The 231,936-nt window shown below is 40.9% G+C and overlaps 6 protein-coding genes across 12 annotated transcripts; 3 read left to right on the top strand and 3 right to left on the bottom strand.

The window, feature by feature from the left end:
* Window positions 1-2,090: 2,090 nt before the first annotated feature.
* sik2b (salt-inducible kinase 2b) lies at window positions 2,091-53,603 on the top strand. Of its 3 annotated transcripts, none has more exons than XM_040009129.1 (15): window positions 2,091-2,639; window positions 6,174-6,290; window positions 11,939-12,002; window positions 27,454-27,615; window positions 33,720-33,844; window positions 34,326-34,449; window positions 37,022-37,248; window positions 39,168-39,320; window positions 39,776-39,934; window positions 42,074-42,305; window positions 42,401-42,694; window positions 45,169-45,326; window positions 46,006-46,119; window positions 46,298-46,389; window positions 48,116-53,603. In XM_040009129.1, exons 1-15 carry the CDS (start codon window positions 2,502-2,504, stop codon window positions 48,759-48,761), a joined length of 2,805 nt encoding a protein of 934 aa, XP_039865063.1. In that variant the 5' UTR covers window positions 2,091-2,501; the 3' UTR covers window positions 48,762-53,603. The 3 variants fall into 3 exon arrangements, with proteins under 3 accessions (XP_039865063.1, XP_039865064.1, XP_039865065.1); XM_040009130.1 differs by having other exon boundaries at window positions 2,502-2,639; window positions 46,301-46,389; XM_040009131.1 differs by lacking the exons at window positions 2,091-2,639; window positions 11,939-12,002 and having other exon boundaries at window positions 6,181-6,290.
* Window positions 53,604-64,494: 10,891 nt separating this feature from the next.
* On the bottom strand, window positions 64,495-78,816 carry ppp2r1bb (protein phosphatase 2, regulatory subunit A, beta b). The gene is made up of 15 exons (XM_040009492.1): window positions 78,684-78,816; window positions 77,988-78,078; window positions 77,769-77,869; window positions 76,781-77,013; window positions 76,492-76,639; window positions 76,208-76,363; window positions 74,785-74,899; window positions 74,615-74,685; window positions 72,946-73,080; window positions 71,430-71,603; window positions 71,195-71,255; window positions 67,173-67,327; window positions 66,430-66,572; window positions 66,211-66,302; window positions 64,495-66,090 (listed from the first exon to the last, which is right to left on the bottom strand). The coding sequence occupies exons 1-15, from the start codon at window positions 78,759-78,761 to the stop codon at window positions 66,074-66,076; spliced, it is 1,770 nt and encodes a 589-aa protein (XP_039865426.1). The 5' UTR covers window positions 78,762-78,816; the 3' UTR covers window positions 64,495-66,073.
* Window positions 78,817-79,724: 908 nt separating this feature from the next.
* Window positions 79,725-81,855, top strand: med29 (mediator complex subunit 29). Its single transcript, XM_040009499.1, has 4 exons — window positions 79,725-79,970; window positions 80,688-80,746; window positions 80,846-80,936; window positions 81,340-81,855. Exons 1-4 carry the CDS (start codon window positions 79,755-79,757, stop codon window positions 81,565-81,567), a joined length of 594 nt encoding a protein of 197 aa, XP_039865433.1. The 5' UTR covers window positions 79,725-79,754; the 3' UTR covers window positions 81,568-81,855.
* Window positions 81,856-82,780: 925 nt separating this feature from the next.
* Window positions 82,781-94,074, bottom strand: mlf1 (myeloid leukemia factor 1). Of its 2 annotated transcripts, XM_040009496.1 has the most exons (8): window positions 92,447-94,074; window positions 91,510-91,672; window positions 87,728-87,772; window positions 86,471-86,554; window positions 86,091-86,213; window positions 85,716-85,875; window positions 83,804-83,942; window positions 82,781-83,678 (listed from the first exon to the last, which is right to left on the bottom strand). In XM_040009496.1, exons 1-8 carry the CDS (start codon window positions 92,491-92,493, stop codon window positions 83,636-83,638), a joined length of 804 nt encoding a protein of 267 aa, XP_039865430.1. In that variant the 5' UTR covers window positions 92,494-94,074; the 3' UTR covers window positions 82,781-83,635. The 2 variants fall into 2 exon arrangements, with proteins under 2 accessions (XP_039865430.1, XP_039865431.1); XM_040009497.1 differs by lacking the exon at window positions 87,728-87,772.
* Window positions 94,075-94,169: 95 nt separating this feature from the next.
* rsrc1 (arginine/serine-rich coiled-coil 1) lies at window positions 94,170-216,050 on the bottom strand. 3 transcript variants are annotated; one of them, XM_040009495.1, is made up of 10 exons: window positions 215,948-216,050; window positions 213,587-213,781; window positions 209,433-209,555; window positions 192,785-193,000; window positions 170,872-170,908; window positions 157,411-157,462; window positions 118,774-118,845; window positions 99,782-99,888; window positions 97,562-97,669; window positions 94,170-94,487 (listed from the first exon to the last, which is right to left on the bottom strand). In XM_040009495.1, the coding sequence occupies exons 2-10, from the start codon at window positions 213,763-213,765 to the stop codon at window positions 94,395-94,397; spliced, it is 987 nt and encodes a 328-aa protein (XP_039865429.1). In that variant the 5' UTR covers window positions 213,766-213,781; window positions 215,948-216,050; the 3' UTR covers window positions 94,170-94,394. The 3 variants fall into 3 exon arrangements, with proteins under 3 accessions (XP_039865429.1, XP_039865427.1, XP_039865428.1); XM_040009493.1 differs by lacking the exon at window positions 215,948-216,050 and adding an exon at window positions 214,240-214,349; XM_040009494.1 differs by lacking the exon at window positions 215,948-216,050 and adding an exon at window positions 213,875-214,178.
* A 412-nt stretch (window positions 216,051-216,462) lies between these two features.
* shox2 (short stature homeobox 2) lies at window positions 216,463-223,270 on the top strand. Of its 2 annotated transcripts, none has more exons than XM_040009528.1 (5): window positions 216,463-216,978; window positions 218,687-218,895; window positions 221,335-221,392; window positions 221,727-221,815; window positions 222,654-223,270. In XM_040009528.1, exons 1-5 carry the CDS (start codon window positions 216,723-216,725, stop codon window positions 222,945-222,947), a joined length of 906 nt encoding a protein of 301 aa, XP_039865462.1. In that variant the 5' UTR covers window positions 216,463-216,722; the 3' UTR covers window positions 222,948-223,270. The 2 variants fall into 2 exon arrangements, with proteins under 2 accessions (XP_039865462.1, XP_039865463.1); XM_040009529.1 differs by having other exon boundaries at window positions 216,464-216,978; window positions 222,690-223,270.
* The last annotated feature ends 8,666 nt before the right edge of the window (window positions 223,271-231,936 follow it).

Here is a 231,936-nt window from a genome sequence, read left to right as displayed (position 1 = left end):
AAATCATGCCATAAAGGTTCTAATATTTCATAAGGTTAATGAAAAGTGGGTGAAGATATTACAGAAAAGTTAAAGTGGAATATCAAAAGCATTAGTCTATTTATCGCCTGGGGAGAATGCACAAATTTCCAAGGCAAATTTTGATCCTGTATTAAAGTAATTTAGGCTAAAGGGGCAGGCCATCTGATAGACTGCTGATAATGCTGTCCTTAAAAATTGTGTTATATTTTAAGTTAACTGAATAAATGGTAAGACCAATTCTTCAACCAGCTAAAGATGCAGGTCATGTGTGCACAGGTCTCTAAGATAAGCTAACAGAATGGGCTTTGAGGTTTTTTTTTTTTTTCAACTCAAAGAAAAACACATTTTTGTGCCCACTTATTTCCTTTGTTCAGTTTAAACCTTCGGCTCTAATAAATTATGCAACATTACAGCAGCACTAAAGTTTTTAGAAGTTTTAGGAGGCATTAATGAAACCAAAGAAGCATTAATAGTTCAGGTCATCTTGGTGGTGCAGCAGCACTGCTGAATCTGACATAACAGATTATGCAATTAGCCTAATCCTGCAATATTGCACCCCCACAGAGTTACTCATTTTGTAAACAATCACACATTAAACTATTCAGCTTCTCTTTTTACAATAATGTCAAAGGATATGATGAGTCAGAAGACAGAGACGGTTTGCTTGTTGGCTTGCTGCTGTGATGGAGACTCCAACCCAGGGACTTTTTTGACCTTTTCTCTAAACTTGAACTTTGGTGTCATCCCTGTGTAAGGCTTCCTGTTTGGTCTCTGATGTCAGAGCCCAGCAGAGAACATGAGGAAACACCGATGGCTGAACTGCTGTGGCCAAAATAAACCTCAAAGTTGTGCGGTTTCCTGACTCCACCTGATTGTGCACGGGGTTCAACTTTCCCACTGATCTGACAGAAACTTGAGGCCAGTTTAAAATATATCACACCGTTAATCAGTGCATGTGCATTTCCATGTTCATTTTTAAAGATCACTTTTTATGTTACATATACAAATGTCTGTGTTTTTTTCTAAATGTGCACTGAGTGGGTGTTGGATCGGTGTCTTGGAAAGATGTAGCAAGCCCAGTAAGGAGAGGCTGAGTGTGTTCTTGGAGAATGTTAGACAGGAAATGCCAAAAGCACATCTGGAACTCTTACATTCAGGAAGTCAATGCGTGACAGCGGAGGCCTTCGGAGCGCTGCTCTGCCTGCCTGCTTAGCAATCCACTGTTCTCCGTTTGACTGTCACTACACAACATGAAGAAAAGCAGTGCCAGTTGCAGAGCTGTGCTGCAATTCCGACATGAAGATTGCTTCTTTTTCTGATGTGTAGTTAAGATATTTTGGCTGCATTCTTTGTTTAATAATAATATAGATATACTAGTGGGATCTGCTTGAAAGCTGCTTGAAAGCATGGAGCGTAATCAGTCAAGCACTGAGGAAAAGGAAAATATGGAGCCTCGCTTCAGTTTTCTACTTTTGCCAACAGATGGTGCTGTCATGTAGCTGACAAAAGTTTCTTTGTGGCTGATAAAATGTCTGATTTTATATGGAGCTCTGCATATTCCATTATGTAATGTTATAGATTAGAAATGCACGTTGCATAGCTGGATTAATCAGCTATATATATATATATATATATATATATATATATATATATATATATATATAGATAGATAGATAGATAGATAGATAGATAGATAGATAGATAGATAGATAGAAGCACAACTAGCTGTTTGTTTGTTTTTTTTGCTTCTTAAATTTTTTTTTTTTTTTTACTTTTTTTTTGCAGACCCCACTCTGGAGGCTTTCAGGCCGGTTCAGACCGCTTTTAGCCCCTGTCTCCCTCTGCATTTTTCACTCGCAGCCGACAAAAGCTTATTAAACACCTGCAGGGCAAAAACTTCAAAGTTACCTATGCGTGCAATCAAGAAGGGCAGGCGAGCAAACAGATTTCAGAATAGCAATTTTACCGGTTGACGTAAGAGGTGGGTCTGGTTGTCCTGGCAACCAATTGGCACTGAAGTGTGGAGCGGCTCGGTGGCCCCGCCCCCTGTACAAATACCCCTATGGCTTTGACGTCAATACACGTCAACCGGAGAACATGATGCCTCTTTGCAAGTCAACTCGTGTGCTCTGTCGCTGATAGAGGCGCCTCAAGCTGAAATATTATAGCTCTATTGTACTGAAGAACGTGGTGTGACAGCCCGCGGGCTCAGCAAATGGCCAGCTTCGTATCGCCACACTAGCGGACAGGGTCGCCACAGTGGCGTTCAGGCGGCCGAGGGCGACACAGAAATCAACTTTGTGTATTTTAATGGACACGCTTCGAGCGGCGGCGGCGGCAGCAGCGGCGGTGGCGGGCGGTTTGTTTTCCTTTCGTCTTTATCTCGAGCTGCTCAAGTAAGCCCCAGTCTGCCCCTCGTGTGTCCCTGCACGTCTGGCTGCCTCCTACTCTTCCACTCAACAGTCCCGTTTTAGAACAGCATGGTCATGGCTGACAGTGTCCAAAAACCGCTGATCCGGGGTCCGGTCCGAGTGGGCTTCTACGACATCGAGCGCACTTTAGGAAAGGGCAATTTCGCTGTGGTGAAGTTGGCCCGACACCGCATAACCAAGACGGAGGTGAGTGTGTGAGCAAACTAGTTAGCCCGAAAGCTAACTTATGCTACTGTTTTAGCGGAGTTATATAACTTTTATGCACAAGTTGACACCCCTAGATAGCGAAATGCTCTCCAGCACCGTGCACTAAATAGCATCTTTGGATCACATAACTACCGGCCACTTGGACTGCTCCGGTTCGAGCAACAGCTGGTGTGCCTGAAAGCTTGCAGGTACAGGAGCAGTGAATGACTGCACGTTCACCCCTCTCAGCTGACATCACTGCCAGTAAAAAATAAAAAATAAAAAAAGGTCTGACCACTAGCGCTGCTGGGAAACACAAACTGCAAACATGCACGCTTGATTATTATTTTTATTTATTTGTTTTTCTGCACATGCATCCGTTGGGTTAATGACCCAGACGGTAGCCACAGTACCTACTCAAGAGTGGTTGGTTCCGTATCTGGGGCATGCAGCATGGGTCGGTGGTCCCCTTATGTAATTCAAGTAATGATGTGATTTTTTTTTTTTTAGTTGTTTCTTATCCCAGCACTGCTCAGAGCTTTGTGATGAGCAGGGTATGTCATGTCAGATATGCTGTAATTGGAAAGCAAAGTATTTTGCATGCAGACACTGCTTTTTAGGGGGGTGGGGGGTCGAGGGTCTTAACTAAGCTTGGAGTGATATTACAAACATTGCACACTCTTAGGTAATGCAGCATGAGAGCAGAGGGAACAGGGCTCGGGGTTTGTGTGAGTGTACTTCTGGTTTTATGTCAGCTTTGTGCAGAAGGGCCCTTTCTCAACCAGTACCACGGAGTGCCACGACTTTCTGCTGTAATGACAGAGACACAAGGAATTTGCTGTAAAGAGTGTTCAGTGAGAAAAAGATAAGGGGCAAAGAAAAAAATAAATAAATAAAAGCTGTATTGTGTAAGACAGTGATAAGACTGGAGAGTTGCTGCACACTTTGATCTCTGGAGCCTCCAACTGATTACACCATACAGAGAAAAAAAAACAGATTTACATCATCCAGGCGAGACCCTTGGTAGGTTTAATGAATAACAAGGCAACAAAATGGCTCTGTAGACTCTTATCTTGTTACTCTGGTTATTAAAGCACGCAAAGTGGCACAGCATTAGTCTAGCCAGGTAATCTGCACCGTGTAACATTAACAGCTCTGTGAATGCAGGTTTTAATTTCAGGCAAACGTTACACCAGGTGATTTCAGTAAGCGACTACACCTCTCCCTGAGCTGGAGTGGTATTAAAGATGAATGAAAACATGGGTTGTTTTTTAGGCTGGGTTTGGTAGAGGTCACTCAGTGATGGTCAGTATGGAGAACAAATGCAGCTGCCTAGCTCTGGCAGTGGGCCTGGCACTGTTGGTTTTTTAATTTTTTTTTTATTTTACAGCAGCCAAGGTCGGCTGGAGTGGCAGGCTATTAACTTATGTGATGCCATCTGCCTTGAGAATTTGCCCGGGCACAAGTGATATTAACATAGTGTAAAGAAAACCAGTGTACTGACACATGAAACAGCAGATGTTGTGTTACGATGTGAATGTGTGGGCATATTCCCGGACAGGTTTATCTCTGTGTAAATAACCTACTCTTTCTGTGCGTGGCCCCTGCATGTGATACTGACCCATTCATCCCAGTAAGTACATATTGCAGCTTGTGGCTTTACATACTGTTGAGCCATTCCCTTCTGGTCTTGTGTGTCAGCTCAGCAAGTTGTACATCTATCCATATCTGATTATAGCGTCATCATGTCTTTCTGCTTTCATTGTATGAGCTAAATTCACCTCTAACTCATTGTCCTCCAGTGACCTTGTGCCAGCACAGTTCACGAGAAGTCTTGTGTGCTGTGTGTGGGTTTAGTTTTGTTGACAATGTAATCAGGTAGCACAGATCTTTTCATGTTAGGTGCTCTGTTGTCCCTCTGTAGCAGAACAAAGATTTTGAATCTCATGCCCGAAGGGTCTGCACAGGTAGCTGGAGTGCCATTAAAAGATTTCGATTTAATCCTGAATTGAACGCCTGCCTGTATGTAGCTAGGGAGATGATAATGGAAAGTGTTAAACCTATCAAAATACCCATTGCTGCTCATCTGTAAGTCCAAACTGTTAATATGTTAAAGGCAGGTCAATAAGTTACAGATCTGTCGTTAAAATTAAAAGCAAGGATGCATTACATTTCCTTGACTTACTTGAATAATACCACTTCACTGACACAGTGGGCTTGAACCCAAAAACAAAATATGCAGTGCGCCGTGATAGTCGATCACTGCAACTTTCCTGATGAAAAATTTAGTAATGTGAAAAGAATCTGCTGTTTATATGATCGTCACGCTGCAGACAAAATGCCTGTGATAAGTGCCCGGATGAAAATCCAGTGTCAGACAGTATTATTTTGGAATCAGATAAATCCTCAAACCACATGGCTCTGTAACCCAACTTGCCTTTCTAAGATAGTACCCTATAGTCTGTGCTGCCACATTCTTGTTTTGTCTAAGCAGCTCCAGAAGTCAAATTTATTCAGTTTTATATCATGGAAGAAAAGGAAAAATGTTAAATATTCACGTTTCTGAAGCAGTAACTAGATGCTTTTTAGAGATAATTGCTTAAAAGGAACTTGAATAAATAGCCACTATTTTGGTAGCTGATTAGGGCTACTAAAAATCTTAAAAAAAAATTAAAAAAAAATTAAAAAGCAAAAGTTATATTCCTGTATTTCTTGTTTTGATTTTTATTTGAATTTCCCAGAAAGTCAAAATTCAGACTTTTTCCCCCACTCAGAATTAAGAATTTCTTTTTTGCCCTCATAATTCTGTGTGTGGGTGGGTAAATTTAAAAAAAAAAAAAAAAATCAAAGTCTAATAAATTCTTTGAAAATCTAAATTCTGACTCAGAATTCTAAATAAAACATTTAAATCTAAAAACTTGATGTTTCAGCTCAGTGCTTTAAAATCCTGCCCTCAGGTGAGTTTTCTAGCTCAGTCTAACGGTGGTGTGATTGCCGGGGTCCCCTGTTGTTTACTCGTTCAGCTTCGCTCACAGATGCTTGGAGCACTTCTGATGAAATGCTGTTTATGAGACAATCTAAAGATGAGATGTTAATGTTGCTCTGCTACTTCCCGGCCAATGTTAATCAAAGCCAAGCGTGTTGGAAGTTTTGCGTGTGTGATTTACACTTGTTCGTGTCATTGTGGCCGTGTGTATATCCAGTAAAGCAGGTGGTTGCATCAGTGGGATCTCAGATGTAATATTTCATTATTTGAAGGCTGTTTGCGGAGGTTTCGGTACAAGCCGTATTTATCTCACGAACAGTTTTCTTATTTCCACAAAAAAAAAGCACAAAGAAACCCCGAAGAGGAGCAGACTGTCCGCCTTTGTTGCTTAGAGAACATTAAATTCCTGTCTGCACTAGTGTTTGCGTAAATCTGGGGAGCTCCTTGTCATTGTCCATCAAACTCTGATGAGCTTTAACAATGTCTCCGTTGTGTGTTATTAAGAAACTGATTGTTTACAGTTGTGTTGTTGATGCTTGATTCTGCAGGTGGCCATTAAGATCATCGACAAGACCCAGCTGGATGCCGTCAACCTGGAGAAGATCTACAGAGAAGTGCAGATCATGAAAATGCTGGACCACCCCCACATTATTAAGCTCTACCAGGTGAGTCTCTGGCTTCATTGTGTGCAGTGCAGCATCTTTTGAGTGCCAGATGGGGACTAAACGATTAATCTTTTTCGATGTGCTGATTTCATCTTTCTACTTTGATTTGGACTACAGCATGGCATGATTTTTTTTTTCTAGTCTCTGGTGCATTTTATGTCTCTCCCAAAAGGAAATATTTGTTAATTGTTATTCCCCTGTGTTGCAATGCTGTGAAGATAAGTAGTCTAGTGTCATTTTTTTTTTTTTTTTTTTAAACTTAGCGTTTGTCTCCCACTTGACAAGCCTTGATCAAGAGTTTTTCCAGAGATTTATTTCTGTCTTGAGTGCTTAGATCTGACTTTTTCTTTAACCCATCCAATCCCAATCTCTTGCGATTTGTCACAGACACTGTAGAGGTGATGTTGGAAGAATGCCCAGAGTACTGCATATATTTAAACAGGAATTTAACAATTTACGAAAAGTTTGTCGGAACTTATTAAAAGCGTCATCACACAGGCCCAAATTAACACATGCTGCTAGAGTGTTTTCTAATGTAAACTGCTGTAATGGGTGCTCTGGCTTAGTCTTTATCATCAATCAGCCCTAACTGTGCAAACAGTCTCACAAAAAAGACAGAAAAAGAACATCATGGGTCAATATTTGTGGTTGGGAAACAATGTTTTCGGGTGAGTAAGGATAACATGCTTCAGAGTGTGGAGTAATTTGTTGAAAATGTACATTGATGAGGACATTATGAGTCATTTTTCTTTCACCCAGAAAAGTTTTCCGGAGCCTGTTGATATTACTTTCGTCTTTTGAATGAATACGTGCACTTTTCCACGTCTCCAGTCAAAGTTTATCTTTGTGAAGGCAGGGGCGAGATTGTAATGTGTAACATGCAGTGACTGTGTGGACCCAAAGTAACAGCTGTTGAAGGGCCCAAGAATTTGCAAGGAGACATTTATGTGGAGGAGAACTTGCTGTTGTAGTAGCAGCAGCAGTAGTAATAGTAGTGTGAAAACGCAGGAGCAGTCCAGGTCATTTTCTAATGCATAAGCACACAACTGTGGCCTAGCAGAACCTGCCATTGCAGTTAAAGATATGAGTGCATAGTTAATGACTGACTGGCTCTCTGCACTTATTTCATCTCTGTATGTGTTGCACACTGTATGAAGATACCAGCGGTAGAAATTTAACAAATTATTTTTGGATTCATCATATGTGACGTGTGTTTTTAAAATGAGTTGTAACTGACTGCTCAACTCCAGCACGAGTCACCGTGTCAGTTTGTATTTGCTAAAACAAACTGAAACCACAAATGTTGTCAGACCTTGATTCACCATCTGGCAACAGCTTTATTTTTCAGCATGCACTGCCAGTGCAGTAAAAGCATACCTGGATTTAAAAAACACAAAACACACACACACTTTGTAGTGCTATCATTCATAGATTGACCTCCCCATAGAATTGTGCGGCACATGAATGTCCTTCAAGAAGCCTGGAGAACTATTCCCAAAGACTACTTAAAGAAATTACAAGAAGGTTTGCCTAAGAGTTCAGGCTGTGTTGAAGAATAAAAAGGATTTTACTTCCAGCTTCAAGCTTGCCTTGTGTACTGTTTTTATTTACGTTTGCACATATTCTTAAATTTTGTGCGCACCATCAGCAAACAATGCCAGTTTGGTGTTTTCTTTTGTTTTTTAATTTGCAGTAAAATGTCTCTTTGCCTTGAGCTGAGATTGTTTTCAGATGAAGTACGTTTCAGTGGTTTCTTCACCAAGTTGATTTTTGGATGTTATCATGAGCACAAACCATTAAATAGACAAGAATGCTGAAGAACATGAACTTTTTTTCTTCCCCTTCTGCAGACAGAGGAGCCAGTATGTTATACTTCAGTGTTATACTGGTTTACATCTGAATGCACGAGACACAGTCCAGAGTTTGGTAATTGGACATTTAAAGGTGAACTCTGGTATTGCTCCTTTCCCCACAGGTTTTCTCGTCTGAAGACATCCTGACATGTTGCAGTAGAAAATCACTGGGTACATAAGGAAAATAAATGTTGGCTATGTTCCCTTCAGAGTTGGAGTTCTGGTGTTGTGCGTGTGGTTCGTTGTCAACCTGTCATGAGATACTGGGATGCTTGAATAGATTATTGCTGCTGTTAATGTTATTATTAAGAGCTTTATTTCTCTTTTCTCCTATGGAAAGTCAAAAAGTATGTTGTTGAACAAGTATATTTCACTTGTACACACTTTTTTTTTTCTTCTTCTTTTTGATCACATGCTGCTAATTGGGGTGAATGTGATTTTATTTTAAATGTGGTAATATTAATGTTTTTAATTCATTATTACTATTAAACCAGAGCACATTATTAGCAGTATGAGCATATATTGAAAATATTTCAGGGAAATAAATCCTGCATCTAAATTCCCCATGTGCCACCTGGGCACTTTTACAGCATTCAGATAAATTTAGTCAACTCACAAAATAGTGTTTTCTAAAGTGAACGACCGTGATTGTTGGACTCTCTTGGCGTTTTAGACAGCCGAAGGTAAACTCATTTCACATAGTTACCATGATGGCCGCTGCTTTTCACAAAATAACCCTAACCACTGATAACTCAACAGTTTTGGTGATTCAGTTGTATTACATAAGCCTTTGGGTCCTGTTACATTTACTGTGTAGGAAAAGTAAATGAGCGTTCATTATCATTACACAACCATCTGGCATTGTTCCAGCTTTCTGTTGAGTTATTTTGGTGCGTATCATTATTTCCAGCAGCCTAACCATCCAATCAGCGCCGGTCAATTAGTGATTTCCTTTCCAATCTCATAAACTAGGATTGGCTCTGTGGCCCAGAGGAAAGCTGCTGCCGATGAAGGCGCACAAAGATGCAGGACAGCGGATCCGGACTCTTGTTTTTCATGTGTCGTGTAGCCTTTTCTTGTATTGGCCCCTGACCTGACTTCCAAACTTTTTTTTTTTTGTCCATCTTTTAATCCTCTGGCTGTTTTTAGGGCTTCAGCTCTCTGCTTTCGCTCTTATTCCAGTCGATGTTATTTATTGAAAGAGGTTTTGTTATATTGAGAGTAATGCCAGTACAATGTGAGTGCTTCATTTGAATATGAGTCATACTAAAGAAAAATGCTTGAATCCATTAAGGATAGTATTGGATTGACCCTGACCCCATGTCAGTACACCGAACACTGCAATCAATGGTTGGTGTGAAAACCCATTCAGTTCATTACATTTAAAGCTATAAATCACTATTTCACAGTGCTTTTATTAAAACAATATACTGTAATGTGATTAATACTAGAGTGGTAGCAGCTGCAATTATTATGGTATTTATTTATTGGGGAGGGTTCCTATCTAACTGCAGTTAGAGGTAACAGCTTACCGTATGCAAGCCAAACATCTTTAGTTTTTTGGTTTTGTCAACTAAACTTTTTATTTTCATACTAAAATAATTTTTTAAACTTCAGTTTCCCCCAAAACTACAATAAGTTTTTACTGAAACTGCTGGAAATAAAGTGCTCTTCCACTGGAAAGATGTACAGATGATTAGTTGAAAATGACTTTCTGCACACCCACCTTTACCTGACACATTTTACCTTACCAAACAAAAGCATGTGCAACACAGTTATATGACCAAAAAAACTTAATTTTCCAATGTGTTGATTACTTCACCAGATAACAGGATATCAGACTTTTTTTCAGTCAGTGCTATTATTTTCCTAATAACTGCTTTATTCCTTTGCTTATAACAAGCCTCCTGTCTTGTCACAGAGGTTTAGCTACTTACTGGCTTTGTTAGCTTCTTTAAGCTAACAATCTTCTGAAGGTGACTGAAGTGTCTAATTAGATTGATTGTTAGGTTTTCCACATGTTGGTGAACTTGTCTTCACGAGCACGCATGAAAAGGTCCAGCTCATCATCAAGCATAAGTGAAGCTGACCAGCCGATCACCGAGTCCCGAGTCTAGGATGTTGAAAATCAGCAGATTCATGTCATTGTCAGGTCAATAAGTCCCTTAATTAAAGAGCACCTCTAATTTCCTCTGTTATCACAGTCTGATACTTAAAGTAGATGGTATCTAAAATAATGTTTAATAGATCTTCAAGCGTGAAGTTATCTCAAAGGACAGCCAAAGCAGCCTACAAGCACTAACACACAGTGCATTTCCATTTATTGGTTTTTAAAATTCAAACTATGACATTTTTCAGAATTTACTGCATGTCATCAAACTTCTCAAGCAGGACTGGCTATATCAAACCCCTGTAATTTTGTTTGTCATGAATTATTCATTGTCTTGTTTACTTACTTTGATCAGAAAGTCCTGATGATGAAAATTGCCTTGCTTTTTATTATTTCCACCACTTAGACTGTGATTGTTGTGCTTGTGATAGTTTTATTTGTTTGTTTGTTTTTGTCACAGGTGTCAAAAATCATTCCCTGCAGTTGCACAAGAGCATCACTCTTGTTCACTAATGTGCATTACCTCTAAAATTAAAGTATAATAATAATAAACTGTTGATTTTTATCACATGGCAATGTTGGCACTTCTTGCAGATGTTGCCCAAAACATCTGCTGCATCTGTCTGCCCTTAGCTCTGCTGCCTTCCCGGATGTATGAACTTTAGAAAATGACCAACAATATAGGAAGGTAGCAATCCCGTGTTTGTGTTATTCATGCACAGGAGAAGCTGTGAGATCAGCCACAGAATAAAAACTGCTCTCTCCCATAGTGGGCATTTTATCTTGTCAAACACGGGTGATTTAATATCATTAATAATGACTACATCTACTCAGGTGGGGCCAGTGCCAGGGCCCCACTACTCTCCATGCTGGTTTACTGGCACGCCGACATGAAACAGAGCCATCGTTAATACTATTAGTTACACCTGTGCTTTTCCTGCTGCGCCAGGTCAAAATGTCTGTTGTGAAAAGGTTTATTTTCCATTAGATGCTGTATTGGCTCTCAACAGAGTACCAATACTCAGATTTAATTCATCAATCGGTTGTAAACAGAGGACAGAGAATGTGTTTGTTACAAAACGAAGACCAACCAAAAAAAGAGGAAGAAAAAGGCTTTAATTTCCTAAATCCATGAATCGGTCAGTGTAACAGATGGAAAATTGATCATAAACAATGAGCGTGGGATTTCTAGTGTGAATGTCTGGCTCGCTGTGTCTGATTCATCCTCTTCTCTGCATCTGACTCTCCCCTCCGCATTTAATTCTATTCATCTCCTGAGTGTTTCTGCTTCTAAATCGGTTCTCCTCCTCCTACACAACACGGCACCGGGTGAGGATGGAAAGGCTTTAAGTACCATTCAGATATACTCAACAACACCAACCGTCCACCTCCATTCTTTTACATGGTTGCCATATTTAGACCCGTGCCATTCATGCATTTAGTTTTTCTCACGATTTTACGAACGCCAGACACTGCAGTTTAAACACACATTGAGCCCTGTAGTCAATTGTGTGATATTTCTGGTTATTTTTATCTTTTGGGGGTTTTTTAACTACTACTACTACTTCTTCTTCTTTCTTTTTATTTTATCTTTTTTAATTTATTTTTACTTAATCTAATTCTTTTTGTGTGTCTCTTTTCCCCCACCCCCTCGGCCCTGTTCCTTCATCCTCTCCCTCTCTCAGGTGATGGAGACGAAGAACATGCTTTATTTAGTCACGGAGTATGCCAAGAGTGGGGAGATCTTTGGTGAGTGATCTTTTCAAGTATACGATCAGTCTGCCCATTGCTATTTGCGTTCTTCCCATATCAACTGAAAAAAAAATTTACTCTGTTGCGTCAGTAAGGTTTTTGACAAACAAGGAAGTATCAAAGTCTTGTTGAGCTTGAGTTGCTATTACGGTTATCCCAGCCTCAATCTCAAAGGTCATATGATTGATGCAAATCTGACACGAGTATCCTGTGACCCTTGTCATGTGCTGCTGGTAATTGTTGCAGTAAATGTGCTGACATTTCTTTCCTGCTGTATAAAATGACGTCACCCCAGGCCTGTAAAAGCTGCCGGAGGGCAGCCTCAAAGGGGAATAAGTTCGATTTATTACTATCTGTACTGCAGAATCGCCCACACTGGACTGGTTTACTGCTCAAATGTTGAGATAATGCATGTCAAGGAGATAAGATTCCTTTCTTTGTCCTGGCAAGCAACATGTCATTCCTCCTCTTTCATTAAGATGGTACTTAGATTAATTTTCAATGCTCCCTTTGTTCAACTCCCGTAGGATGTTTAAGAGCATTTGTCATATACTTGTACAGGTACAAGAATGGTTTCAATTTATTTTCTTTTTTCCTTTATTTTGTTTTTTTGCACCATACAAATAGTAATATACCAGAAACCAAGGAGGTTTTATAGGCGAATCTTCCTTTCAGAATCTGTAAGTCAGAGTGAGTCCTTGCAGCTAGTTTTGTGCAACCAAGTTTCCAAAATCCAAAGAGAATTATTTTACTATCACTGAGAGGAAAAAAAAAAGTTGCAAAGGTTCACATTAAAATCCTTTTTGTTTTCTGTTGATCAGCAGATTTATTTACCTAACTGCTGCAACTGCATTAAAGTTTCCTCTTACAAAACAGATCGGTGCACAATTTTAGAAGCTAAAGCTGTAACCAGACTTAATACGCTGTTCTTGATCTTTCAGACGAGCAACAGTCGTAAATTTAGCTTTCACTTAAAATGTGGCTGTGCCTGACTGGATGATTGTGGTTTGCAGCTTTGTTTAAAACTGCATAGTGAGTAAAATAAAGTTAATTTTAGACCAAATAACAGAAAAACTCAAAGTTATTTCAGAATGACTCAGCATTGTGCTTCTTCCACCTAGCTTGAAATTCTTTGGAATTGCTGATCCTGAAATAGCTGTTGGCCAAAAGACCAAAAACCAAACGTACAGAGATTTCTTCATTTACTCGTCAGATGAATGGTGAACAATTCGGATTTCTAAGTCTGAAAGAAAACCAGAAGGCTTGAATGTGAAGGCTAGATAGATTAGGAATGTGCCAATCAAAAAGTTTGTTTCCTGCTGTCATGGTCTTGGATATCTGCCCACACTGACCTGATCGTGGTCTTATATTAATAGGCTGAGGAAGAATCTTTCTTTCATGACAAGCTGTTTTGTCATTTCTTCAAGTAGTCTTCATAAATAGTTTTCCAGGCTTCTTGAAAGTTATTCAAAGCTCTTCTTCGATGTTGGCTGCCTTTTGTTCCATTGTCTGTCAAGATGATCCCCCACTGCTCCAATAATGTTGAGGTCTGGGCTCTGGGGAGGCCAATCCATGACTGTTGGTGTTCCATTATGTGTTTTTTCTGTCCAGGTATGCTTTTACTGCATTGACACTGGGTTGGGGATCATTTTCATGTTGAAAAATGAAGCTGTTGCCCACTTTCCACATGGGATTGCATGGTGGATCAAAACCTATTGGTACCTTTCTCCATTCATAAGTCAATCTGTTTTAACAAGATTCGACTGGCTGAAATGGAGCCCTAAACCATGACAGAGCCTCCACCTTGTTTTACAGATTGCTGTAGACACTGTTGTTGTACCTTTCTCATCACCTCCTGTGTCAGTTTTAACCAAAGGTTTCACATTTGGATTCATCACTCCATAACACCTGTTGCCACTATTTATTTAAAAAAAAAAAAAGATCAGTCCTATTCTGGAGTAATTTGACACTCTTCCAGTGAAACCACTTCTCATGAGATTTTTGTAAACAGTAGATGGATCTGGCACTTGATCCATCTACATCTCTCATGTCCTGTGTCAGGTCTTTGTTGGATATGTTTTTTTTTTCTCAAGGACATGACATGGCAAATGCTGGTCATCTGCTATAGATGGTTCATTAAGTTATCAGTTTATTTTAGGTTTGCCACTTCTTTAGTCCTCTACTTGTCCAGTTTCCACAAATGTTTTTAAGGTCACACTGCACACCATGCTGAGATATGCTAAGTGTTCAGCTAACAGCTCTTTGGAAATCACCTTGTTGGTACAAAATTACTATATTATGTCTGACAAAATATGTTATCGTTGACATTTTTCATACATTTAACTAATGAAATTGGAATAAATCCAGTTTTTAGGGTTTTTTTGCAACAGGCTGTGCCTAAATATGCAAAATATAAGGAAATGTATTTTGCAAATAAAGAAAGCTAAATGTTTTGCTGTTAGCTTCCTTCATGCTGTCTTAGCTCTCCAACCAGCAACCAGTGCACTGCTGCTTATATGCGGCGCACTGAAAACAAACAACTACAGAGACCAACTAGTATGTAGGTTTATATTTGGCATTTAATGTCTGAATCTAGAAGATACAAAAAATGTTTTTTAATGTGAGTTTATTAAATTATTCTCTGTTTTTGTCAGAATCACAAACAAAATACACTGGTGCTGGAAAGGACAGACAAGTCAGAACATATCGAAAATAGTACAGGAAGATAAGAAGTTATCTCAGTCGGCCATAGCACCACACGCGCTATATCGCTGCACAACACACACACTCAGTTTGTACACTTTGTACAGACTACAATCTTCAATCCAGGTTGCTGGACACAAGCCCATAGGCATTTCAGTTTGTTGCATTAATTTATGGATTTTTAATATTTAGGTAAATATAACGAAAATAGTCTTTTTAAAGGATTCTGGAAAAATTCAAATTCAGAAAAAATAATGTAATAAAAGTAATTATGAAGAAGTAGAATTATGAACACAAGTGTAGGCCTGTCTAATGTGGATAACCTGTAAGTGGCTCATGATCCAGATAGATTAATGGCCTCACCTGTTAGACGGTCTGAGAATGGTTGCACTTAGCCTGCTTCCAGACACGGGAATTGATAGGATTAGTCAAGTAGCAGTCAGTAGCCTATGATAAGCTTAATAGTCATGTCTTATGTGTGAGTGTATGTTGTTGTTTTGTTTATTGTTTTAGTGTCTTTGTAATTCAAAGAGCAGACCAGTGTTCCACTTGTGATGTTGACTCAGCAGCAACAACTACTGCCTCTGTGACCTAGAGAGAGCGGGGAAGCAGACCCAGAAAAACATGAATGAAACGAGTGTGGTTTAAAAACAAGAAGGAAGTACAGAAATGTACAGCAATAAGGATGGAGAGGCTCACATGGTGTTGCAACTAAAACTTGTAATTTGAGCAAACGGCAGTTTCTGCTAAGAGAGTTAAAGGGCGTAGCAACAGGAATTATTCAATTTCAAAAGGCTTTTTAAGCCAAAAGACTTTATTTTTTTTCTTTAAGTAATGGGCATACAGTAGAAGCTTGCAGCAAATTTAAACTACATGGCTAAATATAAAAATTTTACATAAAATCATACAATGCTCATATGGAGATATGCTATGTGTTCCCCTCTAGACACACAGAATTTTCGATACGGTAGTCAGACTCGTCCCATACTGGAGCGACTGCTGTTGTTTCAAATAAGAACTTAATCTTATGTACAACTCATTTGAGCCAAAAGCTTTGAGCATTGAGAGCAGTCTGAATCCAGTTTCCCGTAGGTTTTTCCACTTATGGCTCTGTTAGATGCTTGCTGTTCAAGCCTCATGTTTTCAAACCGCATGACTGTCGATCAGAGGGAAGCCGGCCTCAAAGAAGGGTGGACTCTAAAAGCATAATAGGTTAATTTTAAGCTAGGGTAGGCAATTAATTTGTTCAAGGAGCCACAGGAGAAACTGGGACTGTTGTTGAAGATCGTACCAATAAACTGAACTCAGTTTATTTCAATATTAATTTTATCAGTTTATAAACTGCTGCTGGTAGGAGTACATGTTACAATTAGGTCTATAATGTGGCCTAATTGCCCACCCCTGTTTTAAGCACCCTTCTGTGTGCAGCTACTCAAAATAATAGCAGTACAAATAATAATTGCTTGCATTTCAATAATTTAGTTTCTTTTAAATATGAATCAGGAGCCAGGAAACTGTTAGGCTTGCTTAGCAGAAAGACTGAGAAATGACTAATGTGGCATAAAATCTTGCGGTTATAAATAAATTGTTTTAAAAGCGTTGGTATGGGTGGGTGCTTTTGGACACAGTCGACCTAGCCGGTTTTCTCTAGTTTCCTTCTATTAGTATTATTATTTTTATCGTCTAATTGTGTCCTGGCTGTAGAGAGTGGTGTCAGCTTAATCATCCAGCTATGAGCAAGAGTTTGTGCAATTCCCAAAATGTCAACCTATCCCTTTAAATAACCGATCACGATGATGGGTCAGCCTCATTTTCTGTAATCCATAGATGTTCTCATGGATCATCTCTGGGTATTATAAAACCTTTGTGTCCTGATTCCTCAGACCCCTCTGCCCTGATTGCACAATGTAATGTAGTTATGTAAGACATTTATATGTCATCATCAGCCGCAGCAATAACAGCTTTGACTCAGCCAGGCAGACAACAACTGGTATCTGCAGCACTAGACTAGTATTACAGTATTCAATCTCGTGAAATTGAACAATCATTTCAGATTTCCAAATACACTTTGTGGAGGTGGATCAAGTCATGATGCACTCAGACAAATGGATAAGCTGCCAAGCCAGATCTCCAGTCTCTTCCTCCACAATCGCCCTCCAGAGAGTTGCCTCCGCTTTGCTGACATGATGAGTATCTCAGGTCTGTTCCTGGCCATAGGTTATAAAGAGCGGAATTTGTGAAGTTGTAGTGTAGTGCATGCCGTTACAGCCAGTCAGTGAAACGAAGGATGAGCCTGCAGTTCTGTCTTCAGACCAAATAGTAAATGGTGCTGTGGCAGAGCAGGAGGGGGTAGCATGTTTGTGTCTGGAGCCGCAAAGACAAAGAAGCGGATCTGGGTTTGGCACCAAGAGGCGGAGAGTGATGGGTTCATTCTTGCAAAAGGGTGGGTGGGCACAGCATAGGCATCGATGCCAGCTCGCTGATGTGCTTTGTGTCTGTCTGTCAGTCAGTCAGTCTGCTGCTCCACAGTCTGCCTCGACACCACAGGATGGATCAAACCTGGAAATTGGGTCAACCACAAATAAAGCAGAGTTGCAGAGAGCAGAAGCAGTAAGGGAGAGGAGGCAGAAGAGAATGGAGGCGAGAGCAGGGGACATCCATTTGAATTTGGAAGGTGGTGAGGAAATGTAGGGCATGCATATTTAAGAAAGCACTGCTGGAGAGAGGGGAGTATAATAGCTGGCAGTGAGTAAAATCACTCATGCAGATCTCTGTCTGGGTGTTGGGAAGGGAATGAGATACAGAGTGTGTTGACTTCAAAGGAGTACTCAAGCTATTTTTGAAAAACAGTTACTTAGACTGTCAATTTCAATTTTCCCGTGAGCCATCCTTCATATTGCTTGGTCACTTTTCAGCAGATCTGTCAGCCATCAGAAGCTTGGACTTCAGTGACATCAAAAGACAAACGGATGACTTAAAAAAAAAAAAAAAAAAAAAACTAGAAGTACTTGCAAGCTTTGAAGGCAAAAATATACCTTATATAAGTCTGTATATAGATCTTTCAGATACATATGGTACTAAGCCTGAACTATAGATATTTCCTCAATAAAATTAGAAATAATAAAGAAAGAAGAAAAAGAAGAAATGCAGGGACATTTAATTCTACCGTTCTACAAAGACTTTTCAAGGTCATCTCACCAACTGCTCTTCGATCAACTAATTAGTGTCGGGGTGGCTTCTCAAAAGTTTTAAGTATGCATTACTTATTTGTACGCTCAAAAAAGCATACTTTCCACAAAGAGCACAACTAACTTGTTACTGTACTTGTGACATTACTCCACAACATCACTTGAGATGCATTGCTATGTAATTGCTGGTTAACAGTACAGCATAATTATGCCCACATGTCAACACAAATTCATATTAAAGGTGATTCTTGCCAAACAAATGTCTCTGTACCTTTCTGCATTTTTTTTTCAAATCCACTGTCAGTGGTCAGGTGATTGTTACTTGAGAACATATGAAAATATGCATATATGCATTAATATACTCTGCCCATAATGGCAATGCACTGCATTTCAATTAAATCTGACCACAGTAATTTGTTATCCCCAACACTGCAGCTAACCAAACTGAAGCTACGCAATTAATGCAGTCAGTACCAGTGCTTTCTATTATACAGAAAGCACTAAATAGATAAAGAGATGTCTTGTGTATATATACTTTATAAATGGGAATGGGACTTCTATTTGGTGTTCTTACTTGACTTAAAGGTTGTGTTTGAATAGTGTACCTCCCATCCCATGGAGGTACACTTTCAGAGCTTTGTGAAAGTGCATTCAGATTCTTTTATCACTGTGTTTCTCCTTTCTTATGTCCTCATGAATTCCTCCACGTCTTTGCTTGACCTCCGTAAGACTTTCCATTGAGGTCAAGGAGGGTATTTTGGAGAAATCCTGGAACTTTGTGTGACAACTCTACCACAATTTCAAGTACTGTTCATGTAGACTAGTTAAACCAACCTCTGCATTGTGCAGATAATATATATGGAAAGTCAAAGAAGCGCATTCTACTTGTGTGTGTGAATGTAATCATTGCTATCTAAATTCCAGTAGATAAGGTAATATATATATAGCTTTTTGAACAGGGATAGGGGTTAAGCATGAGCTTGCTGACTTCCTGTGTTTTGAAAAAAGTAATCCAAAGTATTTTTAGTTGAGCGACAGGCAGATTTTTCCACAGAAGTTTTCAAGGAGCCAAAAAAGAAATAAATAATAATAATAGTAACAAAAAAAAAAATGTTAGAAGAAAAATGTGCCAGACTTAACCTGATGTTTGTCTGCATTTGAGCTCAGCTAATTTGCTCCTGTCTTCAGTGTGAGTTCAGACATTTGGAAGCAATGTAAGTTTTAGTGATTGATAAAACAGAATGAAAATATATATATATATATATATATATATATATATATATTATATTTTTAGGGGTGCAACAATACACAAAATTCAGGGTTCGGTTCGGTATTTTTTTCGATACAAAAAAAAAAAAATGTTCATGCCTTTTTAATTTGTCATTTATTAAATTTTCACGGCACATTCCGCACCACATCTCTGTGCATTCATCATTTGTTTGAAGCCAGCTCACCTCCTGCAACTACTTTTCTGAGAATTTGTGGTTCGGACTCCTGACATTTCTTTGGAGGTGGAGGAACACCAAAGTAATTGCTTAAAGGAGCTTGCTTCTTCGACATCTTTAAGAGTTCTAAACAAATGTCTGTCCTCCTCCTGAAAATCTTATGTATGCAAACACGCGTTGCAACTTCTTATCTTGTGCCCGTTTTTTATTTTGACAGCGAATGCGCACCTGCGGACCACTTATGTGCAGCCCTGGTTATTTCGCTTGTCATATTGCAGCCACAGTCCATGAAACCATAAAGCTGCACTTTCTTTTTGCCTTATAGTCTGATTTGTCATAACTTTTCCGTTTTGTGGTAAGCTTTTCTTTGGCTGTCACTTCTTCACCCTGACCTGTCTTATTTGGCTCAGCAGAACTAAAATATTGTGGCGAGCTCAGACAAGGAGGAGACGGAGGTATCGTTTGGTCTTGCTTCCCGTGAGCTAGCCAGGGAGCACAGCCGTTTATTGACATCTGCAGAAGAACACTGCCGTTAGCTAACTGCTCAGCGCAGCAACAGCACAGCAGCAGCAGCAACAACAACAACAACACCACACAGGGCGCCCTCTGACCCCGAAAGGACACACCGTGGCAGCGAGAGGGCGTCACCTGTCACTATGGCAACATAAACAAAACATAACTGTACAAACAGAACCCCGAACAGCCCTGACCCGCTACATAGCCCCCACCTAGGGGGTCAGTCGTCCCCGACGACCCCATTACCCCACACAAAGTCCTGCAAATGTCCAGGTGCCTTCTTTTGCCGCACCGGCCGGTCACGACCGGCGGGGGAAAAGTCACTCGGGTCAGAACATGGGGTGCCACCATCATCCCACTTCTGACACCAATGTGGCGAGCTCAGACAAGGAGGAGACGGAGGTGTCGTTTGGTCTTGCTTCCCGTGAGCTAGCCAGGGAGCACAGCCGTTTATTGACATCTGCAGAAGAACACTGCCGTTAGCTAACTGCTCAGCGCAGCAACAGCACAGCAACAACAACAACAACACCACCACACAGGGCGCCCTCTGACCCCGGAAGGACACACCGTCGCAGCGAGAGGGCGTCACCCGTCACTATGGCAACATAAACAAAACATAACTGTACAAACAGAACCCCGAACAGCCCTGACCCGCTACAATATATATCCTGCTGCTTTTACACACGCACTCACATAACGCTCAGCGATTCTCTGCGCGATCAACCTCTCATATGTTTAAGCTTGTTGCCGGAGATTTCACTTGTCATGTTTGCATAGTAAGCTAACGATTGATAAGACGATGTCAGAGGAATTGGTGCGCAAATTATCATCACTCACCAATCAGTGCTGTCGCTCTCTATACACAGTTCGCGTGATTGCAAAGTGAAAGCAAAAAACAAGCGCAAATTCAAACGCGATTTCAATATGTCACATATTGACAGTGGCTCACCGATGCCAATGACATAATTACCCAGCTACATTTCCGAAAGAATGCAAAAGCATTGACATATATTTTTCCTTCCTACGATAGGTCGATGGGCAGGGCAGAGATAGATTTTGGTAGCCCGACTGGGAAAAATCGCTAGCCCCGGGACGTCAGGCAGGCGATTTTGCGAGCCCTGTATCTGATTGAGGAATCACTCATCTTTGGAAAAGAGAGTCTATTACAGAGAAATGGCTCTTTCCAAAATAAAAGCTATACTATACGCTTCTTCTGGGCTATATTCTCAGCAGCATATTAAACATATCAGGTCCCCATAAGGAGAATCATGTGCTAACGGCTGTTTAAATGACTTGGGTAAAGTTTGTAGCATGCCTGCTTGTTGTTTTTTGTCTGCTTCCACTTGTCTTTGCACTAGGATGATGTCTAAATGTGCAGTCATATTTGTTGTGTGCCCACTAGTGCTGTCAGCGTAAATCTTGTTGAAATGACGTTAACGCCACAACATGGCAAATCTCCGTTAACGAGCTACCGCGGATCGCCCGTGCATGGGGCTGGAAGGCCAACACGTTAACGAGCTAACTGCGCTAACACACTAGCTCCCACCCATGTAATTGAGCATTGCGTGGCACATCCAACATACTGTTTTACTTTAGTCCATGAAGCGCTTACCTTCAGGGTCATACGTCACATGAAAACCAAAATAGTTCCAAACGCCAGATCTGAATGAGGGTGGGGGAGGTTCAATTTGCCATGTTGCAAAGAGAGCTTAACTTCTGTCTCGCTAGCTTGCCCTGCGCTCAGTGAATCTGCATTCGACTACTCCGCCTCAACACAGACAGCATCGTCAGAAGGAAAGTTGATATTATTTTGTGTTGTTCGATACATACATACATACATACATACATACATACATAGGGAGAAAGAGGGAGAGATCTTTTAGATGTGTGCACCTCACTCCGATTACTTTACATGCTCACCTTCATATTTTATATTTATCTCAACAGTAGTTTATCATTTTTAGTGGCACTGCTATTAATCATCTAGGTAACACGCTAGCAAGGCTAATGTGAGTTACATGATCTTGCATGTCAAACATTTGTGTCAGAACTTTTTAGGGTCTTGGAACCCACACTCAAAATACACATGATTGACAGACTGCAGCATACCTGAATACAGCTTTATTTTTCATCAAGTAAATATGCTCACAGGCCTATGTAGAGTCAGGTGTTAGCGCTATAAAATCCCTTTTAATTAAGCTCTTTCTACAGACTTTGCCCTCGTCATGAAATATCAGCATACAACGATATGGCAGAATGTTATTTTTATGGGTCATTTATATGTCGAGGCTTTCAAAACAACATATTCTAGCTCATCTCACTTTCGGGTCACATGAAGACATCTGTAAGTAAAATCCCAGCTCCAGATATAAAGTAACGTAGATATTGCATGCTATACATTTGTATCTGAATGTTAAAGTATGTCAAGATGGATTTATTTAAGCGTGATTCAGTATCCTTTAATTCTAAATGCCTCCCATGTGGCTGCAACTAATTGCCGTTTTTCTTGTGGATTAGTCTGCCGTTGCTTTTTAGATTTGTTATAATTGTCAGAATGTAGTCTGACGTGTTGAAATGTTAGTGTTATCTGATCACCGAACCCACTACAGTATAGAAGAAACTACTTCTGGGTTCTGCCTCATTCACAAGGGGTTGCCAGAGTGGGTATCTTCATATGTTTTGGGGTGTTTTTTTTCACCAGCTGCCCTTCCTGAGGGATTTATATCTACTCCCGGGATCAAACCGGGAGTAGATAAATCACTATACCAGGGATGTCTTACTCATTTTACATTCTGGGCCATAGACAGTCCACTTTGAACTTAAGTGGGCTAGACCAGTGAAACCTGCCTTTTTTTTCCCGTGTAAAGAAGTCTAATTACATATTTAATCCTGAGATGTTTTAATATAAGAAAAAAGAAGTGCAGTTTCACAGTACATCTGTTTTTCTACTTGATAAAATGCTGCCATAGTAAATAAAAAGTCTGTCAACATGAGTCTGAGAAAGAAATGTCCTTTTTACCCCTCATTAGTAAATTGTCGTCAGCCTGCTAGGCAGGCGGGCAGACAACGTGGACACCTAAGTTTGAGAACAAGGTGATGTAGGATTTTGAAATGATACCATAGGTGCAGCTACTGAAAATCTCAGAAAAGCTTGAATCTCGTTGACCCTTGACCTTGAGGTCAAGGTCAGAGGTCTAGTTTGCTGAAAATCTTGTGAATAGGATAACTCGAATGCAGCGATGTAGGATTTTCAAATTGTGTGTCTACTAGGAGATTCATATTGGCAATCACCAGCAATTTTTACTGTAAAAGGCATAAATTTGTATAGTGTGTATGGTAATATGGTGAAAACCAAGAAACCTTCTTTTATTTTATTGTTTATTTGTTACTTATTTACCACGGTGTAGTATGAATGGCCATGGGGGAGCGCTTTATCAGTCAGAGAAGCTGCAAAACCCGTGAAAATACATTTAAAAGTCCAAATGTATGCCCTTCTTCACGTTTTCAAAAGCCACCAAACGGGTTAGATTGGAGTCTTTGACAACCGATTCTGGCCCCAGGCCTTTTGTTTGACACCCCTGCACAGCACTATGGAGCCATTCAAAGGGTACTTCAAAATGCAAATACCTACATTTTTGATTTTTGTTTTTTTTGTTTTTTAAGGTAATTCTAGCAAATGTAGGTACAAAGGTTTGTTTCTTCCTTTTAAAAATAAGTATTGGAATAAAGGATTGCCAAGACAGTGGTATTACTTGATCACCTAATCCAACCCTGATTGTGTTTTTAAAAACACATGCCCTAGTTAAATAACCAGTAAGTTTCAATGGGAGGGGCTTACAGTAAAAATAGGTGGAGTATGTAGGTTTAAGATGTGGGCTTTGTTTCTCCAGATAAAGCAGAGGTGTTATTTTTATGTGTGTATTTATAAGTATCCAAAGAAGGACAAGTGAGGTCAACTATAACCACCAGAAGCTGCAGCTGATGTTTGGCTGATTGGTACTTGGATGACATGGCATTGCTCTGTTCCAATTGGCTCTGTTCCCCTTTAACCCCTTTGGTGTGCCAGTATTAAATCAACACAAGCATCCATCACCGTGCATATAGATGTGACTTTAATGAGGCCGTCGTATTTAAGTGGTTAGGGTATCAGTTACTGATGTGGAAACGGAGTGTGCGACTGTGTGCCCCATGTCCTCTGCACTCACACACACTCGCATGTATACACGCTCCCAGCGCCTAGCCCACGGTGTTATCTGAAGTCTGTCCAGCAAGCCGGTCTGTACCCATGATGTTTGTCCCCTTCAAACCTGAGCAGCTGTTAAGAGATTTAGCTCCTCACGCAGCTCTCAGCAGAAGTGGAACACAGTGGCTTTTGAGCTGTTCCCTAATACCCCTATGATTCATACTTGTTCTGTTTGCTTTCCCAGAATGCCACTCTGCATGCCTCACTGTGCTGAGGTCCTTACCCTCACCAACATTGTATCAGTGGATTACTCATCCTTCCACTGGGGCAACATGCTGCATACTCTGTGTGTGAGTGTGTGTGTTGTACAGTGTTGTTTGCTTAAACAGTAATGGCTTGTTTTTCCAGTGTGACTGCAGAACAAGCAGTAGCAACACCGTGCTGCTGTTCATACAGAGCTAAGATACGCTTTAGTGTTCAGCGTTTGGTTTGTTGAGCATTTCAGTGTAAAAGCAGTCAGGCGGTGTTCTTTCCAGAGCTGCAAACAATAGTCAGTTGATCAAGCAGTCATTGAGAGAAATTAATCTGCAGCTGTTTTAGGCTTTAAATTGATTTCTTTCTCTTGTTTTTTCTTTAACAAAATTACTTTTACACTAGGTTTTGCATGAAGAAGAGTGTGCAACACCACAGGAAAAATAGAAGTCTTACCTGTCTCTGTAATGGCTGCAAGGAACCCTGCTTTGACTCTTTACCCCATAAAGATGACCTTCCCTTCCCTTAATGGCGGGTTTTGACACCTAAGTGTGTGTGTGTGTGTATATATATATATATATATATATATATATATATATATATATTAATAATATTAGATATAATAGTATATATATATATATATATATATATATATATATAATTATAGATATATATATATATAGATATAATATATATATCAATAAACTATTATAAAGTTGGTGGGTGACTAAGTAGAATAGGTTTCTGGGTGACCTGGTTCCCTGTGCTTGTTCCAAGCTACACAAGCACAGACAACCCTCACTTATTTCTGATGCAAACCTCATCATTTTTGTCTTATAAGCAGGCCTGAAATGTGACAGAAAGACCTTCAGTGTATCCCTAGTTGGTTTTCAAGGGGTAAAGAGTTAAACCAACCACTTTGTACAATTTTAGGCTCTGTAACGTTTTTATCGCGAGTATTTATGTTGACCCATAAAGAAGGCTTTAAAGACCAAGAAAAGGAGAGGTTATGTCCTGAAATGGTTTTTATTTTAGATTGCTGTTTTCCACAGGTGCAACCTTGGACCTGCCCAACACATTCCCCTCCCCAGTGTGTTTTTTGATTAGCACCATTGCTTGAAAATTCCCCCGTTCATTAAAGAGACCTACTCTTATGGAATTTGTCAGCCACTCGCTAATAAGGTTTTCTCATTCTGTTGCTATCTATCACACACAATTTTAATATCGGAGCTTTGAGATGCAGGGCTGTGTAGATGAGGTGTAGTGTGATGCACGATGGTGGCCTCAACACGTATGCTTTGAATATTTTATGTTTAATTGACTGCACACATCTGAAAAAGTCAACTAAATTGACTTTTAAAGAGGCTTAGTATGACTTTGCTGTGCCTGTAAGTACAGGGTGGGCCATTTATATGGATACACCGTAATAAAATGGGAATGGTTGGTGATATTAAAGTCCTGTTTGTGGCACATTAGTATATGCGAGGGGGCAAACTCCTCAAGATGGGTGGTGACCATGGTGGCCATTTAGAAGTCGGCCATCTTGGATACAACTTTTGTTTTTTTTCAATAGGAAGAGGGCCATGTGACACATTAAACTTATTGGTAATGTCACAAGAAAAACAATGGTGTGCTTTAAGCGTGTGTGTTTTTTAAATCCAGAATAAAGTTACGTTGAAACCAAGCACACCATTGTTTTTCTTGTGACATTACCAATAAGTTTGATGTGTCACATGGCCCTCTTCCTATTGAAAAAAAACAAAAAAACAAAAGTTGTATCCAAAATGGCCGACTTCTAAATGGCCACCATGGTCACCACCCATCTTGAGGAGTTTGCCCCCTCGCATATACTAATGTGCCACAAACAGGACTTTAATATCACCAACCATTCCCATTTTATTACGGTGTATCCATATAAATGGCCCACCCTGTAGTTTGTGTGCACACCACTGAAATGACAGCGACATGAAAAGGAAATCATATCAGGTATGTCTAACGAGTTAAAAGACAAAAGCAAAACATTGTTTTTATTGTCTCAATCAAATCAAGCTGCCAGTCTTCATCTGCTTCCTGATTACAAAAATGCTCTCTTATGAAACTGACCTAGTGGGTCTTCCCATAATTACATTCCTCATGATTTTGTGTTGGTGGGGTTTGTTGTGGTTGTTGTGCATTGTTGTCAGGTTTAGTTGCTGGTCTGTAACCATGCCAGCTGGAAGGACAGGCAGCAGAGTGTCCTATCTTGTTTGCCACTGAGTGTGAATTGAAGAGTTAGCAAGCTATCTGGACAGAGAGGTGTGAAGAGGAGCCCTGCCGACAGCAACAAACGCCACACTTTTCAAAGTTCACAGGGTTGTAAAAAAGAAAAAAACATCATACATCTTGTAAAATAGTCTGTTGAGACAAACTTCACACAAACAGTAAGGGCAGAGGGAGAGCACACCATGAGAGAAAGGTCAGCGATCTGAGCGCTTGGAAAAAGACGACGGCAAAATTTATGACTGTGGCTCTCCAGAGAGGAAATCGACTCTGGTTTCTTGTGTCTTTCTAAACAACCACAAACTCACTCTTTGGTCCTGCTGTGTGCAGAGTGTGTGCTAAGCAGATAAACTGCTAAATCCAGTGTTTTTGCTTCTCATTGGAAAAAGAGCTCAGTTTGTATTTATTTCAGTATCCTATTAAACCGACCCCAACTTACAAGCTGAGCAGTGTGCGCTAATCTAGGCATTATATAGCAGAAGACCTGTTCTCGGAAACCTCTGTCTCCGCTTTCCTCGTTCCGCTATGACAACACAGTGCATTCTTCGCCGCCAGCCAATGCCTACTCACGCATGCACACGCGGGGCTAGAGCAGGGGTCTCCAAAGAAAAAATACATTTTGCATCTTGCTCTCAATGAGCTCACAAAACATGCTGTAATGTAGAGCAGCTGTAAGCTACCACTGGCACCAAGCCCGCACCTCATCAAAACCTATTATACTTTCAGCACAACCACTCGGTTGAATGAAGAAATTCAACTTTTATTGCGTTCTTTTCAACTGTATAGTGATACCTTAATACGTGTTCGGAAGGCCTGTAGAGCCGGGTTATGTAATCAATTTTAAAAAATGATATAGACTTAAAGTTCTAACATGACACGTCACCTCTTTCCAATGTCTGCAGACTATCTGGCAAAGCATGGCCGTCTCAGTGAGCTAGAGGCCAGGAGGAAGTTCTGGCAGATCCTGTCAGCGGTTGAGTACTGCCACAACCGGAACATCGTTCACAGAGACCTGAAGGCTGAGAATCTGCTGCTGGATGGCCATATGAACATCAAGATTGCAGGTAACACATTGCACAGGGGACCCATAAACTCAGTAGATGAAAAATCCAGGATCTCCGCATGAGTTTTTGATGTATTGCCTGTCATGATCTCAGCGCTCGTGGAGTTCAGAAATGTCTTCACTGCCTGCTTAGGTCATTTTTGCAGTGTTGAGAATTGGTCAGAGGTTGCTTGCAAGATAGCTGTTTGCCGACAGATCCCATGACAGACATCTTAAAAGCTTAAAGGCCTGTGTTACTTTTTCAAAACAGATGATCAGAGAAACTTAAAAATGCTTCCCTTGTGACTCTTGAGTTTAAAAACATGAAAAATGGAGGACAAAGTGAAGAACAGACCCAGAGGCAGATATTTGAGGCTAAGCTGTAAGTCTGTAGTACAGGCATCAAAGTGTGATTATTAAGCAGCTGGTGTTTAGAGCTAGCTTGTGGGAATGTCACCCCGCTGCCTTGTCCCAGAGTGGAGAAGGGGAAAGCTGGGGTAGTCGCAGGGACGTTCTTAGGTTTAATAGAAGAGGAGCTAGGGTGATGGGATTGACTAGCTACTTTGGAGACAGAGTATCAGATAAGGGGATGAAGGAAGAATGATAAGGAGCGTGCATAGCAGGGTGGCAGGCCTTCAGTTAGGACCATGCTATGAGCGAGTCTGAGGTTTATCTGAGGCTTAATTCAGAGCTGATACTGAAATCCATCTAAGGTGAGCTGATCACATGAGAGCAGCTAAAAATACGAGTGTGAAAGGATACCAGACCCTGAATATGTGGTAGAGAAGGAAATGGCTTCCTGTCCTCAAAGGACTTCATATCATCAGCTTCAGGTAGTTGAATCAAATCCTTGTTTATGGGTGTGATAAATGCACCATTTTCTTTCTTCTGATACCAGAAAAGGGCAAAGCGGACAGAACTACAGAATAACTGTTTTCGTTGCATCATTACTCACATCATCCTGTCCACGGTTTCTCAGAAGGGTCCAAGATGATAACCTGGAGATGTTATTACCCGAGCAGTAATTTTCACAAACATGTCTGACTCACAGCTGATTGTCCGCACAGCAGATTAGATTTGAAGCAGGAAAACAATGAACAGAACATTACCTGGCTTGTGATTAGTGAAAATTTCTCTGGGGAGGACATCATCTCCAAGGTACACGCCGTGCTCCTCTTGACTACAACATGCTCGGACAAGTTTGATAAATGGCACATGAAGTTTGGATGAGTACAGGTGTCAGATTTGCACTGTACATGGGATCGACTCGTGTCGAGAGAGTTATAGATGTACTGTTTTTTTATACTCGTGCTGAAAGGTAATGGTTATGTTTCGTTGTTAAGTAATCAGATTATTTTCAGATCTTAAGGGAAAATGTGCTTGGCCTTCTGCTATCAGGGTGCTATTGATTGAACCATTAGTTTGTTCATAAAATGTCCTTAGTTTAGTAACAACCAGATGAGCCTTCTTCACAGTCTTAAGCAGGGCTGTGCATCTTGTGTAATCTTCCGTACAAGGACAAGTTATATTGGTGAAATACAGTCTGTAGTCACAATATGAATCGAAACAATGAAGGTCGTGAGACTGATTTCTAAAGAAAACGTTGCTTAAATAGTTTGGGAAAATTATACTTTATCTTGCTTTTAATTGTGTTTCTGTTATTTCTTTTTATTTAAAATCTTAGTTATTGTGTTATTAAATGTTATTTTGAAAATGGGTCTCCAAGATTAACAAAAAAGATTAAAATGAAATTAATATTTATAATAATAAACATTAATTGTAATGCAGTGGTTGTATAGGTTTAAAATAGAGGTTGAAAGGTATTTTTAACTGACCACACACTCACTGTCAATCAGAAGCCCATTTAGCCTTTCTGAATCCTGACATGCATTCGTCAGACATTTCATTAGGTATACCTTGCTAGTACCAGGTTGGACCTACTCTTGCTTTCAGAGCTGCTTTATTTCTTCGTGGCATAGATTTAAGAAGGTGCTGGAAACGGTCCTCGTGGGTCTTGGTCCATATTGACACGGTAGCATCACGCAGCTACTGCAGATTTTTCCAGCTGCATCTATGATGTGAATCACCTGTTCCACTACATCACAAAGGTGCTCTATTGGATTGAGATCTGGTGATTATGAACTGTTTATAAAAGGCAGGAAGGAGCCACAACCACATCTACGTGTCTAAAGGCACTGAGGTGCTGCCACGTGGTTGGCTGATTACATATTTGCATTAATGAGCAGTTGAGCAAGTGTTTGGTATTTTTGCTTGTTAAAATAAACGGCTAATTAAATCTTAACATAATCAGCTCTTTTTCTATTTGTCGGCTATCCGTTTTGGCACTACTCTGAATGTGTACATCCAGACAAAGTGCCAATGCTTCTGGGTTTTTCTCTTCAGTCCAGTGGTGGCTTCTAAAGGCCACCTCTGGTCAGTCTGTATGTACCTTAACAGGCGGTCAGTCAAAGAAAGGTCATTCTCCTGGTGGCTGCAGAGGAAAGAGGAACAGGAGCAGCGGGGAGTGCCCTTAATGTTTTCACTTCAAACAGCCCCTTTACATTCAAGTTGACAGATTGAAAGCAATGGAAAGAGAGGAGGAGGAATAACAAAAACAAAAGCAGGCATAGGCTGCTGGTTTAGAGTAGGCGAGAACGCCGCCATTGTGGTTAAGCGGGGAAATGCACGTGTACAATGCAGTGTATACATTTCCTGTTTTTGAGCTTTATTCACGTCACGTGTTTTGATCACATTATCCAATACATGTTGTCATATCACTAAAAGGCTTTCAGCAGCTATTTGCAGCTTCATTATTTGAAGTATCAACAATGACATTGCTAAAAGTGCACCACACCCTAAAGGTGTTTCATGTCTACCTCCAGATCAGAATCACCACTCTAAATGCTTTTTGACAAGAATCTGTTTAATTAATATTAAACATTAAATTAATAACAATGTAAAACAATATGAAAAGTCTAATAGCTGCATAATTTGTTCTCCCAGCTGAGCCGAGGAGAGCACACCAAATTTTACAATGTATGTCAAATTCTCAAAATTTCAATTTTGAAGTAAGTTGAAGGAAGAAATTTTATTTTCTTTACTTGCTACATAGAAACTTACAACATGCTTCATTTCAATTCATCAAGTTTAATCATGGGAGCAAAATGGTAAATGGCCTGCATTTGTATAACGCTTTTCTAGTCCCTAAGGACCCCAAAGCGCTTCACACTACATTCAGTCATTCACCCATTCACACACACACATTCACACACTGGCGATGGCAAGCTACATTGTAGCCACAGCTGCCCTGGGGCGCACTGACAGAGGCGAGGCTGCCGGACACTGGCGCCACCGGCCCTCTGACCACCACCAGTAGGCAAACACGGGGTTAGTATCTTGCCCAAGGATATTTGGCATGCAGCCAGGAGGCAGCCTGGGATCGAACCACCGACCTTCTGATTAGTGGCTGACCTGCTCTGCCACCTGAGCTACAGCCACCCCAAAGTTAAAGGGTGAAAAATGTTGCAGGGGAAGGAAGCAATAAGAAGGTTCAAGAATCCAGTTCAGTGTTTTGGAAAACCTGATCTAGAAGAAAAAGGAGGATAAAGAAAAGCAGCTGCAGCCACAAGTTTACTGATGCTCCATACTGCTTAAGTACAAGTGTGCCATCCTCTAACTGCATCATCATACTCTTATTTTGTTTTACACGTGCAGTCTTATAAACCTTCATAGGTTCTTGCCTGTAATCTTTTAGCTAATATTATGTTAATGTTGCCGTGCGCGACACACGCCCGCTCGTGCCCCGCCCTTTCTGTAGAGCTGGGACTGCTGTTAGTAGCCTGCAGCATGTTGGAGTGTTTGACGTCAACCAGTCTGTTCAGTATTCAGCTCCATGAAATGGGTCACAGCTTCTGACGAAAAACCAGCTGCACTGCTCCGCTCAGCTCTGCCTGCATCTCACATCTCGCATCTCACCTTCGCAGCAGCGTCAGACAGCAAACATACTTGTAATAAACCCACAGTGTCACGCTGCTTTAGCTCTCATTTTATTCCAGCCGCACCTGCTGCTACCTGCATTGCAGTAATTAAACGGTTCGACTACACACACTCACGTACACACTCAAAGAGCCGCTCAGCTCTGTTCACGAGTTTACCCTTTGCTAATTACTTAAACTTGATTCCTACAGGTATTTAAGCTATAATCTGCCGCAGCTTTCCATGTGTGTGCAAAAAACAAAAAAACATTTGACAGCCTGGATTCTTCATCGTCTTCTTTATTTTTAAGCATTTTGCCTTTTAGAGGCACCATGCAGCAATGTTTGCTGTAGAAATGGCCAGTCTGATCACATTTTATGATGTAACTCTTGACTATCAGACCTCTGTACACCCACATAGCCTCAGTTTTTAACACTAATACAATTTGTCACCACACAGAAAAAAGCGAAACCCCTAATAATTTACTTACTATTGTGTTTCTAGCGTTCTAAATCTGACTGAGTCATAAAGATTCAAACTACTAAAAACTAGGTCTGTCCAGCTTATTTGTGAGAGTTTGCACAAAGATCCCCAGCGTGAGATCAGGAGGAGAGACAGACCCAGCCTCCGGAGGTCATAAGTTAGTGCACTCCAAAGTGCTGGTGCCAAGCCCGGGAGGGGTTTCTGGAAGGGTATAAAATCTATGCCAAATCAAATATGCGGATCCATCCGCTGTGTCGACCCTTCGGGAAACAAGGGAGCAGCCAAAAGTACCTCTCACCTATTAAAGTTAGAAATGGATACTTGGTTTGGTCTGGTTTTGATTTTTGTGAAGAAAACAACAAAATTAAAAAAAACTGAACTTTAGAGAAAATTGTGTTAGCACAATTCTCTGAAGACATGGAGCTGACACAGCAAAAAATACAAATTTGTTGGTAATTAAAAGTCACATGATCCGTTCTGATTGTCTCATCAGTTTGAATTTGGCTTAAATTGGTCGATAGTTTCTTTTACGTGAACTGCAAAGGATCGTGTTGAGGAATAGGGGGGTTTGGGTCGCACACTGCTCATTGTGTTGTTTGTGTCTTTGCATGTGTGTGTGAACCCACATCACCTCCAGCCCCATTATGTAAGCCAGATTTTTTATTTTTTTTTTAATCTCTTATTTATTTGTTTTGTAATACATTTTTGGTGTTTATGTAACTGTTTCGAATTATGGAAAAACGGTGGGGGTGGAGGGCTAAGTGAGCGTGATTGTCTGCTCCTGTGGCTGTCAGGCTCCGTGACGCCTTCCCATTGATAATGAACTAACTAAGCATGAAATTATTTATCCATTGTTATTTTTCCGTTACTCTTTTTTTTTTCTTCTTTTGATAGAGCAAAGAGTATTAAAAAGTCAATCCAGTCTCCAAGTTGATAAATAAAAATCAAATTCTCAAAACTAAGAAGCTATTTTTTTTATTTGTATAAACTGAGTTAGATCTGAATCTTTTAGTTGAGAGGACCTGAGGGATGAGAAGAAGAGAACATAGGTGAAAGTCATATTGACTCGTAAGAAAATAGGTTAGCTGAGTGATTGCAGGCACACATGTTGGCTCAGTGCAATTTGTCCGATTATGCTGCAGCATTTAGTTGAATGCTAATGAAAGGCAGACATGAACTTCAAATTTATTTTGTGTCCATTTGTTCCCCTTTTTCTTTTCTTCTGAAGATTAAAATCTGACTTTTAGCCATTCTAGAGGGAACCAATCAGAGAACAGCACCGATTACCTCATGTCAGCCTCCAGGGGAGGTTACCTCATACAAAGGTCCATTTCGTAAATGTACAAATATGTGGATCAAACATTGCGTTATACTGAACTTGCATGAATACACAAAACTATGAACTGCTACTCTGAGTTTTGTGCCTTCATGCTGAATTTGATCATTTATAGTTTTCCCATTTCAACATATCACATCCACACTGTTTATGGTCTCTAAGTGCCTGAACTATTTTTAAAACATTTTTTTTGTTTTTTTTACTTTTACGGTCACAGGGCAGAAACTGCTGGACAACAGCAGGATTTCTGTGTGCCATTACCAACTCTACAAGCCTAAATGTCTGAAACGATCTTTAATCTACTTACCGCCCTGATGTTTCGCCTTCTGCAGATTTTGGATTTGGCAACTTTTTCCAGCCCGGGAAGCCTCTGGCCACATGGTGTGGCAGCCCGCCCTATGCTGCTCCAGAGGTCTTTGAGGGACAACAGTATGAAGGCCCACAGCTGGATATCTGGGTAAAATGGCTGATTGCATAAATCGGACATCTCTTTAACACTTTGTTTTTAATAATTCCTTGTAACTGCATACCCGTGGATTGAGTTTCCCTGTAATATCTTCTCAGCTCTGTTGCTGAGATTTCAAGCACCATTTGCTTTAGTAAGCCACGTGAAGTCATCGGATGCAGCTCATTTCTGAAAACGTTATGTATTCATATATTAGTGGAAACAAAGTTTTGATTTCTTACAGTCAGCAGGTTTGGTTCCTGTCATGTCGTTGTGTGGTTACGTGGAATGTGATTTCCCAACCACAGTTTGTAGCCTCCTCTATATTGCAATCATTTACCGTAAGGTCGTGTGTGTGGACTCGTGCTTTAGTGGGACACGTGTGTCTGAGTTGTTTACATTTACATACCTAAGATTGATTAATCTACTGGTTGTTCTTCACTCCTATCCTCACCTTGTTTTCTTGTGTGTGCATTTTTTTTCATGTCTCCAGAGTATGGGGGTGGTGCTTTACGTGCTGGTGTGTGGTGCATTGCCATTTGATGGGCCCACTCTGCCTGACCTCCGGCAGAGAGTACTAGAGGGAAGGTTTCGCATCCCCTACTTCATGACTGAAGGTAAGACGAGACGGCCTCGCTTTTTCCTGCAAGCACAGATGCGTTTGGTGTAATAGTGAAAGACTTTCGGGTCTTCTATACAACAGCATGTAGTCAAATTGAGGAAAAAAGTCATTAAAGTTCTTGGTAGGAACACTGACGCACAGACGAATAGATCACGCTTTCCTGTTTGAGTCACTCCTGCAGCTATAACCAGTCAAGAGGTCAGTCAGCATTCCACCGATTTGAAGGGGATACAATATGAAGCGTGTGTGTGTGTGTGTGTGTGTGTGTGTGTGTGTGTGTGTGTGTGTGTGTGTGTGTGTGTGTGTGTGTGTGTGTTTATGTGAGCATTCAGGCTGCAGAGTGAGTCAGTTCGGCTAACGGTCTCAAGCAGCCCTGCTGTTAGCGGCTGTGCTGGCTGGCTGGCTGTAGATTGAGTCCAGAGCTGGAGCTGTTTATGTAACCTGGGGAAGAGCCAGTGAAGCCCTCCAGCAGCTTGCCTGTCTGTCCCTCTGTCTGTTAGTATGTCTGCCTGACTCATACCCTCTGTGAGACAGCTTCCTGTCCGTCTGTAGCCCTGTCTGTTTCTTCTGTCTGTTTCTTCTGTCTTGTTTCTCTGTGTCCCATCTGCACGTCTGAAGCAACTTCTCCGCAGGGGTGTGTGGTTAGAGAGTCGACCAGACTTTTTTTTTTTTTTTTTTTTTCCCCCTCCTCCTCCTTCTTGCTGTTTGGGACCTTGAAACAATTAAGACATACGGGGAATGTAGGAGTGTAATGTCAGCTCCCTGGCCAGACTGACACTCGAACCCGCCTACCCACCCCCAGTTCAGCCCCTGTTCTGCGAACAAGGAGAACATAGTGTGCTGATTTCTTTATCCAGAGACGGTCCGTCTTATTTCCTCCAGTTGCTCGCACTGGCCGACACTATAGTGCACAACACAGGTTTGGACCACACACTGTACATGCTGTGGTTAACCTCATAGCCAGCGACTTACTTAGTGACTTAATAACTGTAAAAGATGTCATTTTTTTAGGCTTGTTGACCTGTTTGAGTATTCTTTGGTCAGCAAAAACTAAGGTCATCTTTTAAATGCTAGGTTTAGAGGGCTATCATATTTACATGTAATGGCTACCTATGTGTAGCTGCTTCCCTTTTTTTAGGGCAGAACACCATTGAGCAGAGGAATGTGTGTATGCTGGGGTAGCATAGCATAGCAGCTTGTAATCGTTCTGTATGTTCAGTCATGTTTGATGGTGGTTAAAATATTGGGATATTACCTATGAGATAAAAATCAATGATATCTAAAACGATTACTTGCTCTTAAATCCATTGCAGTTCCTCTTTATTGGAAACTCTACACGACTCCAGCACTGCAAGTGTTAAAACTGGGATTGTTCTGCGGTTAAGTCATGGTGGTGTAAGGCACTGGATAAGAACAGACTGTCGATCAGGCAGTCAGCTACACGGGCATGCGTTCTCACCCCCTTTACATGTAGTCTGACCTTTCCTGGTGGTTAGCAGAAGCTCACCTGTAGCAACAGGCAGAGACTCAGACAAATTGTAGTGCATTGTGCCGCGTTTTATTCAAAATGTAACTTTGTAACTTAGCAGCTGCACAAGCTGCTAAGTGGCCACAGCGTGTAGTAGAAATGCATTGAAGGACGTGCTGGTTATGCACATAATGAGGAGAAAATTGAGTTGGCTGCACTACCAGGCACGAGGTAGAAGGGAAAAAAAATGTGAGATGTAAGCAGATGTTAGTAGATCAGCAGGGCAACTGAGAAGAATGTGCAGCAGGGAGTTAATGTTAGCAGACAGGTCCTTGGGCTCTGTGTTTATGAACTGCTGAGGGTCTCTCTTCACAGGATATCTGCTGAAGGTGATGGACGGAGGAAAATGTTCCGAAAATCAGATTCTCTTTGAAAACTCGATTTTGGCATATTTGTATCTGAGATGTTTGTTTGCTAAAGTAAAAAGATAATATGACAACTACTCCTGAGAACGTGAAATACTTCAGTCGTCGTGTTTTGATTTTTTTTTTTTTTTATATAAATGCTACAAAATAGGAGTGATTAATTTCAAAAATAATAATGACCAATTGCAGGGCTTATTTGATGAAAGCTTGCCTGTTTTGCTTTAAGATTACTGCAATCAAGTAGATGTGTAACGTTGCTGTCTGGTAGGCAGGAATGCACTGCAGGCAGTAGGGGTGCAGTCAGGCCAAAGCAGCACAGCCAGGGGAGCTGTAATCCTGTTAAGAACCCAGCTGTGTCTGACGTCAAACTCATCTAGCCTCTAACTAGAGGTGAGGAGCTCTCATTAGGAGGGAAGGAAAGTAGAAAGGAGTGTAGTCACGCTGTTCAGATGTGACGGCAGGAGAACCTAAGAAAAGAACTTAGCAGATTTTAAGCTCTTAAAGTGTTATTTCTGCCCCACTTCATCTGGGCTACTTTGATAAGGGCATGAGGCTTTGAGGCTTTGCGTCATTATATTTACAAGAAGTACTTAGCATTAACCAAACATAAAGGAACATTTTCTGATCATAAAAAAAAAAAAATCCTGACTGATTGCTCTTCCCATCCCTCATAGACTGTGAGCACCTGATCCGCAGAATGTTGGTCCTGGACCCGTCAAAGCGTCTCTCTGTGGCCCAGATTAAGGAACACAAGTGGATGACTCTGGATGTTCCTATACAGAGGCCAGTACTGTACCAACAGCCTCTGTCCTCTGAGGGTGAGGCCGGTGTAGGAGAATACAGTGAACAGGTCCTTCGGTTGATGCACAGCCTCGGTATCGACCAGCACAAGACTATAGAGGTGAGAACAGAACAAGAAGGAAGTTGTTGTTGTTTTTTTTCTTTAAGTTGAATTATAGTGTAAATGTGTGAGGTTTAAAGGTCATGTCTTTAGACTGTGGAGGAGGCGATAATAATGATAGTGGACAATAGATAAGCATAACTCTAACTTTGCAGGTAACAGATATATTTCACTGGGCTGCATGATAAAGCTGAGAGTTTAGCAGTAAACTACTTAAACTGATAAAAGTAGGGGGGAAAAGGGTTCCTCATTGTGATCCAAGGAAAGATTTAATAGTGGGTCCACCCATAATTGGGTATTTTGGATAGTTGCCTATCTCGACTAAATGGTATAATTTCATTGCGATCCTCTCTTCAACCCTTCTCTTGCTAAGAAATTAAATTTATCAATTACTTCATTGGCGTAAAGAACATGCACACTTCTGAACTAATTTTCCACTATTCAGCAGTCACAGTACAGTTGTGTTAAGGCATTCACACACATTCATCATGGGCATAAATGCTAATGCTATTTCTGTGCTTTTAATCATTTCTTTAAACTGTTCTTTTTTTTCCTTGATGGAATGATTGTACAGCATACATCTTAAATGACCTTAAAAACAAGAATTGGGAGCACAAGTTTGAATTTATTCTGGATTTTCTCTAATCCACCCACGGTCAAAATTATTTAGACTCAAATACACAAATACAGCACTAGTAATATGTGGTTAAATGTCCCAACTTGCGACTGGACCAGAAGCTTTTGGTAGCCATCAAAAAGCTTCTGGCTGGATAATTGACAAATCTTCTTAGCAGAATTAGTAGGGTTCAATTAATTGTTTATTTTCCTGGAACAGACCTGGCTTTAAAGCACAGTCTGCAAATTTTTAATAGAGTTGCGGTCGGGTCTTTGGGAAGTTGCATCCCAGATGATTAATCCATTCCAAAACCAGATTTTAATGTGTACTGAAGAATTTGGAGGAAGTCCTTCTTCATTATTCCATCTACTTTGTGCAATGTATCAGTACCAATGGCTGCAAAACAGCACCAGAGCATGATGCTACCACCGCCTTGCTTAACGGTTAGTGCAGTGTTCTTAGGTTTGAAAGCCTCACCTTTACTCCTCAAAACATACCTCTTGTCGGTTTGGCCAGACAGCTCGAGCTTCGTCTCGTCTGACCATAAAACATTCCCCAGAAGGTATTTGGCTTGTCCATGGGGGAAAGCTGCAAATTTCAGTTGAAGATGTCAATTTTGTGGCACTTATTAATAAGAATACAATTTTATTTCTGAGATCATCATTGAGTTCTGTGGACTTTCCCATTGCTCAGAGTATTGGTCAGTACAATGAGTCGAATAAATCCATGTTATCACAAAGAGAAAATACCAGATGTAGTCGATTATGATCACTAACTAGAAGTTAATAGAGCTTGTAAAGTGATGATATTTTAAAAACCCAAAGCACTTAAAAAAACAAGAATTAGGTGCACAGGTTTGAATTTATTTAAGTCCTTAAAGATGTGTGCTATACAATCATTCCATCCTGGAAAACAAGCTATTTAAAGATATCATTAAAAAGCCCATGTATATGTGTATGTAAACTTCTGGCCATGACTCTATGTAAATATTTTACAGCCCCGATTGAAAGAGATTGTTTTTACTCTCGAGGAATCAAGACCACTTTTTGAACTACTAAATCAAGTTGTGATTAAAGTGAAACTTATCTGAACTGCTGTATATAATGTATGCTGCCTTGTCAGCTTCCATATTCTCTGCATTGTATTTTTATCAACACTCCGCTCTTCAGCTGCTGCAATAACCCAGTTTCATACAGGGATAATTAAAGAATTATCTCACCATATCTTAAGAGCTGTCACAGTCAAGTCATCCTCATAACTTCCATCACAGACACTACCATTTATGTTGTCTGTCATCCTCCAGTCTCTGCAGAACAAAAGCTACAACCACTTTGCTGCTATCTATTACCTGCTGGTGGAGCGGCTAAAGGCCCATCGCTGCAGCTTCCCCGTCGAACAGAGGCTCGACGCCCGCCAGCGACGACCCAGCACCATCGCCGAACAGACTGTCGTCAAGGTAACTTCAGGGCATTGAGGCGTTTCTGAATAATGCGTTTAGATTATTTTCCGCGCCTCCCGGATCAAAGCTCTGTTATTCACACCTGCACCCAGGAACAAACAAACGGAAAGACATGGCCCATCCATTTATTTGTCCGTGTCTTCGTGTGCTCTCTTGCGGTCTTTTCTACCCAGCCTTGATCTTAATGCCTTTCCCTTGGTTGCATTATTCATGTTTTTCTTTTCTCTGCCTACGGCCTCTTCTTACCAGCACTGTGCAGTTCCTCTCTCATTTCCATCACCATGTAGGACCTAGCTTTCCTTTCTGGTTGGTATTGTAAAGGCAAAGATTTACAGCCCCTCATATTTTGTCGCAGTTACATGTTTAAGAAGGATATTGTTATGAGCTGGTCTTAAATTAAGGGGTTTTGATGTAATTTCTAAGACTCATCTTTATTTTTTCCCTCTCCACAGTCGACCAGTGTTTCCGCCCAGGTGGGTTTGCTCCAGCAGGGCGGTCGTTTGTTGCGTTCTCCTGCTGTGCCTCAAGCATCCTCTGATGCTTTCGCCTTTCCCCAGACTGCATCTCCCCTGGAGCAGACTTTCATGGTGGAGGATGTCAACACACCCAAAGTACGTTCAACACTAGTAAAAACAAGTTGTGTCTTTGTAAATAGGGATGTATTTTTGTTTTGTTGTGCATCTCCTTGTTTGTTCACTGTCCTTGTTTTACAGCTCGCTCACACGAGACGACTTAGTCGCTGAATTTGTAGTTATTACAGTCATTATCAGCTGCTGCAAGTATCATCCCAATAAGCTTGCCCTGCTTTGATGAGCATGCCCGCTCGCTGTAAATCAGAAATGTCTCTCTACACCTCAGAGTGTGTGTGTGTGTGTGTGTGTGTGTGTGTGTGTGTGTGTGTGTGTGTGTGTGTGTGTGTGTGTGTGTGTGTGTGTGTGTGTGTGTGTACCAGACTCCTTTGAAGTTTTGAGCATCTGCAGCCTGGCAGTGTTAGGGCTAGGCGATTAAAAGACATTTTATTTTCAGTTACAATCCTGGCTTCCAATGACTTTGGGGGAAAAAATAAATGCAGCACAATAATCATACAGGTATATTTCCCCCCCAGTCTTCTGGCTCATGTTATAAATCCAGATCATCCCTTTTTCTTTAAAGCAGTGTGCTTTGATCCCCTTCCTAAAAGGCCAGACTTGCTCACAGTTTAGTTCAGCTCGAGTCAGCATGATGGAAAGAAAGCCTTCGGTCAACAAAGGTCTATCTGGAGGAAGTTTCCATACCTTTGGAAACGCTATGTCGCTCTCCGGTGACTTCGTGCAGATCTCCCGAGACCTGCAATTCTCCCCGGGCCTCTTGTTAGTCTTGTGAGAAGAGATTCGCAGTCAGAAATCCCCACCTGCCTGTGCCTTACCTTCACCACATCAACCCTGAGTTCTATACCACCTGCACCTTTTTTTTTTTTACTAGATTTTTAATAAAATTTAAATGTAATGAAAAGTACAGCTTTCAGAATCATTTTTGAGTAATCATGTCAAATCGCTGTGATTTTAGTGTTAACCGCGGATAACACAGATTCCAATTTTTGCAATTAACGAGCTGCCAGAGTGCAGCTGACAATATCCTCTTATGTAAGTACTCAACCAGCACTCACATCAGACAGGACAGCTGCTTGTCCTGCAAGGCTCCTTGACAGAAATACACACACGCACACACAAACTGCTCTTCCTCTTTCTTTATTCATCGGAGCTAACCAACGGCACTTTCCTACATGCCTGTTGTTAGGACCACCCAGAGCCCCCACCTAACAACAGGCATCTAGGAAGAACAAATACAGATACATGCAGTATTGGTCAAAATTTCTTATCCATCCCACCTGCACGCCTGGCTCCAATAAAGAATGATTTGTGCGTGTGAGACAGTCTGTGGTAACAGAACAGGGCAGAGAGTCAGAGTGCGTGTTATCTGCGTGAATGGAGTGCAGTTATGTAAGCAGTCCTGTGATGATGATGTGACCTAATGCAGAACTGAGTGAACACACATGGACAGGAAGCTTCTGCACTGCTCCAGCGATCTCGCCGCCCAGACTTCCTACCCATCCGCAGACAGCTCATCTCTTCTTTTTTAAGCTTCTGTCTTTCTTTATCCTTCTCTGTTTCTGGTTCACTCTTTTCTTTTCCTTTTAGCTTCATGTCTCCCTCTTCATCGTAACCTCCACACACACGCACACACTTTTGCCTGTTTCTCAGTCTAGTTTTCCCCTCTTGTCCTCTGTGTGTGAGTGTGTCTGTTGAGCAATAGCATTCCTATCCCAGCACACTACAGAAAGCAGATGGAGAACTGGGCAAAGCTGCTCTTACTAGACCAACACCACGCATTCCAGTTATTGCAGCAAATCATGCAGATGATCTATGAGTGTGATTTTATCCCTCTGTGTATGTGTGCGTGTGTCAGTTTCACTGAATCAAAGCTTGCTTCCTGGCACTGCATTCCTTACCCTCCACCTCTAGGCCAACACATACAGGCCTGTGTGCTGCAACAAACACACACTCCCATCATTGTGAGTGGAAGGAAAACAGTTTTCAGCACAGTGATCGGCTTTCTTATACCCGAGTTTTTATTGCAGCTGAAGGTTTTGTCATGTTTGTGTGTGTCTGTGAACCTTGTGCATATTTAAGAAGCGTGATTTTAACTGATAACTTCAGTTTTTGAGTGGTTTTAAGTCAATAATCCAGAATTTTCTCTGTTTTGCTATCTAGGTTAACGGCTGCCTGCTGGACCCCCTACCTCCCCCCACTGTCCTGCGCAAGTCCTCCACCTCATCGCCTAGCAACATGATGGAGACATCCATTGATGAGGGCATTGAAACAGAGGAGCCCGACACAGAGGATGATCCGCCTCACCTGCTCTCGGCCTATCAGACAGCTCGATTTGGCCAGCGGCGACACACCTTGTCTGAGGTCACCAACCAGCCAGGACCTTCGAACCAGGGTATGATTGGCCTTTGGTAGCAGACACACAGTGTTCAGATGAAACAGTTTATCATGATCTCTGTAATGATGTGGAAAAAATATTTCGTCCCTCAGGTAAATTATTCACTTTAGGCCAAAATCCTTCCATGGGTAGCGTGGACTCGGACATTGGCTACGACATGGGCTCGATGCACAGCGATCTCGGTCTGCTGGAGGATCCTCCCTCGCTGAGTGAAGTCATTCCGCCCAACAGCTCTCCCCCTGGTGTTACCCCTACGTCTTTCTTGAGTGCCAGGCCTGCCAACCCAGCTATGGCTGCACTGACTTCCCAGCATAGGGAGACCCACAACCGTTCCCCAATCAGCTTCAGGGAAGGGCGCCGTGCCTCCGACACCTCCCTCACCCAAGGTCAGAAGCAGTTGGATTTCTTTCTTTTTTTTAAAACCATTATTTAGTGATCTGTATCGTTTGAGAAGCAGATTCTCTTTTAAACAGTCGTGAGCTAAAGTAGGCAGCCATAACTTTGACTTAACTTGCTTCATAAAAGATTAAATACAGTGTATATTCCTTGTTAAATGCATGCACCCAAACTCAGGTCACCTGAGTATATATGTAGCCAACCTACCTTAATATAAGGTTTTGCTGCACTTTGCACTTTTAACTTCAGCTTCATGTGCAGCAGAAAAACAGTCCAGTGCCCCTTTAAGGTGGATTTGACTCCTTCTGCATATTCAGATCCAGTATGTGTTTAAGTGTTTGGCCCATGTTTCCTGATTTTTCCTGGTATACTACCAGAATGGAATAAAAATGAAGCAATCAACATCTGATATAAACGGAGACTGTGAGCTTTAATCCAAAGGTTTTATCAAAAATCTTCTGCTAACCTTTTAAGGAGTCAAAGCCATTTTTTACAACGTCATTCCATTTTCACAGGCTCTGTAGAAGCTGTGCAAACTAAGACAATTATAAATATAAGGGTTATTTTTTCCTACTTGGACTCAAATATTAGGTCTGGAACATTACCAGCTGAGTTTCCTCCATGTGAAGCTTTGCCAGGTCTTTATTGCAGTTTCCTTCAATAGCTGCTTGTTGTTGTTTTTTTTGTTGCTTTTTTTCCCTCACTTTCGTCCTCGGTAATTGAAGCAGCTCGGCTGGGTTAAGGTCAGGTGACTGACTCAGACATTTAACAACATCCCTTTTATTTATTTATTTTAGTTTTGCAGTGCTCTCAGATTGCTTTTGCAATATTCTTTTTCATGTGTGCGATGAAACCCCTGCGGCGTTTGACTGAAACAAAGCAGACGATATAGCTCCTGTTAACCCTTTATTGACCGGCCCTTCAAATTTACCTGTAAAATGGGCCCGCCGGTGGGCCCATGGTCAATTAAGGGTTAAACTGGTACTCTTGCATTCCCATGTTGCAAACACAGCCTCCACCATGTTTTACGGAAGCTGTTGTACGCATTGTAGATTTTATTGATTGACTGATTGCAGGACTGGGCAGGCTTGTTTAATGGTTTTCAAGAAAATCTGATCTAGTCTTTCTTTTTAGCGCCGCCAGTTGTTTCCATGTTGAGGTAAACCCTCTATTTACTTCTTGACTGTAGACTTCCCTAAAAGAATGTGCCAAATTGTTTGTTTGGCCACTCCTTAAGCATCTGCCATTTCTCTCAGAGGCCTGTTTGATTTTACAAAGCCCAGTGATGACAACCTCCTTTACTTACTTTGGAATCCATTGGGAATACAACATTAAAAGCGCTTGCCTAATATTCAGCAGCTCTGACCTGTTTGACTTCATAAGACCTCTGAAGGTTTTACTTTCACTTTACATAACTCTCATCTAGCCTGCTCTTCGACAGGTGCCACAGTCATGAGATTCTGTCGTATCTGATTGGTATATACTGCTTTAAGATAAAAGTGCTTCACTATCCCCCCCCCCCCCTTCACACACACTCCCCCCTCCCCTCCCCCCAGTCTCTCTGATGACTACAATGGTGATGATTCACCTTGTGAATCAGAGACAGATATTTGAAGGTTTCAGCCCACATATCCCCCCTCCTCCCTCCCTCCCTCCCCTCCCATCCTCAGTCATTTTCTCTCTCTTTCTCCCTCTTCACATACTCGTTCCCTGGCTTGCTTTTCTTTCTCTATTCAAAGTTTCAGTCTGCGGCAGGCAGGATTTGTTTCCCCTTCACATCAAAGAGAAGCCAAAATATAAGAGAGAATGTTAAACAACTATCTACCTCTCAGTTTCTCGCCCCGCCTCCTCCACCCTTCTCTGCTACTTTATTCTGTGCCTGCTGGTTATAAATCACCTGCACTTTAGCCCAGTAGAATCTATAATTACATTTCAGAAATGTGTGTTTCTTCCCTGGCTCCACGGTGACAGTCTGTACCGCGCGCTCCCACTTGGTTGTGTCAGTTATTTATTTATTTTTCGTAATCCTCTTTGGAGAGTGTTGATGTGGTGGATTCTTTTGCGTCAGACTGCTGACTCTGGTTTTAAATAACTCCCACCATCACAGTGAGTCAGGTCCTATCGTTCGCAGCCACAGCTCGTCACCACTGGATGGGTCTTATCTCAGCTACTTGCTGTTGCGCACACACAAGCGCTCACACGGAGATGCTGTCATATATGTGCATACACAAACGCACAGGAGCCGCAGCTTGTGACGTGCATGCAAGCACAATGTTCGTAAGGGCTATGAAAAGCGCTAACCAGTCAACCAGCTTGCTTGCGTCAGTGACTGCTAAGCCTGGCTCTGAGAAAGGCTAGAAACTTTGACTTCCTGTTGTGGAAATAAAAAAAAAGAGTGATTCTATTGATCAGGCGCACAAATTAATGCTGACTCTGTTTTGTGGGGATTCGTCTGTGCTCTCAGGTCTAGTCGCATTTCGGCAGCACCTTCAGAACTTGGCGAGGACCAAAGGCATCCTGGAGCTGAACAAAGTCCAGCTGCTGGTGGAGCAGATGGGCTCTGGGGATGGGGTCACCATGGACCCCTTGGGACCACAGCACCACTTGCACAACCTCCTCGAGGTCAGTCCTGCTGCATAATCACGCACAAACACACACACACAGTTCCTTCTCTTTCAAAACCTGTTGTCACATTCAGCCTCATCTACTGTCCTGACCCCATGTCACCAAAAAAAACAAAAACAACAAAAAAAAAAAACGCACCCAGGCTGTTGTGTAACCCCAGGAGAGGCAGCCAACTGTGGCTTGTTTACTGTCTCCTGTCCCCCTGGGGCCTGGAGCCTGGAGCCTTGGCTAAAAAGAATACAGCCATTGTTGCAGTCGGCCAGACGTACCCATAGTAGTGGCTGGAACTGCATTGACACAAAAAGACAGGCACACATTGATACTAAATGATACAAGCACAGTGTAATAATGCAAGGGGAGAAAAAGCAAGAAAAATTAGTCGTACTGGCCGACAAGATCTAGTAGTTTTCCTTTTGTCCACCTCTCATAATGCAATGAAGCAGCTCTTTGTTGGTTATGATGCTCAGGCCCCATCATCCTTTTAATTTGCTTTCATTTCATTTACCTAATGTGTAATCCCAATGGTGCATGCCATTTAGAGCAAGGCATCTGGCTGTTCAGTCACCACACAGGCATTTGGGCAGGAGACAGCCAAGATAATTCACTTAAAGCTTTATTAACCGGCAGCAGAGGGGATCTGGGCCCTTGTCCTAATGCTTCATATTTTTGATTGAAGGGTGAAGCATGCAAGCAGCAGGAAGGCCTAGCGTTATACCAAGGTGGGCCGCAGCCGCCTCTGCTGTCCCGCAGACAGAGTTTGGAGACACATTACCTCACACACAGACTACAGGTACAGTCTCCTACCACCTACTCTCATTATGCCTGTATTTATACCTGATACAGACGTTTCTTATCGAGCCAAATGACTGTTTTGCGTAACGTTCAGTGATATCATTTGTAAAGTTAAGATCGTTACCAAGGTATTTATCTCAAACCCAATCATCAGTCCAAATCTCTCTTGTACCCAGAAGGCCAACGTCTTGGCCAACAGTCCTGCTAGCTGCCAGGTTTTCTGTAAGGAGACTCCTCGAAGTTTAGAGCAACAGCTGCAGGAACACAGGTAAATGGCACTGGAAAATGTTTTTCACTGTATGAAATATTATCAGGGATTTTCTTTTATTGCTGTTGTGTTAGCGTAGCTGTGGTGGTCTTTCCCTGTTGAGATTTGAAGCAAAAATAATTTTCAATCTAAATTTTTAAACTTCTTTTGTTTTAAAAACAAGGAATCCAGGAATATAGCTTTTTTTTTTTTTTGTTTGTTTTCCTGGACTTTTTCTGTAGTTGGATAAGGCGGGCTGCACTGTTAGTAAGAAAAGTAGGACTTGTCATACCCGTAGACAATTTCTACTGCCACACTGATCTCATCCATGCTTCCAACCATTTTTCTTTTGCTATTTTTCATGTATCCGGCTATATAGAGACACGGTGTCTTCTGTGCGACATCTACTAAGCTCAGATTGCTTGATTGGTTATTCAACTGTCACCAAATACAGCCGATCATTTTGATTTGATTAATAAATCGTGATGCATGAGCAATAATGATTAGATGTTTAACTTGAGATGTTTTATCATTTCATAACAACATATTGGCTCATTCTTAATTTGATGGTTGCAACATTGGTGATATGAGGAAACAAAAGGCTGGAAAAGTATAATAGTGCTTTAAAAAACAGCTTGAGGAGCATTTTGCAACAATTTCAGCTAAATGTCAGCAGGTCAGTCACATGATTGGGCATAAAAAGAACATTTTAGATAGGTTGAGTAAAGATCAGCATCTAAAACAGCATCTAAAAATTGTGGAACAATTTCAGAATAATGTTTCTCGGTGTAAAAATTTGGAAACTTCATATATCATCATAGAGTACATATTGTCTTCAAAAGACGCACAGAGATCTGGAAAAATCTCTGTGCGCAAGAGATGAGGTTTGGACCCCAGATGATGGCACTGCATTAAAAACAGGCCTGATTCTGTCATGAAAATCACTGCATAGGCTCACAATGATTTCCAGAAACCATTGTCCATGAACACAGTTCACCATGCAATCCTCAAATGCATCATACAAAGACGAAGCAATACGTGAGTTTTATTAGCGTTGCATCTCTGATAGTATGCATCAGTTCCTCTGGAATGATCAGCTTGCACATCTGGAAAGGCATCGTCAGTGCTGAAGGTATATCCAGGCAACATGTGGCTTCAGTAGTTCAGCCAGATGATGCTAAACTACATTCTGCATCTATTACAACAGCATCACTTCATAGCAGATTGTCCGGGTGCTGCCTGCAGTCAAGACCTTTCATTGGTTAAAAACCTTTGACACATCAGGAAACAATAAATACAACAAAGTAGACCGAGGACTGTTGAGCAGCTAAAATCCTGTGTCAATCAAGAACAGGACAACATTCCTGCCCCAAACATCCAGCAGCTGTGTTCCTCAGTTCCCAGATGTTTGCTGACTGTTGCTGAAAGAAGAGTAGATGCTACACAGTGGTAAACATGGCCCTGTTCCAGCTTTGAGACATGTTTCTGCCATCAAATTCAAAATGAACTAATATTTTTCTCTTAAAGTGGTACATTTGATATGTTTTCTATGATCTGCTGTGAATGAAATATGGGTTTATGAGATCTGGAAATCACTGCATTCTGTTTTTTAGATTCTACCCGGTGCGCCATCATTTTTTGGGGAATTGGGGTTTTATATTTTGTGCTCTGGAAAATTTTTGTTTCAACTTGTCTTAATTCAAAGTGTTATCTTGCTTGAATTGAGTTACACCTGTTCTCCCGGCAGACTGCATCAGAAGAGGATGTACCTGCAGCAGCAATCACAAGGCATGGGGCTGCAGACCTACTTCAACCAGATGCAGATTGATGAAGGATCCTACCCAACAGGCAGCCCTCCGCTGGACCCAGCGGCATCCCAAAGTTCCCCTCAGGGCTCCCCCATGTCAGCCACCCACCAGCCTCAGGCCCAGCAGCAGGGCAGCCCTCAGGCCTCACCTCCATTCAGCCACGCTCATAACCTGAGCCCTGTGATGGAACCAGGCGAGGCCCTGGGTTATGATGCCTACATGACCCATCACCACTACACCCAACATCTGCCTCCAGGATCTCACCTCCACCACCAGTTCCACCACCCTCAGCCTCATGAAGCTGCTGCCAGCAGCCTGGGCTTCAGCTACCCTGGAAGCTGCGAGCAGCAGGTCCTGGGGCCCTCCACTGAGGCTCTTCTGCCAGAGCAGTACGAGTTCTCACTGGATCCCGCCTGCCTGCCCCCACCTGCTGGAGGAGAGCTTAATACCGGAGTTATGGGTGGAGTTTTGGCTGCTTCTGGGCAGTCTGACGGCTTGGGCTTGCCTGAGCTGCAGGGCTCCCTCTTGGACAGTGAGATGATGGAGACTGTGGACTCGCAGCATGGCTTCGTACTGGTCAACTAAAGCCAGCTGAGGGGCTTTATAGAAAGCAGTATTAAGAAATGAGAATCCACACAGCATTGAGAGCAGAGAGAATGGAGATGTAAGTGGAGGCCATAAGCGTAGCAACAGGGGAAGGAAGTGTTAATTTTTGTGCAACTAATACAAACTTCATTTCTTAGTTGTGACGAACCTCGACCTTTCTACCAGAATCCTCCCTTAACCTACCTCCCTTTCTCCCTCGTCTCCTCTGTTCTCATTCTCATCAGCCCTGTGAGGCAGGAAGAGGCCCGGTATGTGGCACAGCGGGAGTTTCACCGTACTGACTCGGCGAGGTTGCTGTTGTCACGTACGTTGTGTGAGGACTGCGCCGTGCAGCCCAATGGGGGGGGTTGGGATGCCGCACATCCCGGAGGCCGATGGAGCGCAGCGAGTCAACTATGGTTTGGAAGCAAACTCATTTAAGACCCGACTGCGTGGCAACCAAAAGCACAATGGCTGGCAGTGCTTTTTGTATTTAAAATAGGACACCATCAACAACAATAGACTGGTTCTCAAAACACTTGGACTTTTTTTTTCTCCTTCTAAGAAACTGGTAGTTTTAGAAAAAAAATATTGTTTAAAAAAAAAAAAAGAAAAGAGAAATTGGCCCTCATTTATCACGGTACCATGAAGATGCCCACAGTGTTTTTGGCTTTTTTGCAGTTATAGAAGTTATTTAAACACTAATGTACAAAGCCCAACATGGCTCTCATGCATAGGCTCCAACACTATCATTATACATTAAACCTCTCAGTACCTAAACCGTACCCTAAACCTGCTACATTTTTGCTTTTAACCATGTCTCCAAGCTATTACGTGGGTTGACTAATGAGAATATTAATGTAAGCTATGTGTGATATGCATTTTTTTTTTTTTTTTTTTTTAGCTCATTGTAACTACTGATCCTGATTTTCTCACACTACTGAACTGCTTTTTTTATCATTCAATCCAGCTGCACACAGCTGCCAGCTCCAGCTGTTATTGTACTGGCGGAGATGACCATCAGTTTTTGCGACGAAATGGCTACACCTTTGTTTAACAGTTGAATTGTGGGTCATGCGTGTGCCTGATAAATGAGGGCTGACGTAATTAAAACGTTAGGATCAGGAAGCTGCGATGTGAAACAGTCGATATTACTCTGTCTTGTTTTTTGTTTTTGTGGCAATACTGAAGCAATATTAATCCTTAATATGGAGGGGGATTTGTGAATGAAAATAGCCTCACCAGTACAGCCAGCTCTGATTGGTTCCCAGGGGCCCTCCGTGTCGTCAGAAGTGACATCACTTGAGCCGATGATGTAACCAGGAGATAATCTCTCGCTTACTTTCCACAGAAGTGCAGGGACGAACTCGGAAGCAGCTGTTTGGATGGTACTGTGCAAAAGTTTTAGGCTTTAAATCGGGTTTGAGCGCCCTCGACCTTTAAAACAGAACTGATTCTCTTTGGTACACTCGCACGCAACCTTCCCAGGTACTTGGCAGGTAGGTTGTTGCGAGCATCTTGGAGAACGCGATGACTTTTTACGTCACACTGATTCAGCGATGGAGATCAGGGCTGCTCTGCTGGCAAAGAAACGAAACAATTGAATTGAAAGTTCCTGAAACCTTTTGCACAGTACTCGGTGTAAATGTGTGCGTGCGTGTGCGTCGGTGTGTTTGCACAATCCAGAATTCATAATTTTCACAGCATTTGTTATCATTGCTCAACTAGACAAACACTGTATTGACAGCTTTATTCAGAATAACACAGTGCAGTAGTAGCTTTTAGATTAATTCTGGTTTACATCCTCAATGCTCCAGTCATGCCACTGTGTTGTTTTTAATCATGGATGATGTTTATAACAATGAAACGACCCCTGAAAGAGCCCCTGCATTAGATTTTATTAAAGAATGTGTTCTCTCTTACGCTAAGGCTTCTGTTAGCAGAACATCAGTCAGCACACACTGGATCTTGACTGTTGGCTCACCACCACTCTGACTGACAGCAAGCCAGCAACAAGAATGAGAGATTATATATTTGTTTTGTTTTGTTTTTAATTTCTTCACAGCACTCGGACTGTGTTCAATCTACTTGAAAAACACAGACGCATCTTCTCTGACATGATTATGATGATTTTTTTGAAAAATGATCACAATAATAGAGAATAGGACTGTGACCATCTGCTACACTGTCACTTTCAGTGGTCATATGAGTTAGCCTTTAGAAGTGTTTGTAGATGAGGCAGTCCCCCTCGCATTGTGGACGGCATTGACCCGGAGTGAAGAAGGTGGTTTGACAGTTAACAGTTTTCAGTGAAGGGAAAATAATGTGGACCAACTGGGGCTGCAGTGTTGGTTAAGACTGAAAGGAAAATCCATCCTAAAATGCTTTAACACTGTTCCACAGCAGATCGTCTGTAATTAATTAACCAATTAAACAATCTGCTGATTATTTCATTGGCCATCTAGTTGTTTGGTTTTTTGAGTGGCAGTGGAAAAATGCTCATCTTGCTTTAAGTATCACGACCCAGCTCATTGATATTTCTCATCAACTGTCCAAAACTCAAATATTATTGAAGTTTTACCAGATACTGACATTAACCTGTCACTGTGACAATCATGGTCCAGTGACTAGGCCGTCATTCACTCAGGTTTCAAGACGTTTCAGTTAGTCAGTGAGCGTTACTAAGGAAAAATGCGCATGCCCTGCCCAAAGCTTTGCGATTGTTTTGGCTACTAGCAGGTTACCACGGTCGCCTGTAGTTTGCATGATACACGGCAAATTGTCCACAGATGCTCGCCAGCTGCAGGTGCGATGCAGACCAGAAAAGGAGACAGTTGAAACACGATGGCTTTCACTTTGAAGGCAAAATATTCCCCATTTCTTGTTTGCATCTTACATCTTCCCACTTAGGTAGGCCTCAGCTGGTAGTGGGTATTTGCAGACATGTCGGCATCAGAGACCGCTGCAGTCTGCTAGCAACAAAACCAACCACGAGGACGTTTTTAATGCAGTTGACTTGATTGATCTAATGCAGGGAATACACTCACGCCCCCCACGCAACCTGTGGTCATAGAACACTTAACATGACAGGCAGCGTTCAAGTAATGAGGGTGACAAACCTCATTTCTTTAACTCACTCTCTGGTTCTCACAGTAGAATTGTGGTGTATCGTTAAAAAAAAAAAAGAGAGAGCACCACTGATGTGGACAAGCCTCATTCCCTCCCACATTTTGTTTTAGCCAGTAGAAGCTCCGAAAGACTCTGACACAACACATCTGTCATGAAGTCACCTCTCTCAGGTTGCAACGACCTGTTCTTGCTGCTAGGTAGCTTGGCTTATTAGCCTGTGAGGAGAAATGAGTCACCCAACATCATCCAGCGAACCCAAGATCAGACTGGATTAAAATGGTGTTGGCGTCCTTGGCCACAAAATTTTGAGAACCCTTTACTTGAATAATGCCACCTCTATAGCAAACACTGTAGTAGAGTTCTGACGTCAGTCCCTCAGGATTTAAGAGAGAGAGCTTAGTAAGTCACCATTTTCCACATTTAACAGTCAAATGAGCAAAGATATCACCTTCAGAAACAATGGCCTCAATAGACCAGAGTGCACTGAAGCTAGAAGACCTGTTGCAAAACAAGTCTTGTGGTTGCATTAACAGTCCCACCCTTGACTTTACAAAACTAGTCCGTGAGCTGGATGTGTTTATGGTGTTATCTGCCCACATTTTATTGACGCAAATAAACTCACACCCAGTTTGTGGGTCATGCTGAAATTGTCCTTTAGAAAGAATGAAGTCCGCTGAAGTGTGTGAGCTTTGTTTACAATGAAATAATTACTCTGTGGTTTGAAGAGCATTAGATTGTTAATAATGGTGGTGCAAGAGCATTAAAGGGTGGATTTCTCCTTGAAGTGAATATTGCGATAATTGTTTTTCATTTTGTCAACGGCTACAGGATGATCTGTGGAAGTTTGAAATACTGGAGCACTTTGACAGCAAAGGGGAAGAAGAGATGTAGCGAGAGAGGAGGAGGTGGGAAGGGTTCGTTTTTGCTCTGCTTGTTTTTTCCCCTGCAGATTAAAAACGAACCGCAGATCTGTAAGGAGACACCTTTTTCTCCGCTCTCTTCCCCAACAATAATGGAAACAAAATGACAACGGGAAAAAAAAAAGGCTTTCAAAAAAAGACCTGATGTAGTAACACTTTCTTCAAATGTTTTTAATTCAAGAAAAAGCAACACGTTTGAGTTTATTATGACGTGTTCTGTGTACAGATTAGGGGTGTAATGAATCGTCGGCGCGCGCTCGGTTTGCACCGGATTTTGTGTTAAACGTGAATAGTGTTCAGTGTGCCTTTTACTTTTTCGTATTTTCAGTCTAAATTGATTTTGAAATAGCACCAATACTTCCTGTCGGACCCTTTTTTTTGTTGTTTATTTTACGATGATTATTTCTTTCTCTTCTGTATTATTTTCTTCGTCTTTTTTCTGAAAGTAAGTAGAGCCAGGTTTTACAAAGGTACAAAACCAAAGTCGCTCAGAAGTTTCCCTGTACGACCCACCGTGTGGAGTTTTGGAGCTTCTTTGTCAGCTTCTCTACCTTGCTTTTTTTTTTCTTATTGGTCAATCAGTGTATGCCATTTAAAAGTATTATAGCAATATTTCTCTAGTGGAAGACTACAGTCATGAAGATTCTAGTTGATGTGTTTCCAAGTATAATTTCACCTCCTGCTGACAACAAAAAATCTATCAATAGAAATCCAGTTTTATATTTACCTTCATTGATGTTGACCACACATAAGCTAACTTGCTGTTGAGATTAAAAAGGTTTATTGAACAGAAGAGTCTTGTGTTTGTGTGTGAGTGTCTCTTTGCAACAACGCCGTTCATCCTGGTAGTTGGAGAGTTTTCTCCACTTAGTCCAGTTGTCCTATAACTTCACACTGCAGCCGACTGATAGTGCCCCACAGTGGCGCGGCAGAGGCGTGGGTTAATGAATCACGCTCAGCGCTCTGTATAAGCAGTTGAGTCATACCTGAACCTGAAACCGCTTCCACCAGAGCTATTCTTCTCAATGTGGACAATTTAACAGAAGCCACAAAACCGGTTCAGGTGCAGCATTAAAGTTTATATTCTCCAGTTTGAGACTTGCCAAGTAAAACTTTCTTGATACCAGTGAACACTTTTATTGTTGGCAGGAACGTTGTAAAAGAAACACTCAAAGAATCCTGAACTGATATTAATAGGAGAAATGTGTAACACGCTTTTGAAATACTTGCAGGCATTTTTTTGTATTTTTGTGATGATGTGTCCCAAACTTAAAATGATAATGTAGATCGATCTCTAATCCCTAAACCTAACCAAGGAAGGAAAATGGCAGATTCGCCTGGGTAAAAGACCGAAAGTTGAGGCACACAACGATGTGTGCTGCTGGCAAAGTTTCTGGGCTGCCTTCCCTCGTAACAGCCATCCCCCAAGAGTCTCTCCATCTGAAGCAATGCATTATCAGGGACTGTAACATAGTCCTTTTAACTGAATTAATCAAAGTTGACAATTGATTATATATGTGAAGGATTTATGTCCTAGTGATGATTGAAATTAAAGGTAATATAACCCACTGGCCACTTTATTAGGTACACCTGTTTGGCTTGACTTTAAAACATGGCCAAGTGAGTCCAAGTATTTCAGAAACTGCTGATCTACTGGGATTTTCCCACATGACCATCTCTAGGGATTACAGAGAATAGTCTTTATTTGAAAAATGAGCAAACACTGTGGCAGCAGTGGGAAGGAAAAACCTCTTTTTAACAGGAAGGAACCTCCAGCAGAACAGGACACGGAGGGGAAACCTGCTGATACCTGTTGAGGTTGAGGGGAAGACGACGGGACAGAAACTGGAAGAGAGCCACAGTTTAATAATAACTAGTGATTAAAACCAGAGTGCTCTACAAAGACACATTGAGTGGAAAAGTTGATCGAAGAAGAAACAGTGCATTGTGGGAGGACACCAGCAGCCTAGGCCTATTGCCTAGGAACTGTCTCGACTAGGAACTATATGCTTTATCAAAAAGGACATTTTTAAGGCTAAGGGGGGGAGAAATATAGTAAGGAAGAAATTGCCAGAAACTGAATATATAAGACGCCATCCTGCTCCTCTCTCTAAGCCCCTCCCCCCAGACAGTCACATTCACGTGCAGGTTAAAAATAACACAGGATTCCAGTCCAAGCCCACTACTAAACCCATTTCTTTCTAATATTGTAGAGTCTTTACTTTTCAATATAAAAGCGCCTTGGGGCAACTCTTGAATTGAAAAGCGAATTGAAGTGTGCCACCACATCCTCCATCTTAAGAGCGTTTTTTTTTGTTTTGGGTTTTTTTTTTTGTTTGTTTGTTTTTTTGCTTTTTATACAAGTCATGTAATCAGGTCTGAAAAGACCTACGATTGGTCAAAATCTTTTCTCACGGGCTAGGTTTTCCAAAGCCTGTAAACAAAGCCCCAAGAAGATACAGGGGTCTAGTTTCACCATAGAGTACTTTTGTTTTATTCTGATGTGACACCTTTATCCCTAACTCATTTCCTCAAAGTCAAACGCTTTAAAGGAAATGTGTATTCCTCCATTCCCAACAACAGAAGTGTTTAAAATCTAATATACTGAGTGGTCTCTAACGAGAGCAGGCCTGGAGTTAAACTGTTCAGTTCTTTGAAGCAACAAACACGCTTTTTCATTCTCATCTGCCTTTAAAGAGACATAAGGCTAAAGATAATCAACTTAACACTGACAACAACAGTTTTAAAAGGCCCATTACCCCAAAATAAATGGCAGAACTTCTTATTTCAAAGAGCTGTAACAAGGCAGACAAACAGGTGACACCATGGAGCAAAAATATCTGCTTCCCTAAATACTTTTTTGTGTTCCTTGGGAGTCGTTAACCATAAATACTGAATGCACAGTTATCTGATTAAAACACCACAACCACATATCAATTAGACAACAAACTCACACTCTGCCTCTCTGTTGTACAACCAGCTGTGAGCAACTGCAGCGATTTTGCACGTCTCTTTTACGCTCGGCGTTAACGGAGCAGGAGAGGCTGAATAATTCATCACCACTGATGCGACCCAAAGCCCCGACCAGTCAGAGAGATCACTGCTCTCATATCACGTTTAGTCCATCTCCATGGCAATCATCTGTCAATATTTAGCAAACTGCATGAAACTCAAACACCTTTTTTGTTCTGATAGTAAAGTGCACCTGAGGAAGGGGGGGGCTGTCCCGAGCAGAGCTCCGATTGGTTGAGCTCAGCTGCAGATCTCCAGCCTGTAAACACATTTGGAGCAAAATGTGCTTCGAGAAAGCAGAAGAAGTTCTCAAAGCTGTTTCAGTGCAGAGGCTCGCTCCCTCTTGAGTGGAAAGGGATCATGTAGAGAGACCACGTCAATCCAATCAGCCCACTCAGACAGAGAACAGCTAATCCCACTAATACACCACCAGAGGTAGGTGATGTGGGTGGAGGGCAGCAGGGGGGAGGGGAAGGCGGGGGTCAATCTGTTCATGGAAACCAGGGTCTCACTTCTTTTCCTGGGATCAGACCATGTGCACAACATGCTGCTGGTACTGCTGAGTCAAACTCATGTTTCGTCTGTGAGCTCTGCATTACAGGAGATGACAACACCGGGCTATTTTGATGCGCTTTTAATTTCGCCTTTGAAAAGTGCAACCTCGCCGGCAAATTTCCCCAAAAGACGGCACCATTTTCCAGTCAAACGTGGGTATTTATAGAACGTGTTCACCAGCACAGTGGAATGCTGCTGAGACCTCCAGCAGGCTGCCTGTGACAGACATAGAAAAGAAAGCTGATACAATAACAGACAGTGTAATCTTTTTTTTCCTCCCCTCGGTAAAATATTACAATATCAGAAGCCTGTTCACTCATCAGGCCAAAGTATACTGTAATGACATCAATGGTTGTCATGACAACGGGAGGAGGGTGGATGACAACATCCTACTGCGTCTTTTAGAGCAGGAGATCACAGCACTGTTCAGGATTAGAGATGCACCAAAAAAAAAGAGAGAGAGACAAATACTCTCTCAAATGCAGAGGAGAAACTAAACTTCTGTAACAAGCGATGCATTTTCTTTTCCTCATAATGTAATTCATCTAAAAAAATAAATAAATGTATTAATAAAAACCTCTAAAAGCCCACTGCAGGCTTTGTAGTAAGTGGGTTTGAGGTAAATGCTATAGCTCTGCAGGGCATCCGCCGAAGATTTTCTTCTCTAAAATGATCTCCTGTTCGAAGGAAGGTCACGCAGCGCTCCCATTTCCTCCTCCACTGAATGCACACTGATCACATGCTAGCCAGCAGATGGACAGAGTCAGAAAATCCCAGCACACATGACCCAGTAGTGCCTGGAAAAATCAGGTCCTGCAGGGGCTCTGAGCTGGATGTTACAGCCGAGCCAAGTGTGAACCACACACTTGCTTGAGCGTTCTTCGTGTGGGCTTGGATATTATTTAAGGGCGGGGTGTGGGGGGGAGAGAAAAAAAAGTTTGTACAGCTTATAAACCCCATGATAAAAGACAACAGAATAGAAGAGGAGGAGGAGGGAGCGCTGAGATGACAAGGTGACTTGAGGAGGGAAGAAAAAAAAGAAAAATGAGTGGGCCAACGTTCCTCTTCTCCCAACTGATATTTGTCATTTGTCACCCTGAGAGCGTCTGACCTCACTCGTGTGTGTGTGTGTGTGTGTGTGTGTGTGTGTGTGTGTGTGTGTGTGTGTGTGTGTGTGTGTGTGTGTGAGAGAGAGAGAGAGCCGTGCTGTGTGGGGGCTTTGCTTGACTCCTTTCATTATAAATGACATGGTCCTGGGAGGCAGCTGCATTGACGTCAGGGCTCTCAGCTCTGTCAGGGGTTCTAGCTGCTGAAAATCCCCCCGAATAACAGAATCTAAATAGATAGGAATAGGTTGCTGCTGTTTCATTACTGCCTCATGAACTCAAGTGGATTTAGAGGGCGGATTAGCCCTTGTCCTCAAGTAATCGTGTTTTAATGAAGATTTTTGGCTGTAATGGGGAAAAAAATGTGCTTCAAAGCTTCTAGATCACCAGATATTTTAGAAAGAAAGAAAACAACCCTTCATTATTTCATATATGTCAAGCCATGTCTGAGGTATGGTTTGGCTCTTGTTATCAGTCTCACAGGTTCCATCTACCATCAAGCCTCCTCCTTCTCCTCCTACTACTTCACACCATTTCTTGAAAAGCACATCCTGCCTTTAAGCTGCTATATTCTCAATGGCTCTCGAGTGGGTCCTGCTGTAGCAGAATGTGCTGACACTCAGCAGCCACACCAGGCTGTGCATTACAGTATGTGTGCATAATGTGCTCCGGAAATTAGGGCTGGGTGGAGGATAGGGAGAGCACACAGCTCCAAGGAGGGCTGATGGAAGATTTGAGGCGATTAAAAAAAAAAAAAGTAAGGTTGGGATTCTCATAAAGATCCCTGCCATGTGATTCATTGCCTCAAAGCTCTCTGCTGACTCCTCATTTGGAATGAACAGAAACGTTGGGGCATCTCGGATGTGCTGCACATAGCATATGCATAACAAGTAAGTGGCATGTTATTCATACGCTTGCTTCCAGCGCATGTCCACTTCCAAACCGAGCCCTTATTTTGCAGTCTCCCTCTCCACAGTAGTCGAGATGAGGGCAGGTGTCAGCTGCAGACCCTGCCCCTGCTCTGCGTGGTTCCCCGTGGCCAAAACAGCCCGCAGGACCATCGCTTTCATCTCTGAACAGCTGCCTACCAGGTCAGAACTGAGCAAATATGAGACCAGGAGCTAGTGAAATTAATGCCACATTTTCCTCCAGACGTCTACAGGCTGAGAAGCACTCCTTCCAAATCGAACAAAGAGCATTTAAATCACAAGGACAAAATTGGATCTTTCTGCTTGTGACCAACTTTTCTAGTTGTTGATTAGACTTAAATATACAGATACATAAATCCACAATCTTCTTGTAGTGACAAAGAGACCGCGTGTTAGAATGCCCGTCTTCGTCATAAATGTTGGGGGGGGGGGGGATTAACTTCTGGGAATGCTGATGAACGAGGAGGAGCATAACCTGCAACAGCATCACAGAACTGTGATCAGACTCAACTTCACTGCAAGAAAACAGGTTCAATCATTAAGCCAAAGTAACACAAGTCATTTTAACACCATGTTAAATCAGAATGGGCAAGTCCCAGCCTTGAGCCACTGCTTTTTCTTTCTTTTCCTTTGATGCGTCACTTGCTTTCAATTACTTCAACTCCTTCAGGCTCATTTAACCGATACGTCAACTCGACACAGAACTTAAGACCAGAAACCCTCCAAATTCATCCAGTGCACATCGCCAGAAACTTCAGCTGTTTTCTCTCACTGATTGCATTCTGACTCACTGACTTCTTTCAGTGGTGAAATCATTTCAAGTACTATATCGGGAAATTTCAAGCAGAAAAGCTGAAAGTCATTCTTGATTATTATGGTAGCACTTTGAAGCCCTTCTCATATGGCCAAAATCATAATGAGTGACCCGCCAATTGTCAAAGCAGGCCACCATTATGTTGCCTTTTGTTTTTTAAGGGGGTGGAACAGCTGTTTTCTATGAAATCTTTCCATGTGCATAGTCATAACCTATAAACCAATGCTGAAGTACCAAAGTCTACTTTGACTATACATATATATTAGGGGTGCAACGATACTCGTATCGATATTGAACCGTTCGATACAGTGCTTTCGGTTCGGTACGCATATGTATCGAACAATACAAAATTTATTTTATCAACTTTCCTTCTGACGATGCTGTCTGTGTTGAGCGCTCAGTGAATCTGCGTTCGACTACTCCGCCTAGGCTGCACTGTCGAGCGCAGATCCACTGAGCGTTCAACACAGACAGCATCTCAGAAGGAAGAGCCCAGGGCAAGCTAGCGAGACAGAAGCTCTCCTTGCAACATGGCAAATTGAACCTCCCCCACCCTCATTCAGATCTGGCATTTGGAATTATTTTGGTTTTCATGTGACGTATGACCCTGAAGGTAAGCGCGTCATGGACTAAAGTAAAACAGTATGTTGGATGTGCCACGCAATGCTCAATTACATGGTTAGTGTGTTAGCGCAGTTAGCTCTTTAACGCATGGGGCGATCAGGGGTAGCTCGTTAACGGAGATTTGCCGTGTTGTGGCGTTAACGTCATTTCAACGAGATTTACGCTGACAGCACTAGTGGGAACACAACGAATATGACTGCACATTTACCCCGACATCATCCTAGTGCAAAGACAAGTGGAAGCAGACAAAAACAACAAGCATGATTGCTACAAACTTTACCCGAGTCATTTAGACAGCCGTTAGCACATGATTCTCCTTATGGGGACCTGATATGTTTAATATTGTGGCGAGCTCAGACAAGGTGGAGACGGAGGTGTCGTTTGGTCTTGCTTCCCGTCAGCTAGCCAGGGAGCACAGCCGTTTATTGACATCTGCCGAAGAACACTGCCGCTAGCTAACTGCTCAGCGCTGCAACCGCACAGCAACAACAACACACAGAGCGCCCTCTGACCCCGGAAAGACACACCGTCGCAGCGAGAAGGCGTCACCCGTCACTATGGCAACATAAACAAAACATAACTGTATAAACAGAACCCCGAACAGCCCTGACCCGCTACATAGCCCCCACCTAAGGGGTCAGTCGTCCCCGACAACCCCATTACCCCACATAAAGTCCTGCAAATGTCCGGGTGCCTTCTTTTGGCGCACCGGCCGGTCACGACCGGCGGGGGAAAAGTCACTCGGGTCAGAACATGGGGTGCCACCATCATCCCACTTCTGACACCAATGTGGCGAGCTCAGACAAGGAGGAGACGGAGGTGTCGTTTGGTCTTGCTTCCCGTGAGCTAGCCAGGGAGCACAGACGTTTATTGACATCTGCAGAAGAACACTGCCGCTAACTAACTGCTCAGCGTGGCAACCGCACAGCAACAACAACAACACACAGGGCGCCCTCTGACCCCGGAAGGACACACTGTCGCAGCGAGAGGGCGTCACCCGTCACTATGGCAACATAAACAAAACATAACTGTACAAACAGAACCCCGAACAGCCCTGACCCGCTACAATATGCTGCTGAGAATATAGCCCAGAAGAAGCGTATAGTATAGCTTTTATTTTGGAAAGAGCCATTTCTCTGTAATAAACTCTCTTTTCCAAAGATGAGTGATTCCTCAATCAGATACAGGGCTTGCAAAATCGCAAGCCCGACATCCCGGGGCTAGCGATTTTTCCAGTCGGGCTACCAAAATCTACCTCTGCCCTGCCCGTCGGGCTATTGTAGGAAGGAAAAATATATGTCAATGCTTTTGCATTCTTTCGGAAATGTAGCTGGTGTAACAGTGTTTATGTGGTATTATTCCACTTGCCACAAATATCAGTGTAATGGGGAAACAGCGCCCCCCCTCTCGGTGTGGCTGGTTAGGTGAGGCTGGCTGCAGTAATCGCTGCCAGTCTGCCGTAGCCATACGAGAGGTGAGTTGTATTGTTCCGCACACGATATAGCTAAGTAGTACAGACACATAAAACATGTTTGATTAGCTGATGAGCACCGAGTGTAATAAGTGCTTAGTGGACACATGTCCAACACCAGTTTTATGTACTCTTCATTTGTTTATTAATGTGTGAAACTGTATGCTAAAGCAGAATGCTAATGAGATGTTCTGCCGTAGTGTGCTGTGCGGAGTGGTGTATGGCGAGCCTGTGCACTGATAATACACCGTTGTTTCCATTCAGGTACATCATTTGTTGTTGCTGTTATTTTATTGTATATTAGAAATTGTAATATTGCTGCAGTAATCGCTGCCAGTCTGCCGTAGCCATACGAGAGTGTGCTGTGCGGAGTGGTGTGTGGCGAGCCATTTGCACTGATACAACACCGTTGTTTCCATTCAGGAAATAAAGTGGCAACGATCGATCAGAGACTCCTTGTCTTTTTAAAAACACTACACAACGCAGAGTCGAGGAGTCTGTTTGGGCCGAACTGTTGCAGCGGGATGAAGCAGAAACCGGTTACACTGGGTAATTATGTCATTGGCATCGGTGAGCCACTGTCAATATGTGACATATTGAAATCGCGTTTGAATTTGCGCTTGTTTTTTGCTTTCACTTTGCAATCGCACGAACTGTGTATAGAGAGCGACAGCACTGATTGGTGAGTGATGATAATTTGCGCACCAATTCCTCTGACATCGTCTTATCAATCGTTAGCTTACTATGCAAACATGACAAGTGAAATCTCCCGCAGCAAGCTTAAACATATGAGAGGTTGATCGCGCAGAGAATCGCTGACCGTTATGTGTGTGTGTGTGTAAAAGCAGCAGGATATATATTTTAGTTCTGCTGAGCCAAATAAGACAGGTCAGGGTGAAGAAGTGACAGCCAAAGAAAAGCTTACCACAAAACGGAAAAGTTATGACAAATCAGACTATAAGGCAAAAAGAAAGTGCAGCTTTATGGTTTCATGGACAAAAGAATTTCTGTGGCTGCAATATGACGAGCTATATAACCGGGGCTGCACATGTTTGCATACATAAGATTTTCTGGAGGAGGACAGACATTTGTTTAAAACTCTTAAAGATGTCGAAGAAGCTCCTTTAAGCAATTACTTTGGTGTTCCTCTACCTCCAAAGAAATGTCAGAAGGAGTCCGAACCACAAAAGAAGCACGTATTCTTGGAAAAGTGGTTGCAGGAGGTGAGCTGGCTTCAAACAAATGATGAACGCACAGAGATGTGGTGCAGAATGTGCCGTGAAAATCCCACTCTAGCGGACAAAAACAGTGCTTTTTATATGGACGCAAACGCGCGTTGCAACTTCTTATCTGGTGCGCGTCTTTTATTTTGACAGTGAATGCGCACATGCGGACCACTTATGTGCACCCGTGTAAATAACATAATGTTCTGCCGGGTGTGTTGTTGGTTTTCTCTCGATTTCTGAGTCGACAAGCGCCTTTGTTACTGGGACCAGTCATTTTAAGAAAGGCCCCCATTAGAACCCATGAGAAATGCAAGAAACACATTATTGCTCAGTCTGCAATATCTTTCCCAGAACAAACACCAATTGCAAATAACATACTAAAAATAAACCTGAAAAATCTGTTTAGAACAGCGTACTATGTTGCAAAGAGTGAACTACCACTGGCAAAATTTAGCAGTCTTTGCAAACTTCAAAAAGCAAATGGCCTCGATCTTGGTTCCACTTGCCTCTTACCCGTGACTTCAGTGGAAATTTCAAATTCAGGATCTGACACAGACTGATTCATGTCCTACACAGTCCTTACAAGTTCATAGAAATTTCTGTTCAATTAGAACCAAGTATTTGAGTTGATGATTGTAATTTTTATACAATGTTGTAATTTGTTTTTCAACAATTTTTTGATTAATGTTTTGTTTCCTTTACAATATTATACTTTAAAGGAAACAAAACAGGAAACAAAACATCAATCAAAAAATTGCTCTCTTTTTTATTCGGGCTACTTACATTTATTTTGGGCTACCAAAAACTGAAGAGTCCCTGCCCGAAGGGCTACCAGGGATTTTGAAATTTTGAGAGCCCTGAGATATATTTATTTTTTAAATTACTTTTGTTTCAGCAACATTACATTTAAAAACTGTACTTTTGAGTTAAAATATATATTTATAATTTTAATAAATGACAAATTAAAAAGGCATGAACATTTTTTTTGTATCGAAAAAATATCGAACCGAACCGAACCGTGAATTTTGTGTATCGTTGCACCCCTAATATATATATATATCTATATGTGTGTATATACACACACATATACGTATGTATATTATGCTCTCAAAGTTAAACTTAATATCAGCTCTATCTAGTAAGTTACTTCTTTTCAGTTTGCTGCAAAATCAGATTGTCAAGCATAGAAACCCTAAAAGCTGCCATAACAGTCAATTAGTCTGTAGTGAATAGGGTCATGTTGGCAACTTACAATCTGTTTCTGATAATACAGCAATTAACCACTACAAATCATCAAAAATCAAACATCTGTCTTATAAGACAGATATGTGGTACGACATATCTGTCTTATCTTAATTTATTTAATATTTGTGTTTGGTGTCCCTGTAATGGGATAATATTGCAATATTATGTATCAATACCCACCCCATACTTTCTATCCAGATGGAAACTGCCTCTTGGGAGAAACCAGTGTTGTGGAAGTTTTCCACAGCCCCCTATGCATATGGCACAAGGGATCAATGGCTATGACTTCAGTCACAGGTCCTCCATCCAGTGGAGTACACTGTAGAACAAAGTGGTAGACATATCTCTTCTTTCCCATCATCAAAACACCAGATGAGGAATATCTCTAGGAAGAATGGTTCCATCCATCCAGCAGGGGTTTGTAAATACAAAGAGACCCCCCAAAAGACAGCTTTTACTGGTTTTTCCTTTAATTTACCATTTTAATAGTAATTTGTACATAAGAAGCTAAACATCCACAGCAGGCCTGTGATTTGTTGTCAATACAATTTATATTTCAAGAATATTTTAAAGTGGTTCGTCTGTTATTCTCCAAATTGTTTTAATTGGATGATTCCTGTCTTCACCCTGAAGCGGCCAATTATACTGACAAAAAGGACTTTATGTCCTAACTGCGAAGTTACAAAAGAAGGGTACACTGGCTCCTCTGTGTTACTTTATTCAGATCAAGATACAGTAGTACAGCATCCCAATTTAGAAGAGAATTCAAAACAAAAATAAAAGCGCAGTCTTCGTGATACAGGACAATCAACAATCAAGGTTTATTCAACAACAAAATGAGGAAGGCGGGAGGGGAGAAGAGAGGAGAAGGGAATGGCATAAGGAGTTCAGGGAAAGACAAAAGTTCCTTTTATCAGCACAGACGATACATTTATTCAATCCGCCCATAACCACCCCAGCTCCCACCCCGTAATAAAACATTATGCAGCCTTACGTACACATGCTCCCTGCTCCCCTTCCCACTTTCTTTCAAAGCATGCACTTGTTCTCCATTGTGTAGAGGTTTTTAAGCAACGATTAAAAGTGATGGCCCTTAACGTTTATTGAAAGGCTTTTAAACCTCCTGTTCAGTGGGGAGGGGAGGGGAGGAGGGAGGGGGCACCCAAGCATGGATTTAAGGAAAAAATTGATCGGCTCTAGAGCGCATGGACTGCTGTGGTTGTGCACTAGCCCCCATAGCTGTAGTCAATTAAGTTGTACGATCCCATTACCGTCAAGACTAATAGTGTCGCTTCCAGAAAACAATGCTGTCTTTTTACACAACATGGCAGGCGAAACCGGTTTACCGGCATATTAAAAGAAAACACAGCTGCTTTCTAAAGTCATTGGCACAAAGATTAAGAGTAATGCCGACAATATACTACAGAACATTACGTCCCATCCTTCCACACGTACCAAAAATTACTAATCTGAATGTGGGACAGTTATGAGCAACAATTTACAACTGATCTGGCCCCTCTCCATTACTGACCAACTCAGAGCACAGCAGTCTGGTGGATGAGGAATTACACAGGACATCATTTCTTTAAAACCTTGTAGATTCTAATTCTGTGAAGGATTTCAGAGGAGAGGGGTTTGATTTGGTGACAAAAACAAAAAACATATTCCATAACACCTTGAAAGACCTTTCAATTTCTACTTCTCTGTAGAGCTGCATCTCTGGGAAAAGGGGGCTGTTTCAAGACGAAGCTCAGGGAAAGAAAAATTAACAGCTTGTTGCACCATCTGCTGCTAAAAGTTTTCATCTAACACTGGGAGAAAAAGTGCTGCAGCACAAAGAGTTAGCACAGTCCTAGGTAGCTAACAGAGACATGGTACGGTGTGATGACTGCGGCTCAAGTACAACAGCGGCCAAGGGCGTAAAAAGGGAGGAATGTGAGGGGGGTACTGGTTAGCAATGACTAGCGAGTACAGTAGCACATGCATGCACCACTTATTTCAGTTTCATCAACACTTTGCCTTTGTAGAAGCACCCATTTACAGCAAAGCGAAAGGTTAACAAATAAGCCTATGTGCTATGCCTGGACATGGACACCCATTGGACAGTAAAAAAAAAAAAAAAAAAAAAAGGAATAAACATAGGGAAAAAGAAACAAAAAATAAAACTGTTGACAGCTTTCTCTATACATTAACCAGTTGATCCTGAACATCAATAAATATCTTGTAAAAGTGTTGCCTTGACTCAGGTGGGTATCTGGTTAACCCATGTCGGGCTGGCCCGTTATGCTAGCGCCAGAACTGTGTACGAAAGAGAAGATAAGAATTGCAATTTTAGTCATTTTTAAATATATTTCAAATATAACTCAATCTGTTAAATGGTTTTAATACCCAGTGATAGGAAATGACAGGAAAGCTTACCACTAATGGCCTCCTGGGCAAAGTATTTAACATCCATGTCTGTGTCTGAAGCCAGCTTCTCCAGCACTGGCTTCACTTCTGTTTGAAGGGCACTGCAAGGGACAAAGTGAGGACGACATTTATTAGACTCAAAGCTCGTTCTGGATTTCAGACTTTAGTCAGTTTTCCCCCTCCACTGTGCAGAGAAAGCACCGAGTGCTCAAATTCCAGACAACATACTTGCTGTCGAGGATAGGGCCAATCTTCTGAAGGGATTTCGCCACATTGAAGCGGACGTTGGCCACTTGGTCATTGGACATCTTGAGGACCACAGGTAGCATCTGCTTAGTGGTGATCTCCTGGCCACATGCCTTTGACAAAGCCTGAGACAGAATGCAGGAGTTACCAAGATGACAAAATCTACATGCAAGTGATTTATTTTTTAAGAAGCTCATACACTTCTTTCCTAATAGTGACTGCTGCCTTCGTTTACCTTAAGTGAAGAAGGTAGGTGATCCAGATAAGTATACTTGGGTCATATTTTAGTACAGAGCTTAGCTTGCCCTGTTAAAGTTACTGCATTTATATTAATAAAACAAACCCTTAATTCCTAAACTAGGCTTTTCCCCATGTGCAGTGCAATAAAGTGGATCTGCATTATTGAATCTAGCTTCAATACTGTGAGTCTGAAACCTTTAAGGCATAACAGGTATTAAAAGAGTGCCAAAGAAAAGTTATGTTGAGGCGCTTTGTAACAGAAGGCAAAGCTGCCACAACAAAACAGAAACCTCGCAGTCTAACGATCCACTTCGAGAAAGCACTTGGCGACAGCTGGTAGTATAAGAAAAACAACTAATCTCTGCTTTTTATTAGAGAGACTAGAGTCATTTTAGATGGATCAGTACAGAAAATAAGCCCCTCAAACAAACTCCAAAGGCCATCATGTGCATTCAAGCATATAGAATAAAGATCTGTCGACTCACATTGATGCAGAACAGAGTGGTCATCCTGTGGAGGTAATTGGGATCGTTGGCCATACCCAGCACTTTGGGCACGATGGTGTTCTGGGCCCACTCTGCTCCAAACTTCTCCACGAGCTTCATTAGGTTACAGGTCGCTGCCTCACGGATGGCATACACTAGAAAAAACACACAACAGCATTCTGTGTGAAAGGTCTGCGTGTGCCATGTCTCCCTTTCCAGGTCTCTGTGAATGAGCTTGATGGGCTCTTTCCAAATCTGCTTTGCTTGCTAAAATCCTCCAAGATTACACTCTTCATTTTGCTTGGTGTTTGCAATCCACAATTTTAAAATCTTGCTTGTCATTATAGTAATTTTGCTCCTCATATCTATTTCGTTTGTGTGTCCTGAAATAAGACAAACTCTTATCCTCCATGCTAAGATTTTTTATTTATTTATTTTTTATTACAAACAAGTGTCTAAAGGCCTTTACACAGCAGATATATAAAATCCATGCTTTAAAAAACACTTTTCTGAGTCATCTATTCTTAATGCAGCAGTTTACAGCATTAATTTTTTCAAACGAAGCTCGAAAAAACTCTTGGAGCAAAGCACGACATTCTGTCTGCTGCCTCTTTCTTGTGACAACTGGATGAACCCAGAATCTCAGTTTCTTCCATTTCCTGTTTAGAAACATCAGGACCAGCTCATCACTGCTTGATGTCAACTTAATTTTTGTCCACAGCGCATTTCTGGAGGACAAGTTTTCTGCAAAAACACACATGTGAGGTGTGTAATGGCCTCAACACTTTGCTAACATACTGCTTGTTTTACACCTCTTTAACAGACAGAGCGGCTGTGCTGGGATCACAGTGTGGCCCTGTGCTTACACAGGACACATTCAGGTTCAACAATGAGTGTGGGTCAACACATGCTTCAGGTTATATATAAACATCCATGTAGTGTGACAAAATATGCCATACACACAGTTGTACCGATTTCAGTGGGAGTGAGTGCGTCTATTAGTGTGTGAGATGGCCGACTTAAAAAGGTGACTGAAATTCTCTCTGGGCACTGGTATAAACTGCAGAGCCCCGAGGCAAACAAGACTCATCATACTGAACCAATTTGGTCAAGGGAACAGCAAGAGCAGTTTGCTTGCGAACATCTTCGAGCTGGACAATAAAAATCAGGGCGATAATTGCACGCACACACAAGCCAGAAAAACACGCCCTCAAAACACATTATTATGTGATGACTAACTTACTATAATTGTATCAATTCTGTTTTGGTTATATCTCATCTGGACAGTCATCCTTTTTAAGGCCAGAGGGTTACTCAGCCAACACATACAGACCATTGTCTTCTCTGTGACAACTTAGATCTTTGTTACTGAAGGAGCCTTCTTTTGATTTATCCATCTCATTACATATTTTAAGTCTGTAGCCAGGAAATGTAAATACAGCTGCCAATCTTGTTATAAATACACCCAAGAGCATTTCTGCAGTTGCATTGTTGGGCAAAGGTTATCCCACACTGGTTGTGAAGAGAATCTTCATGTCTCACAACCACAACATCCATGAAGATTTGTTTACATGCGTGTCCATCAGTGAAGTCTGACATACGTTTTAAAGTTACTGTAATGAAAGTACAAAATGTCCCATCTATTGTTTTACCCCCTGATTTTACCCCATGGTTAGGATATATGCAGTATCTACACCCATTCAACAAAAATTACAGATTTTATTTATCAGCATTATTTGCTGTAGCAATTATGACGCTACAGCTTTCACCTTAAATAGAATTTAGAGCAATAAAGCGACAAATAGAACTCACTGTTAGAAATTAGACTAAGGGTATTTGTATGCTGTGTGAAAAAAAAAAAAAAGAAGAGGAAAATACACAAATAATTTTCTCTGTAATTAAGCCAGTGAGGGAAAGATTCTGGGCTGATTCCTGTGCTCCCGTCTTTCTCTGAAGGGCTTACGTAAGTGTGGCACAGCCCTAACCCCAGCCAGCCAGCCACACACACACACACACACACACACACACACACACACACACGTAGAGAAACTCACACCAGCAGCATTCCAATGATGTAACCCAGCTGGCCCTTTGTCCTCAACAGAGAGCGTGTCTCTCTCTAATTGGAAAACTCAATGTCAAAAGAACACTACATACTCAGGGAAAACTTAATGCATACCACAAATATTCTAGGTTATAAATACAGTTGGGTGTGTTGTGAAGTTCTAAGGATAAACAGCTCTTTCAGCGTTTGAATAAGGATGATTGTTTCGCAGAACCGTTTAAAACTACCGGGAAGAGAAAGACCCCAGGGCAAACATGCACAGATAAACACACACAGACTCGCTCAGTGACCCAACAGGGATTTTAAAGTCCATTAACAACAGTATAAATCCAAAGCTAGAACTGCAGGCTGTTGTATAGAAAAACAAGGTTAACTGACGTAACAAAGTATGACAGAGTGGCTGAACTGTTCTATGGGGATGCAAACAGCGAAGGGTGACAGCATCGCGTGGACAGGGAAAAATGCTGCTACAGCTAGGAGGGTCTGAGGGCAGGCTCTCCTGGGAGCAAATTTTCAGAGAAATTCTCTTTACAGGCTTTCTGTGTGTTACATAAAACACAATGTGAATCAATAACAATGAGAGATAAATACATCAACAAGACATGTTTAAAAAAAAATATACTGGAAATAACGGTATACAATTATCCATCAGGATAAAATTATTAAAAGTTTCCAACAGGACCCCGTTTACCTCATTTATGTGTATTTGCTTCAATTTCCAGTCAGTGCAAGTCTTTGTGCCGACAACTGTTTTCACTCAAGGTTCTAGATTCTCTTTTTCTTTGTTTTCTGTTTCACTGACTGTGTGCAGCTACTCCCTCAAAGCAGAGTGAACGGAGAAGATGGGTTAAGATAACGTTTCTTAAATTGACTGAAACTTGCTACGTGACTGAATGCAATGAAAGAGGAGCCCCTTAACTGGGCAGACGAGCTGAAAAACCAATAGAAGAACTGCCGTGATTAACACAACGTAGCAACTCGAGATCACCCAAGATCTGCACAAATGTAGATGACTCCTTCATGTGTCAAAATGGAAATGAGAGGGTCCATATACAGTTCTATTGTGACGCAAGATCTGACAACTTCTCAAACACCATTGTACTAGATGATTTAGTTTTTTGCTGATTACAGCTGTACTACTCTACAGATGGAGAGTCTCCAATGGTATGTATAAAACAAAACACCTCCATCTCACACCTTCTTTACCCTGAAACTTCTTCACTTCCACCCTCTAAGCTTATTAGTCTCTTCTCTCCAACTGTCTCTCTGACCTGGTCATAAAATAGTATCAGACTGGTAAGAGGACCTCTCTAAATTGCGTGCAAAGTTCAGTTAGAGAAATTAAAGAGAGAATCAAAATACAACTGTGTGGATATGTAATGGTGAAAATTATTAAAGGAATAAGCAGTTCCTACTTATGTTTAAAAAAACAAAACTAAAAAGCTAGTGTAGGATGAAGGTATCAGAGTGCTACCGAGCACTGACAGCCAAAGTAAATAAAATGCCATTGGGAAGAGGCGAGAGAATTAGGGGCATTGCCACAGTAAGTGCAACCCTCCTGCAGCGAAAACTAGAAAACGAGGACAATTTTCAGGCTAAGATTTGTATTCATAGGATAAAGGGGGTGTTGCAAAGAAAGCTGCCCATTTAAGCATCTGTTTAAGCAGCGTCTCATAAGTTCGCCAAGTTGGCAACAATGAGGTGAACTGAAGTGTGAAGATCACTGCTGTGAGTGAGAAGGGTGTCAGGCACCAAAGCTGACTGTATGCATTTACATGTAAATAATATGAACAAATATCCAAATCCCAAAATTGAAAACCAAATACCTCCCCAACAAACAAATATGCAAACAGTCAAATACTCAGCTCCACCTTAAGACCCAACAGATAAAGTATCGTCCTATGACGATGATAGTACATCAAATTGACAAACTTTGAAACCCATAACAGCACCTTACCATGGTCAATAAGCCAGGCCATACAAAGGGTATTGAGCTTCTCATCAAAGAACTCGACTCCCTGCAGGAAAAAGGATAAAATATAATCACAACCATTTCCTTGTAATCTATAGTCAAATTGGGCCTGATAGCATTTTAGCTAATGTTGGTGTTTTTACACATGGTGTTAATTAAGGATGACATTTAAAACATGTTATATGGCTTGCAGCTGTCTTTCCTAGACTCCACGACTCACCAGCTGTCCTGCCAGCAAGGGCATGTATTCTATGATGGCAAGGCGAACCCTCCACTTTGCATCTTCTGCCAACTCCACAATGGCCGGCAGCAGTGACTGAGAGAGCTGTCGTATGCCAATCACCTCGTTCACACAGTCAAGGTTGGAGATGATGTTCAGACGCACCTCAGGGCACTAAAACAGACGAATTACGAGAGATGGGTTAAGGTCATGCCAGCCTACTGTCATCAAATTCTGATTCATTTCAAACCCGATATAATAATCGAAAATGTAAAACTTCTTAACCTACATATTTTACACTTCAGAAAAAAAAAGAAAAAAAGACCAATCACATATTATGTATCCAACTATGCTAACCCCATCAAAAAAGACCAGACTGCCAAGAGGTTATGTCTTACAAATCGGAACCATTGTTTATTATAAAGAGCCTGAAATTAGGGCTTGCGTTTGTTCAGCTTTGAACAGGATATTAACTGGAACAGCAAAAGTACACAGCTAAACTTTTTAAATCAACATACTTTAAACTCCAGAAACCACAAATTGAAGAATGATTTGACACATTCAGTCACACTAACTTAAGCTGGGACAGAGCAGTAGCTGAACAAGTCACAGAAACTATCTGAAATCTGTACAGTGTCTCCCTTTCCTCAGATAAATGTACTTTGATTTGAAATTTGCAAGTCAAAGCTGTCAGTTTAGACATTAATCTAATTAGTCACTTAGTCTTGTGTTTGTGCTGTGAGGAAAATGGGACGTCTTTAAATAGGACTAGAGGAAGAGAGTTGAGGAACTTAAAGCATAAGCCTTCCAAAACACTGATACACGTTTGTCTCCGACCTGCCAAACTTGTGTCTGATATCAATATTCACTAATGTAACTATGGACTATGTATTAATGTGGGAAGATGTGAGTGAGCTATTCTTCAACATGAACCTAACACACTTAGAGGAACAATGTAAATCAATATTCAGGAGCTAAAACACATTAACCTAACACAGAATCAGGACTGCTCTACAATTTGATTCTTGCAGCAGCTTCTTTGAAAAATGATTACAAAAGTAATACTGACAGTTGCAAAAATAACTCTGATGTTAGACACACAACCCTACCTCCTTTAATCAGCAAATATCCACAATTATTCCTTATTACTGAAAATACAATCAGAATGCATCAAGCAGTAACCCATTTGGCTAAGCTGTGTCTGACTTAATTATGCTTTCCTCAAGACAGCAGCCAATCAGTCTTCCAATTGTAAGGTCTCAGTTAGGCTGCCAACTGCATGAATCATCCTCCTACCCAGCCAGGTGGCAGCCAGGTACATCTGGTGGCTGCAGCTAAGTGGCTTTGCTGTCTAAGACATGCTGATCAAAGAAGGCCAAAGAACTTGGTCAAATTGGGCTGCCTTGTAAGCAGCTTTTGTTTACAGTGGTACCAAACTACAACCGTGCCTTGTGGATTTCCAAAGCCAGCTGTCTAATATAAAGAAACCGCAATTAAAAATCTGCATTTCCTTTACCTCGTCCTTGAGCTGAGCCAGAAATAGAGGCAGTAAGTGCTCTATTGTGTTGTCCTTTCCCAGGATGGTTGAAAGTCCCATAATGACTGAGGCCAGAGCCGATTTCACATGCTGGTTGGTGTCTGAAACAAGTTCCTAATGGAGGACGGGAAACACAGGAGACAGAGAGATCAGCCCAAACAAATAGTTAAGACAAAGTATGTAAATAAACATCAAGACTACTGCAATGGCTCATATTTGCAACGCAGCACACAAGGAGCCTATAATCGACCTGTGTGTAAATACATGGTAAAGTGAACTTAATACTAGTGAGAATTACAGTCATTGCATCTAACAACTGTGCGTGGAAAAACTTAAAATGTGATGTAGACAGAAACAGAAATGGGTGTACATAAACAAGCAAAGAAATCGCTTGTTATCTAAATGCTCATGTTTACTTGTGTTTTCAAACCAGTATTACATGGAAGCCTCTAATGAACTATAAAACCTTTGAAAAATTATTTTCCCTTCCCAGAACATACAAATATATCAGCACACCAGGCATTTCAATCTACCAATAAAATCAACTCTGCAGTGGGAGTGATGGTATGTGTGTGCCAAGTGCCCGTGCTATGACGTTTATTACATTTTTCCAGGGAAGTGTGTTTGTTGCTACCTGGATGGCTTTTCCCACTGCTGTATGTATGTTTACAGGACAAACACAGACTTCTTATGACAGTCATGCAGCTTGCTCTCTTTCAAACACACACACACACACAAAAAAAAAAAAAAAAAAAAAAAAAGTACAGTTCCAGGAATTCCACTGTGAGGCTACCTGTATTTCCACTACCCTTACTGACACAATAGTTCGTTACAACACAATAGTGCCACCTGCTGCTTAAAACTTGAACAACACTGGCATGTATAGTCTATAAAACATAACCGCAAAACATAAGGCCTTGACATCAATTTAAAGGAATTCAGAGATTTGTTTCCAAACAGACTAAACAAATAAATGATAACATGGTTTTAGAAAAGTGCTATAAATGAGAAAAACCTGAATTATTTATTACTAGATTAATTTTCTCAATCTCTTATATTGTCTAGAATATAAGAGATATGGATGCCACCTTTTCAACATCATGACTTCATGACAGTGTAACCATATTTAACCATTATCTGCCCCAAACACTACATTATAAGATCTAGAGCTCATAATTAGATTCTCCTGCTATTCTTACAGGCTACGGATTAACTGTTAACTATGTCTTTGTCTGAGAAATGGATCTGCAAAAACAGCCCGGTGCTCTTATTCAAAATTCTTAGGTTTACACAAACAAACATTTTACTTTTTGTGAAGGTGATGGCAGACTAAGGGTCACCAACCAAACATGTCTGCTCAGTGAACACTTTATACAAAATAGTCTCTTTTTCCCCCTCCCTCCACAGGAGACAACTAAGATTCAAGGATTATCCACACTTTAAATCTGTCAGCAATGGCATTGGTCAACCCACCCCCCTACCAAAATAAATAAACACATCATATGCATTCAAAAGTGCTTTAAAGGAACAATAAAAAGACAAGCTTTTATTTGTTTTTCTTGTTTTACCAGTGAACACAAAACTTTTGTCTTACTGACAAGAAATATCACACTGCAGCTGACAGAAAAGTTTATTTATTTATTTTTACCTTGACGCAAGGCAAGATGTGAGTCATGATGATCTGCTCACGATTGTCCTCTGGAAGGTTCTCGCAGAATTCTAACAAAGGGAAAAATACATCATCAAAATATAGAAAGCAGTGGTCAAGAGGCTGAATCAAGTTCGGCCAGTGCGATTCATTTCAAGAAAATCTCCTACCTTTGACTTTGTTGGCTGCAGCCGCACGGACCTCAGCTTCACAGTCCTTCAGAAGATTCTGGAAAGCTGGGACCAGGTCGTTCTTTGTGATCTCTGGGCCCACTGCTTTCTGGAGCTACATTCAGACAGATCAATTAATCTCCATTTACCAAGTAAGCATGTGACACAATTCCCAGTATCTTCCAGTAAAAAGGTCACTGGAAGATACTGGGAGGTTTTAATGTGGCTAAAAGTTCACATTGTGATATTATGAGCAAACAACCTGACTCAAAATTCTCAACACTGATAGTTAAGAGGTTTCAATGAATATTAAGATGGAAAAAAACTTTAAGATTTCCATGTATAAAACAGATTTTTTTAATGTACGTGCCATGGCCTGGGTCTATCACCTGGCACCTTATCCTCTTAATTTTGCTGACCCTGTACAGCCGTGTATTGCATGGATGCATATCAAAGCTGCAGTCTTGCTAAATCTTCGGCTTAACTGGCAACTGACTTTTTAAAATGTACAATACTTAAATCTTTTCCGCTGCTACTTATAATCTGACACAGGTAAAACTCAAAACAGCCTCTGAAATAGGGCTGTTCAAGCTAATAAATATTTACTATGCATTTTTCCTTATATCACAACTGTTTTGTTGCCAATAAAAACACATGTTTTTTTATTTGCTCTAGAACTTACTAAACACATCAAAAACATGGTGTTATTGCAATGAAAATGCAAAGATAAAGCTCCAAATATTACAAATCTTAATTAAAGCCCACTGGTAAAAGATTTTAATTACCTACTAGTAATGTTTGTGGGCTAATTTAAACTTGTGTCACCTTCATAATAAAGCTCAATAGAGTTTTGCAGCTGCATAGATTCTTTTGATCAAAAATGGCTCAATGACCTAGCTGAATGCATGTGATTAGTTGTACCCACGGCGGCATGGCAACAAAGAACTTTAATTCAGCTCAAGTCTAAGAGAGCCACCTTTAAATCTCTCCATCCTGTTTTTGCTCTTAGTATTTTTTCTGAAAGTTTTAACAGGAAGTTAAGATTTAATCTCAGCTACTTGTTTGAGGATGTTGGGTTTGTTAATCATTATTATTCCAATGACACCTTTGCTCAGTAAATATGCAGCACAAATGTTTGGACAGGGGTGGGTTATTTAATGATGTGATGTCAAACACTTCTTTGAAAGCACTACATGTGTCTAAACTAAGATTACTAACAAGTATCAAAGAAATACAGCAGATTAACACTGAAATGTATGAACCTTTTATTGTTGTTGGTTTTATATCCAGTAAAAGAAAAACAGTCAACTCCGCTTCAGAATTACTCTATATCAAAAAAGTGCCCTATTTAAAGTTGGTTTTAAACAGAATTTCCAAAATGTTAATTCTACATTTAAATCAAAGAAGTTGTTTTTCAGTTTACCTCAGAGAACTTGTCAGCAACCATGTAACGGACCCTCCAGGACTTATCTTCTGCAGCCTGACGTAGGGTTGGCATCACCAGGGTCTCCAGATCCTCCTGAGGCAGCAGAGTGGCAATACTGACACAAGCCTCCACTGCAAGCAGCCGCACTGAGTCCTGATGAAGAAAGATGGGATCAGTTTGGCCTCCCAACAGGCAACGACACCAAGAATGGACTACCCAAAATAAGAACACTGCAGTTCAATGGATTTTTTTTATTTTTTATTTTGGATGGATGTTCATACCTGCTCATCAGAAGCCAGGGCAGTGAAAAGGGAAATTATGTCACTTTTTACATACTCCAGCTCCAAGACTTTAGCAAATTCCCCCAGTTTGGATGCTGCAGCACGACGCACCATAGGAGTGTCATCTGAGCACAAGGTGCGAAAATGCCTAGAAATAACAACAAACATCAAATGAAACCTTGTTAGAAGACTAAAACAACCACCAAGTGACTCATTACAAGCAAATAAGTTAAGAAAAAAGGATTTGGAGCAATTTAAAAATCTGTCCACTTTTCAAGAAGCCACTTACTGGCGAATCTCAGCCTTGACGGTGCTGGAAACACGAGGATAACAGACGCTAAAGAGGCCACAGGCAGATGTGCGAGAAGTGAACCAGTCACCACTGGCCAACCGCTTCACCAAAGGCTCAAAGTGGACCTCCAGGTCAACTGGAGAGTGCTCCTGAGAGATCTTTCGCAGGGACTCCACAGCTTTGTCTCTGACTACTGTCTCTTCCACTGTAGCTAGGCTCTCCAGAGGAGGCTAAACATCAAGAAGAAATAAGTGGAGATCAACTTAATCCACAATGATGATGGAAAAGCATCACAAATAAACATCTCACAAAAACTCTATATAGCAAATATGATACAATAGGCATTAAGGGGTTACTCACAATGAATCTCTAGATTCTACATAAATACTAACAAATGACTGGCTGCATAGGATTGCGTACAGTCTGAATTTAGAAAATGTACCTTTCAACAAACTGAAAATTTATACAAGATTGTGATAAAACAATTGTATAGAATATGATGTACTGCTAATTTCAAATTTAAAAATCTCTTTACAACAAAGAAAGAAAAGTTAGCAAAATCATCAAATGTGAAGAGCTGAAATGTCAGTCCATTACTTTTATTTTTGTCGTCACAAACATGATCATCTTTGATCCTAAGTCCACAGGTCAGTCCTATGGTGAAATTGTTAAGCTGAGGGACTGATGTAATTGTGTCAACAGTTTGTTATTACTAGTCTAAATCCAGTAAATGAACTATGTGTGGGTTAAGATGTGTTTAGATACTACCTTTTGTGTCCTAGTGCAACCTAATATAACCTGACTTTAACATTAGCATTTGGCCCACTCTTGAAAAATACGTTGATGCAAAGTTCATGTGTAGTAAATTGACTTTTACATAAACTAGCTAATTCTAAGGAAATATCAATACAGATTTAATATAATGGGGAATGCATCTCCTTGCAAGCATGTGTTTACAAAAAAAATCTGAAGCTTGTAGACTTACCAGAAGACAGTGGACATACTCTGGACCTCCCACCAGCATAGTGAAATTGCCAAGCTGTTCAGCCAATGCCAAAAGCACCTCATCTTCATCATAGATGGTGTCTGAGGGTGAGAGAAGGACTGTAAATCTACATGTGGATTACTGACAGCCTCAGCAACTACAAGGCCCAGTTTTAAGTGCAACACATTCAGCGCTTTAATATAAAACTGCTTTTATTACCTGTGAGGAAAGGGAGGAGTTCAGTTCGGGTCCTCTCTACACCCAGGGCCAGAGCAATAGTGGACAGCTTCTTGATGCTGTTCAGACGCAACTGGAAGCAAAATGGAAAATTAGTGATGGATTCAGAAACCCTGAGCCAATAACAAAATAAATAAATAAATACAACCCTATAATTCATACTGTTAACCCAAGAACGCGTATTAGTGTTATCATCTGGTTTAAAATTGCGTCACAAGTTGCTAACTAAAGCGACCCAGCGTTTCAAATTGCTTGCTAGAAGGCAAAGCTTTCCACTGACTGATAGGAATAAATTGCGTGATCAGCCGTGATCTATACCCACTGCGGCCTCAAACGCCCCGCTGTTGTGATTCCTTAGTTGAACGCTCATTCGGCTAGCTTGGCTAGACATTAGCTAGCAGCTAAATGAATGACCTAGTTTGTCAATCTTCGTGATAATATATTAAAATGTACATCTGCGTAAAAACCAACTCAAAGAGCGGTATATTACTGTCGACAACAAACTAGACTAGCCGGGTAGGGTGGGCCCGGCAGAAAATTCCTGATAGGCCCAGACCGGGAACGTTACTTAGCATATTTGCTAGATAGCTAGCTAACAATCTGACGACTAAGAAATTATGCCAAACGCTTTGATCTTTAATATAAAAAAAACAATAATATTAAAATCAGGGTTCCTACCTGAACGTCCTCATTTCGCAGTTCATCAATGAGAACGGCGATAGGGTAAAGAGAATCGTCTCCATCAGCTCCTGCCATTTTGGATACTGTTGCAGTTACCGAATGGCGCTGCGGTGCTACACTACGGGGTTTCTGCCAGAAAGCAGCAGCTGCAGGGCCCTCCCCTCCTCGGAGCTTGCTTCTTCTTCTACCTTTGGCGACTTTCAAACCAGCCTAGATGTGTTTTATTGCCACCTACTGGACTGGAGAATATTACAATAAACTAGGGTTTAGTTTATTTTTTAGCTGAATCAGTCTCTCTTTCTTCCCCTTAAAGACCTCTTTCTTCTTCTTTAAACTGCTTATTTAGGAGGCGGATCACCTGCCTCCATATCACCCTATCCTCAGCATCTCTCATCATTACATCCATGAATCTCTGAGGAATTCCTTATCTGTTCCTGCTTTGCAAAGCCTGTAATTTTTTTTAAAGTCATTCATACAATCATTGGTACAGAAAATACATTAAATATCGCAAAATAAAAATTGTATTTTTATGTAAATGAAAAAGAACCACGGAAAACAAACTAAAGTATTATTACAATTAATAAAAACAGTATCTCTGGGAATGAATAAGGTTGTACATGTAGTTCAAAATAATCAAGACTGTACAAAAGAGTATTAGGGCCACAGAAGGTAGGAAAAAACTAAGGGACAGGGCGTGGGGAGTGTAAAAAACAACAGATTTTTTACATTAAAGTGGCAAATTGACACACAAAAGCTATCACCTAACCTAAACGAGTCTGTTATTTTCTTCTGAATGGACCCATTTCATTACAAGGTCTCTTCAAAGTCGGGAAGTTTATAATGTGGTGACTCTGTGCTAAAATCAGTATTTGTTTGTTGCTTAATCCAATTAAAATGTATAATATAAGGTTTAATATAGAAGATTTTGAGGAGTGTTTTGTTGTTTTTTAAATTTATTTTATACCCGTCCCTGCCCTCTTCCTTCAGTGGCCCTCTTAAGAATTACTTTTATTTTGAAAATTATAGAACCGGATATTTTCCCGGATATTCTACTCACAGCAGAACAAGATGGCGTCTCAGCAGCCGCAACCAGGAGGGTCGATGTCTCAGGCCGGATTACAACAACAGTCTGCTTCAATGCAGCAACAGCAGCAGCAACAACAACAACAGCAGCAGCAGCAACAACAACAACAACAACAACAACAGCAACTGAGTCAACAGCAAGACTTTGACCCAGTTCAGAGATTTAAGATGCTTATACCGCAGCTAAAGGAGAGCTTACAGGTAAGTGCTGCGCATGTAGCTGGCTGAAGATGCTAACCCTTACATGCTGTTCGTTTTGACATTTAACAGCAGTAAAAAACAAAACAAATTTAATTCTTTTAGCCTGAAATTTGATAACTTTCCCGAAAGTTACACAGTATACATAAAAATATATTTTATAATTCGATACTGTTGCACAGGTGCTTCAAATTTTTGTACAATGACGTTAATCCCGATCTATTGAGGTGGATTTTAGATCCACCAGTGTGGTTCTACTTCAATTAAACTGTGATTTTAGTGAATATTGAAACCGTGAAACTGTACATCCCACGCCTCTTGATGTGTATTTTTATTATTTTTATTGGACTGTGGTGACGGAGGTCAAAGGGGACTTTCACATTACCATGGGAACTGCCTGCCTCCCACCATATTTGGCCGGGTCCTGTAAAGTCCTGTGTAAATGTGTAGTTAAACAGCCAATCAGTTCTGGAATTATCTTGACATTTTCCTTTGAATAAAATATATTTAAATCGTTTTGACAGTCATGTAAAACCTAAAAATATACCATCTTCCTGTTCTTTGAAACATTAATAAGGATCATTAGTCACTAATTCACTATTACCCAAAATCTGGTTAGACACTTAGGAAGGAATTCTTCGCCTGGCTCAATATTGATCTGAAACATACTGTGAAGGTGTAGAGTGTGAATAAAATTTACTTTACTTCTTTCCACTGCAGAATGTAATGAGAATCGCCTCCCTGAATTTGGCATATAACACGACGATTGACAACGGCATGTAAGTAGCGTCGTTTGTGGCAACCTCTGATCTGTATGTCTGTGTCAAGCAGCCTTCTGATTTATTTCTATGTGTGTCTTTTTTTTCCTTTTGTTTTAGAAAAACCAGCGACACTTCAGTGACACTTCAGCGCTTTGACAAAAGCCTGGAGGAGTTTTATGCCCTTTGCGATCAACTTGAGCTGTGTTTGGTAAGATTCAAACAAACAAATAATCCATCATGGAATAAAAACAGACATCCAGACACATTTATGTGTTGATTTTTGTGAGTGTTTTGCCATTTCTGTAAGAGATCATAACTGTACCCCTAAAAACTAAATATGACTGTAAACCTTTTTTCTTACAAAACATTACAAATATTTAAATTGGGTGTAAACCAATCTCATTGTGATATGTTTTAATGACTTAAACAGATGAAAAAGAACTTAACTCAAGACTGACTATTAAAAAAAGCATTAAAATTAAGGAAGAGTTATCAGTCAAATCTAAAAGACTTTTTAGAATGTAACTCCCGTGATAAACGAGGGTCCACTGCACTGTATCTACACATAAGATTTCCTCCACAAACTGAATTTTTTTTTCTTCTCTATGCAGCGACTAGCATATGAGTGCCTCTCCCAGAGCATCGACAGTGCCAAACACTCACCCAACCTGGTCCCAACAGCCACCAAGCCAGACACCGTCCAGACAGAGTCCATGTCATATGCCCAGTACCTCGGCATGATCAAATCTCAGATCTCCTGTGCCAAAGATATCCACAACGCTTTGCTGGAGTGTTCTAAGAAGATTGCAGGAAAGGGACAGCCTCAAGGAATCATATAGATTTGGACTGATGGTTACAGCTCTTTATGCACCAGGTGTTTTGTATTGTAAAATATTTACTTCTCACTTTCATGCTACATTGGCCATGATGATGATTTATGTCAGCAGGTCAAAAGGTCATGTATATTTGGTGGAGCGTGAAGTTGTGTTTTTGCCACCACTTTGTAAATAATTCGGACAGACGTTATGTTGGAAGATGACCAGCAGGTGGCGGCAGAAGCGCAGGTGAAGTCTTTTATAACACATTTGTATTCGCTAATAAAATCTTTCTACTTATGTTTGCTGAAATTTTTCATGTTTCTTAAGGATGTGACTTTCAGATACCGTTCCTCTGCTGCAATTAGTTTTTTTAAGCTTGTCACTTCTTCTTTTGTCTCTCACTTATCCAGTTTCCTAATGTTTTGAAGGACAAGCTGGGCATGATGCAGAAATATGCAAGTTTTCTGCTAATATATCTTTGGGAATCACCTTGTTGGTGAAAAAATTGTATTTAATGTCAACATATGTTATTGTTGGGATTTTTCATAAATTCAGCTAAAGAAATGTGAATAAATTGTGTTTTTATGACAGGCTGCAAATGACAAAGTGTCTAAAAATAATATTTAAAATTGTTTTGCTCATTTTTCTGTGAAGGCTCAAACATGGTTCATCCCTTGAATATGGTGCCTTTATGCTTGAATAAGTCAGTGTTAAGTGGCTTAACAAAAAAGCACTTCTAAAAAAATGGTTCAGGCATAAGGACTGGACTGAAAATGACTGAAAAAGCAGCCAATGTACAGAGCTACAGAGTAACGGTCTGAGCCATTAGAAGCAAAATATAATGAAATGAAAGGTGTCTCAAGACTTTTGCACAGCACTCTATATTTACATACCATCATGCTCTTTTGGCCCTTGTGCTGTGTATTCAGAGGGTGAATGAGGACTTTGTTAACAGGTCAGGTTTCTGCAGCTTCTTCCAATTGTATCTGAAGCTCTGGGATGTATGCAGTCTGATATAGAAACATGTGAGAGGCACGCTTGCAGCTGTGTAACATCTCAGACCAATCTGAGCTACTGACAAGTGCTTAGATCCAAAAATACCACCCCCGGTCACTCCTAGAGACAAGGGCTTCATTACGACACTGGCTATGCTATGTTATTCAGTATTCAGACTGACTTCCAAATATTGAGGATAACCTTTGTATATACTTAAAAAAAAAAAAAACCCAACAGATTAGTCTTATCACTTTTATTTTCAGTTGATACATTTTCTTCACTGTTAAAGCTCGTAAAAATACACAAATCACTGAGAAAAATTCACACGTCGACAGTTTGTGCAATGCAGAACGGAGTTCATCAGATGAAAAGCGAGACAACACCAAATTAACAATATAAAAAGAGAAGGGTAATAGTTCTTTTTACATAGATTACAGCAGATAAAGTACATATCTGTCGCATCAGGTACAAGACAACATAATCTCAAACAAAACAGGTATGATCTAAGTGCATTAGCGCATTCCACACAGCTCAGTAATTCACTATGTTCTCTCCGGTCTGGCTGCATGACAATATTAAAAAAGACAATACGAGAAACTGATGAAATCAACTGCGTTTTGAATGTGTTACCCCAATATGATGACATCACTACATCCTCAAGGAAAAAAAATATAATGAAACCAAGCATATTCAAAGTGCACTATAACTGCTTTTGCAACTTCAATGCATTACATTTCTATATCATTAATGCCCCAGAAATATAAACATTTTCTAGTTTTTAATAATTCTTTTGTCTCGTGTAGTGCCAAACGCCTTACCATTTATGTGTAGCAAATAGTGCACCGATTCAAACTAAGTGCTGAAAAATGTTTAGCATTCTCATAGTTGTGCAGCATGTTTCAGAAAATGTGCAGCAGTAGTGTGAAACGTAAGTAACTGAGCCAAAATATTGAAAAACCAGACACAGCTTGACCTTTTAAAATCCAGGTCAGTGGTCTGACTGTGTTTATGGGTAAGAAGGGCACCAGTTTGTACTGTATGCTGTTTAAAAACAAACAACTTTATTGCACACTGCTTCGTCGTCCCTGAGCTCTCACTTTTTCTGTTTTGCTTTAGCCTTGCTCCTTGGTTGGTCTCTGCAGGAAACACCAAAACAAAGACAAAAATTAAATACGTATCTTTCATATGTTTGTCATTTGATGCTGATCTGGAGTTTCTCAACTGTCTGCAGCACTACATAATAATCCAATAATAATCCAACCTGTGGGCCTGCTCAGGACCGGTGAGGGCTGCCTGGTGAACAACACGGGGTTGTGGTTCGTTCAAGCGAGACATGGGCCCGGTTTGCTGAAACTTGGACACTTCCTGTTGCCACTCATCATCAAAAGACTGTGCTTCAGCTGAGGGTGAGGAATTATTATCGTGTTAGGCAGACTCAGGGCCTAGAAAGACCTAAACAATGGCATTTCATAGTAGTATAACATTTTTATCTGAATTTTTTTTAAACATAAAGTTTTCATGGAACTTGTTGGTAACGCTTTATAATACCGCCCGCTACTAAGGACAGATTGAATTAAAAATGTAAAGACAAGCTGGTCATCTCCTGGACTTCTGTGCCCTCAAATTTGGCGTTGTAAAAGCCTTTTACATTTCTTCACCCGAAACGTTCTGATCACTTTAAACAACTGCTGTGTAGAATTCAATGACATCTAGTAAAGCTACAGGCTGAGACCAATCAAGTGTACCTCCTTCACTGTTTTTAATCATTTAGATGAGACTATAGGGCGATGTGAGCAGGATATACGCTGCCTCTCACCCTATGACAGCTCGGGAAAAACTCTGACCTTGAACTGGAATACCAGAAGAAAATTGATGGATGGACTGAAGGATGGGTCTATGGTATAGGTCAGATTTTGTGTCAACATTAAAATGTAAAAGTCCCTACAGAAAGTGTTTGATTTATCTGTACATCTACCAAGTAAACACAAAGAGCTCTTATTAAGCAATCCTGTTATTACGTAGCATTATGAACACTGCATTCCAGTTTAGCTGATACATATCCATTCCTACACACCTGCCCTTTAAGACTTTACACGACTCAGCTGGCATGTTATTTATTAAAATAAAAATATTTAAAAATGAGAAAAAAACCAAAAAACTAAGGACATAATTACCCTGTAATTAAATGGAATTTCAGTGTATGTTATATGGAATTACAATGTATTTTATTTACCTACAGATACTTCAAGGTAGATGCACAATAAATGGTAAATGGCCTGTATTTGTATAGCGCTTTACTAGTCCCTAAGGACCCCAAAGCGCTTTACACATCCAGTCACCCACCCATTCACACACACATTCACACACTGGTGATGGCAAGCTACATTGTAGCCACAGCCACCCTGGGGCGCACTGACAGAGGCGAGGCTGCCGGACACTGGCGCCACCGGGCCCTCTGACCACCACCAGTAGGCAACGGGTGAAGTGTCTTGCCCAAGGACACAACGACTGAGACTGACGGAGCCGGGGCTCGAACCGGCAACCTTCTGATTACAAGGCGAACTCCCAACTCTTGAGCCACGAATAACAACAAGTCAGATTTTTTTTTAAAGAAAACAAAGAAATAATTACATTGTAAGTAATTTTAAGTAATGTATAAGTAATGTCATAAAAGATGTAAGGGGCCAAGATGAATCCACTCCATTACAAATTTGTAACGTTGTTTGTTGTTCCAAAAAATTATGATAAAATTACACACAAAATTGCTTACACTGTACTAAAATTACTTTAAGTATATTTTATGTCTCATTTCCTGTAAAATAACTGACGTTACATAACACTTAAAAATACTTATGCATTAAGCAAAATTACTTACATTTACTTAGTGTATAGTTTTTTCTTTGTTTCTTGTAAAAATCTGACTTGTTGCCGCCTTACTGTAGTGTACCTACTTTTAACTTTTTGTATAAGTAAAATGACATTGTAATTTCAAATAAAATACACGGAAATTCCATTAAATTACAGGGGAATTACGCCCTTAGTCTAGGGTCGTATTATAAAGTGTTACCAACTTATCCAAACACACCATAAAACTATGGTGGCACGCTTAAAAAATTGAGGGAGAATACATTTTTGCAGCCTTTACATACAGAAATAGTGAAGTTATAACATACATTCATCCATATTTTGAAAGTCCTGGTTGAACTCCTTCTCTCCTGTTTTCTTGTTGTATTTCTTCTCAACAACATGCCCCCTGTCCTGGATGTGGTGTCCGATTTTCATCTTCTCGAGACCACTCTCAGAGTCTCTGATTGCTTGCCGGGTCTCCTTGATCTGGGGCGTGTTAAAAATAAGCACATATCATTAAAGTCATGTGACATAGGAGTTACAAGGAAAGCTGTAATAATACCAATAAAACAAGCTCATATTGAGAGTATATGATAGTCAAAGTGTAGACGTTTCTCATGTTGAAGTGGAAACTTACAGCACTAACATGCATTTAGTTTTGATATAATATAGTACAGTAATACATCCACAGGGTTACTTACCCCTCCTGGGGCACAGCGTGTTGACGCGGTTGCTTGGTAGACCTTGGGAGGCTCATTTCCAACCTTTGAATATGTCATTACTGATGAGGAGCGAAATGAGTGGGTGTTTGAATCTGCGGACTCCTGAAACACACAGAAACAAATACTGTCAGGCAATCGCCTTTTGTATAACATAATTTTCAATATCAATTCAGTTTTAGTTAAATCGTTCTAAATCACAACAATATTTGCTTTAAGGCACTTTATATTGTAAGTTAATAGAGAGAAAACACCAACAATCGGACAACCCACTATTAGCAACCACTTGGCAAGAGTGGGAAGGAAAAACTCCTTTTAACAAGAAGAAACTGCCAAGAGAAACAGGCTGAACGTAAACTCACAAGGTTTCTGTGCATTCCCTCCATCCTACTTCTCATGCTGGCCATCATGTTGTCAAACACACCGAAAGGGTTTCTCATCAAGTCCTGCGCAGACACAATGGAAAAATAATAACAGTCATTTGATGGCTGGCCTCACATGGGTCACAAAACATTTTCAGCTCATAAACAGCCGCAGCATGCGTACAAACATACATTTAGCGCAGTGAAGTCCGTACATGTATCTTACACAGTTGCTGCCCGGGACACATTTTATCACTTCACAATACTGTATCACGTTACCTCCTGGCATTCGTGACTAAAGTTTAAGCAAGTACAGCAGAGGATTCCTTGATCTGGATTTTCCTTGCATAGAGATATTAAAAATGGATAACTTCAAATGTTTCTGTGCTGCTTTTGTCAAGCCGGGTTTTCCCCTAATTAAATGGACCCAGATCTTACAGAAACAGATGCATCATCAGCCTTGTACTTCAGAAACTGCAAACCACTATGGTTACATCCTCATAACTTCTCAGAGTAAGACAAAGACCAATCACATTTTTTAAACTACTATACATAGCTAGACATAATCTTAATTGTGCCAAACAGCGATGATGATGATGCCATATTTGAGACCATTATAAACTAGATTATGTAAAACTACTAAAGCAACCCGCCAGTCATTCCACATACTGGTCACAGAGTTTTCATAGGAATTATTCATTGTATTTTTTTCAGAAGTTTAAAATAGACTCTGTCTTCATGTATTCTGAGTATTGTTACAAGTAATGTATGTGTTTGGGTGTAATCTAGCACCACAATAATATTTATGTTACTAATCATCTCCCAAACACCATTTCATGATTAACTTTGACTTTAAAGTGTTAAAGCCTCGAAAGAGTAATTTGATAGTTTAAATTTGGAGTTCAATTCAGTTTTACAACATTAGGGAAAAACCCCAAACAATATGTTATGAGGAAATACTCAGGGTTTATGGGACTGTGAGGAACCATCCATTACAACTGGTTACAGGGTAAGGGGAAACAGAAGAGAAAAAAGGAGAGCATAGAGAGACATGGACAAGACATTTTTGCAGAGAGTTGGCAGAAGTTAATAGCATGGAGTAGTGGCATATAAATGGGTCAGAAGAAATGGTCGATGAGTGCTGGTTCCTGGACAAACAGTAGTGGACAGAACTAGTTACAGACTTAGGAGCACACACATAGCCTATATATGAGAAAGTCACATGAGTTTTAATGAACAAAAGAGAACTCTACTGACCGTACTATCAATCCCACCAAATGGCAACAACGACCGGCTCATATCCTGGGGAGTCAAACAACACCAGTTTAGCAACACAACTTCACACACAATATTTGAATAATTTGGAACAGTAATAGTAAAAATGTCTGCATTATATACTTGTGATCATAAGTTCACATGTACTTGCCCTCATCACGTTGAAAGACATTGTAGAACCTTTAGCACTACTCATTAAATTATTGGTGTATGTATTTATTTGAGCCTATATGCTTCCTTTTGACTCAATGTGGGTTAGAGAAAATCTGTATGCTGTGCAATCATTTTACCCTGGAAAAAAAACCCAGTTCAAACAAATCATTAAAAGCCTCAAATTAGCATGACATTGATGCCCATGATGAGTGTGTGTAAACTTTGGACAACAACTGTACATACATGTTCTAGCTCAGTGATATGTTGCTACATACAAAAACTGTAGACTTTCTATGTGTTTGCTGTGGTTATTGCCAGTAGCTGTTAGATTTTCATACATCAGTATGTAAGCCCTTGACACGGTCACACACAACTCCCCACATAGCTCAAAGCACAGGCGTTCAAGGCCTTGAATCTTCTGGAAGTGAAAGGAGTGAGAAACCAGGAGGGGCCGGCCTGCAGGCTTCATTCAGAGTCTGTGTTCCCTCGGCCAAAATCACAGGTGTTTGTGACCCTTTGACCCTGGATAAACATCTCAACTGCCATCATGATGTGTGCCAATGGATTTTCAGTGAGTGTGATGCACAGTGGTATTGTGCGTGATCAGTGGGGTGTTGAGTGACTTGTGTTCCAAGTGTAATTGGGTCGCATTGCCAGAGATTAGTGTGGCTTGAACACTGAAACTGAGCTTCATTCATTCTAGGAAGGCTTCAGTGGGCAGGGTGGACCACTGAGGACAGGAATCTCACAGCGGTCCCAGAGTCCAAGGCTGCTCTCTCAGCTCTTTTCAAAGGTCAAGCTGATGTAAAATGCTCCTGACCCGTATCTATGAGGCCCTCACAGCCATTTTTATCCCACAGTGGCATCTGTGAACTAATAAATGCCAGTTACATATCTGCCAGCATTATATTTAGACCAGGGTTGAGCAGAGGAGAGACTGAGGGTGAAAAATAATGTGGTCTACATGTTACACATTATTTTTGGCTGGTGGATAGCTGAAAATTGATCTTTTCTGTCTGTCAGTTTGATATTAAACCTACAACTTTGCATCCCGAGGCAGGCTGCAGGAACCAAAGAAGTGATAAATCACCAGAAAGTTTTCTGTTAAATTTGTTCTCTCAGAGCTAAACGACTACAGAGAAGGTAAAGAGGCACTGAGTCAGGTGACTAACATTAATAGGCGAATAAAGCCAACTTTCTACATTTTTATAGATTTTTTTATTCAGTGTAAACAGAATATTAATCAGCAACAAAAAAAAAGAGCTCACACCTTTGTAACCCTAACTAAACAGAACCAACTGTAGAATTACAGTGAGGCTTTATGTTGTCAGTGTCTGTGTGCCTTTGCATCCATGTTACTCTGTAAGCTGCGACTGCGCGTAATTATGCTTGTGAAGATGTTTTATTGATGTATTTTTGCGTGCACATTTGTGCCTGTGATATTGGAGAACAGTTAGAGGGAGCGAGTGAGCTGTCTGTCGTGCAGCCGCTAATTGCGGCACCATTGCCAAGGCACATTCTGCCAAACAGATGGATGAAAAGAGCAACAATGAATAAGCCGAGTGTCCGTGACATCTGTACATACAAGCCACTGCAAAGACAATAACACAGCTGCACAGCTTCAGACCACTCTTGGGCGGCATTTCTCCTTATCTTCAGATAAATGAGACAAAACAGAGACTTAATTTCATATATCTTACCACACAGTAGGTCTTCTGATTGTTGTTTTAACAAAACAGGGTAAGAGAACGCTAACACAACAGGTTTCTGTAAACCAGATTTGCTGTTAAAGGAAACAAAAGAGCAGCACAACAGCTTTCAGTGTAGCCCCTTTCTTGTCCTTGACTTGAAGGAGGAAGTGTCTGTTCTGTTATGTGTAGACTATAACAGGGTGAATGAAGATCCACCGTTCGATGTTTATTCAGTGCCCCAGGCTGATGAGCTCCTGGACCAGTTAGGGTTTTCAAAACCCTGTGTTTGGAACACTGTCAGATTTGACATCTCAGCAGAGTACAAGCTGAAAGCCGCTTCTTTACTCTGTCAGTTTGTGGTACTCCCTTCTAACTTTTCTGGGTCTCCATGATGTGTTGTATCCACATGCAGCATACACTGCACATATCTGGATGATGGTAGGATTCCAAGCAAATGCTGGGAGAAACATGACATGGTGCATGATGGGAAGCATTATCCAAAGTTAAAGTTAACTCCAGTAGTCACTGGGACATAAAAAAAAAAGTCTGATTAAAAAAAAGAAAAGAAAAGAAAGGTTTTTAAAAGATTTGTTTCTGGACGCTATACTTATATTCTCCCACAGACCTAAATTCAAGAAGCTTGAAAGGCCATGTTTGTGTTCCTGGGATTTGTAAGTTATGAGTGGGTGTTTTTTCCCTGAACTGCACAGCTCTAACAAGGCCCCTGACCAACCTAACTAAGATTGACTCAGATCTGGTGAAGCAACCACTCTGTAGAGAACCACACCTCCGCTCACCTTACCTCTCTCCTATTTATTCTGCAGGCTGAAGCTTTAAACAAGAGGGTGAAGCAGTGCAGAGCAATCCGTCAGTCCCACTTTCTAGGATTTGCCTTGTGTCCATGACCCCCTGCAGTGCCTCCACTGCTTGAAGGAAACCTAGATCACCTGGTGGTTCTGTCTTTTCAGTGTTTTAAGCTCAAGGTGGTCTATAGGCTGTGCGGGCAGATAGTTGTGGCAGACTTCCTCTCCCACTCTCATTAGACAAGTAGTAAGAGCTTCCCTCTCAGCTGGCATTAGCTAGTTAAAGGTATGGTGCTAATAAAGAGAAAGCAGACAGCTGGCGATTCAGGGCAGGCTTCTGATGTAAGTCATTATCAAGGATATAAATACAGGCTCTCATGAGGTAGTGGGATTAAAGCAGGTGACGGGAACTAAGTTTGACTAAAAGCAGGCAGTGGAGGGGCGATTTGGAAAAGGTTAACGGGTGCAGTAGCAGGTCTAAACTAACCCCTGGCCTATCTACTCGTTATTTCATTACATCGAGGACAGTTAACATCAAAAAGTTCCGGTCATCTGGTCAATGAATACTGTCTAACCATCATATCTTGAGGAAATATGTTGCAAAGCCATGGCCTTAAGCTCAGGGTATAAGACAAATTGCATGCAATAAAAGATTATTGGGATAGCATTGCATTTAATGATGACAGACCAGCTAAAGTAATATCTAAATAAACACTTATCTTCAGCAGAGAAAAGCAGAATTCTTTGGGGTCATATGCCTTGGAGTTTTCAAGCTTTAAGACTGTGCATGTTTTTGCAAGAAAGCAGTGTGTCAGTGGAACAATGCACTATAAATAGGGCTCTTCAGGGCTAGATATAACTGTCCTGAGAGGCCAAGGGGGTTGCCCTTTCACAAAACCAAAGACTCACATGGACCCATACCTCAGTGAGAGGTGCCAGTGGCAGGCTTCCAGTATAGCCTTAGTAAACTCAAAATACCAGCCATCTGTGGTTATAAACTCACAGATCATAAGTGTTACACTTAAGCAGAGGCTTCATTCATTTCCCTTGTAGAGCTAAACTGGTGGTGTCTATTACATGTTAGCTGAGTTTACAAGTTGATGAAACACTTTCTCACCCTGTGTTCGTTTCTCAGTGGATGGGATGAACTGGGATGTTCTATCATCTCGTGGCCACGGTTTCTCCCATCCATTAGACTTGGCATAAGGGCCCCACCGAAAGGCTCGGAGAAGCTACGCATCATCTGCCGCATATGCTCCCTATGTGCTCGGAAAGGATCCCTGTGGGAAAGGAAGAAGTAGTAAAGACAAAGTGTGTCTCAATATCCGCTAAGGAAAAGAAAAGGAAAAGAAAAAACAGAAATAAAAAAAGATTTATGTTTACATGTCAGAATGACTTACATCTTTTAGTTACATGAGATTGAAACACATTATAGACAAAGTCTTTACTGAAGACAACACACTGAAATATGAAGGACTCCTAATATAATTTTAGCCACCTTTAACACTTGCCTTAGAAGTCGGGTCAAGTGTGGCTGCCCTAACTAAGTGATAGCACAGTGCCAGTGTAGACACTATACTACACTTTCTGCAAACTGCACTGACTCTTCCTTGTAATGATAGAAAGTTGCATCAAAAACAAATATGGACACAAAGTAACGCCCTTGTATTTATTTTTAACAAGTAAAGGGGTTCACATTAAAACCAACTATAACAACTTAAACTTATTAAAAACTGTATCATATCACAGTTACTGTGCTCGGTGCAAAATTGCAGTAACACGACTAAGTCAAGGAAAACTATCAGGCTGTTATTGTCTTGTATATTGCACATCTAATTAACCGAACAACAGATAACACAGGCAATTTAGTTAGGTCTAATGTGCCAATGACAGATTTTAATAAAAACAATATTCCCACTGCTGTTCATCCGCGTGATAAATTGACAAATACATACACGAATGAAGATTTAGCAAGACTTCCAAACTGAAAACCCAACAGATTTGAACAGTGACAGCTCTTAAGAAAAATTTAACACACTGGTTCAGTTACTCACGAGGCGAACGGATCTTCATCAAACTCCCTGAGACTGCTGTTGAACATTTTCAGGTGTTTTCGAAGCGGTAAAGTTCTTCTAGAAAAAATCCGCCACAGGTGTCCGGAGCTCGCCGCTCAGCCTCGGTATCGTTACTATAGAGGCGATGACAGGCAACCTGATGTTAAAAACAAAGTCGCGCTGACGGCAATCCACGTGGTACGAATCCGTCCCTCGAATTGGCGGGTTCATCATGGGGGTCCGCGCGCTGTCTGTTGTGGCTGGCTGCTATGGCAACGCAACTCTCGAAATTTCTTGGAAAACTGAAGTTTCTTATCCTGTTAATGTACGTTGCTGCAAAAAAGTTGAAGTGTGTTTATCAGACTTATTCAGACAAGGAGCTGTTACATTCATACAGTAAGCTATGCCACTAAATAACAAAAAAAAAAGTAGACATATCGGTGACATGAGGGAACTCTCTGGAGCATCTGCTGGAGTGATTCTTGGAAGACATTTGTAAGAGTGGCTCTGTTTAAACAGTAACCCTATCCCAGAACATGCCAGGAGGCCATGCACACAAGTAAAAGTTGCACTTAACCCCATGCAAGCGCCCACACAGGCAAGCTTAATTTTGTCGCTTAGTTAATCACACATTCTTATTTATTATTTCATCGCAACACTCACTATTTGGAGAGTACTTGAGTGACACAGTGCATCCTAGAAGCAATATAGATAACCATCTGGCAGTTCCACAAATAGACCTGAGTGTAGACTCAGCTCTGACTTGGATCCAATCTTGCTGAAACATGGATACAGCACTAAAAACAAACACAAACATAAATAACTAAGAAGCACACATCTGATATATATGTGTGTTATCTATATATATATTTAGGCCCTAGGCAGATGAGAAGTCATCTGTTTCATTCTTATGCAACGCTCCATGGTGTAATTTGGAGCCTTACAAATAAAATGCAAAATGTCACAAGTTTGTGTTGTTTCTTTCATGTCACGTCCAATTCTACTTCATTCACACAAAAGCACAAGACAGCTTTCATTTGCACAAACACACAGAGCACTGTGTAGCTCACCCGTCACTTCTTTTTATTTTACTTCCAAGGCTCCAGGCTTCCTTGGATTTTTTTTTTTTAAGTGGTCTTGATCAGTAGTGCTTCGTGCTTTCAGATGCTCTCTCAAAGTTTTCCTTTGGGTGTTAGCTGCTTTTCCCACTTACTTTCAGTCAGGTACCTAACTCAAGGGATGAACCAGTTGGGTCCAGTGGTACACATAAATGACTCAGCAAAGACAGTAAGTATCTACAGCCATCTGCAAAACATGGTGGTGCTGTCATTGTGTGGTGCTGTCATTGTGTGGTGCTGCATTTCAGCCGGTGGTGTTGGAGATATTGCACATAGTTGATGGAAAAATTTTGATCGATGCTGAAATAACATGTGGAAAGCACCTGACTGTCAACAGTGTGATTTTTCAGAATAACAATGATCCAAAACACAATACCAGTGCAGTAAAAGCATATCTGGATAGGGAAAAAACAAACAAAAAAACCCCAAACCAGACACACAAACACAAACAGCCATAGTTTGGCCTCTCCAGAGCCTGGACCTCAGTTAAGGTAGTTAAAGCTTGGACCTTAACTGACAGTAAGATTTCCCTTCATTAAATATGAAATGTGTAAAAACAAAAGAAAAACGCCGATCTTAACAAAAACACACACAAACAGCACACATTGAAACCAAAAAATGTTTATTTGTACAAAGTTTCACTAGTTTGTATAATTACTAAGAGAAATTAGAGGAAGGGGGATAAAAACATATTGTGATGTCCTGAAACATGAGAAAATATGACAGGTGCTAAAAGAAAATAACACCAAACATGACTACATGAATGAGGTTCAAACGCAGACTGAAACTGTCCTGGGAACAGGAAAGACCTCTCGGGTCACCGATGCTGCTCAGGGCACAGGGCTTCCCATCAGCCTCTCCTGTCGCAGCGAGATCAGCCTTAGCAGCCACAGCTCCTCAGCCTTCTCCTTGTCCAAAAACAACTGCAGACCAACAACGAGAGGATATGTTAGTATACACAAAGACAAAAGGCACATCTGTACTATGGACTGCTATGAAACCATACAATCATTTTCTTTGATTTTGTTAGTGTACCAATTCACTATGATTGAGAAGAAATCACAGTAGAATAAAAAAAATATTTTATCTGATAATAAGAAATTGAAATCCTCAATAACTATGACCAAACGGAAACAGCACAAAACAGTTTGATTTTGATTTCTGTAATGAAAATTCTCACACCTGAGAAATAAAAACCACACAATCTTTTCTTTAAAAAATTGATTTGAACAATCCATCAAATACACAGATATTTAAGAGTTAAACCTATATTAAAGCAGCATCTTTAAAAAAAGAAAAGTGATATGGAAGCAATCCCTCTCAATGATCACATAATCCAGTGTACGAAATATGTGGCAGTGGATTTATTTGAACTGACCCTGGCATGCTGTTATTAAAGATAGCTTGTTTTATCTAAGACTACATTGCAAAAGTGAAGCCATTCCTCTGTTTGAGAGAACTACCCATGCCTTTATTTTGTCTCGACTCGATTATTGTACTCTTCTTTATTCAGGTGTCAGTTTGCTGTTGGTTAGCCAAGTACAGCTGGTCCAAAACACTGCAGCACGGTAATTAACTGATTACATATCTCCTAAACTAGCATCCCTTCACTGACTGCCAGTCAGTTTTCAAATCAATTTGAAGATTTTATTAGTCGTTTTTAAGCCACTGCATGGATTAGCGTCCTAGTACATCTCCGATCTTTTAAGTTGCCTCATTCCTTAAAGATCACTGATGTCTGCGGAGCAAATGCTCCCAGCTGTGCTGAGATCCAGATTAAAGCACAGAAGAGATTGGGCCTGATTCGGCTTTTTTCTGGCAGAAAATATGTCTATGTATCTAATCTAATATTTAATATCTAATATGTAGAGCCCTACAAAAAAGAAACACATTGCCATGTAGCTAAATATGCTTAATTTAAAAAAAAAAAGGTCATATTTTATGGCTACTGCAACATGCAACATCTAGCCAAAAAAGCTTCCACCTGGATTTAGCTAAGAAAGCAGGAAGGAACTTTAAACACTCTTAAACAACCATGTTGGAAGACACTAGCATACACTGAAAAATCTCATGATACATGCCAAACTACTAAAATTGTGTTATGACCTTGTTCACTATCTTGTTCAAAGAATAAATGTAGTCATTAAAAAAATCTAATGATCTGAGAAAGCCATGTTTAATGGTGAAGGTAAGTACTTTTCCACAGACGCCATGTGAAGAAAACTCACTAAACAGCTGTGTGGTATTAAAAAAACCCACGCTTATCAGTGAGGCTAAGACTTTGATTTGGTATGAAGCATAAAGATTGGATTCTGCAGCAAAGAAAAAGGTCACATGGTTGGATGAGTCCAGATGTTCCTGCTTCCAGATTGGTGGGTGCATGGGGTAAGGAGAGAAATATCATGCCTCATGGCTACTGTACATGCCTGTAGGGGGCAGTGTTATGATCGGGGGTTGTTCCAGTTGGTTAGATCTGGATAGAGCAGCATCACGCATCCAAATAAAATGAGATCAGCTGAAAACCTGAATTTAGTGAAGGACATGCATGAAATAATTTTCACACATGGATTGGCCACCACAGAATCCAGAATCCATTGATCAATCATAACATAGTCACCAGCTCCAGGTGACCCTACATCCTGAATGAAAATAAATCAGAAGTAAATCAGTTAAGTTTCCCTGTAAGTAAGAGAGCACGACATGGAGTAGTCTGTGCTGCTCGCTGAGACCCACGAGGACAGATTAATGATGCTGAAATACAAGTGAAGTCTTGGGCACCTTACACATCTTATCAATCCTTTTCTATCTACTCAGCCCTAAATGCACATAAGAAAAACCTTAAAAAAACATGTAACTCTCTTCTTGTCCCATAGGCCTAGGTGGATGTAAAAGCCTGGTTATAGAAAAGACCAACGCATGCGACTTGCATTCACCTCAGTACTTCACCAGCAGTAATGATATTGATTGCAAGTGGGGTATAAAAACTGCTGCTGCAAGTGCCTGATGAATGAAGGCATCTGTTTATTACAAAGTAACATAATGACTGCGAGGCTGTGAAGCAAGGCGCTGAGACACAGGGGGAAAATTGGAAGATCATTTCTATATTCACTGCATGTGTTTGTGTGAGGGTGAGAGATAATGTTGACATGCTGACTATGTGTACATACTGTACATCTATGTGGTGATGTGTCCATTATTATGCAGATTGCAGCGCAAACCCCGGGCATGCCAATCCTTCATTCCTAACCTACGCTGCTTACAGCTGCACTGCATGTTGGCTCCGTGTTAGATTCAGCACCAGTGAGTTCTTGTCTGTCGGCCCTGCGCTGGTGTCACGGTGCTAATGAGGCTGTGTGTGTGGGATGACAGTATCTGAGCTGGGCTAATGGGACTCATCTGTTCTAATTGGAAGTAGAGCTGGAGCTGGAGCAGGGGCTGGGGCCCGCCTGGGGCATATTGCTACCATACATCAGCCTGTCTAAGGGTGTGTATGTGTGCGGATTTGGCTGGGGGGCACTGTGTGTGTATGTAAGATGGTGTGTGTGTGTGTGACGGGGGTTATCTGCATATATCAGAACATAACTTAGTTTCCCCAGTGGAGATAGATGACTGGGAAGCCCCAGGGAGCGTTATTGGAGTTTAAAGTTTTCCTTCTCGTTTTTCATCGTTGGTCGGCAGAAGAGGAGGAGGTGGTGATGTAAGGCGGCACTAAACTGCTGTAGCACAGTGTCCTGCTTGCTATATGCAGGAGTGGTGTATCTAGTGGTGATGACAGCAGCAGCATTTTTAACATAAAAACTTTACAAAGTTTGTCCACAAATCAATAAATTCAAGCGACACAAATGACAAGATCAACTTCAGCGATGCCTCAGGATTAGAAACTCCTCACTGGCTCGGAGGCTGTTAAAAAGTTGGCTTTTATGGAGAAGAACGACAGCTTGTGGGTCATACTGTAGCAGAGGAAAACAGCAGAAGGGTTTGCCTGGTGAGAACTTACACTTGGATGAGCAAGCGTGTCAGTGTCGCTGTATACTATTGACGTGGGAAGTGTGACGTCCTGCGAATATTCCCTCTCTGGCTCCTGCTTCACCTCAGGCAGCTCAGTCTGTACTCACAGGAATACACAAAAGCGCACATACAAAATTTAAAATGAGCACAGAGACTTGCCTGAGTGTACAAAAAAAAAGTTCAATGAATTACAAAAGTTCCAGAAAGGTCCAGAGGACTAAAACAAAAACTTTCACAACTGCAGTTTCAGGATTCCTACAAACAATGTAAAAAACACTATATAGATTTGAATATACAGAACATGTACAGACTATACATGCACAATTGTGTGATAGAAAACAATCATTAAATGCAATATGTCACTTCTCCAGCAGATGGCAGTGAAACCCTGGCCTAATGCAGTATATCTGAGGAAAGCAGAGTACTGATAAGCATCAGCTTGTATCCTGAATGCAATACATTTATCTGTGCATGTAATAAGGCAGTGTGATATCTTATATATTCATCTGAGGATGTCAGCCAGCTTGTGTCTTGTGTGAGGCATCAAATAAGCAGAAAGACAAGTCCACATAGGTCTATTAAGCTCTTTTTGCGCTGGTGATTACTGAAGTTTAAAATCTGGAAATATAAAAATATTAAAACACAGCTTTGTGACAGGTGAGCCTGGCCGGTCAAACAGCAACAACACACGCATGTTGTTAATTTCGTTGCAGTTACAGACACGTAACATACACGTATTAGGACGGAGGCTCTCTACTAGATTTTCATCTGTACAGTCAAAGCTGATAAAAGGAAATGTGACATTTTAAAATGACTCTATCCATTTACTTAAAGCCATTGTCCTTGTTGTTAAGATGACGAGTCAAAATGTTTGCGTTGCAAAGTCCATTCATGTTTCAAACACTTCTAATACCAGTCTCAGAGCAAAGGATTACTCAGCTGGAAAGATCCATTTCACAATAATTTGGCAGGATAAACAAATCCAAGCGAGATCTAAAACATGCCGATTAATAAGCACCATGCTGTGCCAAATATCTGATAGTAAAAGCAGTCATTATATTTTCCCGGGAACAATATGCTGAATTCACATTTTTTACTCAATGAAACTTGCTTAAAAGAGGAGAAATATTTCTTATGAGCTACGGGACCAGATGTTTAAGGTTTCACTGGGTTCTCCTCATTAACAGTTAATTATATATCATTAATAAACTCCACTCACAGATACACTACCATAAATACCAAATCCACTTCACAAGAGAGAGCGAAGATATGCTGAAATACATTTCAATTATGGGCAAACATATTTGGAGATTTTGGGACAACATAGTTTAAATGGGTCAATTATCTGTGTATTTAAAAGAACAGTATATATATATATATATATATATATATATATATATATATATATATATATATATATATATATATAGCCAAAATACACATAAATAATATGAGTTATTAAGATCTATCAGTAATTCTTGACTCAAAATTGCCCCAAAAGAAGAGCTGGTTTAAACTTGAACTAAAATACAACTAAAACCCGAGTGTTCTTAAAAACGCAACTCATTAAAGAAACATTTTCTTTATCAATTTAAATAAAATAAAATATTGTAGTTCATCTTTTAAAATTGATCCTGGTAAATTTATGTGAAAGGCGCTCAAAACAGAAAGCATACTTTGCATGTGCAACCTGTGCAGCCTGCTGGTGCCAGAGCACGCTGGCTCAGTCCATTTCAAATTGCAACCACACGGGTCTTGACCTTTGTCAGACTCACCAAGCTATGTCACAAAAGTCTGTGCAGGCTTGCTGTCACATGTTGTCGCCTATCTTTTCAAAAGAGCCATGAGCCCCAACAAATCGAATTCCTGCTCCTTTGGAGACACGAACATTTCAATAATGACTTCTGTGTTTTGTCTGCATCTGCACAACCAGAGGGGGGAGAAAGAAACAGAGAGAGGGAGACAGAGGATGGTTGTTGCCTGCTGTGGCTTTTGTGTGGGTGCTGCCGCTTTGGAGGCGGCGGAACAGTGGAGCGTCTGATGAAACCGTCTCAGGTCGGAACAAACGGCGCTGAATGGGAATGTTTGATTTGGTCTGGGCTGTCTCTGGACAGACGGCACAGCATTGCAGAGAGGGAAATTCAATAAGAGATGGAGTGAAAAGCTAGAGACAGTGAGGGGCAGGGAGAGAAAGACAGACAGAACGCACCTTTATTTCATCCCTGGATGATTTGAAAGCCTGAGGAACAAAAGAATCACTCTCGATGGCCTCAATGTCCTTTATCCTTCGCACTTGCTCCTCCAGAGAAGTTCCCTCTGAAACACATGTAACACAGAAGATATGAACAAAAGCACACGCACACATGTACACAGACACACACGTGTGTGTCAGCCAATCCTTGTCATGTTCTGAAAGGCACCAGATTTCATGTGGATTGGGCTATGGCTCTTTATAATGCCCTTTGACACATACAATATCAAATATCTGATATTCCCCTATTTTAATCTTGGCCTCCATGAAAAAAGGAGCCTTGGCTTAGCCAAGGGCAAAGAGTTCCTACAAAAGCCAGCAGGGGAAAAAAAATACTAACAGGATAATAGCCAGACAGTGAATTACACTCAGATAATGCATTCTAAAATAATCAAAAATATGAACACAAACTCATTGCAATGGAATTTCATTATGGAGACTAAATGTGATTAGGTTTCATACAGTTTTCATGCATCAGAAAGTATTTTGCTCGGGCTTGTCCAATCAAACAAAGAGACACAAAGGGTTTCAATAAATTACTCTTGGATATAAACACACCAGGATTCTGCATATCAGATAATAAAATCATTTCAAGAATTCGAGAGCAGTCTTTGTAGCGTAGGAGGGCAAAAATAGGTGTGCCGGGAAAGTTAGCGACGGGAAAAAAAAGAAGAAGAAGAAGAAAAAAAAGAGAAAGTCTGAATGCCGCTATTATTCTCTGCCTGTCAATCTTTCTACTGATCAGTCAATATTCATCCCTCTCTCCCCCATCCATCCGTCCTCTCCTGCACTCTCCCATCTCTCTATCTGTCAATCCAGCAGACATCCATGTTTCTCTGCAGCACTGATGTAGGCTGTGTCGTGAAAAGAAGTACACAAATGTGAACACACACACACACACACAGAACGGGATACAAGTGCTTCGGCATGCATAGGTGTTCGCAAACTTACATACTTACACTTGTGGCTTGCATAAATCTGTCCATACTACACACTCGCTCACACACACTCTCACTTTGTGCATTTGGAGCTAATAGCGGGAATTAATTCAATCCATTAGCAGCTACAGAAAGGGTGTCACAACAGATATTCATGGCCCTGGTGTTTAATGAATAAATGAATATTTGTTCCAGCTTTCACAGCAAAGCATCACACGCTATCAAACACACACACATACATACATACACAGGCGCATACACACACGCGCGCGCACACACACACCCTTAAAGTTCATAATAGCACTCAAACAAACTCGGTTTTGATTTTAATGTAGTCCAGAATTGGACAAGTGAGTGACAAGTGGAATTAAGCCTTCCTATATGACAGACTATCAGCTTGTCATCCTGTGCGGGAAGATGCGAGCGTAGACGCACTGCACAGCAGCTCCAAAAATAGTCATTACCTTGACTGGGCTGCTAGATGAAGTCTGAACACTGGCCCAATATCCTCTTCAAGACTGTGGCCTGTCCTTCACACCACTATCACACCACAGCTCGCTGCACGAGCATCCGCGCGCTCGCATGAAAACTAATGCCTGTGACTGGCCGACAATTAATTCAGCACATTAATTCGCTTTTTTTTTTTTAATTACCCCATCTCTATTGTCCTTTGAGCATGAATGCCCTATATAAACAATCACCACACAAACAGCTACACTGACATGTATCCGCACACATACACACACTCCATATCTGCTAGCATCTCCTTGGCAGGCCCGTCTGTTGCTGGGCTGTCCGTGTGCGCTGCAGGAATCCATTAAGAGCTCAGACTTTTTGACAAACACATTATTGGTAGATAAAATGACTTCCATATGCTGTTTGTCAGATGTCAGCGGGAAAAGATATGTATTTCATGAGAAAATCCAAAATAATGGACTTTGAGTGCGGGCCTAGCAAGCTCAGAGGCAGACAAAAATCAATACTCTAGCTGGGTGAGCGCACTCTGCAGCTCGGAGAGGTCAAAGTTGATATTTAATATTGACACATTATCTGGCAAATTAATTTAACAGGTCGACTCGATTGTCACCGCATTAGGAACGCGTCTCTGTCAGCGATGAGAGGAGGATGAAGTGAAAGCAGATAGAGAGAAAGCAGATGCAGAAAATGAGACGGGAAGGAGAAGGAACAAAAGTAGACACAATTAAATGCGCAGTATGCACTGCTTTAAATTAAGTTATTTCTTTATCTCTCGGTGGCATCTGTCTGGATTCTCAAATGCACTCCAACCATTACTTTGACCGAGGAAATGAAATAAAAACTGTCAATAAACTTTTCTTATGCATCTGCAGATTTGAATAATGGATAGTGACAAACCAATGTATGTCAGCATGCGTTTGTGTCCTTGCATGATTACATCCACACGAGTGTGTGTGTGTGTGTGTGTGTGTGTGTGTGTGTGTGTGTGTGTGTGTGTGTGTGTGTGTGTGTGTGTGTGTGGGCACTCTTAGGAGTCAGAAAACTAACTTACCGTCTCATTACTGAAATTAGTTAGATAGACAGCAGTGCTGATGAGTGGCTCAGAATCAATAGGCTATTGTTCGCTCTAAATAGCTGTTTGTCCACTTCATTGATTAAGACCCAAAGACGGGGAGAGAAAATCAAACCAGCAAATGGAAGCAGATTTCCGCTCATCTCCTTCAGCCTTGAAGACGAGAGCGCTAAGCAGCAGTTGCGCTTCACTGCCAGAAGAGGGGACTCTTCAACAACACATGCCCACATGAGAGTCGAAGCCCTGGGCTATGGCAGCATTGTCTTTGTATACTTGACTTCGGTCTGCTGTTTGTCAATCAGGAACAGCGGAGCTGAATATATTACTGCTGCTGATTAATTCCAGTAACTGACTGACCTAGCGTGTCTGCCAAAACACCATAGCACTTGTTTTGTAAATAAATAAATAAAAAAGGAAAACAAAATGCTTGTTTAATTGCATTGTTGTAAAGTGCGGCAAATCTTTGGAATAATAAGGCAGGGAAATTAAAGGCGGTTAATGATTTTATTAAAATCAATAGGCCAACCGAGCTCCTGTGTTTATGATGGGTAGTATAATGTGAGACGAGCAATACATGTATTTGTGATCTGCCGAATAAAAAAAAAGTCGATTATAATTTTTAATATTTAATCAAAAAATAAAGCATTTCAAAAAAAAAAAAGGGATTCAAATTGACACAAAGTAAATTTTATCCCGGTTTATTTTTTGACACAACAGTTATTTCTCAAATCCCTACAAGACGTCTGAATGAACATTTATCCAACTTTTGCATCCCATGCCCGACTTTCAGATGTGCACGTACACGTGCTTGCACATCACAGCATCTCTCAGTGTCCCAGGTTTCAATAATGCGCCTCTCTCTCCTCTGCCCCCCTGCACTGCACTAAAGATGTGTAATTCAATGCTCAATTTAGGCCTGTCTCGGTGGAGATTTTTTTGCCTGCTAATTGATAGAAATTAAGCCATTAATCAAGCCACTAGCCATCATTCAACCCAGGGAAGATGAATACAAACTTTCATAATAACCACCTTCCCCATTTTAGCCCTCATTAGCATTAATTTTTAATGTAATTATGCTATTCTTTTACACTGAGCTCATAAATTACTGCTCTTTTGTTGCTGGCTGGCCTTGTAAAATCCAAAGTAATGCTTTGTAGTCTGATCTTTAAGGCAATTACTGGCTTCTTCACTCTTTTATCTCCCTGCATTTCCAATAACCTGCTCTCTAATGATTTATCTCCGCTGCACCCCCCCTCCCTCCCCCACCATCATCCCCTTCCTCGCTCTTTCTCTAGCTCTGCACCAGCGGCCAAATGCCCAGCTGCCAGCCTCCGCCTCCAATCCCCCATCCGCCCACATTCTCCCCATCTCTTTTCAGCAGCCCCAGATACATTTGGGGATGCACAAAAACGCATGCACGGATGCTTGCCTCCGCCAGCTTAACTGTATTAACGCACCACACTCACACGTGTATGAGGACATCCAGACAGTGTGTGTGTGTGTACACAGCAACTTTGTTTACTATCTCCTTAAAGTAATTTTCCATCTCACCCATCATTAGTAAATATCCAGCTCCAGCAATGGCGACAACACCCAGGGAATGCCAAGGTAAGAGACTGCCGCTGCATCTCTCTCTCTCTCTCGGCTGGTCTCCTGTGGGTCTTACCTGTAGGCTAACTGCTCTTGTTTATGTAACCCCTGAGCTGAGCAAACTCACACATGATCGCATGCACGCACACAGGCACACACTCGCCGAGCTTGGCATCAAACAGCTGAGTTAAGCTTAGCAGGGCTGTGTGCTGGGGGCGATAGAGGGGCTCCGGTCTGGCCCTGTTCTCAGCAGCAGCATCCTGGCTGCATCAAAGTCTTTACTGTATGATTCTCCGGGCCCAAACAACAGGCTGCTCCGATGCATAACTGGGAATTGGACTAAATAACAACAACAGGAAAAAAAATAAATAACCAAAAGGTTACTTATTAAAATTGTCGGCACAAATTGACTGTCTGGAAGACGTTTTGCTTTGCGGATGGGGATATTGGTGTTGCTGCTAATGAGATATTTTGTCCTGTCCTGCTCAGGACCAGAAGCACAGACTCAGACCTATTGTTTTACTTACGGACTGAAAGCAAAACAAGCAGCTTAGGTTATTAAAAAAAGGTGTCCTGTGTGGGCCTTGGTTGGGTAATACTTTTAGACTGTATCGATTACAGAACACTGACAGGTTCTTATGTTAGCCCTGGAAATGTATCAAGTGGCTAATGAGCAGCTATTAGACCCATCGATTTGCTGATTTCAATTGATAGCTAGCAGGCCAAAGCTGCACGTCAATATTTGCATAACTAATACCCTGCAGCTTAAGGCACCAAAAAAAAAAGAGAGAGAACTCTATGAGTGAGGAGGACAGAAAGACAAGAGAAATGAAGAGACATACTGAAAGCGAGAAAGCGTGGAAATGAGGATAATGAGAAATGACAAAAATAGATCAGCAACATCCTCTGTGTGAATTTGTTGATTATAAGGCAGCAGACCACCAAATGTGGCGTTACAACAATGACAAAATGTGATGCTGATGCCTGTGGCGGCCTGGGGTCAACAGGTTAAAAAAAAAAAAAAAAGGAAAATTGTGACACTCTGAGCCAGATGTCCCGAGTCTGTCCCTGGGGGTGTGTGCGTATATGTATATATGAGTTTGTAAGTGAGCAGGGAGATGTCCACTGACAGAGCAGGTGGCTAAGCTAGTCTAATGTGGTTTCCCATGAGACCACACACACACAAAATGCAGTCACTCATATGTTACCCCCCACCACCCCCTTTCAAAAAAAGCCACATGTCTTTATAAACCCATGTCCTCCAACAATGCGCCATCCACCACAGTACAAACACAGGCCAAGTGATCCCCTGCGGTGCTCAACTTGTTATCAGTGTCGACCGGTCTCTGTGGAGTTTTCTGTCCTGTCAGCTCCTGTCACAGTCATCAAGAGCCTGTCACACATCACTAATACTCAGCTGTCTGACTAAAACCACCCTGATAGAAACACTAAGGTGAAACTTAGCAAACCATATATGATTGTTTTCTTTGGATCAAACAGCATCAAATAAAATTTGACCTTGGCATTACATGTGATATGTTTATATGATCTTATGTGATATCTATTTGGCACGAGGAAATGAAGAGCAGCTGGTGACTGAGTGTCTCTCTTTCTCACACACACACACACTTTGTAGCGTCTCCTGCTGATAGTGATCTCCCACTCTCCAGTCAATAAAGGTCTGAATGATGAATTAAAGACCCAAACAACCTGCTAATGACAGGATGACATGGCAGCCACGCGCCACGCTTGGCTATCTCCTTCCACATCTCCATTCCTCCCTCTATACTCACCCATCTCTCCTCTGCCATTCAACCCCCATTCTGCTCATCTATCCTTTTAACTTCCTTTCCTCAACTGACCCGGCTGTCTATATAATGTACTGTATAATCCTGCTGCTACGATTAATTTTATGTGCTTAGCCTCTTTTGGTGGCCTCTGCCTATAATGAAACAGACAGATTACAGTCTATGTTTCTGTCCATGCATCAATCATGCTGCGATGCGCATTGACTTTAATTATAAGGAATGATGCTGCATCTACCTGTTTGATTCTAGAATCAAGTGAACGCTCATAAAAACCTACACAATGTTTGTTTTTATATGTGTATGTGATTTTGCCTTCAGAGCTGCCTCCACACCACTACACCACCATTGTGGATACAAGGTAGGATGGCTCCACGCTGCTGTTGTTTACACCAAATTCTGACGCTACCATCCAACAAACTCATCAGATCAGGCAACAATTATCATTTTTGCCAAACAACAAACAACTGGAGCTTTAGTTTGATCTTCTCATCTGACAGGAGTGGCACCCAGCATAGTCCTCTGCTGCTGTAGTGCATCTGCATCGAGGTTCAATATGTTGTGCATTCAGAGATGCTCTCTTACAGACCTCGCTTGTAACGATATGAGTTATTGGTGCATTTTCTCACAGAGAACTGCTGCTGACTAGATATTTTCTCTTTTACAGACCGCCCTGTGTAAACCTTTGAGATGGTTGTGCATAAAAAGTCCCAGAAGATTGGTGGTTTCTGAAATACTCAGACCAGCTTTGATGCCAACAACCATGCCACATTCACAGTCACTTAAATCACCTCTCTTCCTCACTCTGATGCTCGTTTGAACTTCAGCAGGTAATCTTGGCCATGTCTACATGCCTATATGCATCAAGTTCCTGCCATGTGATTGGCTGATTATATATTTGTGCTAATATCAAACTGGTTATTCAGTGTTTGTACATGTATGTCATGCAATCCCAGTATCATTCAAAACACTATCATAACTAAAAAATAAAAAAAAAACGCTTTGAGAAAAGTAGAAAGGTGTTAAATTAATACCCACCCATTAACAATTTTTCTGAGAATTATAATATTAATGAAAAAAATCTCAAAAACTATCTCAATCATAAAATACTTAAATTTAATCTGGCAATTAGACTTTAATCAGAAAACTAGAGGAGAATGGTTTTTTTTTTTTGTTTTTTATTGTTGACATTGTTGACTTTCCCTCTCGGGGTTGTAACTTTTATTTTGTAAGACAGATTTTATTTTGTAAGACAGAAGTGTGCTAATATGTTAGGGGCCTAACATCCTATCTGAAATACCTAATCAAGTCCTGCAGGTTCCTGCTGACTTGACTATGCAATGCTGGTACAAACAAAGTGCAATAACTAAAACCAGGTGAGTGCTTTTCTCTTGTTGTGAGTGTGCGTGTTAGTGAGGGGGAAAAAAATAGTGTGAGTGTTAGTCGATGTTCTGAGTCTGGGCAGCATCACAGAATCTCATTAAATAGTGAAGCTTTCACAGGCTGACTGGTGAAATCTTCAAGATCACTGCCACTTTCTCTGCTGTCAGTCCCATATGGGGGGGGATTGGTGGCATTCCAGTTTATCACAGGACTGGAGCATAGAGCATAGTTTAGCATAGAACAGGGCTGTGCTGCTTGTATGGACTTTGCCATTTTAGGGATATTGTCAGCAGAGTGTACAAAAGGATTTCCCAAGAAACTTGGCGATGTAGTTAGTGAGGAAAAATGAATTTAAGACCATACTCGGATGAAAATGCATTCAACAAACACTGTATCTTTACTGAATACAGAACAGGAGGTAGACATGTAAATATAATTACAAATATATATATATATATATATTTAGAGAGAGAAATGAAGGCCTGTATACTTTAAATATATTTCAAATGTTTTTCATTTCGTACTTTTCAGTAACCGGGAGTAGAATAATTGCCAATCCATCTGTGAGTCTCAAGCGCTTTATTAAGCACAGTGCTGTTTTAGTGTGATTAGAAATACAGAGTCCAGCCCTGCCCTTTACCAGAAATAACAAGGATTTGACTGCATTAACTTGATTTTAAACTAGAATGTGTGTGTGCATGTGTGTGTGTGTCGAAAAAAAGTGCAGCGCTCTCCATTTTTCAATCCCAGGCTGGTCAGCAGCTCTTTTATGAACAACTCTATAATTACAGAAACACCAAGCAACTAATTACTTAATTGGAGCAAGGTCTTTAAAATGAAAGTGATGTAATCAGAATCCTGGAAACAGACTCAAACACTGGTACATGACCACATGCCCACACACACACACACACACACACGTGACCTACAGTGTTCTTGACATGTAGCCATCAAGCAAGCAGCTCTTTTCCCTTAGTTGAGTTGTAATGGAGTCTCCCTTTGAGTCTGCTGGCTATAGCTGTGTGTGTGTGTGTGTGTGTGTGTGTGTGTGTGTGTGTGTGTGTGTGTGTGTGTGTGTGTGTGTGTGTGTGTGTGTGTGTGTCACAGGGTCCTGTTTGTGTGGTCTGCTACAAACTATATTAGTAAAGGTCATGGCAGTGTGTGTATGTGTGTGAGTGTGTCTGAGTAGCAATTAATTAGGCAAATGTCCTCCTACCTCCTCCTCTCTTGACCTCAGTTGTAGACTAATAACCTTGGCACTGTGAAGAACATTACTCTCCTTTATTCCAGATTATTGGAGGGAATCATGCAAAATAACTAAACAAAAGTGACATTTTCATTTCGAAGTACATCCCAAAGCCCTCGCTGTATATGACTCTAATTATCTAAATTAAAGGAAGGAAATGCATGAATAGATTTCTGACTCTAGTGTCTAGTCAATTTGAGATTTCTATAAACAGATACCTGCATATGACCAATTTTAATTTGACTGAAAGCTTTCTCATTTCTCTTTGTAGTCCGAGTAGTATTTACCAATTCGTGTCTCAGTGGGATTTAGGAACATGCAAGCAAATGGTCTCTTAGCTTTTTAAATTTATCTACATTTATATTCAGACATTTAGACACACACTGTGCAACAAGTCTTGGCACAGACAGCAGTTATCTGTTGTGCAGATATCCGCTGGATACACTGTAAACCCCACGAAACTGGCAATAGACAGACACAAAAGCGGTCTGTTGTCCTGATTAAGTCAATCCTAAAATGTTTAATACCTGTCAGCTATATAGTGTGAGTAAGGTGTTAGAGAGACAATTCCCATGTCTCACCAGTCTAAAGCTGTCCTGATGCTAATGGGGAAAAATGTCGCTAAATAAGCTACAGGAGCAAGACTATCACGAAACCACACCACCGTGTTTTTCTCATAGTCTTAAAGACCAATAATAATAATAATAATAATAATGATAATAGTAATATGTTCCAAAAACCGTCCTGGTGCATGATTGATTATAGCCAATGGCAACTAAAGGGCTTGTCAAAAAATAATGAAAAAACTGTTAAAAATAGGAATTTCAAGAGGTCAGTAAAGCTCCTGTTTCAACTGTTTCATTAAAGTATTAAACATAAATGTTGACCTGGTCAGCGACTGCCTGATAGCCACATTAGCTTTCTGCTCAGTTAAGGTAGCAGCTATGGCTAATAATACAATGACAACAAATAATGTAGGAGCTAGGTAGCAAAGCTTATGTATGTAATGTTAATTTAAAAGGAGAACACAATTACCTGGGCCTAAACTATTTGTGTTTCTCTTCAAGTCCCAGACTGAAGCTGAGAAAAGTCTCCCAGCAGCTACAGACAGTACGAACATGGATGCAGATCGATGCAAAGCGCCTTAACCCTGCATTCTCTCTGAAGAACACCAGATGGCGCTAGCTGTGGTTACAAAAAGATTTGCTATCATAGAGAAATCTCTGTATGTGTGTGTGTGTGGGGGGGGGGGGACAAAAACCTTTCAGCCTCTATAAACACTCTCCAGCTGAGTTTATGATCTCAGTCATTGATGGTGTGTTCCTGAATAAGTGGGAATTTCCAAGTTAACACACGGAATTTGAATCTGGAAAGCCCCCTCAACTCGGAAATAAATAAAAGACAGACAGAAACTGATCAATATTAAAAATGACTCCTGAATTACAAACAGAGCCTCTCCCCTCACTAGCAGCTGCAACCTCCCCAGCAACCGCTGAGTTAATAGTCCAATATGGCGACAGTGTTCGTAAACAGCAGTAAAACTGTAAAACTTATGCTTCCTGCCACTGTTGTGTATTTGTAACTCACAAATTAAGCACTGATCAATCTCTATCAGTGAATGTGTTTGCATGCACACCAAAACAAGTATTATGCTGTATTTCCTGTGATACCTGAATGGCTGCTTAATCACCAAAATAAAATCCTGTTTTCCCTCGTTTTTTCCTTTTTCGGGAATGGCATCACTCCTTACTTTCAACCTCAGAGTTCAGAGGCATCTGAACATTATTGTAGGTTACACTGAATATAAAATTTTTGAAAGTCTATTTTGAAAATCTTGGACATACTATGTTTCAAACTGGTAGATTATCAGTGCATGAAACCACACAAGTGTCATTGACTAATGACTTGTCAATCACAAGTTGCTTGACAGTCATTCAGTTTGACAGTTAGACCTGCCCCTCCTCATCACATCCAGGCTTTCACTGCTCATGAGTTTGTGGGTCGATACTGTTTTAATTAAAAAATTGAAACTATGTTTCAAAATGGAGAATTACCTGTGGTATGCTCATTAATTAACGACTTATAACTGACAAGCTCTTAGCCAATAAGCAAACAATTTTCATAGTAAGACCCGTCCCTCCTCATCACAACTGTTCTTTTTTATTGTTTTAAACCAAGATGGCGACTGTAGTATTGAAAGTTTTATCAAGTTTATTCATCAGTGTATTATTACATCACTATTTTTCTGACTATGTTGCTTTCTTTGCAGACAAATATATGCTCACCCTAAAAACACCCATCACTCACACCCACGACTTCATTCCAGGTATTTCAAAAGCACAATTGCTCACACTACATTTATAAAACGATACAACCACAGCCACATATTACAGCTTCCCTAAACAGAACAAAGACGCACACTTAAGTGACCTCTGATGTCAATGACAAACCTTGCAGGAGCCACCAAATGTCCACAGCCACCCAGGATGCCAGCATTTTGACCTGTAGGGTGTGTCTAATCACAGCACTCTGACCACCCTGTTAGACTGTGTGTGATCATGTCCAGACATACACTTGTACGTGTGTGTGCGTGTGTGTATGTGTGTGTGCTGAGAAGTCGTTTTCACATACTAGGAATGTTATTAGTTATGGGGTCAAACTGCTGGGTTAATGCTAACCCAGTGTTCTTATACCTGGGCCAAAATGTTCATATCACTCCTCATTTTTTAATCAAACTGTGTAAAATTACTTTTAATCACCAAAATCATTTGCAGGATCCTGATTAAATATGTGAGTGTTACGCCAGTTTTTAATTTTAATTTAATCAAGAAAGAAGTCCACATTAAGTGTCTTAATTTTCAACAAATTTTCCCAAAGCTGTCATTAATCTAAATGGAAAGGAGAGGAAATCTGGAATAAATATCAAGCCTGGGACTCAATGCAAAGTTGCTGAACGTACATTGGTTTACTGGCAGCGGGTTAATTGATAAGGGTGACCCGAGAAACGATTACCAATCACGGAGGGCAGCAGGGTGCTGTCAATCATCTGTCTGCCTGACCTGAATGAACAGAGGATGGAAGCCTGCATGGTCAATTTCTGTCGTAATCTAGCCTACGGCAGAGACAGCCCGGCCGCTATCGAGTCAAACATGTCATTCCACAGATATCCTTATAGAAATGATTAGGTTGTAGGCTCCATAGCTGCGATTTAACAGCCAAACTGGGCGACACCAGCATCCGATTACCCTGGGACAACAAGGGGTCAAATGGGGTTAGCAGAATTCGGTATTCACCTCCACACCTCTGCGGCGACCAGCAGCGCTTAGGACAGGTGGGTCACCTAATCACCTTCCTGAGCCACTGCTCAGCGAAAAATGGGGGAGCCAGAGGTAGATGGAGGTGGAAGGGGGGGGGAAGGGGGGGAAAAAAATCAACTTTAAATTTGCAGTGATGAAAAATCAATAAAGCAGTAATTGCTTGGCTTATCACCATGTAATGAAACAAATTGGGAGGAGAAGGAAGGCAAGGAGAGGGCTGGCTTGCTTGCTGCACGCCAGGGCTTTTTTGGCTGCAGAGTGTGGAGCTCAGAGTAGAACGAGAGAAAGAAAGAGAGAAAGAGGAGACGGGTTTGGGCTTCAGTGGGCCAAGGCAAGGAAAAAAGGTCTCCTCGTGATAATTAAATCTTCTCACACTGATTTTCTGCCAAATTTATTTCCCCGGGGACCATAACTCTGATTCAGTGCTTACAAGCCTTGCATAACTAATCATTTCAACGTGGGGGGAACCACAAACCTGAATGAATAGGGAGGAGAGAGGAGCAAATAAAAGAGAGATGGCTGGAGTGAGGCACTGTAGCACTATTCATCTCCAAATCAATCATTATTTAGGCAGGATAAAAAAAAATTAAAAGTGGAACATTCTTCTGTAGGACAGTGTTTGAAAAAGACCTTTAAAGTGAAGGTGTAATTGATTGTCAATATGCTCTCTTTTTCCACTTTCAATGTGGCGCTATACTGGCAGAAAACATCCTTTAATTCCTGGAACAAATGGAGCCCATGAAGCCAATGAAGTGTCGGTTCAATATTCCTCTGACTGTTCCTGGCATGATTGTGTTGAACATAATAACACAACAAATAAGGCCATTTATCTGAAGTAACGACAGGAGATGAGGCTAACTCCGCTGATCAATACCAAATCGATACAAACCAGATTTTCTTACATCAAAATCACTGAGATGGATCTTCCTTCAGTGCAAAGTGCACAAGAGCAATACAGCGCCTCCCTCGACTCCTCGGGTAGATCATATAGCCGGTGGAAAGAACACAGGTTTAAAAAAAAATTACAAATAAAGTATGATGTCTACTCTGAGGGAGAATGCTAGGAACTATAATTATAGCCTGGAAAAATTCCTCCTATCGGATCCTTATGTTTTAGTTAATACGATAAGATCACGGACACCAGATCACTCGTGTTTACCAGCAGTTGAATTTCACCGCTTGTCCTTCAAGTGACGCTGCTCGGCGAGGTAGCGTGGCACGCCACACCACACCGCGGCACCGGTAATTAAAACATTTAAAGCAGAGGCAGCCCCCCATGCACCGAGGGTGTGATATGGGGGTCACGCGCCTGTAGATTCTAATTTGCGCGCCATTTGTATTCATGACAGGCACGTGCTAAATATTTAACAGCAGCCTGGCAGGAGTTTTGTATTGTTAGGCTTTCCAGGTCAAATAATTTGATTTCAAGGCAGATTACATTAAGCGTCAATGTCCAAGCCACCACTCTCACTTGCCTCTCATTTCCTGTCTTTTATTACAGCCGAGATAGGCCAGAACTGAAGGGATATGGCTTTGGATTATACAAGAGCTTGTTATCCATGGATTAGTTATTATTTTCAATTAGAAAAAGGGATCACATCATTTATTATGGACACCCACACCAGTGCTGCATGAAGAGGTTTGCATGCAGAGTTGAAATTTTAGCTGACTGCCAAATTGTTTAGTACGGTATGTAATCATACCTAAAAACAGAGATATTATATCAGACAAATTACAGTGAAGGCATATTCACCCTTAATGATTCGGTTATATTGATTGTCCTTGACTGAGGTATCCTTCAGTTAGAAAGGCTGTTTATTCTCATTCACTCTTTTTTTCTATATGTAGAACAAGTAAGACAGGAAACCAAATCCAGACATTTTCTGTTTCAACCGAGGCCCTGTGGTGATTGACAACAGAGCTAGTTAAATGGTGATGAGGCGTTAATGGATGCTGGGTCGAGGGAGGGTTGGGGCTGGAGCGGGGGGGCCGTGGTTGAATATTTAATGGTCATATAATTCCTGAACGCAGACACACTCACAGACAGGTACACACCCAACTCGTGACCTGTCCTACACACAGCGTAATTAGGGAAACAGTCCTTTCGTTTAACTGCCAAAAGAGCAAACGGTAGGTATATATTCCCCTAATGATATGGGTTAAAGAGCTATTATACGTCTCATTAAAATATATGATCTCCCAATCTGGTGGTGGATTGAGGTAATGGGGAAAGTGCAGGTTCGGGGCTAAAATACCATCTGCAGGCTATAGGCTAGTGTCCAATCCACAATTACATAAATGTTGAAGAATGGCTGCACGAATGAAAAAATGTTTCTATCAGAGCTTGATAAAAAGACACGCACGACCCAGATTTCACGACACAATAGTGTTGAAAGTGCGTTGTTTTTGGAGGCTTTTCAAACAGCATGTCAGTCTGAATGAATTAATCGGGGTCACTGAGAATTTGACACAAATTTTAATGTCAGCTAGTCAATGTGTTACCTCTTTTTTTTGGTTACACAAAAGCAAGAGCTGACATAACATCTTAATTAAACCTAATGAGGCTTGGTATAATGAAAAACATTACTGCAATGGAGGCTTTCTCATTATGTTTTAAGCACACCATCAAAGTTCCAGATCGGAGCATACACCTGCAGAGACCGTGCCTGAAACTGAACAGTTTATGCTGTTTAGCAGAAACTACGCAGATTTAAACAGAGATATGTATTTGAAATAAACTATAAATACAGTACTGCGCAAAGGTCTTAAGCGATCCCTCATTTCTTTATATTTTGCCAGGAAAATGAAAAATCCGGGCAGAAAACGAACTGAAACATGAAAACATACATGGAAATGCATATAATGCATAAACAGAGCTTGTACATTATTTGGTAAGACCACCTTTATTCTTCAACATAGCCTGAACTCTCTTACGCAAGCTTTTTTGCAATTTTTGGAAGGTCATTCAAGCCTCTTCTTTGGCTGTGGTTCTCTGTCAGGACGATCTCACACTGCTTCAGTAACGCTGAGGTCTGGGCACTGAGGAGACCAATCCATGTCTGATAGAGTTGTGTTGTGTGTTTCTATCCAGGCATGCTTTTACTGCAATGGCAGCGTGTTTGGGATCACTGTCATGCTAAAATACTTAACAGATAGTACTGCATGGTGGTTCAAAACCTGATGGTACTTCCATCAATATTGACTAGCTCCCCAATAGCACTGGCTAAAATGACGCCCCAAACCATCAGCCTTCACCATGTTTTACTCCCGACTACAATTTGAACCAAAAATTTCTAATTCGGATTCATTTCACCGCAAGACCTGTTGCCACTGACTTTCAACTTGGCATACCTCAAACATCTCTTCCTCTTTCCTTTCCTTAAGCTTACCTACCTGTCAGCAACCCTTCTACTAGTAACAAAATCCCTAAACCATTTAAAAACTGGTTGTTAGCCCTTAATATCTGCAGATCCCTTAGAAAATAATTCAGTATGATAACAGGGACACCTCAAAATCAACTTTATATTTTATATTTCTTTTAATAATAAATCAGGGATATTTATATATTAGAGCTATTTGTATACAGAGGTATTATATAATATACCATTTTATTTAATATTTCTACTTTAGCTTGTTTGCCTTACTGTCTTGGAGCAACTGTGACTACATCATTTCCTCTGGGATTAATAAAGTTCTCTGATTCTGTTATGTTGTTCATCCCTTGAGTTACCGTAGGTGTTGTTTTATGTATGAATGATTGCTAGTTGAGTCTTAAGTGCCATCACAAGAAAAAAAAAAAAACACAGAAAAATCTTCTTCTGAAAAAGACCAGGTATAAGGACCAAACTGAAAATGAATAAAAAAGCAACAAATGTACAAAGACAAACTTTGAAAGGCCTCTAGAAAGCCTGGAGAACTGTTGCTCAAGACCATTTTTTAAAAATTACAAGAAAGTCTGGCTCCTTCGAAAAAAACTATAAAGAAATGAGGGGTGGCACAAGATGCTTACAGAGTGCTGTAAATAAATAGACTGACTGGCTGAAAATCCATCTCTCTCTATTTTGGTAATAATTTATTATATTGTCTTCATGGGTACCAGCGAAATTCTCAGTTTTCTGTGACACATAAAATAAACTATACTTGGGTTTTAGAGTATTATTATTATTATTATTATTATTATTATTATTATTATTATTAATGGGAATATGATTTAAAATTGACATATTCAAAAAATAATTTAAATATGCAAATCATAATAACTATATTTTACACTTCTGCACATTTGATTTTATCTCATTTGATCTACCCGTGAACATTGGTATGAATGAATTACTAGATACAGTTTTGTCAGTGTTGTTTGTAGTGAAAGACATTTCCAGTAAATTACAACAGGCACACAGCAGTGTATCAGGTACAGCAGGTGTAAAGACCTCACGGAAAGACGGACAAGTTTGGAAAAGATTCATAATGGCTGTAATTTAACATACTGTCCAGCCGGACATATAGTTCTACTACACACGCTGACTCTGGTTATAGAAGTGCCAGCTGATAGTACAGTCCACACACACACACACGCATATGTACACACAAACACACCGAACAGTCAGTCCATCTTATTATAGCTGGACTCACCACGTTAGCTAAAAGCCCCCTGGGCAAACAAACAGCATCTCTCAGCTTTAATAGCCTAAACAAGGCATGCAACTAACAAAGGAATCATCCACCCCTCTCATTCTCACACCCTTTCATATCATATGTTTCCTTTTTCAACCGCTAGCATCATCTGGCTGCCCTTAACCAGAGAGCCAAACACTCCTTTTAAGTGGAAACTACTTTGTTAACTGATGACCACAGGGCCAGTTATTGATCCTCTCCTTCCTCTCTGTCAGTAAACCCTGCTGATAAAAACCCCTCTCTTCTCTCAGGGCTCCGCAGTATGCAGCCACAGTTCGCTACAATAATAGCTTGCATATCATAGCATCCACATGAATCAGATCTCGATGGTTTCGATTAGGGCTAAACTAACTCAAACACATTGCCAGTCTAGGACGTGAATCTATTTATGAACGAGGAGTGTAGGTGGTAGTGTTCTTCACTTCTCCCCTCCATTCTGCTTAAACGGTTTTCTCATTTCAGTTGACTTAGCGGTTCAAGTGTAAACTTTCTAGTTGCGTTGACCTCTGAGAGCCCCTGCAGGGAATCAGGAGAACTTTGGTGATCTGCTGTTTAGCAGCATCAGTTGCCCACCTCCATTTTTCAATGTGCTGGAAGGAAAGGCAGAAAAGGATGGAGCTAGCCGACGCCGCTTGTGCATACGTGCTTGTGTGTATTTGTGACGGCGGCTCCTATTGGTGCAGAGACAAGGACGAGTCGTCAGGGCCACTTTGTCGTGACTCTGATCTCACTTCTTGTGTCCCTGTGCAGGGGGAAACGAATAAAATGATCATCCTCCAAGGCAGTGCCTGTTCAGTATGCTGTACTGCACCGCTCCACTACAGTCGAGCACAACACCTTTTTTTTTGGAGTTGGAGTGAAGGTAGAGGGAGCTTTGAGCAAAGGGGAGAACGAGTCAACTGATTCTAAAAAGAGGCAACGGTGCAGTGTGAACTTTGCTTAAGAAAGCTATTTGACTGGGAGCCTTGATCTGTTGCCCCAAGCAAGACACTTAGTCACCACTTTGGCAATGCATCCACACAGAGATGTGAAAAAACAGAGAAAGAAAGACACAGAAAGAGAGCTGGAGGTGCAGGTGATGAGGGCAAATGGAGACAAGGAAAGGAAAGGGAAGGGAAGGAAAGGAAAGGAAAGGTAGAGACAGTGCACTAGACCAGAAAAAAAAAAAAGAGTAATATGAACATGAAAAAAGAGACGCTGAATAAAACAAACAAACAAAAACAAAAAAAGGACAAAAACATTGTGCAATACAGAGGAGGAAGGAATCAATTCCTCCCACTACTGGGCGACTAAAGTAAGAGTACAGGGCTAATTAGTTTCTGATGGCTGGACTTTCATTTGGCTAAAAGGTCAGCTAACTTTAAAGGTCACACTGCCATGCATCCTTGACGTAAACAAAAAAAATTATACCAGAAGAAAAGTGGGAGAGTCCAGAAATATAAAACATCAGAAAAAAGAAATGACACGACTACACAAGTCTGTGTGTGCATGTACACATAAACACACACAGTTTGTTGATAACATTTGATATTCTCATTTATATCGTGCTGGTCAGAAAGGGACCAGGGTCATTATTCTATCTAAGGACTTTATTAGTGTTAGCACATCCACTGCAAATTACTCTTGATTTAATTTGAATGTGTATTGAGATAATGTGTGGGTCTGCGAATGTGTGTGTGTCTGCTTGTCCTTTGCTGGTGGTAGTGGGGGATTCGGGATAGATTTATTGCCTGCAGTGCTGTGTGTATTTCTACTTTTCTACCAGCGTTTTCATGTAAATTACAGCTGTCCTAATAAAAACTAATCAGCATCTCAGAATCCATGTTTTGCAAAGTATAGATGGTGTGTGAAAGCACAAGACGGGTTGCTGATCTGTTAATGTAAACACATTAGATGAGTAACACTGTAAAATCCCCAATGCTGCCAAGCGCGGAGGGATTTCTTGCTATAAGAATGAGCACTATATTTCCTGCTCTTTCACTTCATAGCATTTCAAGTGTTTGCTTTTTTTACGTGCCACTAAGCTTTACAAAATATGTCTGAACACACATGCAACAATTTTGCCTTTTTGTTGTTTACCAGTTACACCTGATCCTGCTGATTTTAGACAAACGTGTAGAAACTGAAGTTGAGCAACAGATGTCTTACTGCCCACAATTTTGTCTGTTTTTCGTTTCATGTTTACCACTCCTCAAAATTAATATTGATGGCCCTTAATAGAGAACAAAATATGAACAAAGATTACTAGTAATATAATTAGAATGAACTATTTTATTATTTCCGTCGCTCAATCTTGCCGACGTCTCTAATTTTGCAGTTTTGCTATAGTTAATGGTTCAGGCTTTGATTTTTTTTTCTATTTTTCTTTGCCTTGCCAAATTAAAACTGGTTTGGTATTGGTGCCGACATTAACGTGAACACAAAAGCACACAAACTCTTTTAACTCACCTTCTTCTAGCTTTTTCCGGGCCTCCTCCTCTCTTTTGGCAACTTTGGCCTTCAGGACTTCATCAGTCTTAGCTGAAAGGAAAGAAGTATATCATTTTAATAATCAATTAAACAATTAATAATAATATTAAAGGTATATGATCATTTTGTGTCCTGTAAAAAAATAGAAATAAATTCTATCCAAACCCTTTCTTTCAAATAAATCTGAGCCCCTCTAAAATAAATGCATCTCTTTGTGGCCCTTTTTCTGTATTTTGCAACAAACGTGCTCATCGGAGAGGAAATGCAGGCAATTTTCACAGAATTCGTCACTGAATAAACAGTATGCATGGAAATACACAAAATATGAATGATGCCTTATCCTCCTCTCCATATCAGGCAGCACCCCTTCACTGCTTTCCCTTTATGCTGCTGTAAAAGTCAGCATTTCTTCCTGAGAGGTGTTTATCGTCTTGGCATAATGAAAAGCTTAAGAGAAAGTGAGGCAGCGGGAGTAAACACTCGTCAGGGCATTTTACGCATGTCTCATCATGAATCGTGTTGTCTCCGCTCCCTATTCCGCCACCTTTTCCCCCTGAATAATCAAGATGTTAAGCCACATTAAAGAATATAATGCCGTGTATGGCAGGACTATCAATACTGCCTCTAAATTAATTACATTTCCGTTGCGGCGCATCATTTATTTTGCAGCGTTAGGGCCTCAGCGGAGCCATTCGCCTTTATTGCTATCTCACTTGGTTGATGAGTGAGCTATGTAAAATTGAGTCTCCAATATCATTACACTTAATGAGTTTAAACTTTGAGAAAAAAAAGGGAAAAAAAGAGGGAGAGAAACAGAAGAAGAGAGTGAGCCGACGAGAACTGAAGGGGGAGGAAGAGAATGGGAGCGCTGCACTGTTTTTGGGGAAGTTAATACAATATAAGAGTGGGTGTAAGTGTTTGTGAGCGCTTACAGCATGTTTGTGTCAGGGCACAGCTGTGGGTGTCCAAATGTGGTTTATTGTACCGCTCGAGGTGTCTGCATATGCATGTGTGCTCAGCGCACGCTTCTCATTTTGTGCCTGACTTTGTGTATTAGTTAGACTGCAAGTAAATATGTTACATAAAAATACAATACATAGGCCCGTGTACGTGTCTGTGTGTGTTTGGATGCAGGAGGCCATGGGTTGTGCCAGTCTCTCTGTGACTGCGCTGCTGTTTTTGTTCAGTAATTGGCGTAGACAAAGAACCCGTCACACTGCTGTTACGGCTGGTTAAGTCTGGAGGTTCCGCATCTTTACTAACAATGACTCTACATGGATGACTGAACCCTCCACTACCTCCCTCAGCTATGGCGGGTTCATGTATGTGTATGCGCATGGGAGCAAGCCTAACCAAATCAGCAGCAGCCAATCTATTTCTCTTAGCAAACACAGTCATAATTTAGTAAGTTTGTGTCTGTGTGAATGTGCCAAATGAAAAAAGCAGAGAGGGGAAAAAAAGACGATCTGCACCATCCTTCACAAGTTTTCTTGCCTGTGTGTGTGTTTTTGTGTGTCTGTGTGAACTCCTCTGTGTTCTTCAGTTCACTCTTTGCTCGGGGCTACCGAGAGGCAGGTAGGAGACAGAGCGGTATTGGTGGTGTGATGGAGTGGAAGGGAGACGGGGAGAAAGAGGAGGGAAAAAAGGGAGAGGGAGATCGGCAGATATACGGGGCCATGTACGATAAAGGAGGAACTAAAACAGCACGGGAAACAGACAAACAAGCAAAAATAAGAGGCAAAGCTTCGCCTCTGTGCACACAAACGTGTACACAAAACAACAGGAGTGATTTGTCGCCTCTTTTTCTTTGCATGTTTATCCTCCACCTCTATCCCTTCATCCCTCCCCCAACAGGTTCTCTTATCCTCTTGCTCGCTTCTCTCCTTCTGTTTTGCCCTATCCCACCCCTCCTCGTTTTTAATGCTTTCTCTTCCTTCTCTTGCTCATCTCTCCAGTACACTGCGCCTGGGGGCGATAGCAGAAAATCAAACTGTTTATCCATCTCTCATCAGTGCACTGCCTCACGGGGCTCCTGCCCCCTCAAAACAATGAAAGTAGGCCTGAGCGCTGAGCCAGGGATATGATTTAATTACATCAATAAGTAGCCCTGCTTTAAAAAAAAAAAGATTAACTACAGAAAAATACATTAAAGCAACATACTTTGCTGCACTAGCATGAAAAGCCTGTTAACATTACAGGTGCAAAATGCATGTAAAATGAATTAACAGCAACAACGCACATAGGCGCATCTGCGCGTAGACGTTGCTTATTGGAAGTATCTTTCTCGGCAACTTAGCGGCTCCAGTTCATTGTCGGATAATTCTGTGATGGACTTTTATTAAAGCAGGTAATAAACGGCCGGCTGTTGGGAGAGGAGAGGCCTTTCACTTCATTTAGACTTCGTTCAGTCTTGGCTGCAGGGGTGGAGGGAAAGAGGAGGGAAGGCAGCGGGAAGGGGCGGAGAGTGTCAGTGAAATCGCATTGTGATTATGAGTGTAATTGCAGCTCAGGGGCCCAGGGGCTATGTAGCTGTGATGGCGCTGGAAGATGTTTTATGCGCGGCAACAGAAAGGAAGAAAGTGTGAAAGAGAGAAGGCAGGAGAGTGGGAGGTAGATGGAGGATGCCAGGATGGATCTTTTTTTTCTTTTTCTTTTTTAAACCCTCTTCTATCTCTTTCCTCCTCCCTACTTTTTCTCTTTCTTCTCTTCCTCCCCCAACATTTTCCTTTACTCCTCTCTTTACTATTCTCTTCTTTTCTCCCCTCTTCTGTTCTCCTCCCTTGGCAGGATTAGCTGGGTCTCGTTAGAGGGGAAATGTAATAATGCTCCCACCAGGTGGAATCGGGCCTGCTCCATTATCAGCCGGGAGATGGATGGGCCGTGTAGGGCCGGCGGGGGCCAAGCGCGCACGCAATTTAGATTCAATAAACTGGCAAAGCAAGACCCCCAATCTGATTTATCTCTTACACGCCGCCAATGCTTGCTGCTACGATGCTGATTCCCTATTACCGCTCAGAGAAGGACTATTCATTGGATGTAAGGCACGGCAGTCAGAGAGGCTTGTCGGGCCCCCGGGACGGCAGCAAAACAGATACAGCAGAGGGTTAATACGTTTACACACAGATAAGCAATTAAATCTAAGGCTGAGGTGAGTTATAGAGTTATTAAGGAGGGATGTGGAGCGGAGGGGGTGGAGGTGGTGGTTATTCAACGCAAGAGTATGCTAGCTTGGGCCTTAGGCCGCGTGCAGTAAGTGAGCATTAAAAGTGAGAAAGGCTAGCATATTATAGAGTTCGTGGGGTGAAGGAACAACAAAAGAGCAGCAGTCTGCCCACATCGTTCGATAAACTCAATACAACACTTACAAACTAGCGTGCAGAAGACAGAGTTCATAACTCTGCTCAGACTCTGTGTATTTGTGCAAGTTTATGAGTGAGTTTATGTATGCAAGTGCATGTCTTCAAGTGTAAGTGGGAATGTGTTGGTGGAATAGGCATATTCATATCCACTGTGTACCTGGCTGCGAGTATGCAGAGCACCACATTTGACTGTCTGTGTTTGTGTGTGTGAGAGAGAGAATGTGTGTGCAAACGCTGTAGTGGTGTTTCAGTGTTGGAAGTGGTGGGTGTCATTCTGTCCAGCCGCCAATCAAAGTGAATCTGAATGTCAGCAGGAGAGGGGGCGTGATAAATCAGCCTCACACCCAACGACAAACAGAATATTAGAGGCAGCGCGGCGCCATTGGAAAAACGTCCCTTCCAATCAGCCCAGCACTTTACAGTGAAGCTCGGCAGCTGGGCCTCCAACCAACACAGCACACCGAAGAGACAGCTAAGACAATAAATAAATAAATAATACACAGACAGGCTGGAGGACAGGCAGACAGACACGTTGACACACTGACGGATAACTGCACTGACAGGCAGAAAGGCGAGAATAAGAAACTTAAGAAAACAATGGGGATGGCAAACAGACATGTGGCATACCGGCAGATGCATAACAGGCCGGGCAGGCAGGAAGACAAGACAGACGGACAGACCGACATGCTAATCAGTGGAGAACAGTATACTGTCACATTTAAAAATAAAAAGCATATTAGTGTTAGAGCTACTTCTGTTTTGGAATGACTGCATTAGGACCATTTTATCATTAAATCTGTAACAGCTTGGAAAACCCAAATAGCTGTGTAGTTAATGTAGCTTGTTACAAAGTCAGATCACCATTTGATGATGAAGAAATATTTTGGAGGCTTTGGAGGAGTAATTCAAACACCACAAAAAAGAGACAATATTTCAGTTTAATACCAAAGCCTCACTGGGCTGACATTTCACAAAATGCAAGAGAGAGAACTTTTGAACTTTTCTCTAACTGTTAAAAAAATATGAATTCAGGAAATACTAAGAAAAAGCTGGTAACACATGACACATGAGGACGAAGAAAAAAAAAAACAGACTTTGGCTATCTACGAGACATCTATCTGAGGGAGTAATGTGATTATGCACAGCAGGTTTGGAGGTGAGAGTGATCATGGGAAGACGCAATATCCCGAGCGACCACTAGGTGGCACAGTCTGCAGTCAACACAGGCAGAATGCTTTATCCAGGCCTGGATTTTATGTGCATGTCTGCAGGTGCCTGTGGGTCTATCAAAACCAGCTCACTTAGACCTCATAGCTGTAAACTGTAATTTGATATGATTGAATGGGCAGAGATGAAACGATACTACATAAAGTCATTTAAATATTTAACACCAGAACGCGTGAAATTATACAAGGGGGAGGCTTTATTACGGCAACAGATCATTTTTGGTATTTGGGCCTTGAAAAAGGCCTTCAGGTCACAATAACGTGAACAAAATCGTAATCAATTCACAAAATTCCTGTTTATGAATGAGTGCGACTCAATCAGATGTCTCTAAAAGCCATTCGAGAACAAATCTTGTAGGCACTGAACTTCGATGATCCCTATCACAAGCTTCTCTTAGCTTCTCTCGTCAATCTGAATTAATGACGCACATGAAATATTAACAAACTAAACAATTAGACAACGATATCTTACAAAAAAATCAATGAATTATTCATCTGCAGTCGTCTGAAAAGCTTTTTTTTAATTTTGCTGCTATATCGTGATGCTGGGGGGGATGCATCAATTAGGTCTTCTGTTCCTGTGGTGTAATGGATGCTTCAGTGAAGAGTTATTGTCTAAATGACAGAGCCAGATGTAAGATGCCGGTTCTGTAATGCTGCCATGTTGTTGTGACAGATTGACATGCTGATCTCTACACTATGAAGTCATAAGGACTATTTGGATCCTTCATCTCAGTATGTGAAGAATTTTGACTTTCCCTACTTTTCACAGTGTCAGACTCAACACCCAAAACTCTCCTCCTCCTCTTCTCAACATTTGTTCTTTCATTTTTTAAAAACAGCCTCTTAACTCCAGACACCTGGGCTCCATGTTTGTATTTTCATTTCAGTGATCACGCTGAGATTGCATCTGTCAAACTCAGAGGAAAGGAATTAAGAGGAGTTTTAGCTAAAGGAAAAACTCTGGATCGAATTTATATCTTTGCATACTGAGAACAAAAGCTCGAGGGAACTGATATATGCAGTAAATCTCAAAACAAAAAGTCCAACATCTTCCTTTTCACAGCCTATTTCCCAAGATAGAGCGTACCCAGGCCAAAACTTTGATCTTTCACACTGCAACCCTTTGTCCACATCACATAGGAACGATTTATTTCAAAGCTGAAATGATTAAAAACAACAATTTTCATCACAAATGAATTACATGGAGTAATTTCTAATGTAAAAATGCCAGAAATGACATAATGATGTTGGTACTTACTGGTTTTGAACCATTTTCTAGTCAAAACAAGATGAGCGTACGTGTATGTGTGTTAAAAACAATACCTCAAGTAGAGCAGGGCGATATGACCAAAAATATTTATCACGATATACATTTGAAAATTTGCGATAACGATATAACTGACGATATAATTGACACTAGACAAAATGCTTTACAACTCCACAACTTTATTAGTGGAAAAAAAACATCAATGTATTTTCACTTAAACAAGCAGCTGTTTTTATGTGCATTAAAGTTATATAAAAATTTAACAGTACAAATGCAAATTCCTTGCTGTCAGTTTAACTAAAATGCATTTCCAGTGGAAATTGGCCGACATATCCTCAGCATAACCATGTAGAATATCCACAAAACTTAGAAAAAGGTTATACACACACACAATATGGTAATATTATGTTGAAGCACAGTACGTATCACTCCGCGAGGCTCCTGCCTACGATAGCCATAATGCTCCGACAATCCATCAAGCGGTGCGGCTTCGTAGCTTAGCAAAGTCGTACTAAAACGTCTGACAGATTTTCGAGCGCCGTGTACGACATAAAATCGTTTCGAGGTCAGTAAACACAACCAGAATTCATACATAAGGCACACGGGATTTTAAGGGGCACTGTCGATTTTAAGAAAAATCAAAGGATTGATTTTAAATGTGTCGTATTTTCCAAAAAACACGGTAATAACGACGGCCCGCTAGCATGCGCTACCAAAAATAGTGCTTTGTTGTGTATCTGATGGACGAAAGCTAAACCAGTTCCACACCACTAAAGTTGCAGCATTTTTTCAAACCAGTTCTGGTTCATCCGTTTCATTCAGTGATCCGCTTTCACTCTTCTCATTCTCCGTCGCCGGCACGCTTTTTCCTCCATGTGCATATGAAAACAAAGGCACTGCACATGCGTGTTTTACTCATATTCTATCGCGATATTTCATTTTCTTATCATTGCCCAACATTATACCGGTATTACCGTGAACGGTATGATATGGCCCAGCCCTAACCTCAAGTCACTCCAAAAGTTCTGCAATGTCAACACTCATAATGTGGTTGAATGGTGGTTGAATTTTTCATTTATTGACTAATAAATTAAAATTTGCCTATGCTGACAGATCAGTATACATCAGTGGGGCTTTAACTCCAACAGATCCAGAAACCACGGGATTAAAATAAATGTAATAACACTGCTATTTATCTATGTTATGTGGACTTTATCACAGCTCAGTGTCAGAGCATCGTCTTCCTGAGCAGCAAATAACAGATGACAGTTGCTGTTATGGAGCCACGTGTAGCTTCAGATCTTGAATACATTGTTTAGCATTAATGATGCCTTCACAAATGTGCAAGCTACACATAAAGTGTGGACTACTGCACCCCCTTATTATCATTGATGTGTTGGTTTTAACTGTGTGATTTTTGCTTTCTGCTTTAGCCTCCAAGATGCAATGTGCATCCAGCTATTTGTTTCTGTGCATAGTAGAGTTTAATTTGCGTTTGAGAATGCAGTGGGAAGCTGTGTTGAATTATGGTGTTTTTCAGAAGTTTTTCTGAGTACGTGCAGTAATTTCCACTACAGAATCCTGTCTGTTTTTAATGCAGTGCTGCCTGACAGCCTGAAGATCACAACCGTTAGCCTAACACACAACAGTATCTCCAGACTCTCTGAAAGGTTCTTTGATATTATGTAGTATAGATGATGCAACCTTCAAATTCTTAAAAATTTTATATTAAGAAACTTTATTCTTAAATAGTTCAACTGTTCGCCGACACGGTCTTTCACAGAATATTGAATCCCTCTCCAATTTTACTTCGCTGATGGCCGTTTTATACCCAGTTATGTCACTTACTTTTGGTCGATATTTTACTGGTGCAAAACTGGTCTTTTGCCCCATGAAGCCGAACTTTTTTGAGAGGTATTGAAAAAAAAAAAACTAAGTTTCAACATCTCATATGTTGCCTTTTTAATTAAATAACAGTTTTAAATGACAGTGTCACTGCATTCATGAAAAAGGACTTGAATGAATGTGTGAGAACAGTTGAATGAGATGTGTCGTTTAAAGTCCTTTGAGTGCTCAAGCAGAAAGGGAAAGCACTATATAAGAACTAGTAGATTTACCAAATTAATTGCACATTTAAAATAATTTATAAGTGAGGCTTAATAATAAGGTTGATCAATACAAACACCATGTTTGCCCTAGTGGGGTCCAGGTCTTATTTCCTTTGGGCAAAATCTTTCACAGGAGGTCTGCCGATGAGCACCGGCTTCATTAAGGCCAGGCGAGGAAATAACAAGGTAAGCAGTGGGGTCTTCCTGATGCATGTGGGTGGCTTGGACCAGTCACCCCACCTTGCCCTTTAGACTCAAGGGTGAAAATGTATATCAGGATTCGCGGGATAACAGGCCCTGGACCCTGGACCAGAAAGGAGAATTGCGGAAAACCTTGGGATGAACAGAGGCCTGCAGCGGTCAGAGAGATCAGAGAGTGACGTTACTCTAAGGACCATACACTGCCACAGGCTGTTCACACACATGCACACATAAACACACCTTAAGGAAAACACACAGCTGGACATGAGACACACACAGAAGTGCCTCATATACTCATACAGGCCTTGGGGGGGGGGCTAACAACAAAGCCTCTATATGATAGTTACAAGGTCAAACAAAGTTCAACCTTGAAACCTCGGTATGGAAATCTCATATATACATTGCAAATACTTTAAGTGCTTCCAGTGCATACTAAAATATCCCATTTATATGTGTGCCTCTAATATTTAAAATGACAGATTTTGTGGTTTCATAAGAGGGCGGGAATGTCTTTGAGACAAATACAAAAGTTTTGTAATTAAGAACTTCGCACTAAGTGCATGTGGGTAAGTGCATAACAGAGGTCTTGAGAGGGCAATCAGACCAATCCATAATGCAGGGATCACACGGTGAAATATTAAGCATCCCGGGGCCTCTGAATGACATCTCACCCTCAACTTCAACCCTGCCACTTCTACAAATGCCATCGTCCCCCCTTTACAGATATCTAGTTTTTCCTTTCTTCTTCTTCTTCATGTGCTTTCTTCTCCTCTGCGATCTCTCCCTAACATTTTCTACTCTCCTGCCCCTTTTCTATTTTTTAACCTTTCAATGTATTTGTGCACTTGATTCATATCATCTTGAGATGTTATATCAACATCACAATTTAATTTTTTTTGTTAAACTGGCCATAGTAATGCCTTTTTAGGAAATGGAAAGGTAGTGACATAAGTTTCCATCACTAAATACTGTGTACCCCTGAGCTCACACTGGCAGCAACTTAGTTGTGTCAGCAGGTACCTTTCACTTGTTTTTCTCACTTGTTAGGAAACGACCAATTTTTAGGGGAAAACACACAAAGCAGAGCCGGTTGCTGCTAAGTTTGCAATAAACCGATGATCCTGGATGTCATTGATTATTTCTCATGTTCTCAATTTAAAAAAAAATTCAGTTATTTTGTGAAGAAAAAGCAGGAAATAATTAGTATTCTTACATTTTTGATCAAAAAGGAAACCTAAAAGACCCAAGACCTAACCTAAAAGTTATAAAAAAGTAGAACCTAATGTCATTTATGCATGTTTCATATGCTCTTTGTTACAATAAACACTACAACCAAATGTGGGATCCCTCTGCCAGCTGTTACTCCACTCCGTTGCTTCACACTCAGGTGATCCCGGTCTTAGAACGCACATTCAAAAATTAAAGGAGCACAGCTAATGATTTTTATCTCTCCACTGAGGTGGTCCAGCAGTCCCACCATGTGTGTCTGCACAGGTTTATGCTTTACCTTTTTGCACATACGAGTGGCTCACAGTCACACTTTTTCTTGTGCCCAATTGGCAACTGTCCCTCTGACATGTGGTTTTCTTGAGTTGCTGTGTGCCAGTAGCGGCAGTATCTCCGGACGCTTCATAACAGACTCTACAGATGGGAAGTCACTACATAAACTAATGATCTCAGAGCCCGCTTAATCCAAAAATATATATAAGCACAATTCAAATGCATGTGTTCAAATCTGAGTAAGTGTCTGTCTCTACAAATAAATTTGGAGCCCTTGTCAGCAAGAATGCATGTAAATTATACACATTTAATCCTGTCTTGTAGTTTGCCTCTAAAGACCAGAATAGAAATTATTACAACAGTAGTGCAATTATTGTTGAGTCTGTTGATTGCAAAATTTCATTTTTCCCAAATTAAACAAGGATGCCATAAGTCCAGAACAGCTGCACAAGAAACAGAAACAATTCATTTGCAAAAGCATTGAGTATGATTATGAATTTGTGTGCTCTACAATGTCAGGGCCAAAATATTCTTGCCTAGTGCGTGTATGTGTGCGTCTGTGTGTTTATATCTGCTCATTTATTCCTGTGTGAATGCACTTCAGCATGCTGTTGAATGGCGGAGAATAGGCTCTGGTTCCCATGCTGAAAGCCTGTTGGATGCCATTGTAATGGCACACCACTGAGTGTGTGTCTCATGTGTGTGCAGGCGGTTACAAAGGGGGTAGATGGGACTAAATCTATGAGGACCCCCGCACATGAAAGGTAAACTCAAGCCGCTAATCGCAGCGCTGACACAAGGAGGTTCAAAAGGGCGGCCACTTAGAAAAAAGGCAGGAGAGGCGGGACCCTGCCAGCATCAATAGGACCCAGCACAACTGACCACATTACAGGAACAAACACACACTACAGAAAAGACATACAAACTTGGTGGTCTCGGGTACTCCCAGTCCACTCTTTGGTCTGGACTTCATGAATGATGAGTGTGTGTGTGTTCGTGTGCACGTGGTTCTCCTCAGAAAGATTATTTAATTTCATGTCACAAATTCTGTCGAGCCACAGTCTGACAGACAGTGCCCTCAGTGTAGCTGGCTACAGCGATTTCTTTTCTTTCTTACAGGAAAAAAAAATTAATAAGTGATTACAATCCTAAATTATGCACTTTGAGACACAAGATGACTGATAGCAGCAAATCATCAGAGACAAAACTGAAGGTGAGAGCGAAGAAATAAAGTGCAGCATTGCACTGAGTCCAGGAACATATTTGACAATTAACACTGAAATATCAGCTCATAAGTCATGATTAAGGAAAACCAAAAGGAGGAATGCATTAAAAAAAAAGTAGAGGGGGGTAATGAGGGAGACAGCCTGGCCGCGGGAGCAGCAGACGCAAGAGAGAGGGAGAGAAAGAAGGAGGTAGACTGGACAAATGACAGCCCCCCCCCCTTTTAAGGCACTGTTCTGCACTCTCTTTCCTCTTTCTCATCTCTTAATGCTTATTTTCATCACTTTGCTTAAAATATTGATAATCAATTAGCACTACGTCTGTTTTGCTACAGAATCTGTGTCACGGTCTATCACTCTGTCAGAGCCAATTCGCCACTCATTCAAAGTTCATTTTTCCTTGGCGGCTCTGTGCCTTTGGAGGAGTCATTACGCGGGGAACATAGCCCGGGGTGCAATCACCTATTCTCTTTCATTACTGGGGAGATGGAGAAGGTGAGAGAGATTATTAGAACTTTGGAATGATCACAAAGCTTCACGCCGCCTGTCAGATCCCCCCTACGTGTAATTCATCTGGCCTCCCTCCCTCCCTCCCTCCCTCTCTCTCCCTCCCTCCAACCCCCGACTTACCCCCTTCCCTTCCCCTCTCCCTCATCCCACTATCCCTCCTCCCCCAGCCTCAGCCAGGGGTTTGGCCACAGACATTATTCATGAACATCTGCAGCGCACTGAATATTCCACAGCTTCTGCCGTGATGAAAAGGGAGCTGCCCCTTTGACTCGAAAATTAACATGCCGGCACAGAGATTATGGACGTGCCGCTTCATTCCAAGCCGAGCTGGGCCACGCTGCGACCGGCCAAGCTGACGGTTCAGGCTGGGCTGAGCAGAGCAGAATAAACGACGCAGGTGGAAGAATTTGCTCTTTGTAACGGTGTGCTGTCAGTTTCAGTGGTTAACAGAGGAAACAATCAAGTTATTAAAATTATTATTTTATTTCAAAGGGATGAGAGCGACCGTGGTCTTGGTGCACAAACATGAACTGTCATGAAAACACACTCAAACCTGACGCTCCTAGGAGAGAAGCCCTCAACTTTGTAGACTAGAGCCTTCATTATCTCAGGTACAATTTAATAGATCTAACTGCAGTTCTATGAGAAACACAATACGACTTTCTATAAGCTATTAGCCAGTTATTTATCAAATATTTTCATTTTGTCTATGTAATATGCAGGATAAAATAGAATGTACTAATCCAGAGACACTGACCTGAATAGGTTTGATCAAAAACAACAAATATCAAAAGATTTGGCAATTTGTGTTCAACTAATTGATTAATCGAATAATAACAGCTGCAGCTCCATTTCAAAGACCGGCGATAAAGCTGGGTCAAAGCTAAAACGTTCCCTCGTAAACACCTCGTTGCACACTCTCACCTCTGCGCATCTCTTGCTTTCATTCTCTCATAGGCATCTCTACATGAAAGCTCAGCCAGAGCACGGAGACCCTTCCTCACTCACACCAGGAGCACCACTGCTGGAAAGAAGCCAAGCATCCTCCCTCTTTCTGTCTCTCTTATGTTCATGTGTGCCGTCCCTCGCCCTCTCTATGTGACATACCACAATGTGTTAAAAAGACCCATTTCAATCACTTTTTGGTTAAGAAGTTGGATCCAAACACGGGTGCTCTAAGGTAAACCTCTACACTACCTCATAACTACGCAATTTGTACATGATTCCTTGATATGATGCCAAAAAACTAGGAGACTAAGGAATTCCCTGTTGAGTGGAATTACCTTGCCATAACTTAATCATCTTCCCGTACGGCAGCAGCCTATCAGAACAATCTTCACTATTACCACAAATGTTATAAACACACAATGTGCAAACCAGGAAAATGCAGTAAAATCAGACTAGCTACCTGAATTTTTTTAACCATAAGAATATGCGTTGCCTATAAACATCTCTAAATACACCAGGCAGTCTTATCACCAAAGTAAATGTACAAACTGGACCACAAAGGCAGAAAACAGAAGAAAAGATCAAGAATATAAGCAGCGAAACATAATGTAAAGAGAGAAAATGCACTTTAACACATCTGAAAAGGGGAGCAGTTGGAGGGTTCTGACACGGGCTGGAGCGAGACTTTGCGCTGCCTCTTGTTGATTGTGAATGGCAGAGCAAGTTTACTCTGGCAGTTGGATCCAAAATGGAGTCTGACAGCTTTGTCAGGGAGTTTGAGCAGCTCAGTGGCAGGGCAGGAATCGGGATGATTCCATCCCTTTCATCTCCAAATCGCCGGCGTACGTTCGTGAAACCTCCACGGTAATAAAAAAAAAAAAGAGAGAGGGGGAAAAAGAAAACCAGCCTGGCATAGCGTCGGGGATGACAAGCGATTTTTTCGAAACACTTGTCAAAATGGAACACAGAAATAAAGCAAAAAAAAAAAAGGGAGCAAAGAACGGGAGAAATGGCAGACCAAAGTCTGAACGAGCCAGACGCAGAACAAACATGTCAGGAAATGTTAGCACTCACCTCAAAAAAAACACCAATATTAATAATCCTAACAGCCATTCCTACCTTTTTCTTTCTCTTCCCCTTTCTTTTCCTTTTGCTCCTCAAGATACTGCTGCATTAAAACCCTCTGTGTACCATCACCCTGGCCTCTATACAATCTGACCACCTTTGCAACCTTTCAGTCTCTTATTTCTTTTTTAACAGATCTAAAAATATAACTACTGTCAGGAACTTTAAACGCTCTCATGGCCTGTTTATTCTGTCTTTGAGTTTCACGAACAGTTCGTTCTCCAAATTCTTTACTTTTCTTCGGGAGAGTCTGAGGAGAAACAGCTGAGAAATGTAAAGACAAGCCTATAGCTTGTGCTTGAGAGGAGAATAAAGGAAGTCTTACTCGTACTGCTTTGTACTGTTACGCTCCCATATCTTTATCCCTCTGATCCCTCCTGCCTCTATCTGCCTGCCTCGGGTTTTTTTTTCTTTTTCAATTTACAGGATTTGTCTCTGTGTGTCTGACAGTGAGAAGGATGAGGTACAAAATTAATCTTTATCCCCGTTTTGTTGTGTTTCCTCCTCGTCAACAATGCATGTCAGTAATTAGCTGGCCAGTTTGGTTCCAGGCTTTTCGATGGGTGCCTCCATTTGCCAACTTCTGCCTTTTGTTCTTGTCACACAATACCGCCCACTCGCCCTCGGTGTCTCTCTCCCTCTCTCCCCTCCCTGCCTCACACCCACACAGGGCGTTACACAATCTATCCAAATGTGCTTCGCTTTAAAACCCCATTACTTAGCCCCTCTTGTTTTGTTCAACACAATTAAAAGAACAGACCATTCATGAGAACTTAGCGAGCCGCGCTCTGCCCCTGTCTTCCCTCTCCTCTCCTCTGTGGTTCAGCGTTGGCCGAGGAGTTACTGTGAACAGGCCAGCTTAGTTCCCCTAATTCCCTGGGTTTTGTTTGCATATAGGCTTAGTTTGGTTCCATTTGAAACTACTCAATGCCATGCCTCACCCCCTGGCTGTAACCAGACCAGTGAGCAACTTTAAAGATCAGCCAGCAGAATGGAAACAGGGAAGTCTGCACACAGACACACAGCTGACGAGCCCTTACAAGGTCAAAGGGGACCAGCATCTAAGCACTGACACACTTCAAAAGGGTGGCAAACTAAGTAATGACAACCTGGCCAGAGTTTGGCAGAGGGTTTGTGAGTAATTGTAGGCTGCTGGCATCTACACAAGTGTGTTAGCCTTACAAGACAGGTTTAACTCAAAGATAAGTCTATGGGTTAGTTGTAGCCAGAAGGTCCAATCTGATCCACAGTGTGATTTAAAGAGGCATCCATAGAAAGTATGAAGTACAACTACGCTTCCAAAAACACTGGGACTCTGCAAATAAAAACAGAATGCAATCATTTGTAAACCATTCAAACCCTTAAAAATCTTAAAACAGTGATGTTTTGTTTATTATTTGATGATATTAACATCTTTCAAGAACTTTGTGACAAAGGTCATCAGATTCTAAAAACATCTGGTGGAACATCTGCCAGCAATTCTTCTATTGTGATACTAAATTTACTGTTTGTACAAAATGTCACAATAGGCTTTTAGAAAATCAAGATTGTACTGCTTACTGAAGCCTCAGTCATTTTTTTTTTTGGTAATGAACATTTTTGGTTTAGTTAAGTTTGGCATTTTCTTGTGTTGAATGTAAAAATATAAATGGTCTTTCCAGGACACACTAATTAAAATTTCAGAACAATACATTTATCTTTTTCCAAGAAGCTGAAGATGATTACACTCTGTAAACTGACAATAATGACAGGATAAGTTTAACAATTTCAAAAAGATTTATTCACCACAAACACAGAGAAACATCAGCTCAATGTTACGCTGTTATTTGTCAAGCTGAAGGCCTCAAACTGAATTACATGATCACCTGAACGTCCATGTGTCTAAATACAGTAGATACAGAGGCCTGCATTTAGCCAGTGCTCTCTGCCTTTGTTACAGAAGAAGGCTGGCCCTGCCCACCAAATGACAGGTGTGATGCTATGGGCGCGTTGTCTCAAGTTGGAGAAGGCCCTATAATTTACTCCTGACAAGGCTTTTAAGAACAAACACGAATAATAGCTTTAAAGTAGAAACCAGGAAACTGTTAATGTGTGCGTGTTGGCTCCTGACAGCGAGCACAGCAAATATCCACCTTGTTTCTTTTCCTCCCCCCCCAAACAGCAACACAGAGGAAATACAATCATCTAAGAATGCTAAACATGTGCAAAATGCTGAGAAGAATCAGCAAAATTTAGACGTTCCATTAGCATTCATAATCAGACATCTGAGCCATGTTTTCCTCCTGTTGCATCACAGTGCAAGAACCAAGTTAATCACCTCAATCTGACAGCGACACATATCAGTATCACTAGTGTGCATTTAATGAACCAAAATCCCAAATAGTTCTGCTTCACACAACACAGCTTGGCTGCATTTGTGCTCACTGGATGAGGGCTCTTTGTTGTGGTTAGAAAATTAGGTTTAACTCATTTTGTCGTTGAAAATCGGTAACAACACCAAAGATAGTTTGTATTAATCATTTGACCATTTGCATTCGGGCAATCCTGTTTAAGCTTAAACCACTTAATCATGTTAATTAATAAAACAACCCTTTCCTAATAAGATAACACCAAACTTACATATATTAATGTGATGGATTGTGTGTAAGAAATTGAATTGTTTGGGGAAGATTTTAATTGCTTTGACTTAATATTCATAGTTATCCAAACAGCAGCAACTGTTGCAAGTTTGGAGAGAAGGCAGTGTAAGCCAAAAAGGGTATGATTTGTGTTTTTCACTCCATGTAACTACTACCGCTAGTACGAACGTTTCCCTGTTTCTGTTGATGTAACCCTTTGTGTGAGTTGATATTGATGTTCCTTCAAATATAATCCCCCCCGCCCTCAAAAAAAGGGGGTAAAACACAGATAGAAGAATAAAACTGGCTTAAAACCACTAATTACATCAATGCTGAAAGGAAATCATTGATCAACGGTATTATGGGAAATTAAACAGCTCCCCAAAACTGGATCAAAGTGAATGAAGTGGCTTAGTGGGGTTTCACTTGGGCTCTACAGATGGGAACCAGGATTATCACCCCCAGACACACACACTCACACCAAAACACACACCATGATAGTGATGCTGTAGTATGTTACAGGCTCAAATGATGGACACATGTATTCCAATGCTGTAGTCGTTCACACTTGCATGCAAACCAAAGTTTGCTTGCTTTTATCAACATGCGCCTTCAATCAGTCCACGCTAAATCATCCAAACTCTGCAAAACCTCAAACTTTACATGCTCTGTCAACACAGTTACTTCAACACAATGATGCAAAGAAAAATAACTGTTTTAAAATGCAGGCCTGGGCTGGTGTGCACAGGCCTTCTGTGGGGTCGTCCACTGGGAGAATGAATAAAAGAAAGGGGCCCCTGCTGGTTCATCTATCCATTTATTAGTGCCCCTAGACCAAAGTAATCTGTTTCTCCCGTCCCAACAGCTTCACCACTGGCCCCTTAAGGGTGCCTGGCCTGCTGCTAAGAGACCTCTCTAAGTGTAATTAGTGGCTCCCAAAGCTGCAACACACATACAAAGAAATAATTCTGGTACTTTTCAGACCAATGAGTAGGTTTACGTGGCCTGCAGTTTTTCAGATATTTACTTGATTAAGAAAAGATTTCCTGATTTTGCCTACCACTCTAATAATAGATACATTGTGACAATATGTGTGATTCATGTACATGTAGCACCTAGAGGAGCTAAAAAATAATCTACGTTTAAGCTTAAATACTTTACAGAAAGAGGGATATGACTGGGAATCTTTAACTTTTGCGTCTTCCCTATTTTGACTTTTGTATAGAAAGTGCACACCAACATGTGTGAGTAATACAGTACAACAACAGTTGGACACTTGGTCCCTTAACAACAGGAGAAGTCAAGGGTTAATAAGATGAAGGTATTAGAGCTGGCCTTCGCTTGAAGCAAACTAGTACTTAAGGGAGGCCAACTGTTTAAATGGAGGTAAGGGCTCACACTTTCCATTGGCTTATGGTCAGAAAGTTAGAGACACACTGATTGACCAGCCAGGGACTGGAAACATTTTCTACCATCTAGCTGATTTCTGGCCTAGATTGATTTCTGTTCAATTATGAGCCAGTCCGTTTTATGCATGTGCAACACGGGCACTGCAGCACACGCACTCACAGTTTCATGCTAAAGTGTGTTTAGCATGGAAGCTAAGACATAATATTTGTGACAACAAACTTAATCAGGCATTTAATTCACCTTCACCCAGGAGAACAGTGACATTTTAAAGAAGCTAACAAAGGCAAAGTGGCTAAAGTTAATGCTATCCAGCAGCCTCGGTATGAGCAAAGGATTAAAGCAGCTACAAGGATAATCATGTAGACGAGTGAAAAAGATAAAAGTAACACTGCAAAAACATGCAAGTAACTGACATTTTTTGCGTTACATAAATCAGTTGCACCTGCTTTTGTTCGGTAAGTTCAAATGTGTCAGGTAACGGTGCGTGTACAGCTGCTCATTTTCAGTTGATTATTTGTAGCTATTTCCAGTAGCAGAGCATTTTCTTTTCTTTTCTTTTTTTTTAAACATACTTAGTGCAGTTTTAGAAAATTTTACAGTTCCTCTAAAATAGTTGTTTGTTTGTTTTAATAAAAATAATATTTCATATTTTGTTGTATGTATTTACTGTCGGTTATTTACTCCATCCCTTTTAAACACTTGTCTAATAGCAAACTGTGTGGACATGATGACGACAATGGTAGGAGCTCTATTGTCAAAGAACCAACATAAATGGATAAATATTGATCTGATTAGTTCTGAAATCAGCCGGACCAATTTTGAAATAAACACCCTGAAAAATATTTAACATGTACACTTCCAAATATGTAAGACATGAAAACAGAGCCCCTGAATACAATTTCTGCACCTAAAATGATGTGTCAATAAAACAAAAATTTGTGACTCACCTGTGGGATTATATGTTACCTAAGGCTTGTCCCTTACTGCCCAAGGGGTTCACCACAGTAGATGGATCTGCATGTTTGATTTGGCATAGATTTTAAGCCAGATACCCTTCCTGACACAATCCTCTCATTTATCTGGGATTGGGACTGGGAGGACACAGGAAAGACGATGAGGAAGCATGGTGGTGGAATGAGGGAGTACAGGAAAGTATTCCAAGGAAGAGGTTAGCAAAGAAAAAGTGGGATAGTTAGGGAGATGAAGAAGTAGACAGGAGGTGCGACATATAGCAAAGAGAGAGATGGAAAAGGCTCAGTGAGTTACCGTGTGAGAAAAAAAGACAGACAGGCAGAGAGCTGGAAAGCTGGAAAGGATGTGCAGCAGGTTAGTTTAAATAAAGGATAGAGACGGAAATGTATTAACAAGTGAAGATAGTGTGTTGAGAAGATGAACCATACCATGAAGATACGGAAAATGAATTGTTGAAGCTAGGCTAGGAAGAGAGGTGATGATCAGCGAGCAGCAATAGGGCTTCATGCTAAGAAAGAGCACTACAGATGTGATGTTTGTTTTAAGAGTATTGATGAAAAAGTATTGGGATGGTATTGGCACTGTATCATTATGGATTTAGAGAAAGCTTATGCTAGGGTGCCAAGAGAGGAAAGCCAGCTCAGACTTGATTGATCAGTAGAACTTGAAATCAATCTGGAGACTAGAAAACCTTGAAATTGTTCTTAATACTTACTTTTTGGATATCTGTTTATAGCAATTAGTGTGTGACAAATAATGCTTTTATAATTAGATTTCATGTGGGAAACTTTGCACTTGTTCTAATACTGTATTTACTATGACAATGCGATTTATGAGTGGTGTTTTCATGGTCAGCAGTTAAAACATTATACCCCTTAAACCTTGTTCAGATTCAAAATCATGTGATAAACATCTACTGATAAGAACATTTGGCTCAGTCAGTACTACCTCTCCAAAGGTAACCCCAAAACCACCTCAGTGGTTCCAGCAGCTGCAGGAAGTTACAGCAAAAATCTCTGAAAACTCAACAATGACAGAGAGGAGCTCACACGAAAACACAGCAAGCAGCCACTTAGTACAAAGTTAGCTACATCAACTCCACTTGTACTTACATTGTGCCCCAATCTACTTACACTGGCAAATCCAGGGCTTACATTACGCAGAAATAAGCACTGGATATTGGCAGAATGGGCTTATCCAGTCATTGTTTTAACTGGGCTTTTCTGAGAGAATTTTCAGGCCTACTGTTTAAAAAAGAAAATATTGAGGACAAAAATAAAGTAGTCGTTGGCCACCGTCTTCAGGAGATGGAGTTCAGGGGATTCAGAGGGTGTTAAGATGATTTGGAGGCCTTTTCTCCTATCAGATCATCTAAAATGTAAGTGATTACACCGGTAATCAGCTGCAAGCCCACACTGGCACAGTCTGTGTTTAAGAGATAAAGGCAGAGAGAGAGAGTTAAGAATGAAGAGAGAGCCAGAAAATGAGAGACCTATGAGATACACAACGGAAAGAAAGAGGAGTAAGAAGGTGGCAGATTATTTCTCAATATTATCACACGCCAGGATGGCCATTCTCCCTCTACTTCAGCTTTCTCTCTCACACTCTTGCTATTCAGAGATTCATTTGTGCTTGGCCAAACAAATAGCTGACACTGGCTCATCAAAGCTTTGGATTGGCAGTCTGGGCCAAGTGGGGCTGTTGACAAGCGAGGGCAGTGAAAGCAGAGGAGGAGAGGAAAGAGCAAGACAGAAAGAGAAACAACAGAAATCCCTACTGTAATTCCCCAAACTGTAATCCACTGGGTTTAATGGCGTATGTGTGTGTGTGCGGGGATTATACATTTATCATCAGTGCTCATCCCTACTCTCATACCGTTGTGTGTGTGTGTGTTGGTGTGTATGACAGGAGAAAAGCCAACTTGTATAGAAGGCCCAACAATGCCAGTAGAGGGATTTAATCCCTCACGCTCTATCATATAACCACATATCTTGGCCAATTCAGAATAACAACTACCCCATTCACGGTGGCTGATCCCACCGATTAGCCCTGAGATGGAGACAACCCCCAAAACACACACACACACACACACAGATACTTTCCTCCGCATCTCTACCACTAGTCAAACATACTGCACATTTTGTCAAAAGTGAGGATCCGATCCCCCCCCTCCCTCTTGCTACTGTGTGTCCATCAGTCTTTCACAACTCATCTGTTTCTCACTATTAGTAAACTGGTTCCAGAAGGAGTAATCAAGACTCCCATAAGCTTGTTGAAGTCCATAACCTCCATCAACTCAAGGTCAAAGGTTACACCTGGGTGTGTAAAACCCTGGCAGGTTTTTTTTAATGCAGAAAGGCGACTTAAAGGTTTGCTGCCGTTAGAAACAAGATTACACATTTAATTCACCAATGCAGCACAAACGATCTCAGATATAAAGATTGTATACAAACCTCTCTCTCTTTCTCACACACACAGATTAGGTGTGTGCTTAGGTCTCCTTTAGAGACACAGGAAATCAGAGGTTTACAGTATTAGCAAAGCAGACTACAAAAATAGGTGACGCTAGTGAGGTTAACCCACATCTGCAGGACTTTCAAGCCAAACAGAGGCTTTGCTTGGCTCAAAATGGACATTTGGAGGGGAACTTTACAAAGCACCGAGTATGATTGGTATGTACAGTAAATGCAAATAAGACTATCCCCTTATTAGACATCAGGCTACTTGATAAACAATAATGTGTAGAATGTTTCCTTGAATAAAAAGCCAAATTATTTTCATAACAACATTCAAGGAGGGAGGTTATGAGGGTGGATGAAAGCTTTTTGAAAAGGGCACCAAAAATCTTTCTATCCAGGGAAAAAACTGCATATTCAACTAGTGCGAAACACCCCAAAACACTTGTACTCGATTTATGCTTTTGTAGGGAATCTACGTCATAATTTGTGATTCAAGGAGGAGAACCTCCTTTTCACCCTACGCCATAACCTTCCACATCACCTGACCTGCACCTCCCAAGAAACGTAATTACATGTTAGGTTAACTCCGCCCACAATGATGGAATGGTGTGGAAAGTTGCAGTGTAAAGTTAAGAGGGGTTTCTGTCTCCGTTTTAAGTTAGGATGTAGATTTCCAGCAGAAGTCTAAATCAAGCTTCAGAGACAGATTTACTAAGGAGTTGCACCAGCGCAAACTGGGCTTTAAAGCATAAAAAAAAATACTGTCTGTATTAACAAAGAGCGTGCAATGACAAGATTGCGTGTACAAGGTGGGAACTCTGACAACTGACCCTGTTACATATGTATTAAGGTTAAAATACAGGGAGAGGAAACCTAATTTGCTACATTTTGTAATTCACAATTTACTGCTAATTACGCCAATATTTTATGTCTAAAATAGGCATGTTTTATTTTTTTGTACTTGATATTAAAATGAACTGAATGTGCATTTAAAAACAGCACAAAATTTGTAAACCCGTGAAAGTAATCACACCTATGAGCACTATTTGAGGATTGCACTTTTTAGTAAATAGCTTGAAGTAAGAATGAATCAACATAATAAGTATGAGTATCTGACCACCTGTGGTTGAATATTTTGAGTAGTTAGTGGAAAAGCCTTACTTGTTGATCAAAAGAGCGATCATTCATGCCTCTATGTTTAAGTATTTTGCAGATAATTTGTATTATACAGTAGCCAGTCGCCAGTTCACTGGTCAAAGCCAGCCAAAACTAGCACTGCCGCACACAAAACACTATCAAACAGTAAATCATGCCTTCATGAAGTGTGCAGTCTCCAGTTTTGGTTGAAACTGGTGATTAAATGTTGATTCAGGGAGTGAGAAGTATTTCTGTTCTTTAGTTGAACCTTGCTTAGTTCAACAGTGAGAAAAAACATAAAAACAGATAAAGAAATCTGCATTAGCAGAACAAGGATTTCTTACTGAAGCAAAAAATTTTACCTCCCTGAATCAAATCCTTTCCAAATGAAAACTGTACATCAGCACTTTGATGTGAAATTTATGCATTACTGCAGCAATCGGTTACTGGACTACAAAGTAGCGAAGACATCACTATAACCCCCCATTAGACACAACAACCAGAGCAGAGATTTGGACTCTAAGTAACCCTTTATATGTCACACTGAACCATGTTGCCTCCTTTAAAATTCACGGGCTGTTTTTGCCCATTTACTCCTTCAAATTGAGGACTCAAGTTTAACTATGAAATTTAACCATCTAAATGCCCTGAGTGTTACTGAACTGTATATGATGAGAAATGCCGAATAATGGTACAAGGAATACAAAATGCTGCATTAAACAAATAACTCAGTGGAACAAACTAAGTCCTAAACTTTAACCTGTTGAGTCGTTTGTCGATTTAGAAACATTAGCGGTGTAGGTGCTGAGACCAAAGCATCCTTGGCCGTCGTGACCGCTCAGCTATGCGACTGTCGCTAAAACCCCTGGGCCATTTGGGGATTTTGAATGTGGCGTCTAGATAGCTAAAACATGTCCATAAAGCTGCAGCTCAAGATTGCTTTCCTTTGAGTATGAACAGAGCTGATCGCATCAATCTCTGCTCTGGAGCTCTGCGGCTCGGATTGGCTTCGGCTTTTGTCCACTGGCTCTAAAAGGACATGAATCAAACTGAGGGAGACAGATTAGCCTTTGGTAACAAGGGATAATGTTCAGCACATCAGAAAAACATACTTTCACCATCAGCAGATACAGGCCCAGACATCTTTCTTTTAAGCTAACACACTCTAATTCATGGCACGCTGACACTCACACAAATATTCATACACTCAACATGTGTCCTGCAGATGTAGTAGCTATGAAACAAGGCCCTGTTCTCTGTGTGTATATGAGAGAAAGTGCGAGGGGGAAAGAGAGCAAGAGAAACAGAGAGAGAGACAAGAAATACCTGAAGAATGCAAATATATGAGGGGAAGAAAGAAGGGAAATTAAATGAACATTAATTCTCCCACAGCAATTCCCTCTTCTGAGCACGAGGAGATGAAAGAGCAGCAATGCACTTTCTGATATTTATTTCTCCTTAAACACAAGGCTGGAGTTCTGTTCTGGTACACTGGGCCTTGCTTGAGAGGATAGGGGCACCCAGGGGCCCCTTAGTGCCTGGTTTACTAATTAGACTTAAATATGCAAGATTGAGCCAATTGAGGATTAATTAACTGTTTATTTCTCTTCACTCCTTCTACTGGACCCACTAGACTTGGGTAGGATGAGCATAAGAAGGAGCGCTGGGTGTGGCTGCTTGGACAAGTGAGCAGTTTAGATGAGTGCGTGTATGGGTGTGCGAGGCCCACTGTAAATAGTGTGGCGGTAATGCCTTTTTGAACGAGTGTGGGTGGATGTCTCTGTCATCGGCCACACAGTGGAGAGCTGTTCAAGTTGTTATGTCTGCGTGTGGATTGCAAATGACTACAAGGCGGTGGCATGAGGGGACAGTAAGGGAAAACCTGAGGAGCAGCTGTAGCTGAAATATGATGAGTAGCTAAAAAAGAGCGTCAGAGGAAGAAAGACAGGAAAAACAAAAAAAAAACCCCTCTATATATAGATGTGGGTGACACGACAACAGAGGAGCGAGACAGAAGCATGTAAAAGGATACAGGAGAGAGAACTAATAAGGTGAGTGTGTGTGTGTCAGTTGGGATTGTTGTAGCAGCACAATCTGTACACAATTAGGTCTCCATTAGAAGTTTAAAACAACTCATGACTTCCATCTGTTCCTGAGGCCTGGAACGTGAGATTGGAGACGACAGGTGTCTAAATGTTTATCAGCCATGCTGCATTTATTCCTGTGTCTCTGAGTTAGGAGGAAAAATGACCCACACTAATCTAATTCAAACTAACATTCACTTTGGAAGGTTGCTGGTGTGGCAGGAATAAAACACATGATGTTCAAAACCACTCCAGTCGGTACAGTATGAACATTGGCATGTGCTATTTAACTCCTCAGCCTCGTGAGAATAAACACATGCGCGCATGCTGATGCATCAATCTTACCAAATGAAGTCAAAATACGTAGCTAACACTTAGAAAGTCAGGGTGTTAAAAACATGTTGCAGCCCATTTAGCTACAAATCTGAAATCAGCAGAAGAAATAAGCAGGTAGTACATGCAGCGACTCTGGCTAAAAACATTCAGCTGAATGGCAGGGAGAAAACGGTTAAGTGTACACTTAAGCATCTGAGCAATTTGAAAATCTCTGTTGGTGGAAACTCCATGGAAAAGTACAGTAAGCTACACAATGTAAGATTCCCAACTTATGACTGCACCACTATACTTTACACAGTAAAGTCACATTTCAAGCATGTGACTAGATTCCTGCTAATCAGATCATTTTCAAGTTCAGGCAACACATACAAAGGTTACACACTTTATTTGCCCTTCAGCTACTGTGGTTAGATTTGAACACACAATCTGAAAAAAGTACCAAGGCTGACCTTTGATTTGAGATGGTTTTATGTCAGTAGTAGAAGAATTGTATGAGAAATAGTGATTGTCTTGAATTTCACATTTTACATCATTAAGTTATTTATAAAATAGTTTCCCTTGCTGCAGTGCTACTGTTGAAAGAAGGGGGCAGTAAAGCACCTACAACACCATGAAACAACAAGAAGAGAAGAACGACATGCTAATAAAAATCAGGCCTCAAACTGACAAAGTGTGCAAGTAAAATCAGGAAAAACATGCAAAGCCAGCCAACGACAGCTGTTAAAACGATCTGGGTGGAGGACTAAACAAAGGCGAGCTCCAGCACAAACAGTGCCAGGTAAAGCTAGCATGCTGCAAGTCTGCCACAGCCAATACGTGGTCATTTGAGAGCAGCAAAGCCAATCCTAAGAAAAAGTAACAGACTTTCAAACGCAATACCCAAATACAAAAGTATAAAAGTATTCGGAAACGTGGCTATTCAATGTTTCTGAAGCAGATTCTTCTTGCGTCATTATTTTCTTATACTAATTCACATTGATATTCAATTTGCATGAGTATATATGAGATGAATGCACACGAAAAGGAGATGATGCAAAAAAAAATAAAAATCTTACAGGTATTAAAGTTTTGCTAAATCAAAAGAAACCAAGAATACTTTAATCTGCATGTATGTGTTTTCTTAGTCATATGTATGTCCAGTACATCATCACAGTAGTTGTTGCAGTATGGCAAGAGTGCTCAGGCGTTAACAATTTGCTTTTAGAATGATTTAATATAAAATGTATCCAAAATTAAACAAATAAAATACACAAACATAACCGCTCTTACAGTAAACATTCACCACTGCCTGTAATGATGTTTTCCTCCTAAATTAAAAGCAAAGCAAAAAAATTGCAATTTATTTGAAATTATTTTAAGTTTAGAAAAAATGAAAGAAGAAACTACAAGAAAAAAGATAAACAGACGAAAAAAAATGTTCAGTTATTTTCATGCAGTAAACAACATTTTAACAGATTTAGCTAGATTTTGTGTTTTATAGAATAAAATCCTAAGCTGGGTCATTTAACAGGAGCAGCAAATGAAAGTGAATAACAGACAGCAGCTAACTGTAGGCGTTAAGCTTGAGATAATTTAATTGGTCCTGAGTCGGGGTGTAAACATAAATACCAATGACAATCTTCAAAGTCGATTATATCGCGACAAGTTTTTTGTTTTTTTTATCAGTGTGTCCCGCAGGACCTCGGCCATTAATCCACGAGCTACATCATAATCTCCCTCTGCTGGCCATTAAACCCCCTACCTTTTCCTGATCTGTAAAATCAGCCCCTTTCCTTGATACACCTCCACATTTTGGTCCCCTGGGGGAAGCCGTTGCTCACTGTTGAGGAGTTTTACACCGATTTGTTGCCAATTTGTTGCTTTCCAGAGGAAAAAAGTAAATGTAATAATGAGGGGGGAGAAATTCATTAAACATGCAGAAAATACTTTTCAAGAACAAGAAAAAGATTCACGGGGATGTTCGTGCGGCGCATAATCATGCCTCTGTCTGCTTGGCCCGCGACTGCATAAAACATTGAATCTGGGGATGAACACGTTCTGCTGCTTTGGACCCTCTTCCTCTAAACACTCCATCCCCACTCCTTATTTTCCTCCCTCCCAAATCCCTCTATCTTCCTTTCTATCCCTCTCCCCCCTCTCTCTCTCTCTCTCTCTCTCTCTCTCTCGAGATCTTTCTCTGCGACTGCCAGAAACCACAATCATAAAATTATTAAAATGCTGTTTGGCTGCCATTAATCAGTAATGGTGATAAATCCTTGTGTGGGAAGTGACAGAGCATTAGTTACATACCTCTTGGCCTCAAAGACAGAGAGTAATGAGCCACGAGCCGGACCGGGTCAATCATAAACTCATCAAATGCGTCATTTAATTTCTTCATTTAGACAAACACAATTTGTTTATGGGAAAGATATCAGGTGTTGTGGAATGAGAAACAGCGCTGAAACGCTGGTACATTAATCAGGGCTTGATTACACGCGACTCTGCGGTTGTTTATCCTAATTTCATTCATTTCCATCAACAAAGCAAACACAGACGAACACAGCCATTAGTGATGGTTGGGGATGGCACAATTACAGCCTCGTATTAAATAAAGTGATGATGAATGGTCCAATACAAACTAAAACAAAGGGGTTTTTATTACTTCAATTCCATCCCAGCCTCGCCTTCCTGTGTGTGTGTGTCTGTGAAGCTTCGCCGGTGTGAAAGGAGAGAAGCTGTTTCAAATTTATTACCAGAGGAGGACATATTGATGAGAGAAAAAGAAAAGGGAAAAATAAAAAAAACTTTGGCTGTTGGTTGCATATGATAACAAAGGACAGCGTTATATATAGCAAATCCTCTGTTACTGCTTCTAATTGAAATCGGTGGGTGAGCTTGTTACAGAAGCAGCTCAACCCCAGAAAGTGACACACAGACACATGCATTTATCAATACACACACAAACCCTAGTTTAGCATAAACTCGAGTGTACACGTACCCCCAAACAACCCCCCTACACAAGCTGATAAAGATGAAAAAACTAACAGCAAAGTTGGATATTTTTCTTGATCATGTAAAGCTTCAAGAAGCTCAACCAGCATGTCTGCGGCTTGTTGATGCCGGCTTGCGAAAAGCTACAGAACCGCACGCGGCATTTTTCTCCAAACCACTCACTGTTAGCCATAACAACACCCGACACCTCCTTTAAATATAGCTGTAAAATTAGCCATGTGTAATTGTATAATGCTGCACTCGTTTCAACAATATCATAATTATGCACTTGCGTGATTTGTAAACCTCTCACAGAGCAGAGGCACATTCTGGGGAGTACAGTAGATACTCAGTTTCTTGCCTGCAGCCATGAAAACAACTTGTTTTTACACTTTTACATATTAAATGAGATATAATTTGTTTGTTTGTGAGCTTTGGAGGCGCTGGTAGGCAGATTCGGTTACATTTACACAAAGCTTGACTAGCATTTGCTTGGATTTACATTTGTCATTTCCTGTGACTCAGTCATGCAGGACTGTAGCACAACAGCTGAGGCTCTACATGCTGGCATGAAGAGATGCTAAATTTGAGCTTAACAAGCTCTGGAGTTTTTGCCACTGATAAATAATAATGGATTGCATTTATATAGCGCTTTTCGGGACCCCTCAAAGTGCTTTACAATACCACTATTCATTCACTCTCACATTCATACACTGGTGAAGGCAACCTACAGTTGTAGCCACAGCTGCCCCAGGGCAGACTGACAGAGGCGAGGCTGCCATATCGCGCCATCGGCCCCTCTGGCCATCACCAGTAGGCGGTAGGTGAAGTGTCTTGCCCATGGACACAACGACTGAGACTGTCCGAGCCGGGGCTCGAACCGGCAACCTTCCGATTACAAGATGAACACCCAACTCTTGAGCCACCTTAGTTCCTCTAGCCTGTATATGTATTTATCCATATTGAGACAGCTCCTGAATAAATGTCTTTCTTCTCCTAAGATCTCAGTCACAAATGTCTAGAGACCAGTCGGCAAACTCCTGGCAACCGCCAGTTGCTGTGGGAAAATATGCATTTCTAAACCAGTCCTTGAGCGTCTGCTTGAGGTTGTTGCAATAAAAACTTGCTTCCATCATGGGAGACAGAGTTGTCTGCACTTGCCAACAACTAACAAGTCTCTAGCAATGTGTGACTGGAGCCCAACTTACAGTTTAGATTAGATTTAAGCGACATCAAACAACCCTTGACGCTTGTTCCTTTGACCTGTAGTGCTACTTATCGAATGCACTGTTACCCAGTCTTGGAAACAGCCACTGTAGACACGTCTGCCTTCTCTTAATCTAATTCAGCAATATTTCCTTCCACTAATCATGACACTGTTAAACATAAAACCATGCTGTAAGCTGTTTCAGCCATTTTCTTTTCACTGACAAATCATATCAGCCTGGTTTCGAATCTACTTTTGATGACGATACAAACATTAAAGTATCTCCAAAACGGGACATTTAACCAAAACAATCTACATGGATAAATACCATTACAGGCCAGAGGAAAAATAATACACCTTATCTATTCAATTACCAAAACGGCTATCAAAAGAATGCAGCTGGATGTGTGCAGAATCCAAGGTTGTTTCAGCCTCCCATCCGAACATTCATTCAGCCATTTTCTGTATCTGCTTATTTGTATTCATGGTCACAGTTGGGCTGCGGCTTGCACTGGGCAGAAGGCAGCGAAACATCACAAACACACATTCGGACCTATGAGCGTTTTTTAATTTCAAACACACCTCACCTATGAACCTTTTCTGGCCTGTGATACGAGACCAGCCGAGGCTACAGACAGGCTACACGTCGGTCCAACTGGACAGTTTTGTTGCCGATTCAGATCACACAAATAACCTGTATGAAATTTCAACACAGCCGATCTTCATTTAAACAATTACGCTCATTCCAAAGTTGGAATGACGACTAGAAAAAAAAGCGGTTGAATATTTCCATGTGAAAATTGGAGAGTGTTAAAATCTGACTATATATATACATGATTCATCAAATGACAAATGCTTAGTAACATGGTGATGTTATTAATGACATCACAGAGTTTGTTTCTCTTCAGTTCATAGCAGAGGGGGAGGGGGTTTGTGGGTAAAGTACTTTTCAAAAACCCAGCACGCATGTAGAGCCATGTTGCCGAAGTAGCACTATCCCACTCTGCATAAATTCACCGAGACCAACAATCATGATTAACAACCACGGCTACTGGAACAGCCAAAACACGATTGCATTTCTGGCATAATTGTATGGCCCCGGTCTTAACATGAAGAATAGTGTGTCACAGGGTGGAAATTATTCCAAATCACGAAAGCAGGAATGCACAGGTCAACACTTTGCTGCAATCTATTTATGTCTAATCCAGGGCCAATTGGACAGCTACATCTATTAAACGCCTGCAGAAATATTTACAAACACAAAGTGAGGAGATGGGGCGATCCTAAAAACCAAATGATATCACAGTACGACCTGCTAAAAGATTCACCTCTCCACCGTCTTCCCTTGCAAGAAGAAAAAAAAATGCCCTAGACACAAAATCTTTTGCAGCAATACCTTTCACATGGTGAGAATTGCAGTACTGCTGCTACACACGGTCTTTACTCTTTCCTTCTAATCTTTCTCTCACGCTCTGCATTCTTTGCATTCAGCCTCCCTTCTCCACCATCTTCCAAAAAAAGCCCTGAATGCCTGCCAGTGGTCCAAGGTAATTAAATTACTTAGCAAAGTTTACTTAACAGTAAATGGTTAGCAAAATTTAAGGTGATTGCAAATTTGCTTTCATTTCACTTCAATGGCTGGCCTGTTTAAGGCTCGTCTGCAAATAATTAGCACATACATTTGCATCAAAATCGTTTAAACCATATGTTGCAAAATTATGGAAAGCAGCAAATTAAAAATATTCCTTTTCTGTTATGGAAATGCCTACATGTTGAGAGGAGAGAAAGAGAGAGTTAGAGCGGGAGGGAGGAGGGAAAGATATCACCATGTGTCTCCAAACACCAACAACAAGGAGGGGGGAAAAAGAAAAGGAGGAGGAAGGAGGGTGCAATAATGATTCAGTTTGGATTTGAACACACTCATAACGATCTTTTTCAAGAGCTCACCAGATGCTGTTTGAAATCTGCCCACAGAAGAAAAACAAAGCTTTCCTCAATCTCTTACTCTCTTTCTCTCTCTCACACACACACACACAAAGAATCAGAGAACTTCCTCTAAGTGGCTCTGTCTGGTACAGTATATACTACTCCCTAAGGCAGGGCAAGGAAAGCTGTACATTAATTTGACAAGTAGTATCGACAACCTGAACCCTCAGTATCACAGAGAAGGATAAGTAAGGCTAAAATAAGTGACAATAAATAAAGGCGATTGTGGACCCCAGCATCCAAATAACCTAATATTTTCTCAACTAATGAAGTAATTATTTAGTCAGTACAATTCCAGAAAGTAAAAGAAGAAAACCTCAAATGTTTTGTCCAACCCACACCCTCCTCAAACCGAAAAATATTGAATATGACTGTTAAGATAGAGAAACGCAGCAAATCTCCATATTTTGAAAGCTTTAACCAGCATGTGTTTCACGTCAATAAACAGAGTTATCAAAATAATTGACAAGTGACTATCTGCTGATCCATTCGTCAGTTAATCTCCTCTGTAGCCAATTATTTTTACTTACCGCTGCACCTACCAGTTATTTGCATGACGGGTTTGTTGAAAATATTGTTTGATTAAATGTTTGACAACAAAATATTGACAACTTGTGAAAAATGTCCACAGTTAGCAAGGGGTGCAAACTGACAATGAAATGACTCAAAAAGCCAGCGTAGATTCCTGTTTAAAGACTGCACCGATAATCAAAAAAGCTCCAGATATATTTTACTTAAATAAACAATTAATACAGTGTATGTATTCCTTTTAATTAAAAAATTATAATAATTAAAGCGCAATAAAACCGATTGATGAAGAGCTTCCTGTTAAAATAAGTGAAATTCAAGTTGATAAACTGATTGTAGAGGAGCAGTCACGAGGACCAAATTCTTCTCAAAATCCTTAAATGTTTATTCTTTAAAGGTGGAGAGCACTCATCATTTAGCCAAAGTTAAGACTGCATTAGCGTTTTGCAGTGTTGCTGTTGAATTTTTGCCGTAGCTTTAATGTTAAATCAGATAAACTGTTCCCGTACCATGGCAATGCAGGAAAAGCAAGAAAGCAGGACATGAAAAAGCGTAGGATGCAGTTGGACCTGCGTTTATTATACCCATAAAACAAACCAAAAATCAATTGGCACATAAACCTCGTATCCGTGCAGTCATTTGTTCAATCATACCCCCCTCCCCACGACTGACAGATGCCTGACCTGAAAGACTTCCTATTGAAAATAGAGATTACTTGTAAGTATAGATGAACGCAGATCCAGTTCTTTTTAAAATTTACACACACCCTTAAAATGTGCACTTCTTTCGAGGGGGTTTTGTGGATGCTCACTATATGGTATAGTTTTTAAAGTGAGCTTAACAAACCCTTCCACCCATCACATGATTATCAGTGTGTGTTAGGGGCTGTTTGTTAAAAATCTTATTCAGGTATTGGGGTCTTGTATAAGTGCAGGCCCCATACTCACTCTCTCTCGCTCCCTCTCCCTCAGAGACATAATTACGAGTGTTGACTGGAACAGTGAGGTAATGGCACATAAATCCAGCTGATCAATGGTTACGGAGACTAAATTACAGGACACTCTTGTCCCATTATCCTCTCAAAGGACAACAGGAGATGCATTCCTGCAGAGATGCAAAGGGGATTTCTGCTGCAGTTGTGTAATTGTTTCCTTTATTTGAATACGCTGGAAGCAATGTTGTTACCTTTCTAGCTTTATGATCACACTAACAGGAAACCAAACTGTATATCAAACTACACTCTCTGTAATTCCACTAAACTAATACAATGTTATAGTAAGGCTTTTAAAACATGAGCAAATATCACTTAAGAAGCTATATTAATACTTATCCTTTTTTTTCCTTTATTCTTTGACCAAACTTTTATTGTTAAATTAGGAAAGCAAAACATGACTGTTATAACAAAAGCATATAGTGTTGTCTTTAAATAAAACCATTATGTCTAATTGCTTATAATGTTTTAATCCAAGAGATTCCCTGATTCTGATTACAGAACACCCTGGTCATAGTAAACGGGCATACATTTAGACTGAATGCGAGTGAGGGGGAATGTGTAGTTAGGGGTTATTACAGGGTAATTCCCTTGTGTTTTTACAGAGAAAATCCCCTTTGAAATGAAGGTCATCACTTGTGTTTGTGACAATCATTTCAGTCATGTCATACAAAGAGTGTTGCCACAACTGGAGTGACAGCAAGGTGATGAAGATGGATAATGCGATAACTGCAATTCGCCGCCTAACGAATCCTGTGCTGCAATCGCGTGAAGATTGCTCAATCTAAGTAGATGGCAATAACAGTAGAGATAATAAAAACCGAAGAAAGACCAAGTTTATAAAGAAAAGGTATGTATTTGAGCGAGGCAACAAAAAAAAAAAAAAAAGAAAGAAAAAGGACTGGGTCTCGCCTCCGTCGCCCAGTCCCCGTCACCTCTTATTCTATCAGAACAAAGGGCGGCAGCCTCCTAAATGCGGCGCATTAGCCCTTTAGTTCCAGAGGGGGTAAGGTGACACCCTCCATGTATGTGGTCTGTTCAGCACACATCTGTCAGGGCCTAAGGGGGTGGGCAGGAGGGGGGGGGAGGGACAGCAGGACCTAGACGCACAAGGAAGACGGAGGAAAGAAGGAGAAAGCTCAAGAAAAAGGGTGTGTGTGTTTTTGGGAACCCTGCTGTGACCAAGAAGCCTAATACCCTGTATTTACTCTGGATGAATTAGTCCTATCGTATGATGCTGCTAAGCTTCGCTGATCACGCAACGCTTTGCCTCTTCAGTAAAAGACACGCAAACCCAAACAGAAGAGACTGAGACACTTCAACAGACAAGCTGATAAAAATAAATAAATGTGCACCATCATACCCTGGTAGCAGCGGTAGTGATATTTATGTAGGGAGCATTACATTAAACATTAAACATGTAATGCTGAACGACTGGTCTCTGAGTATTCAACAGGACTTGTTCTCCGTCTCGCCTCTTAATTTCATTTTAGTTTTTACAGAACGCCATAAAAGCAAACGTAAACACGGGATTTCAACTGACATGAACAGATATCAACAGTGAATTTATCAGTTACTCTTACTGACTCAATAAATCAAGATTTTTCCTTGTTAAAAATAATGCTACTTGACTTGGAATGTAACATAATTTCATAAAAAGGCAATAAGTTTCAGAATAATTAGTATGAAGAATTTGGACTATATTTAAACTTGACCCGACTGGTGATGAACAGTCCAGTCAAGTTTACTTGACGCACTATTACTGATGAAAGTTGGAGCTTTTTTTTCCTAATCAAAGCTGTATTTTTAAAAAAAGAGGCATCGATACAAACAGCTGCAAATTTGAGCCTTTTGTATTTCAATATGACACATGTGCACGAACACTGCTTACAATCAAAAAGTACATTGGCCAGACATTCAAATACATATGTCTTATTATTCATTATTAATGTTGTGTTAGGTGTTTTCATTATAACTCCATAGCTTAAGTTGAAAACTGAAACAATGCTCGGTTTTTCAGCTAGGTGTTAAACTGACAGAAGAAGTTAATTCAGACCAGTGAAGCCCTTCCAAGTTCAAGCCTCTGATGAGATCTTAAGGATTGTTTGTTTTGCTGCTGTCAAAGGTTCAAATGGAGAGAAGAAGGAGGTTTTGATGACCCTTGGCCCTCAGGTCCTAAGTGGGTGTTCTGCAAACACTCCCTATTGACATGTGGATAAGGAGAGGCCCGCTGCTGAGCACAGTACTTATGTTCATTTGAGTGGAAATGGACACTGCTATGAAAAGAGCCAAGAACCAAGCAAGTGGCTGAAAGGAACAAGAGTATTAGATATAGTAAGGGTGTCATGGTTGCTGTGTGTCTGAATGGAGGTATGTATGGATCGAATAAAGTGGTTTCTTTTGTGTTTGTCAGCTTTGAAAACAACAAGGCTGCTATACTTCTTATTTATGTGTGATTTATGACGACTCAGTATGTCGCTCAAGAGACGTACTTATGAATCAGGGGACAGAAATAAGTTGTGCTGAAATCCAAATGAATCAAACTAATGGAAGGTGTCACACAGTGTTACTTTGGCCTCTTGTACACTGCCCAAATAAATCCAGATGAACTTCCAGAAATGACAGCCTTCCAAAAAGTTTTTCCGTTTTCTGTCTCATACATTTTTTGATAATCCACACTATGCAGGAAAAGCAAGCACTATATAATAATATATAATAACAATAATAATGAAAAAAAAATCCTTTAAATGGCGTATATCATAAACAAGATACAGAAAAGGTTTCTCTTTATATATTTTGGAACGATGAATCACATTCAGAATGTAATAAATAAAATGTCTGCATCCTGCTATGATGCAACATTTACTATAAATTCAATGTGCATAAGAATTATTACATATATAAATAGTTAAATTTTGATCAGTATCTTATTATTGATTAAATTATGATAAGCAGGTTTGGTATGGAAATACGGGGTGTACTCTGTGAGTGTGTGTGTAGGTGTGTGCGTGTTTGATATGTAGGCCAAGCAGGAAGTGACCCATAAACATATCCATCCAGCTCTTTCATTGGGGGCCAGTGTTGCCCTCCTCATCCCGCTCCACACACACACACACACACACACACACACACACACACACACACACACACACACACACACTCTCAAAGCCCCTAGTGAGCGCTAAGCAGGCCAGCGGGCCAGCCGAGGGGGCTCATTACAGGTCCACAGAGCCCCCCAACACAAAGGCCTGAGCCGCTTTAGCCATGGGATGATCTGCTCTCTACTGACTAGAGAGAGTCCATAGACGGACAAAAGGAGGGAGGGGAGGGAGGGGATGGAGAAAAAGAGGTGAAGGAGAGCAGAGATGAGGAGAGGAGAGGAGAGCCGCGGGCTTTAAGGATGTCAGGAGACCCCGAGAGAGAAAGCCTGGCGGGCGCTCAGAGAGGAACGGAGAGAAGGAGGAGGAGGAAGCTTAAGCTCCACGGCTACGTCAGGACATTAACATTCACACAACCTCCCAACATCTGCTGCTTCCTTCTCGCCTTCCATCCCTATCTCCCTCTACCCGCTAACAACGCTGGAACAAAGACGGTGAGGCAGAATGAGCGGACAGATAGACGGAGAGAAGAGAAGCAAAAATGGGGAGAGCAAGGAGAGATATGAGCCAGATGAATTAAGAAGATTTGGCAGCAAGAGACTTAGCAGCTGCAAGTTCAGAGGATTTTAGAAGTAAAACTAAAAAAAAAAAAAAAAAGACATCCCTAATAATTGTAATTATACAAATGTGACGAAATTACCAAGGGCACACTGACTAAAACTGAGGGCAAAAAGCTGAAAATAAATCTGAAATAAAAACAATTATAAAAGTATTAAATATAAAGCATTTCATCAAGTTAAAACCGTTTGCCTATTTGTATTTTATTATGGGTCTTTATGAGTGACATGATCACCCGAAGTCCTGATACAGGCCAGGCTCGGCTCTATGGTGGAGACAGTTTCTGACTGAGCCATAAAACTGTTCTTCTGGAAGCCTCCAGGAAAGAGAGGAAAAGCAGAGACATGTCCAGCGCATTAAACCCTCTCCTTTAGTCCTGCGTCTGGCCCTGAGCCTGTGTCTGCACCAGTGTGACCCAATGCACTCAAAGCCACATGCTGAATTTTATGATGCTTCACCGCCATTAGTACAACATTAGCCTTGAGGTGGCAGTGCAATGAGCTGGGCCTATACAAGAATACGCATGAGAAAAAGAGAGAACTCAAATATTTCTAAACTAGTTCCCATTCTTTAACAAAATAAATGTTAAAAATCACCAATCCTCACATGTAAACTATGCCAATTTAACATATGATGGAGTATGTAAGATATGGCTCCGAAAGTTAAAGTTCAACTGAGTGAAATCACATCAAGGGATGGCAGTGTTGTTCTGTGGCCTACGGCGAGGGTGAACAAGTCTTAAGTGAGCTAAGTATGTGGCTGGCGGGTGCTTTATAGATGATGTATAGATGCTTCGTTCTTTCATATATTTCCTGTGGTGAAATTAGAGCTCTGTTCTGAAGTGCTGTGTGAGAGAGAGTGTGTGTGTGTGTGTGTGTGTGTGTGTGTGTGTGTGTGTGTGTGTGTGTGTGTGTGTGTGTATGACTGTAAACATGAAGACATCTTTCTCCACAGTCAATCTCTGCCTGTCACATCTGGCTCGCAACTCTACCCCTCGAATACACACTGGAATATATACACCGTGTACATGGTGACATCTATGACTTATGTACTGGGAGGAGTGTTTGAAATTAAGCTGCAGTGAATATGGGCCCAGAAGCACTCAAAGTGGAGAGTGTGTGTGTGTGCATTTGTCTGTGTGTGTGAGAGGTAGTTGTAATGTATGTGGGGAGGGTTGCTTTGACTCTGTGCAGAGGAAAACAACCATGAAACCCATTCAGGTTCACAGTGGAGAGAGACAAGAGACTGTGGCTTAATCCCAAAAGGTTTAGCAGTCCAGCTGGAAAATGTGTTTAAAAAATTGTTATATTTTTAAATTTAACATATTTATCACTGCATGTAAAAGTGGTCACCTGTTGGTTTCTTGGCTACTGTCTCGAAGCCTTGAGTTTGGCATTTTAGTCAATTATAGTTTTCTTTGGGAGCTGCAAATGGCCAAATTTGGAAGTGAGGGTGGCTCCGACGCTATCACCTAGTGCTAATTTGCTGGGTTAGTAAGGTGGACAGACCGTATGAGTGCATTGCAAAGACTATTACAGTAACTAGAATTTCACCCACTGAAGGCACTGCAATCGACTTGGCCAACATGGGAAAGTAGCACATTTAACCAATCAAAACACTCAGCTGTGACTTTAATATGCAGCTACATCAAAAAGGGTGCCACACTATTTCATTTAAATGAATTGGCACAAATAATAATTTTACAGTGCACAGGTTTCATCAGGTCCCACTCACACAAACCGAGAGACAAGTTGGCAACCACCGAGCGATCATTGAGCAACCACCAGTGATGAGGGAAAACTGTGTAGTGGTTGGTGGATTCTGCTACTGCTGCCTATTGCTGAGTGAAATGAGATGAAAAGTTTTTATTTCACCCAAATCATTCTTGTGATTGTTTTGGTCGCTAGCATATTGCCACAAGTGCCAGTGTTTGCATGGAAGACAACAACTTGTCTGCAAACTGTTGCCAACTACTTGTGGAGCAGTTGAAAAACTACAAAAACTGTGACACAAACCAGAAACAGAGAACACTCGCCTTACAACTGTGCCACACTGCTCAAGACATGTTAAACTTTTATTTTGAAGGCAAATGCTTGACTTCGAGTCTTTGCAGACAAGTCTGCATCTTCCATGCAATCTATGGTCGAATGTGACAATCTGCAACCAGTGCAATCTAGCTTTCAAGAACATATACCTCTTCACAATCATTTTCAAATAGCAACTGCCAGCAACCAAGTTGGGGAACGCACATTTTTTTCCTCACTGGGTGACGGATGGTTACCAGATGGTTGCTAACTGGTCTCTAGGACTCCTACAGGGAACAGTCAGTGGTAATCTCAAGAAATGATCAATAATCACTTTAAAATAACACAAACAACAGCAACAAAAAAAAAATGTTGCGTTGTTTTTCCGAACACATTACTGTAAATAATTTGTAAATCCACTGCTTTAGTGTTTAACCTTAAGTACTATCAAAGGGTTATTTGTCTTTCAATTAATAAAAGGGAGACTGACAGTGGACCGACCGACCTATACTGACATCCCTAGACTGATGAGTTACAGTGACAGAAAATACCCACTTCTGCATAGAAAATACTGTACTGTACTGTCAGACTACAGATGTGCAGCACTGCAAAGTATTTTTACATACTTCCACAGATTCCCGACATGAGGGAGCAACATTTCTGAGCCACGCTGTGACAAAAATAAAAACATTAATATTATCCACTTACCCGCAGCCTGCAGGACCAAATGCATTCGAACCTTAGCCTGTTCTGCTGGAGTCTGCAGAAGAGTGACAGACAAAGAGATATTGAAATGAAAAAAAATCAGACAGCAACATGATATTTTAATTGTTGGATTTTGTTATTTTAAATGGTTTATTGGTAAAGGCCAGCTACAGATTAGCTGGTAGACTGAGTGTGCTTGAGGGCATTTTTAGCACTTGTTGACACAAAAGCTTCCAAATGTAATTTTTTTATAAAGAAGAAAAAAGATGATCCACCTTTCACTTTGGCACCCTGCTGCCTGACACATGACAAAGCACAGTTTGCGACAGGACCAACGGCAGCCACAAGTACAAAATGCCATCTATGTAATTTAGCTCGAAAACTGCTGTGTCCCTTAGGCCAACAAAATATTTTACCCATGATAATCTTTAACTGCAACCATTAGAGTGAATGTTCCCGTAAACTGTCCTCATAGAGCACCAAGGGACAACTTCACCAAGCTACTAGGCCTCGTCATCTATAAAAATGCTGCTAGTGGAGAAAAAAAATAAAAAAAGAATAAAATGAAATAAAACAGAAAGCAGCATCTCTGACACACCAGGGAGAATCAATGAGTAAAAGATGAAGAGAAATTTAGAGACAAAGAAAGAGAGAGAGGGTAGGAGAGAAAACAAAAGCTGCTGTAACAAGTCTTTGGAGAGTTGGATAAGAGGGCACGGAGAGCACATTTTACAAAGATCACAGCCAAAGACTCAACATATTCCCCCTTCCTATTGTGTGTGTGTGTGTGTGTGTGTGTGTGTGTGTGTGTGTGTGTGTGTGTGTGTGTGTGCATCAGAAACATTTAGCGGGCATGAACGGGCGAGGGCCTTGTGCTTTGACAGCTGTATTGGGAAGCACATCCCTTTTCTTTTTCTTTTTTTTTTCCCATGACATGGCCTCAAAAGGGTCTTGCTGCAATTCCAATATCACTGCTATTAGATTTGAGGGTCTTAATTGTCAAGCAAGAATGATGGCTACGACAGGGCACGAGCTATAAAAGGCGAAGCGCGATGCAGATTGCTCTCAGAGGTGTTTTGGCGCTGCCGTGGCAAAGCGGCCCTTGTTACCATGCAGCGGCAGAGACTGTGTGTAGGATTAGAGAGAAATTAAATGCTAATGGGGATGGGATCTGAATCCGCTGCCTGGGAGCATCATTTAGACGACAGGGCCGGGGCGTCGCTGACAGGCAGCGCTTCCTCCCTCCACCTCCTCCTCCTCCTCCAACAGACAACCCAGCTCTTCCTCCCATCTCATGACTCCCCACGCACAACACAAAAAATCGGATTTATCAAACTGTAAACTTGTCACTTTGTAAAAACGTCACTTTTCGGTGGCAGCCGGGGAAATATAATGACCCCCTTTAATGTAGTGATGTCAGGGTGCTGTATCCTAGATGGTACACACATCAAGGCATGACTGACACTGAGACATACGTAATGCAACATGGATGTGTGCTGACATGGCGGATCACACGTACTGACTGGCACTGCTTGACAGTCAAAATTATGAAGTGCTATTATAAGAAGAGGAAAAACACTTGAGGCCTTCATTCACACAAAAATGTATGTATACACACACACAAACACTCTACCTACCTTCACAAAAAAGGGATTATACCATAATTTGTCTAATTTCTCGTCCTTTTTCAGCAGCTTCACATTCAGGTTTTGAACCCGGTTTAAAGGCACAATTATGACAAAGTAATCAGTCTTGCTACAACCAGCCACATAACGCAATAACACATCACTGCTTAACTATCCTGATCATTGTGAGCTACGCAATCATCTTAGTTACAGTTTATTACAACGCCCACTCCGTAATTACATTAGCATTTGTTTACATTGGCCTTAAGGCATGTGCAAGTCCATGCATCCTAAATGCGCATGCACGCACACACAAACACACACACTTCCAACAGTTCCTCAAGGGGTAATGAAACACTGAATCACACTACTGCTGCTACTGTACGCGGTCTCTGTAAGGGCTGAAACTCCCAAGCAATTCTTACAACATTAACCAGTAAAGTGAAAACAACTATTTCCTAATAACAACAACAATGATTGGATTGAGGCCAGAGGGGTGAAGCGTGTTTCCAAGTTTTAGCAGAGAGAATGAAAGCAGTTTTCTCCTCAGAGTCACGCATGGTTTGAGTTTCCCTTTAAATAAATGCAGAACAACAAGGGAGGGGGGGGGAAAAGCATCTTAAAAAAAGCTGCGCTCCCTGTATAAAGTACTAAATGAAGCGTGACAGAGTAACACTCTAATTAATATCAAGTTATCATCACAAGTAATGTAAAAGGTACTCAGAAGTCAGCTAACAAACATACACACACGCCCAAAATTGCATGTTTTTTTGCTTCACAACTAACTCTTTATTTTTCACTCTAATTCACACACGCACGCCTGCTCCCTCTGTGTGTAATTCATTAGTAAACAATAAAAAGGCGTTAATTGTGTTCCCCAGAGGCAGATCTGAGCTCCCCCCACTGGGAGAGAGGCACCCGCTGCATCTGAAGTGGCTTTGCCCCTCAATTAGAACTGCGCCTTTCCCCACGTGCACAAACAAACACGAGACACCGGGAGGAGGACTGTGTGTGTGTGTAGGGAAGTAATGTGACTTGGAAATGAACAGCGCTTTCCTTGTAGAGGTTTTAGATTATCACACTGTGAGAAAAAGGGAGAATGGCACAGAAAAAAAAATGAGACAGGGAAAAAGAAGTTGTGCTTTCTTTATGGTTCAGGAAATATAGAAGATCAAATGAAGGGGAGTGTTAAGAAGAGGGGAAAAAACTTAAAAGAGGAAGAATATAGACATATAGGAGGCCAAAGACAAATTAGAAAAAATATAAATACTTTTAATGGTGTTACACGATATACCACTAACAGCTTGAGAAGAATGCAGATCTGCTCATTCAGAGCCATCAAAGAAGTGTCTTTCTGAAGGACACTGTGGACAAGAAAAGCTGAAAGAAACCCTCCAATTAACTGACCAGCACCTTTACCAATAAACCTCCAGGAACCTTAAAACCACAATTATATTCCAATAGAACTTTTTCATATGATTTTCATTGAATCATATTGCATCCTGAAATGTTTTCAGGTGTTCCAAATACGGACCATCGGCAGACAAGGTGAAGAGCTAACTGTCAAAGAGGGGCATACAGACGTACTAGTATGTACTTTTGACATTAATTTCAAAGGAATTTTTTTTGGCTTGTACTTCATTATAAAATAAAAACTGACAGATCTAGTACCGTTCAGTTTTTCTATTTATTTATTTTTAAATTCTACCTATTTTTTCTTCTTTCCACACATCTGGCGAATTGCTGGAGCATGTAAACAGTGCTTATGTGCAAGCCCTGTTTGTCAAAATCTGCAGTATTTCAGTTATTTTTTAGCAAATAAATATTAAATGTGTGTCCTGCTATGGAGCCCTCTAAGTGTTGTATGTATGACAATGAAAAATTCAGTTATGCACATATGGAGTAGGTAATATTATTAACATCATAGATATCGCATTTTTCCTCTTTTTCGCTATCAAGCTGTAAAGAAACAACTTTTAAAAACACACACATTCGTCTATCATAAAAGAATCTGCTCTTATTGGTTTGACAACACTGTGGCACCCACACCCTCTAGAAAATTCTTGTTCCAAATGTAACAGGAAGTCCAGTGTGCTCAAAGCAGCTTGCATGCTTACCTCACCACGCCGACGACAGACACACTGAGACACGCTTAGCTCAGCTAAGTGCCATTAGTCAAAAATAAACACGTCCCATTAGAAAAATAAATTACCCTCACACTGCTTGCTAAAAACAATGCTAGCCTGTGTATAATGAGGTCCCGCACGCAGGAAATTTCATCTCTTTGCGGTAATTCACTAGTTTGAGATGCAGACAAAGCAAAGTGTGGTGGGTCAGGTGATGATTGTTAAAGCAGGAAGAGTGAAGCCAAACAAAGGTCAGAAAGGCCATCTCTAACCAGCGTGATGTATCAGCTCCATCTAACCACACAACAGGAAGAGTTCATTTATGATTAAGCAAAAAGAGGTGGAGGACATAAGTAAAGAAGAAAAAAGCACACAGAGAATGCAAACCTCCAACCAAGGCACAGCTTAAATTCTCAGCAGTATTTACTTTGAAGGGAACAGTCTTGTATTTTCTATATATTCATTTTTGCCCCCCTTTTTTTTTCTTTTTAAACATACTTTAAGAAGTTTGTAGTGCAGTAAAAAGACGTGCAAAGAACAGGCTTTTGTTACTTGTCCCATTTTAATATACTTTACATAATTTTCAGTATATTTTTTTAATTTACGTGGATATAGTGCATTCACATCATTGTTTAGAAAGAATTGTTTAATTATCACGTTATTTTTTTATTTCCCCAAAAGCTATACATCTTCAGGTAAATGGTGCATGTATTTAAATTGTTATGTATTTAAATGGTTATAATCTGTTACTGTCATGTATGTAACAAAGTCATAATAAAATAAAGTGATATTTAGACTCCCCATATATCATTCCCTGTACATCTATTAGATCTATATATAATCATTATCACTTTGACCTTCAGATCAGTCCATTGACCTTGAAGGAGAGGTCAGGGGTCATACGGGACATGATATTTTCAATCTTTACACGGTACTCTCTATATGCTCATAGTTTCATAATCATAGTTTCTACGTTGGTCAATACTCGACCAATAAATAATTTAAAAGACTTTGGTGGAATCTAAATTTTAACGGCTTGTTAAAACGACCTCAATCCAAACCCTTAAATTTTTTTATCAGAATTCACTCGCAAACTTTTGAAGCATTGTGTTTACAGAGAAAATGCTGACACACATGCACACGCTACAAAAAACATAAACAAAACGAAACACATAACCAGCAGCGGTAACTAAACTTAACGATATTAGAAAGACTTGAAGTGGATGAGCAAAGCAGAGCGTCAGCACATGAAGGAAAATTACCAACGTGAGCTGCAGTAAATAAATAAAGAACACTGGGCTGGTCCTACCTTACAAAGCGCTCCAGGTCTATCTTGTTTAATGCAGTTTGCGTGTTACAATCGAACAATCGGCATCTTGAAAACAACGGGTTAACTGATCTGTGGGTATTCTGCCAACTTTTATTTTAACGCTCAAGGTTCTGAGTGATCAGTACTGGCACATTTCATTATATCTGACCAAATAATAATTTTATAAACAACAGACTAAGCTTGAGGTGAGGCCAAAATAAAATGTTAAAATGATTCTATTGCTTAAATCTGAGGCTTGTTAATCTTCAACAGTTGTTGTGCTCATAATATTAAAAAAAACAAACAAAAGAAAAATCATATACAGGCGGATGCACACTAGTTGGCTCTGAGTTTATTGATTTCAATATGAAAAAATGAAGTTAACATTAGTTAATATGCTGCAAAGGCTAGATATTTATACATATTTATGAATAATTTAGGCAATAGGGTTGGAAGAGTGCACTTAATGCACTGTGGCCATTTAAGTAAATATAGAGATAGTGCACAAGCAATTGATTGGTTTAAGGGCAGGTATGATTTAAGTCAGCCTACAGTGTGCCACCTCTTTCCTGCTTCTCAAAGAACACATTAGTGAAATGTGGGTTTGGCTAAAGTCACCTTTCTCTTCAAATGTCTTTAAAGAAACCCTCTGTGGGGGGGGGTGGGAGGAAACGGGACATCAATGACATCATCAGTCCATCTACTGTAACATTAATCCTAATTGCGCCACTGTAACCATTATTTTCTGTCAATAAACGGCTTCAATATACACAGTGCCTACCTCAACAAACTCTTTATGCTGGAGTTGATATGCTCAATATTCATCTCATTATATTTTTAAAGTCTTCATCTGTTTCCATTTTCTTTCATTTGTTGAATTCCTCTCGGGCTTCCCCTGCATCGCCTCCTCTTCTTCCTCTCCCTCTCTCTCATACCCCCCATAAACAAACACACAGATATATCCCATACCCAAAAGAGGACAGGGGAAAACAGAGCCCCTAGAAAATGCAATATTTCTGTTTTTAATATCGAGGTCTATAAGATCAGGGCAAAGATGGGTTCCATGGCAATATGTTTATTTATATATTTTATAAGACGGAAAAAAATCTGCCTATCTGTATGTATTCGGGGTGCCTGAGCCACAGTATCTTAGCTCATCTTATATGAAAAATAATGTTGTGTATGGCTATACTTTTATATATAATGGCAATATGGGATCAGGGCTCTTTTACAATGCGCCATACTTCAGGCTAGGCCTAACAGCATTTTATGACCCGCCAGCAGTTCATCTTCATGTCTCAGGCAGGCAGGAGCACTGCATAATAATGTCGTTTCCTGCCCCCAAATGCTATTTCACAGGCTGGGGCTCATTTCTCAAACTTCACCACTTTTACAATTTCCTAAACTTTTATTCCCGTCATTATTACCAACAAGATTTCATTACGTATTTAGAATGTAAACAAGTCTGAGTAATGACACTCCCCCGTCTCCCTGGAATCATTCCCATTGATGGCTCTGCTGCTATCTCAGGCGTGTGTATTCATAAAGACACACTAGTACAAACACACACACACAAACAGAAAAACATGCACGTGCATACAAATACACAAAACTCCATGCACTGCCACAAACATCCATACAGAAATGATGCATACACTTGCATAAACTGCCCCAGACAAGATACAACTCAAAGGCAGTAATTTACTACCCCGTGTGTGTGTGTGTCTGTGTGTGTGTGTGTACATGCATGTATGTGTTCCTGATAAAGGGGGATGTGGTGGGGGGTAAAGAAGGGGGGGAGAAGAAGAAGGAGAGAGTTTTATACTCAACTCACATAAATCATGTAGAAGAAAAATGAGCAAATGTGCAGGCTAACTCATCTTCTTCCCATCCGGAGAAAATGAAATTCACTGGAATACCTATCAAAACTGCAATCATCCAGAGATAATATCTTCTTTGGTCTATCTGCACTTTCCGATTTAATTTCCTCCATGCCCTTGACATCCAGCGATACCATTAAGATGAAGCACATACAGTAAGGGAGTAGTTCTCACGTTTTGATATATGAGAGCTCCGTGCTTAATGTAATATCATCATTTGAAAATTAATGCAATCTTTCTTTTGTTTGGGATCTCTTTTTAACATTTTTTTTGGGAAACACTCAAGGAGCGAGCCACAGTGAGACGAGCAACAAGACGGGGACTGGGTTCACATGAAAAGGAGACGCAGAAACAACCAGAGATATGTGAGAAAGACCGGACAGACCGGGGTGGGGGGGGTGGGGGGATATTTTGTATTTTGAGGAGCCGCGCACACCCACCCACCCCTTCCTCATTCCGTGCGAGAATGACATGCAATTATGTCTGGGCCTGCCCCAAGTCAGAGGTCACTCAAATTACTCCATCATTTAGCCGTGCCGTTGAGATGAGAGAGACACAGAGAGAGAGGGGGGGGGAGAGAAAGAGTGAGACAACCAGCCCTCCCTCGCAAATCCTCCCAATCCCAGCCACAACATCAAATATCATGAAATCATTAGTCTAATAAGCATGGAAATCTGTTTGCAGATTATCAACGCCCCCTCTCCCCCTCCTTTATCTGTCCACAATCTCTTCATCTAAGCTCTTTTCACCTCTTTATCCTATACAATTAGTGCAAGAAAGACAGAAGAAATAGAGAAAGGAATACACAGATTAATTAAAAGAAAGCCTGTGACATACACAAAGACAGAACTGAGAGAGAAAAAACAGCTATATTGACCTAACTCTTTGTATTTCATACTAAGATTTCTCTAGGACAAAACCCTGCCATATGAGGCAATGTCACAGTTTCGGTGTGCGAGTGTCCTGGCTACAGCTGTTGGTCCATATCTGTCATTAGCCCAACCAGGCAATTTGCCTCAGTAAACTCTTCAACTCACCAAGGGACACTCAGACATCAGCTATCCCCGAAGAGAACCATGTGGACAACAACCTGTGATGCATCGTAAAAATAAAGAGGCTTGTTTCCAGGCTGCCCATTCCAATAAAACAAACCCACTTCGTTTTCACAAAGAAAAAAACATCTGAAACTAAACCACAGTTTTACAGAAAAAAAGGGAACGGTAGCTCCCACAGAGATAACACCCAATGTCCCCAAACACCAGATCATGTTAAGGTTTATCAGCAAACTAGTTTGTCAAAACTGCATATAAGTCGCATTTAAAATATGATGAGGGTTTGACAGCATTATGGGAAATGTACTATCTGTATTTCTAATACGATGTATTAAAGGTGAAGCTGTAGGATAATCCCTGGATTACTTTTTACTTCCCTGATGAAAATGACATTAACATATAAATTGCAGGACTGTTCAAGAAATATTGATAGTCAATAGGTAGGTATGCTTATGTTTATAGCATTAGTAGAGCCAAAACTGGCCAACAGAAAAACTCGATGAGCAATCTTTTTTTTTTTTTTAAATCTGTGACAGCACAGCAAAGAGTCAAGACGTGTATGTTACCATAGTAAATCCTGTCATGTGACTTGATTTACTATGGTAACTTCCCAGAGTATTGTTTAACATCTTCATGACTCGTTTTTAAAACACATGTATGGCGTTTACACCATACCGCAGGTGTTGGTAGATGTTTTTACCTATAACACATAAAATCCATCTTATTTGAGGTCTATTTTGCTTTGATCTTTAAGAGGAGCTACTCCTCATTAGCCACGTGTAATATGGTAATCCAACTGTCAAGCATATGATTAAAAATTGGTATGATTAAAAAAAATAGAACAGAAACAGAAACAAACTCAAACTTTGTGACAACACAGCTTCTCACCCTGTGAAAAGCAGATGCTACATTTAAACGCCAGACTTTTAAAGGTCCTTTAAAGAGTTGAGGTATAAATTTACTCTAAGTAGGACCCCCCCCCCCCGAGTGAAGCAACACATTTTACCTCACAGACCCCAACAAACACTTGTTAAAATGAGAATAAAGGGCTATTTAAGAAAGGGCATTAAGTAACAATTTTCTAATCTATTTGCACTTTGTTAATCAGAGAGCCAACATTAAACCCAAAACGCATAGAGCGAAGATTTGGAAACGGAAATATTGAAAATATTAGCGTCACATTCTATGTGAATTTAGCTGTTTTCAATACTTGCACTTCAACAAAGGGAGGCATGTTTTTAAAGGATAATGGCTACCATGTGTTAAATGAGAGGAGGAGTTGTTATTCGCTTATTCACTAATACTTCCAAATTAAAATACTGTTAAACACCGATAATGTAATGCAGAGCAACCCACGCTACAAAAAAATGTGGCTTTGCTATCAAGACAAAAAGTCCCTCAATTTACTTTTAGCAAAGGTCTACAATGTCCATGACATAAGGTAAATTCCACAGTTACAGTTTTCTATGAATCGTGACCTTAACTCAACCTGCAACCCTGGACTGACCTGCAAGTCACCCTCCATCATTAGGGTTTCTTCAGACTCTTTCCACAGAACCGATGACGTACCCTCCTCCCCCCTCGTTCTTCTACTCCCCCCTCTTGTCTTGTATCCTTCCTTGGGCAGTGTGTGCGGTAGAACGATGGGTACAGCTGCTGATTGAGCCAGTAATCCTGATGAGGCTGATTCCTCGTGTATTGATTGAGCTGCTGGCTTTCTTCTACTTCACTCTAAAAAAGCTGTGCATCTGGACTGATTATCTGCTGTAGGCCACCTCTTTTGCTATCGCTCCAAATCTCCCAAAGCAAAAAAAAGAAAAAGAAAAAATAAATCCAACTCAGACTTGGGTGATCTTTGTTTGTGTATCTGTTTGTATGTGTGTCTGTGTGTATATGTGCCTGGACATGTACGTGAGTGCGAACAAAAACAGAAACTAACGCAGAGCCCTGGGAGCAATTAGCTTCAGACTTTGTTTCTGCATCGCTACTGATCGCGTTCAGTCAATCTGCTGAGATGCAAAAACAAAACAAGCCAAACGTGAACAATGAAACAAACCTTAGACCACACAAGCCTTAAATGCCCACCTAATTACTTCACCACTCGTGAGGTTACAACAGGAAAAGGTAACATTAGTATTCATCATGAAAAATCAAGCTCCGGAATAATGTAAAGGGAAGCCTGACTGTCACATCAGTGTGAAATCTGATCCGGTTTTAGTCATGAATAAACAGCAAAACAGCTACTGACTCCCATATAAAATGATTTACAGTAATGTAAGCAAATAATTACTGTAAAAAAATAAAAAGTGTATACTTGACTGAGAGTCAGGATCGCTGGTTGAAACACCATGGTAAGTGTCAATGTGGCTGATGCACCAATCTTGAAAGCAATAGATCAGCAGAAAGTCATAAATGCCTGTTTGGAAATCTACACGAATAGGTGTGTGAGGAATTGAGAAAAACATTTGCAACAGCCCTGGAACTCTACCTCTGAGAGAGATGAGCTCTGTTATTTACAGTTCTCTGTCCCGAATCGTAATCAGAGTCTTGCACTCCCCAGGCAGCTGACTACTGGGGTGCAATCTCTCCGTAAGCATTAAAATGCCCATAAATTCAAACACTCAGTATTCAACTATTCAAATTCCCTGAGACATACATATATACACAAAAAAACCATAAACTGGCAAACATACAAATGTGTTTGCGTGTGAGTCTTCGTAAGTTTGTAATGTTTAACTCAGCTATCCTGATGAGTACAAAAACAAAGCAAAAACCAAGAATCAAATGCAAATATGGTATAATCAGTCCCTGTTGGTATACTCGGGGAAAAAAGGTATAGGGAAACATCTGCAGATGCACAGTGGCTAAAATATAAGTCTACTAATCTCTGTGAGTACATGATCGTGTCAATAATTTGGTCTATGTGTATAACTCAATATAACCCGTCTTGCCTTAAATTTGTTAATAAGTTTGAAAACTTAGTGCACTCATTTGTGACTTTGCAAATGAGTTCACAGTCATACACATGTCATTTAGAGAAACTTAAAACCACTAGCTTTCATATTTGCCAAGATAACGCATATAAGCATATTGATTAATGCTGTTTATGCATCTAATCTTCTCTTGAATAATTCAAAGCACCTTTTATGGAGTACTACATCAATCACACCTATAGACCAAGCGACAGACATCTCCAAACTCAAGCTAGACCATTACCATACAACATGCTATATTTAACCATCACTTCATTTGAATGTCTACTCTTGAAGCACTTTGAGGGGAAACAACAGTGCTCTTAAAAAATACCAACATTGAAAAGATTTGAATGACAAATTTACAATCAGCTTAACAACAGTTTAGTGATGATGCAGAGAAAAGAAGAGAATCCAAGATTGTATTTACCTCTTATGGCAAAGAAAAATATGGCCTGTTTGTTATTTGGTAATAATGAACAATGGAGTTTTGTTGAGAACTGAAAAGATCACAATAGCCAACAAGCACCTCTATACGGCATGGATAGTGTGCTGAAAACACTCTTCGGAGACTTTGCTCCATATTGATATGATAGTGTCACACAGTTGTTGCACATCCATGATGCCAATCTGCCGTTCCACCACACCCATAAGGTGCTCTACTGGAATGAGATCTGTGTGGAGCTCATTTGAGTACAGTAAACACACTGTCATATTAATGATACCAGTTTGAGAAGTACATTGAATGACCGGATGACTGGATATGTAAAGCGCTTTGGGGTCCTTAGGGACTAGTAAAGCGCTATATAAATACAGGCCATTTACCATTTACCATTTATAACAGGATGGAAATGGTCAGAAATAATACTTAGGTAGGCTGGGGCATTTAAACAATGCTGAACTGGTGTTTAAAGGGCCAAAGTATGGCAAAAAATATCTGCAATATCAACATTTGCCAGTCTTAACCAATGATAGACAGCACAATTTATCTATGCTTCATGTTGTTTATGGTGACTTTTGACTGCACCATGGAAATGTTGCAGCTGAAATCGAGACTCATCAGGCCAGGAATGCTTTTCAAACTTCAATCTTCAATCGCCCGTTGTGACCTCAGTTTCCTGTTCTTAGCTGACAGGTGTTTCACCTGGTGTGGTCTTCTGCTGCTATCTTCTTCTCCTTCAAGGTTAAACATGTGCATTCAGAGATGCTCTTCTGCATGCCTTAATTGCCAACAGTCTGGCCATTTTCCTTTGACCTTTGGGATTAACAAGTCGTTTTCACTCAGAACTGCTGCTCACTGGATATTTTACCTTTTTGAGACCATTATCTGTAAACCCCAGAGTGAGACAACCCCAGCAGATCAGCAGTTACTGAAATACTCATACCAACAACCATGCCATGTTCAAAGTCGCTTTAATCTCCCTTTTCCCCCTATTCTGATAGCCTGAACTTCAGCAGGTCCTCTTGACCATCTCTAAATGTGCTGAGTCCCTCCCATGTGAACGGTTCATTAGCTATTTGCACTATCAAGCAGTTGAACAGGTGTACCTAATAAAGTGGCTGGTGAGCAATCGCGCCACTTTAAATCCAATGTCACTCAAATCAAAGTTATGAATATCCTTAACAACAGAGTTAAGTGGCAGCTGGAGCTGTGCTTGACAGTGCTGAAAGATGATTTCAACTTTATGAGCTCAGACGTTTGCAGAAGTGGAGAGTTACTGAGAAGTGTTTGAATTTCGGGGTCACTCATTTGTGTGGCATATTCAGGGTCATTTGCGTAGCGTGTGGTGGGGCGAGGGTCATTTGCGTAAGGGTGCTGGGAGCTGCAGTTTAGTATGCAGGGAGGCAGGGGAGGGAGGGCATGTGACATCCACAGAGAGCCAGGACCCTCACTGACCCCTCTCTATAATTCATCCCCGGGAATATGGGGCACATCAAACCTTCGTTTCTTCCCACCCAAAAAGAGGAGAGAAAACCTTTTCACTTTGTTGCACGGCACTCTGACCCCGTATTAAAGCGAGTAGCAAGAGAAACCCTGAAAATGTCGGTTATTAAATTTTCAGGGCTGTCCCAGGAGAGCGTTTCCAGCAGCTCTCTGATTCATAGCTGGGAGAGGACTGAGGAAAGGCCCCATGCTGACAAAAGGACCAAGAGGGACAAGGGGATGGGGAGAAAAACTTTTGCTTTCATTTTTAGCGTTTACGAACAGGTACACACACAACCGCACACACACAAAAGTAGCAGCTAATATGAGAGAGGACACAGTGGATTACCTGTGTGTGTGTTTGGGCACAATTTGGGATGAATTAAATGCTAATGTAAAAGCGGGACCAGACCCTCGGGGAGGCTCCATCCTCCCTCTATCCCCGTTTTCTCTGCCACTCTCTCTCTCTCCCTGCTTGTTAACTGCAGGTATTCAGCTCCAATTGCAGAGGTTTCATTAGGAATGCAGATATCAAAGTGTGCAAGTGTGTGTGAGTGTGTTTTGAATAGAACTTACCAGATGTTCTAATCTGCCTTTGATGTTCCCAGCGTCCCTGCAACACAACAACACATTTCCCCCACTGTAAATAAAGTGCCGGCACAAAAAGTCATTTAATAAAAGCAGATTTGCAGACACACACACACAAACATCAACTAACACACACAACAAACTCTGTCAAGTGCGATTTTCTGATTTAATTTCACAGTTTGAGTCATTGCACTGAAACACTACCTGTGGCCAATCCTAAGTAGCCAGAATTAGACTCCAGCTATGAATCATTGTTATTAATAAACAATCTATTTTCTTGATTCCTCGATGAATGGGGAGGCAAGCCATCAGTGGTTTTCTGAGGTTGTGATGATACCTTAAAATGTCTCACTGTGGTGGTAGTTAAGCCGAATTATTTTCAACTAATCATTTCACAGTCGGCAACTGTCATAACCAGTAAATCCTCTTTCTGTTTCAGCTGCAACGTACGTGGGATGAGAATAGCTGTAAGAGGGGAAAAAAATCCTGATGATATCAAAAGGCATTTGGTTAATCAAAAGAGGTAACCAAAAAAAAGCACATAATGAGGAATTATACTAATTGTTAACCTTTCAGACTGAAATGCTGTGTGCATTTTCATGTGTTTGCATCTGCACCACACAGAGGTTAACTAATATTGTTGCCACACTGCTGGCATTCATAATAATAATTTCCAACTACAAAGAAAGAACTGGGAGCTTATTATCTGTGAATTAATAAAAAATGTGTGTATGATTATCAGGGTAGCAACAGCAGAACGGCGAGCCGAGGAAGCGGAGGAGTGGGGAGCAGTCTGTTTTTAAAAAGAGCAAATTGGCAGTAAATAATAGATGCAATTTTGGCACATTTCAAATTTGCAGCAGTGGAAATCAAAAGATCAAGAGAACACAAACAGCCCCCGTCCCCCCGATCTCAGCACCCCTCGTCCAACTCTGGCCTCCATTACTGACAACTCCACCCAGGCTGTGGCGTTTTACGGCGTTCGTGTGTGTCTGTGTGTGTGCTGAAAGGGAGAAAGGCTTATCGACAGGCTTCAGTTGCTAATGCAGCCAGCAGCATCACAGTGTAAATCTACACCATCTCTAAAATTACATACTGTCTAATCCATCCCACCCCTCCAGCCCCCTCTACCTCCATTCACCCATCCATCCATGTCTGGACACCATCAACCTTTCCGAAAAGCATCAAGGAATGAAGAAAAAGCTACACACCCTAGAAAACTTAAAAGAAACAAAACAAAACAAAAAAACACTACAAGAACTAAAGAAAAACAAAAAAATAAAGTCATGAAGAAAAGATGTTTGCTTGTTTATTTTGAGCTCTGTCACTGAGCCACAGGCAGACAAGTCAACCACTTAAGGCAAACTTCATCTAGCTGTAATTACATTACATTCTGACAAACACCCCGCCACATTCATTATACATGACGGGCGCCCGGCTACTAGACAGCAAGACATTTGTTACCGTGGTGACAGTGTGTGTAATCCACTAATGAAGCGCAATTAGTGAGAAACAATCTAACACAGGGGAGACGCAGCGCTCGATCCCTCCTCCTCCACTCATTTCCCTTTGCTTTTTTTCTCCCCCCGTCTCCCCTCTTCCTTTTTATAGCTACAGTTTTCCTTTTTCTTTTCCTTTTTTTTGATTCAACCTTTATTAAGCTCTTAACATGCATTTAATCTCCCACTCTTTCATCTGTTGTCCTGACTTCATCAAGGACAAGCTGTCCAGCATGGTCCGCACCAGTGCCGAAGGGATCGCTCTATCCATTAGACAACCACAGCTGACACACACACACACACACACACACGCACGCACACTTTTACATCCTCATCTCTCTTTTCAAAACATCATATAATCTGCGGAGGTCTTCGGGGACCGAGCTTTCCTTTTCTCCTTATCTGTCTCTCCCTCCCTCCTTCTGTACTCTGTGCATTCAGCGCAGAGGCAGCATCGATTTCTGAATTACGCCACAATATTAAATAATTAATATACTTGCCGTGATTGATGTTTTGCATTAGGCCAATATTAGGTTATCAATCAAAATCCACTTGGTTTAATGTAATAATATTGAAAATGTGTCAGTGCCTGTTCATCCAATTTGTAGTGGAGGCAGGCCAGATAGTAATGGTGGTGTAGCACAAGGCCTCAGAGACACTATGGCCTGCTTACTACAACCACAGGAGCACATTACAGCCCCGGCACACAACATGAGAGAGGGAGGGCGGCAATGGCAAGAGAGATGAAGTGCAGACATGGGAAGACGAGAATGAAGCAGACAGACGGTGATTTGTGATGTGATGTGATGTGATGGACTTGGCACGGTGAGAAGGCACACTAATCATGTGACATATTTAGTAGCCCTCTATGAAGAAAATGAATTCATGGCGCATTAAAATCATACTTTTCATACTGATTAATTTATTTTTAAGTGAGCAGTTTACTCATAAGTGCTATTAAGTTTTTCAGTGGTAGTCATTTTATGATTGTTAAGGTCTATTAAAGGCAGCTAAGTTTGGCTGAAAAAAAAAAAAAAACTGTGGTTCAAATCGGGCCCTAAAAAATGCTTTAGATATTAGACTTCCAAACTCCAAATCATATACTGACTTCAGTTAAAAAAGTATTTTCACATTAGAAATGGACTAATTAAAGCAAGATAAGCACACACACTACCGCTGTTTACTGTGGTAATGTACGGCTGCAGTAAACTGAGACAGCTCGACAATATATAACATATAGAATTAATCGTTTAATCGTTTATTTTAATGGCTATGTCTGTACCTTTGTCATCGTGACATATCAAAATATCTTCCAAAAAATTGGATTGGTTGGCAGGTGAATGTTTTAAACATTCCCACACTGTTGCAAATTAGCTCTGACAAACACTGGTCAACTGTGACCGCCAAGACAACGTCTATTTAAGAGTACAAAACTTGCACAACTTTGGGACTTTGAGTTGGGAGATAACCAACATGAAAGAACTACGGTATTTTCTCTGGTCTTGCCTTCAGGACATAGTCCTGTTTCGCACAATGAGCGAGGTTACAGCTTGGCTATTGTAATGATCTTGTAACAGCTGGGGTCAAATGGCCCATGATATGAGGGCAGCAACAACCTACATTTATTGATCAGCTGATACAAATATCCCATGAATGTGCTTTTTATGGCACCATTTTAAGTTAAAATAATACTAATGGTATACCATAAAAAAACCCTAAGAAAATTCTTGTTGAGTTGTGGCAGCAGATTTGTTTGCAGCCATTAGTAAGTTTTGCCATCATCCAGTCTACATACATAAAATATGACCACTTAAAGTTGCAGGGAAGCTAACAGAGGGAAGCTAACAGCCATGGGGTAACACTAATGTCATACCCGAGTTTATTAAATCCAATGTGCACACCGCGGCTTGCAAAAAGGTTATAAAACTGCTAAAAGCACACAGTCTGGACACACACCTGTAAGTGGAAAGCTTTTCCTTTAAAATTGAAATTGCAGCAGCCATTGAATGGTCACTTGTGCCCACTAAAGCTATGGCTTGCCATGGCAAGTGAGTGTCTTTACAGAATCACTGGGAGTTAACCAGCAACTATTTAAGGATATAATGCCAGAATCTGACAGAGGAGACACTGCAGTGCAGAAGGAGACAGGTTGGACTATTGAGCAGACTAAAACATGAAAATCTCTGACCTTCACCCATCCTAGTCATACACAGTGATTTGTCATTGTGTTCAGTTTTTCACACAACAAAAAAAGAAGGAAATTTATGTCATTACTTGTTCACATTACCTCTCTTTTCTCTTCGGAATAGTTACAAGCCAGGATGACTGAGAGGCCTAGCAGAGAATGGCAAGTGGGCAAGAAGGGGAAAGACACAGGGAGAGTAATGCCCTGTTGTTCCAGGAAATTTAATTAGTTATCTGCGGTCAATTAAGTAAAACTGGACAAACAAGGGAGAGTGTTAAGCTCTGGCAAGGTCAATACTGACCAATTTAACATGGTTGCTGGATCCATCACACTTGTCTGCACTCATGCTTTCTCATTCCTGCTCCTTTTCTCTTTTCCCCCCCTCCTTCCACTCAGTCGCTTTTCTTCTCATCGTGCCCTCCCAGCATACTTTCTTCCTCTATCACTCACAGTAGATGCTCTGTTACAATGTGTCCAAAGCCTTTTTGTCTCTTGTATTCGACCAATGATTTTAAGCTGTTGCCTCATCTTACCTCATCGTTTTCCTTATGTCTCTCCTTACCTGTCATGTTGCCTTCTTCCAAACCCCCCCGGATGGCTTTCTTTCTCTTTTCTCTCTTTACCTGATCCTCCAAAGCCCCCGCAATTCTGCTAGCAGACAATTAATTACACAGCTAGCGCCAGATGAGTTGTCATTTGGGGTTCACATTTCTAATAATTGCATTAGGTCTTCAGGTTTTGCTAAGATCCCCTCCCCTTCTTTCCTTCACTCTCTTTCCCTTTCTTTCTCTTTCCATCTTTGCTAGATTTCCCCCCACCCCCCCTTTGACATAGCTGATCTGAATATCTTTAGTCAGTCAATGGAGGTGACAGAGGGACTTAAAATGCAGAGGCAGTCATTTGATTTCCAGCTTACAGAGCTGCCCATTAGCCCAGCACTCATCAGCCATGCATTACCTCTCAGACCCACAATCCGGTGTGCGGACGATTTACCCTTTCACTCTCCACTACTAGCCAGGTTTACCATGTAATATCAGGCTTTCATACATCAATGGGTTTGCTTCCACAGGCCGTGTTACACACCTTTAACTTTCCCCTTTATCTGACTGTAATGATTTCACTGCCCTTTACTCACAGTTTCAGTTCAGGAACCATAAGAGGCTTCCTATTAAATAAAAATGACTTATAATAAGAACATACCATGTTATTACTTGTGTTGTAATGTATTGTATTACACATTACCCTATTTCACTGATTTACCCCGTATGGAAAGTCATATGTTACACTTGTTGTTACAGCACTTTTGAATTAGCACGTAACACTGCTGCCAGCTGACGTGCTAACACTAAACTTATCATATCCTCGCATACCTGCAAAAAATAAATCCCTAAACTAATGAGACGGACATAGTTACGATTTGATAGCAAACTCACAAAGCACTTACACAGGAAATTGTTGTGGTGACGGTGGCACTACTGTAGGAACACGTATATGTAGAAATGTGTTGTTAGCTGTTAAAAATCAAGCTCAGCATAAACTTTCCTGCAGCATCACTCCAAGTATTTGTCACAGCATCACAGCTGATAAGTCAGGACAAGGGAACATCTGGATATTTTGCTTAAGGAATTAATTATTTAAAATTTACTTTGTATGTTGAAAGACCCTAATCTATCATAGTCCAATATAATCTGACTCAATTAAATTAAAACGGTTTTACCTTTTTAAACCTTAATCTACATACTAGCCCGTATGATCTATATAAGTCTTCACTCTGTATTTAGTGGTGACTCGAACAAAATTCCATCACAGATAACATTTTTGATGGCCGTTAAGTTACGTAGAGGTGACACGTTGAACGCGGCATGGGAAACAAACGGAGAATGCAACGTCGCATTCACAAGGATATGATGAAATAAACATAATATACAGGAAAATCAAAAGAATTAGAAAACATATGGATGTTATTAATCATATGTGTGACGATATTTGTGCAAAGTTTCTTTCCGACAGGCCCACCTGTTAAGAAGGAGATAGGGTACATGGGGACCTATATATACATATGCTAAGGTCATTACAGTAAGATTCATTAATCGCTCAGCGATCGATGGAAAGGTGACAAGCAGTAGCAGCAGCAGCAACTTCAACTAGATATTTCTCACTTTGCCATGACAAAACATGACTTTCTTTCGCTGCCGATTTGCAAAACCTGAGGAAGCCAAACAGCCAAATAATGCTTTACATTTGGGGTGATTAACTTTTATCTCTTTCATTCAGAAAATCCCAGAAATGTGGTGGTTTATAGAAAAACTTAAAACATAACATTTAGCAAGAAACAAAACAAAACAAAAAACTAACCAAAAAAGTGTGATCCATAAAGAAAACACTTAATGTAAAACCGTTTGCATGTTATTAGTTTTGTCAGATTGTATTTATAACTGTGAGTTGAAGACTTCTTGGTATTCCAAACAAAGGGTTCACAAACGATATCTTGCGACTGTATAACCAACAGAAGTCTTTAACCTTTTGATTAGCAACAGTGCATTTTTGTATTTTCTCATACAATTAAAAAATAAAATAAAATAAAAAACCTGGCCCTCAGCAGCCTCTTCATCCTCAACTTATCATCAGTCACTGATCGTGAGAAGAGGAGCAGAGCAGGAGCAAAAGAAGGCAAGACACCGTATTACTATAAAGAAGACATCATACATAAGAGAGAGTGAGAGAGTGTGCGAGTGTATATGTGTGTGTGAGAGAGAGTGTGTGAATTTGTGACTCATTTGCTACAGTTGCATGCCTTGTCAAGCGTGTCATTGAGCATTCATATGTTGTTTGACTGCTGACAGAATGGCAGGCATATTTATTAAAAAGTCAATGTGATGGGGACACTGGAGCAAGCATATTCACTCACACATACACACTCACATAAAGCACACTAATACAGAGTCCACATCAGTGGGATCTGCCTGTTTAACTAATATAGGGATAAAGCTTGATATTGAACTGTAGAGGATTGGGTATAGAGACGCACGCACAAGCACAATAGTACAGGGAGTGCAGCTTCCCCTCAGGCCTGATTGCCATCTCCATAGCCCTTTTTTAACAGGGCTGCCAATTGAAATTGAAATTGTATTCTTGTGTGTGCTATCAGAACTACCTCTCAGGGTTTTATACAGCTAAGAGGAGGGCTGGTGGGACACACACTCTCAGACTCACACACACATATACACAGAAAGGGATAATACAGGGGCAAGTCGGGGGCTGTCACTCTTCCATGCAGAACACAGAGAGGGAACAAAACGCAGACTTATCGTTCTATGCTTTTATGTAATTCAGCATGCATACAGGCGCGCACACACACACACACACACACATACATTTGCGGGTACACAAGCTGACCTCCCTCCCAGTGGAAGGGGCTTTACTTTAGCATAATCCCAAAATGGTAGAGAAAAGCAGCCCATTAAAATGGGGGTAAAAAATTCAGCACTTTATGTTTCTCTCAAGGAGGTTTAAGTGCAGTCAATAAAAAAGTCAAAGAAGTATGAATATGAAAAGAAGAAGTTGATTTAAGGAGGCTCTTTCTGTTGTATGAGATAAAAACGCAAGCAGACACCTGTTCGTGTTACCCGTGTCTGCCAAACACGGGACCAACGCCCAAATAAAAGAGCGACAGCAACACTTGTGGAGCGAGAAAATGAAGAATAAATCTCTTTAAAGTCTTCCAGGGTTTATTACTTGAACTGACAGGATTAACATCATCTTCATTTATAATAAGAAACAGCAATATCGTCACAATGTGAAACTGGGAAAACCTTTCAAGAAGCGGCATCATGACTACTATCTTATCAGTGTCTCCAATCTAAAAAAAACATTTATTTAGCCCACACTAATTAACTGACAGGACTTAAAACACAAAAATGCAACAAAGCCATCAATGACACACACAGGCATTTTTTTTTTTCAATATGGTGGGCATTATGAATATAAATAGCACTGAGAAGAAAACAAAGAAAGGGACAAATTATGGAGAGACTGGTGTTGGTAAACCTTGTAGTGGAGACTGAAAATAATTTTCTTTCTAAAGATAGATTAGTTATATTAGCAAATAATTAAACTGGAGAGTATAAATGCCAAACTAGGTTTAAACTAATTTTTTTTTAAAAGTGTGACCAATGCATAATCAATTTTATGTTGATTTTACCTTTTACAGAATGTGATTATAAGAGCAAGTTACACCTAAGCTCTAAGCAATCCACTACACAAGAAGACAAACGCCACAGGTGTGTCTACAACTGTGAAAATCACTTAAAATCACAAGACAGATCAATAGTATAAAGGCAATTCAAGAATTGGGTTTAAATAAACAAACTTGGATATTTAACAGCAATATATATGTAAAATCAAAATGAATTATGGAAGGGTCTAAAATTATAAACAGGACTCACTTCAGTCCAGGGACACATACAGCCCTGTTTGAACTCAACTGGGCCGAGGCAGTAAAAACATTGAATAATAACCCATTAAAATAAAAAAATCATCCCAACAAATATAATCACACACTCAAATCACCTTCACCTAGATCAATATGGATATTTTAAAGAATCTAATAAAAGTGGCTAATGCTAAATTTGTCTGGGTTCAGAGTCAGCCAGAAGCCTCGGTATGAGCAAAGGATCAAAGTCATCCTGAGGACATTTATGGAGACCAACGAAAAACACAAAATGGTTCAGATTCTGTTATCTGGTGAAGTTATAAACATACAGGAAAATAATTAAAGTACCTGACACTTGTTTTGTTATATAAATCTGTTCCACCTGCTTTTGTTTTGCAACACAAAATATGTCAAGTAAAGGTGGGTGTACAGCAACTCATTTTCAGTTAATTACTTGTACTAATTTCCTGTACCACAGCACCTTATTCTCAATTGTTTTCAGTGGGAGAAGAACCTGTTGTTTGGGGAGATTTATTGTTTTTTTTATGACAAAAATATTTCACATTGTGGAAAAGTTCCATTTTAGTTTATACAGTTCTCAGAAAGAAAATAACAGAAGCAAAAAAAGTTGGTATCAGCAGGTCACACAAAGGAAAAAAATTATAACAACCGAAGAAATTTGCTACCGGGGCATCTCTCGTATTTAATATATAGTTGTTGTTTTTTTATTATTGCTGTGGTTGAGAAACACATCGCCCTCCTTTGGCTTAAGCGTCCTGGGTACAGGGCAATGACTCTGATCTGTCACTCTGATAACAGCTCAGACAACCGTTCTCATAATCAAACATCAGCAGGCCATAGTTAAAGGACCACCTTCAGCTCCCTGTGAGCTAAGAAATGCTAAACTGCTGAAGACGTCATATCACGGATAAAATATTACACACAGAACAAGTCTCCCTATTTAAAAAACTATATCTCCCCCTTCTTAGCCTATACACACCAGCTCTGGAGGGATCTGAGGGCTGGGGCCAAGTTTTAAAGAAAATTGACTTCTTTTTATCGTGTTACATAGAGGGAGATCAGGACAAAGACAGAGAGAGAAAAGCAAAAGGGAGACATGGAGAGCAATCAATTTCCCCATGGTTTTCTTCAATAGCCAGTGGTCCTTTTCATACTTCCCAATTATAACCTTTCCTAATCAGAGAAATGCCTCTCTATTATTGAGGCTGAGACAATGACGCTCCCCAACATTACTGCCTGTTCCAAAACTATGTAGATTGCCGTACTGGTACACAAAGACTACACTGGGCTATACGGCAAGGACTGGGGGGGTGGTGGCTGTGTTAAAATCACATGTGGAAATCTTTTGGCTCTCCTCTCGGCCCCAGAAAACTGATGGGGAACAATGGCAGCCCGGCACAGCATCTGTCATGGCACAATATAAAAAGATGATCTTGGCACCGAATGGACAAAAAAAAGAAAAAAGAAAAAAAAAGAACGAAAGAGAGGGAGGAAGACGGGGGAATGAAGAGGAGGGGAAGGGGAGGGCCAGGCGAGAGGTAATTCATTTGCAAATCAGGCCCTGGTGCTCAGGTCTATTTCAAGCTGCCAGTGGGTGCCAGGAGTTAACAAGGTAATCAGTTTCAATCCTGCCCTTCAATTGTACATCACACCCTCATCCAGAGAATACCCAGGCCTTTCTATACGGGGTACAGGGGGAAATAGCAATCTGGCTGCTGGCTTGCCGCACACAAAACCCACACACACACACACAGACATGCACGCACACACACACACACCTGAAGACAAGTTATTAATAGCCATGTATCCACTACATGTCCTTACAAGCAACTGTACAGAGACAACTAGAGCTGACACAAGCAGCTAAGGAATCTATAGAAGAAAACTAAACTGATATTTCCTGATTTTATGATTTCCACTTAAGAGTCAATGACTTACTATTTTCAAATACTTAATTAGGGCAAAATATTAGGGATAAAACTAAAGAAATCTCTGCTCAAGTTCTGGGAAAAAAAACATCCACAAAGCCCAGAATATAAACATTAGATTGGTAGGCATTAAAAATATTCATTCAGCACAACTAAAGCACTGTAAAATATTGCTTTAGTAGTCCTACACTTTTTCCCCATCTTATTTTTACTGCATGTTTGAATCTGTCTATGTATACTCTTACCTGTATTTTGAGTTATTGCAAGTCAAATAAAAAAATCTGCATGAATTTTAGGGTGCGTGCATTTAAAGAGTCTCCCTATTTTATACCTACTTTCAGTCTCAAGTTTAGTGGCAGCAGGAGCAGTAGGTTGCACTGAACCAAACAGTGGTACATGTAAAGTGGCAGAGGGAAAACAGAGCTAAACCTGTTCTAATCTTTTCTTTCCTCTCTCTGCATCCCTCCCTTTAGCCTTTGTCAGCTGTAACCGGCTGGCCGAGAGGCAGTTAGCCCCCCGTTAGTCCCTCATCTACATAATCAATATGACAACCTTATTTTTCTGATGCAAACAGGATTTCACTGCTGAGCTGTGTTTGTTGATGTGTGTGTGTATCTGTGAGTGAGGGAGTGTGTGAGTGTGTGTGTGAGAGAGAAAGAGTGCCCAGTCTGCTCGTAGCCAGCCTCAGTCATGGCCCTCTTTAGCCTAATTAGATTAGGTGTGATTATCCCGGCTCTACCTTACAAGTGTACAGGCGGGATAAAGTGGCCACAAAGGCCAGCCTGTCACAGGCACCGGGCTCTGGTCTGCAGGTTATCAGGGTCCAGGGAGACACACCGCGTACATTGTTATTCATATCATCTACACACCGTTTTCTACTGTGCCTTTTTCACTTCTCTTCGTTCAACCCCCCCCCTTCAGTGTCTGTGGTGTCAAACTGGCGTAAGCACCGGCCAGGGTAACTGTCTTTTTTTTTCTCTCTCTCGTTCTGTCTGTCAGAAGACAAAACAACATGGCCCCAAGCACTCTGCAGTTTAGCCTACAGGGAGAAATGTCAGGAGCGCTCGTGTGTACGTGCATGCATGTGTGTGTGTCTGTTTTTCTGCAGACTTCAAGGAAAAGTGGTAAAAAAAAAAAAAAAGAAAGAAAGAAAGAAAGAAAAGTTAACCCAAGTCTTCGAGTAATGCAAGAAGACAAACGAACACAGCAAAGGCTAACGTGCACACAAAGATTGCAAAGAAAGTGTTTAACCTTACTCTGAAGACCTGAATCTACTCCATTCTACTCTAAACGCTTTATTGGTAGAGACCAAAATGTGTCGTATGTGTGTGTGTTGGCATATTTCCTTTAGGTCTTAAAAAGTCCAGATTAAAATCTAATGTTACACGTTTGTGATCACTTTTTGGGATTTTCACTTTGGGTATCATTTTTGTCAAAGTCTTTAGCAAAACACAAACAGTTTTGTAGAAAAACATCTTCATGTTTCTAAAAGCGAAGCCACCGCAAGAATCTCAGAATCTTGCTCAGTGTGCGGTAACACGCTTTCTATACATGAGAGATTTCAACATACAGTATGACCACAAATAAACTTCTCCTCTCTAATGCACACTCAACATACAGCAATTATGGCATATGTATACCTGCCAAAATGTGCGTGCCATAACATTAGCTCCAGTGGCATTTTTCATTCTGATTAATATGTGTTTGAAAATTTAACGAGATGATTTGCTACTCTGTTTCATTTTTGTGAAATACTCCACCATTTTCCCCTAAAAACATTTTCCACATACAGCTCGGCACTGACAGATTTCAGTTGGCCTCCATCAGTGAGTGTGTACGTGGAAGAAAAGAAGTGAATTATTTCACTCTGTTGATTAGACAGCAGTGCCCGCGATATTTATACACACTGTACATACTTTCCGTGTCGTCAGAACTGGGCATAGAAAGAGGCAGAAACAGAGAATTAGAGGCGCACAAAAAAAGAGAAGAGAGAGCGAAAAAGAAGAGAAGAGGCAGTTACAGTAAGGCAGTAAGCAATGAGAAACATACAGCATCGGATCTGAGAAAAGACTAGTAACTCATATAACAGCCTGGCATTAATTCCACAGTATTACTCACGCATCTAAACTGCAAGAAGAGCCGATATATCATACAAAAATGAAGAATGCATATACGCTACTGGCAAAAAGTGGACAGAAGTAGAGTGAGCGATGTGTGTGTGTTAGGGAGAATGAGTGAGATGCAAGGTGGAATAACTCTATTAGAGAACCACAGGGACTATGCTGGCGAGAGAGTAAGACAGAGCACACGAGGATGAAGGAGAGCCGGAGTGAGCAAGACATTAGTACAAATGAATTAAACATCGGCCCAGAGATCTAAACTTCTGTTGAAAAAGAGGTAGACTAAATGGGTAGGAGGGAAGGAGGAAGAAGAGGAGGGAGGCTTCGTAACTTTCCTGCGGCTACTAAATGTTCAGCATAAGCCGTGCGGGGCCGCCAACTCCATCAACGACACAAATAAGCACACACCCACTTGCGTGATCGGCGACTACGATCACAACTCTTTTGTTTCAGCTCGTTTCTGCGCAAAAGAAAAAAAACACTCTGAGCATGGCTGTCGATTTCAAACCTCCGCTGAGGATGATTGTTATACACCCCTCTCAGGCAAGATTTACTTCCTTACTTCTACAACTGAGTCATGGTACTTAAACTCAATGCCTGGAAAGCTGTTTACCCAGTCTGAAGGAGGTATTCTTGCAATGATCAATGCCACCAGGGAAGACCTGCAGAGCAGTATTTTTGTCTCAGGCCAGCAGAGGTCAAATGCACGGTGAGAGGTACTCCTCAGCTAACTGAAAACCATCGTCTGCCGTTCTTCTTCATGTTACTTTGCCAATTCAACTAAAAGGAACATCACTTTCTATAACGTTTTCTCACTCTCAGCCTTCCTCATAAAGACTTCAGTCAACACCTTTCCTTGCCCCTGGTGCAGATGAATAAGCACCGGAGCCTGGAGAAAATTAAACATTAACAGTGCGTCTCTTTTACACATCATTCTGCATAACCGCCTTCTCGTTTAGCTCCCCTCCTTGCCTTCAACACCACTCTGCATCCTCCAAACCAAACTAACCCAGCTTTTCCAGAAAGGGAGAGAGAGTGCAGAAAAACGTATTTCGTCGACAAGTGCAACATAAACCCTCCTAAAATCCGAGCTGGCCCGTCGTGTTTGCTGCTCATAACCTGCTGCTTATAATCCTGCCCGCATGCTCTCCTGATCCATAAAGCAGAGCAGCCAGCCACTTAAACAGCAGCCAGGACTGCCATCACTAGCTCCTGCTAAGAAAAAGGCCATAAAATGAGGAGAGGAGAGGCAAGGAGAGAAGAGGAGAAAATAAAAGAGAGGAACAGGGTAATTGGATTGGGGGATCTTCTATTTGGCCAGGTCTGGTCTCTGTCATCACGCTCCAGGCCTGGCTTCTCTCAGTGCCTACAGTAGGTCTCAAAGACATCAACACACTCACAAACAAATGAACACACACACTCTTCCCTAGATGTGTAACGGCACTGAATTGCTACCAAGTTGTCCTGTGCGCCGCTACAGCCTGCAGGGTGTTTAGTGTGCTTTTTTTTCTTTTTCCCCCAATGTGAGTGTTTGCATACTCCCTTAACAACTCACTAAATGGTTAAACAGATTACAGAGCGCAGTAAGTGGATTGTCACAGCTCTCTATCGCTCACTCAGGGTGTCTCTCCTGTGATTAAAAGTGGCCAGATTTTTCTCTCTCGCTCTCTCTGTCTATGCAAACACACACGCACACCCACACACCAGTTTACACAGGAAACAGGGAGGTCATTCTCAGCCAAACACAGCAAGAAAGCCCTCTTATTCATTTCAGTCTTAAGAGATTCTGATTACTTATTTATAATAACGTTAATAACTAACAATACAGTCTAAAAATCATATCATATATTAAACATTATAATAGTAAGAATTATCACCATTATTGACTTTTAGTTTTGTTTTCAGTTCAGTTTCACGGCAGTACCTTGAAATCAGGCTAATCTCTCATGGCCTGGGACTGCTGTTTAACATCCCAAAGCTGTAAAGACCTCAAATTTCAAGAGGAAATATCAATCTGACTGTACCCATACCCATCCACTATTTCAGGAAAATACTGACATAGGCAAAAAAAATGTGAAGGAGTGAAAGTTGACCTTTTTCTATGATTTTTTTAAGCAGAAAAATATTTCCAGAGACAACGGGAACCAAAGAAATCTTCCCAGACCATCCAACCATCCCCAAAAAGCACTAATTATGTGTTTCACATTTGCATAACCAGTCCAAGTGACATAAATTTCAGAAATGGGTCACGCCCACAGAATGAATGCACTGGCTGTGTCTCCTGTCTGCATCATACGTGGCACTTACGAACCATTAATCGTCCCAGACTGGCAAAGACCAAATACATTTTCTGGAGCTACAAGTTGCACGGATCCCTGTGGAGGATTCCTATGATAATACCCTTTTGACAAAGCTATTTATAAGTCGTTATACCGTTCACTTCTTTTGGGCTTAAACCGAGTTTTGGAGAAGGGGTGTGGAGTCTAGTTAGATGACCTGCTTTTGTATCTAAAAGGGTTATCTAGATGTAAAGTAAGTCTATTATTAAAGACTACTACTTTGTTTTATTTGTTTGTTTTTTAATCTAATCTGCTCAGTATTTGTATTAAAAAAAATAAATAATGACTACATGCAGCCATAGGCCAAAAAATGTTACAGCTGAACCAAACTGTGTGTGCATTTATCTACTGGGACCTGAGTGTGTGTCTGTGTGCACATGCTCGCTGTCCACCCTTTGCATGTAGGCATCACTCCTATTTCAGCCACCCAGCCCCCACCCAGACTACACACACGCACACCTACTCCTCTTCAGCTTCACCCACGTCTCATCTTGCTCCTGGCCACTAGGCTACCCCCCTTGACGCACACACAAATAAAACACACACTTACAGTTCATTGATTTAAGTCAATGTGAGTGTATCCTAACCTTCCGAGGACGGTGTTTGAAGTCTCTCTTACCTCCCCGGACCCGCTCCCAGAGCCAGACACAGCCTAGAGTCCTGCAAGAGTGCAGTGAAATGCAAATACAACAAACACACACACACACACACACACACACACACACACACACAGAAGCAGCAGCTAGTGGTCCCATCCACACCACCCATACACACATTCCCACCAGGCTGAGAGGATGCCGCAGGCAGGGGCTACACACCCACAAACACACACACAAACACACTTACTTTCTCTGTGTATTACCAACACTAATGAGCTGATAGATGTTCAACAGAAGCAAAGAAGCAGACAATCATTTCCTCAGAGTAAGGCAAGAAGGGAGAGAAAATCAACAGTAGTAAGTGAAAATGTGTGTGTGCCGGTGTCTAGGGTCTTGTTTTATTTTCTCTCTCTGCCTCACAGCATCCCGGCTTCCAGAGGTTAAGGCTGAGCAATAGAGCAAAGCTAGCCAAACTCAGGCCTGCAGGTCCTGCTGGGACCCCTGTGGTGAGGTTGGGTTCTGTTTAGTTTGTCAGCAGGGAAAACAGACTAATGAGAGGAATTACTAAACAATCACATTCACAGAAAGAAAACAGCAATGGGTGGGTTGGTGAGGACGGCTTGTTGTATAAAAATGTCAAGAAAATATGTTTTATATTAATGGTTTATTTTTTTATAAAAGAAACTCTACCAATGTGAACTACGCTGTCCTATTCTGTTGAACTGCTGTTCCTCTCTGGCAGACAAAAACCTCTAAATGATTCTTTCATAGAAAAGGACTTCAAAAAAAGGCTTTAATGAAAGGTAGGCTGTCTTTTCATTTCTTTAACCCTAAGCTCATTAGACAAACTCCTTTTACATGCACAGGGAAAAGATGGCTCTCTGCTGCCATGAGGTCTCCACGCTGCTCTCTGTGCCTCGGTTGCCCAGCCTGTGCCCATTTCTTACTCAAATTACATTAAATTGAGTACGATGAACCAATGTGTTCCCGTGACCCGGCATAGGCAAGGAGTTCAGCCTAATTGGACAGACCTCTCAGAATGAGCATGTGAAGCATGTGAAGTTTGCAGTACCTCTATGATCTGTTACAGAGAAAAGAGGTCAGCACCACCCAAAGCAAAAGGGTGACGACTTCTCCTAAAGAAGTAAAAAAAAAAAAAATTGTTGAAGGCACTGAATTCCGAGAAGGTTGCTTGAGATGAAGAGAAGAAGGGGGAAAAGTGAGAGTGTGCACACCTGTGTGTATGGCGTATGCATGCATTAACAATATAATGAAATGCAGAAAAACTGGAGACTGCTCTCCATCCACGACCTAACAAAATCCCTTCAAGCCTGATCAAAGCCTGAACCACTACAGCGTTTAATGATGCCAAACCCGTACTTACTAACAAACACTTACTTCTTACTATAAAATTTAGTTGTAGATTAAAAATAAATAAATAAATAAAAATGTAAAATGCTTAAAACCTGTCACTTTCTGTGAAGAAACAGCCATCTGTTAGCGTAAATTCTCAGTGTCTGCTCATTAATCAGGGGTGTGAATTGGGTCGGAACATCAGGTGAAATACGCTCTTACTTCTGTCAAGTACCAGCCTGGGGGCAGATGCGCACTTGTTAACATGAGACACTGTTTACCTCTTGTACTTTGTTTCAGGGAATACGATAAAACTCTGACAAATAAAATTAATCTTGACCTGTGCACAAGGTATTATGAGAAAGTATCTGGTGCGCTGCAAAGCTAATTTATATATATTCAGAAAATTGTCATTCGGCAGTAACTCTATCGCCTGCCAGGGGTGTTCAGACGGCCTTAATTTAGTGGTATTTGTCAAACAAAGACTTGCATGAGTTTAGATTCACCTAGTTTGTGTTTGGATTTTTCTGCATGAATCCTGCTCCAGATCAGCACCGTAGTTGATGAATTACAGTACCGTGCAAAAGTCTTGAGCCACCGTTTGTTTCTTTATATTTTGTTTCCATGGAGCCAGACTCTCTTGTTGGGCAATAGACTTTCTGAAAGTCTTTTAGTTTTTCACTCATTTTCAGTCCAGTCCTTTTTTTATTGTTTGTCTGTTAAGATACTTAACGCCGATCTATGACTCATCCAAAAATAAAAAAGGCACTTAACTCACGAGATGAACCAGTGTTGAGTCTACACATAACGGAAAAAAAAAGAGGAAAAAATAATAGAAAAAATAGCCTGTCAGAAAAAGCCTTTCTTCTCATCTCTTTAGTAGAATCTACAAAAACAGTAAGAGACAGTTTGACAAATGTTTTGTTATTTTTGCACCAGCAATCTGATTCCCAAAGAGCTATTGCCAAAACATTTGGCACAATTTAGCAGTTTTTGCCTCTATGCTGTATTTTCATGCAAGGTAGCACACATTTCAATGAGTCACTGCATCTATTTCCTAGCGACATATAAAGAAATGTGGGGTGACTCAAGACTTTTGCACAGTAACCGTAGAGCTGTGCAGGGGGTTGAAGGTTTAGCATGTGTATTCATTTAGGTGATGCACTCTAACAATTGTTTTGAGGACAGCAAATACACTCTGGATGTAATCTGATCTTCTTGAACTTTGCCCCTGGCATATTTCATTACTCGTGGAAAATTTATGAAGTAATTCAGGTAATTTTAAAAAGGAAAAAAAAAAACTCACAGCTTGCTGAAATTTAATCTAGAGAATAAACAGGTCATGATGTCTTTATGAAACTGTGTTAAACCGTTTGAGTTTTTTTTTTTCATCCATGAAACGGATCGTTTCTCAATTATTGTCATCATAAATCATGAAAGAGTGCTCATCAAAGGGCACTGGGCACATGTTAAAAATCACCACTGCATTCAGCTTAATGCTGAATAAAAACAGCATGCAGGACACAAGCATGCAATCTTATTGAGAAAAGTGTCAATGAAAAGAAAAGGTAAACAATGTAAGTGGTGGTTAAATTAAAGGAAACTAACACCCTCTCTGCAAGTACTAACCCAGATGCTTATCCAGAGCAAAGTTGACCTACTAACCTTGTACATAATCCTGTGTAAACACACACACGCACACACACTTGCATAGAAGTACACAAGTACACACACAACCCTACAATCACCCACTTACCCTTTGCCACTGGTGAAAAGCAACAAGATCTCTTAACAACAGCTCGTCTTTTTCAATAAATTTTGCATGAAAACATGCCGCTGGAGCACCAAGTTGCCTGCTGTCATACTAGAGGAGTCTTAAATGTTTAATGACAACAACACCAAACACATGTGCGCACACACAGAGTCGGTGTCAGGGTGCCGCACTGAGGGGCCCCTCTTTCATCCTGACAGACACTATAAAGCTCCTGAGCCGCTTCTCCACCCCGCCCCGCCATCAGCATACCACCGCCGCACTCCTCTCCTATCACCCAGCAAGAAAACCTGGATGTAAATGAGGCTGGAGTGTAATAGTATGTGGGAGTGCGCAGGTGTTTGTGCTCAAGTGGTGAGGATCAGGGGCTTGCATAGACCCTACCCCCATTGCCATTAAAAAAAGAAGAAGAATGGAAATGGAAAAGGAAGAGGAAGTAGCTTCTCAAATTAGATACAGTAAAAAGGGAAAAAAATGTTTTACATATTCCTGAAGCATCTTGTTGCTTCTGCCTTACTTCTGCTGAAAGAGGACATGCTAGGCAGCTAAACTCCTGTGAGCATCAAGCAGATTTTGGACAGTTATAAGATCATATCAGCATCTGCAGGCATAAATGGCAGCCATACTGACAGCTATCCAACCTGTGATGTTGTACTATCAAAAGTCAAAATTAAGCTGAAAACATTTCTTCCTAAAATCATCTCAAACACTATTTATCAATTTTAAAATGAAATGCCAACTCTTTATGCTGGAAATGCAAGACTGAAAGAGGCACTAATGTGCTTGGATTATGGAAATGTTCCAGTGTTTTTCCTTTTTGGAGAGATGTTTTGGATTATATAGGCCAATAATTGAAGTGTAATTTGCCCAGGTCACCAAGACCATGTCTCCTAGGAGACAGAGATGCCTTACAACAGCTGAATAAGTATGTAATGGGAGTATTTATAGTTGGTTTAGTAACTTGTGCCAGACTAATTCTCAGGCGTTGGTGTCTGTGAGAAGATTTTAGGGAGACTTAATTGTAAAAACGATGTGGTCAAGGAGCAATGGGACAGTTACTGAGAGTTTATATCCAGAATTAAAACGTATCTTGATATGAACTGTCCAGTGTGTACTGGACACTTGGCAAATGAATATTACCAAGTAACTTATTGTACAAAGTGTTTTGTATACCTCACTCTACGTCAGTGTCTTTGAACATCCTTGTTCTGTCTTGATGCTTTTATATCTAATTAAAAAAAAAAAAATTAACAATTGCAATAGTCTATTGTAAAGTAATATCACATGTCTTGGAGAATAATGTCTTTAGTGTTAAATCTGAAGTTAAAACTCCCCACCCCCACAAAAAAACAAAAGAATTAACAACTTGGAAAGAAAAGAAGTTTATATTTTATTTGTAAAAGGGCAAAAAACTCTATCAACACCCTGATATCGTTAAAAAAACATCTTTAAAAACCATATACATGTAAAATGTAGAAGCTTTGTAAAGGTAGGATTTAGCACCGCGGTGGATTGCAACAGATTTCACAGTTGCACCTACTGAAGTGGGTGCTGACTCGATATGTCACGTCAGTTAGTGGGTCAGCGCCATATGTCGAAATTATTCAATCTTTAAACCTCCACAGGCTTAGGCAGTTTTGAAATAAATCAACACTGCCACAGGTGGAAATGCACACACACGCACACGCACAGACTTAACACAAATATGCACACAGACAAGCTAAAGCAGGGTCAGAGATAAAAGAAGAGATTCCTATCGATGCTAAAGGATATTGAAGCCTTAATAAGAAAATGGATATAGTCTACTGGCCTTACATTTCACTGTTAGCTTTATTTGTTTTCCTGATACTGATCTAAGAAAGGCAATATGTAATGGCGACAAATAAATGGGAGCACTTTTCCTTTAAAAGCAAATATCCAGTCTCTGGCCATACAGAGAAGTCTTAACACCCACGCTTTTCACTGACGACCAACAAAAGTGATGAAAAAACAAGTGCTGAATACATAGAAATCCTTCAAAAATTGCTATTATCAACAAATACGACCCTATGATCTTTAATTCTAAATAAACATCTTGAATAACACATAAGTGTTTAACAATATTACTGATCGTGCTTGTGTTTTCCTCAATGATGTCAATATATAATACTTCCTAAATACATAAAATCTGTTGTGCTAGCAAAGATATACATTTCCTTCTTTTCTTGGCATTTAACTCAGTTAATGAGATTCAGTACACGTGATTTCCACCCAAAGTTGTTCAAGTGCGTTACTTAACAAAAAAAAGATAGAAATGTTCTTAGATATACCATACAGCATTTCTGGTCTCTCACAGCCACTGCTACAGTGATAAGTTTCCTCATCTGAGTGCACAGTTGCATCAAGAACACATCTGAGGAATGGAGATTTTAGTCAGATCAAACAGTCATAAAATCAGAAACTGTCGTACGGCTATTACTGCATGTTTCTGTAAGGAAAAACCAATGAAAAGCCTAGAAAATACTCCCTCAAAGTGTTTCCTCCCAGAAAACTTTATGTGTTAAGTTTAAGCATAATATAAGCAATCCTTAAAACAAGAGTTTTGACAGTAACTGCCAAATGCATCTGCTAATCTGCCAATGAGATCCTCAACTAATCATTTATCCGAAATTGAAAAGTGCCCATGATTGTTTTCTTAAGCTGAATATACTTGTTTATTATCAGCATTAAGGCTACATTTGCCATGAAATTTTCAGTCGATGAATTAATCAATTAATCGGCTTAAGGTTTTGTCGACTGTGAAGTAAATTCAGCCTGTCCCTGAGTTTCTAAAGTCTGGTAAGCTGATGTGTAGCACAACAGCTGCTCTGTATCACTCTTGGGATCCGCAGTTTAATACACACATCTGTGCCATTCAATGTGACAAGCAACAACTGAGTACCAGTCGTATTACAGTGGCCCCCAATCACATTAGAGAATGACGTGATGGGGGAGGGATATATCGGCAGACGCAAAGAGAAGCCTCTAAGGTAGTTATACCTGTAGTGGAGTGTACAACTGCTAACACTCTGAACCTGTTCCTCGTCTGTATTAGAGTCTTTAGTAGACATAAACTTGCAAGTGTAGATGTCCTTTGCTAACTTTCCTAACTTTAATAATAAGACACTCTTGTTTATTGTTTTTTTTTCCTGGCACAGACAACAAAGACATTTGGAGGTGCATATAATCCTGTTATGTTTCTAGACTTATTGCTGCCGGGTCCAGAGGGTGAAAAGTGCAGTTAAAGACATCAGAAATCATCTGGTGACCAACGCATTCAGTAAAAACCGAACCTGTGCCACACTCCTAACTACCATCTATTTTTATATCACTGTGAGATTTTCCTCTTACAAGAGGGAACTATATCGCATTACATGGCCCGTGCTGCCTTGTGCTTGATGAGAAGGAGAAATGGAGAAAGAAAGGGAATGATGGATTGATGGATGGAAGGATCGAGTGATGGATGGACGGATGGAGGAGCTGAGACCGAGCTCCGCATTTATGTCCGTATTACACCAATCAGCATTTTCTGCTCTCCTGTGGTCCAGTAGAGTCGACAGTACCTAAGACTTATTAAGGTATCTTTGTGTCTACCTGTGCTGTCACCTCACATATAAGGGATAATATCCTACTTACCCCTTTTTCTCTGCCTTATCTTTACTCTTGTCCTTCTCTTTGTCCTTGTCTCTGTCCCGTCCTCTCTCCTTGTCTTTTTCCCTCTCCCGGTCACGGCCCTTGCGCCGGCTCCGGTCCCGGTCCCTGCTGTGGCTACGGCTCCTTTTGCGGCTGTGGGTACCTCGCCGGCTGCGACTGCCGCTCCTACTTCGAGACCGCCGGTGGCGAGAATGAGACCTAAAGCAGAGATAAGGAAAAGTTAAAGCAGATAAACCTCTGACATTTCTTTTCATTTCTGGCACAGTAATACGAAAGGGAAAGCACCTTTATTGTTTTAGCTACTCGCGTTCTGCCTTGTAAGTGTCTATATTTCCCAGAATGCCTTTTAATCACTAAATGCCTAATCAAATGTGGCTGAAACTGTTTCACACCAGAAAAATGTGGCAAGAGTAATATGAAATAGAAATAGGTACAATAGTAGATTCAGTTTTACTTATATAGCGCCAAATCACAACAACAATCCCCTCAAGGCTGTTTATACTGCAAGATAAAGACCTGACAATGTGAGAGAGAATATGCAGTTTTCAGAACTGAAATTCAAAGCAAACTGATAACAACTATGGGAAATGACACCCAACACAGTTCAAGTTTTAGCAAATTGCGACTTTATGTTGCAATATAATGCTGAAGCATCCATGTCAATACTTCTAGGCTATATAAGCGACAGAGCGCCGATTCCCAGTTAACATTCACATACAGCAGTGGACACAAGTGGATACAGGGTTCACAATTAAAACAGTTTTAAGTCATTACATTTGTTTGGCAATTTATTATAAAACTTCTTTACAGCTTTAATATATTTCAGCTGTTTTTATACGTGTAACAAAGCCAAACTATATTAGCTATTAGCTAAATTAATAGTTGTACTTTTCTACATATATAAAACAAAACTCCGCTGCTTATCGGTACGTTCGGTAGAGGATCGATTTAGTTCCATCCGAGCTACCAGGCTTTGAAACACTGGTGAAATTCCTGCATAGCAACACTTTGAGGCTTGCATCTGCTAAAACACAAAATGAAACTCTCTGAGATCAAATTTCACAGGAGCTGATAGATTCATCGTTCACTGGTCCACAGTAATATTAGTTATATACAAGCCCACACACTATAAACACACACACACACACACACACACACACACACACACACACACACACGCTCACAGAAAAACCACACTGACATTTTAGAAATTGAGCCAATTAGAGGCTGGCTCAGAGGAAGACCTATCATTGGTATTGATCCTGACACTGGCCCTCTGGTCTCAAAAAGATTTGCAGTGGGAGATTTACTTTGTTAGCCATGACACACGAACATAAACACACTTACTTTGAACATACAGGAAAGGGAAAATTCAAAGTGTAATTTATATCCCAAAGAGTTCGATGCATAAAGACAAGTAATACTGAAATATAAACTTATTGATGTGTCGCTGCATGTTCCTATCAAAACAGAAATGTGTTACAACTGTGTGCGTTTGTGCGTGTGCAGAGGGGAAAGAACATGATTTGAAACCCCAGTAGAAATCGGCAGCTGAGATGCCGTTATTTTCCATCATCTATCATTTTATTGATTTGTCTATAAAAACAGTCAAACCTGCTGTCCATGAGCTTTATTGCTTTCCCCCCTTTATTAGTTTGCAGTTTGGGACATCCAGAGCTGTCTCTCTCCCGACAGAAAACTAATCATTTTCTTCAGACGCCTGTCACCATCCTAACAGACAACACTCTGACAACTGTTGCAATCAATTAGGCCGGGGCGATCCTGATCACCGGAGAATCCCTGCTCTGTTTCTGTGCTCTATGTCTACACTTTCTCTCTCTCTCTCTCTCTTTTAAACTGACACCAAAATCCTAAATGTTAGAAATAAATTCCACATCCCTCAAATGTCCAACCAAACACTCCTGTTGGAAAAACTATTAACATATTGATTATTCTGCTTGTATTTGTTTTTTTAGATAAAAATGTAGAGAATAGTGAAAAAATCCCCAAGGTGACACCTTTAATCTCAGAGTCAGCTGCATAACTACATAACATGTAACTCATGCACTGCAGTCAGCTACAACAGCCCCTGTGTGGTATAATTTTCCTGCCAAGCCATTCTCATTGCATCTGCAGATCAGAAACTAAAGCAGTAACCTGGGGTGATTATCAAAAATAATTGTTATGATACATTCTATTCATAGGTAAAGGTGAGAGCAGTCTTCAGTTCCAGGCCTTGTGATTGGCTTGTTAAATATAGCCTTTACTGGAACTATGATTCAGCCAGTCAGGGAATCACTTGTAAAGAAAAAAGAAAAATCTTGCACTTTTTGGGGGGTATGGAGTCTCCAAGAGAGATAATCCATCATGGCCCTGACTGACCTTGGAATGAGTGAATATATGTGTTGACAATGCATGCGTATGTTTTTAATCAGCAGTACATGAGGGCAAATACAACAGAGCCGCAGTGTTCCAAGTCCAAGTCCTGTATTTACAGCCAAGCAAATTGTGGTCAGAAGCAGTAGATGCAATAAACAGAACTTCCCTCTTTCCCTCTCCCTCTATTTCTCTGTCTCTGTCTCCCATTCCCTTCCTCCCTCTGATGGCAAAGAAAACAGCCCACTTCTGGGGTGTGCAGCAAATTAAATTTACTGTAGTTAATAGAGTGAGCCTATGCTGCTAAATGTCAATTTCCTGACCAAGTCCTTCCCCTTGGAGAATGATTAGCTAATTTAAGGCTGGGGATAAATGGGCTAATGCAGGACACACACAGATAAACAGCCACAGTTGGACCCCATTCCAAGCCCTTCCCCTGCTTTACATTTTATTGGCCTTATTATCTCCAGGGAAAATGGGTCCCCCTATGACCTAAACATATTTTCATTTCTAATAAAAGGCCCTTGCTGGTTGCCCCCATGTGCAGACCTCCTCCCTCCACACACGCGCACACACACACACACACACACACACACACACACACACACACACTCACACACACTCCCCCTTGCAGCCTCCTTTCCTCCATTCCTTCCTCGTTTCATCGTCCAATCCATTAAATCGAAGCTCTGCAATTGGCTGGGACCATTTTCCTGGTGAATTATCAATAGAGTAATTATGCTCCATGTTGGGAGCTGGGCTGAAGCTTATCGCCGCTGACCCCCCAGCGTGCACCAGGATATGATCCCTCACCACAGCCCATTGGGGTAATTATGTGGTCGGGTGTGAAGCTGGATGGCGTTTTACCTTTATCTGTATTCTATTTCTGTTTTCACTGAAAATTGGACATTAATGGCAGCTACGCGATACCACTAGTGTCAGATACAGGTGAACGCCTCCAATGGAATCTGACCCGAGTCGAATCATTATTCACGGTTCGCAGTGTACGGACGAGCAGCACATGAACCCCCCACACAAACACAGAAAAAGACCAATCATCCGCACTGTTCGTTTAACCTTATCTGGCACCTGTTTGAGCAGACGCGATGGACATTCACACAGTTTCCTCTCCTTTCTTCCCAACCTCCATCCTCTGCTGGGAAGACAAAAAGTTTGCGTCCGTGGTGTTTTTTTTTTTTTTTTTTTTCCACCCCTGTAGAAGAAAACACCAACACAACATCTCGTCTCCTCGGTAAGGCCACGAGTGTCACACCTGTCCATTACCCCAGTGCAGCAAAGCAGTGATTAATGGCAGTATAACTTTAACTATATCACATTTCAGAAGACACAGTTCCCCCTGTTTGACCAGCGATGCATTAAGAGATAGACATGCAGTATAAAAATAACCATCTCCGTTTTCTTGCAAGATACTGTATTTAAGAGGGCACGAGGGGAAAATGATTGATCATTGTAACTTTTAATTTGCTTATTCCCATCACCACAGGCTTGCTAGAAATGTGTCAGGGGAATGAAATCCTGCCACACTTCTAAACTAGCATCCAGGCCAGCCTTATTTAAACATTAGTGGTTTTTCTGGAACTTTGTGTAATAAAGCATCTTCTATTTTAAGCTAAAAATAAGTGACATTTGAACACTTTGTCATCTTCCTAAAGATGCAACAAAATGATTAGCTTTTATTAGCTTTTTATATCATCTTTAAAATGAGTTTGTCTTGTTTTACGCAGAAATTCAAACATCAACAATGCACTCCGAAGGGGCAGCTGAGCAGATGTTAATGATGATATTTATGATATGACTTTAAAAATGATTTGTGGCATATCAGATGAAACAGAAACGATAGGCTATTCATTATTAACTGGGACCTGCTTGAAGGAGGAGGGGGGGGGGCACATAAACTTAAAAATCCTTATTTATTCAGACAGCATGATCCAGAAACAATAAAAAAGCAGGACCTGACACCAATATCCAAACTATGTCTGACCTAAACTGACATAAAAACAGCATAAATAAAAAAGATAAACTTATTGTAATAACTTGTAAGTCATTTTTAAACACCACAGAAAGACGATTTTTGAAAACCTCAACTATTACAATAAAAACAGAGTATTATTGCATTGCCTGGAAAATGTATTTGACTAGAAAATGGGAAAAATTTAACCTATTAAGTTAACGGTAAAGCACTGGATTTAAGTACTCTACAGCCACACACACACACACACAGAAGAAAAAAGCTCGCTAGTCGACTTTTCCGAGCAATAGACAGATTGAAAAAGAAACAGGCCTATTGAAAGCGAGACGATCCATATTTGAAGAACTTCATTAATGCACTGTTCCCCGCCGAGTTATTTCCAGTGACAGAGCACACAGCAGCAGCTTCATGTTCAAGTTAAAAGTCACTTTTCTTTTTTTTTTTAATACAATTTCAATGTGTCTAAAAGCACCTTGAGTGAGCAATGTGCATTTCCTGCTGCCAAAAGACGTGGAAAACAGCTGTTCCTGCCCGACGCTGCCTGCTGAATGGAATGCAAATATGTTAACCATCCAGAATTTATTACTTTTGAGTGCTCTTCAAACGCAACGGCAGACACAAGTTTAATTTATGATATTCCTCTAATTATGAGAGCTGTTGAAATCATTTCCCAAGCTGCTTCCTCCTTCCAAGCAGCCACAATATCTGTTCCCTCGGTTCACAGTACACGCACAGACGCACACACTCAGACGGATTCAGTCATCCACTGTGCACACCCACACAGAAACATAAATATACATACACACACACTAGCACACAAGGAATCGCTGCAAAGTAGCTGATTGTGAGCACAATTAACACAGCAAAGACGGAGCATGAAAGATTCACAGAAATGTTTTTTCTTCATTCCGCTCTGCTTCATAAAAGCAAAGTTTAGATTTGTCATAATCTTCAGTTTGCTTTTAATTTGGCAGTCGTCAACACAAACGTCTGCAATGCCCTGCTACGCTGTGAAACAGAAATGAGACCCCATGCAGGCCACCCACTCACTATCTCCCATACACACCCAAACACACACACACACACACGGCTACAGCCACAAGCCACAAGGTCAAGTCATTTAGCAGAGTTCAAAGGCCTTCAAAGATCCCTCAGATCTATATGAACCTAAACGGCCAGCCAACGATGAGGGAAAAGATGACTTTCTGCAGCAAGATACAGTTTCCATGTGTGTGCACGCATGCTTCTATGCCCATGTATGTGCATGTGCTGCTGGGTGCTTGTGTGTTGATTACCCACCGTCTTCACTGCCACATATGCGCAGTGTCACTCAGCCTCTACGTCGCAATCCTAAACTTGGCCGTCTGGTGTGCACTCGCAACCTTTGACCTCCTTGCAGCCGCAGCTTGACATGACACCCATTAGCAGCTGGAGCTGGGGCTGGCCCAGCCACTCGCTTTGACACAAGGTCAAGTAGAGGTCACGCTCAGACTAGGTGCTAACTCGCCAACTCGCTCACAGCCACTCACGCAATTGAAACCCACTTTTTTCTCCCCCTCTTTCCAAATCCATCACGGATCGGAACAATTAGCTACGCTGAATCAGAGAGTTGTTTTGGATGTCGCCGTCCCCATCGGTAAGGAGGGAGAGAAAAGTAGAAGGACAAACAAGGAAGAGGAGAAAGGACATGGAGCAAAAGGTGAAGGACAGCAGGAGGTTAAGGAGGGAAAAGAGGGGAAACGATTTTTTAAAAAGTTGGAAAGTCAAGAACAATCAGAGTTTAAAAAAAAAAAAAAAAAACCCGAGGAAGAATGAAAAAGAAATTGGGAGAAGACGGAGCAGACAGCCGTACTTCACATCAAGCTGGCTCCAATTAGCAGGTGTGCTCTCAGACGCTCACTCTCCCTCTCTCTCTGGTCAGGGAAGATGTATTTTTCTGCCTTTTATACGCATGTATTTATGAAGTGGTAGGAGATCTGAGGGCCCTTAGCATAACAGCCTTTTATTGTTTAAATGTGGACTGCTCGGCCCCGTGTGCTTAAGTGATTTAGGAACCTCACAACTCCGGTATAAGAAAAATCATAAACGCTGAGACAAACCATGTGGGTGGACTGTAAAAGGCACAGAGGAACGGGCCGACAAAAAGCAGACACACATTCCACTACTAAAGGGAAACTACACTTAATTAAACACCCAAGACACAACTGGAACAGTGCCCTGTAAAAAACATGGAACTATTAGTTTCGCCTCTTCGGTGGAATAACATAAAGTTGTCTTCTAACAGAACAGAGACTTGTCTCATAAAGAAGTTTCTAAAAATCTTTTTTTTATAAACCGCTGTCGAGATTGAACAAGGAGAGGAGAGAAACACTGGAAGAGAGATCAAGAAATGAATAGAAAGAGAAAACACTCGTACCCTTCGAGGAAACCCCCCCCCCAATTCTGTCACTTCACATAATCTACATGTCCTGTGCATTGAACTAGAAGTAGGAGAAGTATGATTTTCCCCCCTTTACTGCTCACAGACAAACACAGAACTTTATGACTCGAGAACTCGAGACGCTCCAGTTTCGTAAACATTGAGCAGAAAAATATACAAACATATAGACCAGCTCTGGTGAAAATTTAGTTTAGTGTAGTGTATACCATAAGTCAATTTTTTATACATGCGGCATGCTAAGTATATGGCTTTTATCCCTAAGGGAATTTCACTGTTTGAGGACATTTCATATCTTTACATTTTATGTTATTTAAATCTAAAGATAATAAAGATATTAGAATTCACGTTTTTAAAAAAAAGTTTGCAAGTTACTGTGATGGCATGAATGTCATTCTTTACACATCTGCAGTGCCACGCTTTGTGTCAATATCCCACCAAGTTTATAGAGAAATCTGCCCAACTTCCACTCCAACAAAACCGTTGACTGCATTTAGAATAATTACATTTCCCAGCTTTTATTTAATGCCAAAATCCCAACGTCAAGTTCTCTGTTCAACCAGTCACAGAAATGCTCTGCTCCTTTGTTCAACCAATCACACGACAGTTGGCCACGTATCCTTTGGCTGATCTATCTATCTCCACTTCCTCCTCATGTCCTCGACTGTGCCAAAACCCAAATGGATACATAGAGCAAAAAAGAAAAAAAAAAAAAAAAAGGAAGACAAATTTCAAATAGAAAACCTCATGCGCATGCTGAGAAAGTGTTTCATTACTTTTAAAAAGATTGTCAAGGTTTCAGTCAAGGCGCACATGATCCTCGTTTCATTTCTCTGCCATTCTCTCTCATTTTTCTTCTCTTTTTCCACAAATAAATTACCAAATGTGTGAGTGAAACCACGTGCGTGTGTGTGCGGTTGCTTTGCTTGTCCAAAGAGAACTGACAAGTGCAGGCAGTCGATCCATTAGCTGGCAATTTGCTCTTAAGTTGTCTGGGTTGGGGACGGGGGCGAGGGCGATGGGGGAAGAAGGGTTTTTTGGCAAGACAATGCACATGACTCTGCTGAGGACAAGTTAAGTGAGGTGCTCACACACATAATCCTAGGCCATCACTCAAACACCCCTTTAAGACATGCACTCTTACGCACAGCCTAAATGGAAATCAGTGGCCCAATAACGAAAACAAAAGTCTGTTGTAAAAAATTTGGATGCATTTAATAATGTTAAAAAAATCATTATAGTATAAACAGGGCCATGCCAGCAAACTTGAAACTATATGTGTTTACATATGCATCCTCCAAGTTCAAGTGTCCATATGGCCGGAGTAGGCACACAACGAGAGTACAAGGTAAACACGGCTGACTGAGGTTTGTCCATGCATGCTCTCTGAGCTCAGGTCTCCATGGACTGGCTCAAAACCTGGCCAGTGAATCTCACACACACACACAGAGCACATAAACATACCTCCCGTCCACCCTCCCTCCCTGTGTGTGTAGTATGTTTAAGCGTGAAAAGAAGAACTGTGGACAGACGGTGGCGTTTATGTGTGCATAAATTAAGAGCAGAAGCTGTTAATTAAAAGGGGGGGAAAATAAGCAGGGATGAAATAAAACTTTGCTAATCGACTGCTTGGCAAGGTGACCTCCGAGTGCGTCGGCCATCGTTCTAGGACCTGCTGTCCTGCTGGGCGAGGGGCACAGGAGGGCAATGTGCAGGTCTGACTATGAAAAGAAGACAACCGGGTAGAGCGCCCCTCTTCTCTTTGCTCTCTCGCTCTCTAGCAATGCATCTCTAGCTCGCTCTACCCTCCTTCTCCGCCCAGAGCGTTATTAGACCCAGAGCTCCGCTGCGGCTCCAAACAGCTCAATGACAACACACAGGGCCTGCCAATTAGAAATAATTAGACAGTCATTTCAGTGGCAAGTCTTTTTAAGTGCATATATAACGATGCAATGATGCTTATTAGCCGGCCTGAGCCGGCGCGGACCAGGGCCTCAAACGCTTTGGTGCTGGAGAAAATAATTATGCCAGTGATCACAAAGCGAGCTGCACATCTCTGTACTTCACCTCCACGCGTTTCAAAAATCCACTTCATTAGCTCCCGTAATTAATCCTCCATTAATTGCAGGAAAAGCCCAGTTTACCTCCCTTCGTTTCTAATTATCATCTTATAAATAGTTATGGTTCTAATTAATGTGTTCATTAGGCAGGATATTTCTCTCAAAGCCTCGCTGGGAGCCAAAGGTCCGGCTCAGCTCTCTCTGAAGCCTAACCAGCCAGAAGGTGAGGCCATCCTGCCTGCATTTGCTTTTATTTTACTACATTCAACCTCCTAATTGGCATTTAAAACCCAATTTGGAAGAACTTCAAGAAGCTTAAATAGGAGAGAGAGACAGAGAAAAAGCAGGAAGGAGAGTGAGAGAGATACATTTGGTGTTCATTTTCCTATGCCAGAGCTAAAAGCGTTTCTGTCTCCGTCTTTCTCTCGGTCTGGCCAGACGGATGAGGCTTTTCACTGTCATAAAGTGAACACAATGAGGGCTGATTGCATGTTATTAGTGTTTGGCATTTCAGTGGTTTTATTTTCAAAACAGCAAATCTGTTTCTCTACCCAAAAAAATAACACTGGAAATGACATACTTCTACTGAGTTTCAGTCATCAAAGAACTAAATCGTGTCTTTGGTATACAAACAGAAATTAACTTTAGGCTGGTGTCTATGATACCCAATTAACCCTGAAGACTTTCACTGGCAAAGGTGCAAAACAATACAAAACCTTCTCAATTATCACAGGTATGATCTTGAAACTGTATCCTCATTTTATCATTTTGCATTTACTTTTTTAAGACAAGACTATAAACTTGAAGATTTTAAACTGTAATGCTATTAATACAGTTATTTTGGGTACTTGTATCACTCATCCTCAAATATGATGTTGCTCGGCACAAATTATATTGATTTACTGTATGTTTTATGTCTCCAGTATATATATATTAACATAAAATGTTAATTTGTGTTTATAACTTCTGCTCCTGGGCATCACCGCTGCTTCCCAGCAAGAAGGTCCTTGGTTCAAATCCACTGGCCGGCTCATGCCTCTGTGTGGAATCTGCATGTTGTGCTTGTGTGTGTGTTCTCTCCAGGTATTCTGGCTTCCTCCAACAGTCCAAAGACATGCATGGGGCTAGGTTAATTGGCAATGCTAACTGGGCTGTAGGTGTGAACGCAAATGGCTGGAATGGTGAAAGGTTTGACTGCAATAAACAGGCGACCTGTTCACGTGTACCCAGCCTTCACCCTATGACAGCTGGGATAGGGTGATAGGGTGTCCAGCCCACCCACACCCTGAAACCAAATTGGATAAGCTGAACAAAATTAATGGATGGACTTTTACTCAGTTTTAGCTGCTTCAAAACAAACGTGTTGAGTGACCTTCAGAGAAAACCGATTATTAGGACATAAATGCTGTCAATTTAAAAAAAAAAAAAAAAAAAAAAAAAAAAAAAAAAAAAAAAAAACATACTAAAAGCTAATAACATCACAGCTAAGATAAAAAGGTATTTTATTTTCCCAAATAAACCATTCAAATTTTGCATGTTCGTAGTGATTAGGGACAACAGTTGGTGTGTTTTATATTGAAAATCTCGATAGGTACTAGTGGTTAAACAGGCAGGTAGTCCAAGTGTACTAATAATGCCTCCCTATGTGATGATTTGAGTTTTAGGGAAATACAGAATTTCCTCATTTTACAACCATACTAATGAGAATGAGTATGAATGTTCTTTTCTAATTTTGAAGTAACTTTCTGCTTTGAACCCAGATCAATGTGCTCAAATGATTTCTGACATAATGATTAGGCGACCGAGATATTCCTCTTTGCCCTCTATGAACTGACATAAAAAAAATGTTAAAAAATGTTTAAACTACATTTTCCAACCGCCGCTACAACATAACAAGCTTTATGTGTCATTACTACCCATTTGTTTAGCAGACGGATAATATGAGTAAAGGGACCAGTCTGTGCCGTCTGTGATGTTAAACTCGTCTTTGTTTAGGACCATCGAATTTTTGTGCGTGTGCGCGAGTGCAGACTACAGCTAGGTTTCTACCCAGGGGAGTGGGCTAGTGTGTTGTGAGCCTGCAGGATGGAGGGGTGCGATGGAGAGGGGGGTGGCTTGGCAGAAGTGAAGGGGAGGGTGGGTAGGAGGGGGGTTTCCTCTGGCAGTAGAGGGGAACACTGCTTGCGGCGAAGCGGGGATGAAAGAGGCTGTCTGTGTCAGTCACTTATTCCTCCCTTTGGTAAATAAAGGTTTCTGACAACAAAGCCGAGCAGCGCTTGACTGGCCTTTACAGCAGATAAATAAAAAAGACAACACAGAAAGAGAGTAAGACAGAGAGAGGGGGGAAAAGAGAGAAACACAACAACAAACGCGTTCAGATCTCATGACGCATGTTGATTTTTATGGAGTAGAGAAGACGTAGCTGAACTAAACCAGGTCATCTTTCAGTTTAAATCAACACTTTGCAAGTCCGGTAATAGGGGAAGAAGGAAAAAAGGGCTAAATGTCATCCTGAGGAAAGGGGAGAAGAAAAGCTGTTGAGAGTCTATGGGATAACAGACAGACGGATGGAAAAAACAGCCAGAAGCCTGCTCTTAAATTCCAGTATAAGACCCACTACAACATTGGGAGAACACAAGTGAGATTCTGTACCTTGAAGAAGAAAAAGGATGTAAGGATTGTTAGCAGTCTTCCTCATTTTATTTTGTATCCATCAGCCGCACAATTTACCCCTTATGGCCAACTTATAAAAGCAAAATGTCAGTGTGTTTTTGAGGAAATCAGATTTCACATGTCATTTCCTCGAAACACACTCGGGGTTGTTTCCCTCATGAAGCTAGCGACATCCAAAACCACCTGCTACTTCTCGCTCACAGACACACTCTAAACTGTGCAAATAAAAATATATGTCGGAGAAAAACGCAGAGAAAAATTCCCACCCCGCCACCTGACAGGGGAATTGCTGATCCAGGTGCAATGAAAGCTGCGAGGCTTCACTTCAGCTTCCCCACAATAAAGTTGCTGATTTTCCTCCTCCCTCTTCTGTCTACTTGCACTCAGCTGCCCCACCATCCACTCCTCCCTTCCGCTCCTCACCTCGGCGCTCCCTGTTCCAAGCTGCCTGGATGACCTTGTACACACTCCGTGTCAGTGCAAGGCAGAAAAAGCTATCTAGCAGATGTACGACACCTCATCTTATACGGGAGAAAATTGCTGAGTGAAATAAATACCAGGCCATCGCTCAACCTTTGCACGTACACGTGCACACGCCTGGAGTGCTTCTGTGATCTCCTGTGCAGAAAACAGAGCTCATGTTATGGTCTGTAACATCCAAATAACCTAGTTCTTCCAGTCTTGCTGGAGAAGTCCCACAATGAGGTTCCAATCGTACCGCTGTCTGTAATATTTACAAACACAAAGAAAGCCATTTGGAAATCATCAATCTAATACTCCCACAATCTTAAATTAATCTGAGTGTAGCCATCGATTTGACTTCTGAATCTCGTCTACTACAGACCTGAATAGTTCAGCGTTTTGATATTTTAACCCGTTTCATTATCGATCCACATTCTTATTGCTCCAAAATGAAAAGCTTTTGCTGTTGCAACCGAGCCTGGACATGCAAAAGTAGTTCAGTTTCTTTCTGAGTACTCCTTTTAACAGGAACACTCGAGGCTTACTTTAAAAAAAATCAATACAACCCAAAGATATGAAAACAAACTCTGTACAATTACTGATTATTATTTCCATCTTCGGCAAGTTTAAAATGCACTTATTCATTTACTAATAGCTGAAATACTATCCAAAGGTGGTGGAGATTAAAATCCACCTACACCTCTAAGGTGCTCCAATCTAGTTTTACTGACCAATCGAAGCACTTTATACTACAAGGTGCATTTAACAATGCATTCAGTTATTCTATAAACTTTCAGTTCTTTTATTATTTCACAAGCATGACTAATTTAACGTGCAGGTCTTTAGAGTGTGAAAGGAAGCTGAAGTACCAGCCAAGAAACCACATAGGCACAGGAGAACATGCACCTCTCACATGAAAGGATCTAGATGGGGTTCAAAGCAGGAACCTTCTTGCTGTGAAGTGACCGTTGCAACCATTGCACCCCTGTGCTGCCAAAGATATGCATGTTCAGTTTATTAGTCATTCCAAACTGGCCACAGGTGTGAAAGTGAGTATGAATGATTTCAACAGACTGGCAAACTGTGCCCTATAAGAGCTAGGTTAAGCTCCACCCCTCATGACTGCCCTGAACTGAATAAGCTGGAAAAAAATGGATAGACTTTAGATTTGGAGTCATTTTCCTTCTTTAAGCAAGCACCGGTTTGGAACTCATCTTGACATGTGTGAGAGTCTGAGACAATCCTAACTCTGGTCAGCGTAGCATAGCACTTTAGATGGTGTGTTTATATCTCGCTACTACTAGGAAAATGACTGCTAATTAGAGGTCTCACTCACCATATAATTATGACAGCAGTGATGAAGTCACTCTGTGCTAGCAGGGCTAAACCCTGACGCTAGCACTCTGCATTGCTAGCTCAACACACCCTGAAATATTAATGGGGAAAATGTAAGCATTACCATGTGCCCTCCAGTATATGCTCACCTACGTGTGAATAGCTAACATTACCCGAAATGCTCAGCTTCCTTTTGATGGGTCAAGTGGTGGATTTGACGCATGAGACATTCCTCCTCATCTTCCAACGGCCCTCTAAAGCTAACTGTTGTCAATGAAAGGCTGACAGAATGACTGACTGCGCCACACACATTTAACCCCTGCTGTGGCCGCCCATGAAAGCAGACCACACCGATGCTCCGTTGAGCTCACCTAAAGACGTTCCTGTGATCCGACTGTGATGATAGGCCGTGTCGCCTTTGTTGGACTGGGTATGCATCAGATCACTCTACTCTGCTGCTGCCATGCTCCACTCTGCTCTCCCCCAGTGGACTAGGCCGTGACACTCCCCCTCATATTCACGCAAATCTGCACATACATGCATTCTCTCAATCAGCCTCACACATGTTCACTTGACAGCGTGCTCACAGGAAGGCACGACACACACCCACAGAGCCTGATATGCCTGCTCACATCAAAGAGAATAAACATTAATGGCAAATAGGTAATCTGCTCCTCTTGTCTGTTTTACATTTCAGGGCTAGATTGACTGCCTCTGGGGGACCTGGCCCTTCTCTGATTGAGGGCAGGAAAAAAAAAAAAAAAAAAGAGTGTAAAAGAGAGGAGAGGAGAAGGAAGCAACGATAGATGTAAACACATGATAGAGCGTTATTCTTATTTCATGTATCTCTTTATTTTTTATTTATACAAAGGGGATTGAAAAGGAGGTAATAAAATTCCTTCACTTCAACCCACGATGGCCCACTATGGTCCTAATCTTCTCCCCAGCAATATTCCAATGCAGACATTATTATTCTTATTTCTTCTGAATAATATCCCTCTCTTCTCTACACTGGGGCTCACTTTTGTCTTTCCACTTTATTCCTCCCCCTGTTTTAGGATCTTCTCTGCTCTATCCCTCGCCTGGAGAAACTCAGCCTATTCTCTCCACACTTTTTCATTCCCTTCTAACTTCTGAACCCCTCTCTCCATCTTCTCCTCCAGTCAGTGCTCTCTGTATCTTCTTACTCCTCTGCTTCACATGCTGAAGGAGGTGCCAGGTTGGTGTGGCCAGGGTGGGGGGTTGGCAGGCAGCACCTCATATCCTATCTGCGTATCAATCATGAGCTCCTGTCCATGCAATCCTCCTCTGATCCATCAGCCAGCCTCTCAGGGAGCTCAGGCAGCCTCATCCCGATGCACACACACACACACACACACAGCACTGACTAATAGCAGTCAGGGCACCTGTGCACACATCAACCTGCTTTCATTTCACAACCCCCAGCTGCTGTAAAATATGCAGTGTCCCACCAAAGTCATGCACAGCGCAGATGCAGCACTTCTGATAAATACAGACGGAAGAATAGTCATATAATTTCTCCACAACTGCTCAACAACCATTTAGCTTCGCTGTCAATTAAATTAAATATTATGCTCCAGATTCATTCTTAAATTGTGTGGTTGATAAAAGATTTAAAACAAAAAAATAAAATTACTATTTTTTGCCAATCAATCATTTCATCACTTCTGCACTTGTCCCATTTATTACACAAGAAAACTGCCACTGGATTCTTCGAACGCTAACACAGGAGCACATGTGCCCGTGTCAACTTCTGCAGACACAAATTGTAGCTGCCATCACTTAACTGCATAAATTTAATCATCATTGCCATCATTTTGCACATCCCCACCTCCAACACCGCCTCAACCTCATAACGCCCCACCACGCACTCCCACCAACACCAGCCCGGCCCAGCCCACCTGCTCCTCGCTTACCGCTAAGCCGATTACACAACGCAACCCTCCTAATCACACTGCAGCGTTTGTAAACACCGATGTCATCGACTGTAGTTCTAAATCTCCCAAATCCCTTCCACCTTTCATCTCGCACCACACCATTTTCAACTGATGTTTTAATCACCAGTGGTGCTGTGAGTGACTGCCACTGTACCGCAGAGAGCAGCGAGAGAATGTGTGAAAAATGTTTGGCTGAATTCTCCCAATAAATGGCCTCAGCGCGCAGTCAAACACCGAAATTCGCTTATTCCAAAAGCCTGTGAGCATTACATCGGAGAGTTGAAGTGTGGTGCCTTTTCATGGCGCAATCAACCACACGTGTCAGAACATCCCTGTTGCATCATCCCTTCATCCTGACACCTCTGTAATCAAGATATTAAAACACTTTTTCCTTTGTGATTAAAATGATCTATGCTCTCCCCCGCAGCCATACACAAGTAAACAAAGGGCCTTGCTTGCGCATATATTATGACAACCTTTTCTTCAAATGTGCGTCTGTGCATGTATTTATGCATTTGTGTGTGTGTGTGTGTGTGTGAGAAAGGGATTTAAAAACAGCACAGTTTACTGGTTCATTAGCACCAGATTAGCTATGCTAATGACATGGACCACCACACAGAGACTTTCTCTTTATGTTTCTGAAAAGGACACGGGACTGTGAGTGTGTGCATAGTGTGGTGCAGCCGTGTACACATTTGTCACGAGAATAACTTTTTTTTTTTTAAAGGAGCAACAACATTAATAATCATAATTCAACAAAGTATGTACCACTAATGACGGTTTAATGGTGCTAATGAGTGAAAGGAGAGGTGCTTCCAGAAAAGGGTTTGGCAGGCAGACTGGAGTGGTGCTGCATGTGACCTGCTGTCTCTGCGTGTCACAGTCTCATTAATACTCATGCAGTAAGACGGATAGTCGGAGCAAACGGAGACACAACTAGATGCACACGCAATACAGTAATTCAGACCTAAAACATAAGTTTCCATGTGCTTCCATCTGATGACATAAGACATAAATACGAAATGATGTGTTGTTTAGACTACAATAAACTTTCAAAAAAATGTATTTTTCTGTAATAAGAAAAATCTGCAATGGCATTCCTTGCACTGATTTGTAATACAAACACCCTTAACCTTTCCAAGCTTCCCCCCCACCCCCAAACCAACTTTTAAAATGATGTGGGTACCGTCTCTCTCACTCCTTTTCTCCAAGCGTGACTAAAACTTAGACAATCTGACTTTAAAATCCTGCTAGGAAACTTCAAGTGACTGGAAATAATACAGCAGTTTGAGGGATTAAGCAGAATGAGCAGAATGAATAATGTCCACGATGGTGCTACCTTCTGTCCCGGCTGCGTGACCTGTGTGAACGGTGGCTCCTCCCTTTGTCTCTCTCTGCGCTTCGACTCCTCCTCCTGCGAGATGAACTGTGAGACGAACTGCTGCTGGAACGTCTTCTCCTCCTGGGACAGGAAAAAAAAATACACACATACATTTAATCTTATTATAGAATCTTTAAAAACAGATCAATCATACAGGAGTATGATTATACAACTAATCATTGTTCTGGAGTTTAAAAAAAACTGCACAAATTTGTCCTGAATGCTTAGGGTGGTTAATAGAGGGGAGGGGGGGGGGAGTCATTCAGCTGTATTGTTTAGTTTCTCACAGTTTACTTTCCACAAAAATCAAAGTCTTACCATTCCCGTAAAAAGTCTCTCCTCACTTCACCCTAATGCTCCACTACGTCAAGCACATTTTTCTGTGTTCATTTTCCCAGTGGACAAAAACTCAGAAAGCACCATCTAAAATTCTTCCCTCTTCTAAAAAAGTGGATATCGTGTCACTACTTTATTTTGCTGTTATGTTTAAGAGAAAACATACCCACAAGATCCGGAAAACTTAGCTTGTTATCAGAATCACAAGCAGCTAGTGTGCATTAGTGAATGCTCTGGTCCAAGGCCCAGAGCTGCAGAGCCATGCAGGATGCCTTACAGTTCCTCCACAGGGGCCCTTTAGTTCTCTGCTGCTCTTTAATGTGGCTACAGCAGCGTGTGCAGCGTCTATTTTCCAAACACCGCTCACACTGAGTTCCTATTGATATCATGTAGCAGGAGTCATTTATGGGAGTGAATGTAAATGCTGAAACAGCCCCGCGCCCGATACTGCAAACACTTTGTGCAATATTCATTATTTAAAACATCTTCTTTTGTTTCACCAGAACCAAAAATAACCAAATCTTTAATACACATGCCCCCCCCCCCCACAAAAAATCCCTCTCTCAGTCCTGTGGGAGCTCTGCTAGATAGAGAAGGAGAGAAGAAAAAGGCAAGCAATACAAATAACACAGAGGCTGAACTATCAAACCAGATTTGTACCACTTAGAGAAACCCAGCAAAGATCTATTAGTATTCTAAAGGCTGGATCCCAAGAGCGGGGCCTTATGAAATAACTTCCACAGCCCTGCACAACCACTTCACACACTGCACAGAAGAAGCACACAGTAGTGAGATGGGATTATTTGGAAGGAGGGGAAAGCTCACACATTTTCACAAAAGCCTGTGTGCACGTAATAAAACATAATGGGTAGAACACATGCAAGAGGGAAGCAATGGCCAACACAGAAGTCTTTAACGTGAACGCAAATAACACCTCACAACTTTGGATTTTGCGTTTATTCACACACACTTTTCCATCTCACTCCCGTATTGTAACTTAACCACGGCCAGGGATACAATTACTTTCCTTACATATACATGTTAATTATGTGGTTATGATGTCACCCAGCCAGAACATAAGCCCTCTTCTGTTTTACCTCATGTAAGGTCACTTTACATTACTCAGGTTGACAGTGCTACAAAACGTGTGGTCGCTTTCATGAACCTATTTAAAGCAAGTAGATCCAACACACACACACAGAGACAGAAATACAGAAGGTCTTAGTCAATTGTTCAAAACACACAAGCAGTTAATAGATGAAGGACTGTGATCCCAGGGTTTACACTGCCCACCCCACCCCACCCTGTGCAGGCGGCCAATGACTTCCCATCAGCAGTAATGGACCTTGACCAAGCCTCATAAATAATTACCATCAACTGGCCTTGTCTGAACAGCCACATACACCCAGTGGCAGCTGTGGATAGACGGTTGGATGGATGGAGGTCAGGTCCAGTCAGTAGCTACTTGCAAAGAAGGTTGATTATTACTGAACCTCCTCATTCCTCAGCAACAGCTAAACACTGAAGTGTTTTACTTTACGAAGATCAGAATAAAATGATAAAATTGATGTTATGTCACAACCTTTTATATTTAAGCCTTCACATTATCAAGAGGAGGGTTGACATGAAATAAGCCCACCAAAAACAAACATCTATCCTAGATTTCTATTGAAGAATAAGAAACTAACCTCTCTGCAAAGCTGTTTGCCTTCCACACCTATTTTTACAGACGCAAAAGTGCTTGTTTAAATTCTTACTGACATCCTTTCCTGGACAAATTATTACCACTGCACATTGATTCAAAATTTTCTTGTTAGATTTTATAAACAAAGTGTCCTAATTCTGGCATTTACTGGGAGAAGTATGACAACCCGCAGCACGGTGGCACGGTGGTTAGCACTGTTGCCGCACAGCAAGAAGGTCCTGAGTTCAATTCCAACATCAGGCTGGGGTCTTTCTGTGTGGAGTTTGCATGTTCTCCCCGTGTTTGCGTGGGTTCCCTCCGGGTACCCCGGCTTCCTCCCACCGTCCAAAGACATGCAGCTTGGGGATAGGTTAATTGGATAATCCAAATTGTCACTAGGTGTGAATGTGAGTGCGAATGGTTGTCTGTCCCTGTGTGTGTTGGCCCTGCAACAGACTGGCGACCTGTCCAGGGTGTACCCTGCCTCTCGCCCTATGACAGCTGGGATAGGCTCCAGCGCCCCCCCGCGACCCTGAAAAAGGATAAGCGGAAGCGAATGGATGGATGGAAGTATGACAACCCTTCGCTGTCCACACGGAATCATTACCGAAGACATAATTTTCCAATCTAGGAACTTCATAACTCATTTACTAGAAAATAGGTATACTCTTAAATGAGCTATGTTGTAAAAAGCCTATGCTAAACATCTGTACTTTTAAAATCAGAACATTTATTGTGAAACGTTTAGAAGCTAGCATGCTGGCCAGACAAACATCTCTTAATCTGTTGTTCTATCTAGCTTCATTACCTAAGCTTCTGTCTGTTGAGGAAAAACTCTGAATATGATATAATCCGATATCATGACGTTCTCCATTTTGCCACAAAAACTAGAGAACATTTTGAAGTCAAAACAAAATAATGTCCACCATTTTTTCATGTATCAGCTGGTATGCAAATACATTCCTCTACTTGGCTGTCTGAAATGCAAATTCCTGAAATTCTCATGATTCCAGACACATTTTGATGGGATGACAACCAAAGATAAAACGATCAAATTCGAGAAAATATATATAATTAGTTTAGCTGCTCCTGTTTCAGGATGCCGGTACCATGTATGTCCAGTGGCTGTCATACTTTCATGTTTTACTGAAATGCTTGAATACAAAAGAGTCACAGTTATGAAAACCTGCTCTTTTCCAACTACAATAAGTCAAAATGTGTGAATGGAAAAAGAAAAATCTGCATACAATGTTTATGTGGTTTGTTTTTTAAGTTATCCAAGCTATACAGATAATATATGTATACAGAAGAATGTGGTAACTTAACTACAGAGCACAAGAAATATAGAAGAAGTATACATCAGTGTTTTCAGCCTCTGCTTTATCGAATTTTTCAAGAAAAGACTGACTGCTGGGAAGCATAATACCACTAAAATCCAAGTGGAACCCAAGCAGCATATCAACTGGTGATAGTGGCCAAAAGTGATCCCTCAGAGACACGTCAGCATCAGTGCAATTGTTGTCCCATAGACAATACATACAACTTTAATCCAGGAAAAAGATATACTAGGGTTGAATGCAGCCAGTCTACAGCACGTGTTGCAGAGTTAGTCATAACGAAGCAACCAGCAGCTCTTTCATGTGAAGTCTGTGGAATACATTCCCCTTTTCAATAACTCTAAAACAGTATAGGTTTATACCTTATATTCAAATATATTGGCCAAAATACAGGGCGTGATTGCAGACGTTTTATTACTAGTTTACAAGTGGATGGTCATTTGTGTGCATTTGAAATGCTGTGTATTTTAATGTACATGATGAAATCTTCTAAACTGAGAATCCTGAATGACCTCCTGGATTTTAGTTATGCAATAAATATATTTTGTACAAACCAAAATACTTGTGTTTAAAATGTGTCACATTTTAATTAGATTCAGCACCTCCAATGAAATGCTCAATTTCTGAATGCATCTGGCTTTTAACCTTTCAGAAGCTTTAAATGCAAAACAGTCGTTGGTTAAGCACACTCCAGCCGAACAGATTGCCGCACTCTGCACAGATGTAAGAAGGAAAATTTCACGATGAAGCCTAACCTCCTGTCTCTGGAGCGAGAGCGGCTCCGGCGGCGACTGGACCTCCGACTGCGGCTACTTCTCACTCTGCTGCCAGAGGAAGAGGACGAAGAAGAAGAAGAGGAAGAAGAGCGGCGACGCTGTTTCTTCTTTCTCTTGCTTCGGCTGTCATCATCACTGTCGGACGAGCGCCTACCCATGCTGGCGGTCAGTCAGCTGGCAAAACATACACAAGAGTGGGGTTGCTCCTTTTGACATCTCTCAGACAACCCTTCGAGACAGTTTGCTGGAATATCAGTGGGAACCGACCTATTTATTTACTTCTTCACGTGTATAAAACACAACGTTTTTACTACTCTGACCACTGTACCATAAGCTCATTTAACGACTATTAAAACACAGCCACCTACATACAGTAGTATTTAACTTATTAAATCACCACCGACTGCTAAAAGGTAAAGTACCGTTGCCGCAAGCAGCTAATGAATGTTTGTTTTTGTGCAGAGGCTAGCTACTAAGCTAACGGTGCTAACTTAACCAGCTTGGGACCGCGGTTCTTGTTCTAAATAAAGGTCCCGGATGTGCAATAGTAAACGTATCACATCTACTAATATGTCTTATATTAAAAATAAGTGTATTCCTATAAAAATTAAAAGGAGAGTCCCGCTTCTCACCTTTAAATGGCACTGCCTCTCAACAACAGCCATGCACTGTTTGGGAGACTCTGCTTGTCAAACCGGAAAGCATCGATCAAGGAACTAGAATCAAACACAGAGCAATCGATCGAAGGACCCCCTTTTTTACCATAGATTTACGGATTTTGCCTCTATTATGTTTCATTTACCTAAAACAACACTTATTTAATAATTCGGCATACATAGTTTGTCGTTGTTGTTGTTGCTGAAACGTTAGGTATTGTGTTAAACAGTTTTAAAGTGTTTTTGTATAACACTACTACATAAACAAAGTCGCTTGAATCGCCTTAATTAAACGAGATAAAGTTAGACAATTACATTTCCATAATAGCATGACTATTATGACGATTTGGGGGATGGTAAAAGCTCTTTAAAAACGAGCATTTCTAAATGGAGATTAATTTAATGTAGTATTTTAATGAGGGACTAACATATACAGTAAGCTTCATTTGTATTTTTTTTCTCTTTATGGTGTATTTTCTGTGCAGTTTTTAAAATAGCATCCAGTCGATGAAAAATGATGACTACAAATGTATTGCAAGTGTATGTCTGCCAACAGCACGAGCTACTTCTATTTCGTTTTAATCGGACAAAATACTCACTCACAATGCGCCCAAATAAACGAGTGGATGTGTGTCAGTGATTATTTGCATGAGATCATCTTCTCAGATATTAATCTTTTTCACAAACAAGGCCAGGCAGAGGATCCAAACAACATTAAGTGAATAACTGCTTCCTGACATTTAAAAACAGAAGAAAGGACAACATTATGTCGACTGATACATTGCTAATGTGCACAGGAATGGCAGATAAGAGAGCATTAAATGGGGCAGTTTCAGTGCAAATAGACACAGGAGGCAACTCAACGCTACAGGAGGAATCCTCCCGCTTTCTGATGCAGTAGAAATAATAGTAATTAATGCCTAAGGTTTAAGCAGAAACTTCATTAATATTTAATGAGGAGAACTGTAAAGAGGCCTTGTGTGGAAATGAGGCTTTTTATAGATTATCAATAAACGTGCTTAATTTTACATCAAATTCATTTCGACTTTTTTTTTTTAAATCCCGCTATATCCAGTTTCTTCTCTGGCTACACGTCCCCTCCTCTTCTGGCTTAATTGCCATCTCTTCGCTGCACTCGCTATATACCTACCTGAACACGCAAGTGAACCATTGTTTATTTTTTTATTTTTTGCAAATAATCGTTTCAGCTGGAGGGGGAGAAAAAAAACGAGTTGAAAGCGTTAATTAGTGAGCCCAATGGCAACGCATCGCAAGAGGCACTATAATTAAACGTTTAGCTGCTTAAACATCCTAATGACTTAAAAACCCCACTGAGGATTAATATGAAGCCATGTGGCGTATCTAATGATGACGTTGCAAAACACAACAATTAGTGATCAGAGACACAAACGGGGTGGTCTAAAAAAATATTGATTAAGTTGTCCAAAAAAACATCCGATAATAATAATAATAATAATAATAATAATAATAATACTTTACCATACAATATTTTTATCCAATTTTATTATTATTTTTAAACCGTGAAAATCCACTTTCAAATTAAAAGCGCAATTAAATAAATAAATAGAGCAGGCCTGAAGCGAACTATGTACAACTGTGGGTTAAAGCCAAATGTGTTCACTTGAACTTGATTTGAAGCTCCGTGTATAAGTTGGTGCTGCACCTCTCGGCATCCCAGCTGGTCCCAGCTTTCACCGCTTTCTCTCTCCGTGTCAGCGTTGCGTCTTTTTTGTTATTATTTTTCCCCTTCCGCAGATCACAGAGATATAGCGAGGAAGGACTCCTCATCCATGTGCTTCCCTCTCTCTTGTCATTTTCTGATTTTTTTAAGCCACACCCCTGCAGAAAGAGAGAGAGAGAGAGCGAGAGAGACGGGAGAGAGAGCGAGAGATCCGTGACCATCTCCCGGGTGTTTAAAAAACTAACTCAGGACAATAGCAGCGAATGAGCGCTTAATTAAATTAATTAGTCCTTCTTGTCAATCTCGGATTAATGGCCAATAGCGGTGGTGCTGCTTAATGTTTTTACTCCGCTTCTCTCTCTCTCTCTCTCTCTCTCTCTCGCTCCAGTATCAGTGAAGGGGTAGGAGGTGGGGGGCGTGAGGGGGGGGCTCATCCCGGCATCCTGAGGGGAGGTAATTTGCACGGATCAAGGGGGCAAGGCGCCGCAAAGTATAAATACTGTGACTTCAATAGAGGATCACCAGCAGGTTCCCAACTCCGCTACCAAAGGAGGAGGAATTGGCTGAGAAGATATATCTTCATATATTTTTTACCTTTTGTCCAGAGTTTGGCTGCATCACCTTGTATCATTTTCAAGGGGTCGACTTTAAAAAGAGCCGCACCACTGATGTCTTAAGCTGTCGTGGAGCAAAGGGAGAGTGTGTGAGTGAGTGAGTGTGGTGTGTGTGATTTTTTTAAAGAGGAGAGGAAGGAGTGATGGAAGAGCTCACCGCTTTCGTGTCTAAGTCTTTCGATCAGAAAGTGAAGGAGAAGAAGGAAGTGATAACCTACAGGGAGGTGTTGGAGACCGGGTCGACGCGAGCAGGGAGCAGGGAGTCTTTATCTGCGGAGCCGGGGAGCCGAGAGGAGCCGGCCGCCGTTAACCGGAACGTTGCGCTCTCGCCGGGCAGGGAAACTGACATGCTCGGCCCGGAAAGAATCAGGGACGCCGGGAGCCCCAAACTCATTGACGGTAGGACTTCACGGTTTTCTGTACACAGTCTTTACGAGCAGGAATGTGTAGAGGACTTAGAGGAGAGAAAGACAGAGAGAGAGAGAGAGGAGTGATCGAGCCCTGAGAAGACAAGCGAGCGTGCAGCCACATGTTTATTTGCGAAAAAGAGTTGAGCTCATGACTGTCATCCACACGGATATATTGCAGATTTTTAGCAGCCCGGTGGAGCGATTCTCGATTTAGTGACAGTCAGTTAGCGAGGTAAGAAGAGAAATTATTAACTGGTGCTTTCTGGAAGTGCAGGCTATCGATTGGTTTTGGTAACTGTAGCTGTTTGCCTTATTAAAAAAAGAAAGAAAGAAAATAGCTACTCCTGAGACTGTAATGCTAATTAAAATATAGCTTATTATCTCTTTATAATGCATTAAAAAAGTTTCAATTTAAAAAATACAGAACATCAGGAAAAGGCCCACGTGTGACAAACAGTAAGGCCCGCATGTGGAAAACTATCCATGTTTCTATAATATTAGTGCATTTGCGATATCGTGCTTTTTATATATATATATATATATATATATATATATATATATATATATATATATATATATATATATATATATACACAGATCGTACAAATAATTATGTGGATTGTCTTCAGTAACGCTGCAGGTTAACCTCCTTGAGAGTGATCAGATTTATTTAAGAAGCATTGATTGTCAATGACCTCGGGCATCTGTACTTGCTATATTGTGAGGCCTATGGGAACGTTTGAACTCAAAGAAGGCGTAAAAACACACCTGGCGTTCAAATCGGTGGACTCGAGCGATTCAGTACGAGTCCTGTCATTTCTGCTGTCACTAACGTGTGATCCCGCACACCAATATAACACAGGCTTACACCAGAAGGGATAATTATTTATCACCGCTATCCTCAATAATTTAGCGTTTTTATGTATATATTTATGATTGCATAACCAAAACATTAGCAGGTAAACAAACCGGTGATGTAAAAAATCGTACTTCCAACACTGAAGGCTGAACCAAATAGAAATATTTACATTTGATTACGATTTTCAGAGAAAATTTTGCTTGACGTTTTAATGAAAGTGGAGCAGATGCTCGTGTGTCCCGTGCAAGCCTTCCCCACAGTGTTTTCTGAAACCTGGACAAAATGTGACAACATACTGGACAAGATATCTTAGAGCTGGGTGCTTGCGAAAAAAAAGACATCTGTTCGTCATGGGCAGCGTGGTTAAAAGCGGAACTGCGACAAGCGTGTATCAGACATCCAACAGTGGGCACAGCGTTGCATATTTATAAGCAGTTAATAATTAAAGAGCTTTATGTAGCTCTACAAAACATCCGAGGTCTGATAGCTCTGTGATATTTGAGGGCACGTCTTTCTTTCTCTTTTTCTTTGGCGGTTGTAAGCTTTTATTTAATTGCTTTATTTAAATTCCTAGCTGATTTTTGTGTGTGTTAGGTGCCCTTTAATCTCCGTTTGCATACCCAGGTGGGTGGCTTGTGTTTTTACCTGTTTATAAGCTGAATTATGCGCTAGCCTAAACATGACAGTGAAGCATTTTTGCACATTAAAAAAAAAGAAAGAAAGAAAAAATAACACTTTTAAGCACCTTAGAAATATGCAGTCCAGTAATAAGCAGGCTGGAGGTCACAGTACAGCCACATGATGTTGACGTCCCCCTCTTTTCTCGTCCGCACAACAGGCACCACGGATGTAAAAGAGAGAAAAGAGGACTCGAAGCCCATTGAAGACGAGACACAAACTAAAATCAAACAGAGGAGAAGTCGGACTAACTTCACATTAGAGCAGCTCAATGAGCTGGAGCGGCTCTTCGACGAAACCCACTACCCGGACGCCTTCATGCGGGAGGAGCTTAGCCAGCGACTGGGACTGTCGGAGGCCCGAGTACAGGTAGGGACAGTCAGTTAAACGAGACTATAATAATAATAATAATAATAATAATAATAATAATAATAATAATAATAGAGGAAAAAAATAAGATAACATCTGTGATAGAAAAATTGACCATATTTTGAGTCTAAGCATGAAATTAAGATCTAAAACATAATTAAAAATTCATTATAATGACAATTATAATTACCACTATCGGCATTATGGAAATGTAAGATGATGTTTGCTGTAATAATAATAATAATAATAATAATAATAATAATAATAAACGGGGGAAAAACTTCCACGGGTCTTTCCTTTTACAAGAAGGATTTTACACTCTTCCCTGATTTTTGTTTTGCTTGATATCCCGCATGTAAACGGTGTGAGGGTGATAATATTTTGTTTGATTGAGGGTTGTTGTTTTCTTTTAATGCAATACGATAAGTGTGGCTCGACTGACTTGTATTAATGCTGCATTTCTTGACGTAATGCTGTGTTTGTGAGACGGTTGAGTGGATCCCCAGAAGTGTTATGGAAGTTGTAATAAGTTAAATGAGATCTTAAGATCTTAAGAAAGGAAGGCAGAGTTCACCAGCAGCATGCAACTTCCTCTCCCAATTATTCTCTGTGATTAGGGTTTTCCCCCCCCCCCTCAACACGTTTGGATTATTTACCGTGTTCATTATCTCAATTAGGCGCTGCTCGTGTCACGAGACCACGTTTTGAATCTTTATTGTCCAAACGGGCGGAAACAAATAAAGCCTCTAAATATTTGTCTTCGGTTTCTGGGTGTATATGTTACCATGGCCCTGTTTGTCAGCGCTGCTGTAGTTTTTCACGGGGACAGGCCATCTGCGCAGAAACCCAGTAAGGGCTTCGCCGAGTCTGTGGGGTCGGTGGGTGGTTGGTGGGGGCTCAGACAGGTCCTGTGCAAGGCGCGGGAGGGGCGGGGGGCATATAGAACACAGTTGTTGTTTTTGTTGTTATTTTTTTTTTTGTTGTCATCTGTTTTTCTCAAAAACCTTACAGCATCTTTTTTCACACTCGTATGGCCCGATTTCGTGGAGGACACAGTATTTGTCTCCACAACGAACATGGCGGTCTTCTGGATTGGGGTGGGGGGCATAACAAAACGGGTACCTCCATTAAAAAAAAAAATCCCCCATCTCAAACTCAACCCACCACAACCCCCGAAAAAAAAGTTAAAGCCAGCTTTTTGCAGGGCTCTATACCGGCCTCAACTGGAATCTCACCAATAAGGCGTATTGTGTCCCGAACAAGGGGCACAGCTCGGGGGATTTGCATAAATTATGTATTATTTTCTACCCAAATCAAGAACAGCTCACCCTCACTCTCTATCTGTCTCGTTCTCTCTCTCTTTTATCTCTGCTGGGGCATTATACATTTTTACCAGTTGCATGCACAGACCACACATTTATTTTGATGTGTTTTTTATTTTTTAAATTGCGCCTCAATCAATAACTGCAGTGCATTTTCCTGCTTTTATCGTGCTAATAAATTATACCTGAAGCGTGCACAAAAGGACTTCCGATTGACATCTAACTGTGATCAATAAATGAAGCCAGCTGACAGCCAAATCAATATGATATTTCAATCAAGCTTTCGCCGTGCGTGTATATAGGCCTGCTGACGTGAAAGGGGGACTGCACGCCGACGCGTTGCATCGTGGGCTAATTCAGCCGGTGCTTTGTCTGAGAGATTCAAAGCAGATTATCATAGTAATAAATCGTTTAATCTGTGTTCCAAGGCGTTTCTCTGAAATTGACGCTTGTCGATTTCAACAGGAGGAAAAAGAGAAGTGAGCTGTCTTTGAAGCGAGTTTTTTTTTGTGTGTGTCTGTGTGTGTGTTATGCGTGTTATGGCGGTGATTAGACAAAACTGCGAGGCATTTAAGCGATTCTCTGACATGGATTTTTCTGCAGATAAGGGTAATTAATTTCAGTGGTCATTTAATGAGAGGGAGGCGGAAAGAGGGAGAGGGAGATGCTCTCAGATCGCTTTGCTCTGATGTCCAAAACCATAATAGCATTGCTGCTATTCGATATCCGAGAGACCATTCAACTCTTCAGGGACACTAATCTATAGAAAGATGAAACCAGCGCTGACAAGGTTATTTATTATAGTCCAATAGTCCTGCATATTTCCAACAAGAGCGTTTCATTTCTGATATGATTTTAAATCTCCCTTTAGTAGATTTACACTTTCCTTTTTTTTTGCTCCACTGTTTCCCTTCTCTCTGCTTCCGCCCAAACTGTCTCTCTCTTGTTGTAGACTAAACGTAATAATTAAAATCTGGGGTTAAGCTGTGCCATTAATATTTCACTGCTCCTCGGGGATATTGTTTTTCTTCGGTTGTTGTCACTTTGAGAGGAATTACACATGGCCTCGCAAGCAGCTGCCAATCAGTGGGTCTCTAATTAATTTCTGTCCCCACAGGTTTGGTTCCAGAACAGAAGAGCCAAATGCAGAAAACAGGAAAACCAATTGCATAAAGGTACACTTTTATCCCACACAACACAAACGACTATATGTTTATGTCTATTCCACTTTACTTTTATTCAACTGCAAAGCAACTGCACACTCGAACGCGAGCCAGCCTTTATGTTACTATTTAGTTAGTGGCTTAATTTCCAGTTAATTACGCCATCAGAATCATGGCGTTTTCTTTTTGTTTATATATTTTTTAAGTGAGTGTCTATCTTGGACGTTATTGCAAGTTTACTCCAGACAATCAGCTTTTACTGCTCGTTATTCAGCCCTGCGGTTTTACTCTTTGTGTCGTTGAATATTCTTCTCACATGATTAGGCTATCATCTGTGTTTTCGCAGGAGTCCTGATTGGAGCAGCGAATCAGTTTGAAGCCTGTCGTGTAGCGCCATATGTCAACGTGGGGGCTTTACGGATGCCATTCCAACAGGCAAGTTACTTTGAAGCGTCTAGTCTTAAAACCAGACCAATCCCCCGACTGCTGTCTTGGCACAGCCTCTGCCCAAGTGCTATGCAGAGACTCCAGATCCAATGTAGGGGGTAACTAAACTCTTATTACCACACTGACAAAAACACTGTGCCAACACAGAGGAATCTGTACAGCCTAATTGGAAAATTCCTTTTATTTTTTACAAATTTATTTATTTATTTTTTAAACCAGCTATTTGTCTTTTTTCTTCTTCTTAACCATTAAACCACAGCACACAAACATATTAACAGGCCCAGCAGGCCAAAACTACTATTAGTAGTACTAAAACATTTTAACATTTAAATAAGTGAAGGGAAATCCCTGATATTTGATTTAGGCTACTAATTTGAACACCTGTATATATGGTAGCTAATAGCATGATACAGAGAATCTGGATAAAGCCGTTAAGTTACTGAGTTTATATCTTCTGTCATGTCAGTGAAGTCTAGTCTTTAGTTTGAGCACCGCTGGTTAACTTTATTCCCCAAAGGCCACATAAGTTTGGCTTTAGATTGCATTTCATGCAGTCGATGTCCAGCAAAATAAAAACACAAATTTGATCTTTGACTCACAAGAGTTGCAGTGTAGCCACTAAAACCCCAGGAGCTAAACGACACGGCCAGTGATTATTGCTCACTGTTGCACTGAGCAGCCATACATTTTCTTACTTTCTTCTTCTTTTTTTTAAAGCAGCCTAATCGAAACTAAATCTGCAGTCACACCAGTGAAAATGAGCCTACAGACAAAGTTAACGCATGTTCTCCCCCTTCTCTCCCCATCCGTGCGTCCCGTCCTGTAGGATAGTCATTGCAACGTGCCGCCCTTCTCCTTTCAGGTGCAGGCGCAGCTACAGCTGGACAGCGCCGTGGCGCACGCGCAACACCACCTGCACTCTCACCTGGCGGCGCACGCGCCCTACATGATGTTCCCCGCGCCGCCGTTCGGCCTCCCCCTGGCGACGCTCGCGGCAGAGTCAGCCTCCGCCGCCTCCGTCGTGGCCGCCGCCGCCGCCGCCAAGAACACCAGCAAAAACTCCAGCATCGCCGACCTAAGACTGAAGGCCAAAAAGCACACGGCCGCGTTGGGACTGTGACCCCTCCTCCCTCTCCCCCCTTCCACTCCACTCCACTTCCCTCACCTCCCCTTCCCCCAGAGAGACGTTACAGGACACGAGGCGCGGACGCACTACGGAACTTGCGACTGAGAGACACTGAACTTTAACGCTTATAAAGTGTGCGGGAAAAAAAATAATCCAAGGACAAAGTGAGAAAAAAAAATTATCCGTGGACGTTATTTATGTTTTTAAAACGAAGGACAACGAACATGACTATTAAATATAGGCTATTTATGAGAAAAATAAAAGGGGACTGTGACGTTATAGCCTACCCAGACGTGGTTTTTGACGCCAAAAAACAACAACAAAACAAACAGACAAACAAACAAACAGAAAAAGATTTTAAAAATACAAAAAAAAAAATAAAAAATTGGCGGATGGGGTGGATAGCAAGGCTATACCCACCGCCTTCTCTCTGCAGCCACACGGCTGAGGAGGCCGGCGGGACACCTCGAGGAGCAGGAGGAGGAGGATGCAGCTGGGTCGGTTAATACTTTGTCAAACAAGGCGAACCATTCTGCAGTTGTTTTGATCTGTTTTATTATTGTTATGTTATTATTATTATTTCAGTTTGAACCTATATAGAGGCTGGCCTCGTTATATTTCCAAACCAATTTCTCTGTGTAAGGACAGAGCGGGAATTCTTTGACAAACAACAAACAAACAAAAAAGAGAGAGACAATAATCGAAGTGTTTCTCCCTCCTCTGTTTCCTGTCCAATTTGGAAATGCCTCGGCAGTGTTGTGCATGAGTATGTCTTCACGGATGACGTGACGTGAGCCATCTCCCTCCCCTCCCTTTCTCTACCCCCCCCCCCCCCCCTCCTCGACAAAGGGCAACTCTCACTTGAATGTCTGGCCCATCTGACCTTGTTTGGACCTCCTCTGGTAAAGGTGAAACGGGCGACACACCAGAAATGTGAGATTGTAAAACATGTGTAGGCTATGCTGAACTTTCTGTTAGGATAACCCGATCTGCTGCCCATATTCACAAGGCGATCTGTGCCTCCCTCCCAGCCCCCCTCCTCCAGCGCTTTAAAGGAGGGCGTATTGCCATGAATGCCATCTTTTTGGCAGTGAACAAACAGAGAAATTACAGCAACACGAAGACTGTATTCAAACCGGTACGGGCACGTGTAAAATATGTTTATAAACCAGACACATGCATTATTTTATTATTTAGTGGCTTCATGAATGCCTTGTGTGTGGGACGGGGTGGGGTTTGTTCATTTTGTATTTTACTTTATTTCCGTGTATTAAAAAAATCATGTGCTTTCTGTATGTAATTTTGATGTTTTTATAAACAGTGAAAGTGAACTCACCTGAGGCACGGGTTTCTACAAAAGTAAAAACAAGCAAACCAAAAAAAAAAAAAGTTTAAAAAAATCACGAGATTGTTTAACTTTTTTCCCCCCATCACATGTGAAACTTGGATCCACCTAAACAAAAGTGTTTTTCGGTCATATAATAAATTAACAAACGTTTCTTAAACGAGTCGACAATTTTTTTTTACAAAACAATTGGCTATTATTATTATTATTATTATTATTATTATTATTATTATTATTACCAGTGAAACATGAAAAGCAACAGCTCTTTATTAATTCATTCCTGTGGCTGTGGTCTTTTGATACGTCACGGTTGTGACAGGCCCGTTTAGCTGGAACATCGGTGTCTGCTGCTGCGTGCATGCCAATCCGATGCATTATTCATAGTTTGGTTATGGAGGGTTTGTGGAAAAGGACTGGTAATTTCCAGTACAAGCTAAAACGGGCAGATAAAGATTTAAAGAAAAGAAGAAGAAGACTCAGTGACTCGAGTTCTGCCGCATTTAGGCACTTCAAATGGACACAGTTATATTCCTTTTTTAGGCTACTCATTTAGATTTGAAACGACTCTGTTATTCTTGCAGGAAATTAAGTCCCCCCGGACCCATGAGCCAACCCCAAATGGCCTGATGATTACACAAAACAAAGATGGATTTTTAATGTAATTATACTCGCGCGGTTTGTTTGTGCGTGCAGCTAGCAACAGCCTTAATGCTACAGATGATAAATATTTGGCTACTTAGTCTCAGTCCTGATGCCTTAAACAAATAGCAGGTGTCGCACTTTGTTACATGCGCAACTTAAAGGTTGCTGTAAGTAACTGCGATGGGAAATAATTGTAATAGAAAAAAAAATGTAACATAGGTTAATGACACAGTGTAACACCATTTCTGAATAGCTTGCTCTCCACTAAATGCTGCTTTCCCCCCATTCTTCTTCTTTATACCATTGGCCAAAGTTGGACATCATGTATGAAAACATGCAGGCGGCTCACAGGCTAACCAAAGCCAAAGTGTTTGGAAAAAATGGGGAGAGATTTATTAACGCCTGCCTCACTTGACTTACAAATTCGCCTGATTCATTTCCTGACATCTTAACCGCCTCTTATTGAACATTTAATAAACACCTGACACGGGAGCCTATAATTATAGGAATCCAGATCGCATTACCCTTCCGATATTTCCACACAAAACACAATGTCTTTAGCTATTAATTAATACTGATCTCACAGAGTCTGCACTACAGTCTGGACTGTTTGTATAGCCCAGCTCTGCGTTCAGGGCAGGATTTAGACGCCAAAACTATTGACTTATTGATTCTGAACCTCGCCAGTAATGGAGGAGACGGAACTGGGAAACTGCTGAATCGAGAGCGCGCATGCATGCTGTCCTGCGAGGGAACAGATACCGGGATGCGGGAGCGCGCCTGACCTGCCACTGTCCCGCTTGGGAACTGTGGCGTTAGTGTGATCGGTTTAGCTGCGGTGACCACAGAGTAAGCTCAAATCCATCACATTATCTGCTACATATTGAGATATTTTGTAGCATCAAAAAAAAGAGAAGAAGTTGGGCGCAGATAATGAATTTAGTTTAAAAATACATTTAAGGAAGACCTTCTACAAATGATATTTAAATAGCATAACCTTCATTACTGAGTACACCACAAGCACATTCCTGTACAACTTAATGAAAACTACAAGTACGATTTTTGCGAAGGGTTAATTACTTGTAAAGTAATTACCCAAATGGTGTCTGTGCTTCAACCACGTGTCGGTTGTTGCACTCTCCACTTCTGTGTGACATCAACCCAAAGTCTTGATTTACAGCGTGAGCCGTGCGTGTCCTGTTGTGGAGTGGTCGAGCAGCTATCAGGATGTCCTGGAGGTGTAGTGCCTGGAGTGGAGGGCCTCTGCTCAGAGGGGCCCAGGAGACAAAGAGACTGGGACACACAAGTGTTCTGATTAGACATGGAGACTAGCAGTGCTCGCACTCTCCTCTCAACACACTCTTAAGACACACACTCCCACACAGCCAGCCGGGAGCCAGCCGTGCAGGCTTCTTCTCACTGTCTTTCCCTCTTGCTTGCTTCAACCTGCTTCACTCTCCTCAGCTCTTACTCTCTGTCTGTTGCAATGGATTATTTTACACCGAGCTGGATGAGTCAAGAGGTGGTAGGTAATATTAACGTTCATCAAATGAATGAAAGCAGCACGCATGTTCAAATGCAAAACATATATCGGGAACCTACACACACACACACCGACGCACACATACAGATCATCATAGTCTGGTGAGTCACAACAGCACTCGACACCATGGGATCCTTCATATCAACTGGTGCTGTCTTGCTGCTATATTTACCCCACTACAACCCCTGAGACAAATACACTACTCTCTCATTTCCCACACTTGGCCCTTTATCAAATTAGGGCACGTTAAACAACCACATAGAGCAGTTTTTTTTTTCCTTTACTGACAGCAAAAGCATTTTTCTTTTTTTCCGCTGTTTTCTTCTTCCATGTGAATGGCTACAGCTAAATGTTTTGTGTATACAGTTGGTAACCATGCTTGTGTGTGAGTGAATTTATGTGAGAAAGTATGAGAGAGAACTCCCTTTCTCTTCTTTTCTCTCTAAGGGCTTGCCTTTGTTACATGTTAGGAGTGCTCAAAGAGCAGGGCACACACAGCACTGCACCAAAGACAACAGCCATCAGGAGCAAAGGCAGATAAAAGACCAACTTCAAAGACATCAAATGGAGCGAAAGTGAAAAAGAAACCTGCTGAAAACTCCCTCCAATAGCACTCAGGCCAGCAATTAGGACGCCGTATCGCTGCCTGTTATCACATGCATGCGCTGTACAGGCCTGGGTGGCTAACCGCAGCACTTGGTGTGGGCTGCAGTCAGCGGAGAATTACTGCATTTATAGAGCTCGACTGTAACACTGTATTTAATTTCACTGTAGGATGAAAAGTGGGTGTTCACACAGATTTGACCCCTGCTATGACCAGGGAGGCTTAACCATGGTGATTACAGACACAGAAAAACAACAGCCTCTATCTCCAGCCTCCTTCTATTCAGCAGCGAAGTAGAACAAAACAAAACAGAGGTCAGAACAAAACAAGAAGTCTAATTGTTTCACTGTTTCCTGTTTAGGTGCCCCAGGGCAATCTACACATTTTTATGTACTGGGCGCATTTTATTTGTTATTAATTCATTTCCAGTTGCAGCTGGTTTGCAGATTAGAGAGATAACATAATGTATAACTCCCTGCCCCGGGAAGAAGACATAACAAGGGTGTATGTGTTGAGACCTGTGGGCATTAGTAACCCTGAGGGGATTTTATTGTTTTCACTGAAAAAAGAAAAGAAAAAGAAAGTGACATTTGGTGCAGCGTGGATGCAATAGGCATTTTTTGTGTATATAGGTGTATGCGTGCATTGTGGCCCAACAGAGAAAGAGTGTGAGAACAAAATGAAACACTAAGGCAGAGGGAGAGAGGGAGAGAGGGAGAGTAATGAGGGGCACACAGTAAATGTTAAACATTTGGCCCATGCCGTTCTGTATTTACAAGCTGGTAAGATCCAATCATCTGTGTGTGAGTATAATCGAGTACTTGCTTTTCAATCATCAGATGTTTGTACACAGACTCTTAAATTACAAAAAGCCTTTTGGAAACACAGGCCTAACTCATCTCATATTGATTGTATTCACGCTGTCTGAAGTTTACAAAATGTCATTTTAAAATGTCATGAAATGACAAAAAAGCCGACAAATCACCCAATATTTGTATCAGGATGCTCAAGTGTCTTTTTAATGTGGGCAAATCCAGGGAGGTCCACGATCATTCATTCTGGGGTTAAATGCTTTTTCAACATTCTGTCCAGGGAACCATTTATGACCATTTATATATCTTTCAGCTGCATTCAAATGCTCTCTGAACTGGTGACAGACATGTGTGGTCAAGGCAAAGTTTAGATGTGATGGAAAATGGTGCCTGGCTTTCAGTATAAGCATCAATCACCTGTGTACTGTAAATGTTATACTCATAAAGCTGTTAGCTGTTTTCGCACGGCCATAAATCTGTGTAGGACAAAAATCGATACGTCTTGCTGATGTTCGAAAACATACAACCCCGTGATGGATACACTGGTTGCATTCTACTTAAAGTTTTCCATCCTTTTTGCTACAGTTGCATGCAAACGCATCATAACTGGACGAGAAGTGCACTGTTAATCTTTTATGAGAATCTGACCCATGAACTGTAATCATAACATTAGTCTGCTCTCTAAAATTGATTCTGAATTCATGTGTCAACTGGTAACATCTAAAGAACTTGAACTTTTTGACAGTTTGGACACATGTGTTATGTAACAATGTAGCTACATGTGGCTAAGCTAATATAAAATCTACAGGCACAGTTTTAAAAAAAAAAATAAAAACAGACAAACACAAAAATAAGTAAATAATCACAAACATAGCTTATCATGCAAAACCTGTGTAATTAAAAAATGTGCCCATCACAATCGTGCAGTCAAAAAGTTTTGCATGTCATCCCTCATGTACTTCAACTTTTCTCTTGTCAGCTACCCGGCTGTCAAGTAAATGCCCACCCCCACCCACTGCGGTGAACATGGAGGTTAAAGTTAAAGTACTAAGCTGCCAGATTACTGTAGTAGAGGTATATTTTCATATTATTATGTCTCTGTGACTTGAGAAGTAATGCAGACATAATAAAATACGTAAGCCTAAAACAAAAATATATAAATCTTACTTGACTAACTGTACTTACATTCAGCCAATGATTTTAGTTAGGAACTTCGAATGTTCAAAATAAAATAAAAACTAGCAGCAGGTTATCATGAGTTCAGCTTTATTATCTCTTCACATTTCCTGCCTGCCTCTAAACTAAAGTTAAATGCAAATAAATGCCTCCAAAATGTCTAAAAATGCAGCACTTTGGGGCAAATTCACATCTCCAAATAAGCTATTCCTAATTTTTTTTTCCACACTGCTGCATGAGAATGTAGCGAAAGCTATTACACAGGATTCAAGATTATGCATCCGCCTACAGTATGTTAACTTGAATTCATTGTTTAAGCATTACCCCAAAAAATTAAAGTTTACCTGTCCAAGTGCTCTGCTGTATATTAATAAGTCTTTGGGGCAGTGGAATATAGGAGCAGGAGGTCAAGTGCTTTAGAAGTAATAGAATTTTAAAGCAGGGTACTACTTCCAGGGCATCTTATTCAGATGTTTTCATTGATCCTGCCACTTGTGTCCCCTCACTGATACAGCAGTATTGACAGCTTTATTGCTATGGTAATTTACTCTTTCGATGAGTTTCTGTGCATGGGCTGGAAGATAAACACATACCACACACAAACACATAATGCACACATGCACACATGCCATATTATGGGCTAATAAGATGAGCGTGAAAAGTAATGTATAATGGTTGGGGAGCATGTCAAGTTCAACTGGGCGCAGCAGGTCGGAACAACGTGTCTTGTTCCTGCGCAGGCTAATATAAATTGATGTCGCAAGCTGAGAGAAGGGCAGACAAAATGCGAAGAGCTGACGGTGCTGCATTATAGGGCCAAGGAGGCATCAGAGGCGGCAGGACCCCATAGTGGTGCGATGTTCTATTGGATTACAGAGTTGGCTCAACAATCTGCCGACGTCTAATTAAATAGGCCTGCATTACTTTCCTCCACAGTGGGGTGTGTGAGAAGTACACTTGTATCTCATTCTGAAATGGAAAGTAAAAATAGACCTTAAAAGTTAGCCCTCACACACCCTCCCTCCTGTGATATTGCCACAGTGTGTGTGTGTCAGCCTCTCTTTGTCTCTTTGACTTGCTCTCTGACTTTTCTCACAGTCTTTGCTTTCAAACGCTTTATATCATTATTCATGTTATAAACTAAACAAAGAAAATGACTGCTAAAATTTGTTGGTGTAGCTGTTACGTTACACCCAATTTAATGCAGGATTGTGTTTATTCAGTGGATTCGGTGATGACTTTCAAAGCAGACAATGGAAAAAATGGGCAATCGCTTCGCTTCAACAAGAAGAAATCTTTAAAAGTTTAACGACACTGGATGCCAGTCCGTGTAGTGAGCAAAACTTTCCCTCTCCTTTTTGTTTTGAAGTGGGGAAAAAAAAATTGAGGAAGTGACACATGAATTGAGAATGAATACAGCATGCATCCTAAAATAGCTGACACTTACAGCTGGAGATAACTGGTTGTGTTATAGAAAGGAAGGAAGCGAGCTGACTGAAAACAACTGTATCTCTCAACCAGCGCTGATATTCTTATACGAGATTTAACAGCACGATGTGAATCCTTTTTGAAAAACTCAGTTTCTGAGCCAACTGATTGACAGCAAATTTGGACATCTATGGACTAAACATAGTGGAATGTGAAAGGAGGGGAAACAGAAAAGACTCCGAAAGAATGAGAAGGCAGAGTTATAAGGACAAAGGCAGCGATATGAGTAGAATATCTTGGAGAGGATAGGCAGAAGTGCCAAAGACATGAGTGTGCCAAAGAGGAAGCACTTTGTTGAGCTAAAGCATGCTTGAAAGACTGCCTCTTATCTTAATGATGACAGGGACCCTTTTAAAGGGTCACATGTGACACACTGTCTGCTGGAAGTACACTTGTAGGACCACCGAAGAGAAGCTAAAGGAGTGGTTTGAATCTATGCTAGAAAATCACATGAAATGTAGAATTTTTCTGAAATTCACATATGATAAAATCAAGCAGGATATTTTTCTAAATACCGTTTTTTAAACTAATAGCACTATATAGATATATATTTGAAAGTTTTTAATGTTAAACTGTTGATCAGCCAGAACATTGCTTGTTTTTTTTTTTTAGCTGATTAGCTTAGCTTAGCTTAGCTTAGCTTAGCTTAAGGACCAGAAACAAGAAAACAATTGGCTTAGATCTGTCTAACCCTGTTTGCTAACAAGTATGGATTTGACCAACTATTATATATTTCTATCAGTAAAGATATATGTATGCATATGTAAGCTCATGGATATTTATGTCCTTGTCAATTCATAAAATACACAAAATGCTCATAAATTGGGTTTTTCCCGCCAAAATATCTGGCAAGTATAAGATTTGTTATGGCTGGTACAGTTTATAAAGTAGTTCTTTATACAAATACTTCTTTATTAAAATAATTAATTTTAATTCAAAACCATTTAGTTAGAAATGTAAGTTTTAGAAGTTAGGATTGCTTTGTTTCATAGCTAATAATTATACAATGTTTTTAAAATTGATCAGTTTGCACAGTATAACTTGGTCAACCAGCAGTGCAATGTATTACAAAGGAACAAAGCCACGTGCTACTGTCATCATATTACATTTTTCAATAACACAGCAATGCAATGATTTACTGTACTAGTAATCACATTACAGTTACGATTACGTTGTGAATTGCTTTCTAAAAGTTCTTCAGTTTTCTGCATGATGAGAAGACCACAAACCAAAAATCAATACAATTACACTATTTTCATTTCTACTGAACAAAAGAACAAGAGCATGTTAGTAAAATGCAAACTGTGCACATGTTTGAAACAATTGCTGCTAATGCAAACGCATCCTCACAGACAGCATGCTAACACAAAACT

Source organism: Simochromis diagramma, unplaced genomic scaffold (assembly GCF_900408965.1).
Source record: "Simochromis diagramma unplaced genomic scaffold, fSimDia1.1 OVJJ01000344.1, whole genome shotgun sequence".
Lineage (NCBI taxonomy): Eukaryota > Metazoa > Chordata > Actinopteri > Cichliformes > Cichlidae > Simochromis > Simochromis diagramma.
The sequence above is the reverse complement of the archived record's forward strand: the minus strand, read 5'-3'. Positions and strand labels throughout refer to the sequence as shown.

Coding starts and splice junctions, on each gene's coding strand:
- rsrc1 (XM_040009495.1), bottom strand. CDS start 213,765: ATGGGTAGGCGCTCGTCCGACAGTGATGATGACAGCCGAAGCAAGAGA. Junction 209,556..213,586: donor TCTCGCTCCAGAGACAGGAG/GTTAGGCTTCAT, acceptor TTCCTGTCCCAG/GAGGAGAAGACGTTCCAGCA. Junction 157,463..170,871: donor AAGGCAGATTAGAACATCTG/GTAAGTTCTATT, acceptor ACTCTTCTGCAG/ACTCCAGCAGAACAGGCTAA.
- med29 (XM_040009499.1), top strand. CDS start 79,755: ATGGCGTCTCAGCAGCCGCAACCAGGAGGGTCGATGTCTCAGGCCGGA. Junction 79,971..80,687: donor AGCTAAAGGAGAGCTTACAG/GTAAGTGCTGCG, acceptor TTTCCACTGCAG/AATGTAATGAGAATCGCCTC. Junction 80,937..81,339: donor ATCAACTTGAGCTGTGTTTG/GTAAGATTCAAA, acceptor TTCTCTATGCAG/CGACTAGCATATGAGTGCCT.
- shox2 (XM_040009528.1), top strand. CDS start 216,723: ATGGAAGAGCTCACCGCTTTCGTGTCTAAGTCTTTCGATCAGAAAGTG. Junction 218,896..221,334: donor TGTCGGAGGCCCGAGTACAG/GTAGGGACAGTC, acceptor CTGTCCCCACAG/GTTTGGTTCCAGAACAGAAG. Junction 221,816..222,653: donor TACGGATGCCATTCCAACAG/GCAAGTTACTTT, acceptor CCCGTCCTGTAG/GATAGTCATTGCAACGTGCC.
- mlf1 (XM_040009496.1), bottom strand. CDS start 92,493: ATGTTCAACAGCAGTCTCAGGGAGTTTGATGAAGATCCGTTCGCCTC. Junction 87,773..91,509: donor CACTGAGAAACGAACACAGG/GTGAGAAAGTGT, acceptor TTGACTCCCCAG/GATATGAGCCGGTCGTTGTT. Junction 83,943..85,715: donor CTTTCAAAATATGGATGAAT/GTATGTTATAAC, acceptor CCTCACCCTCAG/CTGAAGCACAGTCTTTTGAT.
- ppp2r1bb (XM_040009492.1), bottom strand. CDS start 78,761: ATGGCAGGAGCTGATGGAGACGATTCTCTTTACCCTATCGCCGTTCTC. Junction 74,900..76,207: donor TTGCTGACAAGTTCTCTGAG/GTAAACTGAAAA, acceptor GTCTGAATGTAG/CTCCAGAAAGCAGTGGGCCC. Junction 73,081..74,614: donor ACATCTTGCCTTGCGTCAAG/GTAAAAATAAAT, acceptor GTCCTCCATTAG/GAACTTGTTTCAGACACCAA.
- sik2b (XM_040009129.1), top strand. CDS start 2,502: ATGGTCATGGCTGACAGTGTCCAAAAACCGCTGATCCGGGGTCCGGTC. Junction 34,450..37,021: donor CCCCTACTTCATGACTGAAG/GTAAGACGAGAC, acceptor CATCCCTCATAG/ACTGTGAGCACCTGATCCGC. Junction 42,695..45,168: donor CGACACCTCCCTCACCCAAG/GTCAGAAGCAGT, acceptor CTGTGCTCTCAG/GTCTAGTCGCATTTCGGCAG.